Raw genomic sequence first — 288,135 nt, 5'->3', positions numbered from 1 at the left:
GGTGAAGAGGGGGCGCCGGAGGATTTCCTCCTGAGCTGTGAGAAGAGAAGGAACGCGGGACCAGCAGGACATAACCCTAGCACAGTAATTACAAATAACTAAAGGTGTTCGTTTAACCTCCTGTGAGGATACAACAAACTGGATACCCAAAACTATTATCAGAAGCTTTGAAGCCCAGCTTCACCCTTATCCTGTTGTAACAATACTCCACAAACATCTATGTCCTGTACAATAACACTAATACCTCCATGTTCCCGCTGAAAATACTTGAAAGATGCTCTACAAGCAAAGGCAACTCTTATTTGGGGAACACATGAATATCCCAAGGTTGTCTGAACCTTTTTTTAAAGACACGTTTCACAGAGGAAGTCATGACTAAGAGAAGACATTGGACTAGGTTAACAGAAGGGTTTCTCACATCACTAGGGATTCACTTATATGAGAATATCCTGGGGCTCCCATTGATTGTTAAAGAGATAATCTAAGCTCTAAACCCCTGAGTTTTTCAGTCTTCAGTTTGCCCTCCATCAAAACTCTCAGGATTTTCTGGGGCTCTTTCCTGATGATCAGTTCAAGCAGCCCATTCCCTTTTTCACAGTCTCATGCCTCTGGAGGCTTGCACGGAAAGGTCCCACTGAAGCCTGTTGCAGGATATTCTTACAGCCCTTTTTCTCCACGTCTTTTATACACAGTGAGTGAAGCCATAGCAGGACCCCAAGAACGGCCCCTACATTTTGGAGTCTCTGAGAGTTTCTTTTGCTGCAAGGACTCTAACCATTTCAGTCAGCATATTGTGCCAAGCAATAAACATTATGAGATACTTATAGCTGCATGTCTTATGCATAAGGAGATAATTTTTGAAATTAGGGTAATTTCCTAAAGCATATTTTATCAGTGCCCATGCAGAAACAGGCTGCACAGCAGAATTCTGCAATTCTCCTTCTGTCTTTCTTAAAGAAGACTTGCAGATTAGGGCTGGTCAGAGAAATCACCTTAAAGCTCTCTACAAAAGAAAACAATTATGAAAAAACTCATTTTCTGTGGAGAAGTTTATTTAAAAATGGAGGAAAGCTTCATTTTTGTTAATACTCTATGACCAAAAAATGCATTTTATTTCAAATTGTTTTAAAATTCCAAAGTTTAAAAGATTGAAATTAAATATTACATCTGACTAGAATCTTGACTATTCTGTTTCACAGTACCCTTATTAGAGATATTCCCCATTTAGGGATTCATCTTTTTTTTTTTTCATGAGATGGAAAGAAAACATTCATCAGCCAGCTAGCTGTGTGTCAGAGTTTATAATCCTTCTCTCTGCCCTCTTCTCCAAGACAGAAAAGGCACTTGTGTGTACTCAAACCAAGGGACTTCAGTATTCTTTTCAGATAGATTTGCTCTATCTGGCAAGTTTCATCTCAGGCAAAAGAAGAAAAAAACACTTCAAAAATGAATCATTTTAAATGAAAACTGCTAACATCCTATGTAGAATAAAATACTGTTCCAACAGTGTGTGATACTTATGAACATTTAATATCACTTTATATAAAAGGAACAGTCAGGAGGAAGGAAGGGTGATGACTTTTTTGACAGATAAACAGGAGACTTACTTTTTCATTTTGTGTATATGGAGCTCAGGCAAACAGCAAATGTCATAACTGCTAGCTAACTTAGAACAGCTTTTATAGTCAGGTAGGAAGGAAAGAGCTCTTCTGGGGTGTTGTTTCATCTGTCCATAAGTTACTGCGTTCATTAGCTAAAAGGGAAAGTGCAGCCTCAGGCACCTAGTTTGGATATTTAGCACACATGTTCTGGTGGTTAACTGAGAACAAAACCAAAACATTTTGTGGAAGACTTTCTCAGCGCTTCAGTTGTCTATAGGCCTGTTAAGGCACAGACTGGAGAAAGTTGTCTCAGGAATACGGCTGTTGTCACATGCAGAAGAATAAGAAAGGATCTTCTATCACAGTTACCACAGTCCTAAAAACAAACATATAATATGGCAAATTCCCTAGACAAAATGAACACTTTTTTTTTTTTACTTTTAACAAGTAAGTGTACTCTATTCAGAGATGGTTTTTACAGTAATTGTCAGTCACTGTTTCAAGTCCAGACCTTTTGATTGAAGTCAGATTTATATGTGAGAGCTCAAGATCCCTTTCACGTCCTTCCCCATATACATTTTACTCATTAGATTCTCTTCCGGATGGAGCATTTGAGTGCAAACACTCGGCTAGCATTGTGTAGAGGGACTCCTGCACCCTGGAGGTCCCCATACTTCCAAACAGGCATCTAGAGGGCAGTGTGACTGCAACAGCTTCTCTTCCCTTTCATCACCTGTGACCCAGTGTCTGAAACCTGCAGATCCTGAACCCTATCAGACTTTACAGCTGTTGCCTCTCTTCTGTACATGCTAGTTCTTAGTAAGGATAGCTGTTAAATTGAACATAATATTAGGTCGGGGGGAGAGGGAGTTGGTTTTCTTCCTCCCTCCCTCCCCCTTTATTTCTTTACTCATAAAAGCTTGTTCTCCCTTCAGACTCTACCTAAGAATGATCGTGGTTACTTTACTGGATGAAGAATGAAAAGCTTTTAAGAAGTACACTATCCTTATGACAGTTAGAGTGGGTGATATGTTTTTTTTTTAAACCGGATGAAGTATGATTGATGAGTTATAAGAAAGCTGAGAAGATACGCATGAAATATTTTCAAATCCATGTGTCTTTCCTGAGACCGTGGTAGACCAGGAACAATTATTTAAAAGGAATTCTGAAAAATCATCCCATGATCTTCCATTCCTGTCGATCACACAGCCCACAGAAATGATGGAGTAGCTGGTGACTGAAAAGAAGGTATCTAGCCCTAAAAAGAGTAATTTTTCCAAACTTTCTTCCTGGCAGGCTTTGGAAAAATTATCTGTGAGCTCATATGGTTCCTGTTACCAGATTACAAGACCGATGATTGGCTGAAACATCTCACTAGTGGTGCTAAAGTACACAGTACCAGCATCTTCAGGACCAACAACCCCTGCAGTGGAGGTAATTGATTCACCTCCCTCACTACAGAAGATTTTTTTCCCTGTACACCCTTTTATCTTCTAGAATAGACACATTGCAACTAACCACTATTCAGATACGTTGTCCAGTGACAACTTCTTCTACCATCACTCATGCCTGAGGTACCAACAAGAATTTGAATGAAGTCAGCGTTTGCAACTCCTGCTACCTCTGGTGAGGAGCTGTTCTCCTCCTGAGTTTCTGATTATAATGTTGAATGCAAGGCTGGCAGCTTACATCTGCATGTCCCCAGAGCTCTATATGTTGCCTTGCCAGATCACGTCTTGTAAATATTATCTGGTTAAATTCATAAGCATGCTGAATGTTAGTATCAAATATTGTCCTCTGGTTTAAACAGGTTTCCTTACATCCTTATCCTGGTAATCCTCTTCCTATGGGCATCCCACAAGGTACAGGAAGATTATGGAGAGCTGCTGTGTAGGACAAAGGCTCCAAAATGTTTGCCTACAGATATTAATTATCAATTATCGTTGGGCCTCATTAGAACTTAAAGCCAAGGACATCGGCCCTGCTACCTGTTCAGAACATATTCACAGAGCTAGTACTGGCATGAGTTAATAGAAAAACCGTCCTGCCTCAGGACAGATTAAGCACCACAGTGGAAATAATAAACCAATTGAATTCACAACCTTTGACTTCTCCATCAGGTGACTCAGTATGCTGCATATAATGCCATTTTAATTGAAGTAAATATATATCACCTTCTCCCACAGTACTTAAAAAAAAAAAAGAGTTCAGGACCCCACATAAGTCATATTATCCTTAAAGGGAAAGGATCCAGAAAAACAAGTAGAGTATTTTCTCTTCACCTAATATTTAAAACCGTAACAACCAATGTCACCAATGTAGGATGGGAAGGTCATCTAAACCAGCTAAGTTAGTCATACATCCAAGAACTAAAGGCATTTGCGGTATGTGGCAGAATTGTTTTTAAGTTTTATGGTACCATCTATTAGATTTCAACAGGCAGTGCCACAATTAATTTTCATGTAAAGCAATAAGGAAGAGTAGCTTTTTAAGAGCTTGTGTAAATTACAAATTCACTCTAGCTTTATGCCACTTGTCTAGTCTTCAAAGCACATTACTGATCCCCTCAGTGCAAAATTCAGATGTGATCATGAATGGTTGATGCAGTATTACATCATCCAAGACCAAAATGACATAAACGGATCTATTCTCAGTGTTGGAAAAAACAAGAAGGGTCAAAACCAATGCCCTAGATTATCTGTGTTCTTTACAGAGGCTCAGCATATTTTTCGAGAGAAAATACCCAATTGCATCACTGTATCTAACAAACTTTTCGTGCATTGGTTAAAGGTAAAGAGTCCAAAAACTTTTTTAGGAAATATGCCCACAGTAGAGATGTATAAGCAGCAAGTGGAATTCAACACACATGTTTACATGTCCTATTCTGCTCTATAGCCATTGCGTGGTGCTGATTTGACTGGATCACATTACGCATGCTGAGAGATAATCGGTAACTAGTTGGAAAGTAGTGCCTTGTATTAAATATTACATGGACAAACCCCTAGGAAAACCTCTGAACCACCCACAGCCTGAGAATGACTGGCTCTTGAGGAAAACATAGTTATTCACCTTGAAGTATATTCTATGGCAACCTCCCTTCACTGTTAATATGAAATCTTAAAAGACCAGGATCCCATACTGGTAAAGAAACTGGTTGGCAGTGGAGCTAACTCAGTCCTCTAAGTCCCACATAGATTTTATATTGAATTATTGGTTTATAGAATTATTCCATGAAAAAACCCATACTTTATGTGTAACCTGGAAAATACATTTATGCCCTTTGAATACTCTGACATTATATAGTAAAATTACCACAATTCATATTAAGTATCTCCCAATATGGTGAGTAATCTTTGTAATTGTTTCATCATAGAACAGATGTAAAGTTTACATCCACAGTGTTAAAACTCGTTCGATTTAGAGTTTCACAGTTCCTGATAGTCTCAAAAAATTATGTTTATGGAATAGAACCATCTAATACAATCCATTTTTAAGCAGAAAATTTAATGTTTTAGTCCCTGAAAGAAATGGGGAAATTTGCGTGGAGAAATTTAGAGTAGTGACATCTCCATTCTTAATGTTTCTTTGAGGTCTGCATTTTTATTACAACATTTGATGTTCCCAAGCTGCAAGGACTTGCAGCGGGCAAGGAAGAAAGGAGAGGGAAAGAGAACTTGCTGTGTGTTCCACTGAACGATTCATAACTTCCTTTATGTATACTGCATCAACAGCTGCTTCCAAGCATCCTGTACATGCTAGGCGGCGTGGGGAGAATATTTAATCATATCACTAAGGGCATATGGCTTCTCAATTACTACTGAAAAATTTACAGGTGCCTTTTCAGATTACCATTCCCTCCTTGGAGTCCAGACTCTAATCTGATACACCACATACACTTTGAAAGGCTCTGATTGAACTGCTGTATGGGCAGCCACGAAAAGTAAGAAATTCATACCTAGCTAACGATGAAAAATTAGAGTCTTTGTGTAAAATTTTTAGATCCCTTTTCATATTCGAAGTAGAAGTAATTTCTACCAAGAATTTACATATATTAATTTTGTCTATTATAGCTCTCTTTGTAAAGAAATTTGAATAAATTTACGAAGCTAGTAAATATCTGCTGCAATAACTGTAACATCGCAGCAAGATTAAGCCACTTCCTCAGAATTCATGAAAAGGAAACAATTGAGGTTTTAGTTGTGATTTTTTTTAACGAGAAAAGGAGGCAGTTTTCAAAGGTGACAAAATTATTTCTTTTTAAAAATGACCAGTTTTCACTTTGAGAAAATGCCTAGGTTTTTCTTTTTCCATAAAGGGAAACTATTAGATAGCAGAGGCAAATTATGACAAAACAGTGAGACACTATTTATACTTAGAAAGTTAATAGTTTTCTTTTCTAAGCATATGGAAAACTTATAGCTTTTGCAGTATTTTCTATAGTAAAATATTTTGAAGACCATTAAATTGCAAAACATAGCAATATAAAAGTAAGGTTTCTCACCTAATCTTTATTCAGCCTTCTTTTCTGCATGTGTCATATTGTATTATTATACAACTACATTTCTGGAATAGAGTCTTTACTTCATTCAGTATGCCGAAAATAGTTTGAATATCAAGGATAGGAATAAAATGTGATGGTCACTGAGTGAGTAGCCATTCAACATTTCTTTTACTCTCAACATTCAGTATATGGTCTCATGTCATTCACCATTTAAACGCACCACTGAATAAAACCATATGAGCTTTCCCCGTAAGATGATATATGATATTTTGAAATTAGCTTTGCATGACTCTGAGCATGGGCAGTGAAAACAGTTACTGCAAGAAAAGCTAGGGTGGGAAATTACAGCTTGTCATTGGCTCTACAATATCTGTCCATGTCCACCCACCTGCTCAATGCAAGGTGAATAACCTCTCTTCCTTTAGGTACCTTGAATTACCTCACACTTACTGCCAAGTAAGTACATGTTCATGCAAGCTGTCACAGCAGAGCTCTACATTGGCATACTACATTAGCCCATGGTTTTGGGTTCATGGGTCCACAGCCGCTGAGATAAGTGGTATTTTTATCTTCATGTTGCAGATAGGGAACTGAGGTACAGTGAGGAAGAACTGAAGAGGAAGGCTTTCTCCGCACCTGAACAGAGTGAAACAGGCTTGGTCTGGTCAATATGTGCAAATCTAGAGGGTGGATCATGCTTAGTCCTAATGGACTAAGTCCATTAGGACTTTTCAGGGAATTTCACTCATCAGCCTCCAACATGCTGCTTCTGAGCATGTGCAGCTTTGGGTTTTGAATGTATGCAATTTGACCAGATTCGGCTGGCTTCTCGCAACAAGAGCAAAAACTCACGGCCCTGATTTGAACATCAGAATGCCTCCCTGTTATATTAGTGCAGCTCTGCCAGTCAGCAAAAATCCCTCTCTGAAAGTGGCCAAATGCAGGTGGCATAGGAAGGTATAATAGGAGACAGGAGACACTTCTGAGCTACATTCTTGCAGAGATTTTGACTCAGGGACTTCCAGATCCACAAGTGGTATCTTTGCATTTAATAGGCCTTTTTTCCTTTTGGACTTTTTTCCTTTTAATTAATTTAATAATTGCTAGGATTTTTCAAAGCAGACAGGTACAAGAGCATCTCAGCTAAAAAATTTTTAAACAGGCACAACTCTGTTTTCCTCTGCCTACACCCACACCTTTTGTTTTTCTCAAAATGACTGAATGATTTATAAACAAAAAATAATCAGAAATCAAATCTTCCATATATTTATTTCTAGCATGGAAAAAGTTTATGTAAACTGACAGGTGGGGTTAAAAAAGTTCCATTAACGTGAAATGCTGGAAATTCTTAATTCTAGCTAATGGTTATAACTCTGGGTAAATGAGTATACAAAAAGTGTAGGAGTCCAATACATTGGACTAAGGCTATGCCATGTAGCAGATGTCTAGAAGCTGAATCAGGGCTAGAATATTTTAAGTTAGACCACTGCTCTTTTATGCCCTTGAAAGGTTACTCTGTCCCCGCTGCTGCCTCCTCACTTTCACATCAAAATGAAATAGCCAAAGTCAGACTGCTTGTGTTCCTTCTCCCATAGCAGAAATCAATAGTATTATACACACACATACACGCGCGTGTGCACACATACTCTCTCTTTCTACCTTTCTGTTGTTACTGCTTTCCTTTTCCGGCATTACTCCTATTTCTTTCCTTTCCTGTAATAAATTGTGATGAATTTTTTTCTGCAGCGTCCTCATTTCCTTATTTCCTTTTTCCCTGAACTAGCATATTATTCTTCAAACAAGGAGGCCAGCCCTTCTAAATACTGATAGATTCATCAAAGTTAGGAGACCAAAAGTGACTAATGACATTAAAAATAGCAACTTTCAGACTATTAATTCTGGAGAATAAAATGACGTTTGAGGATTTGTGGGGGAGTTACTAGCATTTAGCTTTATGCCTTGATTCACTTCAAAGAACTAAGAATACTTAGAATAATTCTCAAACACGTATGATTTTATCCTCCCTACCAAGAGGACACAATCTGATGTAAAGAATGAAAGACAAATGGCATCTCTCTCAATTATTTTTTGATACTTGTTGAAGGTTGCTAAAGCAAAACATTTTTGTGAAAATGATCACAAACATACGTTTTCAATTTAAAAAGATTTAAAATATTTAAACCTTTTTTCACCTCTATTATATCTGGCTCCTCTCACAATTAACAATTTTGTATTGAAGATGTTTCTCTCTTTTCTTTCCCTCTATCAGGAAAGAGTTATGTTTTCTCCTTTTGGCAATAGAACTTTGGAAGACAAGTTTAAGAGGTCTTTTCTACCCTGAAGTCCCTTAAGTTTGTACTCAGCAAATCTCCAGGAGGAGTTTCTTACAAGGAAACTTATCTTCTGCACACCCACTCTCATTCCTGAGGGGAGAACTCAGTTACCCCAATGCAATATAACTGAGTTCATCATAATCATTCATGGCTCATGTAAACTACGATAAGTTTTGAAAAGGATGGTTAAGTAAATATGAGCCTGGCATAAAATTCAGCGGGCTGCCAGCACAAAAGGCAAGCGCATGTGGTGATCTGAGCTGCTGAGTGGAAGGTCTTCACTAGGCAACTCTGGCAATTTCCTGTCGTAACTATGAATTACATGGATTAATCCTGGAGATGTAAATGTGTAGCTTGCATGGGAAAGCCCGAATCTAATTAGAGAGAGTAGCTTTTTTTAACCAACAGAGACAGAGAAGAGCATTCTTCCTGACTGTGACACTGTCACAGTCAGGTGATTTGACTGTTTGGAATCTGAATGCAGATGTTCACAGTGATACTGCAAACATATCACACATTTTGCCATTAGTTGTCTGTAGGAAAAATTCATTATCAAGGGGACGCATGCACTGTGGTTTAAGAAGTATATAAGCTAGATTTGAGGATTCCCACCATTGCCTGGGATGAAGAAAGAAGATAACAGAAGTCAAGTTTAGAAAATCCTATTCCGGGGGCACATGTTTCAAAGTCGGCATTTGTTTTTACAGATTTCTGTAGATGTTTCATGGCTATGAAAATGGCTGATGAACTAGAACCGTATGTTTGCAATAGATAACGATATTAAGCCTAATGCTGGCCATTACCTTAATCCTCAACTTTGTAAATACGTTCCCCATTACATAGTCACACTGTTTATTGGGAAGCACACTCTGTGAAGACGTGTTCATAATCTTTTAACCTTTAGACTTCTTCCCCGCTTCCCTCCCCCGTGCTTGTTTTCTCTAGCACACATTGTTCTTCCCTTGAATTTCCTGGTCATACGGATGTTTGAGAATATCAGCTCACACCAACTTTATTCTATTCTAAATGCTTGTTTTCCCATACGACCCACTTAACACTTGGCTATAATGGTAGTGAGTGACCCGCAAAAAGATGCACAAGTGGATAAAAGTAGCTTTCCTGTTGGCTGTAGGATAAAAACTGAACCCTAAACTGAGTGCATATAGCTTGTCTGATGATTTTTTTCTCAACTGTCTGTGTAATAATATGTTCAAGAAAGCATTCTCCAATTTGAAGCTGATGCTGTGCTGTACGTGTATGTACTGTGTATGTACTGGCTTGCACTGAGGCTTTCCGGCGTGCTTATTCAGACCTTCCCAGATACAGATATAAAAAAGAGTGTTATGTGCAGACCGAACCAAGGTTACAATGTCTCTAAGCTTTGCCTTCTTCAATATATGCACCTGCATGTGTTCCTATTCACTTGCCTTTGGTACAGACCAGGATGAAAGCATATGCCCCAAATCCTTTGCACCAAATTTTATACTTCCACCATAAGGAAAACTACCTGATGCATTTCAGTCATACCTTTACTCTTCTGTTGGCTGTCAGTGTTGTTTATGCAAGCTTCACAGTAATAGATAAGTCAATGACTTGGCATATTCTGCTAAAATGTGCTTATGTATTTTAGCTGAGAATTGGAACAGGAATGGACATAAAGTCTCACAAAGTAAACAACAGTTCCTGGTTCCCAGGCAGAGCTCTACTGGGAGAACTGACTTGTCAGAATTATTACATTTCCTTGGTGATTGTCATCTTTCCCCCAAAAGCCGCTATGAGAAAGGAACAACAAAAAATAGCTAACATCTTTTACTCCTGGAAGAAACTATGTATGGCCATGTTGGTAGGCTTCAAGGTTAAGGACCATTCCTAGGCCAGTACTTTAGTATCCTTATCATCAGAAAATGTTTCCTACTCTCTAATCCATAAATTCCTGTTGTATTTTAAGACTGCTATTTCTTGTTCTACTTTCCACACATGTGAAAATATTTTTTAGCTTCCTCTTGGAGCGATCTGTTATGTATCTGATTACTGGTAGAGTGTCTCTCCCGGATCTTTGCTTCTCTATACTAGATTGCTCCAGGTCTTTCAACCTTTTCTCGTAAGTGATCTTGTTGAACTCTTTAATTGTTCTTCTCTATGCCACAGTTCATTTTATTATTTCTTGACGTGATATGTACAAATCTTCACCAGGAACCACTAAGTGCTGAGGACTTCAGCATATAATGAGATAAACATTTGCATGTTTTAAGTGTAACAGGGGTTACTTTTTTTTTAATATGATCCCACCAGTTGAACACTTTGGAAAATTTTTTACAAAAGCAAGTACTGAGTGTATAGGTAGGCACAGAGCCTAAACTATAGCATAGCTCTGAGATTACCTAGATATTTTTTGTCACATTTTCTGTCAGTCATTGCTAGCATACTGGTCACAAGTTTTCTATGTCAGTCTTCAAACTGTTGGTGAGTGATTAGGGTACTTAAGTGGATTATTTTGGATAAAGTGCTGATTCTTCTGACCTTAGGTCAGCAGTTCAGTTCAGCCAATACATGAAAGTAAGTTGTTTCAGCTCAGGGTTGTTTGGCCAATTGACTGACGGATCTCAACCTCATATCTGTGACTCTGTTATGACAAGTGTGACCCAAGCTGGTACTTGTTATGGGAGAACATTTTAGAGAGTGAAAATTGAATTTGGTAAGGAGATTGATCAACTCTCCACTTCCTGAATCCCCTCAAGAAAGGTGGGGGAAGCAATGATGAAACAGTGCAAGTATAGCTACTTTGTCACTAAAATTGTCAGGGCAGGTAGGAAGCAGCAAGTAGTTCCATGAGCAGGAGAACTAGTCATAGCTCTTTTTTCTGCTGATTTGTGTCTCTTGGTTGGACGGTTGGAAGCTACAAAGCTTTCCTCCAAACTGAACATTTCTGATAATGAAGAAAATTTATACATATATACGTATGTATATATTAATATTATATGTGTATGTATGGTATATAGATAATCTCTCTATATATCAAAATGCATCTATACCCATCTCCCTGTCTAAAAATACATATGTAAAAGGAATAAATTGATCCCTCTTCTCTCCTTCCTCTCCTTTCCCTCTAATAAGGGTTGAGTTCACTGGTTTTCTGTGATGCCATCTCAAGCCTCTCCCTGCCTGTCTATTTCTAAGAATCAAATAGGAATTCAGTACCTTGAAGTCAGTCAAACAGTTGAGGAAAACATGTATGAAGCTTTAAGGATAAGGTTTTCCCTCACTCCTCAAAATTTTTTTGTACGTATCCCATAGTGAAGTAAATAAACTAAGCCTCTGAATTCCTTTGGCTCTCTGACTGGTTTAACCTGAGTTGATCTCCATGATTATATGCCTGCCATTAGCTCTCTTTCTTTCAGAATTAGGACAACTGCATGTAAATTCCTCCTCTAAGTTATCCATTTGGATAACTAAGACCACTCCTTTATTAGTCTATTGTTTTTACTAAAATGTATTCAGAACTAATTCTTTCTTTTTGAAAATCTAGGTTAGCCACATTTGATGTCTGCCTTGTACAGGACAACCAGTTATGCATCATTATCAGCCTGACAAAATCTAATCTAATTGTTAATGAAGTTTTTGAAAGACCAGGCTCAGCACATTGTTTCATTAAACATAAACCTCTCCCTCTTTTATCTTAGGTACTAGTTATCTGTTTCAGAATACTATTTCACATTTCATTTTGCTAATAGTTGTCAAGTTAGTGCAACTACAAAAGACCAGCATTCTTAAATATGTTCAAAATAAGTTCAGGGAAGCCCAATATTACACGAATACCTTTGTAATCTAGGACTAATGTTAAAATAGGATTAAGAATTCATCATTTAATAGAGCTTGATGATCTTGTAGAAGTAGTTTGTTGACATGTCAGGGCTGGGGGCAGCTGACCATGCGGCTTATTTATAGAATAGCTCAGGAACATCTTTTTAAACATTAAAAGGGAGATGGAATTGAAGACATTGACTTTTATCTCATCTACTAGAGATACTGTGTTGGTAACTGTTATGCAAATTGTATGGGAAAATGCAGAAGAACGTCGAGAAGCTAGGCGATGGAAGCTAGCCAGACCGTTCTGTGGGAAAAGGAGCATCTACAGCGCGTGTTGACCCATAGTCACACAGCTGAGCCTGTGCCGGTGTGGCGCTACAGCGGGACTTTGAATCGAGATTAGCGATGAGCTCAACATGCTTACTCCCCATGTGCATAGTACATAAAATCCTCATCCAATGCCCTCGTCCAGCGTTCCTCTCTGTGGACTGACGCTCAGCAGCGCCAGGGACTCTTTCGCTCCATTACTGCCTCGATCGGGAAATTGCTGGGGAAGCCCCGCTCAGACGCAGCGGTAGTAATGACCACGGTGTGCCTTGAGTTTGCGTATCCGTCCCTGCTGGGAGTCCAGGCATTGCCCACACCTTACCCTTACACAAATACACAGATTTATATGGAAAAGCCTAAAGTGACCTGAAATAAGTGACTTCATGAGTAAACATGTGATTCAGTGGTTGAATAAGCATCTGGATAGCTCAAAACCAGCATTTTAGTCAGCTCTAGATCAGACAGAAGGATTATGATTTTAGCCGCCTGCATTCTTAGGCTATGTTATAAAATCAAGTAATTTAAAAATCCTGTTTTAATGAACAAAATACTTTTTTCTTTCTTTTATTTTTCAAATTCATCCAATCAGTGAGAATGTTCATCAATTCATACTATTTTTCTCTTCAAATATGCTGAATGATGTTTGGTGAGGACTCTTCCAGGAAGTGGAAAACATTATTTTAAAAAAGCCCATACAGAGTTTTTGAAGTACAGTCCTACAGGATTGCTTTGACTTATTAGTTGTTTTTTAATCTGTTAGTCACCTGATTCAGTGAACTCACTTTCTGTATTGGCATGTAACCTATGCATCTTGCTCACTGATGCACGATCTAAGCTTGATTCATGATTCTAGTTACTTCCTCCCAGCGAAAAAAGCTGTTGATGCTGTCGAAGTCGCATCCCACATTTTTGTAAGTATCTTCCCTGGCAGATTAAAAGCAGTAGCAATGGCTTTTCAGTCCAGTTTTCCTCAGCTGAAAGGTTAGTGGCATGGCACTGTAAGTACACACGGTAAAACATCTCCAGGGTTCTGCCAGAAATATGAACAACTTCTCTTGGGGAAACCTGTGCTTTACCAGAGCTATTACTAATTTGCTAGTTCTTTAAGCCAGCCTTCCATCATAAATGTTTGACCTGGGAGTGAGAATCCTGCGGGACTACTCTTGACAAACAGAGTCAAAGCTAAACTGCCTACCCTTACTGTACAGCTGTCTTGTGGTCTGCAGGACTCTCCACCCTAGGTTGGTTAAAATCTCACTATTAAAAAAGAACCCTCCTTATCTGCAGTTTTTACATTTCACATTTGGGGTTTTTTCAGTTCTCATTTGGTCAACACTTTCAGACTTTACTAGCATCTTAGTTCTCATATGTAATATGTGGCTGTGGTGGGTTAGTGGAAATGTATTCAAGAGAGTCACGGTTTTGTCACGAGACATATTGGTGATAGCTACTTTTGCTTTCTAGACCTGTCAGAGCTGAAGCAAAATGTTTCACACATGCAAGAGGTTTTTTTTTTTTTACCTACTTGTGTGCTTTTCTCTTTTTAAAATGATAATACATATGTGTGTTTACATAGAGAGAAAATGTGTGTGCATGTGATTGATTGACAAAACATTGTAATTTCTTCCCTGCCTTGGTAGCAGTGGTAGCAAGGATCATGCTAGAATCCTGCTACCTCTTGCAGGAGATTTAGCCACTTTTTTCCAGATTCCCCACAACTGTATCTTAGCAATCTCTCTGCTTACTTCAGCCCACATGCCGAGCAAAACAATTCATATCTTTCTTTTAGACAAACCTATTTCAGGAAGGCTTGCTAACTTTCTTTTGAACACTACCAGAGAAGCAATTGCATTCAGTAATAAAAATCTGAATATCACTTGACTGTCAGCTTTAGTATGTGTCTGATATATTTAATTGAGGTGCAAGACTCCTGTAGAGGGTCCTCCCATCTATTATTTTTTACAGTGATGAACATCCTGTTGATGTTTAATGAATGTAGGACTTGCAGACGGGTTATTTGGCCATGAGATTATTAGACTTTTCAGAAGTCGCACATAACACAAGGTGTACTTACCTCATGTAACCCAGTTATGAAAAATAATATGAAAATTATCTGTGGACTTGGATGTTGGGTCAGTGATGCTTTTAGCAGATATCAGATAACTTTTAGGACTAGAGGAAAATAGTTCAAAACATAAGCATAACCCATGTGGTTATTAAGCTCAAAATAAATTGAGGGGAAAGGAAGGTTTAAGGTTTGTTTTTTCCTGCTTGAAAATCAGCATGATTGCCAGTTCAAAAGGGTCATCTCTGAACCAAACCCAATTTTAACAATTTGACTGTGTCAAGAGGCATGCCAGATTACTGACGATTTCAAGTTCTAGAAAGCTGTTGAGGATTAACCAGTGATAACCTTTTAAATTTCTGACCATAAGCAAAGCTGAAGCAGTGCAGGCAACACAAGCTGCAAATTCAGAGCAGAACCAGGACTGTCTGCAGACGCGCTAGGACTAGTCAGCTGGAAAATGTAAACTTCTTTGTTTTTTTAAATTGATAGTCAACAAGCAAGAGGGAAGCGGGTGTGCTCCTTTTTGTGGCTCATTAGGCAAAGAGCACAGAACTCTTTTTTTCAGATAGGATCTTTTCTTTGCTTCTCTTTCCCACATTAAAAATGAAGGTTTTGATTCTCTAAGAAGACTTTAAAGCAGTGTTTCTCTGACTTTTTTGTAGTGCTTGAAAACTCACATAACTAAAAAAAATCCCAATCCTCTACTGATCTTTGCAGATTCCTGTACCTTGTTTGAGCCGTTCAAGTGAACCAAGCAAGCAGGCTGCAAACTAGGGCAGGCCCTGAGTGCAGTAATATGCCGGGACTTAGTTGAACTTTAACATATCCTGGCCAACTTTGATGACATGCAGGAGGACAATGCGGGCGATTAGTTTTCAGCCATGATTTCATGAATCTCCTGCTGACATATTCCTCCAACTTTTTGTTACAGGCTTCCTGGCTCCATCCAGCCTCAAAATAATGAGAAGATAGTTTAGGTACGAAATGAGAGCTGGTGAAGAGAAGAGTATTTCTCAGTCCAGCCCAGTGCACCACATACACGTTCACCAAAGGCGCTGCACGGCTGAGTAAGCCGACAGCAACCTCGAACCCGCAGCCCCCGGCCCACCTGGCCTCCGGAGGCTGGGCGAGGCGCGCTCCCCAGCCCGCCGAAAGCCGCGCCCGGCCCGCCGGAGGACTACCACTCCCGCCGTGCTTTGCGCGCGAGGCCCGCGAACCTGAGCGCGGAGGAGCGCGGTGCTTCCTGGGACATGTAGTGCCGCGGGGCGGCTGCCCGGCCGCTCCCGCGCCCTGCCGCGATTGGCCGCGGCCAGTCTCCTCCCGCCGCGGCCCGCGGTCGCCTCGCTCCGTACGGCGCCCGCCGCAATCACAGCGGCCGCGGCGGCGACACCCCCGCAGGCAGCGCGGTAAGGGCCGGCCGGCCGGTGGGCGGCGAGGCCGCGCTGGGCGCCCGGGGAGCCGGGCTGGCGGAGCGGGGGGCTACGACAGCCGGCGGCAGTGGGCAGGGGCGCGTCTGCGGGAGGGCCGCCGCGCCGGCGGAGGGGGCGCCGCGGAGCCCCCCGGGGAGCTGCGGGCCGGGTCGCGGCTGCCGCGCCGAGCCCGGCCCGGCCCGGCCGTTGCTAACCGTCGCGGCGGGCTCGTGCCCTCTCGCGTTGCCCGTTGGGGCGCCTCGGCCGCGCGCTGCGGGCATCGCTGCGCGCCGCCGGGCTGCGCAGCCGCGGCCGGCTGCGATCCGAGCGCTTCGCGCACGCTTACCGCGCCTGCGGAGGGGCCCGTCTGGCTCAGCCGCTGTGTTTAAACTTGACCTGCTGCCAGTGCTTTACCGGGAGAGAAGCCGGCGCAGCTCTTAGCGCGGGGCTGCCCGGGAGAGGCAGGAGCACCGCGGGCAACGGGACCGGATTTAGTGCCCTGCTGTACAGCTTTGACTGGGGAAGGTGATGGAGTAAGAGTTCGTGGGTTTTCTGCGCACAGATGGTGCGGACAGAAATGCCCTGCATGGTAGCTGCGGTTGTTTGTAGCTGGTAGACGGCGTTGCCATAACGTGAAGGTCTGCTCAGCTAACAGCACCTTCGGTTCGGTTGGGACAACGCTGTGTTGGGGGTCTGCGAACATACTTAGCTTTTGCAGGAATTTGTAAAATGTCAAGATAAGCCATACTAAAGTCACGTGGAGTGTAAGAAACTAAAGCTTACTACTTAATTATTTCTCTGAAATTTCCTTCTGTCCATGCTCCAAATGTTTCTGTGTTTGCTGAGCAGAAATGTTTGCCCTTTCATCAAACTTGTTCCTCTTGCCCCTTTCTCCTCTCGCTGCATAACCATGCAATATCATAAATAGAAGTTATTCATGCAGTGTTTCAATAGGTATTTTTTCTACCTGCAGCTTGGAGAATGTGACTTTCTTAGGGTTGCTTTATGGTTTGGTGAGACTTTGTATATTGGTAGACAGATGTGAAAGTAAATAGTTGAAGCAGTTTCACCAAAGCTTTACATGTGCCAAGTTTGAATGTGGGCTTTTTGAAGTGCTTGGGAAGAAAACTCTCCTAAAATAGGGCTATCAAATTGTCCCATCCTAGGACGCATAAGGAGTGTTTTTTTTTTTTTTTCCCTGGGAAACTGTGCCATCTTGCTTTTTGCTGAGAAATGGAATCTGCAGTGGAATATATTTTATTTAAAATGACTTTTAAGTAACCTTTATATAACATTAAAAATGCTTAAAACCATTCGGAGTGAACAATATAATTAGTAATTCTTGCTTTTATAGTAGAAGTGACTTATACATCTTCATTAGCCAAACTATTTTTCTGCAAACAGTAGTCCTAATCAAAATAAGCTGAATTTTAAAATGGTTACTAGCAGAATTAGTAAAGAATTGTATTGCAGAAGAGATCATAATCTCTGCTTTCAAAACATAGCTTAGCAGAGTTCACAATGATAAAGATTTTCTTTCTTTCTGTGATAGAAATGTGTAAGGAAAATAGGACCAATTCTGCCGGAGTTTAATCATAGATTTAGGTGCTTCTATTTTGGCACCAGATGGCACAACACATGGGTAGAGTATTGCTGATGAAGCACTGCAGATATTAGTTTTTTGTGAAGAGGGTTGTCGTGAGTCACACTTTGGGGAAATCAGCATTTAAATATTGCAGTGACAGACAGTATGCAAACATTATATGGCAAACGAAATTGTGAGTTGACCCTGAAAACTGAATGGCTAGTGGTCGTAAAAACAGCAGCTGAAGTGAAATAAATCAGAGTAAGAGATTTCCAAGGAAAACTACAATGATCAACTGATGGAGTTATGAGCCTAGCGTTTCTCTTAAAAATAGTTAAGGCTATTACTTTTCTCCAAGCTTACTGTTAACTCACTCCATTCACAGGAAGATAAAATGGATATATGTTTTCTGTTTACATAGCTCTTAATAGAGGCTGCATTTAATGTATTTGGAGTTTAAGCTACTATAGCGTCAACATTGCTCTAAAAACCAGTGGACAATATCTTGATCAATTCAGTCTGCTTTCTCTAGGGTGACCTGATCATTACCCTGCTGTTCTGTTTTTTTTTTTTTTTTTTAAATCTTAGTCCACTGTTTTCCCAAAGGAAGTTTGGAAACACAGAGGGAACAGGCTGTTGACCAGAAGAATTGCTCTAGCAGCAGCTAGCCACTTCCAGATGTGGTCATCTTAAAGAATCCCTCTGTTAGCAAATCAGAGATATCTGCTGGTAATGTGATGGAAAGCGGCCAAGGGACCTCAGGGAGGAAAACACGCTTTTAAGAGCTGAGTTGTTCTGGCAATAGCCACCCAGTTCTGGCCCTGCTGTTTCCGGGGACTGTGCAAAGTGCTCAACAGCACCTACGTGTGCACGTGCCATGGTTCTGCACATACGGCTCTGAACCTGCTGTGCCTGGGAGGCATGCCTTTTTCCTGCTACGGACCCCAAAGCCAAGTGAACTGTTCTGCCAGAAAGACACTGGGCAGAATTGATCAAATCATCCCATATTTTTGGATCAGCCAAAGCTTTGAAATGATCTTGTAGTAAACTTTCAGTTCTTCCATATACAGATCATCTTTGCATGATGTGTAGCAAGGCTTGCACACTGCATGCATTCAGGATGGCACATGACAAATATTTTTGTTCTTAAAAGACAGAGAGAACAAGTCAGAGAAGGAAAAGAAAAGCTACATGTTTATATACCTGTGGTAAGCTGGTCAGCTGAGCTTGTTTCTCTTCAGTTATGACCTGAAGACATAGCATGTGATGGGAATTTTCTCTTCTCGGTTGTGGGTCAGGAACTCTTTCAACAGAAGAACACTGTTTTAAATTGCCTGCCTGAACAATTAAAGGTCTTCTTAAAAAAACAAGCAGAATTTTTTTTTTGTCTTTTAGTAGTTGAAAACAAGCTATGAAAGATCTGTTTCCATTACACATGTATTTAATGGTTAAACCTAGTTTAAAAGCTGCTCAGGGAACTCTGGGGAACTGAGTGTTTATTAATTGTGCCTTACTAGTGTATTGTGATATGTCTAGGCTTTTTCCTCCTCCTTTCTGAAATGAATTTGGTTTAATTATAATACAGGAAAAGACAGATATGTGGGATTGTATGTCATTAAATACTATAAAAGAGGTTTTTATTCTAAATAATCCATTAGAAAACTTAAGTGGTTTTCTAATAGTAAAGTAATGCAAATATTTCTTAGCCTTGTTTTCTCTCCTGCAACTTCTGCATTGTCTGCAACTTTGTGTCACCTGACAGGAGAAATCTGAGGACCTGGATATCATCATATCACATGGGAGACTGTTGAATTCCCTGCAGAGGGACTGCCTGTGGGGCTTGATAACTTAGTCTTCCTTCCCATTCTGGCCCTGGGCTTTTCTGCCTGTTTGCAGGCAGATTGCAGGACAGTTGCAGAGACTGGAGGCAGCTGATACACCCACATGCTGCACAACGGAGCCCTGTGCAGAGGTACTCACGAGGGTCCCAAGAGGAACAGATCTGCGTTAGCATAGCCTGGGGTGTGAACTACTAGGCCAAGATACTCCAGTTCAACTGTTTTCCAGTTCTGGAGCTAGCGCACAATAACGCAGAGTTTCTGAAGCTACCAGTAACTGCTAGCAGGGGCAGTGATTGTTTCTGGATGATGGCTGCCTGTCTGCCAGGATCTGGCTTGACATTAGCCATCGTGTTATGCAGCCCAGAGAGCAGTTGGCAGCAATCCAGCTCCTATTGATATGTCCTGGATTTGAACTAATGATTTACATCTCTAAGAGCTAAACATCCTGTGAAAGGATCTCTAATTCTTAAATAATCTTTTGAACTACATTTCCTCTTTGCACTTTTATGTAAGCATGAGTAATATTTTTAGTTAGGGAAATGAATTCATGCTTCAATGAACATGGAAAATGTTTCTTAGTGTGAAAAAATACTGAGCTATAGGGGTTCCGCTAGCATGAAACTCTGCTGCATCTCCCAGTAAGTCAAACTCTTTTAAGCTTTCTAAGCAGATTGTCTGAAATATTAGAGAGGAAAAGAAAGTCAATGTATTTCAGGAGTTAGATATCCCTGAAATTAAGTATTGGGGAGGAATAAGCTTGTAGGCCTGTGACGTATTGTGGCATTTCACAAAGCTTTAAAAAATTTAGTTTGAATCTCGGCTGTACTGTAAGCAACAGAATAGGCTCCTTTTGTAGATGTTGTAAACACAGTGAGTCTCCAGGGCAGTTGTTAGTGTGTTATTTTCTGAGTCATATGAAGAAGCAGCAAGAAAGACAAGGCAGAGTTGACACACACACACTCATTTTCACTATTGGGCCACAACAATGACAAGAATTTACAACTCCAGCTTAACACGAGAGATTACAACTGCCTATCCAACTGTGCAAAAATTCTGATTATTCCTTTGGTATATGTAGGACTGCTGAAGTAGCTAATAATTTAACAAACCGTAAATTGTTAATCATCACATGTTTTCACTCCCAAATCTCATGCTTGCAGGCAGTGACAGGAGTGGCTTATTCCGGAGAGGCGAGTATCCTAGAATCAGATGAGCTTTTGGAAGAACCAGTGTTTCAGCACTTAACATTCAGTCCTATTTTTCTCTCTGTTCTGGAGTTTCAGTGTGATAACAGCTCTTCCTATAGGAACAGATATGCTAATGTTACTTCCTTCACTTTATGCTAGCTCCATCAAAAAGGAAAAAAATCTTTCAAGACTATATATATAATATATATGTGTGTGTCTGTGTATACACACACAATTTTTTTTTTCATAGTGTTGTCTGCATGACTTAATAGTGGTGACATGTAGATCCAGTCTTGGAAAGACACGTACTATGTAATACTAGCAATTTTTACTCTACACAGCTGTTTTGGAAGCAAGCTGGCTTCTTTTCTATTTCAGCCTAATTTGGGTGTCTAGAGATAGATGGCTTTAGCTGTGGGGAACTGAGGCTGATTTAGTTATTGTCTGGTTATTTGGCATAGTGGCAGCTTCTATGTTATGGCTTGTGACCATGTAATAAGGTTTGGGAGTTTCCAGTTTTTATTCCAAAGAAAACATTGCTAAAGCAGACTACTCCACCCTTACAGTACCTCTGAGACACGTTCCAGCAATGATCCACCTCCAGAATCTCTTTTTTGTAACGAGGCAGGTATAAAATCCATCTTTCAGTATACAAATACGAGGAAGTATTTGATCTTGGCATGTGCCAAGAGCATGCAATTCTTAAAGGGAGCTTGCTCTATGAAGGCACACTAGACACAGCACACCTGAGTCTGTGTGACCAATAAACATTTAAAAAAAAAAAAAAAAAAAGGCCAGATTGTTTGCTATTAAAGCAAAAGACTTTATCAGACGACCAGGGTGCTCAAAAAATTCACTACTGGGGACACTACCTTCGGTCCTCTAAAGAAAGCAGAAAGAGCCATTTCTACTTGTGTTCGAAACTTTTTGGCTCTGCTTTTCTGAATTTGGCGTCCACAGGCTCAGACCCGATTCTCTTGCTGCACGCCTCATGCAAACACTTAACCATAGTACAAAACAGATGAAAAATGCTACTCTTTCATGTGGTACCACTTCACATTTGCTCTCCACAGCATAACAGGTTGCACAAATGGCACGAGGCTCTCACAGTCTGCACTTCCCCCTGACCTCAGCAGTTAGGACTATATCTTGTGCAGAACAGCAGAATGGCCTCTCCCCGCTTTCTCGGGCTTGGCAGGCACAGAGAGCTTTTGTGACACACTGACCTTTCAACTGCCTAGCAATTCTCTGTTTGCATCGCTGTGCCTGCATCACCAGGGATTTGACTTGATCTCTAGACAAGATGCTGATGAAACTTGATAATGGGCTAATTGCCAACAAGTGGAAACCAGTGGTTACGTAGCAGAGACCAAGAGCATAGAATATAACATGAAGAAGTTTTATTTGCAAAATCCTTGATAGTGATGCTTGCTCTACATCTGAGGCTTATTCACTGTGAGCTAGTATAGAACAAAACATCCAGAGGGAGTTGAAAGACTTGGTTGTCCTGCTTGAGAATTACTTTCAGTCAGATTTGCAAGCTGACAGAAGAGTCTGGTAACTAGTAGCAGCTCGATGCTAAGTGAAGATATGACCAGAAATTGTCCTATGGGTTAAGTGTACTTTAAAATGCAAAAAAATACAAACAAGAAAGGCTTCTGTGGTGATATTAGTGGTGTCAGCTTTGGTTTTTACTTTTGACTGCCATCTTCTGATCTGCTTCTCCCGAACTTCTTTTGTAGGGATTTTTTTTTTTTCCATCTGTGAAGTAAAGAAAGAAGAGAGATGATACTGAAAGCAGTTGTGCTGTTGGGCTATGCTCTGGGCATCAGTGCGTTACCCCTGGAAGAACTCGAAGATGGAGGCAAGCACTGGGTCGTGATAGTTGCAGGTTCAAATGGCTGGTACAACTACCGACACCAGGTAAGGGCAGCTAGTCCCACATGATGACGCTGACCACACTGCAGAAAGCACCTGGTCTGGGACTCATGGCTGATGGTAGCTGCCTAGGCTAGTTCAGCTCTTCTGTCGTTTGGGCAAGTCCTTCTACTTCAGGACTTCCAGGCACATACTAGTGTATATTATTCAAAAAAGATACAGCAACAAGATTGACACAAAGCCCAGTCTTCTATTTGTCATTTTCACCCCAAGAATTCCCCTCCTCCTCAATTTTTTTTCTTAAAACCATTTCCAGTCTTTCTTCCTTTGAAAAGCTGCTATTAGCAGTAGGAGCAGTATTCTTCCTTTAGTTGTACTTACAAGACAAGATCGTAGACCCTTATAATTTAGGCTTGATATCTTCCTACTAGGCCAGAGGTCTGACCCCAACTCTCAGATGGATAAGGGATGTCTAGAGTTAAACCTCATTTTGAGACACACATATATTTCTACCTACTTGCTTTCTTCTTGTTTTCCTTGTGTTATGAAAAATCTCTCTTTCTTTTCTGCCAGTGAAGGAGTTGACTAATGCTGCAAATGCACAGTATGTTTTTTGTGGGTGGAGGATATTGGGAAGGGTTTTTTTTTTTTGAACTTGATTCAATTTGTTCATTCTGTTCTACAGCAAGGCCCCAGAGCTGTGTTGGCACCACAAAGATATGGTGCACTGAGATGCAGGAGTTGGAGTGAATGGCAGAAAGAGGAGAAAAGGGAACAGGAACTCCTGAGTCTGACATTGCTGTCAAAGACAGCATGTCATGGAATTATGGTCTAAGTGTGAGTGTCAGGATGGACAGGATTAAATCCGAGTGACTTAACTCTAATTAAGCTCAAGACTTCAAATCAGCCATCAGGAGACTTCAGCAGTTTTTCCCTTTGAGGAAGTCTTGGGTAATCCCTTAAAAAGGTTAATCTACACTTAAATACAATCTTTGCTCTAAACTTGGAACTGCTTCTTGCTTTCCTGGAGAACACATTCCATTTAATTCTTATTTATACTATACACAAATATATATTTCTAAATGTTAGAAAAATGTTTTGCTAGACTGTTGCCTTTCAGTCTCTGTTCAAGTGCACCTTAACTAACAAGTGTACAAAACTAACATTCTGAAAGTTAAATGAAACGATATTGAATGTACTGGGTACAAATACCAGACTGATTGGCTGAACCCTGAAACCTGTTAAATATTTACTGTTCTTAATGTAACTGCCTGTGAAATCTAGGGAGATCTCATCCTCTGTATTTTTGTTTGTTGAGAAAGAAACAAGCCTTCCATGTGTTTGGCATGTGTATGCCTCTCCTACTGCCCCAGCTAACAGTCAATTTGTAACTTTTAGTGCAACAACTAGCTTAAAACTGAGTGAACCAGGCTGACAACCTTCTTGCATCTGAAGAAGAACCTGTTACTGGCAAATGCTAGCCTAACAGTTTGACAAACTGATTTTAGGGATTTTGCGATCTCCTTGCACTGCAGCTTTCACTTGAAAAACACATTTGGAATATTGTAGGCTTTAGCATAACGTCTTACTATTTCAAATTATATCTGAAAAAAGAGGTTTTAGAAGTTGAAATCTGTCTTCGTTGAGCACAGCAAACCATTATAAAAATGCTAGTGTGGTACTTGGTCACTGCCTGCCCTGGAGCATCTAAGTGCAATTATTCTGAGTTGTGCTTTGGTTGTTCCTGTTGTTGTATAACCAGTCTCACTAGATCCCCTCCACTCTAGGAGGAGTTAATTGCTCAGCATTCATTCTTTAAATAAAATTACATTTTTTTTTAAGCTGTTGCTCAGGAGAATTCCTTTTCTACGGTTGCCCAGGCATACAGCTTTTAACGTTTCTGTCAATGGACCTTCGATAGCAAATATATCTGCCAGGTATAATATGAGTTATGAAGAAAACAAGATTCATACTTATGTATTTGTCCCTTCAGCAATAAACCTTCTGAACACTTCAGAATTTCACACAAACAAATTAATTTTGAATTCAATCCTGCTTTGATGACTGTTACTTCAAGAAATTGCTTTTTAGGGTTAGAAGAATTAGAACAGTATTTCTTTAAACAGCTTCCTTTTGGAGATAGCGTCAACTAACAGTGCAAAAGATCTGCAGTATCGGATCGTTCTGACTTTCAGTGCTAGAAATGCCCATTTTTAACTTCCACTTCTTGCCTCAGGTACAGTATTAACAGTTAGGAGAAAATAAAATTAGAATGCTAAGAATCCTATCAGTGAAATCAGCATCGTAAAACAAGAGAGTCTATGTGAAGGACCCTTAAGAGTGGGATCGAGCTCTTATTTATCTGTCCTAGGCAAGAGATCATGCCTCTAACTTGTTCCCAGCAGAATCAGTTCCCAAAGGGTGCAGTGCATCAGTAGCCTGTGCTATCTTGTCTAGCTGCCCTGTGCAGGCAACCTTAGGAGGCTGGCAGGGGTGGGCACCCTGTGTGGCGGGAGGACATGCGGGAAGCAGACGCAGCAGCTAGTCATGGAAAATCCACTGTGTGCCACCAAGTATAATTCGGAAAAAAAGGTGCCTTGAGTATCAAAAAGTTAGGGTACTCCATCCCAACAAAAAACAGCTAAGCAATGGAGCTGACTTTTCTAGAAGAGCTGTACAGAGGAGGAAATGTGCTTGATCTCAGGAATTATTACAGATTTTCTTAGAAACAGGCAGACCGATTGCCGTGTGTTCAAGTGTGTTACTATTCGCTACTTTCCAGCTGTGGAAACAAAAGCACTGTGAGTCTTTAAATGACTTGCCCGAGTCACGTGCAATGGAACCAGAACAGGACTTGGATTTCCCGTTCTGTGCGTCATCCATCATGGATGCCATTCTGTAGTGAGCACACAGAGAAGCATCACGTTAGTTTTCAGTAGAGTAAATGGAAGCACAGGCTGCCAGAAAACTCACAAGCAGCGTTCTGGGATTGCAGATTTATTTGTGTAATTTTTTGTTGCTGCTTTCTAAGGGAGAAATTGCGGAAGAAAATACGCTGTATTCTAATTCATTTTCTTCCTGCCATCACCTGTCTTCCTCAGAACTTCTCTGAGATAGCCTGTGTGTAAGTTTGTAGATGTGAATCTTCCTGTAAGCAATTACTCAAGGTATGTGTTTTATTGCCAAATTGGATGTTACTCCCTAAATGCGGCTAAGCCAAGCATAATCTCCCTTTGTATTTGGAGACCTCAGCTGACACTTCTCTGGATTTCTACTATCCAGTTCAGCTGTTCAGGGCACAGTTCATACAAACATGCAACATGTATGTATTATGTGAATCTTCTGTGAGCTCCAAGTGTTTTGCGTGCTGCCTGCACGCAACAGAGTCAAAGCATACCCTGTTGCCTTCCACAATAGGTACCTGCCAGGAGCAGCAACCATAAAAGGGGGGAAGATAATTTTAAATAAAATAATTAAGATTGCTTAATTATTTATAAAAAATGTCCCTGATTTTATCCATAGAAGAGTTGTGGGGAACTTAGTCCTTTGTTGTACACAGTACAGACTTCCCTTAAACAGTGAGTTGTAAAGGCTGTACAGACCCTTATAAACAGTGAGTTTGAGCCTTTAACTGCAAGGAATCTGAAACTCCTTCTAGACTCGTAATTCAGCTGTCAGTGGTCAGAATCCACTATCAGTGGTGCTAACCTCAAGCATAGACAAGATAAGGAAAAGCCACTGTTTGCACTTTTCTACCCTTGAGATTCACACCTTGCAGATAGTCAGTTCCTGTTTGATGGCTGAACTGGGACTGTTTCCAAATTAAGATGATCTAAACTTATCTTTTACCTTTATCTCAACAAGTTGCCTAACACAATTTCTAAATGTTTTTAATAGCATACAGCCTGATGTGATAGGCTTATTCTTACTGCAAAGCTTGTGAAAATATTGTTCCTCTTGGTTATTGGGTATTTTCACCCAGATCTTAGTGTTTTTAGTTAGAGTTGCCTGGGCTGTGGGAGGACTATAGTCACAGTTACTGATACTTTTCTGCAGATCTCCTATCTGTACTGTCCCAGAACTCCCCTCCGGGCCCAGGAGGAGCAGAGAAGGAGTTCCACTATTCCATGGGAAAGTGGTTCAGCTGTCTGCTCTGCAAAGACCCGGCTGATGTATCTTTGGAAAGCTCAGTGACGTAAGTGAGCGAGTACAGCACTGCATGTTACTGGTAGATTAGAGAATGAGAGTGACACAATAAACTAGTTCTCTTCAAGAGTCAGAGAACTGTACATACCTCTGCCTCTCCTGGGAGATGGTCACATCAGCTAACTCAAATCTACAGGTGATCTCACAAACAGATTAGAAAGAAAGATAGGCCAACACCTTCAGGGTACCCCAAAAGACACACATGAACATAGCCAATGGAAGAGCTTGCTTTGAAAAGCAGAGTCTTACTAAAGGTAAGTATATATTTGAAGGAAGAAGTAACTGATAAAAGCTAGGAAGGTGAAAATGCTAAAAATAAAAACATTTGAATTGGGTCATCTTTCAGTTGTTGTTTGCAGTCTTATGCTTAGAAAGTGAGCTGTATGGGCCAGGGATTTTATTTCTTCTGGGTTTCGGACAGTGCTATCCGTGACGGTTTCTTAGTCCAGGTTGGTGCTTCTAAATTCGCCACTCTTTCAGGTTACAGACATGAAGGATACCTTAGCAACTGGGCTTCAGTTAACATTTCCCTGCTGTGCATACAAAATTATGACTGAAGCTATGGAGGAACCTTTCCTAAGTTATACAGATATAACTGATTGATTGATGCATGTTTAAGGAAAGAAGTGAAACAGCTGAAATGAAACAGAATGAATCAGCTCAGTTCTGAGCCAGACAGTTTCTAGAAGTGGCTGCCATTTCAGATAGGTTTCTTGTACCATGCTTATACATTAGAACTTGTCCTTTTTAGGTCATAGCATTTCATTGTTCCTGAAGCAGGAGCAACACCACTTTATAATGAAGGTGACAGTTCATTACACATGCTTTTTAGCCATGAGCCTGGCCATCATAAGACTGGAAGTAACCAGTTTCAAAGAAGCCCCAAGGTTTTTCCTCTAGGAACTGTTTATACATGCATGTGTCATAAGACAACTTGATTTTTCCAGAAAAAAAAAAGCCAAAAACCCCAGAGTACTCTGTCTGAAAGCTATGTCACTCAGATGAATGATCAGCTGTATAAGAGAAGAGAATCAGGATTTTCCTTTTAGAATTTTCCCCTACGCATTTGGGGATACAGAATGCCTATCCCAGGAAGATGGGGGGAAATCCACCTCTGAGCCCTGTGCCTTTAAGCTCTTGGAGTCAAACATGAGCAAATTCAAGTATAAATCCCTGTAGGAATTTGCTAATATAGCAACAGGTTTAGACTAACCTGTGGATGAAGGGTCTGAACTCTCCCATTAGCACTTTCTGCTACTGACCTGGCATCTGAGGTCAGTTGCACAGCAGCAGCTGCTCGCTACACCTTGTCCGTCTTCTCCTACCTTGCTCCCTTTAACAAGGTGCTACCTGTTACGGAAGTAGTTCGACCCTAGGTTTCCGAGGAGTAGAGTCTCACGTACGTCTAGCAGCAAGTTTAATTATTTATTTAAATGATGGTACAGCAAAGTAACAGCTTGAGCTGGGTGCCTCTGGGGAGGGACCCCGAACAAAGAAATTCTGGGGTAATTATACTCCTTACAGTTTTATTTCCCCGCCTGCCTGTGACAGTGTCTTCCAATTTTCTTTACTGAGTGGTGGTCTCTTTCCTCTTGGTTGCTTCACGTCTACATCCCGGGACAGTTGCTGTGTTCCTGCTTCCTAGTGCCTTATCTTATCTGAAGGTTAACGGTTACCTCTGTCCATTGTGTTCTGTATCTGTTGGGGCTGGTTCTAGCTAGTTTTGCAGTCACATCCTCAGCAATGTCTTTCGAGCTCATTTACAATTCAGTCCTGTGGCCTGAAGGCTTCATTTACCTTAGGCACTAGCGCTAAGCTGAGCTAGAGCTAAATTAGCTCCCTTTTCTAACATTACCCACCCTGAATCATTACTACAAAGTAATGACTTTGGGGGGGGGGGGGAGAGGGACAATTTTATACAGTGAGTGCTCGTAGCATTCATTTCACTTACTAAACCACCAGGAACTATACCAACAAGAGAACTGGAGTTGGCTGTCTCTGTTAGGAAAGCTTACAGAGGTGCCACAAGTGTTTACAGAAGAAACAAGACTCAAAAGCAATACTGGGTAGACACTTTTAGATCAACAGGAAACACTCTGGCTTCACATGCATCTGACTGCTCTAGCAGCAGGCTGAGTTTTCACTCAGGTTTTATAGTTTTTATTTTCCTCCTTGTACAGTAGGGAACAGGAGGAGTGCCTGACCAACATTAGATGGCTAATCAGGCCAACCAATGTCACACAAAAAAGATTTGCTCAGAATTGTCCTAGTGAAGCCAAATGGAGTTTTAGTGCAAAACAAGTTTTTGCAGCCTATGTTAGTGATATTGTTATGCTACCAATGGGTGCAGTTTCCTTAGCAAAACCTGTAAAACATTAGGACAAACGCCAAACAGACATAAGTTAGAACACCTTGATGGAAATTAAATTGATCCGCTTCCCTCTGCGCTAGGGAATTTGACCAATGTAAATTTACTAGCAAGACCTATTTTTGAGATACTTGGAGCCTCTGTCTCTTCAGTTCTTCCCCAAAAGAGCCTGTCCTTCAGACAAGTTTCCCTTAGCTCTTAGGAGCAGCTATAATATTATGTAAGCCACAAATGCTGTCCCCCTGCTGTCACAGGATAAAAAGGCATGCCCCACTGCAAGCAGTTTGCTGTCTGAGTAAGATAACACGTAGTGAGCAAGCCAATCAATGAATCAGAAGGAAAGGAAAGGGGAACAAAAAAAGTTGATAATATGCATTTACAAAGCTGAAGTAATTTTGGTTACTTTAGTATTTATTAAAAAACACGTCAGAAGTCCCTATAGGCGAGGCACATGTCTGTGGGAGCACAAAGACACTGGTGGGTTGAATACGTTGATGTTATATCACTATAACGTGCCTAAACGTTTCCTTGTGTAGCCAGCCCATAACTCTTTCTGTCAGCATAACGGATGCAGCACGCTATGCCTTGAGGGTGCAAGCAGATCTATGATCTACTCATTGATCAGAGTAGAGAGCCCTGATGAGTGCTTTCTACTGCTTTTACCTGAAAATTAAATACATTTGCTAAAATCTGCAGTCTGCTGTTTTGTATGCTGATACCTTTGTAACTGTCTAATCTCTACCTTTTGACTTGTTGTGGCAGCAGAATGCATAATGCCATACAAATAGCTGGGGAGCTATAAAGAGGATAGACTGTCTGGGATAGGTGGAAGAGAACCTCATCTGACTTCCATAGGAGGAAGTAAAACTGCTTTGGTAAGGACAATTTAACGTAAAAGGTTAGTCATGTGAAGAGATTTTGCTGTGGCAGAATTCATTAACGCTGAATGTGCCTCACCCTTCCCAGAGTCTTGCACAACTACCATTTCTTTTCTGCTTCAACCACGCTTAGAAGACCAAGGATTATAAAATGACAGGATTTTAGTGTTCTTTCAATTAAAGTAGCACAAATCACTAGTATGGATTCACCTAAGCCAACTAAACTGCTGTAGGTCCACCTAAACCAGTTTAGTTTGGTGTATAAATTAGCAAATTAGACTAATTCAACAAATGCGAGCTTTAAAGGTTGTTTCTTGGCTAGAGTTGGATTTTGCATGTGTTAGACTAGATTTCTTCCATGAAGTCCCCACAGCTTTTCTAGCATGTGATAAGTTATAGTTCTGGAGATTAAGAATGATTGTTGACAATCCATTCACGTAATTCACGGACTTGAGTCTAAGGTGGATTTGAGGTGGGGCACTAAGAATGTAGCAGTCTGACAGAGGTTCATACTTTACTGTAATATCACTTTAACGAGTACTGCCATTTCTGCGTCATCAGAAGATGGTTTGTAAAGAAAATCTGCTTATTCATGTCCTGTACAAGTCAGGAAAGGAGCCTGAATAGAAATTCTGCAGTTTTGTTTTCCACTGAAATCTGTTTTCATGCCCTGAAGTTGCTTGAATGTTATTCTACAGGAAATACATAATTAAAGAGGAAATTTTCCTTTCTGATCTAGTAAAACAAAATTTAACAAATCTTTGCAGAGTTGAAATGGGTAAACTGTGCTTGTTAAAGGACAGTCTTTGATACTTAGTTGTGCAGGCTTGGTGCAGAACTAATTGAAATTGGTGGAAATGCAACTTTTTCTTCCTCTGCTTGGCATTCTTTGGATCTGTTAGTGACAAGATTTCCTCACAGAATGCAGGAAGTTGCTAAGAATCTTTTGGGAAATTTTGTTATGTTTGGCAAGGCTCAAAAAACTGCTGTCTTTATTTCAATAAGAATTTGAAATAGGTTAATGGGAGAGAGATTTTTATCATAGTTTCTGTATTATTAATACAGCTCTTCTGGATTAGAGAAGGACATTGAGTTTTGGATTACATCTGTACGTTTCAGCTCTCCAGCAACCCTCAGTCTCTTATATTTGAAATGAAGATACCAGGTTGGAGATTCTTTCGGATTCTCTTCTCAAAGGTAAAGTCTCCATTAAAACTGTTAATGGAAATTTGCTCAATTTCAGGCAGACGTGTGCCACGCGTACCAGATTGTACACAGAAATGGAATTCCAGATGAACAGATCATTGTCATGATGTATGATGACATTGCAGATAATGACGAGTAAGTGATGAACACGCACTGGTGTCAGCCTACATGTTTACTACAAATGTGCCATGGTCACCAATGTTTTGAGCATGTAGTTGTTCTGTGAGAAAAGCCTTTAAAGCTGCCCATGATATGCATAGGGCCATTTTATCTGCCGGCACAGTGAGTCTACTTTGCAACATGCTCATCAGCTTTCTAAGCTTTAAGTCACAACTTGGCATCAGTTACAGCACTGAAAACTTACAGTTCCTTGTAAATTCTTCAGTAGTGTGAAAGAAGTAAGTGATCTTAACTCTTAGGCTTAACAGTTAACGGCAGATAAATACCTTAAAACACGAATGTAGGGAAGCTCAGTATTTTGTTTGCAGTTTTTTTTAAAAGGACGTTATCATCTTGTTTAATCCCCAGAACACACATTCAACAAAGTGTACATGTCCCACTCGTGGTGACTATCTATATCTGTATCTATCTGTATCACTGCTTTCAATGCAAAACTGTTCAGTTTTACAAGCTTTAATTCTGATACACCTTCAGCAGAAAACAGCAGACTTCATATGCGTGGCAATAGTGGGAGCAGAGAGTAAAGGGGATTAAGGGCAGCAAGACTGAAAGTAGATGATAGTGTCACAGACCATCTACCTATGTCCTCAGAGTAATCTACCTGATCTCAGGCAGCACACTTGAAGGTGCTGAAAGGGTAAGGACACCTGAGCTGAGCATGTGTGACTGACTGAAGTGAAAAGACCTTCTTATGTGGCAAGCAGCGCATGTATCTCTATTCTTTCAGGCAAGATGGTCAGTCAGGACTGTTTAAATGGTTTCCTAGTTGATCTGTAGGCATTTTGTGGCACATGACTAATTCTTCATATTTATGTCCCATTTAACTTTCAGAAATCCAACGAAAGGCATTGTCATCAATAGACCTAATGGCACAGATGTGTATGCAGGAGTACCCAAAGACTATACAAAGGAGGTAGGAATGAAACATCATTCCCCTGGGGACCTGTGGTTCAACAATAACCAGTGTTCTGAATAAATCTTTTTAGCCTGTAGCTGACGCTCCGTACTGCACATGGCCTCCAGTTTATTCATGCCTGCATGGTTAGGCCGACCATTGGTAAGATGGATGTACACAATTAGGTGCTTTGAATTGAAGCAGTGGTTACAAAAATAAACCATTGCAATGTTTGCTGTACTGCACCCAAAACAAGGTTTGAAAGTCTTGCATTTAAAACCAGTTTAACTCAATCTGAAAGAAAACTGTTTAAAACTAAATCTTTCATTACATCAGAACAGTAATCCAGTCACTTAGTGATTTCATGATTCAGTATCTGAGTGAGTCATAAGTGTCTAAAGCATTAGTGATAGATTGAAAGGGAAAGGTCTGTGCATGCAGCCCTGAAGTTAAAAGATGAGGGATTGGTAACTGTGTCACTGAAGCTAAAATTGCTGGCAAGCTGAAGAGGTGGGCAGGAGTGGGGGAAGGTAGGAACTTTTTAATTTGACCTCACCACTGAACAGAAAATCTCAAGAAGCCGCAATGAGAAATTTCCAGAGGAGAGTAAGGCTTTTTTATCTTGAGAAGTTTGGGTAGGATTGAGGGTGTGAGTTTCCAGTGATAACTATACAGGAGTAAGTAAAACCTTTGGTAAATGTTCTCATTCTAATACAATAGTACTTTTTCACTTTGGCCTCTATTCCTTTGGAAGCTGCTGAAATATCAGAAAGAGAATTACTTTCAGATTAAGAGCAATACAGAAAACTGAAAAACTACTGTTCCTGAACATCAGTGGCCAGCTAAATTTGCCATCCATTAAGACGCAAGGGTTCTGACTTTCAGAAGCTATCTTTCTAAATGAAGATTTTATTGTTGTTTTTAGCGATCACATTTAATTTAAATCTTCTCACATTCTTAGGATGTTACTCCAAAGAATTTCCTTGCTGTTCTCAGAGGGGATGCAGAAGCAATGAAAGGAGTAGGATCAGGAAAAGTGTTGAAAAGGTAAGACAGCTTCCATTTAGAAAATAATTGCATACACTGTACACGTGTATGTATACACTGACTTTCAACAAAAGAAGAGGGTATGTTAGAGCCTTTTACAACTTGAGAATCCATCAAGACTTTTGATGGCGATCCCCAATCATTTGCATTAGAGATGCAATGGTTCTGGTTTCTTAACCTATCCAGCATCAAGTAGCAACTGCTAGTATTTGACTCATGTGGAGTCCAGTACAGATTGAGGTACAAAAACACTAGAGGATGATGTCAATTATATTAAAGTATTTATTATTTAGAGTAGTAGTTTTTGCAAGGATGGCTAACGGGAGTGGCAGAAGGATAGAGAGAGCTTAAACAGCTCATCTGCTGAAAGAATTGCATGTCAAATCGCAGGTTCGGTCTTTGTGACAGATGTAAGTATTGCGACTTTAGATGTGATGAAACAGGATTATGCAAAATGCAAAAAAATCTTTGCTGTTGAAGAAGTAGTATAAGCAATTAAATTTGTATATTGATACATTATGCTTAAAGTATTTATAGACTTAGTTATACAAATGTTTGTAAGTTTAGCAATATTCTACTATATGAACTCTAATAAATCTACTGGTCAAGTAGAAGGTAAGATCTGCAATCAATGGGTGTATTTTATAAAGGCTTATGTAATTTAGATGATTCAAGGATAAAATTATATTTAAGGGCTTAATTAGAAGCTCTCTCTAGAAAAGATATCTGGGGTCAGTTACTCATCTTGGTTCTGCGGAGCTTGAGATATGAAAATATCATGCCAATTTATTAAGGTGTGTTTTATTTCTTTCTCAATACTGCTAATGCAGTTATATCTTCTATATTTGTCTGTATACAATATTTCCTGTAAAGCCTGTAAGAATTTAAATTTGACCATTTGGAAGGACTAACCTAAATAAATATTGTATAAGCACCTATCTGCATATCACAGTTTCCTTTAGAGACAAAGTAGTAAAACAGAAGAGAAGAGCCCATCCTTGTCATAGAGGAGAATAAAAAACCCAAGGATATGGACAGTAGTGGAATAAGCTATTGATCTTAGCTGTTTGAATTATACATGCAATAATTTAAAGGCAAAGAGTTAATCAATTGCTGTACAGTCACCAGGTTGTTCTTTTCCAGTAGCTGCAATGAGTCAAGAGGTGAATCTAAAGCGTTTTGTTGGCCTAGTTAAAAAAAAAAAAAAAAAGTACTTCAGAGCACATACACTCATCTCTGAAAGCTTGACTTTACAAGTCAAGTAAGGGAGTGGCTATGCAGAATGCCAAAGACTCCTAGCTGCTCAGGAAGACAACTTGAACCCAGATCCAAAAATCTTAGTTATTTCTATTTTTTTGGTTTAATTTTTTTTTTTACACTTACAGCCAAGAGTGGGAGCCAAAAAATACCACTCAACCCTCCCTTTGTTAGGCTTCATTGTGTGACTATCGCAGTGCCCAGACCTCTACTATTGGGCAGGCCAAGAACTGCCGCTCCCTTGGCAAGATCAATCGTTCTCTGCCCAAGAGGCTTTTAAACTGTCTTCCAGCTCCTCACACTCTTCTCTGACCAGCAGGTTGTTGGCCAGGCTGAAGGGTGGACAGTCCCCCCCACTGCAGTAGGACCCCTTTGCAGTCAGGAGAGGGCAAGAGCAAGCATGAGTTTCTGTACGACTGATACAGGGGGATGGAGGAGGTCTTGGGCACTGCTTCCAGTCTGTTCACAAATTTTTTGTTGAATTGTCCCTGAATACAGTTCAAAAACAAAATTCCTTTGCAGATCTGGCTTTTAGGGCAAGACATTAATATCACCCACACGAGTTCCATTTACATTAGAGTGCAATAAAAGTCTGCTTTGAACAGAGTAGCACACAGACCTTGGGGAATCAGTCTTTAAGCATGCAATACTCAAACAACTGTAGAACCACTTAATACTAATGCCAATATAGCATAATGGATGAGTCTGTATACAGATCAGTTCTTCATGGAGACATGGACTAATGCTGAAGGTAATATATAAATGTACTCATTAAGGATCTTACTGAAGAAGTCTTTATGGTTTATTCCTGAGTTATTGGTGCCTCAGTCTAACTTAGCTGTGAAAGCATTCCAATACCAGACTGCAGCAAATGCCCACAAATTCTTTAGACAAAGATTTAAAAACTCTATGTACAAGCCCCTACCTAATCAGCAATCAGTTTACAGTTTGAAACATGAATTGTCATTGCTGGATTCCCCATATTTATGAGACTAGCCGTGTTTCCCTGTTTTCATTCTTCTTCCAGCTACTCATCTCGTAAGCATCCATAGTAGTATGTTTTAGGTAGGAGAAAAACCCAAAATCTTTTAGCAGCAACAGGACCAGGTATTTCAGCTGAATTATTTTAAATATTGACATATCTTGGTATTAACAAGCAGGAGCTTTTTGTTCCTGTGAAGATTATGTTGGAGTGGTTAGAAAACGTTTGTTTCCAAATTTCTGTTGACAGTGGTCCCAAGGATCACGTGTTTGTTTATTTCACTGACCATGGAGCTCCAGGACTTCTGGCTTTTCCTGATGACGACGTAAGCATTTTGGGGGACCAGTTTGGAGTTTGTCATAAAAAGCATTCTTTTTGTGACATACTAAAATAGTAAATATAAAATACGAAAATGTTTAACTAATTGCCATATTTGGGAGGCAGATAAGCCATATTCTCCTTATCATCTCAGTGTGCATTTTTCCTGATTTGAACCTGAAGAATTCAAGTTGAGACTAAGTATTTAGTACTTGATTGGACATTGGTGGTCCAAGCAGACTGTTCCACACAGGTGTGACTTAGCTTTCTAGTGCATTATTTATATTGTTGGGCACAATCACTCATCTTTTCCAGAGTGATAAATATTAGAACATTGTATTTCAGAAGGAAAAACCACTGAATGTATTTAAGTGGAAGCGGTAAACGTTTATTCACAACAGTTGGTCATTATTCCTGTTGAATGAATTGCTTGTTTGTTGAACAGGAGTGGTTTTAATACAAGCCTTCTTGTTTTACAGCTTCATGTGAAGGACTTGAATAAGACCATTTGGTACATGTACCATCACAAAAAATATCAAAAGGTAAAAACGGATATTAGAAGTTGTGAGATTTTTTAAAAGAGAAGCTTGTGTGGAAGAGAGAGATTTGTCTGCACTTCCAGAATTTGTTTAAAGCACAGGGAAGCTGGTGTCATGTAATGAAATTTGGATTTGTGTTTCGCACGCAAGGACTGATAAGCTCCAAATTTTCTCACTTCATTTTTAGTTCATAGTATATTTGCAATCAGTGTTGAGATGTAGCCCAGCCTTTTGAGAACTGTATATATTTTGGCCAACAGCAGAGAAACAACATCCATAACTACCACAGCCTCATAGTATGCACCTGACTTGTTCTTCCTGTGCTTTGTACACTTCAGACTGCACTGTTACTACAGGAGGTTTGTGTATACCTCGTGTTTCACTTACAGTTACTAATATAGTTTAAGAGACTGCACCTCTTGTCAGAGATTTCTGCATATTTATTTCATCAAAAGGGAAGTAATTTTAGACCGACAAACTAATTAATATTTAGAACATTTTAGCAGCGTGTGCTTTTACAGCAACTTTCTGTGGTTATCTAAAACTACTGTGGCTGGCTGTATTTAAGAACACGTAAGTGGTCACAGGTTTCAGAAATACTGCATCTACATTCAATGCTGGTACTAACCAGGTTATTTGATGTGACTGAGTTTGTCGGTAGATCCGTGTGGATTCTGTGTAGATTAACTGAATTGTTTCATTCACATTTCCCCCTTCCACGTGATTTAGTTCTCAAAGTGAAAAAAATGTTTATTTGCTTTTGTGTTTTCTTTTGTAGCATTATAAATAGCTTTTGTTTCAGAGCAGGCCAACTAGTTACAGCTGAAAAGCACTGAAGGACTTTTCTCCATTTCCTGATGGAATTTCTTAAAGTCTCTGACTTTTTATAGATGGTGTTTTATATTGAAGCATGCGAGTCTGGATCTATGATGAATCATTTGGCTGATAACATTAATGGTGAGCAATCAGTTAACTTATTAGACTTAAATTTCTCAACCTGTGACAGGCAGGACCTGAGCAGATGGTATGTCCAGGATAGGTTCACAGCACTTTCATATACAGTTTTAACAAGTAAACACCAGGATTAGAGAAAGCAGGATTTTCCGTTTGTTTTAAGTCCCTTTTAAAAAAATGATAAAGTCGTGTAAAGAATATCCAGCTTTTCAGTTGCTTGCAAATAAGAAGTTGAAAGAATATTTCATTTCAGAAACGACGTGGTTGCCCTGACCACATAGTAGTTAAGTCACAGTGACATATCTCTGCTTCGCCACAGTCCAGATATGAAGTTTCAGCTGTCGGTTTCCTTGAATAGCAAAGACACTTATGATACGTGATAGTCAGGCAACTTTGCTGCACTGATTTGGACAACAATCAAAGCAACTACTTTGAATAGTAGTTTTTGACAGTGTTCCCCCTGCCCCGAAGTGCACATTCTTCCCTAAACCCCCCCAGAGAAAATGCAACTGGCAGCAAGAAAAGACTTCTTATAACAACGATGAGAGTGGCTTTGAACAGAATAATTAGAAGGTTAGAAGCATTTTTCTTTCCTCCCTCTTGCTATTTAGAAGTTAATGATTGAAAGCCAAAATACTTAGCTGCGTATGATATATTTGCCTAAGTACTGAATGAACTGGAAAAACAAATGAAGACTATTTTCTATTTGTCTTACAGTTTATGCAACAACTGCTGCCAATCCCAGAGAATCATCTTATGCATGTTACTACGATGATGAAAGGCAGACTTATCTTGGTGACTGGTACAGCGTGAACTGGATGGAAGACTCAGATATGGCAAGTTAACTTAGATGAGGTTTCTGTGTTTCCATGCATAATAATCACCAGGTTAAAAAAAAAAATCATTTTTAACAGGATTTACAGAAATCTTTTTGCTTTTGTGTAGGATTGAAATCCACAAATTCTGAGTTGGTAAAAGTATTTGTCTACTATTCAGACCCATGTGCAATCTTTATTTGGACTACTAAATTTATTTCAGAAACTTAGTTTCAGCTACTTGCTACTTTTTTTTGAATAGTAACATTAGAAACTGTCTAGCTTCCAGTTTCAAGCTCACATAATCTGGATTTACTAATCTGAGACTACATCTCTAATTTGTTAAACAAATTAGGCAGTTCAGTAAGTTGTACATCAGCTTCAAGGATCCTTAAATAGCGAACAGTGGCTAACATTTGTTAGTATAATGGAAAACAGTATTAGTGAAACGAGTCTAGAATTCTTGTGCTAGCCCCATTCTTTCCCAGTTGCTGAGAGATCACTGACAAAAATTTGAGTATGCTGTCAAATCTTTATTTCCATTTTTACTTTAATGTCTTTAAAGGGTGTATAGTTCTTGTACGTCCCTCTACCTAGTGGCACCTAAGACCCTTCCCAGGTTTCCTTGCATTTTTAGAATAGCTGAATTTAAGTATCTGTGATCACATGGAAGTTTCTTCATGCAGGAAGATCTAAGAAAAGAAACACTCCACAAGCAGTTTCAGCTGGTGAGGAGACGCACCAACACCAGCCATGTGATGCAGTATGGAAACAGAGTGCGTATCTGAGTGGGCTTTGTGGTTGGATACATCGTTGAGCCTCGTCCGCCCTTTACTTTCATCCCTTTAAAATTGCTGTAATCTGGCAAGGTTGGTTTAGAATGTGAAACTATTCGCCTGAAAAGACCCCTCAGCATTTGAGAGCCAATGGTCCTGATGCCAAAGGAAGCAGAGCCTTGGGTTAAAGGAAGAAGCTGGGAGTCAGGATATGAGTTGTCCTCTAAGCTCTGCCGGCGATTTAACACTTCAGATCAGTCATCAGACATATTATGAACGTTAATGGATGTTAAGTATATTGATCCCTTGGATAGGAGGAGCTAGGAGTTGATATGTTATCCCATTTATAATAGTTCCATTATTCAATGTGTTAGTAGAAATACACATGAAATGTGTTAAAAAAAAAATCAGATTACTTAATATGATGGTTTCTCCCTCCTCCAGCCCAAAGAGTTATTGAGATAAAAACTCCCTAACTTTTGGCAGCCTTGATCATGTAAAACAAAAATTTACCACCCTATAGACTCCCTCGTTTTCTCTAATAAAGCAAGTTGAGAAAGTTAGCAGGTTTCCATGGCAAAAAAAGGCATACTGCCTCCTGGAGGTGCTTGATGATTTCCATTTGTTTGCTTTCTGACATGCAGAGCATCTCCTCTATGAAAGTGATGCAGTTTCAGGGCATGGGGAAGAAAGCTGTCCCCATTTCTCTGCCACCTGTAGCACACTATGACCTGACTCCTAGCCCTGATGTGCCTCTTGCAATCATGAAACGAAAGCTGATGGCTACCAACGATATTTATGAGGCTAAGAAGATTGCAACAGAGATGAAAATGCACTTGGAGGTAAGCAAAACAAAAAACAAACAAAAAAAAAAGAAAAACATCAGGTCAGATTCAGTTCTCTCTTAAGCAGTGCCAGAAATCACACCTCTGAAGCCAAGGAGATTGCTTCCAATTTTGGCCAATTTGCAAGAGAATTACTCCTCAGATTAGTAACCTCTAGCTGATGGCTTAACTCTTCCTTTAAAATTCAGGAATCTGTTCCACAACGCACATTCAGTAGTGCTCATCTAGATAGATATAAGCAAATGCAAAAGTTAACCTCCCAGGCTTTCTTGCCCGGAAATTCCTTGTCTCCGTCTGTAGGGATTCTTGTAGTATGAAGTTATTCTTTGGTAGTAGAAAAAGTCATCTCAGTAGAACTGAAGTCTCCCAAATCAAACAGCTGCTGCAGAAGAGTAGCCACTATTGGTGCTATCTTTCTTCTTTTGGCAGACCACTAGAAAGACAATGAAAGTTTTTGGGTGCCAGCAGTCTTTCTTCCTACTTCTGGTGTATGTTTTAAGAGACTGATCCAAAAGATTCCGATAAAAATAAGTGGCAAAACAGGGCTCCTGAAAAAGCCTGGATGTTTGGCGTTGGGAGGTGTTAAAGAGGAATTTCATTCAGTCTCTTCAGATTAGGGGTTAGAAAAGCATATTTTAAATTCTTTTTGTCTTATGTGCAGGCTAAAGAATTTATCCAGGAATCTATGCGGAAGATTATCACCTTAGTAACAGGATCGAAAGAACAGACCAACCAAATTCTGTCAGACAGATTGACCATCAGCAATTATGACTGCTACCAGGCAGCAGTGAACCACTTCAGAACTCATTGCTTCAACTGGCACTTTCCTGTGGTAAGTCAGGCATTAGATATAATCTGATACAGGTACTGGTTAAAAAAAAAAAAAAAAACCCACATCGATCACAGGCAGGTCTGCAAAATCAACTTTTGTCAGAAACCTACCATGAGGGCAATCTTACAACTCAGTTTTGGAGAAAGGGTGAGTAATGTTTTAGGAAGCAAGAAACCACTTCCAGTACACTTGTGGATAAGTTAGAAGATTACCAAGAATGCCTTACTTTGGGGTGCAGGGACACACACAAAAAACTCTGTAGCTTTTACTGTCTTGTGCTACCGCTTCATCAAGTCCTCCCCACAAATCCCAATATTGAATAACTCATGTTGTACTTCTGCTTGAAGCCATCTCTAATAGCAAAATAGAAATGTAGCACCACCAATTAGACTTCATAGTCCTAGTACCTTCAGATTTCTATACCATGACTGTATGTTGAGTAGTTCCTTGAGATAACCTAACTGTTATTTCCAAGATCTTGTTGAATTTCTGAGAGCTACTTCTTATTTTAGCAGCTTTATTACTGTTTTTCCCTGAGATCTCAGTCAAGACCAGGTCTTGTTGTGAAAGGCACTGTTAAGACAACAGTAAGAGAGATCAGTCCCTGATCCAGAAAACTCAGTCCTGATGTCAGACAAGATTCACTAGACAGGCAGGCAGAGGTGCGTTTTAGGATAAGTCAACAACAAAATAAATTGCTCTTAGCAGAAGGCAAGGAGATTGCCTGGCAGTTAGCCAAGACTTAAGTACTATATGGAAATCAGTCATATGTATTCCTTCAGTAGGAGGCCACGTTGCGTAGACTTTTAGTTCCTCATCAGTTTTGTTTTGACTGCTTAGATAATTGAACGTTGCCTAAGAAGGGAACCCACAACTACAGCTGAATTTACCTGATGAAGTTCAAGGAGGAGAGTACACAAGAAACACCTGTTCAGCACAGTACTAGATTATCAGCACCAGAAAATAAGCGCCTTGAATATTAAGGGCATCTCTAATTTACTTCCACCAGCTGGTCTGGATAAACAATCATTGCTCTTCATCATTGATGTTATTAATGATGTTTGTGTATTTCAGTATGAATATGCATTGAGACAGCTCTATGCGTTGGTCAATGTTTGTGAAGGAGGATATGCCATTGACAGGTAACAAAGTTTCCAGCTACCCTCCCTAGTTTTATCTGTGGTCAGAAAAGTAGAAGCTGACAGAAACTTGCAGGATAACGTTAGAGGTTTCTAACTTGTTCTGCTCTGTTGTCTATTTTGTCAATAGAGATCTGATTCTTAAGTTACAAATGCTCCTTTTGAAATAAAAAAAATATTAGCACTTTCTCAGTCACTTACCGTAAGGATTCAGCTCCCCAGTTAGCATTTGATTTCCCTGGTGAAAAATCTCAGGCAAAATTGATCCACTTCAAAAACCACTTCAAAGTAGCATAGCTTGTGGGTTTTACAGGGCAGGGATATTGCGCTGTGACTGCTATATGAGCCTACGATGATGCCAAGTTGGAAACTGCAGTAGTTTTCCCTCTGCCCCCTCAGTTTCTGGCTCAGGACACTGCAGTGTGGCTGAGTTCTAGTGAGGAAAGGGAATATGCCACTAGTGCCCCCATATCTGTGCACAAGTGGTAGGGAAGTGAGGAGATAAGGGTCCAGGCTAAAGTGTTGTGGTAGGGGAAATGGAAGCATGGTGTTGAAATCCTGACTTGGGAGGCTGTAGTATGTGGTAGAGGTTGGGATTCCAGCTTGCCAAGTCATGCAATAGGAAGAGAAGAGAGAGAGGAAAGCAGGAGTAGGGAAGGAGGGCAAAGAGCTGATAGTTTAGGCAGCGCACACATACAGCCCAGAAGGTGAGCAGCTGCTGTCCTCACTCCTAGTGGCATTTTAGTACAGTCAGTTTGTGAAATTGAGTCTAAGAGCAGAGAGCCTGAAAAGTTTCTCATCATTATTATTTTCTGTTGCAGAATACGCCTGGCCATGGATAAAGTGTGCCTTGGATTAATGTAAACCTCAAATTAATGGAAACAACAGTCCATAGAATAGCCCTTACTACAAGCGATAACTTCTCATAACCGTAATAACCCAGACTTTACGTGCATGCAACATGAAGAGGGTCAACCACTGTATCAGTCTTAAGTACTGTGTTGGGCAGCTGACCATGAGCAAAAGAGCACTTGCCAGTGCTTTCCCCTGTATCCCTGCCCACTGACGGCCTGATGGTTCAGCAGAGCCGTTTTGGCAGACCACACTGAGCTTTCAAGGTGGATGATTTGTTTCAAAGTGCAGTGCTCTAAGAATCTTTGGATGAACACTACAAGCCACCTATTGATGATTCTAATTCTATGCTAAATTTAAACTTTGACTCATTAATTATGGAAAAATTTTATATTAGTGCTAGCTATTAGTTTTTTAAAAAAAATTAACAAACGTTTGTTTACAGTGACTAAATTGCAGACTGATTGAAGAATGAAGAAACCAAAGTTCGTTGTTTAAGCTTTAGCTCCTTAACAGTTTGAAGAAATGAGTTGCATTCAAGAATTATCAGTTGTGCTAAACTGTGAATGACAAAAGCCTTTGTGGGTAGAAAGCATTGTTTCCCAAAGAAAAACACAAATATCTAATGCTGTAATTTTATCATTAGTATGACATAATTAAATGTATGTACACACAAACCTCTGGGAAGTCTCTACCTCTGGGAGTACAGAACTTGCCTGTGAATAAAAATAAAAGTTGGGAGTTTCATCAACCTTCAGGGCAATACAGTGTTGTATACCTCATTTCTTGAAACAAATGAGAGCTAATTCCTTTTGTGAGACTGCATTAAATGGTTATCTACCCCTTTGAACTATTTATAAGACAGACCATCTCAAAAAAAATTCCAAAACTCTTATTTGAAAGAGCCGGTTCTTAGAGGTGACTCAATGAATAACAAGCAGAACAAATTAGAAGTTATGAGGTGCTTCAGAACAGTTTCAGGTTGTTCGTACAGTTTTTTTACATGTAGAGATCAAATACAGAAATACTTCAGAGTTCTTTCCAGACCATCTTAAAATATGAAAAATTACCTCCACAGGAAAAAACAAACTTTGGAGAAACTCAACCAGTGTCTGTAAGATGTTAGGAATTCTGGGCAGCACCACCCATAGCAGCTGGGGCCTGTTGAAATTCCTTTTATATAGAGAAGAGCCCAGGAGCATGCCAGACCATTAGCACCTTCCGCTGTCTGCTGAGTGAGTGAATGAGAGAAATGCCAGAACACAGCTAGCGTAAAGAAAGATTGCATGAAGTGAAACCTATGTGGAACTCAGCTTGGCTGAATTAAGAAATTGAAGTTCACGGGTTGGGGGGTTGTTGAAAGTTCAGAAGTTTGCTTCTTTTGAGTAGCTTCTTGTTTCTTTTCAGTTGTGAAACTTAATAGACAGTGACAGTCTAAAAATGAGAGAGTGTGAAGTTCCCAGGTGTCCGAAAGTGTTGCAGGCATTTTGCTGAAGGCAGGAAGAGGAGTTGGCCATACAGGACAGCTTCCAGGCAGTCTGGCTGCCATAACTAAACATTGTACCAAGATTCCCCAATCACTGTGAAAGTACAGACAAATTGAAAGGACTCTTTTGGAGACCTGTTTAAATACATATATTGAACCTGCCAGGCTTTTCAGATCTCTGCTTTAGAGTTTTTCTCTGGCCTAGAAATCCAGCCTGCTTCTCAGGCACTTAGCTTCATCAGTTCATAGTTTTAACGTTTTTCTTCACCCTCCATCCCTTTTTTCTTCAGCCTTTGGAAAATAATAATTTCCTTCTAAATTATTCAAAAGCAGCTTTTGGATGTCCATGTCTAGAATGAAGACAGAAAAAAGCACCCCAGTTTCTTCACAAATAACATCACTTCCAGTCATATAAAGCACCTTTCTATAGCTATATAAAGTAGGCCTCAACAAGTATTTCTCAGATGAAAACACAAGACACAGGAGCCGAGTGACTTGTTGAGGCTCCGCAGCCTGGTTTGAATTGCTAGTGTATATTATTTTCAAACATAACACATATGTAGGTGGTGCTTGTACCTCATTAACATCACAAGCCCTGGCCCTCCTGTAGATCCTTGTCGCTTTAGAGGGTGCAAAGCTGAAAGGTGACACGGGAGGGGGAGGGGGAGAGGGGTTGGTCTGTCCATAAGCTTTCCTCCTCTAAAACTGATTGCGGGGGACTCACCTGACTTTCCCTCTCCTGGTGTTGTTACCCTTTCCCTTAGGAATATTCCTGAAATGAAAGAGGGGCAATCTGCAGATGAACCCACTGCACCTGCAATACTTTCTGAGATTCAGTAGGGTTTTTCCTTCTCTCTCCTAAAAAGCCCTAGAGATGTTATAAAATTGCCAGGTCTTATCCGGAGACCACTTTTCCTTTGTAGTCATTCAGTGAATAGCCCTGCAGAATAAAATTAAAAAAAAAAAATTACCTCCAAGCCCACGGCGATCGATAGATTTGTTTTAAGGCCTCCAAATAGCATCGCATAGGCTTAGTGCCTGTATGGCAGGCTGCTTATTTTTGGATAGTATTAGAAACCAATTAGAAAATAAATTCAGGATTGTGCAAGGTTAGTCTCACGCCACAGCATCCTGTGTTGAATTGTGCAACCACCCTCACTCATCACACAGGCACACAGCTGCTCAGACTGCAACTCCTACGATGCAAGGATGGAAGAATTCAGCTTCTTCAAAATTCATAAAAGTGTCAGGCTCCCAGTAAATTGCCATCACTAGTCTGAACAGAGGAAAGTTGAGGCTGTGTTGCTTAGAAAGACTTTTCCTGCCCAGAATAATTATGTATATAGCTAGCCCCTGGGAAGAGTGCCTTTCTCACCAGCTGGTTTTTCCTGTCCCTCCTCTTTATTACTGCTAGATGATGTTAGATGTTGAAGCTCCTTCTCCCAGTCATTGTGTGACAAATGTCCTGGCAGATGGGGGAGGTTTCTACACATCATCCTGCTGTGCACCGCTATTCACAGCAGTTTCCTTGGGCCTACAGTGACAGGAGGAAAGATCAATCTCTATAGCATATTGTATACTGCAAATTTATGTAGATGCAGTTTTATTCAGAGCTCATATAACCACCCTCACATCTCTAATAATGACAAGCAAAAGAAAATTCATCTTGAGTCAGAAATGACGAATTATTCACAGATTCCCGCAGGTTAGTATTAGTTTAGCTCTGTCCGAATGGAGTTGTGTCTTCTCTCACCTGGATGGCTAAGGTAAATGCCATATTTGTAAAGAGCTATGTCCATTTCATGCCAGGAGTTTGAAGGCCTGCAGTGTCCTTTGCTCAGCCTCTTTGCCCTTTGTGAAAGGCAATGGAGGAGCAGGGAAGGGAAAGGAACCTCCTGTATTAAAACACGGAAGTCACAACTAAGCAGCATTTATTTCATGTCCAGTGCTCAGGCAATTCTGAATCTGAGGCCTCTTCCTTGCTAGGGACCCGATACCCCAAAAGAGATGGGAGAAAACTGAAACATTACAATCCTGTCCCTCCCTGGCACGCACGACAGGCAGAGCTGGCCAGTATGACGGAGTAGCAACACCAACCAAGGAAGGGCACTGGTGCAACAGCAGGGTCTTCTCACTAGGTGGATATGAGGAGACCATTTTTCACAGTGCAAGCAGTTAAATGCTGGGACAGGCCCCCAGCGAGGCAGTGGGATCTCGAGCCTTGGAGACCTGCAGCACAGCAAGGCCAAGTTACTGAGCACCCTGAGCTGACTTGCAGTCGGCCCTGCTTTGAGCTGGGCACCGGACAGGAGAGTTCGAGGGTCCTTGCCCACCTGGATCACTCCATGAGCTTGTGGAAAAAGGACAGTCCCATGCTGGGTTTCAAAGTACAGTTTGGTGATAGATGAATGATCCTGTCGAAAGCTCTTTCTTTGAATTCAGCAGGAAAACTGCCTTTGACTTCAATGGCTTTTATTTTAGGTCATACCTGACCTGCCGGAGCAATTATTTCAGTCAATTATTGCCAGAGTGTATCATTGGACACAAAGTGGCATTAAGGCAGCTCCGTGCATGAAGCAGCCACTCAGGCTGTTTGTATTTTTTTTCTTTTCGAAAGTTGCTGGGTCTCTCCCTTCCTCTCTCTCACATTGGGATCCTTTTCTCATGAGTAAACGAGTGCTTGTTTCACAATGTCTCTGTGGGAACGAGCGTTTGAGGAGGCCTTGGCCAGATTGCACAACCCTCCATGGTCAACATCTCTGGAAGGCGCTCGTCTGCTGATGGCTCATGTGAGGGCCAGTGCGTGAGTCACCGCCTGGCCACCTTGACTAACGCGGAGGGCACAGATCACCAGACCCGGCTGCTTCCTCCTTGCCTGCTCTGTAGACGCCACCGACAGCGTGAGGAACCCCGGGGGCAGAGCAAGCGAAGAAAATCCCATGGAGTATTCAAAAACAAACGTTTCAATCCCACATTTATCCCCTTTCCTCAGCGCCTGAAATGTCAGGCGCCAACCAAAGCAGCACAGGACCCAAAGGCACCCAGAGGGAGAGGAGTCCCGGCTGGTGCTACCACCCGAGAAGCTGGGCTGGTCCGTGTGCCCAGGGCTCGCCCTGCGGAGGAGGCAACGCACACAGGGCCCTGGGGCTGCGGTTCAGCCCAAGGTGGCGTTCAGCCTTCGCTCAGGAGCTCACCGCATCCCTCTGCCAGCAGGCAGGAGTTGCAGCCTGTTGAGTAATGGCCACAGCCTTCCTTGAGCAAAAGCTGCATGTTGATGGCTTGGGACACTGTGCTCTCAGCACACGGGCCCTGCGGCCCCCCCCAAGGGGAGCATTGACCTGCTCTCCCGCTTCGGAGCGGCAGGGCTGCGGGCAGGGGCAGGAGCATCTGCCTCCGCCGTGTGCAAGGAGCATCGCTGCCCTCGTAGCCGCACACGTGCTCCCTTGGCTCCTGTGGCTGTGGAGCCAGGCAGTAGCTGGGGCTCTCCGAGGTGGCCGATGGGTGCAGAGAGAGGGGATTTAGGTAACAATGTTCATCCAGCTCCTGCCCACTGAGTTACCTGGGATGCTCCTTCAGGCCTGAGGAAGGGACACACCAAGCTGCTCCAGCAGTCCCCACCCTGGAGACTAAGAGCTTTGCCATGTTCACCAAGACAACAGCACGTTTATTCTAGAAAAGCTATTTCAGCATGACCCTTGCACAGACAGTCCCATTGCAGAGCCTGAGTCCCACCGCAGGAGTCAGCCCAGAGAAGCAGCAGCCATCACGGTCCTGGAGTTACTGGTCCTCCGGGATCATATCATTGAGATTATTTCCCAGCTTGCATTCCTTGAAATAGGGGAGCTGTGGTAAGGCGCTGGAGGAGCAGAGTCTCCTGCTTACCCCAGGCCAGGGTGGTTTGACACCTCTGGCTGTATCTAGTCAGGATTACCTTGTGCAGTGCTGCACCCTGACTGAAGCTTGCTTTGCCTGTTCTTTCCCCTGCTACCAGCCAGACATCCAGCAAGCTTGGCACGCACACGGTGTGAGTGCATACCTGCCTGGAAAGAGCAAAGAGGTGTAGGCTTAGCAAGGCTGTTGATAGTAGTTTATATAATGCAGTCAAACAGGCTGGGTAGCCCACAGACTCCAAGAAAGCCCTCTCTGCAGCGAGCCTGCAGCACAGGGATTTCTTTCCAAGCAACTCTCTGCCAGGCACTGTAGCTCAGTTGCTGTGAATAAACTCACTGAGCTCAGGGGGAGCCATGGCAACCTTTGCAAATCAAATCACAGCTTTGCAGGTCTAAAGCCAGATGAATATGCTATATTTGCATATGCTATTTGAGAGCCTTTGTAAAAGTCTTGTATTTCTTTTTTAATTTCTTTTTCTTAATAGAGCAGTTCTTCAGCAATCTTTGAAAAGCAGATTCCTTCACAGCAATTCAGCTGGCATTCCTTACGTTTTGATAATTGTGGCATGCAGGTCTGATTTTGGGGCTAGGCTTTGGTAAGTTTTAGTCTGAATCCCTTTGGATTGCGGTGACTTAGCACTGTCCTGGTTTCCTTGTGCTCTGCTGCCCATCCATATCATCTACTCTATTTCCCATTGCCTAAAGTCTGGCTGCTGACACAGTGTTCCCTGGACACTGCAGGGTGACAGAGCTCTTCAATGCTGCCAGGTGCAAAGTCTGGTTGCTGTCCAGAAATATCCGGAAGAAGAACAGTCCTAGCTTCCTTCCTTGCATGTTTCTACTTTAGCCTGATCCCCATCAGATTACTTTAGGCTCATTAACTGTGAACGTTATGGTGCAAACAGAGCCTGCTCAGGCCAAGCACCTTGGCAGACATGCACAACTTTGCTCTTGGAACTTAAAATAACTTGTAGCAGAGGGCAGCTAGAAAGGCACAGGCTCACAGACCAGTTTCGACATGATATGCCTGTGTGGGCAGGAGGAACAGCAGCTCTGCCTGTGGGAGGCAAGGCAGGGAGCTTGCTGGAGCCCTGGTCACAGGGGGAGAGACAGCTGGCGGGGAGGAGGTGTGGTTGGCCGGGGGTTAGTCAGGGCCCTGGTCTGCATGGGGAAGGAAGGTGACAGAGAGCTGGGGAGGGGAGTCTCATTTGGGAGCGTCAATGCAAAAAAGGAGTGTTTGGAAGATGGAGTTTAGATCTGAGAAACAAGGCTGACATATGATGCTGGCTAGAGGTCAGACCCTCCTGCTGCCGCTGCCCCAAAGGTTACAGCAGCCACACAAACTGTGCTTAGGAACCATTATGCAAGAGCCTTGATCTTTCTTAATATGCCCAACACTGAACAGCTTAGAGCTTAGTCTGTGTGGACAGTAATTGTACTTACAGTTAAAATAGAAGACCACTGGCCTTCCTGTGCTGTGTGTCAATGCTTCTCTGGTAATGGCTTCACCAGAGGGAAAAGCTGCTGAACGCTCCACCAATACCTGGAAGATGGCAGCGGGAATTGGAGCCAGGCTGGGTGAAGACACACATTGCCTTGCAGGCAGGAGAGCCTGGTGTCTCACCCCCTTGGCAGCTGAGCCACCCTGCCACCGAGCGCATCTACGCAAAGCATCCTGGAAGGAGCAGCAGAAGGGCCCCAGCTGATGTCTGGCAGCAGCCTGGATGGATGCCCATGGAGAGGTAGCCCCAGGACCAGGCTTAAGGGGGCTCCTGGTGGCAGCAGGGCTGGGCCTTGCAGCCTGAGAGGCTGCCGGCAGTCCAAGGGATTTGGCGTTGCCGCCCTGATGGGTTTACAGCACAGAGACAAGATGAAGGTGCCAATAGCTGCACGCAGTGAGTGGAAAGAACTGCAAATTTGGAGTCAGCTCGGTTCTTGTATTACAAACTGTAAGCTCTGAACATTATGTCCTTGAAGCCTGTGTAGGTATTATTCACTGTTCCTCATTCTTAGTTACAGTATTATTCCTTTGAGGTGACACAAACACTGGGCTGAATACAGCCCAAGGTGACAGATGTGCAGCGTTAGTCTGTTATCTTTATGCACATTTGGCCAGTGCACATTACAGCTAGTGCACACAGACTCATTCAAACCCCAGAGAGTGGGAGAGTGACCAGCTATGTGCAGTGTCATTTTGCCTTTGGATGCTCAGGCATGAGGCAGACACCTTGGTCAATCTGGCCCCATGTGTCCCAGTTCTCTTTTGAATGTTAATAGAAGGAAACAACAGCAGCTTTGGGTGAACCCACTGCAAAACAACCCCTTCTTTCTAATCACAGCTTTACTAGGCCTCTCACTGCAGTGGAAGTTACTTGCCTCCTGCATATGGACCATCCAAAGTGGGACTCTTGCCGGAATAGAGGCCCCTAGAGGCTAAGAGCCTGTATTGCAATTAAGTGTTCCTCTTCCAACCTCTATTCCTGAAGAATTTCTTTCATTTTTCATAAAATGCATATCTGCACTGCTGCAATTTATTTTATGGGAAATTTAAATTTTCAAAAAGTGAAAGACTGAAAGCAGAGGTAGAGAAATCAAGAAGACAATTAGCAAGCTCTGCCTGCAACAGCCTGGATTTACTAAAGTAATAACCCGATGGGACTTGCAGATATAAAAACACTAAAGAAAATGGCTTAGGGTAAAAAGAGAAGGGTGTTTAATTCTAGCTCTTTTGAGCTTCAAATTTTAACTGAGTTTGCTACAATGGACAAATTATTAAGTTCTTCACAAACAGTTATTTTAAAACAATTTCACCATATCAAACATGGAAATAAATATACAATCAACCAGACACTATCATACAACTAATTTGATTAAAACTACTGTACATGTAAAATTGATGGTGAAGATTTTCAATCTTTTAGAAGAAAAATACACAGATGCAAATGCCTGTGCTACTTGATTTCAGTGACAAACAGATGGCAGAAAATGGTTTCTTAGTGAATGTACAGGATCAACTTGCATGATCTGTAATTATGTGGATTTCAAAGGCAATTACATGTTTCAAATAGGAAGAGAGAGATGGAGTTCGGCTATAGGTGGCAATTCCATGCCACTGAATACATCAGCCAAGACTCACTCTATTCAAACTGGGTAAACAGATATTGTAAGGCATAAACACTATTTCTCACCACCAAAAAAGCATTGAGAGCGCGTGCAAACCTTTCACAGGCCTTGTGCACAGAGGTGACCACACCTACCGTAGTTTATTATGGGATAAAAGCCTGCTTTTCAGTAAGACCTGTGGATTAGTTCTCCACTGTCTACTTACAGTCTGTGAATCTGACTGGTTGCTGTAGGGAGGTTCTGAGGTTTGATGCTTCAAGTTTTCCAAAGTGTGAATGTTCTCCTGAATGCTCCTTTAATTTCTGAACTTGAATTCTGCTGAGAAATGCCCTGTACTCAGACAGCATCTACAATTAGCACATACATCTGCCGTATGTTGAAGGCCAGGCTCCAGAGACCGCCTGAGATCTGAGATATTAGAGGATCTCACGAGATAAACTATCTGAGCCCTTCCAGGACCATGGCATACACAACACAAGAGTAGCATTGCCCTTAGAGAAAGTCTGACTCCTTGACAACAGGAACAGCTGGCTTTTTATGGTCTATTGGTTTATAAATAAAGTGGAAATCTTTCTTGGTTTCACTCTTCAGCAGGGAGGCTTTGATATGGTGGGGGAGGGCATCTTTGTCCAGCTGCAACCACTGGTCATCAACATAAACAAAGAGTCTGTAGTCCTTGGGCTGGGAGACGTTGAACTTCTCTGCGCACTGCTGGCTCAGCTGTTCAGCCGTGGTGGTGTTCCGGGAGGCCAGTGTCCTTGACTGAGCACCAATCTCCAGAAAGGAGATAGAGATGAAATCCTGAAAAGAGACATGAGGACAGATCTTGCAGTTTAGGACCCAAAGAGGCAAAATTCAGCCCCGAAGCTCTAGCTGCCTAGAGCTCCTATATCCTCCCAAATATTCTCCCAAATATCATTCTTCAATGCCCCCCAATGTACTCTCCTTTCCCCCCGCCCCCAAATATGAAGCTCTGAATCAGCAAATACTTTAACAAACACTTAACCAAATAATTAACCCTGGCCAAGGCGCAGGATTAAAGGTCATTATATGTGTAAGCTTTTCGTTGACTTTAGTGAATCTCCTTCGTGTGCAGTCTGCCACGGTTCCTTCTCTCATCTCTCTACAGCTCCTGAAGAATTAAGATGCAAAGACGTAACAGACCAGAATAATATGCCAAAATCGCGATGATTTGACCTTAAAACATCATATGTCACAGAAACAGGAAAGGACTAGCAGTATAGTGACCCTTGTAACACCATGGTCACCCAAGCAGCACCTCGAGAGACTGTCCTCCAAACTTTCTTCTGTCAGTAAGGAAATAGCAGAAGAACTTTTTGCTGAGGAGACTGATTTACTCACATCCTGTTTCAGACAGCGACAGCTGCGTGGCCAGCTTTTCCCTCACCCAACTCATGAGGAACAGAATCTAGAGGGCCTCCGGCCATGGAGGGACCCACATGTTTAATTGATATCTGTGAAGTTTAAAAAAATCTTGGCCCCCTTCTGTCAGGAAATCCTCAGGTTCCCCAGCAGAAGTGGGAAAGCTGTGGCCTCTGGAATTGCATATGACTGGGGAGGGCCTTACTCCCTCAGACTGTGGTATAACACAAAAGGGACTAATTAAATCCTATAGATTTGCCAAATATTTGGACTAGGGGTTCCCAAACTGCATTTGTAGGGTATCACTGCAGATGAGGAAGGCCATTGCCACCTCCACCCACTGCTGTACATCTGAGGTCCCTCCAAAGCCTACCCTCTGCTATGGGCTTGTTGCCCCATACCATCTGCCCCACAGCTTGCTGCATCACCCACTCTTTAGCTTCAAGCCATCTCCTCCATCCAAACTGGGCCTCAGTATTATCTGCTCCAGCACTTACTCTGGATCCCTCTCTGCCCCTACAGTTCTGTGCCCAGGCCGCTCCTGCCTTGCCCCTGCCCTTGCATCCTGCCCAGGATGAGTGGCCCAGCCATGGCAGCAGTGTTCTGTGAGCGGGGTGTGCAAGGGGACACTGAACACATCAGCAGGTTAGTTAACTCCTATGGGCTTGAGGGTCCATTACCCATCGTTCAAAGGAATGGAAAATTGCCCTCATGCTGCTGGATGCTGTGGGAATCTCCTGGGGAAATGTGGCATTTGCTTGCCCAGTTATCATGTGCCGTGCTAGGTACTTGCTATGAGCTGGTGCCAGAACAGCACATGGGTCTGGATGGGTATTTGATGGGTCCTCATCCACCGTTCACATGTTCTGAGATCATCAGGGACTGTTTTGACTGCAATATAGAAAGTAAATTAAACCCCACACTTCCATAGGGCTGTATGGGCAGTGTCTAAAACTCAAGAGACTATCTAGTGGCTTTCTCTTTGACCTTCATAATTTTCAGTTTTGTGCTGTGAAGGCTTTACAAACCCTATGACGTGGCCTTTGCTGCCTCCCTGCGGGCGAAAATTTTATCGCTGGACACAGGCAGGACATCCGGAAGCTGGCTGGTTCTGCCTCCAGGCTGCGCAAGCCCCTCACTGTGGCTGGAGGCCCAGAGCATCCGTCCCTGCTTGAGAAACTCTCACATTGGAGCATTAGAGGTCTTCACTGGGCCATGAACAACTCAGGCTTCAACACTAACGAGCCCTTGCTGGGGCTGCCCTGCCACCTGACAGAAGCCAAGCTTAAACCTGCCAGAAGACACTTGTCTGACCGGCCATTCAGATGTCTCAGGTTCCTCTGCCAGCTTGAAGTCATTCATGGCCTGTCCCTCCATAGCCTGCTCACATCTCCTTAGTTTAGCCTATGACTTCCCCTGGCCCAAAGGCCATGGAGGACAGGGGACTCTTTGCCTCCCTACCACAGCTCTTAGCATGCCTCCTTCAAGAGTGAACACAGAAGTCACTCTACAGTCATGTTTAAAAGGCTACTTTTATGATAGTACTTCAAGACTTCAAAATACGTTTTGTAAGCAGTAAATATTTCAAAGGAGAATTTTTTTCAAAGATTTGGAAATCTTGCACAGTACATACTGTTCCTTTTTAATAGTGATTTGTGTTAATTTTAATCTAAATAATAATAATAATTGCATTTAAAATGTGTAAGCATGGAGAGACCATGTTCACCCTCCAGGCTTTTTCTCTAGAAACTAATGCCAGATACCTGCACTGAGGAGCGGGAAGCCCGAGCCTTGTTCAGTGTCCTCCGTCTCTCCCAGCGGTGAATGGAGTCCTGCACCTCCATGCTCAGTTGCCGAGTGACGGTTATTTTGTCATAGTTCTTGATGTGCTCCAGGGCCCCATAGGTGGTTGTTAAATAATAGGAACCTATGAAAAGAGAAGAAGAACATCACGCTTGCACGAGCAGTTAATTTCCACTCCGTCCTGCTTGCTTGTGCTTGCAGGGTGGCAGCTGTCTAAGGCATAGACTGTGAGCTCTGTTGCACCATCTTTACCTCGTTGCAGGGAGCACAGGGGCGCTCGGAGTTCACAGAAAAAGAACAAGAACCGACAACCACAGTGTCCTTCCTCCCTCCCTTTCCAGTTCACAACTATATCAGCTGCCCAGACTGCTGAGGTTGTTGTTGGGTGCCATAGGAGCAAATACAGAATGAACGTAAACTAATATACAAGCTGCCTTCACAGACAAACCCATACCACCACAGGTGGTTTATTCTATGGGGCATGGCCACCTTTTTGTTGCGTTTAACAGGGCCAGTGCAGTAGCGTGCTATTCTGTAATTTGGGCTCCTGGGCAGTCCCCGTAATGCAAAGAAATAGTAGCAATCATAGTATACTCTGTACAGAGTACAAGGCCTGAATTTATCCCCTCTGACTTCAGCTACATAACTGAAACGTGAAGAGTCCAGGACCCCTGTGGACTAAGCACCTCTGAAGGACAGCTCAGACCTGCCAGGACAATTCACCTTCTGCTCCCTCCATCTCTATTGACTAGATCGGTATCTTAGAGGTTCAGCTGGGACTAATCCCCTAAATGTGATTGTTTAAGGTTAGGTAGAATAAATCTGGGCGTGAATAATTCAGAAAAACAGGGTATAAAACAGTAAACCCCTGACAACCAGTCTTTTCTGCTCAGGAACTTCCTGACTGTCACTGTGTTGGCTGCAGCAGCTAATAAACAACACTTTCAACAGCCAGGGAAGTAGCTGGACCATTTTCCTGTGTAACAGGCTTCCTCAACAGAGAAAAAAGATGAACCCCATTAAGAGGACAGAGTTGAATATAAGGAACCCGCTGTTTCAGTTACTGAGCAGCCCAGCGTCCCGGCCTCTTTGCCACCCCAGGGCCGCCCAGCACGAGGGTGCCAGGCTGGGCCCCCACATCCTAGCCTGCGGACTCCAGCCCGGCAGGGCTGCCCCGATTTCAGTCGTACAGCTGCTAACTTAGTGCAAAGTGACTGTTCTCCAAACTGCCTTCTTGGCTCAGCTTCGTTGCAGAGTTGCCAGGGCCTCCTTTGAACTAGGATGAAAGATTCAGGTTGAAGAGCAGCAGGGTGACTGGAGGAGAGGGAAGCATCTGGCGGCCGCTCAGGTGAGAGCCGCCTGCCCCAAGCAGAGCTGGGGGACAGACCTTGGCAGCAGCCAGCACTGCCCAAGTCAACCAGACACTGGGCCTGGGGTGCCACCCTGCACCCTTCTGCTGCTTCCCCACTGTGCTCAGGAGCTGGGGAAAAAGAGGAGTTAAAAAAAAGCCAGGGAAAACAGAGGAAAATCTAAAATTCTGCTCTGGAACTGCGTGGCACTATCTGTCTGTAGCGAGCGTTGCAAGAATTGCAATTGCCTGTGGATGGCACTTCCACACCACGCAACCCTCCTGCCGGCGCTGAGCATAGCCTCAGCACTTCCTCTGCTTTTAAAGAGCTTCACTGTCATTGTGATTGGTTGCATAAGTGGTGGCTAGAAAACATTTTATTTAAGAGTGATCTTTTTAGAGCGCTGTTTATTTTAAATGTTAGTCTAACACAGGAGAGACAAAGATGTCATCAGACCCATTAAGGACTACGACCATAAGAATTATCTCACAGGTACGGAAGATTGAGAGGAACTCTGAAAATACTAATCGCCTCTTTTTCTTTACTATCTCCCACAAAGTATTACTGAGAACAGGCTGGCAAGCCTGCAGGTGCCACTTCTCTCTTCTCAAATATCACTACTACCTTTCCTGTCCTATCATTTGGTATTAGTCCTGCTCTGGCAGACTCACAAATTGCTCCTGATCAGACCTGCCTCCTCCTGTATCACTGCCCTCAGAGTTCAGGGAGGAAGATCATCCAGTCCCCACAGCAGGAATTAATACCGTTTTCTTAAGAACTAATTTTGCTTCCGCTTTGCAGAATTGTCATTTCCACACATTAATTCCCTATCACCTGTCCTTGTCTTTGCCCCTGTGGACAACATGGCTGTTGTTATTAAAATTCATTCAAAGTAAATTCTTCATCTGGGGCCAGATCTAAATGATTATTTATATTGACTTGACCCCAATTTCACAGTTTCCCTACTTCTGCTTTCCTATTTTTCCTTTTATTTCTGTGCCTTTTGTCAATTAACTTTGAAAGGCACAACTCAAGTTGACTTTTGACAGTTCACATTTTAGCCCTACACTTTGCAATCTCAGAGCTTACCCCTTTAATAACAGAGCTCTTTATTCACATCTGAACCCAGTAGTCCTCTCTAACCCTACTTCCCCTTCTCTGCCTCACTGTTGATACTCCACTAGAGGACATTAGCAAAGGAGCTGCTTTACTCAAATGTAAGGTGTGGGAATGATGTATGGTCCCAAGAATACAATGAAGTTTAAGAAATGTGTTCTTTTCTCATTGCAATAGGTAAGTGTTGGCACAACGGATTGCAGCAGTTCCGTTTTGGACAAAGGCCTTTCCACTTTTCAGCCTTCAGGCTAAGGAACGCTACATGTCCCTGCACAGGTTACTAAGAGCAAATTGATTCTGATTTGTTTTGGGTCCCTGCCTTTCTAGCTGATATCTGGGGGCACTGATGGCTACTCAGCACTGTTAAAAACAGTTAAATTGTTTAGCAATCGCGTTAGAGCCTCGGTTTTGAAAAGGTTGGCTGAAGCTTAGCTACAAAGCCTAGCCAGACACCTGCTCCCCACACTTTCACAAACACTGAAGTGGAGTAAATAATAATTTCCAAAGAGAATATACCAGGATATTTTCTGTTATTCCCAAAACACTGTATTTTACCTTCCCCTAGCTGCAGAGCAGGGTCCATGAGCTCCATCATGTACTCCACATTCAGAAGCACTTCAGCCAAGTTGCTGCGGGCCAGCACATACATGAGCACGGGGAGGAAGTCATCTGCACCATACGGCTTCCCTGAACGAAGAGAAACACAGAGTGCTCCCAATGAACTCACCATAAAGGCACATTCCCACTCAACAGTGATGGCTTCTCACCCACCATGTCCTGAGCAGACTTTGGTTTACATTTTCTGAAGAGTTAAAGCTCAAATGTGCCAGTAAAGAGAAAACCCTGAAAAATGGAAAATTAATAGAATAAGCAAACTTCCTTCAAGTCCAAAACAGGAGCTTGAAAACTCTTACTGGGCTCTATTTTTGTCATTATTCACGGGAAAAAACTTAGCCAGCACAGATCACAGACAAAGGGCAAAACTGGAAGGGTGCAAAAGCTGGATCCTGCCGGTTTGACCCTCTGATTTGACACTGCCACCAGAAGTGCAATTCAGGTTTGCAGTATCAGCAGCAAAGCTGCTACATGAGTTAGGGGTGTTTGCTCTCCTAGGTCTGCTCTGTGTGGGGGACAGAAGAGTGAAAAAAGGATATGAGACAGTGCTTTTTACAACTGAGGACTTCTGTGATTATTTCCTGCATGTTCTTAATTAAACCAGTCTCCCAAGAGCTGGGATTTAAGGGGAAGTATCTTTCCACTCGTGGTGTCTAGGTGAGAGAACAAAAAGCCTCTCACATTTGGAACAGGATTATCTTTTGGATTGGTGTGCAGCAGGTGCTACAGGAACAAATCCTGGTGAACTAAAAATTTCCTATGCTTAAAACATTCAGCTCAGCAAAGTCAGCGAGGGAGATTATATGTTATCTGTAAAAGCTCTTTGGGATCCCTGAGGACTCTTTGGGATCCCTGAGGGTTTTTTGAGGACAAAAACGCATACATGTTAACAGTCATCATTACAAATAATTACTGCTTAAGACAGAATCCAAACAAAAGCTCCACCACAAAAACTACAAAGAACACAAGGCCTGCTTTTCTTATCTGAAAGATGCTTTCACATAAATATGAGTGGGATGCTTTCATTTTCTACCAACATGTCACAAGTTTTTCATGGACAACATGTAATACTAAGTTGCTTAACAGGCTTATCTTCCCAGTGCTCAGGAATGAACTTTCTTCTCAACCCAAGCCCAGATTATTTTCATTCTGAATGTTCTCATCTATGCATTAGGATATATTGGTTTCACTGGTTTGGAACTGGCCATGAATGTTTCACTTGAGAACCGTCTGCCTGGCCCCAGAAATCAAAGCTATCCCTGATGTAGCTTCAGTGAAATTATGCCCTGGTCATTTTTGGCCCATAGTCTACATGCCCTTCCGTGGTACGGAATAAATTCCTATTTCTCAAATGTTCCCACTGACTTATTTCAAATCTTTGCCATGAGTCAGCTTTCCTTATTTATCATTCATAATTGATGTGGACTCTCTGCTGGCAAAGAAAGATATTCTTCTGAAGCCTCAAATAAACATGAGCTTAGTCCCTGATTTAAAAAAAAAAAAAAAAAAAAGAAAGCAAGGCTTTAAATTAAACCCAGTAATACATCTAGTGAACAGAGTTGATCCAGTTAAAATAAAGTGTTGGAGGATGAGAGATTCTCAGAGCTGCAATTCAGTCTGCTTCTAACAGAGTTAGCACCCCACAACACAATTGATTTAATGAAAGCTGGATTAACGCTTTCCATTCTGTTTGCTTTTCTATGGCTGTCTTTATTCAAATGAGATATCCTTAGGTCTTCAATCAAACTCTAAAAGGACCCTACTGTTTCATTAACATCTGGCTGGACATTTTGTTTGTCCTTTGTTTCCTTGGCTTATATCTCTGTGAAAGCTTCATTTAGGTAGAGGGTTCAATTCATTACTGTCATACATATGAACATAATACAAGCAGCTTAGTATTACAGCAAAAAAAGATGACTCAGCTGAGACATGAAAACATGCTAGAAAAGCTGCGCAGAGAAAAGTCCCACTTTTATCTGCTTTTCTCCAGATTAAATCAGAACTAACACCCCTGATGCCAGTAAAGTTACTTTTCTATAAAACTGGTATAAGAGAAGATGAAGTCAAGTACCAAAAAGTTGCTAAGCTCATATTTTCCCTGCCATTAAAATTTTTTTCTTTATCATGCACTAGTTACTGAGCGGTGCTTGAGCGGAATGGATTGGGTGCTCCTGAATTCTTGAAAGCCAAGGGATTTCCAGTGCAGCACCAATAGCAGAGTTTTCTCTTCCCTATCGCTTCTTTTTCATGACCAATCCGTCTTGCCTCTAGTTGGGTATCCAAGGAAGTTGCCGATTCACAGCATGAATTCCTATCCACTGGGAAAAAAAACCTGCTCTTTTTTAGGGAGATCATCAACCAGCCAATGGTCTGACCAACCAATGTAGCAGGGGAAACAGTGACTTGGAATTGAAAAATGCAGTGACCCCAGCCATCAACCCTTAGTGCCAACTGAAGTGAATGTTAGAGGACACATTTCCATGACTCCTACAGAATCTCTTTGTTTCTCTTTTATTGGCTAAAAGTGGTTGCATTTACAAGCAATTATTTTTAACTGCTGTCTCATTTCCATAAGCTGATTTCGCTGCTCTGCCCACCAGCTCTTGTTACAAACCTTTCTCAACTTTAAGATTTCGTGGAAATATTATTGGAGAACTGTTTCTGCAGTCCCAGCTGTTTATATGCCTTAATTACAAAAATCTGATATACAGTTTCCTTTTGATTAATAAACTCAGAGTAGGGGTGTTTGACTGCAGTAATAGAAAGTGTGCTCATTCCCCATATGCTATGTATACTCATAACCTGCATGAATCACTACTTTTCATTTTTTAATCCACTTGTGGGAATATGAAGCCGGATGCCTAAATACCCACGTCTGCAGCTAAACCTGAAGTCAGTAGGAGCTGTTGGTGTCGATAAGAGAAAAGCAGAGCTAGTCATCAAGGACCTAGCTCTGATTTTAGACGTGACTTCATGTGTTGCCACAAGGTTCCAGTGTTGCCTATGGCAGGTTGGACAAGGGCATATTGTGCCTGTCTGTGGAGCACTTATTGTAGACATCTCAACGGTTTCTCTCCACTGCCTGTACATGGAGCCAAGGTTGGGTGCCTGGGAGGGCGGGGAGTTTGAACCTCTCCTTCTTCCTTACCTTGGATGCTGCAGCGGGCACAGGGAATATCTTAGGCATGTACCAACTGAGCATGGCCCTGAGATGCTCTCTATATGAATCTCCCATGGGATAATAGGTACTGTGAGAAGACACACACGAAAAATAGTCAGCAGCTCAAATGCTACCAGAAGCTAGGGAGGGAGGCACAAAGGAGTATGAGGCAGAGCCTGTGAACCAGGACACCTGCCATCCCCAACAGGTCAGTGCTGCATCCCGCAGCCCCCATGCTTCCTGCACCGCAATCAGCACCAGGTCACCGCCGGTGCTGGCCGGTGCTCCTCCAGCGACTGCAGCAGGGCTCTACCCCCAGGCTGCTGCCTCCTTGGCTACACTTTCATTTTGGGTCAGAGCCAAGTCCCCAGACCTGGTGTCTAGCTCTGTCTGTGGTCTCCCAGAGAGGGATATATTTGCAGCTGGCAGAGTTAAATCTAGCCCTGACCTTGCCAGCAGCCGCTGTGACTCTGGGACTGAGCTTGCTTGTTCAAGGTGGTGTTGTCCTACTCCAAATCTGACTTGCTTTATTTTCCCCCACCTCGCAGTAACATGCAACATTTATTTCGTAAATATCCATAAGAAGCTTAAAATAAGCCTTCTCTTCTGCCACAAGCCCATCCTATTATGTTTATAGGAAAGCAAGTACAACATCAGCTTCTGGCTGGGGTGCAGCACTTGAATTGAAAGAGTATTAATTAAATATATGATTTAAAGCAACTGGAATTCTGCCCAAGCTTCCATAAAGAAATCAGAGCCCGTTTGTTTTAGCATGTTCATGTGTTTCTTCTCCCTCCATGGATATTCCAACAACCAGCAGACAGTGGTAATATATTGCACTATGCTCTAATATTTACCAAACAAACAGTGAAATGATGTCTAGCATCAGCTCTCCAGGAAAGACACATTTTAGCCTCAGTTATTGATGGGAAGACTGAAGCACACAAAGGTTAACTGAGATTTGTCTAAGAAAAAATAAGAAAAAATTGTGACCATCCTTCCACTGACTAGCATTTTGCTGTCAGTTGTCCATCCCGTATTACCTTGACAAGGTTTAATTTATGGCATAGTTGAACTAGGAGAGTTAATATGTGTGGGCAGCATGAATCCCTTTCCAAAGCATATGTTCTACAGATCAGAGGAATCTATTCCCCTTGAAAAATTTGAACTGACTCTTTAATTCAAACATAGCAATTGCACTAGCCAAAAGAAAGAGATAATCTCTAATCTATCAGGCCTCATTAATAGTAAATTAAATAGAGATACTCTCTTCTGATAACAAATCAGAAGAACTATGCATAGTTTTATTTTCCTTCTCAGAAGTGAGAGATGATAATGTGCAGTGCAGGGGAATTGTTCTGACTCAGTTTAAAGAGCTTTTAGCACTGGTTCAACACTGACTGCTAAAGTATTGGCACCAGTTTCCTTCACATAGGCTCAGCTAACCCACTCAAGATACATTGCTTCATGTCCATACCTTTGTTAAGTGCAAAACCGTATAGGGGTGCATCAGGGCAACTCATATCTATCTATGGCAGATCACAAAATTAATCCTCAAAACTAGGAAGAGAAAGATCCCAATGTAATATGCATCCTAATTATCCACTTCTTCAGAAAGCAGACTGTGCCATGCAAAACTATGGCACAGAAATTATTAAATCAGACGTTTTAGGGCCACCATATGGATCACTCACCTAGCCAAGCTCCCCAGTAATGCAGAATTGTTTTTGAACTATATTCTCCAGTTCTCTGGGGAGTTCAAAGACACACAAAGGATGAAACTTCATAACCCTCTCTATTCCTCAAGATAAAAAGTGTTGCAGTTAGGAAATTGTTCATCTGTTCATTCTTCTTGAATCACCTTAGAAAGTTCCTCATCTTTCACATTTCCACCTTACAATTATGGCATTTCCATGCCATTCTCGGTTGTGGACTGACCAAGCTTGACCCAGTATTATACTCCCACCCAGTATTTCTTCATGAACTTATCCCTGCAGCTCTTTCATCTTCTGCAGAGCAGCAGCTCCCAGGTAGCAGAGAGTTAAGAGCTCCAGCCTCTCTAGTGCTGGTGTACAGCACACTACCATTTCATGTTGCCAACTTGCATCTCCCTTATCGCTCTGCAGGCTTCACTTGTATTTTTTGATAAGGAGAAAAGCAGAGATTCTAATTCTAAATCTTATGCTAATTCTAATCTAACCCCTATCACTGTTTGTCTGAGGAAAGGTATGTCTGGAAGATAAAACAATAAACATTTTTTCTAGTTAGGATTACAGTGCTTCTATACAAATGAGATATCTGTTCCAACTGCATGCACAACTCTCACTGTGGGTATTGGGTATTGCGGGTATTGTACAGGAGCACCTAGACAGTTAGGAGGCTCGTAGCTCCATATCAGTCCTGTCTGCTACTTTTCCCAGTGCACAAAGCGAAAAAATTCCAGCTAGTTTTCAATGGAGAGCCCAAACTTTCCTTTTCCTATTCTTTTAACGCATATTATTCACACTAGCCACTCTTAGTATTTTTAGCTGTAGATTACATATTTTTGGGTTGTAGTTTACATTTACCTAAGTTTCCACAGGTCTTGGAAAAGCTTAGTGAGACCCTGTAGAGCTATTATAATTGTCCCATGGGGAGGATTCATCTTACTAATGCCACTGCCTACACTGTACATGTGCACATCTGAACTGGTCCCCCTAAATTCCTTTTGTAGTCAATGATGAACTAATCAGCATAATCAATGGCATTTAAGGCATGAGTCATCTCACCCTTAGACATATACCTTTATGTAGTCAGATGAATTGACTGAAATCCATTGACTAAATCCTCATTGTCTATAATGAAAAACTAGACGTGATGCCCATCTGTAGCCACCTACAGCTAGTTATAGCTGTTGAAGAGTCCTGCTTCGACATACATACTGCAGTTGTACTCTAAGGTTTGTTAAGGAAAAAGGTGTATTGACTATGACTATGAACTGGCCTTCTTGATTCCTTGTGATGCATCAGATCCACAAGCTGATTGCCTTCCACTTAATGGAAAAATGTTCGTTTAACATAACTGAGGATCTGACCCATTCAGTTTATAGTCTAGGTATCAGGGGTTCAACTACAGCCAATTTATCAGGCAGATTTTGTCGTATAATATAAATTGCAACCTTGTATTAAAACTCTTTGAGAACCAAACCAGAGAATTCCCCCTTTCTTAAAATGCAGGATATACACAGAGGCAGTCAAGGCTGACTTCGAAGTTCCATAACTCAACAGTGGAAAGATAGAAACTACCACAGGGACAGATGTTCCTGACTGAGCCCATCCCCAGTTTTAAAGAAAACTTTGTGCGTGTCAGGACACCCTGGCTGAAGCTGGACTGGCGTACATAGCTCTCAATACCTTAAAATTTAAAAATTTATGTTTTGCTGGGTATCTGAAATAAAACTTGAGGGACTTGGTGTTATTTACACTGTGCTTTGAGATATGAGGCCATATTCACAGGTCAGTTTGTCCTATAGTAAGCCCAAAGGGGATAAAGACCTGGCCTGAGCTGCCACCTAGCAAATTAAATTAGACAGCATAAGTAGTCATCGTGTTATTGAACAGATAATTTTCTTGACAGAGGTAGACTGATTTTAGTCCTTTGGCTCAGAGAATGATTAGTTTTGTATTTCCATCTGCTCTGATCTTGGAAGAGGTGGGAACTAACTAATTCAGTGGTGAGAAAAAGGAGCTAAAAGAAGAACAGACAATTACACAGGAAACAGAGCATGGCCTGTGCTTTTCCTGTGTGAAGAAGAATACACTGTCTCAAAGCTGGCTGAAAGCCAAAGGGGCACTGGTTTGCTGCTTTTGAGATGAGGAGAGGGCAGACAGATAATTCCTACCATGCAAAATGGGGTCTGAGCAGTCTGCAGCACGCTGGTCTGCCTAGCACCTGTTGGAAATTTTCTGTCAGACAAAAAAAAAAATCAGTTTGCTGAATGTTTTTCTTTGCCAGATGGAAAATCAAAGTGATGTAAGTGATCTGGGGTCAGTTCATTCTGTTGAGGAGGTTTTACATGTTTCATTTCTAACCAGGTCTACAGAACATTTTACTGAATTTCTCTTTGAGGGAACTGTCTTCCAGGAGCTATACTGCAGCATTCCTCTCCCCTTATCCTCTTTTCTGGGTTCAGTTTTCTTAATGCTAGGCCAATTTACTTCTGACTGTGCTCTGCTGTGCATCATAGGACGTACATACTGGACAGGGACCTGGACCCAGAGAATTCAGCTTCCAAGCTACAACTCCCTTGAAGCAGTACCTCAACTTGAGAAAAGAGCTGAGATGACCAAAATGAAGTGTTTTGGTTAGCACAGCAAACCACACTGAAATTGCCTGATTTCATGAATTCCAATCCGTTAAAGCATTTAGATATTTTTGAATTATTTCTCTGACCTCTAGTATCTGTTCCATGAAATGAAAATTGCAGCACTTCCTGGAACAACTTTGAATTAACTGAGGCTGAACAGATAGGAAATATACCACCACCATCAGTAGGAAACAACTTCTCCTGTGTGGGTTTCAGCAAGGCATTTATGTAACTCATAGATCTACATCAAATTAGTTTCAATCTCAGGTAACAAAACCATTTCAAAACAGTTACAGCACATATACCAACATATGTCCAAACTTACTCAATGCCTGAAGACAGTCAAGGCAGATTAAAGGGCCTGACTGCCTTGCTGCTCAGGCTTAGCCCTAGGGTGGGTCCCTGCCCTGCCCTGCTGTGTTTAGATTAGTCCTTGAAACTTTCTGCACACTGTCCAAGGGAGGACCCTGAGACTAGCCTCAGCTGAGACACAACAATTCGTGTATGAACGTTCCCAGTCTTTTTTCAATGCAAAATTAAATAGAATAGCTGAAAGCCCTTTTGGAGGCTGTGACTTCTTGAGATACTACAGGTTGTTGCAAATGAACATCTGGCTACTTTCCAAATACATGCATGGCTTGTCATTAGCTTCCCAGTTTACAGAGGCCAGGCCTTTTGTAGGCCTTCTGAGGCCTTGAACAGGCCAGGCAGGCTCCTAGAGGAAGAGGCTTCCTGGGCTATCTGCAAAAATGCATCCTGCTCTGCAATCCAAAGGCTTAACACGTGAATTTAGTGGTTGGCTTGAGGCCCCAGTTGTACTCATAGTCACAACATAGACTTGTTTGCACTAGATAAATGTAGCAGTGACTTTTGAAATTTACTAGAGCATCAGGAATTAGTAACGAACAGCACCAGTATTCTACATCCTCTCCTCAATTTAGGCAAAACTTTGGAAAGGCCACATCAAGAGACTTTTCTTAAAGATCCATTTCTAGACTTTAGCATTAACCTGCTACATGCTGCATGCTGTGACAGAGCACTAGGCATTTAAGAAGAGCTGTTTGAAGGCTTATGCAAGGGGGACATTACTAATAAAGTGCGCACTTGTGGACATTATCTGGTTCTTGGAATTATGGAGCTTAAAGTTAATTAGGAAACATTTTATACTTGTTATTAATGCAGAGAACTTATTAATGCAGAGAACAGTCATTAATTAGCCCAATCTGAACACAAGCTTTGGAGAGCTAAAACTAAACACACCGACCATCACTGTTACCTCCAATCCAGATACTACCACATGGACTGTAACATAAATCCTGTTCCTGTGAGAGCTGGAGAAGGACCACTGAAGGGTATCTTTTCAGTAGGAATTCTGTACCTGGGTTCCCCTGAGCCATGGAGTCGTAGATGAGTTTGCAGGACTTCAGCAAGATGGCAATCTTCTTTTCTGGGGAGTAGGCCTTGTGCATGGTCGTGAACTTGTGAAGGATTTTTTCCAGCACGACAGTTTCGGGCACACTGGTCGTGACACCTAGGTCAGTGGTAGTTGTGTTTTGTATCACAAGCTGGTTCTCTTTCAGCTGCTGTAAAGATCCATCTTTGCTGTGGATTTCTTTCAAATAAGAATCAATGGCTTCTTTTAAAGGTTTCAGGACACATTTGTACAAAGCTGACTCAGCAATCACATCTACACAGAGAAGGAAAGGACAACACAAAAGTCCATAAGAGAAAATCAACACAAATGCAAGTAAGACTCCTAAAAAAAGGTATTGCTATTCCTATACTATTGCATAGCTGAGTGCAGGGAACAGACGTTACATCCCAGAGAGCAGACATTTCACTGCCAAGGCTCAAGACCAACATCAATGCACAGTCTCTGTCATTGGAGCTGTAGGAGAGCTCCTGCTAACAGCTGCACCAGATACCTTTGCCCAACTCTCGGCTGATCAGTGAGTTACCATCAGGCAAGGCAACTCCAGGAAGAGATGAGGAACTGACAGTCCTGTCCTTATGGATGCCCAGATGGGCACCCTATTTGAGATGTTTACTTTGGGATCAGATTAACTGCATGCTCAGAGTGCCCCTTTCTCTCCATGGACTAAAAAGGGGGGTGTAGCCACCAGCTGAGAGGCAGACACCAATATCTGGTCAGAAGCCTCTTACCCTTACAGCCCACGTGACTAACTAAATTAGTGCCATGTAAGTCACTTCTTACACCACCTATGGATGAGGAAATGGTCTATGTGGGCTGAATGTTTGCTTAATGTTTAGTAGGAGACAAAAGGAAGCATGAGAGACTGTGGGAAATTGCCTTTGGTCTGTTGTCTGCTTCTGTCGCTGAAACCTAGAAACCAGAGGCAGAACCAGTCAGCCATAAGCAGTAGGAAATTAAATGGTAAATCTTCCACAGTGGGAATCCCTGTAATGCACAGGAGAAGGTAGTCCTTTCCTGATCTGACCGGGCCATATTATCCTGTTAAGGAACCACAAGAAGTAAGCAGAGGTTGGATCTAACCAAGTGTTTCTGCGTGAAGGTCGGTGAATCCTTTCACACACAAAGCTCTACCGAGCAGAACAAGGAGACTTCTTTCTGCCTCATCTCCACCTTCCCCAATTAATACTCAAGACATTTTTCTCTGTGCTAACACCCCTCTCTGCCTGCAAGAAAGAGGTTGTTGGGACAGAAATTGCAGGTGTTACATGAGACGCGTGAAAAGGGAAGTTGTAGCTCCCTCTCCCAGCTATGCTAAGGGGCCAGAAGCAGGTTTGTACTTCTGGGGAGGCTGCAGAGTCATCTGAAACCTTGACTGGATAAGAAGGAAAGTCAGAAGGGCCTGCTGAGACTAATATTCGGGTTCCTCTGGGTCCTAGCTCTCCACTTAGCCCCTACCTTATACTGGAGCTGCAGGGTCCCCTGGAAACCCTTGTCACATCTTCCCTGGGAACCAGTCCTTGGGCCTTTTCCTCTCATTAGCAGTGAGAATGCATGCCTGGCCTTCATCCATAAGAAATAAATACCTAATAAGGGCAAACAAATACCCAACAAGGCACAAGATGGGATAGCACAATAGCTGCCAGTCACCATTCCTCGTGGCAAATCACACTCCTTATATGGGAGATCTTTCGCAAAAAGGGAGCTCTCTCCATTTTCAACAGATTTCTGCCACTCATTTCTTACTCCCAAAGTAATGAAGGCTGTGACCTGTCCTTACATATAGACTGGGGAAAATATCAAGACAGTCTGCTAAGGGCATCTATGCTGAGCCAAGACACCAGTGCTATTTCTGACCAAGAAAGCCAAAATTAGGGGAGGTTGAAGTAGCAGAGTGCAGTATTAATGCAGTTATACTTCTGCTGGGACCCACACTACGGTTGGCAATGTTCTGTATTGTGTCTTCTAGCTCCCAGTTTGCTTGGTGCCAGCTTAGGAAATCTCATACCTAGCTCTGGCATTGGTTGCCAGGCCCTCCCGAAACAGTTGCAAGTCAAACGAGTGCATGAGCGCCAGCATGCATATTCTATCTATACTTCTTTGCACAGGATAAAGATCTCTGTATACTCCCTCATGAATGTGCATTAACCTTAGGACAGTCCATTTCTTAGTAAGGAAGGAATTTGTATGTTACTGCCCCACAGAATACTGAATAAAAAGCAAAAAAAAAAAAAAAAACTCCCAAACCACCAAAAAGATTATTTCTGCTTCCCCAAGGTAAGCTATTTCTGAAGCAGAGGGAGGTGAATGCTACATTTTGGAGCCAGCAATTGTAGCAGGTAGCTCTTTCACCTTCTTCTGAGCTGAGGAGTGTAGAGCGTGATCAAACGATTCCTCCAGTCTGCCATTCAAAAACATTGTAGGCTTGTCCCTCCTTGTGAGGGACTAGCCCCTGAACTGGCTGCAACATTCAGGGGAAAGTTCCCCATCATCATTTCAGAGCACAGAGCTGCAGCGGACATGGAAGGCCACAGGGAGCAGAGCAGCGCTCGCAGGCTTTGGCCTCATTTGGTGCGTCTGTGTGCAACGCACACGCAGGCATATAAATATGTGTGACGTGTGCATGTGCTTGTATATATACATAAACACACAAATATATACGCATATATATACATATATATATATATATGTGTGTGTGTGTATATATATATGTATGTTAGGGCTTCAGAGATGATTAGAGGGCTGGAGCACCTCTCCTATGAAGAAAGACTGCAAGAGCTGGGCCTGTTCAGCCTGGAGAAGAGAAGATTGAGAGGGGATCTGATCAACGTGTACAAGTATCTGAAGGGGGAGTGTCAAGAGGATGAGGCCAGCCTCTTCTCCGTGGTGCCCAGCAACAGGACAAGAGGCAATGGGCAGAAACTGAACCACAGGAAGTTCCACCTAAACCTGAGAAAAAACTTCTTCACTGTGAGGGTGACAGAGCATTGGAACAAGTTGCCCAGAGAGGTGGTGGAGTCTCCTTCGCTGGAGATATTCAAAACCCGTCTGGATGTGATCCTGGGCAATCTGCTCTAGAGGACCCTGCTTGATCAGGGAGGTTGGACTAGATGATCTCCAGAGGTCCCTTCCAACCTCAACCATTCTGTGATTCTGTAAATTCTGTATATACACATACACACACATATCTAAATATACAAACTCTTCCTCTTAAAATGTTCATAATGGGATTTTCCCCCTCTTTGGTCTCCTGGGTTTTAGAGCTGCTCCTTTAAGTGTTGCCAGCTGCAGAGCAGACTTCAGCTCACATCCCTCAGGTGCAGAACGTGTGTCTGCCTAGTCCTGTCTCCCTCCTCACCTTCCCAGAACCTCCCCCGCTGACGAATAAAGCACAAACACCTACCTATCTGTTCCTCGGTGTAGGCAGCTGGGTCCATCAGAGTTTTCAACTCAGTGCTCTGCACTAAGTAACTCTTTAGCTGTGTCATCATCATCCGGATTTCTTGTAGCATCTCTGTGCTGGAGCTCTGCTTTGCCATCATCTCTAAACTGTACACTCTGTAGTCCCGCACCAGGTTGCCAAAGTATGAATCCTTGTCCTGTGCCAGCTCCACTATCTTCTTCTGCAGCTTTCTATCACTGGACAAAAAGACTGTGAAGACATTAGACAGGCTCACAAAGGACAGCCTGTTCTTGGCCTTGCCCAAGATCACAGAATGTGTTTTTTTAGCAGACGAACAAGCCAGCACCTCTAGGTCATCCTCTGTGCTGCTGGTGGAGTAGGAGTCTGGCTCGGATGCGGATGCCTGAGCCACGGTGCTGCCTCCTGGGCCCTCCAGGGAGGAATGCGAACCTTTCAGTTCTGCAGAGTTGATGGATTTGCAGCCATGTCCCAATTCAGTCTCAGTATTTGTGCAAGTGGCACCAGGGGCTGCTGGTACTGAGCCATCCTTGGATGAAGCTGGCACTGCAGTTGAGTCTGGCTCTGTAACTGTTCTTTGCTTTGACTGGTAAGACCTGGGGATGCTTGGTGCCTGGGAAAGTCTCTTCTTTCTTGGTGGTGGGATGGGAGGTGTCTTTCCTTTCTCGGTTGCATTCATTTCTGCCTCATGCATGTCCTCTTTCTTCTCCGCAGGTTCGGGCTCCGTCTCCTGAAACTGTAATACAGCTCTTTCAGGAACCTCCCCAGGCATTTCTACAGCTTTTCTGCACAACAACCTTTTATCTCCACTCTCTGCACTGGTGTCCTGTTTTTCTTCTGTGCGTTCCCCTTTCGGCGTTTCACAACTTCCAGGCTTACCCACAGAGCTCTCATCTGAGGTCCTCTCAGAAAGTCGCCTCCGTGGGGGGATGGAGGGCTGGGCACACTTCTTGGGGCTCACTGCCAATGGATCCTTGACTGAGCAGCTTTGCTTCCTTTCTTCTTTACTGTCACCGCCCTCAATTCTCATTTCCTTGATGCTCTTTCCTAGTGGCTGAAGAAGCAGCTGGTTTTCTTCAAAAGCAGTCATGGGATCCTGGGGGAGCTTCAGGGAAGATTTCAGAGCATGACCATGAGAAGGTGGAGGTGGTGGGGGGCGGCGCGGTGACCTCTTTTCCGGGAGTGTGGTGGCAGGGGGGAGATCAGTGCTTACAGCATGGCTTTTAGGAGGCAGTATGTCTGGAGGAAAAGGATTACTGCACTCTTCTATAAAAATAGGATTCACGAACCACAGCCTGTCATTTCCTATTGACAGCTCAATTTCACATGAGCAGTGGTTTGTGCTACTTGCAAAACACTGGGTAGATCTTAAACGGTCTGTCTGGGCTGTGCTGAAAGCAGAGGTTTTTGCAGGGTTGGATATCCCCACTCCTCTTCTGTAGTTTAAAGAGGAATCCCAGAAATCTGTTAAAAAAAAAAAAAAAGAGACTAAAATGATAAAACGAGAGTATTTTAGCTGCTAACGGTATAACGGTACATGAAAGTCTTAACTTTGTGTTAGAAGAGATATTACACAAGCTTTCACAGCTCTGCACAAAACTGTGAAGAAAAAGTCAATTGCTTTGTGTGTGTAAGATGCTTCAAACCAAGCTATGAGCTCAGAAGTTTCACCAGAAAACTACTTCTTACCACTTTCAGGAAATTCATCTAGTGAGAACAATTAATCCTGTGCAGGTTGTGCAGGAGGATACAAGTAACAAGTAATATGAATGACTGAGAAAAAGGGTCTATCTGTAGCTTATTCAGTGCTCACTGCCCTCCTAACATAAATAGCTGTGGGTAACAGAGGTGGGGATGTGAAAACGCCAGGCACTTGCTGTTTCCCTTTTACAGATCATAGGATGGTGTGGATCACCGCCTGGATCAGATCTGCCCTGGCAGCACAAGAGGTGTTGCATGGTGACCACACCGTGCAGCAAGCTGATGTGGGAGTCTGTTCTACACATAGGTTTGATCCTGCTTTGCAATACAAACGGGTTTGAGTCCAGAAACATAAGGTTTTATCGTCCTTCCACAAATTATAATCAGCATTAACTGTTCTGGATAATTATCCATAGTCATGCCCAATGTCTGTTTTGCCCCCTGTCTTGAGACTGCCTGCCTGCAGGCGCGAAAGAAGAATAAGGCCTTAACACACTATGTGTACATGAAGGCTTTATACTGAAGCAGTATAGAATAGTTAAGTATTCCAGTGAAAATGAATATGATGTTTCAGGTGCAAGTAATTATTTTTATATATATATATATATATATATATATCTCATAAAATTGTTATTATAATTTGTCTTTCAATAATTTGTTTTAAAAAGCATAATAAAATGTTTGTATGTCTTTTAAACAGCTCTACCTTGTGAGGCCCCATTCTCCATAGTTTGTCAAACATATTTGTCGAATAGTTCATCTATGCCCCAGCATAATCCCCAGCCCTTCACAGGGAAGTGGGGCTCAGGTTTGTGCTGGCTAGAGCCCTGGGCAGGGTGTGCCTACACTCTTCCCAAAAACAAGCATCTCAGAAAAACCCAGGAGGACTTCCGGTTTCTAAAGCAAGGTTATAGTAGAACCTAAAACAGAGCGAAGAAACTCTTTAAATAAAGCTAGCTCAGGACTCGGCTCAGATAAAATCTCTCCCCAGCCCACCACGTCCTTAAAGACAGGCCACTTCTTCCAGCCCTGCTCCTCCCCAGTGCAGCCAGTGGCTTTCGGTGGCTTCCTGTTTGCATCAAACTCTATGCGGTTCCTAGGAAAGCATCTTCTTTTGCCGCAAGAGCTGGCCATGCGTCCCTCTGCCCTGCTGCTCTGGGGACAGGGACGTCTCCTTCCCTCCAGCAGCGTGGTGCCGCGGGCAGGGCAGCGCCAGCAGGCGGGCTGACTCCACGCTGCCCCTCCGCTCCTCTAACAAAACAATAATATAAAATAGCCCCAGAGTAAGCTACATGCAAGCAAATTAAAAGGTTGTATCCACCATTACAGAGAGAGGTAGTACCTGCAACCAGGTGAAGAATTTGGCCATAAGTCACTAAAAAGCAGAAGTTCATTTGCAGCGTTAGACTTGGAGCCAAAAGACAGCTCCATGACTCCAGCATTAGGGTGGTGAAGTGCCTTTGATTTTGTTTGTGTCAGCTGTACCCGTTGTAACCCGCTAGTCACCTTTCTGCACTACACTAATAAGACAGTTATTCATGGTTACCATTGGCATTCTCTTGCTCAAAAACTGCAAATTTTGAAAAACCCTCTGAAGCGCTGCTCTTCATCGTGAAGCCTTTGAACACCCTCCCCATTTTGAAAAATGGGGCAAAATGACAATGGCATCTCTTGTAAAGCATCTTATGGTCTAAGGATGCAAAATGCTTCACAAAAGTTAGGTACTGTCTCTCTTCTCTTCCAGTCATAACAAGATAAAATTGCTGATTTACCCCATCACTGCCTAGGCTAGTGTCCATGGCTAATTCTACTTTATAAGCATGTTACCATGCTTTCCTAGGGATGCTGAGGTTCAAACAGCTTTATTCTTGGATATTCTATGAGGAAAGAGAATAAAGAAGCTTAGTGTTGCCAGGAGGAGCAGCACTTCCGACAACAGAATTCAGCTGTAGACCTGCAGATAGCACAGTACAGATAGACAGCGTCATGCTGCCTAGCCCCTCACTTCTGAGACGGCCTATGGTAAGATTTCCTTAAAATGCTCCAGCTCTACCAAGTATCAGCAAATGCAGGGCCATGGGAGTTTCTCGTTTAAGCCAGAAGGTAATACTGCAGAGTCTCGTGGGCTGACGAAATGGTGAGTGAACCAATTTACAAAAGGGAAGTTGGTTATTTTTCTCAGTAGTGGGCAAACATAAGACACGTGATGAAAATGCAGTGTTCAGCTCAGACTGTGAAGGGCCAGATGAGGCAGTGGTGGCCTCTTACCAAGGTCTGCACAGCTGCTCCACAGAGGCTATTGCAGTCCAGGCCACACTATCTCATGCAGTGGGAAGGGCAGTTTGATCTTCTTCCACTGCTCTCCTGGCTCTTCCCTTAACTTACATTTTAGGAGGGAAGAGTTAGCAGTTCTTTGAGGCTTTAACACTTCTGCGAAGGTACATGCTTTCTGTGCACCATGACCACGTTAGTTCTTCTGCTAAGAGAGGCCTTCTGTACCCTTCAGGACTAGAGAGTCTACAGCATATCCTCTTTGACGTTATATATGACAGCCAGATCCTTCGAAGAACAATCCAGCTTCCGGGTAGCTATCTTATTTCCACTCCTCCAAGAATACATAACACTTTGAAAGAAATGAAAATTGATATACTAGAATTTCAAACAATGCCAAGTTTCCTTTGGGAATGCAGAATTGGCCAGTACCTATTGTTTGTACCCATTAGATTTTGTCCTAGGAAGCAGCAAACAGCAACACTCACTAATTCATCCCGTTTGACTTTACGAAGAAACAATAGCACTCCAAGAAGCTAGCATCGCTTCCCAGGAAATCTGTGCACAACGCAATTCCTTCTGTTGACAGAAACTTCCCTGGCGTGCAGCGTACTATGGTGTGCACACATCCAGACATCAGCACTGTTATGGCCAGCAGTGTACAGATGAGAAGGAAGAAGACTGCAACCAATACTGCTTAGGTGTTTGTGCTTTAGCTAATCCTTTTCAGGAGCAGCTGGGCACTGTTGCCTGAATCAGAAACTCCTCAGCTGGCTCAGATTAGGCATCCAGAAAGAGAAGGTGAGAGAATCATAAAATACTTCCTATGTTTTAATTCAAACATTTATACTTGCTATAATAAACTTGATAACAAGTTTGCAACCTGTTACCCGAAGTTGCAAAGTAGTCTTCTTTAAGCAATAATTGCTGCTTGGATACACATAATCAAGGAAACTTTGACAAATCGAAATTTATTCAAAATAGGGCGCCCTGAAAGTGCTAGAGGAGAATCTGCTGGTCAAATTCAAAGAAGCTGGCTGAACTGAAACCACTGGGGTTTGCCCATCCCTTCTGGGAGGTGTAATGTAGATCAAAAATAGATCCCGAAAGCCCCACAGTACTCTACTCAGTATCTCTAAGAGAGATAAGTCTTTAACTTTCAGCCTTACTTGGCTGATTTCAACAGCTGAGGAAAAACTGAAAAGCAAAGTAGCATGAGAGATGCTTGCCAAATTTAACAGTTATCTAAAGTGAAATGTATTTAAAGGGAAGAAATTGGAAGGAGTCCTCCTTTAGTTAACAGAACTGCATTTCCCAGCTCTGTGACTTTATACATACGATCCAAAATTTGCTTGCTTGGCCTTGTCACCAAAAATAGTATTCCCTTTTGTAATCTTATTTGCATGAGATGAGAGAACGTGTTGGGACACTACACACTTCTCTACTAACTAGAAAACCTGCAGTGGGAAGCTGTGTGCAAAATTATCACACTCCCATCATTATTTCTCCCCACTCATCAGAGAGGAAAACTGCCCAAGTGTTTTCCTTTTTTTGTTTGCCTCAGATGCCAACTACCTTGAATATCTGTCAGTTCCCTCAAAGGCTGTTCTGCTCTTCAGCTGTTGTAATTTAAGTCCCCAGTTCATAGTGAGACTGTAGGTCGCACCCTGCTGAGAAGTCCAAGTAGAGGTTTATGTCCAAAGGGGTGATGTGACCCTTTTTTAATGTGCTTCCACAGACAGAAAGGTAATAAACATCTTCTCTCCTGCATTCAGGCCTCCTCAACTATTCTGAAGACAACAGTTTGTCTATCCATCAGCTGCATTATGTCTTTAAGGCATTGTAGTTCTCGTAAGTCCCAGCGAAACTGGCTGCTTTGAAAGACTTACCTGTCCCCAAACTAGAGACAATTTCAAGATCTTGAAAGCTACTGGCTTCTAATATTGCTTGTGGTAGCTTCAGGGTGAAGGGCAGCAAATCCCTGTGAAAAGAAACACAGCCAAAAACAAAACAAAGAATGAAACCTCCGATTGTTTGGAACTCCAGATTTTACCATCGGTTTTTAGTGATTGGATTTGCTCATGACTTCATATCCTTTCTGCAAAGCACAGGATGTGTCAAAGGAAGATCTCACAGCCAGTAAAGAATCATGTAAATTTTACTGGCCTGGATTGCTTTCTTTTCACAAGAGAGCACCAGCACCGTGAAGATGCGTCCTGCCATTTGGCTAGCTTCGCCTTTGCCTCCTCCTTCTGCGGAAAACAGCAGCAATGCCTCCCACCTCAGGGGAGGCCATGAGGCTAAATTGTTCAAAATACCTTCCCATGAAAAGTGAGATATTGCAGATGGCAATTCTTATAACTAGAGAAGTCATTCTTTTTGGTGTGGAGGTGATTTGCAGTCCTTTTGCTTTCTGTTTACTCCTTTCCCCACCTGCTTCCTCCTTTAAAAATCAGCACGAGTGTAAGGCGCAGGCAGGTAACAAGACACAGTGGAGTTAGCACAAGAGACTTCCTGGGGAAGAGACCCCCTTGACGAAATGACAAAAAATGCTGAAGTGCTGCTTAGCACTGAGAAAATGAGCATATCCCTTTCTTCTCAGATTTGTGACTGCTTCGTTTCTTGAAAGATGCTGTATGGTTATTGATAAAAGATGCAGTTTCTCAGAGAATGTTACTTAGGTATCACTGGAACACACCCTAAGTCTCAAATCATTTCAGGGAGCTCTTGAGGCAGCTGACAGCAGTTATGGTTTGCTTGTTGCTCAATAATAACTTGCTAAGCCTGTTCCTACCTCAATGCCCATTCTAAAAAGGACGAGAAAAGTCACCAATAATCTTTAAAAGGCAGCAAGGAATGGTGCAGGGTCGTTTTACATATTAAAAAGTTTAACAAAATGTTCTGCAAGCATCAGGAGACTATTTTGGAAAAAGCTGACCTTAGGAGTAGGCAGTCTCTGCTACGCACACATACCAAAAAGGCATGTGACTGCAGACCAGAGGACCAATCTGGTGACAGAAGATGTAGGGGGCCTATTTTCCCTTTATTAGCAGATACATATTCTGTTGACTTGCTGTGTACTCCACGGGTTCTCTGTGCATTACTGAGCACTCTGTTGTCACATTATTTTTCAGAAGCTGATTTGACCCTAGGATTTATTTTCATGGACAAATATTAGGTTTAAAAATGGAAAAGGCACCCGCTAGCCTCCTCCTTTTGTTTGTTTGTTATTGTTATATGCACAAGTAGTTGCCTTTTTTTTTTTTTAAGATAGATATATCTACAAATCAGGAAGCATGAAGAATTTACCATAATAGAAAAAAAACTACTTGTAATCATGGGGCAGGCAGCTTGCAAACAAATAACAGAGTCACGTTTACCTACTGGTGTTATTTTTGTGAGGTAAAGCGATTTAGCCATCATACTAAACAGGCCAAACTTTCTTTTGAGAAGAGGCTATCAGCCATGTTAAACTGTTTCCAGTTACTTACAGATGACTATTTATTAGAGCCCTGAGCATAAGCCTCTCAACTCATCATCACGGAGAGCTTTTACAAGCTGCCAGGAAATGGCAGGTCAGCGCCAAAGCAGCCTTTTTATTACCTAATTTCTGTCAGAAAGTTTATTCCCTATTTGCCTTATCTTTTGACAGCAAACTAAGAAATCATCTGAACCATCTGATTTATATTTGATACCCAAAAGTAATGTTTACAACAGGAACTAATAGAAAAGCTTTTCTTTTTTCTGAGACTCTTAAACCATGATCCTTTCTGTAGGAAAGCAGAAGCAAGCAGGCTTTTCCCTCCCACAGATTATTTGACTAAAAATGCCCAATTCTTGTTTGCTTTTGGACTCTTTTATGCTTCTTTGGTAAAACAAAAATCTTTTATGTGGGTAGTTTACACCCATTCCACAGGACCTATGTGCATCTGGATGTATCTCTTGGGTATGGATAGGAGTCCAAGCCCAGCAGCATTGAACTCAGTTGGCTGCAGAATGGGTCCCCAAAATAGCATGAATATCTGACTGGGTGAACTGCAGCTTACTGTATCATACCATAGATAGACTGTTCCTACTGTGAGCTAAAGAAGTCACTAACATGACTGTCTTGTAAACATATCCTGAATCTGCTTTCCTCTCTTAAATGGAAATAACCACTTTAAGAATCATCTAAGTTTATACAGGTGACATCAAGAGTTTACATTCAACTCAAAATCAGGCCTGCTAAAGCAGGGATGGGGTTAGTAGGTCATGTAGTATCACTGCAATGTGCATGGCACAAATGCATAGATTAAAAATGACTGTAGATACACAGGTTTAATTACATGGGGGGATTCAACAGTGAGTTAACAAACGTCACTTTAATGAGGATGACCTACCAGGTCTTTCCCATCTCTGTGCCAACCATATTTGGAGTTTCTGCACTTGGCAAACACACAACACACAAGGTCTATCCTTTATCACTTTATTTTGTTTGTAATTTTTAGCTAAAGAACAGAAATTTTTTCAGGATTGTCCCTTGATGGGCTCTCCCAGTCAGACGAGCTGACTGTTCAGACAGTGCTCTGAATTTCCAGTAATCAACAGTCTGCTATCAGCTTTGCTAAGTCACAGCCAGGTGCATGTGGATGCTTAAAGGTGCTTTTTGTAAGAGATGGTTAATCCAGGAACCTTTCACCTCCATGCCCTGGTAGCTCCTGTCCTGTGTGGGTGCAGTCCTACAGCCCTTCCTCAGCCAAAGCTTCCACTGATGTCAGGGACAGCTGTGGCTCTGCTAAGCCTCAACGGACACTGCATGGTCTGGCCCCATCGCTGCAACAAGCATCTGAAACACCAGCGAAGCCTGCTGATCTGGCACATCCCACCTGAGGTTAGAGGAAACCATAGGAAACACCTGGGCCTGCACTGTGACTGGGTACTGTGGAATACCTATCTATTTGCATCATTTGGACTAAATCATGTTACGAGATTGAACCAACTCGGAAGCACAAAATGAGACTCCAGAGAGATGAAAGCCCCCAAATAAAGGCTGAAACAAGTCTGCATGAGCCCCTGGGAGCTGCATCATCCCAAGTCCCTTTGTAGCTCAAGCAGTGTAGGATCTAGGACAGTGCTATAATACTCATACTCCTTAGCAAAGAACACTGGGTGCCTAAGCCTTTCCCTCCCACGTCTGTGAACACTTGGATCTGGCATCAAAACCACATATGAATCTTTTGTCTGGACGTTTCTCTGTAAAGGTCTGAACAGGAATCCAGCTTCCTTAACCAGGGACGTCTGAATTTAATGTCTGCGGTCACATCATTGTGCATTGACCCCATTTCTAATTCCGTTACAAAGCTGTATTTTTTTTTCTCCCACCTTCCCCATAACTTTCTCTTTGTTTTAAAGAATAGAAGGAAGAATCTCTGCTCTCATAGAGCCCCCTGTTTCTCCTTCTGCTACTAGTTTAAACCTTAATTCCTTTGAAATATCAGTGACGCTATTTTGAAAGCACAATCTGGCCCTTAATCCCACTTGGAAGCTGTACCCTAAAGAAAAGGGAAATATCCCTTATACACCAGAGGCTCTATATGTACTTAAATGAGGTGCAATGCAGAAAGATTGTGTTTCAGAGCAGCACCACACTGGTTATTCTTTTCCACTCTACACATCTTTGGTTCAGTTGTACAAGCACCAGCACACTCCAGGGGAAAGGCAGGTCGGAGGGGAGAGCTACCCTACGAACAAAGTAATCCCACCATGGAAACATGAGTCTAACTCACCTACTGACGCAGTAGAAGGCAATGAGTTTGAAGACATCCTCAAACACTAGGACAGATCCTTCCAGGTACAGAACTGATGAAAAACAAGAGAAGTAGTCAGCAACTGTTTTTTCTAACCTGTATGGTAAAAAAAGATGGACCGATTTGGCTCACACATCTTGTATTCTACGGTTTTCCAGTCTTTGCATGTACTATTATGAAGAGGCTTAAAGAACTGGCTTCAGACGGCTCAAGACAAAGAGATTCTTCATAGAAACTCTAGAAAAAAGATACCTCAGCCTTATTGAGCAGTTAGCTCAAGATATCAGAGTGCTGGGACAGTAATGGAAACAATGCAAAGAAAGTAAAACAAAGCAGGTCACAGCCAAACAGGTCATTATAAGCACGTCAACCTCTAGGTGCGGATCAACAATATATATGGAGCTGTTCTGGTGATTCTTCATGCTGGTATCTGTTTTGGTCCGAATGGACAAAGCACTTTGAAATAAAAGATAGAAAGTACTGTTTTGTTGCTACGTGTGTGGGCTCTGACCTGGGTCACACAGGCAGTGTGAGCACAGCCTATTCGTATCTCTTCTGTCTTCTCCCTCCCTTTGTGTCATATAGTAACAGCATTTTCCTTTAAGTGGGAAAATACAATCTACACCACCATTGCGAAGAGGTCATTCTTCGAGATGACCTCTTTTATAACAGCATGCTATGGCATTGTGTTGCCCAAATCTCACAGGTCTGGTGTAGAGCTTTTGGCTGCTAAGCTAGAAAAAATTCATTGGCTGGCGAACAAAATTTCACAGCATTGACTGGTAACCCAAGGCGGAGAGAAAGAGATGGATCTGCAGGAGAAAAGTGTCCATCTTTGCTGCCTAAGAAAATCTGCTGTGTAGCTACATGCCCACAAATCCACTGTGCCTGTACATGTACAACACACAATCCCAAAAAGAGACTGTTGGATTTAAGGAAATCTGTGGTGGTTTCTCAGAAACGCCTGCTTGCTGGTGGTAGAGAATGGGAAACACACAGCCATACTGTTGCTGCCATACAAGCACCGCCGGGTGTCTTCAGGGAGCAGTGCTGGCTCAGACTTGCTGAACGGTGCCAGCGGCTGCTTCTGCATCTTCCTTCGCTCTTTTTTCTAGGCCACAGTTCAGAGCTGTGGACACTAAGCTCATCTATCATGAATCAGCTTCCTTGGCCTGCCATGATTCACAGCCCTATGAAACATCATCTCCAGTGCTTTGCCTTGCCTGCCTTGCTATTAATTCCCCTAACAAAGCAGGGTCTTCAGCATCTGTAGGAGGGGGACATTTGCCTAGCGCTCACCTACCCTGACGCCATTCACCAGTGGGTAACATGACCCTGGTTCTTGTCTTCCCGCAAAAAGAGAATCCCACCAGAAGAGAATGCTCAAGTGCTGTTTCTTTGTTCAGCTTCACAGTTCATTCCCCAAACAAGGCATTTCCTCCTTTTACTTCTCCCTTTCTCCTAGCCTAGGCCCTGCAGTTTGCTATTTTGAGCTGAATATACCACTATATGGCATTTTTAAAGTTGCAAAGACTGTATAATTCTCCTAAGTCATACTTAACAATCAATTTTCATTAGATCAACATAGACAGGTCAACCTCAGCATGCAGTTAGATATCGTACTGCAATGTGGAATGCAAAACACACTTTGAGCAAAACAATCCCTTTCTCTTACAGTTCTCCTAGAACTGGAAAAAAAAAAAAAAAGTCCAGCAAGCCTTTCTTTTTCCTTAATAAGAATCATGTTTCGGTCAGGGATTTTCACTAAAGATCTACCAAAAAACAATTTCTGTAGTTTGAAATCCATCTGCTTTGCAGCTCTGACACGGGAAACAAAAATAAAGACAAAAAACATACTGTTCCAGAAAATTAACCAAAACCCAAGAGTATCTGAACTCACATGAATCGCCAACAACTAAATAAAACCCTTTGTGCAGATGGTGGTTTTAAGGACTCTCTTCTGTTAAGAATCACATGTCTCAGTCTGGCATCCCAAGTTGCAGGTGTAAGTGAGAGAGTATGCTGCACCTGTAAATGTTTACAGACATGAGCAGATCACTTGGATTTGTCCTAATTATTGTTTCTGTGCCAGGATAACTTCATCATTTGGAAGCCTTAATTTTAATCAAAAGAGTAGTATTAGTCCAAGCCTCTCAATTTTGGGAGAAAGATACTGACATACAAGTACCTTATAACCATATAGTTACCCCCCCCCCCCCCCAAATAAATGGCATAAAACATCATAAATCACCAGGAACCATATAGCTAAAGCAGTCGACGTACATAAACTGCCTGAGCTTAAGGATAGTAGTTTTCAGCAAGTGGTATAGGGAAATTTGAGCTTCTGTAGTCTACTCTGAGAGGTCATAAAACCAAGAAAATCATGTATACTTGTCAGTAGGCTGAAATTCATTGTACAGAGATCCACAGTTCTACTGGGAAATTTTGGGGCAGTCTGCAAATAAGTAGGAATAGAAGAATACTGCTTTACGTAGTTACTCGAAGTTTTGGCACCATCAGGACCAATACTCTGCCCACCTTTGCTCTGAACAGAGATAGGGTCAAAGCATCGAAGGGATTGACTCTTGGAGGGTGCAAGGGCAGCTTCCCGCAGTAGCTGCAGGGCTGCCAGAGGCCACTTCGGACTGCTCCCGGCACAGTGCCCAGAGGGAAAGCATCATAATCCATTGTGGGAAAGGGCTTCCTTGGGAGGAACTACAAGACTTCTTCCCTAACCTGTTTTTTTCTCATCTCTCTGCTGTCTGACTGCCAGCAGGCATCGCTGGTAAGCAGTGCTCCTCGTCTGTTTTGTTGTCAAGTGGTGGGTGATGAGTTCTGCATGGGAATATCTCTTGTGGGAATGGTTGTCATTTGCTTGTGGGAACCATTAAATGGGTCCTGCAGCATGTTGCTGCTTCTTAGAAAGATGCATAAAATAACATATCTGTGCAGCTAAAAGGGCTTTGCTGACTGTTGGGAGTGAAGTATCCATCCTCCAGTGCCATTACTTCCCTCAAGGCAACTCGCTCTGAGAACACAGTCAGGAAGAGGTGTTTTTCTCTGGTTGTGGACGTGTTGGAGGTAGTTAGGGACATTTCACTGGTATGAGCATTTCTGGTCAGGGAAGGGTCATGACTCTGACATATTTAGGAATTCTTGACTTTTGGAAAAGCTACAAGCAGCCACTTTTCTGCCAGTATGATGTAATCCTGCTGAAAATTGCAGAGAAAAAAATCCACATTCTGTGGCTCATGAAACTACACACAAGGCACCTAAAGAGCAAGGAGAGCTTTACTTCTCGCTAGCGGAGGGGCAGGATGGCAAAAATATGATCAAAAGTAATTGCAAAAATACACCAGGTTCTGTGAGCCAGCCATGTTGCCACCGCGTGTTGAGTTTTACCTACTATTTAGAAACACATAGAAAAAAATGTCACCTTCAGGAAGCAAAGGGTGAAATAGGAGGATCATTGGCCAATTTTGAACAGTTGGAAACAAAAATATCAGAATTAATTGAGAAAATTATATGGGTGATGGAAGCGTTAGTAACACGTGCTATTGGTTCACCACTGGCGGTGCTCTGTTTTGTGTCCTTGCGTTACTTGCTGAGTGAGCAAGACGTGGCCAGGATATGAACAGTTATAAATATTTATGACTGTTTCATCTTTCCTTTTACAATAACAACAGAGTCTGAAGAGTATCATCTTGAGGCGCTGACTGGAATCTGTCTCTTTTATTCTTCAGAGCTCCTCAACATTTCTCCATCCAGGTGCTGATGTTTTTGAGTCAAACTGTCCCTGAGGGTTCTGCTTTCCTTTCGTCTTTGATTTTTCCCTGCAGAACTGTGTTTGCTAGTCCTGTTGTTCTGGTCACATGGACAAATCACCCCAGTTTCCATCTTCTTACTGCTTTCAAATGCTCGTGGGACCCAATTACTGCAGCTTCTTCTTCTCTAATGGAGCTGTTAGTCCTATTCACTGTTTTTGATATCTGTGTAAACCTTCAGAGACATCTGAATTCAAATATATGAATTCCTCATTTTGCTGCAGTTGTGTTGACACAGGACTACTGAGAACATGACCATCCTTAGAAGTCCCTCTTGGATATGCTTGAGATGCTCCTATCTTTCCAGCTTCTGGCAAATATTGAGATTTGTTTTCATGGGAGTGATTCCACTTTTTCATTTCCATTTTAAGATTTTGTGATGATAATGCCACAGTCTCCTAACCAGGCCTCTCACTGATATTTCCCTCCTTTGATGTGGGGCTCTTGCTTGATACCACAGTTGTCATGACCTTGCTTGCACTGATCTTTGCCAGTAAATGCTTTGCTGCTTGTTCTGCTACCTTCAGCCCTTTAGTGCCTATGAACATGGGATCACTACAAGGCAGAGGTTTCCAACTTTCCTATTTCCAGATGCTAATGTCCTTATGCCTGCAAGGGAAGGCCTGAACACAGCTGATGGCAGGAGCTGTTGCATGGGCCCTGTTAGAAATTTCCCACCTCTAGGAAATAAGCCCTGGCTATTGTTACAGAGGACTGCAATGATCACCATAATCCTGGTGCTGAAACTATTGCTTCTGTCATGACAGACCGCACTTGTCATACCTGTCGTGCTTTACTGAGATGTGTGAGGCCATGATGCAGTTCTTCTACATTATTTCTTCAGGTCTCTGAGAATGGGAAAATATCCTTCTGGCTCTTATTCATGCACTAGTCTGGTGCTGAAATTAAGAGAAGGAGCTTTAGCTGGGTAGGGGGGAATTTAGACTATACTGGTAGCAGTACTCGTGGTGTTTATGGTGTCTTTTTGCAAGCGGTCTCTTTGAAAGTTCCTAGAATCTGTCCCTGACAGTGTTCACCCCCAGATCACTTTCTTGATGCTATTGTATGACCTTCCAAATATTGTTGTCTTGTAAAACACTGTCAGTGTTTATCTGTTTTCTTTTCTCAAGGACTTTTTATTTTTTCTGTAATCACATGCTTCTGCTTCTCCCATCTGATGTCTAAGCTGTAGTTTTCTTTTTGGTTGCATAGTTTAAAGCTGTCTTGGGCAACCCAAGTCTTTTTTGTCTTTCTTCTCTTTCCTAGTGCCTTCTTCATGAAGCTGTCAGTTATTTCTGTTGTTTTCCTCATCAAGAAAGGACTGAATCTCCCTATTTTGGACTTCTGCCAGCATCTGCTGCTGTGCATCCAGCTCATGCTTTCTCACAGGATTTTGATTTTATGGTTTCCTACAGAGTTTAATCTCTTTAGTCATGATGAACAAAATCACTGCTGGTGGCAGTTCCTTGGAAATTGAAACTAATGAATTATGAAAATGATAAAGTGTTAATGAGCTTGGGTGTAAAGGATAGGAGAAATCTATTCTTAAATTATGTGTTTCACAAAATATAACTGTATTGTATGGAAAGAAATTATGAATGTGCAGTTAAAAACAAAGGCACAGGCCTTTGCAGTCTTCTTTCACTTGCGTTGAGTGGAAGGGATGCTTTACAAAGTGCACCATTTCCCTATGTGCATACCCTAGTGCTAAGGAAAAGGAACTGTCCCAGATCTAACAGCTACAGGGATGCTGGCCAGTCTGTTGTACTTTGGCTTATCCACGTTCACCCAAGCAGCTGGATAGTACCTTAGTGTACACTTAGCTTTTATGCCTTTAGTTCAGCCTAAATTCCTTCAGTTGCCCCGCCACATCGCCTCTGACTCAAGATGCTTGAGCAGAAATGTATTATAGTCATTTCACCGTTCTGTTTCCTCCTCGTTGTGATTAGCATTACAGCAGGGGTTGAGAAGGTGGCTTTCAAGGATACTTCAGTCTCAGCTAATGCAGGTATCAAAAGAAAAGTGTCACAGCTCCTCAGTGTTTTCCTTACAGGTACCCATGCGAACAGTCCTAGCAGGGCCTCAGGCGCGGCCATTCATTTCAGGGGTTAAGAGAAAAGCATGGTCTAGTGAATGACTGTTAAACGTCGAAGATACTTGCCTTTCTTGTTGGATCCTCAGTCTTTATTTCCTTTGCATGTTCAATTAAACTTTTTATATCCAGTTGTTCAAATAAATTTTTTTATATCCAATTGAAATTCCATACCTGGTTTGCACTATTTCTTCAGCTACAGCCTGAGAAAATCCAGGACTTCTTCCCAGGACCTGATGGCAACTTGAGGTTTATCTGGAGTTTTAGATGTAGCCTTTCAGGGGTCTTTATTCTTGTTCCCACAGCGGGGGCATAGAGGGAAATGTGACCTTTCTGAAATGCTGAGGAGTGAGGGGTCTCCCAAGGGCACCAAGGGGAGTGGAGGACTCATTTGATTGGAGTAGTCCCCACTCTAAGCAGTTAGGTGTTGTGAGATGGTTGCCATATTTCCACAAGTAATTCAGGATCTACCCATACGTTACAATGCCAGTACAAAATTTATGTTGCCCAGCACAGTGATTCAACCTGTCAGGGCCCAGGGCTATGGCTAACAGGACAAACTGAATATAGATGTATGCAAGTTGCTCTCAGAGGGTAAATTTCTCTATTAAAACTTTGTAAGGTAAAACAGGCCTTCAGACACATAAAAGGCTTCCCCTGTGCATTGTGTAATAGAAAAGGATGCTGTTATTTTAAATTCTTGGGCTTTATTTCTTATGAACGATTTTCAGGCTGTATAGATAATTCCGAGAGTCAATCCATATGTGAAAAAATGTATGTTCTGATTTGTATGCTTTTTACCAAGTTCCAATTTTTTCAATTTACTTTTCTGAAAAGTTTGTTTCTCCGAGTCTGAGATACATCATGAAATACTATAGACTTGAGTTAATCATATAGAAAAAGGAAGTTTTCAGAAAAGTTTAAGGGAAGTCATCAGGTACCCAGAACAACACTCTACGTGAGAGACTTCCAGGAAGAAGGGTAAAAGACCACTCTTCTGAAAGGTGAGTGATGAAGGAGACAAACCCACTCTGAAATGGTAGAGGTCAGCAGTGCAGCCAAAAAAGGAAAATGTGATGCTTCTACCTTACAGAGCTTTGGTCCTGCCTAACTCCCTGCCAGGCCAAAGAAGGACTTCTGATTAAAGTATTGAGTAGGATAGATTGCCCTCTCAGTCACTGTAAAGGACCTAGTCAAAGCCTAAAAAGCTTGAGATAACTTCCCTCAATTTACTTTGAGTAGTATCTTATTTACCTCACTTATAAGCCTAAATTCTTGTTTATTAATCTCTTTAAGATCGTCAGAGAGCAAACACTGTCCAATGGCAAAAATTGCTTATAATTTGTTCCAGTTCAGTCACTGAGATAAGGCCACCGGCATTACGGGTGCTGATTTAGTGTAGCTGTTTTAAAATCAGCTGTTATGTGGCTGTGTTCAAGGTAGTATGCTGAGCAGAGTAAGATAGTATTATCCTGGAACAGCATGCATAGTCGCTTGCTCTAATTAAACATACATTTTGCATTATTACTCCTGGGAGTGAAAAATAAGGCAAAAAAAGTCAAAAGGAGGATTAGAATAATGAGAACAAGACTATGAGGGCTTCCTTCCAGCAGGTTTCTCCCGTAGTTCTGATGGTTTAAAGCACAACATAAAAATGAAAATGTTTGTATGGAGAGGGGGGAGGTAATATTTCAGGATGAGAGTATAAAAAAAGAAAAAAAAAGAAAGAAAAACCGCACGATAAGCCACAGAATTTTTCCAAAACAACATGCAAACCACACAGAAACCTGGTGGTGTTACATCTTGAAAAAGCAGCTGCACAAGGGTTTTATGTTTAAGATAAGCAGTGCATCAAATTGAGGCAGAACTCAATTCAAATGCACTTGGTGAGACTTTCTGCTTTGCTTGTGCATTCTTGCATTTAGAGGCATAATGGCGAACTTGCACAACAGGTTATAAAATGTGTCCTCACACCATGTTTTATGATATGCCGCAAGCCCTTAGTTGCTGTTCTTGCCAAACCAAGACTTTGGGCTTCTATTTTAGAGGAGTCTCCTGAGTGGGAACTCTGTGAAACAATGTGGATTTTCAGGGTTAAGTAATGATGGGGAGAACTCGTCCATAAGGGAGAACTCGTCCATGCCACTGACTGGCTGACTAGCAGTGGAAAGACGTCTAGGTTAGACATTCTTAGAAGGAGCCTAGAAAACATTCAGCCTCCAGCTCCAATCAAACCATGGCCTCTGGGCCAGAAAATGATAACGTCTCCTGCATCCTTATAAAACCCTATGTAGAGATGGCCCTTGACCTTGAACCACCTGTGGAGGCTGATGACATCCAGTACAGCAGAAAGCAGCGAGAAAATTGTACATATTGAGCCGGAGGCTGGGAGTTGGGCGCAGCTGCCCAGCCACCTCCGGTACCTAGTGGGGCAGACTCGCTCAACAGTAAGCTTTTGATCCCAAGAAGCTGCGTAGGTGAGGTCAGTGTTTTTCGTTAATGAGAAACATGCATAAGGAGGGGAAATCAGTCCATGCTGAGTGATGCAGGCAGATTGTTATCTCTGTCTGAGGGAGGCTAATCTGAAGAGAACTAGGGTAGCTCTACATCTTCCGAGCTGTAGCACAGACACACCATTGGCAGCAACAGGAACCTCTTTAAGAGATAACATTTGTTGGTCTACTTTCCTTAACGGCAAGGCATGTACCACACACAAGAGGAGTAATTTACCACAAGGAAAATATGATACAAGCCTGTATGCCCCAAGGCCTCCCTATATGCAGTTAAGCTGCTTAAAATTTGAAGCGCAAGGTTAACTATATATTCAATATATTCATCAGTGACCTGGAGGAAGGGACAGAGTGCACCCTCAGCAAGTTTGCTGATGATACTAAACTGGGGGGAGAGGCTAACACACCAGAAGACTGTGCTGCCATTCAGAGGGACCTGGGCAGGCTGGAGAGCTGGGCGGAGAGGAACCTCCTGAAGTTCAACAAAGGCAAGTGCAAGGTCCTGCACCTTGGGAGGAAGAACCCCATGCACCAGGACAGGCTGGGGGTTGACCTGTTGGAAAGCAGCTCTGCCGAGAAGGACCTGGGAGTGCTGGTGGACAACAAGTTAAACATGAGCCAGCAGTGTGCCCTTGTGGCCAAGAAGGCCAATGGTCTCCTGGGGTGTATTAGGCAGAGTGTTGCCAGCAGGATGAGGGAGGTGATCCTGCCCCTCTACTCAGCCCTGGTGAGGCCTCCCCTGGAGTACTAGGTCCCGTTCTGGGCTCCCCAGTGCAAGAGAGACATGGCACTGCTGGAGAGAGTCCAGCGGAGGGCTACAAAGAGGATGAGGGGACTGGAGCATCTCTCCTCTGAAGAAAGGCTGAGAGAGCTGGGCCTGTTCAGCCTGGAGAAGAGAAGACTGAGAGGGGATCTGATCAATGTGTACAAGTATCTGAAGGGGGAGTGTCAAGAGGATGGGGCCAGCCTCTTCTCCGTGGTGCCCAGCTACAGGACAAGAGGCAATGGGCAGAAACTGAACCACAGGAAGTTCTGTCTGAACTTGAGGAGAAACTTCTTTCCTGTGAGGGTGACGGAGCACTGGAACAAGTTGCCCAGAGAGGTGGTGGAGTCTCCTTCGCTGGAGATATTCAAAACCCGTCTGGGTGTGATCCTGGGCAATCTGCTCTAGAGGACCCTGCTTGAGCAGGGAGGTTGGACTAGATGATCTCCAGAGGTCCCTTCCAACCTAAACGATTCTGTGATTCTGTGATTCTGTAACTACATCTTCCACCTTTCCAGCCTCTACTGCTAAAAATGCACAAACTTTTATTATTCATAGCATGGCTAATCCTTGGAAAAAAGTAATCTTTGACAAGCTCTGCTGCTTAAATGTATGATTTGCTTAATTAAGATGGAATTAGGGAAATCACCCATTTTTGGCAACAGAAGAGATGAGGTATCTTCTCTCCCAAGGGCTTCTGTAACTGTTATTATTTTTTTCCAGCACATTTCTGTTTTTTTCAGGCTCGTCAGGCCCAGAGCTGACAACAGTTTCTTACTTTGCCTCAATCACACACTTCACCATGCAGTAATCAAGGAAAACATCCCTTGAAGTAAGCTGGAAAATTTGGTTCCATAATGGTACTGCAGCACAGAGTGGCCTGTCAGGGTATACAGAAAGCATACAGAAGAGTCTGAATAGCAATGCTGGTGTCGTAGTGTTGAGCAAGGTAAGGTAAGGTTACAAAGCAAAGTGCTCAACAGGCAAGGGCCTCTCTTTGCAGCCTGCAGTCTAAGCCTGACTCAGGGTTGTGGAAAACTAAAAGATGGGCTTGTTTAGGATGCTGTGGGGCCTGTTTGAGCTCCTTCAGCTCCTTGTGCCTCAGTTTTCAGTCAATAAAATGGGCACAATGACCCTGAGTGCCCTGGGAAAGGAAGTCACCCTGATCTGCAGGGAGGGGATGGGGCCGTTCCTCAACATGGAGCTGGGACCGCTCTGCCTTGAGCAGGTTGGCTGCCTTTAGGGGTTGATTTCCACTGGGCAGTTTGCCAGCGGCTTTGCACCAACCTCCTACCCTTCCCTAAGGTGCTTGCCATCTGCCTGCATGCTCTTCTCCTCGCACACTGGGGCAGCTCTGCTGGGCTCCTGCCTCCGTGGGCAGCATCCTTTCTGCTTCCCCCAGACCTCAAAGGCTCACCTAGTCATCCAGCACCGCAAGATGTGATCCCCTCCTCAGGCCGCCTACTACCCCCCCCCACTTCTCTTCTCTCTATCTCTAGACTTTTGTTTCCAGTCTGCCACCCACCTTTCCCTACTGTCATCATCAGCCCTTCCGCCCTGATATTGCTTCCTTTCCCATGTTAGGCTTTATTTCACGTAACTCAGCACACAGTGGCACTGCTGACTAAAGAAGTGTTGCCCCCCCCCATCCTGCCCCTGCTCTCTTGCCCCCACGACGGTGCTGGTCCCTCATTCCCAGCTGTAAATCCGCATGGAGCAGAGGATGCCAGAAGGGGCAGGAGATGGGTGGCTGCTGCTGTGGACAGGCAAGAGTGCTTCTTGTGACAGCAGTGTCAGCATGAAGCAGACATAAAACTACAGCCTAAAGTCATCTGGATACCTAGCCCTTCCTTTCCTAGGGACAGTGCCCCTATCAGTTTCCATCTAGTTTACTCACAAGACTGCTGTACCCTAGTTACTGGGACTGCAGATGTCTTTACCCTCTATGTATGTTCAGTAAAATCACTTTCTATAGTAAAACTGGAGCTGAAGAGACTTAATGACCTTTCTGGCCAGTATACAAGTCTCCAGGGTGGTTCATGAGGTGGCTGCCATGGCATTCCCCTCTTTGTCTGCTTTATCGCTAAATAGCAGCACAGGGGCATCAAAATTAAATGAATAAATAACTTCATCTTTTCACTCCCTAATATCAAGTTTAGCTTCTCATCTATTCAGAGGAGATCAGAGCTACAAATGGTCCTACCCTGCTTTTCATGCCTTAGTTTACAATATTAAGAATTCTTTCTGCTGTTGAAAGCTGAAGGGTTTCCATTTAAGGAGGCCAACTGTTTTGATTGCAGTGACTATTTAAAAAAAAACTATGGTACCATCACAGTGGTAACAGAAGTAACTGAATGCACTTGCTGATGGGCCCTTCTGCCTGGTCTCTGATGAGCAAGCAGTTGACTCCAGAGGCTCAGCTTGGAAAGGAAATAGGAGGTACATTTACTTGTTTGATTTGCCTAAACCAACTCAGAAGTCCCTTTAGCACTTGTGCAAAAACAGACCACAATCTCAGATCAAAATAGACCAAAATGAGACAAGTATCTTAGCCCACAGCTATTTCAGCTGTTTGACATGCTGAGGGGCATTAAACTGTAGCTATGGGGCATTTACTGGGCCTTTTAAAGCATGTTACAATACCTCAGATGAGCTAATTCAACCAGAAATGTGCATTGATTAAATAGATTGAGCACATTCTCTCCTTTCCCTATACACAAGGTACCCACCAAATAAAGGAAAGCTATTTCTTTGAGAAGATCACAGGAGGAACACTAACCTAGGAAATGTTTATTTTTTATTTATTCTTTTTCATCATCATCCCTCTGTCAATCTCAGCAATATTACTCCCAGGTCATTTGGGTCCTGCACGTAGGGAGGAAGAACCCCCTGCACCAGGACAGGCTGGGGGCTGACCTGCTGGAAAGCAGCTCTGCCGAGAAGGACCTGGGAGTGCTGGTGGACAACAAGTTAAGCATGAGCCAGCAGTGTGCCCTTGTGGCCAAGAAGGCCAATAGTATCCTGGGCTGCATTAGGCAGAGTGTTGCCAGCAGGTGGAGGGAGGTGATCCTGCCCCTCTACTCAGCCCTGGTGAGGCCTCACCTGGAGTACTGCGTCCAATTCTGGGCTCCCCAGTGCAAGAGAGACATGGCACTGCTGGAGAGAGTCCAGCGGAGGGCTACAAAGAGGATGAGGGGACTGGAGCATCTCTCCTCTGAAGAAAGGCTGAGAGAGCTGGGCCTGTTCAGCCTGGAGAAGAGAAGACTGAGAGGGGATCTGATCAATGTGTACAAGTATCTGAAGGGGGAGTGTCAAGAGGATGGGGCCAGCCTCTTCTCCGTGGTGCCCAGCTACAGGACAAGAGGCAATGGGCAGAAACTGAACCACAGGAAGTTCTGTCTGAACTTGAGGAGAAACTTCTTTCCTGTGAGGGTGACGGAGCACTGGAACAAGTTGCCCAGAGAGGTGGTGGAGTCTCCTTCGCTGGAGATATTCAAAACCCGTCTGGATGTGATCCTGGGCAATCTGCTCTAGAGGACCCTGCTTGAACAGGGAGGTTGGACTAGATGATCTCCAGAGGTCCCTTCCAACCTGAACCATTCTGTGATTCTGTGATTTCTGAAATCAGACCAAGTTGCTCAGGAACTTTCAAGCCATGTCTTGAAAACCTCCAGCACTACCTCCAATGAAAATCTGAAAGTGCTACCCAAATAAATGGCTTCATCTTAGAAGTCAGTGGCACGAATATTAGAACATATGTCAGTTCATTCACCTTAGCTATGAAGTGAATGATTCCATCTTTCTGACCTCATTTAGTTCCACAGATTTCCATCTTTTCCATCTCCATTCCAATTCAGAAGGTGTCAGAAGTAAAAGCAATTAAAATGAATTGTAAATTTTTTCCCCTTTATTTTCTATTTAGGAGCCTTTAGGAGAGTCTCATCTTTAACTTTTTCTCTTCAGTTGTGAGGGTTAGAAGGTTCCCTCTCTTTCTGAAAAAAAAGAAAAATAAAAATGCTATCTATCTTCATTCTGCTTCCTGGTTCCAGCAGTCAAACTGTTAAGAAAAAGACTTGCAAAACCAAGGAGTCTATTGCAAGAGCTGCCAACTCTTCCACGTAAATGTTCATATCAAAGAGGTCATCTGCACAACTTGCCACTTTCATTGAAGAAGCCAAATAATGAGTAGGTTGCTGAGCTATCAGTAGTGACTGAGCTATCCTCACATTTTTCCCATGAACTCATTCGTGCAGTACTTCAGTACTTTAATGAAGCTCATGTGGCAAGGTACTGCTGACCATGCCATGCCATGCCATGCCAGAAACAAGGATTTTGATCTTCGGAGTTGCTAATTCAGCCTCAGCAACACATATTAATAGAGATGTTAATAAAATAAAGCAGAGAATTCTGCTTTTATTGTCCTGGTGGAGTTAAAGTGCAATAAGCAAGTCCATTATCAGCGTCTGGAGGTTTTTGACCCAACAGAGAGCTTGTAGAAAGTGGTTTCTATTGAGAGTCCACTTCCTCTTTTCTACATCCTGTCCAGGGCTCGCTCACGCTGTGCTCAGATCTGCCGACCCGTGCAGGGGCAAGGGGAGGAATTTGCCTCCCATGCCTCTAAGATGTGCCATTGCGCAAGGCACGCTCACAGCCCTCACCTCAGGCTGGCCAGGCCTCCAACAGCCAGCGACTCCAAAAGCTTTGTTTGGAGCCAGGCCTTCAGGTGATCGACAGAGTCCACCCTCATCTTACTCTGATGTCCCTCTGTAAACATGTTGCTGCCTGGTTACTGTTGTTTAATTACCATCTGCTATCCCCACAGGACAGTCAAAACAACTGTACATTTTGTTTTAATCCTGTGCAAATGACCCTGGTCTATAATCACACTTTTCTTTTCCAGCTCTGCTTAGGAAGGAGGAATAAAGGTGTGGAAGTGGCTGAAGTAACTAGCTAATGATAGAAAAAGGTTGAGCTGTTGAGAGTTAAGCTGGCTTTCACAGCATTAGAAACTGCACCTATTTGGGACTGTTCAGGCAAGGAAGCAGATTGTGAAAGCTTAGCTATTAAATTCTCTCTTCCCTTTTCTAATTGATTTCACTCTTCTTAATATCCTGTGTACTTAGGAACATCTTTGCCTGCCCAAATTGCTGTTTTGACTTGCCAGCAAGGCCTGCCTTCTTGCTGCCTCTAGAACCAGCGTAACTCTTTCTTCTGCCTTGATGGACGGAGCTCAGCGAGTGATGCATGTACGGAGTGGTCAGATTCTCACAAACTCTCAAGACAAATCCACATTTCCTTTGGTAAAAGCAGTTAGAAAATGAACCAGGCAGGTAAGCAGCTGCCATGTGTTTCACCTGATTCGCAATGTTCTCCTAAATCCTAACCCTCTGTCTCAAGCATCTGTTACCTGGATCAAGCCTGAACTTCCCCATTGGGGTCTAACTTTATGATAGGTCAAATAAGGTGACCAGCAGAGGACACTGGATTTCTTTAACAACATCCTTTTTGCTATCAGCCTTCCGATTCTGCAACAATACTCAGTGACTGCTCTTAAACTGCCTTTGAGGGCAGTAATTGTATCTTTTCTGTCAAGGTATATTGCAGGTCCTTACCACAAGACAACTATATAAGCTGAAACACAGCTGCTGTCCATAAACCAGAAAGTGGGTATAATCTACTGTGTCCAGTGACACTGTATCTCTTTTTTTAAAGGTGGAATTAGTTGTGATCTGGACATTTTCTGTATTACACAGAGATAATTTATTTTGGCTTTTCTAATTAATTGTATTAAGATTGTTTCAAGACCTCAGTTACGCTCCAATTCTTTACATGTTTGTCTCCAGAGAAGTCAGGAGGGTCAAACCAGGCACGATTTTTATTTAAGCCTCAGAATTTTCCTTTAATAAACCAAGTAGCTACATACAGACAAGGCTTCACTACAAAATCCTCCTCCAGCTACGCATTTATTAATTCAGGGGGCTAATCTCTGCCCTGCCTGAAGTGTTGGAAGAGATGCTTCTGAACAGTTATGCCTGGTAGCAATTTGTCCCATTTGGGTCTGGCTTAAAAAAGGAACATCGACAGCATTTCTGCAGCGTGAGCACATGTGAATAACCTCAGGGAAAGAGTCACCCAAGTGAACAAAGCCAGCAGCAAGGCCAGGAGGATCAGGGGAGAGGTGCTGAGGTGCTTGTGCTGTTCCTTAGGCAGGTACTCGCAGCAGGACCAGGCCAGTGGGTCTCAAATCCCTTAAGGTATAAACCCAGGGAGTTCATCAGTGTTTTGAAACCTCACTGCTTTTATGAGGTGAAACATCTTTCAGGCTGGGTTATTTTTTCCTTGAGTCACCCCTGTTTTGGGAGGGGATTTCCCCTGAGAGAGGGAGGCAATTTTTTCTGGAATGAGCCGCTGGCTGCCAGCGAGAAGCAGCCTCATGGAGAGAGAGCCAGAGCACAGCACCGGGATGCCCCCATAAGACCTTGGTCTCTCATCTAGCTGGCAGACCCCCGGGACTCGGGTCCACTCTGCCCTCCCACCCTGTGGAAGGGCAGGCCTTACTACTTGCCCCGAGTGAATGTCAGGAGACGAACTGACAGCTAATGCTTGGATAAATCCAGGGCTTTCCTGCAGGAGTGGGTGACCATCCCTTGTGAAACACCGCACTTGACAGGGCAGGGAGGCGCCACAGAGAGACCTGTCATCAAATAGATGTGAAATAAATAGTGGTAGTGATAAAGCTGGTTTAAAAACACAAGCAGCTAAGCCAGGAAGCAGATGGAGAATAAAAAGAAAATAATGAATCACTTGGAGGGCAACGTGACAAGCAAGGGGCCGATAATGGTGGCACTGAAACCGTACTGGAAACAGAAAGTTAACAAATGCAAGGGGAAAGAAGCTAATACAGATTTCAAGGGAGAGAAATTTTTGCAGCCAAGGGTCACCAAAGCAAAAGCTCCAGCACCTGCCCCCTCTACCTTCTGAGGACCCAGAGGAAGGCGTGCCACGGCACAAGTTTTTTTAGAATACTTAAAAAGCAGTTTTCAGTACTTTGTGTCAATATGGATAAAGACTGAAAAATAAACAACAGCTGTTTAAATTTAACCTTAAAAACCCAGGCTCCAGCCTTGCATCATTTTCACACCTGGGTAGTCTTGAAGTCACGTGTTCAGGATTATGGCAGCAGACTGAGGAACCTAAATGGGTAAAACCTTGCTAGGTTGTGCTTACTATAATTAAATTCATCATATTTGGGCATCTGAGACTCCAGAATCCCTCTCTGTGGAGGACCACACTGGAAGTTCAGGGAAAAGAGCACAGCTTGCAGAAGGAAATAACTTAGAGGGGACCCCCACAGAGTCAGTCTGCGTGACTCCACTCTGTGCTGCAGTTGCAGCTCCTCTGTGAACAGTTACTGTAACAGAAGTGATTTGGCAAATTAGTTCTATAATTATTTCTATAAAAATAGTAGCATGTTCTTTATTCTGTGCAATTGCAGTTACTTCTCCTATTTACCCTTCACTCTACATATTCGGAAAGGAATCACATCCTCTTTTCCTTGGTACAGAAGAACAGGGAAAACAATTACTACTTCCTGCACACCAAGCATATGTGCAGAACTCCAGAGCAGTATATGGTCGGCTCATGTATTTCATGAAATCAAATCCATTTCAACTATAATTCATAAGATTTCTCAGAAAAAGGAAGACTTAAACTCCTGACGTGAGGTCAGGACATTCTTCTACTAAAGGACTAAAGGACCTTTACCTCTGTGGCATGCACACTTATGACTGTTGGTGTTTATAGGACTAGTAAACATTACTATCGCTTCCTGCACCAAGTGATCTATCATACTCAGCTGCTTCCGTTGAACTCTCGATACATGTTACTTCAGCATCTCTTTAACATGCCCATGCATATTTACACCGGATTCATTTCTTTTTTAGTACTGCTGCAATGCCACTGACGTCAGTGGAGTGTTTTCTGTACAGATAAAGGGGAAGGAGAATCAGAACCTGAGGTTATGACCTGCTATTTGAGAAGAGAATTTGAACAAACGAAATTACAGGCTAGAAGTCAGCTAAGGAAGTAGTTTTCAGATCTTGAGGGATTTGAGGTTACAGCTCAGGTTTGAAATTAAGCAGAAGTAAGGGACTGCTCTCAGAACCGAGAGTACCCAAAGTAGTTCAGATTTTAGGAGAAATTGACAGAAAGCCCCCAAGACTACCTCTCTAAATGGAGGAAGTCTTGTAACATGCCCTCTTTCTGGAAGATTTCCATTGTGTTGTGGTGTATGTGCATGGAAAGTATGCAGTCCTTCAGGTGGAGAAGCAAAACCACAGACATCCAGGACTTCAAAAGCTGCCAGGTTTCTCAGCTTTCTCATGAACCACGTGGTATGTGCTGTTTGTTCTTTAACATACCTGTTGCTGGCACCAAGCTTTAACCTTCCTGTCTCTATACAGAAGACCTTGAATATCTAAAGGATGTACAACCAAAGATGAAGAACCAGAAGGTAATTTTTAAAATTCAATCTCTTTGTTTTTCTGTTGCATGATTTTAAGGCCTACTTCTTGAAACAGGTTAAAACTCCTAGTGCAAAAGTGGAAAGAGGTTTGATTTCTTGACCTTTTTACCTAGGTTCTTTGAGGATTTCAAAAAAAAAAAAAATCACAATTAAATCAGGGCTTCCCCTCAGAAAATGATACTTCCCTAAACATTTCATCAAATGTCAAGAACACAGATCAGATACGGGGAAAGAGAAAAACAATGATCCACCATTATTTAATGGTGCAATGCTAGGAAATTTCCTTTTTTATGCTTCAATGCATGGCCATTCATATATGGATCTCAGAGGCTGGGCAGTAACCCGCATAACATCGTTCAGATACTGGGGAAAACTTCTTCACATACCCTCTGAAAAGCTCCATGGGCTGAGAATGGCTTTTTACCAACAGCTGAGGAGTAGAACGTGTTGCATATGGTAAAAGTAAGAGCTGGAACAGAGCCATCGTATCGCTGAGTCCATCTCCCTCAGAGGATAGCATGTGCTTTCTCGTGTCACCTGTGAAGCTGTGACTGCGCTAGGTCTCCACGAGGACAACAAGAAAAGTTTGGCAAGGTGCTCCAAAATAGTAAGCTGGGATGGGCTGCAACTTGAATTTTGACTGGAAGGGAGGATTTCTGTAAACTCTGAACTATATATGTCAAAGTAAATACAGCTTTCAACTTGCACCTGAATGCATCCTGCTGAGAACAATCACATCTGCAGAGTTTAAGGGGTGCATGGATATAACAGAGAGAAGAATCTGTTCCCACTTCTTCTTATCCTTTAGAAGGAGTCAGCCATCAAAAAGGGACAAGTAACTCTCCAGAGGGCAGATTACACAGGCCCTTGGTTACATGTCAACTCAGAAAGGAAATATTAGGAATAGGCCAGCAAAACCAAAACCTCTTGTTTCCAGCACAGCTAGGAACAGGGTTTCAGAGAGGGCTGAATGGCAGGGGAGTTATGACCACTCCTTTCAAAACTGCAAGTGCATCAGCTCTGCTCCATTTCATACAGATTCAAAGAGCAGGTAGCAATCAAGAGGATTCCCACAATCACAGAATGGTTGAGATTGAAAGGGAGCTCTGGAGAGCAACTAGTCCAATCCACCTGCTCAACCAGGGTCACCTACAACACATTGCCCAGGACAGTGTCCAAGTGGCTTTTGAATACCTCCAAGGAAGCAGACTCCACAGCCTCTCTGGGCAACCTGTTCCACTTCCCAGTTTGTGATGATCAGCGGGAGGCTGACGCCTCCTTTCAGGAGGATGAGAAAAACTAAAGAGGAACTTTCTGAGGTTAAAGCCTGGATGCCTGGAAAAACCCTGCCAGTCTACCATGATCCTCATGCTATACAGCTGGCATATTTTACACACTTTCGGGGGTATAACACTGCACTTTAAATAAATATGCATTCCCTAGCAAGATAACATCTTTGGTCTACAGTTACTCAGCACATGCATTCAGAGTTATCCTAACTTTAGACTTATGGTATACCAGAGAAGAGTGAAGTGTACTCTGTTAAGCTAAGGCAATCCATATTTACCACAGTATTTAACAAAGAAACTCATATTTTACTTTAAATTCTCTTAAGCTAGTCTGACGACATATAATTTGCTTTCCTAAGCAAGTTTAGAAAGGAGTTGGAGTTATGCAGAGAGAATAGATCGAAGCCAATGTATTAGATTTCTTTGAAATACAAAATTTTTACCATTTCCCCCTGTGACAGATATAGTCCTTTGGCTTTGCTAATAAGAATTCATTCAGTTTCCTCTAAATTCAAAAGCCAGCCCACTTACCCTAAATGAGAAAGGAAGCAAAAGCATGATCCTGGTTGGCACACTGTGTTACTGTCAAATACTGCAGCATGGAGAACTGAGGTGCTATCTACAGCTCAACAGTGACTGAATTCAAGCTAAAAATAATGTGAATATCCATGACAGGAATGCACCATCTTCATGGCTGCAGGGATCACTGCACAGGTGATGGCAGTTCTCTTTTTTTTTGGAACGAGAGCTAATTTTTAATTACCCTGCTCCACTTACTTGACAGCTTATATGAATATGGTGTACACTGATTTAATTCCTGTTCCTATCAGAAAGTCGCACCTCTGGACACACACTTTCTGTTAAGTTAGTGACAAATGAGAAATAGTAAGCAGATTAGCTTGAGAAACATAACACGAATCTTTCTAGTCAGGCTAGTTCACAATGAAGTACTTTGCCTGTACTCTAAGGAATTCCATTTTATGCACAGGATGCAACCCAAGCAGTAACATTTCTATAAATGACATTTTTAGCAGGGTAGGAGTCAATCTTTCAACTTTTAGCCCCAAAGGAAAACTCAATTCATCAAAAAGCAATTCTTCACCATGTAAAAACTAAGCTCTAGGTCAACTTAAAGTAAATAAAGAAAAAAGTTTTCACATCCCGCAAGTAACCCTTACCCCCTCGTTCTCTTAATCTGGGCCCATAAAGTTGTGGCAAAACGTTTGCAATTACTTCATGTCTTCAAATGAAAATACATGGTGCAAAAACGTAGCAGAACTGAGGTAAAGCAACTGCAGGAAATATTAACCAAACTACACTGTAGAATCAAGATCTGCTGCCGGTCACCAGAGGAACAGTCTCATTTCAAGTAAGACTGCATACGTACTTGGTGATTAACAGAGGAGTCTATATAATAATAAGAACATGACAAAAAAAGCTTGTAGAGGACTTACTCGATTTTTCTTCTTTAATATTATACTCCAGCACATCAGGAGCCTCACTTTGGGCTGGCAGGCGGACTGCAAGGATCATGTTGTTCACATTATCCTCTTTCCTAACCAAGAATATCTGAAAAAGGAGAAAAAGAATCAGGAGTTTAGCTAAATTACAAGAACTTCTGAACTTTATTGCAAGTCACTGGCAGTGAAGTTCTTTATCAGTTCACTTCTCTCTTAAATGCTCTTATTTTAGCTTCATTCCACTTGGTCAAATAATGACTAAAGGGACATTTTCTCTGGTTGAAAGTCAGACCAGCCAAAGAACGAGTAAAATTTCTGTGCATCACTGATGTCCTACTTAAGCCTAAGGCAAACCATTGCACTAACTGAACAGTATGAAGCTCCACTGACAATTGGTCAGGTGATGCCCCTTACAGAAGTGCCCTAAATCAAGCAGAGTTCACCCTCGAATGTCCCAGTCAGGCCTTGAAAGCAAGCGACTCACTTGAACATGTAGAGGGAAAGGACTGAAGCAAAGTGAAGCAAAAGGCTCTCACGGCCAGCATATCTCATAGTAGAGTATTATCATAGGACCACAGGCTAATTCAGGTTGGAAGGGACCTCAGGAGGTCTCTAGTCCAACCTTCTGCTCAAAGCAGGGTCAGCCATGAGATCAGGCCAGATTGCTCAGGGCTTTGGCTGGCTGGGTCTTGAAAACATCCTGGGATGGAGATAGCACGACCTCTCCAGGCAGCCTGTGCCACTGTCTGACTGTCCTCACAGGGAGGAATTTTTCCCCAATATCCAGTCTGAAACCCTCTCATGTCATTATATGTCCATTGCCTCTTGCTTTCCAACCACGCACCACAGCGAAGAGTCCAGCTCCATCTCCTCAGTGACTTCCCAAGGAAGTCTCTCCTCACAGCTGAGCAAGCCCTGGTCCCTCAGTGTCTCCTCGGAGGGCAACTGCTCCCATCCCTGACCATCCTGGTGGCCTCCACTGAACTTACTTCAGTTTGTCAATGTCTTTCCTGCACTAGGGAGCCCAGAACTGGCTGCAATGTCTCAGCGTGGTCTAACAAGTGCTGAGTAAAGGGGGATAATCACTTCTCTCGATCTCCTGGCTCTGCCTCTGCTCATACACCCCAGGATGCTGCTGGCCCTCATTGCTGCTAGAGTGCATCTCTGGCCCACTCTGAGCTCGCTGCCCACCAGCTCCTTAGGGCCTTTCCCATAGAGCTGCCCCGGCCAGGCAGTACCCAGGCTGTAACACTGCCAAGGGCTCTTTCTGCCCAGGGGCAGGATTTTGCAATTGTCCTTGCTGAATTTCATAAGGTTCCTGTCAGTTCCACTCCTCCAGCCTGTCTAGATCACTCTGGAGGGCCCTGCCCTCAAGTTATCGAATGATCCCAGAATCACAGGTTGGTTGAGGTTGGAAGGAACCTCCTGTTGGAAGGAACATCTAGTCCAACCCCTTTGCTCAAAGCCCAGTCACCTAGTTTGCTCAGGGCTGTGTCCAGTCAGCTTTTGGACATCTCCAAGAATGGATACTCCACCTTGGTAGCCTGTTCCAGTGTATAACTGTCCTTACAGGCATTTTTTTTCTTATGTTTAAATGGAATTTCTCGTATTTCAGTTTGTGCCCATTGTCTCTTGTCTTTTCACTAGGTACCACGGAGAAGAGTTTATTTGGCTCTGTCTTCATTACTCCTTTCCATCAGACATATGCCCAGGAACATCCCCCCTGAGCCTTTCATTGGAACCAGTGGAACTGTTGGATCCATCAGTTCACACCAATGGAGCCAGCACAAGAAAAAGAAAAGAGAGAGAGAAAGAGAGAAAGAAAGAAAAGTAATAAAAAAAAGAAAAAGAAAAAGAAAAAAGAAAAGAAGAGAGATCTCATCATTCTTTGCATTGTGTGAGCTGCTAAGAGTGTTTCTAATTACAGCTCGTTGTCAAGGACATTTTTAGCTACACCTTGAAGCTGCAGATACAAAGACAAAGTAATCTTTACACTTATATCTTCTTTGATAGCAGCTTTTAGCAGGAGAGAATCAAGGAATTTTTACAAAAACTGAATTAAAAAATTAGGCTAATTCTAGAGACTGGATGTTACTATTGGAAAGGAGAAGTGTGAGTAGATAAAATGATTTATCAATTATTATACAGTGGAAATCTACCAAGAAAACTTTAATTTCTTAGACAGAGGAAGTAAAAAGTCTTCCTAGAACCTAAGGTCTTTCTCTGCATGTCTCCCAAACATAAGAGCATTTTGTGTCACTTTGAAGCCATGCTAAACACACAGCTTCAGGGCAGCCTTGCGATCTGACACAGAGCCATGGCCTTGGCCTTGGCCTCTGCCAATAGTAGGAAACAGCCTCATGGGCTCAGATTCACTGAAAGTGCAGAGAAAATCCAAATGGGATATAAATGCATGGCAAATAGGTGTATGCCCAAAATAGGCCTATTTCTAATACAGAGTAGCCCTCACTTTCTATGTAAGAGAAGAGATCTGCAGGCAGGAGAAAGCCCTATAAGGTCTCTCTGCCTCACATCCTATCACTTACAGAACAGAATGGTCCCTGTAGCCTACCTTCAGGGGCTACTGCGACCTTTGGGTCTTAGACAGCACTGTCTTACTTGCATTGGTCAGGTGTTTCATTTGAAATTAAATTTAAAGAGGAGAGAAGTGAAACCTGGAAACGAATCACTTCTGTTTTCTGATAAGCAAGACTGGTTGCCATGGCTCCAAAGGCTAAAATTGGACCGTGGCGATTAAAATGAGAGGGAGATGAGTTTTCTGAGCTGTACCTAACCCTACCGCCTGGGTCAGGACTGGTAGACAAATGAGTCTCTGCCATCATAACCAGTGATGGGAGAGGCCTGGATCTGATTCAGCTTCAGGTGATTTCTAGGAAGTGGGAGAGCGGGCAAAGGAGAGCCAAGCATGGCGCCTAGAGCATCAGCATGGGCAGGCAGCCCGTCCTTGCCATGGGATACCTCTGACGTGCAAGCTCTTCTGCTGCCTGCTTAGTGCTGCAGCTGAAGACAGTGCCTGAGAAAGGTGTGAGCAGGAGGAACAGAGGCATGATTTACTGTCATAGCTGCTCAGAGATGCAGACCAGCCCTGCCTGCAAGGAGTAGCTCAGGGGAGGCTCAGGGCCATACACAGCTATATCGAAGACAGTCATGCAGGTGTCTTTTTATAGGTAGCACAGAAAAATAAAGACTTCTCGAGCATAATTTGGCCAGCTTATTTGAGAAGTCTGGTTTAAGGCAAGGTGAACTGTGTTGCACTACCTCAGTGCCTCTCCGTCAGCAACTCAGCAGGGATGGTCCAGCTGCTTCACTCCAGAGCAGACTACTTGCTAACTGTATAGAAACAAAAGGACAAACTGTCTTGCTCCTAAAAGCCATAATGTCTGTTTTGCATCTGTGTGAGTAGCTAAAGCATCAAATGGTAGTGGAAACAAAGAGCAGAGTCTACTAAATATTTCTGATTCCACATGAAAAAAAGCACTGCTCTCCTAACCAGCTCCACCAAGGACAGGAAGCGTGGTTGTCTGAACTGAAACCGCTTGGACTTACCCCTGCTGTTTCTTTGCCAAGTATCGCCCCAGCCCTTTCTTGGTTCATGTTCAGCTGAAGCCAGACGGGGCAGGTTTTGATGAGTTTATCAAGGATGCTGATTCCTGGCAGTGGGAGGCAGTTTCGCAGGGCAATGGCCTGGCAGAGCTGCGTCTCTTTTCCCTCTTCGCCAGGGTCATCGATAGGGCTGAAACACAGCAACAGAGTCCCTTGGAAGCAGAACTGTGGATGGATATCTTCGGGGGGAGCAAGGATTGTAAATGCAAACGTGCAGCCACACACAGAGGCACTTACACACCAGGAAAGCTCCACGGGTGGCATCAGGCCAAAGATGCCTTTCTACGATGGTGTGTGTACAGGCCCTGAGGGATGCATAAGCCTTTTCCTAAGGAATAGGGGCTCATGCTTTCGATGCACACCTGGGTTTCAGACCGCAAGCTTGCAGGGTATTTTGCACTGAGGTTTGTTGGTTTGAGCTCTTTCTACCTACCTTTCCTGAGTGCAGGTATCCAGAAACAGAGGTGAGCTACGCAAAGAGGTAGCGAGCACTACTAGAAGAGGGTAGAGTGTATCAGCCTCAGGGCTCCCATCCTCCAGCCCAAGGATAAGCATAGTGTTTTGCGGCTGTGAAGGATGCAATTGGAGGGTGCTGTGCAGTGGGGGAACTGGGCCCCAGGGTCTAACCAAGTCAGGAACACAAACACACTGAGTCACAGCGGCTGTTTGAAGTCTGCGGGGGGCCAGGCAGCCTGCAGCTCATCCTGTCTCTGTGCCACTGTCAGCATATCTCTAATCATGCAAGGGGTGTGATGTGGCACCGGTGTTGTATCTTGCCCTGCTCTCAGAGCCTCTTGGAAGACATCTGCCAATGGTAGCCGAAGGCACCTTCAACCGCTCTGATTTTTTGGCAGCCGCCTTCTGCACTCAGCTAGGCTCCCCTTAGGTAGTCTGCAAAAAGACAGTCTAAGACATCCCACTATTTAAAAATAATCCTGAGCGCTCCCCTACTCCACTGATAAGTCTGTGCTGATGGTAGCAGCCGGTTGTTGCAAAGCCTGGTGCTTTGGGAACCCTCTGCCCCAGTACCCAGAGAAGGCAGGGCCGATGAGGAGGGGGGAAATCCTCCACTCATTAATATCAGTGTCACAAAGTATGGGAGGAGGAGGGCGTGCTTAGAATGCCTTCAACAGCAATTTATGCACTACTGAATAGACAATTTTGCTTGCTCTCAAAGACTGGTCTGCAACAGAAGAGTAAATCAGGGTCGAAACACCCATAGGTAACTCAGTACGACCTGCACCATCCTGCAGGACAAGACCTAAAGAATACAAACACGGTGACTCTTCAACTATGCCACCCCAAGAGAGAATGGGAGGGAGCATACGAAGAGCCTGGAGAAACACTAGAGGGAGCTTCAGGAGGGAGGGAAGGAAGTCTTGATTTTTCTTTTTTCCTGCAACATCTGCCATTTTGGCCAGCCCTACAGACATCATTGGAAGCTCCAGAAGGCTGTATGGGAGACGCTGAGGACCAAGAGAGGTCCTGTGGCACCATGTGCTAGTAGTACCTAGTTGCACCTTATTCCTCAGAGCAGATGCTTAGCTAGGTAGGAGAGGTAAGAATATTGAAATAATGCTGTTGAGAGGATTAAAGACCTGGGACATGCTCCCTTTTAGATTCCTGTCCTGACCAGAGAAGGAAAGAGCTAATTCTATTTATTTTTAGTCCCTGCAGTCTAACGGCAGAATGGAATGAAATGTTGGTTTCTGGCTGTGGCACTGATTCAACCAAGCATTTATATATTGCAGTCAGAGGAACTGTTTGTGCTGAAAGGTCAGTGCTTAGGGGCTCTGCTAGATCAGGCTGCAGAGACAGGGGACTGTCTTGTGATCCATTTGATAACTGATTTTAAAAGATATTTTTGAAGTAAAGAAAGTATAGGAGAACATATAAGAAATACTACGTTTTTATGCATCAAGTTTGCCATTTAGATGTCCAAGCTGAAATGAGCAGGACTCTTGCTTTTGATTTGGTGTTATTTTAAGACTTTTTTTTTCACTTTTTTAAAGATATAGATCTTGAAGTATGACCATTTCAAATAAGGTCAGATTTAAGCTTCTGAGGGAGAGTCCCTTCAAAGGCTTAATCTAACACAGCATGCTTATGCCAAAAGCTAGTTTTTACAAAAATAGCCTTTCAAATCCTCAAACCAACAGGGAGACTGTATTTTTAGTAGTGTTTTTTCTTTTGCAGTTCCCATAGAGAATCCTGCTGTAGAAAATATACATTACCCTGCAATCCCACTTGCTGATTCAGGATATTAGTCAACAGAAACTTGATTTTAATTAATCCATTTTCATTGTCATAGCCAAGACAATAACAATAGGAGAACTGTGCTAGAGAAGGCAAGTAGAAATAAGAGAAACACTTTCTTTTCAGTTGGGATAAAAGCCTAGTTTGTCACATAGGTGAGGAAATATCTTTTAGATACAATAGCATAAGATTTTTAATCAATCAGTATCATTTGAACAAAAATATAAAGTAAATTAGAGTGGAAGACAGCTTTTGGAAGTTTATATGATCCATCTCTCAAGTCTCTCTTTCTTTACAGTAAAACTAAAAGAAATGCCTAGGAATCATATGAATGGAAAGCGCTTGCTAGATGGCGACATTTCGTACACAGTAATGGGAAAGAAGCAGTGAGAAGAGAGGTGAGCTAAAATAAAATGTCCTATAACACTATTAGCAAAAACCTACTCCCCAAATTAGTCACACCAGCATGAATCTGATTTTGCCAGTGATGTGTGGGACCGAGATCAAAAGGAGGCCAATGCTGATAATGTCTCGCTGGGGCACTGGGAGGTGAGATGCATTGCAGAGCCCGCGTTGCTCGCTCTACTGATTCTGAAGTTTGTCACCCGTTATTTATCTAATGGGGGAAAGAAAAGGGCCAGCAAAGCAATGATATTCGGGAATCCCATCATCTCGGGGGAAACGCAGGTATAAACAAGGGCAAGGAAAGAATACAAAGTTGCTTGGACCCAGAGGTGAACGTGTGGCCCGGCGTGACGTGGGCATGGCAGGCTTGACGCAGCTACACGGGTTTGGTGACAAGAACAGCTGACCAGTGATGAAAAAGAATGGAACTGAACTTGCAAAGCATGTGACTACATGTAGGGCACATCTAAGTTTTGAAGACTACATGCAAAATGGAAAATTGTTCCAGATTTAGACATCAAAAAGTTGAAGAGTCTGAAAATATTTGTTTTAATGGAAAAATGTCATGATCTGGGTGTGTGGGTTTTCTCAGTGCAGGTAGTTAAGGGCCATGGGGGGGGCTTTTTTGGCAGAACAGGATCCTGGCCAGCCAGGCTGAAAGCCCTGACATGGGGCATCCCTGCCACAGAAGCCAGCCCAGCCAAGAAGGAACTGAGCAGCCTATACCTGTACAGAGGGAGGAAGCTGCAGCCTAGAAAAAGGGGAGGTTGTGTTAAAAAGGAGAGCCAAGGGGAATTATTAATGGGATCACACTAAAATAGGGGAATTTCAGGCTAGATGCTTCCTGATAGCAAGTTATAATCGATGATGGATAAGTTCCCAAGAGAAGAGGGAGAAAACTGCATTGCTCAAATCTCTTAAAATGACATGTTTAGAGCAGTAAAAAACACTCTGTTCAGTCAAATCCTGTGCTACCAAAGTAATGGGAGTGAATGACCTAACCGACCTTCTCCAGCTGTAATGCTGCAACCCATGACACACCAGCTGACGCAGTCTATGGTACCATACTTGACTTCTTCCCTGGGCACAGCTGTCACAGAGATCCAGCTGCCAGGCTGTGGGAGTGCTTAATCCAGCAATTTAATCCGGCTCCATAGCAAATGCTGCTGGTAGCTACACAGAGAGGAGGGAGCACAGGCAGTCCCCAGGTTCTTGCTGTGCTGCTAATTGCAGGGATTTCACAGGGCCTTCACAGTGAGCAGCCAGCCTTTCCTATTTTGCTTGCTCAGCCCACAGTTTTCAGAAATGACATGCTGTCTGGCTCATTTTTGTTATGTGTGATGTAAAGCCAGGCCTAAAACTGCCTGCTCCTCATTTTTGTATTAAGTTCTTACTACAAAGCAGGATTAAATCTTGCAGCCACTCTGCTAAATTGAACTCAGTTGGGACGCAGGGTGCCTATGTGTTGCATACTGATTGGCACAACAGATCAATTAATTGCACAGTGATTACATTTACACACCTGCCCCAATTTGGCAGAAGGTATCAAGTTGCTCGGTCGGAAGTAGTAATAATGACAATGGTGATTTGAAGTATTGTACAGTGATTGCACACTGAAGTAGTATAACTGCCATGGCTCATTTCTTTACAAATGAAGAGCCACACTTGCCAGCTCAATATTCCCAGAAATCATGAGCACTGCAAGTGATTGTTATCCACTAAACTTCATGCAGGCTTAGGCATACCTTTGCAAGGGGCTTTAGAAATATTGCCAGAAATCTGCAGGTACCAGGGTCTTCCTGGCTGCATGTTATACAGGCTTGGTCACTGTGAACTTTCCAGAGGCAGCTGAGACACGTGGAAAGTGTGCGCAATAGCAGAGGGGAATGTCAGATGAGCTAGGTGGGAGTTTCCATCCACATTAGCCCCAGGGGTCTGTGATGATCGGCTCCAGTTCCTGCAAGCAGCCATCAGTAGGGCTCACCCCCCTTCCTATTTATTGCTGCACTTCTGCAGTTCCTGCCGGTCACCCAGACAGATCTGATAAGGTGCATCAGGCGTTATTAAATCTGAATCTTAGATCAGAAACCAATGCTATGTGGCACACCTACTGGCAAAGATTGAGGGTCTTAGCTTTGTTTAAATAAACAAGGTATACAAATTAGAAGCTGTCCTTTTTATTATACTTTATGGCTTATATTTCTCTCTTGGGATCTTAGAAGACATTAAGAGAGAGCAAGAGCAAGGGTGCTCTGGGGTATTTACATTTGTAGCTGAGCAGCATCACAAGTCTTAAAATATTTGCCAGTTGTCTTGTTACTGAGGGAGAAAGAGAGAGAAGTGGCCATAAACTCCATATGCTAGGTGAAGAGCAACTCCGTGTACCAAAGCCACCCAATACCTCCAGGGAAACGATTCAGGTCAAGGTAGCTCGTGTAGAAAGAAGCTCATGTGTGTGGAAACCTTTCAAGCACAGCTACACTGTTTACAAGGAGTGTGAGAGCTGCAGCAGGAGAAAAAGCTAGAAGCTCCCAAAGCTGACAGCTCAGTCCTGGTGGAAATAGAAGGACAATGCTGCTAATTCCTGAACCTGAAAGAGAGAGCTGGGAGCAAGGGGTCAGATAATGGTGCTGAGATTACACAATTCAAAATACTGAGAGAAAATTCTCAGCCCTGTTTCACATCATGTGTCACAACCAATCCAGGCAAGACTCGGTTGCAGGACTCTGCCCCACTGGCGGTAGAAGCAAATCGTTGTATCCCTTCCTTCGTATTGAACTTCATGCTGAAAAAAGAGTGAAGCTCTGAACCTAGCACACTGGAGAAGGAATGATCAAGGTTGCTTGGGTAACAGTAGAAAAAGTGGCAATAAGGTTTCATTGGATAGACCCACACTCTATGTATAGCTACCCGTGCTTTTTTTGGTTTGGTATCACTTCTGATTAGATATACTGATCAAAAATATTTGTTCTGACACTTGTGAATTCATGTGCTGTTACTTTCAGTTTGAGGGGAGGGAAGTTACCCAGTGCTCCATCTAGGGTACATCGAGCTTCATTTTGCTTCCACCTTAGATGTGGGCATTTCTCAATGCTTTCTCCTCCTTCCCATGAATCAGCCCATCTTTGTTCCTGTGGTCAGTTCTGATCAACTAATCCAAAATGGAGAAGAGGGATTCATTTAACTTCTAGACCTGGCTTGGGTTATCTTCCTTAACTCTCATTTCTTTCTGCAGACAGCTGGTGGAACTGAAGCACTGCGCCTAACTTAGCTACAGGGAGAGCCCCATGACCAATAAACTTCTTGAGTCGGTTCGTCAAAAAACAGAGTACTAACAAAATTGGAAGGCAGCAAAGTGACACACCAAGTGTGTCACTTTGTGACACAAAGTGCAACATAGTGCAACAGCTAAGCTTGTTCTTAACGCTGCTTCACAATAAATTCAGACTTTAATAAATGCTTTTTTTCATTTTAGAACCAAGAGATCTGACAAAAAAAAAAAAACCAACAAGAAAAAAAACCAGTGAAATACCAAAAAGCAGAGAGAGAAGAAAGTCCTTGAGGTCTTCAGAGATCACACCCAGCTAATCACCACCCTTTACTTAGAAATAAAGTAACAATTTTCTTGAGGTCTGATGGGCAAAAGGAAAGGGAAGAGCTCTATGTAGTTAAGCAAGCCAGAGGAGGTTCCTGCATTATAAGTTTCTGAGCTGGACAGAAGGAACCGAACATAAATGGAGGTAACTTGACGGGCTAATTCAGTGTAGCGCACAAAGCAGGCCTGCCTGTTCAGTAGTCCTACCTACCTTGCAGAACGTTTGCGTTATTGGTCTACCTTGGTGAAGCATGTGCAAGTCAGGAAGCAGTCTATTACTTCTCAAACTGTCGTCTGCAGACAACCTGTGGTTGGCTGAGCACTTCCTCTTGCTCACTGCTTTCCTTGTTTCTGCTCCAGCGTTCAAGTCCACTCTTAGTCTGTTTGGTCTTTGATCTGCAAGCGATGCCCTGTGTGCCTGAGCCTTTCAGTTCAGCCAGTAATGCACCATGCTTAATAGTCAAGGCAGCAGCTCTTCCAGCTAAGGAAAGGTGAAAGATAAGGCAAACAAAGGGCCTCTTAAATTCCCCTGCTGGACCCTGCTTGCACTTGCTCCTCAGTGCCTGCCAAAGTGGAGCAAGTCATCACCCAGTCTGTGAGCTCTGCTGGCGGGCAAACGGGAATCTGGTGCAGAACAGCTCATCTACCATTAAACCACACACCAGCTTACCGGGCACGCACCTTCCTGGACACATAAGCTAACAGAAGAAATCACAAACGAGAGAACATGCTATTACATTCCTAGGGAGTAATTGTGTAACGAGCAGTTGTGCAGGTGGAAGAACAATAATTGAAGTGTCAGACTGGAGGTAATAAGCAGCCGCAGATGGTTTTCTGCTCACATAGGGCAGCAGATTGCTTTTTTACAGAGTATGGGGCTCAGTTTGAAAGTCTGATACATCAGCATTATACCAAAGTAACCCTTCAGGTTTGCACTGCTGGCTGCAGAGCACAGCCAGGATAGCTGAACAGACTCTTGCCCCTGTTCAAAGGTCTGGAGTCAGGTCAGCTCTGAAAGAGACTTACTGGATGGGAGTGACTGAAATCAGGAGTGACGTGTGACTGCTGTCCCGCATTGCAAAGCAAATTGATCATTAGGACTAATGATCTTTCCCAAACACAGCTACCAGCATGAGCAGCAGGGCCAAGTCACTCACAAGAGGAGGCGGAGGGGTGGTTCGTGCTGCTTCCCGTAAACCACCTGCGCTCAGTGGCCGTGTTACGAGCTTGGGTTTCTGCTGCAGTCACCCAAAGAGGGCTCCTGTTGCAGGGAGACTGAGCTCAGGCGTTAGGGCCTGCTCTCAGCTGCGTCTAGAAGTGCTGCTCTTCCTCCTAATTTAGACAAGCTAAGAAAACAGAAGCTAATTCACACTACCGCTAGTACTCAGGTCAGCCCTACTAACGAATAAGCCTTCTCATACTCACAATCACAACATGGCAGAAACAAGATAAAAATAAACATCAAAAATACACTGAAGGAAGGGCCGTTCTTTCAACTCCCGCATTTTCTTCAGTCCAGCTGTTTCCTGCCTTCATTAACGCAGAAATTAATGCAGACGGTATGTAGTTTACAGCCCCACAGTGAACTTGGGCTACTGTATTGATGAAACACGGCTTGGCTCGAACTTACCTCACAAATTACACTGCTCTCTTGATTTAACCTTTCACATGTATATTTTACATTCCGCAATTTGTCTCAAAATATTTTATCAGCTGTCTTTCTCTTTTTCCTCAGTCAAAACATATTCTGGCCTTAGAAATTAGCACGTTGCAAGGTTTATTAGCCTACTCCGTTCTTAACAACAAACAGACTGTCTCTGTGTTAAAGATAAGTCCCTCTCCCCCATATCCATAATCAGAGCTTTTAGGTCATTTGTCCCTCGCCTGTCTCAAACCCAATTATTCTCTTAGGAATTTCAACATATCACTAAAACTACAGATTTTTCTTTGCGTGCAGGCACTGAAGGATAATTTATACTTCTGCAAGGCCCTTTTTTACTGCAAAGAAGAGAGCTTCTGAAACTCAGGTCCAGCCAGAGGTCGTTTCTGTAAGGTCAAAGAAGCCAGAGAAAGAACATTTTCCTTAATGAAAAGCTGCTAAAGCATATGCTGGATAATTCTACTTGAACTTTTTTGGAAAGGTTTGTGAGGTGCAGGAACCAGAAACAAACATGTGAAAGAAGATAAACAGTTTTCTAAGCTGTAAGAACAAAGGCAAGTCACCAAACTTCCTCATCCTGTGGGGTTAATGTGCTGGAAGGGCCCAGGAGAGCCACCAGCTGGACAGAAGATGGATGAGTTTATTCTGTGCCTTTCAAAAACAGACAAAATGTTTGAAGCCCAGAGTACTCCAGTTTTGATGGCAGGGCCCCGGCTACTGACAGAGGTTTTACCTCACCCTTTCCCAGCATATCTGGTCAGGAAGGAAGGCAGGAGTGAAAACCCTGAGGACTCTTTTTCTATATTGTATTCATTTAACAAAGCAAGGAAAGGGAAATGGAAAATAAGGGGGAGGGAGAAATTCCCAAATTCAAACTTCATTAAGAGTATATTGTGATTTTTTAAATAAAACCATGCTGTTTTAAACCCTATATATATTTGAATCGTTGAAAATGATTCAAAGTTGCTTGAAAGGTGTCAAAACTAAAGCTCTGGGCAAAAAATGAAGAGAAATGTTTGACTAGTCATAAAAAGCAATGGGTTTCCTCACCTTGTGAGAGAATTTAGCGTAAGCAAATATGAGATGCTAACCACATAGACTCGCACAGAGCTGAGCAGTCTTCCCCTCTTTTAAAAAGACCTGTGAACATGTATCGTAACTATGATTTGCAACTGGATATGGCCTTTTTGCCACTGGAAATAAATCCATCAGACTTTTACCCTGTGTTACCTTGAGGAGCAGAGATTAGGCCTTAAGAGGTGCAAAGCTGGTGCACCTCTCATTAAGGCATCACACTAACAGTCTTCAAACTAGTCATTCACTCACTTCTCTGCAGACTAAAAATGAATAATACTTGTATTTTGGATAAGACTTCTTTCCAATGACAATGTAAATGCTTTTCAATGCATGGTACTACTAATAAAAAGAAAATAAAAAAATCTAAATCTATGATTCTATTCTTTCTCTGTCATTCTTTATTCTTACTCCAGCAGTTTCAGACTCCTTATATCTAAATTTTGATCAGACATTGGAGAAATGTGTTTATTTCTTGCCTTATGATCTGATAGGGTCGCTGCCTGCATTCACACTGAGGGGAGTCTAGAGATCTGCGTTGCTGAGGAAAGGAGAGGAAGAAGGAAATGGCTTGTTGTGGTATGTCAGGAGTATGGAAAGGTGTTGAAAAGGCACTGACGGATAAGAGGATGGCCGTGGCATTTATCATGCCATACCACCTGGATGCAGACCTGCTGACAGCCTGGGGCCAAAGAATTGGTTAGTGGAGCAGATAAGTCAGAAGCTGCAGAGCTGTCACCGTGGTGGCCGGGAGCCCAACATATGGCTGCAAAACCTGCCACATAACAAAGTACGTTTGTCAACTCCCTCAGCCCCAGCTAAACCATTGCTGGGACTTCAAGTGTTTACGGTCACTTGGACGTTATTTCTACCAGGTAAATAAGCAGTGACTCAAAGGCTGTGGCTTCACAGCAGGTTAAGGTAATCCATGCCTTCACTGTGATGGTCATGTCCTCCTCAAAACACAGGCACTTCATCCTCCCTCCCCTCCTGGCTGCTATTGCTTGTCTGACCCTGGGGTGATCTGAACCCGGTGGCAACGGGGTAGAAGAAGGTTTTGTGCTGGGCCTGATTCCCTGCTTTACTCAGTAAGGTATGCACAAACATTTGACTTCTTGTGAGCCATGAGTCCCACCCTCACGCCCTGCTCATGGACTTCTCCCCACAGGGACTGAGGAGAGACATGGATGCTGGGCACCTCCAAAAGATCAGGAGACTGCGAACGGGTCCCAGTGCCTTGCATTGGTATCCTTCTTGTAAAATGTCATCCCTTATGTCTGTATTTCCTTCTTCTTCTGTTTGTAGGAGGAGGACAGGAGCAGTGACACTGTATTTGTAAAAGGCATATGAGCTTTGGGATGAAGGGTGTCAGGGGCTGCAAAGTCTAACTGCTTAAGACCTGCTTTTAGCCCAACATACGACGTCACGTATCTCACCAACTGAGGGCTGGGAGCACCCTGCCATTCACTTCCACTGTAGTTCAAATTGCAATTGCCCTGTGTTACATAGATACTCTCCGGACAGAAAGGAAAGTGATCCAAAGCCAAGCTCTTTCCTGACTGCTGATTCACCAGGAGAAGCTCTGAGCTTTCCATGGTTTCATGGTTTTTTGGGGGGCATGGTAGGGCAGGGGGACTGGAGTATCATGAGTGACAGATTCCTTGGAGAACTTAAGGGAAAAAAAGGAGAGAGTGAGAGAAGAGAGAAAAAACACTTCTTGGCAGGAAAGATGAAAAGTTGGGCCAGGTCCCAGGCGGTCATTTAGCCAAATGTATGAGACAACCTTCCTTTGCCTAGAAGTCTGCTGATAATTTGCAGAACAGTGCTGCAGGTAGCCAGCAGAGCTGTCAGCGCCTAGGCTCCACTATTTTTCGATTTCTCTTTGTTTCCCTGGTGAAGGTTCCTGAGCATCGCAAAAATTAACCCGGTTCACAAAGAGCTGTGAATGCTACTAGTTCTGCCCAACACAGAGGCTTGTGAAGGCTTTCTCTGAAGCACCACAGAAGGGCTGTATCTATCTGGACTGTGTGAATTCCCTACATTTGGCAAGGTCTTTCCCAGCATCTGAAAGGTTGTAGGTATTTCGTTGGCTTGAACAAAACACATGAAATAATTCCTCCCAAATCCATCTGCCTTGCGAAAGCAGAGAGAAAGCACTAATTAACATGATCAGGGAGTAATTTCAAGCAGTAAGACAGGTCTTTCAACCCTACCAGAAGCAACTTTGTCTCACAGAGCTTGATGAACCATGAAGAGCAAAACACCAGCATCCCCAGCCCTGGAAGGACCAGACCTGGGTCAGCATTGCAGCTCTGCCTTGGAAAACAACTCTCAGGGTGCAGTTTCATGTTCCTCCTAGTGCAGAGCAATGGCAGGATGCTGCTGAAAGGGAAGTCTCACCATACGCACACTCCTAACTCTTCACTTTTGCTAGAGGCTGTGTAGCCACTGAGGATGCTGGTTCAGCTCCCTAATCCAGCAGAAAACTCAGACACCAAAACAAAAAGGGTTTCTGAGAACTGGCTTCTGTTCCTGGCCTCACTGCAAGCTTACAGGATGGTCTGGGGCAAGGTCGGGAGTTAAATGCTCAACAAGGATCCAGGAGATTATGCTGCAGAGTGAGTGACTATAACCAAACCAGCTCAATGAGCTGCTGCCTCAGTTTCCCTCCCTATAGTACTGATAGTAGATATCTGTCTTTTTTGAGGAGGATTAATATTATTGAAATGCTTAGAGATCCTCTCATTATGCATACAAGGGCCTGGTTAATTAATTAATCATAAAATGTCATTATGGTTAGTGAAAACACTATATCCCTTTAAAAAGTATTGCAGCAAATAGCAAATCCAATTGTTTACTCTGATATCAAATAGCAGGGTAAATTAATAATTTGGATAAGGTTTCACCCTTCCTTTAAGAATATTTAATTTGAATGCAATAGATACATATCTCCTTAAGCATAAGCACCGGAAAGCCCTGCACAGCACATGATAGTTCTGTAGTGCTGGCAGGGAGGAGGGACTGTGACAGCTAGAGGACAGAAATGTTTCTACCAGATTTTGTAGTCAAGCCAGATTCAGGTATTTCTCCCTATGGCTATGGAAACGGGACTGGTGTCCAAGTCAAGCATATCTGGCCTGGGAGGCAATGGACCCCAAAAAGTTCCCTAGTACCACATTTGCCTCAGAGGGAAGCTGCTGGACTGACCTGGGCCCTGACTTCTCCAATTTCTGCAGTGAGAAGTGTCCTGGGCAGGAAAGACGGCCAGGAGAGGCAGACAAAGTCTTGATTCAATGAGAAGCTGGAATCCTATGGATCCCGCCTAGGAAATGAATGCTGCTGCCCATTAGCCAGCCACAGACGCAACAAGACCAGTTCCTTCCACCTTAGTGATTCCTCCCCTGGGACCGGTTTGCCAGAAGGAAACAGTATTTGAACCTGATGTGAATCTGGCTCACCCAGCACTTCTAGCACAGACTGGTATTGGCAAAGCAAATCCTTTGCTCAGACCTAAATATATTCCCTGTTTAGCAGAAAGGCAATGGAAAGTCTGGGAAAGGCGCACAGCTATGTGTGTATATATCCATCTATTTGAAAAGAGCTGCATTCTGCATCACTCCCTGGCTTGCATGCATCTAATAGAATATCTATTTAGGAAAATATGACTAGCATAACCAGCTATGCAATGCTCACATCTGCTAATCCTTTGCTGTTCAAGTAATCATCTTCACTTGCAAAGAGACTTGTACTATTTTGGGTGCAGTCAAAAAGGAGCTAAGCGCTCCCAACCTCTCCCTGCTGAAACCTTGAGGGAAGCACTGCCTTAACATTCCCACTTCAGCAGAGCATTTTGACTCAGCAATCCCATTTCTGGAAGCAGGTAGAATTACTTTAGTTGGCTCGGAGAAGTATGAAACAGGCAGAGGAAAGGCTTGCGGCTACAATAGTTACCGTGTTGGGTGACGCGTGTAGCTTTAGTACATTTGCACAGCTTAAATGGTGCTGTTTGCTTGACCACAGCCACTTACAATGCTGTTTTATCATGCGCTTTCACACACACATGCGCGCATGCACACACACACACACACACACACGCACACACACACACACACACACAAACTTCACAGTAAAAAACACCAGCTGAAAGCTTGCCTTGTCTCTCAGAGCACCTGACAGACTGGGACGGATTCTGAGCTCAGCCCCTCTCCAGTGGAGTTGCTCCGGACTGACACCAGCCCAAGGCTCCAGCTCAGCTGCGTGCATGCTTGTGTTTCAGGGTTTCCCTCAGCCAAGAGCGGAACGGGGTTGGTACGAGTGCTCCTACCTCGTACGAGCAGATCGTCCCTGCCGAGCACAGCGTGGTGAAGGGAGAGAGTGGGGTGCTGAGGCTGGCTGCAGAAAATACAGCAGATGCACAAGTGCTTTGTTTAGCAGCGCCCACTGGCCCTTCACAGCGGACGAGGTGCAACCGCCGTAGCCCTCGCTGGCGAGGGAGTATAACACTGATGAGGCAGCCCGGGTTTAACCCCTGCAGACCCTGTGCACCCTTTCTGGTGGTTAGCGCTCACGGATGCCTGCTCAGCTGTGTTCTCACTGGTGCTCTTCCTTGTGCCAGCTAGGTCAACGCCAGCCTGCCTATGTCCAGCCGTGGGCACCCTTACACCTCACAGTTTGCAGTATAGATGTGACCTGTCACCGTGCGTTTCAGAGCGCTCTGCGGCTGGCTGGCTCTCCTGGGAGAGCTGCCTGCCTTCATTTAAGTGGTGTGTCTCCAGTACAGGATGCACAGTAATATATAACTCCTCAAGCACCGCAGCTACATCCCTTCCTTTTGCTCTTTTAAATTTGTGGGCAGCTCCTATTGATTTCAGCCTTGTGAGTGTAGTGCTGTGACGCCCGCAGCCCATGGTTGGTAATTCCAGTAACTTTACCAAGCTTTTGAACAAGTCCTACAGCTCTGATAACACAATCACTAACCCAGGCCTTCCCCACCAGGGCTGTAACAGTGTTGCATCTTCCCATTCGGTAAATTTCAGAGAAAAAAAAACAGCTTTATTAAATCATTTATTTACCATCTGTATCTCAAATTTAAAAAAATAAATGTTTTCATGCAACTAGATAGGCTGGAATGAGATATGACATTAATGTTGGAAGGTTTTTAGCATTATAAAATACATAATAAGTACTCCAGCCCCCTCCAGCTCAGACATAATGATCAATAAATATTCACGATGGCAAAAAGAATTACTTACTTCTCCACACACAGCCCCCTCAAAGTTTGCAGAAATGTAACTGGGGAAAAAAAGAGTGGCAGAATTTTGACCTCTGCATCCTCAGATAAATTTGCCATTGGAGTAAATTACTTGTCCTACTTTACAGAGACAGAATTAATTGGCCAGCAGAATTTCTGCTATGTGAGAAACTGGTAAGGAACCGCTCTGAACAGAAAAGTGGTTTTCAAGACCTCCTTCTTCTAAACATCAGTATTATCTTGCCTTTGACACCTTAAAAATCCTTAACAAACTTCAGTTAATCAATTCTCATGGTGCTGTGGTGATGTAGTGCTGCTACGCAGTTATTATTTGTATTTAGGACCATTGTGCACAGGAACCACAAAGCACAAGGTCCTGCCTTTTTGGCATTTCTGAAAATAAGCACCATTTACTTGGCAGTCTACTTATTTGCTTATCTCTACTGCAATAGCACCCTCACTCCTCCATAAGGGTGAGGGCTCAACATGTTCATTGCTGGATAGGGCCCTTACCTCAAACAGGGCCCTTACCTCAAACAGGTTCAGTTGTCCAAAGCACAAGTGTGACGAATGGATGTGGCTTCATTGTCCTTGAGGCGAAATACCTTTGCTGCCTTGGGAGTCAGCTCTGGTGTGATCTGCCAGCCAGTCAAGCTCCCACGGATGTGTGAAGTGGTTGGAGGAGGAGACAGATGGATTTTGTACTTAGTCACCAGAAAAGTGACTCTGAAGGGACTTAATCCAGCTGTGAGAAGTTACAGGAACTCTGTGGGGTGGAAGGGATGGGATGGGATGGGATGGGATGGGATGGGATGGGATGGGATGGGATGGGACAGAAGTTAAATTAAAGAAAACCAAGTGATTTAGTCTAGATCCTGTGCAGTGGATTATGATCTAGTTGCTGCTCTCAATACCAGAACTGCCCGGGCTTGGCCCATTGCAGCACATCCCATCCTCCTGTAGAGCACCGCCCTACAATGATGATGATATGGTGAGAAGAACTATGACCTCTCCATGGTCCTTTAGAGAATATATGCTAAACGTGTTTTCCCCTGCTTTTGGCTAACTCTAAATCTCATGATGACTTCTTAAAAATATACATTCACTGTCATTCATGTGTAAGGCCTCACAAAGGACCATCTAAACAAACACAAACACAAGCACATGCACACACACACACACATACCTCCCCCTGTTCCCTACACAGCATGAGTCCCTCTGTAATGCAGTTGGGAAAGTGTGATGATCTTCAGGGACATCATATAGTTTTTGATGACCATACATACCCTCTGCTCACAAATCCATCTGCACCAGGATTTGGTCAGTTGTTCCAAACAGCTGCCTTTTTTTTCTATTTACCCTTCCAAAGAATGATTTTTTCTATTCTCAAACGCAAAAGGCCTCCTCCCTTCCAAAATTATAATGGTTAAGGTCTGCGATGGACAATATTTTGTCCTAGTTTTACTAACACATGTCTCTGAGCTCTTCAACAATCTAAGCAGGCAAGCATTTATACCTCTGTGAAGTGACCTTTGCTGCAGTTGCCAGTGGATGGCTTTTAGGTATTGTATCTTAATGCCTGTATTTCAGGTTATTTTAGAGATCCTTCTGGGTTTCACAAGCTTATATTGCTGATCTCAGAGAAGCCATCTATATTTGCTGATGGATAAGTATATATTTAGTTCTGCTATCATTTGGAAAAATGCTGTAAAATAGAACTTCTTTGGGATACATAGACTCTTTACACAACGGCATGGTAAGGGACGTACATTCACAAGCAATGGCGCCAGCCCAAATATTTGCCAGTCCAGCTTCATAGCCACACTCCAGGACACCCTGTTCTATGTATATACCTCTACACAGACTGAGATGCGTGCACACGCATGTATGTTTTTCAGCCACTGCTGTATCTATGTTGGAAAATCAACAATATAAAACAGCACGTAGCAATTCAGGACAGGAAGTCCTATATTTAGATGAAACTGTAGTGGAGAGGAGATGATCAAAATATTGCTAATCATCTGATGAGGATGTGCTTATGTTTGTGTCCCTATTACTGCGAACATGAGTACCTGGCTGTCTGCAACGATGAAGAGTTCCCCACTAAAGGGCAGTATTCCCCATATACTTTGCCTCTTGGCAATCAAAGGGAAGGTCGCCTTCTCTACTACCACCAGCCAGCACCACTGCACAATGCGTTCGAAGCATAGGATGAGGTCAGTGACTCCTAAGTTATCCAGGAGCACTGGCAAGATCACAAGAGGAGTCAGTATCAGTGCAAACATGCTTTTCTGTGAAATGAATTTCAGGAGATATTTCGTATCCAGCATCTTGATACACCAACAACAGGTCTCTTAGGAGAGCAGCTCCTTCTTCGTCTCTTTATAGTAATAGTCTGACACTGGTGTGGGCACAGGTATTTCTTTCCCAGGAAGTGCCATATCCTGGGCCTGGAAGGTTTAACCCTTGACAGCAGGGCATGACAGACAGCATATTTGGTGAGACTGATTTGTCTCCAGCTGCCTAAAAAGTCCCTTCCCCACTTTACCTCTGCACTTTGCATGTTCTGGGTGGAGATTTTCTTTGCGCAGTGCTTTGCATCTGGTCCAAGACCTGCTGAGGCCAATGGGTCTCATTCCACTGATTCCAGTAAGTTTAGATTAAGTTAGTTTCAAAGAAGGACTTCTGAGGAGAATTGAGGTTCTCTAATTGTTTTCTCAGTTCAAACCTGTAAATGCTGGTATTAGATTTATTTACACCGCTGCAGAGATAGATGAGTAACCGGAGCACAAGGCTCAATTGATACCAAAACTTTGGCAGGCAACAAGTACCTAAAAGCTCCCATTCCAGGAGAAATCATGGTTTGACAGAGCACTTACCAGAGTGGTTCTTGGTCTATACAGGAGATCAGATTAGATAGTCAAAATAGCCCCCTCTGAAGCTAAAATCTATGAATCTGTAAGAATTGTTCAGTGTCCAGACCCCTCCAGTTCTTGGCCTCTTTACTTAGACATTTACAACCATGGCAGAAAACCAGTGTCAGTTGTAAGGGTGTTTTTTGTACTAAAAAGACTTGTCACTAAAAAATGCATTAAAATCATCACTTCATTAAAGTAGTCTGGTGCCCCAGAAGTGAGAACCACTGTCACGTATCTCAACTGTCTGAACCAGTCATTATCCCAAATGACTACTTAATATTTGCACATTGCAGATTTTGTCTTCCTCTCAGCTTAGTCTGCTCTCCTCATTATCTCCGCCATACATTTGCCAGATGTTGGAATGACGGCATATACCTTTTCATGAAACCATGGTCACCAGGCTCAATCAGCTCACGTTTCTGCAGATGTTTTGTGATCTCATCACTTATTAACTTTCCTAGGAGTTAGCCTGACTCTAGGTCAGGCCTACTTGTTGTGATTTCCTTGTTCCTCCCCAGCCCATTTTGGAAGAATTTGATCAGACTGATTTCCATCCAGCTCCTAGTTACCCTTCTCCTCACAAGTCTTGCTGAGGAGCTATTAGTTTCTGATGCAGATTTCCTCCAGCGTCTTTATGCCATTTCAGAAGTGTAAGTAAGTAAGTCAGCAAACCCTCCTTATTGGTTTGCTATATGCACACTAGACTCTGCAGTCACTACTAGGAATAGATACTTTTTGGGTTGCAAGGATACTTTTACGATAATTTGCACTGTCATAGTCCCTGTGCACGTGAGTAACCTTTTATACATTTAACTAACAACCTGAAGAGCCAAGTGGAGGAAGGTGCAATCTGGGCAAGTGCTCATGCAATTTTTGTGCACGGAATTTTAAAATCAGGTCCAAATTCTCCACCAGCAACTTGCTCCCTATTACCTTCTTTTGCTTTTGAAAGTTAGCAATTTTATCTACAAATACTTTGTGAAATCGATGCCTAATTCAATGTGACCATAACAGGAAACAAGCTAAGCATCATTTAGACATTTCTAATTCTGTAGCGTGTTAGAGGCCACAAGGTATGTATCCCGCAGTGTCATTTTGAGGATCTTCAGTAATACTGTAGCATGTAAACAGAGAGCATTAGAACAGATTTTTTAAATATGTAAGTTCTTATTTATGATTGGGAGGTGGATTGAAAATACAGATAATCAGTTAATGAAACAAAAGAAAAGTCAGATCCAATCTGTTCTCTCACATTGTTCAGATGCTCGTAGATTTATGAGGAACACAGGCATCACACACACTCATGCTTCAGTATTCCTGAAAGCACTTGTTTTGCAATTCAAATCTAGGGTCTGTGGCTTGTTTACTCTCTCCAGCAACTCTAAACTGAAAGCAAAGTTTTGGAAGCATGTGGCTTCTCTCAGCCAGACTGAGAAAGAGATAAACAGTATAAATCTTTCAGTTTCTCAGTACTTGGTATCTTCACTGTCATAAAAGCCCAGAATATGTACAAAGTGCAAATTCCTTGGATTACCATCTACTAAGTTCTTCCTGCCAGTCTCTTACAGCTGTGCAATTTTTGTCCCTTAGTGCTTAACTTTAAGTTGAACTGAGTAATTGTGTCTTGGAACAGAGATGACATTGTTCCTCGCTACTGAGTAAACACCTGAAGAAGGCAGAAGCAATGATAGCTACAATGCAGAGCTCTCCCTCCATTCCCCTCATTCCATGTGTGAATTTGGGAACAGTGCCATGGTGAAACCATAGCTAGCATGCCTGTCAGCAGCAGTTTTACCCCCTATTTAACTGAGTGTGCTGTAAGTCATGGGGAACTGGACTGAAAATGCAATTATCCTATGTCTATCCATCTATACAGCTTCTTCTACCACACCCATCACAGACACATCTAAGAGCTTCTATTCATAAGAAATAGGCTGTCTGAGTGTGTCAGAGAGATAAGAAGCACTCACAATACCTGGTATTATATGTTTTTCCAAGGAGGTGGGGGTGAGCAAAGGTTTCAGCAGTTATGTCATTTTCCCCTGATTGTTTTCAGCAGGAAACTGAAATGCTCAGCTTCAGCACGGGCTTTACGATACAGCTGAGCCTTGGGTGGATTCCAGCCTGATCCCAGAGTCCCAGCAGCTGGCTGTCTTCCAAATCAAAAACCCATTTTTCTCTCCCACTACTTCTTCTTGGGATTTGATCCTGTAAGGTGCAGTGTCTGTCGACCAGGAGCCAGGAAAACCTAGAGCCTTTTCGTAACTGAAAGTGCACCTCAAGACTCCTGGGAGTCAATGGACAGGGTGTGTGCGTTCCTTGGCTAGCTGGAGCTAGAGTGACCATCACCTCATGGGACCAAGCCCTTCTCCACTTCTCAGCTTTTCAGTGGAAACAAAGCAAGCCTCCCAGAAAATATTTGTCATGTTTCCAAAAGCACATAACTCCCTTATTCTGTCTTTTGCCTTAAAATACAGCTTGCAGTTCATCCTTCTTCTTCCCTAAATAGCTGAGATTCAAGCTAAATAAAGGTAGTCCAGTTTGTTTTCGGCTGGAATGTGTTAGCTAAAGGAAACACTGTACATTGCAGTACAACTGTGCTGCTGCATTGTGATTATGCAGCTGATAACTCCCCAGGCAGCTTGCAGATACAGCTGAGAGCTCTTTGTTAGGTAGAAAAGGGAAGCGGCATTGCTATTAAAAATGAGCATTCACTAAAATTTCAGGACTTACCCTGAGTCATCCCTGGCTCCCTTGTCTTCTGCTGATGTCTTCATCATTACAGCAAACTTTAAGGCACTTTCTGTTTCACAGTGGCTTTAGAGTTCCTTGCTGAAGAAAGCAATTCCGTGTCATTGCTGAGTAGAAATTACGCATCCTTAGGTTTTGCACTGAAGAAGATATTTCAAGGGGCAGCAGGGGGAGGATGTTTAAAACCGGCTTCAGGCTCAGGAGTATCAGAAGGCAGCGGACTAAACAAGCACTGAAATGAAAGCAAACTACCAAGAAGGTCTGATTTTAGCCTCTCTTATTTCTACTTCCTGTATTTATATGAACGAGGGATTTCAGGAAGAGGCAGTCTTTGGTGGTCAAGGGTGTGTGTATGTGTGTGTGTTATAAAGCCATATTTAGTAGCGAAGGCAGGTTAATGTTATTAGAAAGAAGGGCCCGATACTGTTAGCTTCTAGTTTGTTTCTCTAACGTAAGCAAGTTGGGGGGGAAATTGTTTTGCAGGCTACAGGTATATCAGGAGGCAATAGAGGATAAGTGAACTTTGTAATGGATTTTATAAGGCAGCAAGGCAGTAAGTCTCAGTCTGCAAATTCCTGAAGCATGTGTATTTCTATTGCTTGAGTAACTGGAACCAGATGGAGCTTGGAAACCTTTGTATTTACACAGGACCTGAGAAAAGGAAACGTCTAACACTGGCAGAGCACAGTTTTGCAAAAAAATTCCCAGTTAGTGCAAAAGCTAATGACAAGATTATAGGACTGCTAGTAAACAAACAGCTATCCATGCCATAAAGTTTCAGTCTCAGAGCATATTTGACCTGGAGTTATGTAAGTAGTGGAGCAGCGTTTGCTCTTCTGGAACCCGACCGAATATAGACCAGCTGTGGACGCTGGAGACTGAAAGATGTGCTGTTGGACAGAGCTGGTGGCACTCCTATTTGGCAGCCCTATTCTTCAGGAAATATTTGATGTTAGGAGAATATGTGATGGGAAAAATAAGGCAAAAATGTGGAGCAGAGGCTGAGAAAAGCAGTTGCATGAAACAGAGGGGGAGATAAAGGTTACCTTTTGCCACTTTTATCTTTGGAAGGAATTTCCTAGCTTTCCAGGATACTGGCCAGCAAGTAGACTGTGCCATAAGCCCACAGTGGAAATCAAAAAGCCAGTGTACTGGCATGTGGGGAAATCAGACCTCAGCGTAGAACACAGAGCCAATTCTGCTGGCACTGACTGCAGACCTCAGGCTTTGTCTGGGCTAGGGAGAGTCAGAGACCATCAAATCACACCTTTGTAACACAACACAAGCTAGTAAATTCTGTTGGCATTAGAAAATTTCTCTTAAAAAGCTTTTAGAAGGGTTTATTTTAGAAATTCAAGAAAGCCTGACTCAAAGGCTGCATGATACCAAATCCATCATTCCTCCAGGCAGGCTTAATTTTCAATATTATTAAAATTCACACCTGATTTTTTGCCTTCACTTGTCTAGTTTAAGCTTTTATCTACTAGAACTCATTATGCTCATTTCTACTAAACTAGGGAGCTCTCTGCTCCAACCCGTGTAGGCAGTTTCAGACAATGATGAAGTCACTTCAGCCCTCTTGGACAAACTAGCTGGCTGAGATTCACTCATCTCTCACTGCAGGCTTGCCAGATCTCAGCTCTGAATCCTTCTGTTGACTCTGCAGTAGAGTTGGTTCTGTGCACAGAGGTCCACGGAAAAATGTGCTCTGAGTTTGTTTCCTATCTTGGCACCTTTTAAATGTACCTTGCATGTTGGAATAACAACAAAATCCTGAATGTATCACACAAATTCAACTGTTCCCCAGGTTTTGATTTCCTTCCACTGCAATCTAATGGGAATCATTCCCATCGGGTTTACCCTGGCTTTGCCAGGAAGTAAGTTTGCTGAGAGGCAGAAAACCATAAAGGTGTGCTGTACTGCACAGATCTGCCCACAGGGGAGGGATCTGTGTTCACATAGATAGGCAGCGATCCTAGACAGACTTACAAAGAGTTAAGATTTTGTGCATGCAGAGTATCTGTTTTCATCAAGTGTTAGGCATTTCCCAGAAAGTTGTTAGTGAAGAAGAAACATAAGGACTAGAACTGTTAAAAACACACAGCAAAAATACAGAAGAAAATACAAAAATTCAATATCGTGGTGCTATTTCACTTTCACATGATCTGAGAGAAGCCTATTTTGTTTTGTTTTTCATTAAATCTTTCACTCTATTTGTAATTTAAAGAACATACGTTATTTCAAAAATTTAAAGCTCTGAAATTAGTTTTGTTAAAGATATTGGCTAAAAATTCATCAAGAAGTCTAATTTTTTTCTGCAAAATATTTAGTATTTCTGCAAAAGGGTTAAATGGTTCTGTAAAATATTTAAAATGTGAAAATAAAGATGAATTTTAACAAAAGAAATTTTGTCAGAGCTTTGCTGGGTGTTTTTTAGGAGATCTGAAAGGACTGGAATGTGACACTGTTCTAGTATCAGGCTGTGGAAGTAAACAGATTATACAAAAGCTAAATGACAAAAGTAATATCCAAATACTGCAAAATGCTGGTTCTCTGTGACAGATCCAAACCAAACAGGTTTTTAGAGAAAGAACTAAATTTTTCAACAATTTGGGGCTATTCAGATGTGGCATATTTAAAAAGCTCATTTCTAGCCTCAAAATTGCATCAATTTCTGTGTGTGTGTGTGTGTGCACGCGTGAGAGAGAGAGAGAGAGAGAGAATGTCTGTGCTTGCACGTGTGCGTATGCGAACGAAGAGAATTCTTGTCTTTCCTAGGACTGATTCACCCTTTTCAGCTTAAACCACAGCATTTTGCAGCCTTTTTTTTGTATTTTTATGAAGCTGAATTGGAAAGGTTTAAAATGGCTTATAGGAGAAGCCCTTAAGTACAACAAGCACTTTGGGTATAATAAGGTGCTTTCAACATATGCACAGATTATACAACAGTTCTGCCTTCCATATAGTAGGAAGCAACTGCATCTGTAATATGGTATAAGATAAGAGCCTGTAGGAATTGTCATGCCTATTGTGTCACTAATTCAGGGATTATGGGCCTTTTACAGAGCCTTTTACATAACAGATCCTGATGGGTCATCATGCAAAACCTATGGGCTTTTAAAAGTATGGGTGCTGTCTATATTCAGATTATTTTTGAAGATTAATTTTATGTGTACGAAAGAATGCTTTTCTTTCCTCAGCTTAGAAAAAGTTAGTCTAGCCTGTACCAAAAAGACTGAATCCCTCCACAAAAGCCGAAGAATGCAGTATATTCTTTCTGCCTGCTTCACAAGGTTAAGAAAAATAAGGTCAAGCTTAATATTAAGTCCTATCTATCTCCTTGCTGACTAGGAGTATTAATGGGGAGAAGATACTTATCTAATGAAATTGTGAATAAACCAGCACATGAGACTAAACAAACTCTTAGTTCTTCTTTTTCTAAGAATTGCATTTAAAAGCTTTTCTTTAACCCAGAACAGGGGTCGTGTACCTACACAAGAAGTCATCTTAGGCCCTGAGACGGATTAGAGGGATGTTGAGAAGGGGCGCTCCAGAGTTAAGCGGGGATATTCTTTCTCTTCACAGTATCTCCAGAGCCTAGGCAACTGGGAAAGGAAAGTAGCACTGCAGGTGGCTACTTAGACATTGCTTCCATTCCCTCTAGTCAGCATCCAGTACTCAGGGTGAATCTGCTGGATGTCACGATACCATGGGACAAAGCAGCCAGAATACCATGATCAGGGTGTTCCTGAGACTGCCATAATGCCTTCTGGACTGGGGCCTTAGTACAGCAGACCGTGCTTTCAGCAAACCAAACATTTCTAGCCCCAAAAGAGCAAACCACTGTTTTGGAATTGTCGTGAGTCAGACTCTGACTCAAGAGTGGGCCTTTTGCCATTCAGTTCAGCACGGTCCCAATTTCACCAAGAAAGTCCAAGTGGATATCCTAGCAGGGTCCTGAAATTTTAGATTTTCAGCAACAAATATGAGAATATTTCACATGCTCTCATCACCAGAAAAAAATACAGCAAACACTGTAGTTCTTCTATGTTTTATTGACAGTGTACATATGTTGATATATAGTGCGTTACAATACTGACTGCTAGAATTTTTTATAAATGTTCAGCTCATTTTAACTATTTTTTAAAATTTTCACAATAAAAATAATCAAATATCATGCCAACATTTTTTAACAAATTATCACATTAAATTCGTTTGGATTTCATGACATATGTATCTGTACAAAGGACCCCATATCACAGAGCATTCACAGTGCATAAGGTCACAGTCTTTGAAAAAATAAATAACATGATAAATAGATTTGTGTTATTTACAGTTTACAAACTCATCCCTTTCTGTTTTCAAAGTAAGCAGTTCTAGAAAGTTTTAATAATATTTAAAGAGGTACTGCACTTCCCAAAGACGCATTGCAAATGCCTGCAGGTGTGAAACAAAGGAAACTTTAAAAGGTTCAGAAGTTCTTTCAGTCATCCTAAATGATTTCAAATACTTGCTTGCAACAGATAGTGGGAGCCAAATTCTACTCAGTTCCACTGACGTAAGTTTGTGCCAGTGATCAGGACATTGATGAGAACTGGCACCATTCCCAAGAACATGAAAGCAAGAATTTGATGACAACTTTGCTGCAGAGATTCAGCCATTTGGAACAAAGACGCTGCTGGGCAAGCAGATTTACAAGTGTTCTTTGCATATGCAACTAGTAATTGAATAAAGACCATAATCTTGCTGCAAAAACCCTCTAAAAACATGCATCTCAGTGAGTATTAGTCTTTCCAGAGACTGTGCCTGTCCAGTTTTAATATATCCCGATACCTTCAGATTTTTTCACAATTCCCTATTGCTATGTAACAACCTTCCCATTTGCCTTTCAAATCTACCAAGATCATCTCAACAGTAAGAGAGCGACGATTACATACATTCTTCGTGCAAGAATAATAGGGAAAAAGGGAGATTAATTTCATACTGGTAATTGCCTTTAAGGAAATATCAAAATGATATTAATTTCCTATAATCATTCACTTCTTTCAGATAGTGCATTGTATATCGTTAAGTATGGTAGCAAGCAGAACACGTGATACACAAATTGCCACAATCTTTACACATCTCAGCCTGTGGAGAAGGAGCTATATGTATCTCAGATTTCAGGACCTGGATGAGTAGGATCTCACAGCTTTCTCTGGGGAAAAAATACCAGAACTCCACACAAAGGTGCTCTGTGCTCTGCTACTGTGTGGAAAATATATGCTCAAGTTATTCACAAGGAAATTTTTAAACATGTGCATGCTAGGAAAGAAACTGGAATGCACCTGCCATTTGAATGACAACATTCTTTTCTTCAGTAAAACACTGATCACGTGTATACAGTTTTCAAAAGAGTTCATATGAATAATAAAGCTGCAAGTGGGGTTAGTACAGAATTGCTGGGACTAAATGCTGTCATTAATCCGTAATCATATAAATCTCACCAGCCAACAAATTTTGAAAAATCTAGAGAGTTCAGACTCAAAATAAAAAGGAAAATGTGTAGGAAGTGCAAGAGTACAGAGATTTTCTTTTGAATGCCTAAACACCAATAACTGAAGGATCTGAAGCTTGTAACAATAGAATATTACTTTCAAAGGTGCTGCATTTTAGTTAGCAAGATTCTTTGGTTTCACCCGGCTATCAATGTTATTTTAGTGTCTGTTTCATGTTACATTAGAAGGTCTGATCTTTCCTTGGCATGAATAAACAGGCAGTATTTATATAACCTAAAACACTCTATCAAAAACATCTAATTGCAGTACACAAATAAATGGCATTACACTTGCAAGAAAACCAAGAATGGAAGACGGCAAAACTCATGAGAGAATTCTGCAACTAGAGCAAATACATAATAGAAATTGGGCGTGCAATTAAAGCACAGTCACAAAGGGATTCAAAGACAGGACAGAATCTTCTCTATAATTGCTATATAAGAATTAGACTAGGAAAAAAATCTTTTCCGTATTCTTTACATGTCGACAGAATGTTTACAAACATAATCTAAAATCAGGAACTAATTATGTGTTTCTCCCAACTGCAGGAAACATAAAAATAAAATAAAATTGGCACACCTGTGACTGAGCCAGGAGAAAAATGGTTGACTCTGCTGTACCTGTGGGGAAGACTTAAGGTGTTCTTTGAGGCTGGACCACAACCTAGAGAGCAGCCCTTAGATCATCAAATAATCATGAAGATAAGCCCAACTCTAGCTTTTCAGATTTAGGTTTAGACATGTAGATCCTGAGCTCAGAATCCTTACTCAGGCAATACTCTCCATGCATAAGTGGGAGTCAGAGTACCTGGAGTGGGACCTCTATCACACAACTCGGTAATGCAGTATAACTGTTACGGTCTATTAATGGAATCGGACACCACTGAATTCAATAGAAGAACTCCCACTGGATTACTACAGACAGGATTTCACCCTGCAGGTCTACACGGGACTGTATTACTCCAATGGAATTGTAGCAGAAAAGACCTCTTAGAAAGCTCTTCTCGGCCTGCTGTAATTCAGTTTTCATCCTCCTCGTGCACCTGGACAAGCACACATTTTTGAAGTTGTCTCTCAGACAAGGTTCTCCTTTTATTAACAACACTGTAAATCTAAAGTGATAACGGCAGAGCAGAAGTCCATAGACTCTAGTCAACCCTTTTTGTTTGAGGAAGAAATAAAATGTTTAGACTACAGAACCAATAAAGTATGAAAGAATCTGAATGTGATACAAAACCCAGAGAAAATGCTCAGCTGTCATCCTAGGACACTATCCAGCAAGGCACTTGGATACACACTTAGCTTTAAGCATGCAATCAATCCTACTAAAGTTAAGCTTTGCTGGATGTGGGATGTCTTTTTCCGAGCTGTATTACAGTGTTAGCATGCTGGCAATTTTCAGATCACAGTAACAGTTTTCCCTCTCACATCCACCAGCTTTCGTTTCACTCTTGAGCTGAACATTAACTTATACAACATTGTGACATACATTCCAAACTCAAACAGCTAATTTTTGCAATGGTTAGCAGAACAAAATGGCTACAAAATTTTACAGATACAACCTGAATAGATGTGATATAAAACTGTACTAATTCCAGAGAGTCAAGCACAAATCACTGCTTTTCTTGCTTGCAAAACTGTAAAATTTGAGGAGGTTTCCTGATCATATGAGCAAATTTTTTGTACACGTGAAAGGCACTAGTCCGCTGTTACTCAGCAATATCTTCCTGAAAAACTGACATATTCTGAAGCAGGTGTATCTGACATGCAACAATCTGTCAGTCGTCTTTCCCACACCAGTTTTTCTCCATGGCTTGGTCCATAACTCTTGTCTTTGTTTATTTTAGCATATGGATAACGTCTGTATAGGGACTCTTTAGAATAAACTACTTCACATTATTTTGTGTCATCAAGGCCCTGATATAGTGTCTAATAATTCTTTGGCAAACAATAAATCTCTGGTCCTATGGTGCTGTTCGAGGAAAATTCTATTAACATTATACATAATGATAAGCATGGCAGGATATTTGTATCTGAACAGAAGGTGCATGTGACACTGCCTCAGGAGGTGCAGCATTACAATTCAATATAAATTGTCCTGAAGTGGGTCTGCATTTTAGTGAGGACTAAGAGATGACAGGACCAACCATGACATTTAAGGTCAGTATTACCTTATGGGATTGTCTCTGGCGACGACAAAACACACTAGTTTTCTGGTGCAGGTGATATTTCAACCACAAAAATGGTATCAATTTAGACAGAACAATCAGAAATAACATCTCAAGGATTCATGCCGTTAGTAAGCAACTTCACCTGTTTTTGTGCTGGGGAACAGCTGCTATGGAACAAATTGGCGTCCCTACTCTGAAAGTTGCCTGGCTCAGAAATATAAGGTACAGTACAATTTGCTGGGTCTGGCACTGTAAAAACTGATGCCCTCACCACTGTCAACTCAGGTTATCACTAGACATTCAAAACCAGATTTTGGAACTACTCTTTCGTAGTATAAAGACATCCGGGCAGCCTGTACTGTGCATAGAAGAGCAAATGTTTGCTTGGAGGCAGCTACTTCTCCAAGACCACACAAAGGCAGAACCTAGGAAGAACCCATTTAACTCAGCTTCCACCTCTACTTTTTTCATACCTAAGCCATCCCAAAAGTATCAGCAGCAAACCATCCTCCCGAAAGGTAGCAGGGAAGAGAGTGAGGCGTGAGAGGAATGCTCCTACAGTGTGTAGCAGCGTGCTGCATCTTCGCAGCTCTTCTGCAACAGAACGCTCATGAAGATGAACATGAATTCAAGCTCTTCTGCTTTACACTGTAGCAAAAATGTCTTGAATGCCAGGAAAGAGGTCATCTGCCTACTTGAGGACAAATACGTCTACTGTCATGCTTGTCTAGTCAATAAAGCATTTTAATAATGACAGATTTGTTGTCATTGTTAGGATTGATAAGTTTAACTATCTAATTAAGGTGAAAAATCCCAAACCTTAACTGGATACTAATACTGACATCTGTAACAAGCGTGAAGCAAATATCACATATATCGTCCTTTTTTTCCTTAGCATTATTTTGAAAGGATCCAATTCCTATTAAAATTCAACAGCAAAATACACTCCTTAATTTGTACCAAAATAGTTTTTAAAATAGCCTTAACTGTAAACACATTGCCCGGTGTAAACATTGTTTGACATGTGAACTGTTTGAAAGGAATTATTTGTCATATATGGCAAAATAAAGAACTTTCTGAGTTAGTGCTTGTCTACCGAAGTTTTAAAGTATATTCTCATTGACGCAATAATGGGAATTTTTATATATAGTCTAAAGTGCAAAATATTAATATATTTAAAAATGCATCAGCTTGTAGTTGATAGATTTGCTTTATAAACATTAAAAAATTAAAAAAATCTATGTATAAAGTCAACTGTGCTTCTTCAAAAACTTTATGTGCTCTTTCATTCATATACAACTTTAAGATATTTTTAAAGTTTAGTAGCAGTTTTAAAATATGTTCATTTCTCAATCATATGATTCTAAATCATATGACTACTACAATGTGGAATGTTATCCAATATTCTTAATACCCTGGACCATATCTTGCTGATCATCCAGAGTAATTCCTTTTATCAGATTTATGCTGGTGGAAAGGATATCAAAACCTAGGGGTTAATAAAGAAGCATATAATGCTTTAAAACTTGCATGCAATCAAATCAAGGATCAAATTCTCCTGATAGATTTGCTTTTGTCCTAGCTGTTTCTTATCTGCACTGCTCAGCATCAGACACCTATCTTCATTAAGCTTCCAGGAACATATAAAAAATGGAGAAGAATACACTAGTTTCTTGATTAATACATTAATGATGAAATAAGCTCCTTTCCCCACCAATCAAATCAAATCATATCCAGGGTAGGTTTTATTGTCAGAAAGCCTGGATAGTGTTAAGATACTATTCTCAGATGATAACAATAACTAATAGTTACTGAGCACCCAGCTGGATTTTATTTGTTTAGTTTCTTCTAAATTTACAAAGGTTGCTTACCAGGGCCAATGCAAAATTTATCTCATGGTGCAATATTCCAAACGTCAGTTCATATTTATGCATATGGCATTCTTGTTAATGGTAAAACATATTTTTCAAGTATGAATCTCTGCATGAAATTTTCTTCTTCAGTATTCAGATATTCTTACTTTTAGTGTGCATCATCAAAAGTGATACAACGTCAATCATTTCCTCTTCTTTCTCTGCAATGTTGTTCATGGTCATTGAAAAGAGTGATAAATAGTCAACATTACCATCAAAAACTGTCCATGCAGTTCCTCTATAAGCAGAGCACTTGAAGGGGGAAATGAGGTCCTCAACAGTGCATGCCATGATATGTGCCTTGGACTTTCTGGTCCTGTAGTTGAGATATTTTGACTGAGCCAAGAAAAGTTCTGAACTTGCCTCTTTTTCTTCCATGGACAGTAACTGTCAAAAACAAAAGCACTATAAAGGTTTTTCTCCAGTCCTTTTATTAACCTTGGTGAGGGTGTTTGATTGTCTGCAAGAGAACGAAAACCACAGCAATATATCCCAGAAATGGGACATTTGAGAGTTCTGCATGAGATTCACACAGCTGTATGACTGAGCAGCAATATCCAAAGAGGAGGAAAATGCTTTGGTTGCCTCGAGTGAGCACGTTAAAAGAAAGATATGTTTTCCTTCCACGCAGGTAAAAGTGCTTGTTAGCTGATGAAGCAGGAACGACACTCAAATTATTGACAGAGACACGGTAGAAATGTCCAGTGTCTCATGTCATTTACAGCACATGTAATCAAAAGAATCTCAGTCTCTCTCCTCACTATGGTTTAAAGTTCTTCTCGGCACATTGGGAAGTTGACAAAAGTGAAGACATTAAACTCTATCAATATAGAGAAACACAAGAAAATAGCATAAAGAAACAAAACGTAGATGCCTAATTTCCTGTCAAGCTTCCACTTATTTACATGGATTCCAATCACCTGCAAGCAAACAAAGTGTTAGTTAATTAGGCTCCAAAGGAGACTTTTGGAAACCATCATTACAAGCTAAAATTTAGAGTCTTTTGAATTAGAGATCCCTAACCAAGATTAATACATATTGTTGCTAATTTTACAGATTAAAAAGGCAACATATGTTTTTCTGATTAAGAAAAGGAATGTAAAAGCCCATCCAATAGCTCAAAACATTGTCCTGACTCTCTGCTGCACTAAGATCCTTTTACAAAATATTAAACGAACCTATTTCAAGGCTCCTTCACAAGTTCTTCATTTAACAGAGAATCAAGCTCCTAGGTGCTCAGTTTCAGTATGTGCTGCACTTTCAATACGTGGGACACATTCTAGTCAGGCAGCACTTGTTCATTGTTTCAGTATCAACTAAATTAATGCGCTGATGCCCTCTGCCTCCAGCGCCCCCTTCAGATCTCTTACGTCCCAGCAGTACACCAGCACCTAAAGTTCATTCTTTCAACAGCTTCAGAAGAGCTGGAGCTGAGCAAATCGTTAAAGAAAACAGAACTAAGGGGAGTTACAAACTACAGGTAGCAAAGTAGTGAAATTAACACAAGGCTCCTATTTCCAGTGGTGTGGAGTAACTCTGAATTATTATTTCGGTCTTGCTCGAAATTCTCTGTTGAGGTTTTTTGGGGAGCGGCAAGGGAGAAATCAGAGCATCCAACAGCAAAAATGAGAGAGTAATAGATACTTTGAACTCAGCTGATACGGTTTATGCTATGAGAAAGGTCTTTTTAGAAAACCCTGAACAGCTAGCATATTATTATCTGCATAGTCCCCCCATGTTTTCCAAAGTGCTGGTTACCGATACGCACGCAGTGACATCAGATACAAATGTCCAAAGAACACCTTTGCTGTTTCACAAGCACTGTGCAGTACGGCAGAATTGGGGATAGGACAGGAAAAGAAGAGGCTTCCACAGCTTATATATCAGATGCATTAGGAAGTTGGTGGCATAGTGAAGAGCCCTGGCCATTCTACCACTTAAAATCGTGCACAGGTGATGTGGAGCTTTGTAGGACCTAGCCATGCAACAGTGTGAAAACTCCAGTGATGATCACCTCCTCTATAGAGTCGCCACAGGCAGTTGGTGAAAAGATGTTAGTAAAAGTGGGTATTTATACCTTTGGGATTTGATTCTTCCCACAGTGGGTTCCCTGGGAGTCAGCAGGATCAGACCCTAAGTACCAGCAAAATTGACTTTTGAAACAGAATTATTGTTTCACCTTAATAAGTCATGTGTTACAAGGATAAGGGCCTTATGCTGAGCAACACTTAGCATGCTTATTCAAAGCGCTGAGCTTCACAGTCCTCATAGACTAGTCTTCTTTAAGGCTAGAGCACGCCGTTATTCCAAGCCGACCCTGGAAATCAGATGCAGAGGCATCTCATCCCAACATATAGTAGAGACAGGCCGGCAGTATGCATCTAGACACAGGAGCACCGAGGTAGTACTGGATCCAATAGTTTCAACACTGCCATTGAGATCAATGGGAGCTATATGTATGCAGCATCTCTTCTGCACCAAGTGCCAGATTTCAGTCCTGACTGAAGACAATGACGGCTCTTATACTCATGATATTACTAGAGGGATTGTATTTTCTAAGACTCAATGCTTTGGGGATGATAAGTACTTCCAATTTGTCCTTCTATAATATGTCAAGTAAATAGCTAACAATTATTCTATAATCTGAGTACTCCAAGGAGTTACATTTGGAAACACACAAATACTTACAGTAAGTGCCACTGATCCTAGTAAAAGTGCAACTGAATAGACCAGTCCTTTACTGTTTATCTTAACCTGTGGGAATTAGACAGAGAAAAGATCTTTAAAGCGCTCCACATAAAATAATTGTGCTTTGGAGATCAGAAACCAATTTATTGACTTACGGTGGTCTACATCCTGTTCTGAATAGTGATTGACTTACAGATTTTAAACTATGCAAATCCGTGACAGATTTATCATAATGGAGAATGGGATGGTTACAGAATCAAAACAAATGGGAGTTCGGGGTGGGAGTTATCCCACGTCTATAAAAGACATGGGCATTATAGTGGATTTTTAGTTAAATGATCCTCAGTAGAGATACACCGTTGTTCTCGTCTTGCAGACAAAAATACTAAGGCATAGGGAGACGGACAGATGTGCTTGAAGCTGCACAGTAAGGAAACGACAGAGCCAAGAACAGGCATCCATGGCCCTATTTTCCTGCTATACAATATAACGTATTCCAGTTGACAACAACGGGAATTAATTGTGTCTTGTGGAAGGAAAATTGCTCCCATAACTCCTGGTTCCCTGGCCAAGAAGTAACATCTTATTTAGCAATCAAAAACATGCTCAGGAGATTTTTTTTTTTATTTGCATGCTTTCTTTTTAGGACATGTTTTTTTAAACAAACAAAATGGACACAGTAAAAATACAGCCAGTATACATACATATGATCCATAATTAACCACCATGGTCTGCAAGCCCCATGGAACTCCAAGGCCCACCAGAATGTCAAAGACATTGCTCCCTATTGTGTTGGATACTGCCATGTCACCAAGGCCTGCAGAAATAAAAAACAACTCTCAGCCAAAAACAAATATTAAGACCAATACTCCACATATTAAAGGAAATTAAAGGAATTAGAGTATCTGAGGTAGAGAGATAATTTCCATAATCTTTGCATGACTTTTGAAAGCACTGTGCAAAAATTGCTCACTCCAGCTACATCTTCCTTGTGGCTTGGATAGCCTTTACTGGGTGAATGGTAGCCATTCAGCATCTGAGTTCAATTCCAATTAAAACAGAAGTTGATACAGTTGTTCTGGACAGTCTGCAGCCAAAGAGAACCTGGAGATTGTCTCCTCGTTTTAGTCTGTGGATACCTGGCACTTAGGTCGTGTCAACAACGAAACGTGATCCTGAAAAGAACTAAACCAGATGGGAGTCAAAGATACTAAGCACCTCTGTGGGAGCAATAATTCACTCTAAGAACAATAAAGTGCTACAGGAAATAAAAAAAGAGTGAACGGTGCTGAAGTCACTAGGCATTACTGAATATAGGCTCCTCGTGCTCATCATTGGCTGGCATCTCATTCTGCACCAATGTCAGTGGAAGTGGTGGAGGCCTCTGCTAATTTCCCTTAGGCACAAGCCTAACTATTGAATCACATACACAAAACACATACCCAGTGGGAAGGAAAAGAAACTTTGATGTTAATGGGACAAATCCTGCAAATACTTATGAGAGTACACAGAGCAGAGACAGACACTGCTGGTCACAAGTACAGTCTCTGCATGCAGGGAGATGCTGAGAGAAAAGTTATGCTTCAGATCCACATTATGGCATTGTCAACTCTCTACTCTTTAGTTATTTGTCTGTAATCTGTCTTGTAACCATCTCTCTCGTAATCAAGTGGTACAAAAGCCCCACACGGTCCTTCAGAGAGAGGGGCTGCTTTTTGCCAAGCTTGCCTTCACTTTTGGAAGAAACAATACCTACAGTAGTCGGCCTAATACTAAAGAAGAACCAGTCTAAAGCAGCAGCCTATTCATTTTAAAATGAATTTTTTCCTTCTCTTCTTCCAAAAATCTGTTCACTTTAATACTACATATGGAAAACTAATTTAGTAGGAAAGTAGTTCCACAAGGATCCTGAATACTTTTGTTCTGCTTTCTTCTGAGATTTTCCTGCACACCACAAACAACGTAAACTGGAGAACTAATTATTTTAAATACACAATCCTTTTTTATCAAGCAATCCCCTTCTGAAGAAGAGATTATGTCTAAAGTGTGACTCTCAACAACGATACATATTACTTAATAGTGCTATTCCTATCTCATACTGCAAAGATGGGACTTTCAGGTAGCTAATTTATCACTTCAGAAACCCTGCTGTTTGCCCACTGCTGTGTAATGGAGAGCTCATTATCTGAAAAGAAGTCTACAGATTTAGAGTAGTGGACATGTCTACAACCAGAACCTTTCCTTCTACTGAAGTAAAGGACAGTACACTGTTTAGTATAAACTGTCAGGTTTAATGTTTTTCAGTTGCAATAGGAAAGGATGTGGCTAGAGATACTTCTCAAGTGAAAAAAGGAAATGTGAAAAAACTTAATCAAAAGTTAAAAACACATGAGAAATATGTGACGGTTTCAGTTAGAAAGTTGAAGAGGACATTGCTGACGTTTATCTAAAACCCTTTCCAGTGCCTCTGTTCATACAAGGCAAAGGGAAAGAGGTCTGCATTTGCACAAGAAGTATGCTTGGAGCAAGTTCACTTCTGCCAGATCCTCCTAAACCACTTCTCTTCCCTGGGTTCAAGAGGTCTTTTGGAAATCAATACAAGTTTCACATGGACATGTGCTGATCAGCATATATTCTTCAGCATAGTTTTTTAATACCTGATATTCCAATTTTGCCTACTACTTACATCTTTTTACCCTGAGTGATACATACCATGCACGGGATAGCTGAGTGTTGAATGACCTAGAATGCTAGGCTGTGCTCAGTCCCATAAAGCAAAAGATAAGAGGATAGGGATGATCTTTTGGTTCACGATACAGTACAAATAAAAAAATAAACAATAAATTTGCATTGAGAATCTGCATATATGGAGGAAGTAAATTACAGAAAATGTATTTAAGATTGTAATTATGTTTAATCAGACAAGGTACCTTGTCTTGCTACTATTAAGCTGGCCATGCAGTCTGGGACGCTTGTTCCTGCAGCTAGGAAAGTGATGCCCATGATCACATCTGGTATCCCAAGGGTGTATCCAATCACAGTCACCTGAACAGCAAGGAAAACAGATTAACTTGCAATATTTGGAAAGATCCCCATTCCAATACAGTTATGACACACTCTTAACTTCGATCTTTGGTGTGGACCCTGACAGGATTACACTCAAGACACTTATCCATTTCTGCAATAACCAGCCTAGAACCAACCTTGTGAAAAGTATTTTGGGGTGTATTCTTAAATATTTTATGAGTAAAAAAAAAAGATCCCTTTTCTGTAGTACTAACAGGACATACTGATCTTTTAAGAAGCAGCATATGGACAATCCAACCTGTTGGGGGTTTTTTGTTGCTGTTTTTTGTTCCTAAGAACGACAAGATTCTTCCTAGTCCAATTCCCAAGAATTCAAAGGATTCGAACTAATTTATACTTGGACACAGGGGCAGAGATACGAAGAACTTATTTTATCCCAATACATGAAGAAGGAACGACTTTCTTGCATGACTCCTGATATAATCCCAAAGTGAGCAAGTCTTGTTATACTGTCCCTTGGGGATCCTGATGCACCTTTACAAGAGCTTAGGAAATGCCTCAAGCTTGTAGCAGAATTCCTTCAAATGACAGGCTACTGTATTTAGGTGCACATCCAAAGCAGACTGAAAAAGACTTAGAAAAAAGGCTGAATAGGTAGCCAAGCACATGAAGGAAATAGCCTTGTGGGGGTGAAAAGACTGAAGCCAGGACAGGGAGCGGCTTCTCTGTCACCACTGCTAAGGGCAAAGGCTGTAAGACATTCCTTTAAGGCTCTGGGTTGTTTTCTTGAAATAGTTTGCCAGTCTCTTAAATGAGGGAGGCTGGATCCTTCAGCCAAACAAAAGGTGTATTTTAGGAATGCACTCACCAGCCTTCATATTCTCAAAGGCAAGCTGCGGCTCAGAAACAACAGTAGGCATGAATCTCCTGCTGTAAATGGTAATGGGGTACTGAGGTCTGGCTGCCTCTTGAAATAAGAGGTGTTGCAGCCTTGGTGAGCACATGTCTCTTGTTTGTGAGAGGGACATCTGCAAATGACACCAAGGCCTTTCATGCATGGTCTTACAAAGGACAGATGGTATGAAATGAATGCGTGGCTTCGGCACAATTATACCAGGAAGAATGAACGGCTGGCATATGAATTTCTCTTGAAGTTCTCCAAAACAGTCCATATCAGGAGAGAGGGGGGTTACTTTACAATTCAAAATTTTATATATTAAATATATAGAGAAAACAGAATCTTCCACAGGAGAAAACATGAATATAAAGCAGTTCACAATTGCCGAAAACATTTGGGGAAGAGAGAGCTGTTCTCCACCTAAAAAAAGTTTTGCAGGTAAGAAGCTCACAAGCAAAACTTCTTCTAAAAAATCACACCAAATTTCAGCATATTGCATTTCTATGACTGTATATATTCCAATATGAAAGAAGTCAACAGTTTCTTCACTGCATTTTGTTTTGAAAGAAAAAACGGGCATATGAATTCTTCCAATACCACAAGCCACCAATCTTCCAGTTACAGGTATATACAACGTCTTGGCTTTGCATCTTTCAGCATAGAAGAAAGGTAACTTCAAAGTAAACTTCAAAAGTATGATTTTTTTTTCCATTTCTAAAACCAATTTGAGGCACTTTCCTATTTGTGCCTCTTCTCTGACTGAAAACGTACACTTAAAAAGAGAAACTAAATGATAGTAAGAAAGAAAAAGTAGGAACCTAGTCAAAACTTCAAGTAAGTGTGCTCCTAAATTGAACACAATTTACAGATCTACACTAGGAACAGTCTCTTTTTAATATAGCTAGGGCAAATTGAAACATTTTACAAGCAATCATGGTATTCTTCCCTAAAAAGGATTTTATTGCGTTACTCTACTCAAGGTATTTTACAGCACTTGTGAGTCTTCAAATCTTGCTACCCATCTGATTTTTGTACACTTTTCAGTATCACCTGCATAGCCATATTTCTAAAGGTATCTCAAGACAGATGCTGAAAATGAAGTTAGACCCCCATCTGTTAGTAAGATTTGGATGCCTACATTCTTTTGAAAAACTAGCTGGCACTTTCCTGTATCTATAAGTGCCCTATACAGTAAGGAGAAGGCCCAAATATTTGTGCAGAGAAGAGCAGCATAAAGCTATAATTATAATAATTAGGATATTTGCTGAAGAGATTGCGCTATGGGTACATACGCTTCTTTAACACAAACACAACAAACATATTAGCTATTCTGAGATGTACATTTCACTTACTTAATATGGCAAGCCTTGCTACATGCACTTACCATCCACACCATAAAGTAGGAAAACAAGGCAATCCAAAGAGTGGATAAGATGAATGTCAGCATAAAAAAATTCTCCCAGCGTGGTTTGCTGCAGTTTGGAATGGTGCAAAAGAGCAGGAATATCAATGGCCATGTCAAAATCCATTTGATTTTGTTCATTTTTCCATCTGCAGGACAAAGAAAGGAAAGAATCAGTTTAGTTTTTCTATCACTATCCCAGGCCCAGTTACACCTCTTTGAACACAGCAGACAGTAAGATCCCAGAAAGCTGGTTACAGCTGTGCGTGTCAGCTCATTTTCCAGTGTACCTTTCATCCTTGCTTGCTCTGTGTTTATACCGTCAGCCAAGTTCTGACCTTGCATGCATGTGCCAGGATATTACTGTTCAAGCCTGTCAAAGTGTATGTAAATCCAAGAAAGAAAGAGAGTCAGAAAGTATGGCTGCTTTTAAAACCACCATACTAGTCTGGTTTATTGCTCTTTCAAATACGTGTATTGTTATTATTAATTCAAAATAAAAATCAAAAAAATTACTTTTAAATAATTCTTTAAAAGGAGAATTGAAAGGCTGGTAGAGAAAATAGTCTGCACCTTCTGTGCAACAATAGAAAATACTTTTCATATAAGAACAGAATCACAGACCCAAACTGTGAACATGACAACCTTGTTCCATATCCTTGACTGTGGTCACTCGGAGAGCACCTCAAATCAGGATTCAGGAGATCTAGACCTGATAACTATTTCTCCAAATGTGTTTAGCACCACCTTGGGCAAGTCACTTAGCCTCTGTAAAGAGGACTCAAGATAACGACTGCCCTTCTACAGCTCTCTGAAATCAACTGGTGAGCAATACCAGAGACCTGTTACTACTGATAAAGGCAAGCATGAACTTTTATATTTTTAGAAAATGATAAGTACTGTAAATGTGCAAGTAAATCTCAATACATAAAAGAGACTTATTTTACAACTGAGCATACTTTACAGAGTCATAAATTCCGCAATTTGCAGAATTTCTACATGTTTCATGAGGTATCCTGCAAGTAGAATAACATATCTGTTTTTGAGATTAAACCTGAGTTTTACAGGCAACTGCATGGTGTTTTTTGTTTGGGTTTTCTTAAACATTTTTACTATAATAAGGATACAAGGATTAACAAGGATTTCTTGTTATTTCAATCAGTATAAATAAACTGATAACTATATGTATGAGGTCTATCAGAATATGTCATTTTGAGCAAAATGGCTGATCACATTGAAGAGAAAAACTATCAGATATGTCTTCAGTGAAGTTATATAGCTAAATTTATAAGGGCCCTTAATAATCAGGGAAAATTCCGTCAGTTTCGCAAGGAATTTTCTTTCAGTAAAGACACTGGGATTTAGGATTTGTTTATGGGAGTTTTTCTTAGTTAATTCAACTAGATCTGAAATCTGCCATCTGGACCTATGTGCATCACAAGCAATGAAATTAAATGTTAGACATTTTTAAATGCAGTAATACCTCTGCAATCTGTGAGGCTACTTACTAGTCTAATTTAATGTAAACAGTCTTCATTCATTTATTTGAGCACATATTTCAGTGCTTAGCTACTTTCCCGCTTAAGTGATGAATTGGCTCCTTAATTTGAGATTTCCTTGTGAATTCTGAGAAGCCATCAGCCCACCAGGAAATCTAAGCATAAGCCTGGCCCTTTATTCCCTTTAGTTCGCAGCTGTGGAACTTTCAACGCATAAAACTGTTAAGGTCCCTTGGTCAATTCTATTCCTGGAATTTTACATGTCACTGGGGAGCTATTACAGATTTTACTGGAAAGTCCCTTTTCTCTCCAGTTACATACACTACTATACAGGTTTGTAAAAGTTACCTTTTATCTGTTCTGTCCAGAAAAAAGAAATGACACTTCTTAGTTCACATCTCACTTTAACTCTGTTTACAAGGCTGTAAATATCAAATGATAATTTATATCTCCTTCTGTTTAATTTGTTTCAGTTTGGATCATTATAAGATTCCTGCTGGTTAATTTGTACTCTTTGTCTATCCATGTTGCTAAGCTTGGTTCACAGTCAAACAAATCTGGCTTGTACGGCCAGTATGGCTATGGCCAGTATGTCTGGCAGTATGGGCTATGCTGGTAATTTCCTAAGTGCTTAATTCCACATGAGTGCAAAATGAGTGGGAGACTGTCTGACAGGAAAAAATTACAGATCTGACTCTGATCTGATGTTGGTGTATTCTGACTGACTTCAGCGGTGCTCCATACAGAAGAGATTCAGGCGCATTTCTCTTTTCAACACCATGAATAAAATAAATTAATTTGCCTGAAGAACGAGTAGGAAATAAACGGATGCTATTAACCTCTGTTGGGGAATATGCACCCTGCCACAGATCCTGTCTAACGTCCTGAATCACTTAAACAAATGCTTACCAGCTAGAATTCACAGTACTTTACCACTGGCACTGCTAAGGTTACTAAGTTCTAGGAAGACAGAAACGGTGGTGGAAAAGGACTTGCCTTTCCCTTGTCTTTGCTCAGACTGAATGGATGTGCATTAGATTAAAAAGCCTGGCTCCATTACTGGTGATGCTTCATCCACAAAAAATCATTTTTCAGTTACATAAGTTTATGGAAGTGACCCTTGCATTTGTCATGTGACAACCGGGCCTGAGATTTCAGAGGACAAGAACTCCATTGTGCGTTTTGCTGGGTTAGCAGAGGAGTTGATTGGTCATTTACAGCTAGCCTGGAATAATTCTTAACTATCAGGACCAAAGCAGCCTACGTGACACATTTCACATTGGCTTCTCTTTTGTGTTGGGATTTGCTAGTTTTTATAAACTTTTATAGAAGGCCTTAAATGGACCTGGCCTTGGTTCTGCTTCAGACCTTTTTCTTAAGCACCCACTGTTCTGGGTCATGGAACTTGTGTGCCGCCCAGTGCTACAGGAGCCTTCTCTTATGCCGTAACTTGTCAGTGTAGTAAGTTTGCTGCAACATCCCAGTAAAGTGACACTTCACTTTCTCAGGAAGCTGGTCACTTCATCCACTTCACCTGGCTTAAATTAATACACAAACAACACCCAGCTTGAGAAATTTATTTTTTTTCAGCTCTTTTGAAATTAATTCTTGTGCTGTTCTGTTGATTTGTTTTTGACCATCCATTGTAAAATAACCATTACAATGATTTAGCTATAAATCTGTTTAATTGGGGTGTGGTTTTAGTTAATGACAAATTGTTTTACGATTGTTGTTTAGCATCCCTACTGCATCTGCAAGGAAGAAAATTATCATCATTAACATTATTATTCAATAAATAACTGTTCTGTAAAAACAGACAAACAGTCCCATTACAGGACATTAGCTCAGGTGTTTTTTAGCAGTAGGAGCCACTTCTTAAACTCTGGATCTGAAGGCTCCTGCAGCATCGCATATAGCTGAGGAAACGCATATTTTGTTTATTGCAACCCCTCATGATAATAATGGAAGAACACTGCTTTATTATAGAAGCCCACACTGGTCTATATTCTGTTCACTTCACTCTACTGTTAACACTGATTGATCTGCTGTTCACTTGAAGTTATTTTTCCTCCTTTATGTATCCATTTCTCTGTTCCTCCAAAATATTTATCAGACTTTTGGAAGCCAACCATACCAAGTATTCCAGACAGGCGTTATTATAGAGGAGCCTAATTACAATGTTTATGAAAATCAAGGGACAGCACTGCAGCAAAAAACCCTTCACTAAATTTCATTACCTTTCCAGGGTGCTTTTCTTTCCAGATGTTATGCTTACAAGAATCACTTTCATGTACAGATAGTTTTCTGGTGAAAAAAGTTAACAACACACTAATAGGAAAGGAGCACTTCCTTTAGGCACTAAATAAAGTGCCTTTTTATAGGAAAAATATTTTCCTATTTTTTTCCATCCACACACAGTTGAGAGGGGCTCTGTACAAAAGGGTGAAACTACATTTGTGTTTTCACTCAGATCAAGAGTGTGCCTTTGAAGTATATATCCTGATTTTCCCCATTTACTGTATTTTGGTTTGCAACACAGAGCAGTCTTCGACCACACCAATAGGACTCCCTTGGTATAAAGCTGATCCAGAGGCCCACACTCAAAAGTGCTTCAGCTGATGATGGGTCTTCAGTCCACGGGACCAAGCTAGAGCTAATCTGAAATAGAACATCCAACTGCAGATAGCATGGACAGCCCACATGTGCTAGTCAATAAGCTGCTTGCAAAACATTTCAGTTTAGACAGACTGGAGTCTGCAACAACACTGCCAGGAGTCAGATAAATTACTGTAGTTAGGCCAGGTAAATTTGATAGCTTTTCTGCTTTGTCTTCCCTTTAAAAGAATGGTAGTCAAGCACAGAGATAACAGGACTGTACGCTACGTAACTCACATTAGGAACATAGGAATTACAAATCAGTACTTCACACATTACATACTTCAGAAGAACATGTCTAAACCGCCAAATGTGAAAAAGGCATCTTTCTTACACAAGGCAATCAGTAGTTCACTGATCTAAAAAATGTCCTAATGTCTCTGATAAGCATTAATCCAATTGCTAATACTATATTCTTATTAAGTCACATAAATCTCTAATTTAAGGCTACCTTGAAAAATGGGAAAATTTTTTGGAGTTTACTACTGATTTCTATTTTTTTTAGTTTTGGCTTTTGACAATGATAAACTTAGAAGAAAAATAAGGTATTTCCAGGCTGGCCTAGGATGTTTAGAGCTACAGGATTTTTTGGTGCACCATTTTATCAATTTTAAATTACTATTTATTTTAAATCTCTCTACCTTTTTCATTTAGAAGAAAACCTTTTTTTCCCCAATGAAAATTGATTTTTAAATCAACTGTTCCTTAGTTCCTAATTAGGCTTTATATTTACAAAGATTAAATTTACATCCACATATTATTAGCAATATTAATTCAAATCTTGACCTTAAAATGCATGCTAAAAAGATACTCACCTCCACAATGGGAGCTTTGTAATAATCTGGATAGCTAGTAAATTTCTGCTAGAAAGTGTTGTTCATCTGGTTTGAGACCCACTGGAATAACTTAATATATGTAAATTTGCCAGTCTGAAAGCCTAATCCATTTCTGAGCATGTGCTGTATTCAAAACACAACAGATGAATATACATTTTTGTCCCAAGTACAGGACTCAACACAGAAGTACCTAAAAGAAGCGTAACAAACTAGATCCATTGTGACTTTTCCATCAGAATGATTTTCTGGAAAATCATGGAAATGATTTTGGAAATGGAAAATTTTTCTGCTGAAAAATGCCTCTGTTGCAAAATTAAAAATGTCCAAGACAATTTTTTTTAATTTGCTGTTAGGAATATTAACAAAGCAGCTGCCTCTCTGCCTTCTTGGAGAATCCTTATTGATTTCAGCTCTGCAAGTTTCCCTAGGAATCATGAAGAGGCAAGAGACTCTCCTCGCTACCCCATTACAGAGATAAGCTGCAAAGTGGGTAAACAGGGTATCCAAGATGACCCCATCTTTGTCAGCCTACCAAATGGGCAGCTGACATGTTAAAACATCCTTCTTTCAATTCTTCTGCAACAGAGCTTTGAAGACAACTCATTTTTTCTGCAAAAAATACTGACGTTTTACTTTTCATCTTCTTCCAGAACAGACTATTTTCCAAAACACTGACACTTTTCTCAGAATAGAAGTTCCATTTTCCAGACTACAAGTTCCAAATTCCAGACCATGAGATCTGTCCAAAACAAAAAAAAAACAAACAAACAAAAAAAAAAAACCCACCCAGATTTCTATTTTGAGCCTGTGCCTTTACCACACTTCGCATATTCAGATTTGTGTCAACAATGTTTCCTTAAAGACACATTTTGGTACAACAGGAACAAGACTGCAAAAAAGAATTCATTCCAGTCTGCAGAAACAAGCTTTACTCTATCTTAGTACAAAATTACTACAGGTTTACATAGGGTGATATTCAACAACAATGAAATGTAATAGAGTAGAGTACTCACTGTATCTTATTTGACTTTGGTATTGTTTATTTTATATGTTTTTAACATTGCTGTCTATTTTCAGGGGAAGAGTGTTGGGGTTTATAGACTTCCTCAGGCCCTTTTGGAGCAAAGTGACGAGCAAATATAATAATGTTACTAAATTAAACCCTAGCCTACTACTCTTCTAAACTCTCCTGTGTACCCTCCTCCTAAGTGGAGTGGATTAGTTGTGCTCAACTCTCTCAAACGCAGCACGTTTTTCCAGTTAATTTTCACCAAAAGGACTCCAGTTCATGAGCTCTCAGAACATGCCACAATGCAAAACCAAAGTGCAGTACATGAGGACAACTGGGAGATCTGCCTCAAAAGCGCACTTGTGATGTGCACTAAAATGCTAAGGTAGATGCACCATTATATAGGCAGTGGCAAGAGGAAGCTCTTCCAAAAAAGCCATCTAGAACACTAATGTTAGGCCCTGGTCTGAACTACCATCTTAAAAAAACTTCTGCCATTGCAGAGAAGCTAAATTAACTCTTCGCATCAGTGTTTCCAGAGACACACACAACCCAGGAAGTTCCCTGAGTTGAAAATAACCAAAGGGCAGAACAGTTTCACAGTAGTATCATATATGCTTGTCCTGTTCACATTCTTCCCCAGACTTCTTCAAAAAGCCATAGCTGGAGTCAGAATATTGGGCTAGACGAACGTTTGGTCTGACTCAGAACAGCCATTTTTATGATTTTAGAAGATACTGTTAATTCCTTTTTGTTTCTATCCTGGCTTTGTATTTTGGATGCATACAAAAGTGGACAGAACTGCTAATCTCCTTTACTGCCATCTCATTTTAGTTCTGGGAATTATTCCTCTTATTTTACCTAACATCAGCACAAGTTATATAATGCATCCATGGTACAATCCTGTGAGAGAGGGAGTTCTTCATTTCTATGAAACCAGCAGGAGCTGGGAACATTGAATATTTTAAAGGATTCTGAACACATGACAGTGAGTGGGATTTAATCATCCATTAAAAACTGCACAGAAGTGTTTTTCTGAGTCTGGGCTCTAAAAGACTACTGAGCTATGCAAGGGCTTTTACATATCATTTTGTTGTCAACATATGCCTGCTCAGTTTCATCCTGTTTTATTTTGATCCCTTTTTTTTTTTTTTTTTGTTAAGATTTGTTTCCAAACAACTTTAGAATAATCAGACAGTAAAGCATCAAACGAGCCTTTGTCTGGGAAGCTAATCACTCACAGCCTAATGGTCATGTCAAGAAAGAAATTCCTCTTTAAAGGAGAACGTTTCCTCCCAGATCGAAACCAAAAGCAAAGCCTAGTTTGTATGGTATCACATGCAGTTTCCATAAAAATTATTTGTGTTGTTCTCCTGTTTCAAGATGGGTCTGAAATACACCCTGCGGGCAAATCTCTCTGGGTCTGAAAGATGGGATCTAGGCTGGATACTACGGTTTGACACTATTTTCACACAAAAATGTTTATTCTCTATTCCGATGCTCTAAAGCCCTACTTTTATAACAGAACACTGTCACTGATGGTGTATAAAGCAGCAAATGACAACTGGACACCACCCAAAGACTGATGTAGTGCTATAAACTTCATTAACATATATTTCTGCTTCAGAAGAAACTTGCTCTCGCAAAAGGATCTAGGACATGCAGTTTGAAGGAGGAAAGTCAAACCCCAAACCAGGCTAAAAAAAAAGTGACCACAGAACAGTAGGGGAAAAAAAAAAAAAAAGGTTTGGACCAATTCATAGCTATTTCCACTGGAGCGCTTTAAAAAATTGGAGTGAATTTTCTACTTAGCACATTGCAAGCAGTTGACATGAAAAGTCCTTTCAGTGTCTATTCTTCATACAACTCTTTATAGTACTGAAAGAATGAACTTCTGATCTTTAGAAAATTTATATGCCTTACCTCTGGTCTGAAAATATATCAAAAGAAAAACAGAAGGAATTCTGGGATACTGTCTGCAAACTACCTTTTCCCTAAAGCCAGTTTCAAATGTCAGGGTTTTTTCAGGCTATTGATTGTGCCACAGCACTTAAACAACAACAAAGCATGATGCTGTTTCTTTACGTTTTCCCAAAGTAATTAAAACAGCACTTTTGAGAGCAAAAATAGAAGAATTCTCCCTCAGAATACATAAGTTATAAGAATATATAAGAAATGAGAATTCAATCAATAGATAATAATGTCCAGACAACAGATGAAAAACAAAATCTGAAAATAATGATGAGGATTTTAAACATTCACTTCACCACTCTTATGTATATTCTTAGAGTTAATGCTGAACTTCTGCTCCACTGCAGTATGAAATGTATCATCAGCGGCTCCACTTTGGCCTGTTACATCTCAATTATCTTGAAAGATTTTATACAAAATGCAGAAAAACTGCATTAAGAAAAGGCCAACAGCATAACTCATAAATCTCATAAATCCCTCCTTAGTTCAAAGTATTTTGCCTATTGTGAATGTAGCACACTTAGGAAGCTCCACTCTGAAGACTATTTTTTCCTTCATAAAGAGGTGGTCCATGCCTTGAACAAATCCAGATATCACAATTTGGTCTCCAGGTAACGTTTGCTACATGTTAAGATTTCTGCATTGTCCTGGAATGTAAAAAGACATGCATGACTGCCCAATTAAACCTGGAATCCAAAAACTTCCCGAAAACAACCAGGTTAAAAAAATCTTTGCCAACGTGTGCATTCAATGCTGCATTGTTAACACCATTTGGGGAGGCATTTTTGCTCTTTACAAGTTATTTACTATTACTATTATTGATATTAACATGTGCATGTGCACAAGTGTATAATTGACTTAGATTCACTTATGTTGCCATGCAGTAAAGATTGGTTTTTCATGAGCTCATTGAATGACCACATTGAATGGGCCTATCTTTAATTAATCAGTTGTTACCATTCTTTACCTCCTGATGAAAGCTCATAACTGCTGACCGCAAGAAGGTCCTGTAAGAGCACATACTATAGTGACACATGAAAACATACCGTTTTTTTCCACTCTTCGCATGGTAACTTTTCCAGTATGCTTGGATGTGTGTTCGGTCACAAGCATCTCTTCTAAAACGGTAGCAATTGAAGCAATGGGACTTCTAAGAAATTAGCGTTTTGTGTGAGACACGGAAAATTCTTCCTTCTTTTTCACTGCATGCGATATTCATTTATGCAGAGTAATATTGGTGTTAAAACCGTAGCTGTGTGCCAGACGACTAGTCACTGCACATCTGTGAACTAATCTCTGCTGTTTAATCACCAAAGCTTCTGAGGCTGAGTCAACATGCAATGTGCCAAGGGCACCATCATAAAAAGGCTGGCTATACACAGCCCTTTACACCACAGAGTTTCAAAAAAATTTCCAAATGTGAATACTATTAGATACTGCAAACTCTAAGAATTATAAACACCTTCAAAAATATTAAACCCTGTTTCTTCCCCTAAACCTTCCATCTTCCTCCAAGAAGCCATCCCTGCAGTCATTATATCAGAATATTTTATATACCTAGCTGCCTCTGGCCTAGTAACCTCTAAGACACAAGTATTAACTCTTCACTTAAAAATCACTTGTAATACAGTGCTCATCAGGTTGGACTGACATGTTTTTAAATATAAACCTGTCTTACCTGCTCTCTCTTCACCTCCAGCAAACCAGTACTTTCACCATCATAGTGCATGACAGCTGGAAAACACTTCCCTATCATCTGTTTTCAGTCATGTAGCCTCCGGCTTGGCTTTACTGTCCTTAAATCCAGCTTCCAGACAGTCAAATCAATCCCTTTCCTCCTCCCTGCCCACATACGCTGTCTCTTCTTACAGCCCAGTCAGTGTTTGGCATTTGAATTCTCTTCTGTTTCCTTACTCTAAACATCTAGAAAGTAAGGCTTACCTGGCAATGAAAACGGAGACAGATTGTCATGCTCATTTTCCTCCTCTTGGTTCACCACAGGGATGTTTCCATTTTCAATATTCTCATGCTTCCCATTCTGAAGCGGTTTGCTTGAGCCATTTGCAGATTGGATTAGCCGCTGACGCTGCACAAGGTCACAGACAAAACTTCCATAAGATTGGAAATGTTCTTGACTTTGTTAAATCTGTGTTTCACTGTCTGTCTGGCCCCAGCCATTTCAGCCTTGGTATTTCTCCACAAAACCTTTCTTCTAGAGAGTAACAAACATACCTCTGTGTGGCCTACCTGTCTCTGTGAGGTGAGTATTAACCATTGATCTCAAAATTACGAACTTGGGTATTTTAAGTGATGACCGAGGAAGTTTCTTTTTCACATCATGTTTTAATGAGCATGGCTATTCTGAAGCACTTCTCACTCAACCGTTCCTGCTCAACTCAGGAGCTGACCAGCAGTAGTACCACAACTGAGCAGTAACACTCAAGCCATCGCTGCAATATTAAAGATGGCCTACAAATAATTCATGACCCCAGATCTCCCCTATTGAGGTCCAACTCTTCTGCCTCCTTCCCATTCCTTGTAGTAAATGTGAAGGTCTTACTGTACATTTCAAAAGCAAGATTAACCCTAGTTGTCCATGTTTGAGCATATAAAATCTCATGAAACATATATTGCCTCTACAGATGAGTTTAAGACTGCTACATTTGCAATATGTAGCACATAATGACAGTGGTCAGTCTAAAATATCAGCGTATATACCAGCCACTACCCTGAAGAATGCAGGATGGAACAATCTTTTCCTACACTTTTCTAAAAAAGGAAATATTTATGGTTTGTTAGGTGAGACAATGCACGGCTGGTAAGCGTTCTCTTTTCAATGACAAATTGTTGCAATTCTCTATAAAGTGCTCTGCAATGCCTTGAAAAATAAAGTAACTGCATAACATGCAAAAAAATTCTGAGACTAATATTAAATGATATTTTTATCATTTAATAATGATAATTTAAAACAGAGAATACTCATATCTGAATACTTTGCAAAACTTTGGAAATGTGAATACAGGAGACTAGAGATCCAAATTGCTTTGGTTTAGAAGGGATTTTTTGCAGATGTTGAACTAGCAAATATTAGTTCTCTGGGTGCATATCTATTAACAAACACTTCTTTTTTCTATCAGTGAATTGTCTTCAAAGCAGAAGTTTTACAGAGCCAACTGCTACTTTGCGCCTAATCTGATCTTTTCCTGCTCTTGTTCACACGCCACTGAGCTGATTTCCTAAAAAATATTTCACTGTTAAATTGGACTTGTGTTACAAATGTATTAGATTGCTCTTTCCTTCATAGGGGTATGTACAATGCTGGGCAGATAAAAGAACCGTGTTATGACATCCACATTCTGGGAACTAGCAAAAGCCTCTGTTTCCTAAACCACTGAAATTAATTTATTTGCCAAAGTAAAAACTTTCTTCTCATATTTGATATTGTAAGGAGCAAAGGATAATGTCCTGCGTTCATAGAAACAAAGTTGGCAGACCAAAGATTTCACCTGGAAAACTTTATGCAAACTCAGGACAATGACATTTGGCCAATCCTGTCACTCCAGCTGCAGGATGTGGAAAAAAAGCAATATACGGTGGCGACAATATATTAATTAGTATTTAATTGAAACAGTCCAGAGCAAACTCCCCTCCTTAAAAGACATTGGTCCACTTTCATTTGGAGCTGATGACTACAGTCAAGACTAAAAAGGTAGGCAAATATCTGATATGATCCTGATTGCTGTTCAAGTAGTAGCAGTTCTTACAGTTGACCTGTCCATTATCCTTTCTTAGTCTGACCACTTTTGTAATGGCTCAAAATCAATTCGTCTGCCGCAGGTAAAATCCAAATGCGCGCACTTACACACATATGGAAACAAACATCCTCTTGTTTAGAGAGAAGGTTGCTGATCTTTAAGGGAGCCTCTCCTTTGTGACTGCCCTCCTATGAAAAGAGGAAGCACCACCTTTTGAGAACCTGTCTTCATATCTGCTATGACATAGCTGCTAGAGAGAGAGACATAGCTACCTCATGGCTAGAAACACGGGAGAATCTGAATTCCAGAGTCACTATGAATGTGGACCTTTGGCAACCCCCCTGCTTAATAGTCACTTATTGTTCTCTTAATGAACTTACCTCATTAATGATGAGACGGCTTGCCATCCGCATTCTGGTGCGTGGTCCAAACTTATTTGTAATCATTATCCGTAACCCAGCTTCAGGAAACCGGAACTTGGGGGGACTGGAGCAGATGATCTCATCCACCATGACCACACTGTTTTTGCCGTACTGCTGCATCCCCTTCACTAATGATCACAATGGCCAGGGTTAGTTGTGAAATTGATCTTACCATGTTTCCCCTCACCCAGAGCCACTCTTTTCATTCTCAGGTGTGTGTGTGGGGCGGGGGGGGGCGGATCACATTCATCTGAATGATTGAATATACCAGTGACTTTCTTGTAATATTTCTGCTGCAGTCTTGTGAATTTGTTCATCGGTGCTGCACCACATTTAGGTCATGTGCTGAAAGGGGCTTTCACTCCAATAAGGCAGCCACCATCAGTCCACTCTCCAATAAGAGGGAGTAGTTTTCACCCAGCCACTCATGCTGTAGTGCCAGTTTTCTTTGCTTATGCTCCAATATGTTTTTTTTAATTTTCCTCTAAAAGCACTTGCACTGAGGCAGTATAGACAGCCCTCCTGACACCTATAAAGCTATCCTATTGGATCAAGGTGCTTAACAGCTGCTGCTGCACATTCAGAAGTCCCTAGTGTTGTGCTCGCTCTCTTTGGAAATCCTCACTTTACTTTCACAGAATGTTATCAGTATCCATAACATGACAAGATCTGAAACTATGAAAAACAACAACTGTCCAAAACAAACGTGCACTACAAATAAGCCTTTGTTAATATAAAGGAACTTGTACCAAGGTAAGAGCTTTGCTTTGTTTGTTTTGTCTGCCATGCTAAGAAAACAAACGAACAGAGAGACAAAATTATATTGGGAACCAACATAAATACAAGCAAGGACTTCCAAAGCTTAACAACATTCTGATATTCTCACAAGTGCTACAGACTACATAGAGCAAGCAGAGCAAGGCTCAGCAGACAGGAGACATATCCATGTGGTGTTAGAAAGCAGGGTAGGAGATATGCATATGACTGTCATAAATATTAATTATTACATGTAATTTCATGTAAGGAAACAAAATAACAGAATTCTTTGTTGCTCGTGTTACTGCTTTGCTTAGCTTGGCTTCACCCTCCCACTCCCCTTTTACAGCAGCTTACTTACATTAAGAAGAGGAAGAGAATTTAGGAGGTAGAAGTAAAAGATAATTATTAGTGCATGGTTGCCACCAGGAAGCAAAGGAAATCTAAAGAGACATTCAACTAAAATAAAAGTATTAAAATGGACCTGTCCTAAACACATAGAAATCTATACAGCTATTGTTTACATTATCACAGTGATGAAATATTTTTCATTTTCAGGAAGAAGTCAGGATCCATGCATGTATGTAAATCACATCATCCAAATAGGCTTTGCTGTCTTAAGCATCTCTTAATATAGTTGCTTTGAAGTTGGAGAAAAAGATCCTCACATTATCATTCAGCAAGAAAAGCTCAGTGAGACCGTAAATCATCAGTATACTGCTCTATCTTTTACCCTCCTGCATTCGAGCATCTTGTTTTCAATGAGTACACTGGGGTCACCCAAGGTGTCATAACGAGATCTTTGGTTTCTCCAAGAAACCTGTCCCACTTAAAGAATCAGCTCTATATCCCAAGCTCTAATGGAGAATAGAACTAGTAGTAAATTGTTATTTGGTCAACATAAAGAAGCAATTATCCTCCCACCTCTGACATCTAAAAGAAATTAACCTTGCTGAGTACTGCAGCTGATGATGCAAATGAGGAGCACAGCCATTCTGATGACTCTTGCAGTTAAAGTGAAGCACCTTTTCCTGTGAAGGAAGATAGAGCCAGACAAGCTATGCAGGAAAACCACAAGCCTTACGGAAGGGGGCTCTACTATTAGCAGCCTGATGTTTGTTTTACTTAGACAGAGAAAACGGAATGTTTGACAGCAAGGCTTGTAAGGAAAAAATGCCAGATAGCTTTGGTTTAACAGTCTAATCAGGTTAGTTGCTCTCAGGTGAATTTCTCAATTAAGTCTCCAAAGTGCTTCTTTATCTTACAGCGTGTCAGGAGAAACAACATAGAAGCATTGAAATCACTCTGGAACTACTCCCAGGACCAATAATGGGACAATGACAAAACATACTGAATGGTATTGATGAAATACCATTAAAAAACTTAGCATTGATGTAAAATGCATGACTATATATGTATGACTTACTGCAGCCATTTCGACTTACTGCAGCACATTTCTCTCCTCTTCTCCTAAGAGCTCGTCAGTCTCATATGCCCATAGATATACATAACTTGGCCTCATATGGTACAAATGGGCTCCATGTAAAAATGGCAAAAGTGGCTTTCACAAATGTGGGACAGTGAAAACCCCTTTAAAAACGTGGGACAGTGAAAAGCCCTTTTAGCTGCTCCTTTGTGATATATTCCTAAGGCAAGTATGTTCTGAGCACAACTTTTCCTTCTAACAAACTATAAAAACTTCCTGCTCATCACAAAGGGTCATCATCACCAACAACCCTGCCGAAGTCAGCAGAAAGCTTCTCGTTGACTTTAGCTGAGTCTGGATCAGGCCCCCACATATCTACATCACATTCTGTTCAGAAACCCACTTCTCTCTAGAGTTCGTATTATTAGGCAGGAATTGTAACAGGCCACCTGGGAGAAATTTGAGTCAATACAATAAAAGCCAAGGGCAATGAGACACAGTGTTTGTTTTTTTTTTTTTAAATAGGAACATTATTCACAGAAGTACAAATCTTTTGCCTTCACCTGTGAGTGTAGATTCACTGAAACTGAATCTATCTCATGGTGAAAAGCTCTCTCTTTTCTCTCTGAAACTCCAGTAATGGAAGCTTTTATGTTTTACCATTCGATGCTCTTGAAAGTAATAAAACTTAAGAAGATTCTTTTAAAGAGAGTTGTGTAGTGCATGAATCCCCTTTTATCTGTACCTTGAGCAACAGAATAACCATCCTCGGTAGGAATAAAGTTCCTCACCCAAAGCAGCTGTTCTTTTTGGGGAAGAAATTAGATTTTGCCTGTGTAGAGAACCAGATTAAGGTCAGATCTGTGCCATGCTGAACCCAAGGGAGGTTTTCCGGCGGATCTTGAAACTTGCTAACCAGTAGTTGGAGGTAAGGCAGAGGCAAGCTGTAGTTATTGTCTCACTGCTACTAGCAGTGCTCCTGTTGCTGAAAGCTGCTTCTGAGGAAGGTGGAGCTCAGCTTGTGAAGTCAGCCAAGCATCCACTAACTGAGAGGCACTGCTAATTCATGGCATATTTTGACCCAACAGGAGATGCAGCAGGCAGCCACGTGACGGTTTTCCAGTACAGCTTCAGGACACATAATGCACCCATCTCTGGAGCAGCTAGGCTGACACTGCCACCCTCCTTTTCCACTACTAACCTCAATCCCATCACCTCCTTATCCTCCTCCCATGGAAGTCTTCACATCACCTCTCATGCCAGGTACGTTCCTTTTGCTTTCCCTTTACTGTGATAATACCTACACTCTTTCACTTTGAATAATGGTCCCTCCACTGTAGCATGTATTTGTGCAATGGGTGCTGGTGAAGGTAAAGAGAATCTGACTGAAACTGCAGTCTCACAGGATCTCTGAGGGAAATTAGAGAAGTCGTCCACTGTGGATAGTGCCTAGTGGAGACACCATTCTCATGATCCCAGGCTTTTGTTTGCTTTTTTGCAGTTTTTCCTGAAATTTCTGCATGCTCTGCACAAGTATTAAATAATCTTCACAATGTTTCCTGAGAAGGTTTCCTCCATCACACAGTGGCTAGAAAGGATGAATGATGCATCTGAACATGAATCTTAAGAGGACTCTTAAGATGAATCTTAAAAAGATGACTCTTAAGAGTATATGACCTAGGAGTACATGCACGGAGATGACGTTAGAACCCAACAAAGGACTCACAAGTAAAAACGGCTTATATCTGTTTTCTATCATCCATTTCCTGTGTACCCATTGGAATATACTAGTAACAACTTCCTTAAGAAGTATCTTCTAAACCTCCTGTGAATGCAACCCCATGTCCAACTGATGGGCTTTACTACATGATAGCCAACGCTCATGAAAATTCATTGTAAAGAGAGGTTAAAATATTTCAAACGCATCTTAATTATGCTATGATAGTCTACGAGAAGTACTTTTAAATCAATATTAAACTATTGTCTAAACACTACACCTGAGACTGGAGTACCACTGTGCTGTGACTGTATAAACCTGTAGTAAGCTTTGAAGGTAGCAATGATTTGGCTGTACAAAGAGAGGGAATGGAAGAGAAGGGGGACAATACAGAGATAAAGGAAAGTTACCAAAAAAAAAAAAAATGTTTGAACGTTTGCCCATGTAGTACCTGAAGCTGGGTGCTATCTTCTTCCTATTTATGACAAAGACTCAGACTGCAAAGAACCCACATTTCCTCGTTTCATGCATATGCCTAGCAATGTCTGCTCAGATATTTAGACATGTGAAGGTAAATCTTCCCAGGATCTGAACCTAGCATGTGATTCACCCTTGCTCACTGATTTGCCTATGTTTTTCCTTCAACACTCACATCTCAAGTTTCTATATCAGCAATCATCAAATTTTTGAAGTGAAAATTACCTTCTTCCTGGCAAAAGAAAAATATTTCTTTCACAGTGTTGTAGCTCATCACTGAACAGGAAAGAAGAAGGAAGTAAAATTGCCAATGTGCAAAGCAGCTTGTTTCCATAATCTCCAGAAAAGACTATTTTGACAGGGGTTTTTTTGTTCAGTGGTTTGACTGCTGAATTGTCAGGTTAGTCCAATAAAAATTCCTGCTCAAGACTGAATAGTGACAATATTTTGACCAGCATTAAGTAAAAAAAAAAGATATTCTGTGAATTACTCTTTTTCAAAGTCCTGTCTGCTCAGCCTTACCTTTCCATAGTAATGGAATGGATGGGTCATCACAACTAGAGGCATAACATTTATTACCATCTTCCAGCTCACTGTTGACTGTGTCACCATGTCCAACATTCTTGTTTTTGATAGTGAAGAAATTTTGCATCCTCACATTGTACCTGAAAGTACAAAGGGAAAGTCTGAAAAGGCTGGAATATTGCCTTTCCTTTTCAGATTCTCAACCTCTGAGAACAATTTATGCAGAATAGCACAGCCTAGATGCATGTTCTCTGACAACTAATAGAACGCTAAGATAAAGAAGAAATTCAATGGCAAGCTGACAGGAAAGCAAGGGCTCTACCTGCCTCGTACGAGATAAAGACAACTACAAAAAGACACTATTTTAATATATTCCCTGGAGAACATTGAGTTCTGGAGGAAATACCGCATGTGAAGTCTTGCAGGCTTCCCCACTGTGCTAAAGAACGTGACTACAAAGCACACAACACATACAGTCCCTAAGATAAGCTTTTGCTATCCTTGTAGTGCAGAGGCACTTCTCCATATTCCGGAAAGCTTCACTATGTCTGTGGGGTTCTCTTAAAACCAAAGCTTTACCTTTGTTCTGTTTCATGGAAGAATATGCAGTTCAGAAACTTACTGCAAATCTATATAAACAACTGTATTTAAACAAATATCATAACAAGATAGACGGAACTTGGCTCTAGACCACAATTACCACCTTTCATGGTAACAAATGTTTGCACTAATCTTATCCTGCTTTAACATAACCTTTATACAGGGACCATTTTTGGAAATGTACATCAGTCCTCTGCCACTTACAGAAACTTAAGTCCTCACCCTCAGAGAAACATACTTTCATCTCTGCTTCACGAATAACAATCTGATTTAAATTTCACCTTCTGAATGGTCATTAAAAATGCATTTCACACTTATGTGGTGTTTTATCACTCTGTTGATAGACCTAGGGAATAACAGTTCCTGCTGCAGCAAAAAATACAATGCAACACAGAGTTTATTTCCTATAGATGCAGAGGAAAATAATGCCATAATTAAACTCTACCTTGCTATTGAGCCGATTCAGTGAAAGCAGAACACTCTGGAGTCGTGGCTTTTGGACTCAGGACATTTACTATACAAGGGCCACCTGCCTACTGCACCAGCTCTCAGTTCACTTCACTGCTACTCCCTGTGTTCCCTGCACTGGATGCTTGAACATTTCTGGGACTACGGCCAAGCTCTTCTAGAGGAAGGATGCACTATTTTAGCCACAGGGCGGGACCTAGCAGAGCTGTCAATGAGCTCTGCTAAGCCTGATGTAGGAGAGAAAGGAGGCTGAGGTCCCCAAAATAGTGATTTGTCGGGGAAGGGCATCAAGGGAGAAGGCTCAGCAGCTTACAATAGAAGGCTCTTGCAGTAACAGAGACTCTTGCAGTAACAGATCTGTGACTCTCCTGTCAGAGGTAGTAGAGAAGGATGTCACTACACTACAGGAGAAGGATGTCAGTACCCAAGTACATCTGGTATGAGAATGCCTGAAGATCAATACACGCTTAGCTCTCTTTCTGATGTTCCTTGACCTTGTTCTCCAGAGGTTACAGCAACCAGGTATAAAACCAGGTTTTTGCAAAAGTGGTGTAGATGCCACAGTGAGAACCTGTCACAGCACAGCAGCCAAACTGTAGAGTCAGTCACTGCACCTCTAACAAGAAGCTGTAAAAATATTCATGCTTCAGTACTTCGCTCCCTACTAGGATACAATGTAGCCATGCAACTATGGTATCAAGTTATGGGCAAAGGAGGAAGTTACCATGGGCTAAGCTTGAGCATAAACTTGGGAAATATATAGCAGCTTGCCTCTCAGGGAAAGAATAAAATACATTGTATGTACCATACTTTCCATGAGCACGTGCATAAGCAGTTGATGGCCAATAGCTGACATGCTGTGAGCTTACACCGCAGAGTACCCAGTGGACTTTCATATATCTTTGTACAACGGCATTTCCTCTTAACTATCTCTGAAACTTACTTTACCTCATTGCACTATGAAAAGAAGGTACCCAAACACTTGCTGTTGACTGAGCACATATCTGGAGCAAAGTTGATTAAGCATGAAAATTCAAGGGATCCTGCACAGCAACAAGATTGGCTGCATTGTCCTTAGCAGGAAGTCCAAGGACAAAACTACACCAAGAGAATAGGGGTCAATTAACAGCTAAAGGGCATGGAGAGGAGAAAAGCACTTACTTCATAGTAAGTATGTAGAATGAATACATAACGATGAGTACAAGGCTTTCCCACCTCAAAAAGACAAAAGAAAAATGTTAAATGGTCATTCCAGCAGCTATTACCTTTCAAAGTTTTCTGAGAAACTAAACATCTAGTACAAGTAACATTTGTGTGCACAGGATTGCACACAAATGCAGAATGGGCACAGCACAGACTTTCATGTTCCAATAAACTTGCAAATCACATGTAATGTATGTATCCCAGAAACATGCTACACAGACTGAAACCAGAGCTGGCCACTGAGGATCATAATGCTGGGGCATTCTGTGAGCTCAGTGCTGAGGCACAGGCCAGGCACTTTGAAGGGGCTCTTTTAGAAGATGCATATGACTTTTCACTAGAATCCCAGCTTGCACCGTTCTCTGGGAAAACGAGCACCCCCATACATGTTAACAATTAGAAGGAGAACAGTGGAACTTCGGTTACCTTCTCTGCACATGTGTGAGGCCCTCAGGCCCTACCTACAGCCTATGTACTTAGCTAATGTTTCCAGGTTATTAATTTTTCTTTTAGTTTTCCCTGATCATCGTAAAATATATAACCAAAGCAAAGAAACAAGATTTCCTCGATGGCAACTCCAGCTCTTACTCACAGGGTACAAGAACAAAATCTAGTTACACTGCAACTCTATTTAGTGATCTCTCCAGGTGAATATAGGACTGTAGGGAACAAATTACATTACTTACCATACTATTTTCTCATCATATATGAACTAGAAGAAAAAAAAAAGGAAACCATAAACCGACAGTTTCTCTGATCTAACTTGAAAAACAGTCAAATTTATTGAATGAGCATCAGTGATATCTAACCAGAATCTACTGCAGAATCTAGGAGGGTCCCCTTTGACCCTCTCTAACCCAGAACTTTCACTGTACGGATTGTGCCTCTCATAGCCCTGAAGCACATATATTGTGGACGAGGCCTGGATCCTTCTCAGTTATTTTTGCTAATATTGTTCACTAAAACAGTGTGTGTGTGTGTGTGTGTGTGTGTGTGTGTGTGTGAAAGGCAGATAGATGCACACACACACACATGCTGTGCATCTGTATATAATAGTGAAATCCCACGTATTTTGAAGAGACCTGAGACATAAAGCACTGAATCCTTTCATAGCTAATCTAGTTTTAGCAGAATAGGCAGCTATTTCAGCTCTGTTTTTAGGCCAGCAGGTTACACATATTTTACTCCACTGTATGTAACACCTGTAATTGAATGGTCTGCCAGTCTGTCATATTTGTTACAATCCAAACTAAGTATATTCTCCCCCTCCCTGTCACCATATGCAGTAAATGCATATGTTCAGGAGCTACTACACTGCTCTAGATGAACAGAATAATACCTCGCCTGTGATCTGTTTAGTAAAATTTACCTACATGGGCAGGTTAGCAAGAATCTGTGAGATAAAACTAATGTGCGGGAGCAAGAAACAGATACTTTTCCTATTTAAAAGAGAGGTGCAGCTCAAAACCTTTTATCTCTGTCACAAGCAGTCCCTTAGGTCAGAAGAGAGTGCTAGCTGTACTGTGTAACAATAGCTTGTTACTCTGCAGAATGTTACAGGCTGCAAAACGAATTTGATGGACATAGTCTGTGCAGCTGCACAACGCTTTTATTGCTGGATCAGTTTGTGGAGTCATCCTGCTGAGCACTTATTTCTGGATGTCACTAGAACTAGTTATGAAAATAATTGTTTAGTGCTGTATATCGATGGTTAGCAGACTGGCCCTCTGAAATTAAGCAATGAAACACATTAACTGGTAAGGGGACTACTTACAACTATAAGTACGATCACAGATAACGTATAGTACATAGAGTCCCTGAACACAGCCCACCAGGTGAGATGAACCACCTGAAAAAAAACACAATTTTAGCCAGCAACAACAAAGAAATATCTTAAAGACAAAACAAAGGCCTCTATCTTGCAATCACTTATGTGTATGAGCAGAATCATTATCAGCAGCAGTTCTGGAACAAATAGCTGTCCTGTGCAAACAGGAAGACACGTCTATCAGACAATGAATCTGTAATAACCACCATTAATAAAAATACTACAGAAACTTTCGTCGATGAAAGATATTTCTTACTTATGCTATTTTAATTGGCCATAATTTCAATTGTAAAGTACAATTCATTGCAGTGCAGCAAATCAAGTGCAAGCAAAAGCAAAGCAAGTGCAATTCCCACTTTATTCTAATTGCGGACATATCAGACTTAGTACAAAAAAAAAATGATACACAGTCTAACCATCTACTGAGAAGATGAAGCAAATCTCATGCTTGGGTCTTAGATGCTTTGATCACCATCAGTGCCAGAAAGGAGTAGGAGATGCAGCTGATCGATTGGCTATGGACATAGTATTGCATGAAGCGGAATCATTTCCCTCTGGATGCTGCAAGTTCAGAGCGCTGAAACTACAGCTAAAATTTTTGGGAACATTTGCTACCTGTAAAGCTTTGGTAAATTCTTTTCTACATTGGCATTATCTCCATGTCAGCTCTTTTTTTGTTTGTTTTTGACTAATGCTCCATTTAAAAAAAATACCTGCTCATGTAAAACCCATAAAATAAGCAACTGAACTCCACAAAGATAAGTATCTTACTAACCTGTCCTGCAAATATTCCACAGACACCAATGATGCAGAGGATGTTGAAAACTGCTGAACCAACAATAGTCCCTACTCCTACATCTCCATGAGTGATAAAGACACCTGCAGAGGGAGCAAAATATGCATTATTACCTCTGTCATTTCATTTTAGGCTACATGCTATTACTCACATCATGTACTACTTGACAATAACAAAGATCATTTGAAAGTTTAATCAAAACATTTTTCATAATAAATGCTCACTTCTCCATGGAATATTTTGTGCTTTCAGGCTAGCTAGCGGCTCCACATATTTGGCTTAACATCTCTACATACGTATTTTTATTAAAAGCAGAAAAACTTTATAACTAGCTAGTGCAACAGTACGTCCTGTATCTCACAGCTTGGCTGCTACTGGTGCAGTAATCCATTACAGGGAACATAAAACAAGTTCAGTTCCATCAGGAACATGGAATATAATTCACTTCAAACACTATAATAAAGCACTATAATAAAGCACTATAATAAAGCACACAATCCTTTCTCCCAGGCATTTAATATTTTGTGTGCTCTTCCTTAGAATGTCTCACAGGAGTAAGAGATTCTTCCCTCAAAGAACCAGTAGCTACCTTGGGTGTAGTAATATGTGCCTTCTGACGCCAGTAAAGACTCAGGGTCTAGATTTAGCCTTTCTAGCACCAACTTTGCCCTTTTCCTTAGTACTGAACCCACTTATGCTTCATATAGTTTATATATACATATGTATATATTTATATATATACACGTATACACACACATATATACTTATGCCTCATATACTTATACTACAATATAAGCATATCAGAAAAACAGATATCAAAAGCTGGAGGGGATCTCCAAGGATTATCTAATGTAACCTTCAGCACTGAGGCAGGACTAGATATACCTAGACCACACCACAGAGCTGTCTCTCCTTGTACTCTAAGTCTTCCAGTAAAGGAAGCTTTAAAGATTTACACTCACTTTCTTCAAGCTTTCCTTATAGATAATAGTTTCTGAGCCTCTTACCCTTTTTCTCTTCTCTGTACTTGTTTTAATTTGTCTGCAACTCTCTTGAAGAAGAGTAACAAAATTGGATATAATATCCCAAATAGGGCCTAACAGAACTGAGTGAAGGAGGATAATTTAGAAATCCCATGCTTTACTCAAAATACTTCAGTCAATATATGCCAGAATGTGGGCCGAGTTATTTGTAACATCCCAGCATCGACTTCTGTTTGACTCCCGCTTCTTTTACAATACGTTATGGCCCTTTTTGATCTATAGCTCTCTAACCATTCTTCCCCCTGGGTATCTATCTACTTTGTTTTACTTACTCTTTGCATTTGCTCTGATTAAATTGCATCTTTTTATCTTAAATTGATCAAGATCCATCCTATTTTCGCCTCCTGAAATGCTTATAATCCTTCATGCACTTCTGTTATCTAAAATTACATGTCTACTCTCCATTCTCATTCAGGTTATTCAGGAAAATAGGACTGACCTTGGGTGATCTGACTTGAGATACTTTCCCAGCTTTAAACTTAAGCTTTAATTACTAATCCTTGAATACTGCTCTTTGAAGTTGGACATGATGTTATTGTGTGTTCCTTTAGACAATATCTCCCTAAAGTTTGTAAGACTGTCAAGTCAGGATAGTATCAGAAAGCCTACTTAAGCTTTACTAAAGACAGATGTTTCAGATCTGCTGTTTTCCCCTTCCCTATCAGTGTAATTTGCGCAGAATCCTTCCAGGGATATCCTGTGTCCTCCTTCATATTGGTACTACTTTTGCCATTTAGACCTCCCTTCTGTGCCAATAATCTTTAGTAGTTCACAGATTACTTCAAGTAATTCTTTAAGTAATCTACAGAGAACTTCTTCATGTCCTGACTTTAGCAGATCTAACATCTATACATTGCTTAATTTGCTCTTTATTCATGTTCGCTGTTCTCCTACTTCCTTGCTAAAATTAATTCCCCTTATTCATGAAAAAGAAGCCAGAGGCACCAGATACTTCAGACTCTCTCAGAGGACTGCAATAAATCTCAGCTTTCACTTTCTATGTTCAGAATCAGCTGTTCTTCGCTGTGTTTCGAGAGGAGACTCACTGTCTCATGAGATATTTTGAGTAGCTAATTATACCATGAGCAACAGACTAGTTGACAGCTATAACTGCTGATTATTAATTGTCAAAAGAATGGTAGTACTTTTGGATACCTCTGCTTGATCTGCTGCTGATTTTTTAACAGCAGGTCTCAAAAAAGCCAGTGTGTGGGCTCCATACCTATAACAGATGCAAACAATTCTGGAGTGGAGCTTCCTGCAGCCATGAACGTGGCTCCAGCAACATCTTCACTCAGATGTAGTTTCTGGAAAAAAAGTATTGATTATTTCAGCACTGCTACTCTAATTTACGTTGCACAGTTCTATAGCTGCAAAGATACTTCGGACAAATAAAATGTCTATACCCTAACTCAGTGAGATGTCAGATAATATTATCTACTTATATATAACTGATTGGCTGATTGTAGCTTAGATACAGCTGATTAGAGAAAAACGTATCTGCAGACCCTGAAAGCTTGCACACTCATGTTGAATCATTTTCATGACTTCACTTTTAGAACTCTAAATGCAATCATTCAAGACTTACTGACAATTCTTAAGGCTTCTAAAATTTGACAGTAGAAATCAATAGGAGAAAAATATAACCTCTGTGGATGTATCTTACAAACCGCAAGCCTGATTCTGACCTCACTTGCAACTGGGTAAATCAAAAGCAAGTCCACTGACACACACAAAATTAGACCAATTAGATATAGAGAGGCCTGTGTACTGTAGCCGGATCTATTTTTATTACAGTGTCTCTTAAGCTCTAATAGGATACAGGTTCCTGAGAGTTCTCAGACTAGCATAAGCAAGTGTAGCTCCACAAGTGGGCTGCATCAATTTAATTCTGCCTGAGGATCTCTCCCTTGAACTATAAAGAAGCTTTTATGGAGGAGCTTCTTTCTTTTTGAGAGTCTCGAGACTCGTCGTTAGTATCTCATCTCTCTTTCAAGGACAGAAAAGCGATTGATGACAAAAGGAGCAGTGCAGAAATAGAGTATTTCTCAGGCAGTATGCAACATTTTGAGCTGATGAAAACAGGCATCCTACAGAACTTGACAAAACAGAAACACAAGCCCTTACTCTACCATGTGATCTATTACCAGTTACGCTGCTGAAGAAGCTCAAACGTTAAGTGTGGTAACTACTTGAATTCTTCTTAGCTATCTTAATGTTCAGCAGAACATTAGACAAGAGGCAAAGATTTTATGACGGCTCAACACCAGTACTCTGGTACAACTTAAATAAGGTGTATAAGGTGCATGCATAGGACAGAACATCTGAAAAGGGAAAGTAAAGAACCCTATAGAATATTTTGCAGATACTGACTGCCTCCCTTATTCTTCCATTTGTCTTCCTGTTGATAAGTAGGTAGCTCTGAATAACATTAATAGGAATTCTCCACATATGTTCATAAAAAAATAAAGACTTTTTTACTAGCTACAAGAGTCTTTCAGAAACTGTTGATATGATAACCGCTTTGTTAAAAAGTAAAGGAAATGTGATTTCCACCTTGTCATAAAAACAGAATCCAAATCTAATTTTGTATTTCGTATCCGTTTTGTAGTATTTAACCAAAGTACTCTCCAACATAACATTTATATGCCAAGTATAAATTCTACCCTTTTCTGATCAACTAAAGTAAGTAGAATCCTGTATGTAATTTTGCAAGCCTTCTCAGCAATTATGTAAAGGAATTACATTCATTTTGAATAATAAAAGCATATAGTTTTACAGACTGTCATGAAACGTCACATAGCTGGTTTAAGGGAGCTTTGCACATAAAATATCATGTCACTTTAGTTGTAATGCTAACAATTTCCTTTCCAAGTACTGATCTTTTATTGCCTTTGGGTGGGATTTCAAAGGTACTTTGCAGTGCCTGTCTTTGCTATATTGCAGTCAGTTTTAAAACTCTCACTGACATCAGCTGCGATCGAGAGAAGCTGATACTGAGCACATCAGGCAGGGAAATAGGTCTGTCATCTCACTAAATTTCTGGATATTTAAATACGTGTTCTCATTCTGAATCAAACTAAGATACACACTTTTCCAACCCATCTCCTTTACCCTAGGACTGCACAAGCGGTCCAATTCTTCTTACTAGTTGAGGTAGACGTGCAACAAAACTTGAAAAGCCAATACATTTTTTGCTATACATGGCTTTTTCCCCCAAGTATCTTTTTAAAATAGAAGCACAATAATAAAGCCAATTTATCTATATGTAATATCCATTCCACCTATGTGCTTCACGTACTTAAGGGTGGATTTGGCAAATGTTCTCATTAAATCTTCCTTTCTTTCACCTTAGTGTCATCAAGAGGACCAGTGTGCTCACACTACAGGTGAGTTTTTTGATGAAGCCCCATCAGTCTGAAAACGATTGAGATCACCAAATTCACAGGGAAGAATTCCAAACAATGATGGCATAAAATGTTCAGTGCTATAATGTATTGTAACCGGTTTTTCAAAGATGAATGAAGTTCTTCAACGTACCTCACAAATTTTCTCTAAGGATGGAACAAAGAAGTCATCACATACTATAGCCAAAGCATAGAACATATAAAGAGCCTGTAAAGAAAATAAAATCAGGAAATACTTCAGATATTTCCTCTACATAAAAAGAGGAAAGAAAGCAACGCTCTATTTTTTCTAATGGTATAACGAACAGACTAGCAGGAATATATGGCTTCATTTTTCATCCATTCTAAAAAAAAAAAATAAAATAAAACCCTCTGCTGACCGGTTCAGCGCATGAAAACAGATCCTCATATGTAAGATTAAGTTTAGGACAAGCATGTTTGCCAAACTCTGAAATACGAAAGGAACCACAGTTTGACAGAACAGGGTCCATAATAGAATTCAAATGTAATAAAGTAATAGGCAGGGTTTTGCACATTGACATAGTCATCATTTATATTTTTAATTAATTATCAGACCAGAGATTAAGGAGAAAGTAACACCATGTTGATTAAGAATACACCAGATATAATCACACCTGGAAACTGGTGGTCACTGACCTTGGCTCACTGCAGCAAACCTCTCAGGGATGATGGTGGTTTCATGCATACATGTGATCATCCCACTGTTCTATGTGGCTTTATGTTCTGTGCTCGCGTAGTTGGCCTTATTAATCCTGCTGTTCTCAATCAAGCGAAACTCCTTTCTACTTTACTTTCCCAGAGCTGGGAATGGAAAACTGGAGTCTGCAGGCCTAAATTGCTTTGCTTTTTCTACAATAAAATGTAAAACTCCACATGACATTTTCTATATTTCTTTGGGGCATTTTTTTGTATTACAATTGCCTCTTTTGCATAGAGGTGCAATCGAAATGAAAGAGCATCAAGAGAATGTTCCTCATCATGCACGTTGTCAACCCAGTATATACAAGGTGAAATGCAAATAAATACAATTCAGTAGCAGAAATGATGAACGCATAAGCATTGCAAATTCAGACCCAAAAGATCATTTTCTTAAATAAATGTTGCCTTTTGAGCATCTGCACCCATATAGACATATTAGAAATATGAAATCAAAATATTAGAAATATGTTTATACACACAGAGTTGTATTTAGTAAAGGCACTAAGATGAGTAACATCTTAAAAGAGTAATACACAGAAAATAAAAATGAAGCACAGTAGAGGAAAACTTACAGCAAGGATATGAAGCAGAACCCCTCCTTGCTGCCGTTCTTTATTTGTAAATATATCTTGAGGAAATTCATTAATTGCTGAAAGAGAAAAATACGTATATTTTTAATTTCTATCGAATCTACAAATGGCAGACAGAAAAACAAGGGTTTCTCTGTAGAAGCACATGACCAAACAAGAATGTATCTTTCAGCTTGGTACATCATAGCCTGCCACATCATGACACAAACATGAACAAACGGAGAACTGATCCTTAGGTGTTATTAATTATCATCCTTTCAATGGCTTAAACTAACACCCAGTGATTACTATGAGCTGCACAATCTTGGTGCCTTATTGTTACTATTTGCTCCTCTAAATACACTTTGAAGTGATCAGCATGGGGATAAAATCCATCCTGAAATAATATTGCTGGCTGTAAGCACGCCTTGCCCCTGAAAAATTATGCAACAGTTGTAACCTTCCATTAGGTTCTTAACTGACCATTTTTATATGGCTCCACAGTGTTGCAAATCATTTCAAAAAGATTAAAGCAACTCCAAGCATTTTCTCAGAGAGAAAAGTTTTGCAGAGTTCAGTTAAATGACCTGTGTTCCACTCACCGCCTGAGAAAAGGATTCCAGATGGTGCAGACAAAGATAGCAACTAAATCAGTCAAAGGGCTGAAGAAAGGTAAGAGATAAAGAACACACAAGATGACAAGACAGGCAGGGATAGAGATATACAGTGCCTCAGACATGAGTCTGGAAAGTGGAAGGGTAACAATTATTTCAGCCACTGAAATCCAAATGGGTTGAAGCTGTGAAATTATTGTTTAGAACTACATGCTGGTTTCAGCAAGGGGTCGCATACACCGATTGACGGCAGGATAAACTCCAAAAAGTTTTTTGAATTGATCATAATATACTGAAACTTGGAGGACAACACAGAGGACTATAAGATCATCTTCCCCTTGCCAGTTAATGAAATGCCAAAAACAGCCTTGAAAATAGGACAATATATGATAGTTATGCTGATTCATTTTCTATTTCAATTGTCTTATTTTCTCAACCCCTAGTATAATTCTGCAAACAATAAAGATGAACACAGAAACCAGGAGTTCAACATATACCTGATGAATTTAGTTATTCAACTTGAAACACTTTAATATAGCCTAATTTTCACAAAGTGTTGCACTATGACCCTTTGAAGATTAAATTTTTTAGATTGTCTTAAATCTGAGTTACCTGCAATCACCAAACACACTTGAAAACTTTGGCTGCAGTGAGAACATACTTCAGTCTCAAAGACCTGAATTATCTGCCATCTCTTCAGTCCTTGAGAGTCACATAAATGCAAAAATACCTCATCCCTTCTTGTTTCTACTACACACAGCTCCGTATGTTGCATGTCTAGCTTGACACAGACTTGAACAGAGTCTCCATGCAAAGATGAAGATATTGCAGCTGTTTTTTCATAGTAACCTCTACCACAAATGATTATTTTTGAATGCAAACACTGGCAGCAGGCTGTGTTTAAAGTCTTATACATATAAACCTTACCTGCCTTCCAAAAGACAAATTTGCATGTCTTGTGAAACCTCCCTAAATCTTCCAAGCTAATATTTGAAAACTACTATAGTTAATGGTCTATAAAACATTTAGCATAAAATAAAAGTTTGACAACAAGGACTTACTGCAATGCGTTTACTGTTTTTCATTAGGCTCTTGAATAAGCCCTGTTCTTACCATTAAATTCCGACTGGAATCGACATCAACCCTTAAAATGTTGAATAGAGCTTTCCCACGATAAAGATGCAGCTTTTCTGCTAAGTCTCATCCTTAGACAAGGAAAACTACATACAAAATTTTGCTTAGATATTTCTGAATGTGATTTCCTACTCCTAGTCCTAGAAAACCATTCTATTCCTGGTCCTCCTTCTGTTATCACTTGGAAAAATGAAAGCTATAGTAGACATGGACACAAATTCATCAGCACAATATCACAATAACACCCAAACTCTCATTGAATTACAGAACATCATTCACGGGTTTGGAGAGTACTTCAGAGCCTAAAGATCATCAGCACACCAGAGTTTAGCAGGATTAGTTTCCAGAAGGTGCATCTGGGTTGCTACAGAATTCCACAGTCATCAAGGCCATGCAAAGCAGGGATGAGAGAACTCGCTGACTGGATCTACACTCTAAACAGATTTGTGGCCTTAAAAAACAGCCTGAGGAAACAGCATTGCTATATGAATGCAAACCACACCATAAATAAAACATACTTTGTGAATTTAACAATGTTAAATTCCTGAATGTTAATGTTAAACCTTCCTGAAGCGGTGAGGGAAAAAAAATACAATTAAATGCTAGCACTGAACAAACCTCCTGTCTTCATTCAGATATGTTTGGTTACTGATCCAAACAAATTCAAGTACTTCTAAAAGCAAAATATGAGAATAAACCACTTCCCTCTCTGTATGGTTTTGCATCCCTGTTTCCCTCAAACAAGGAAAAGGATAGCGGAAATAAGCATCCCTGTGAGGAATCTGCTCACATTGTAGTTTTAAGACAGTATTAAATCAGAGTGAAAGGGACATTCTTATCCCTTTACTGAATTATACTGCAGGATAATCCACAAACTATTAGTTAAGATGCAGCAATCTGGAACGTTTTTATCAGGCAGATAAACTTTTCAAGATGCCAGAAGAACCTTATATATTTAAATATATATATATATATAAAAAACAGCTGAGCAGGTTCCCTGAATAAGAAATACTTGCCTTAGCACTATAGCTCTAAATATATCCTGCTGAACAGATACAAACTAGTATCATTCTCCCATGTGGCAATCAGGGAGAAATATCCTTCTGGAATAATACTGCAGTACTATCAAACATACAAACTTCTAGTCAACTAAACTATCTGCCAAAAGCAAAATCTCCTAGAGGAGTTATTCCCTAACAGAAAGTAAAGTATGGAAAAAATTAATTAGCACCCAAAGCATGTGATTTCAAATAAATAACTGCCCATTAAGAATTACTATTAACTAAAATGAATGAATTAATATTAACTAAGATTATTTGTAACTAAAAAAAGCATGAAGGCTTCTTATTCGGGGAAGAGACTTGGAGCTACAGCTGCTGGGCAACCTACACAATACGGTTGTTCCTGCATCACTGGCTAAAATACCATGGATGTATATGGGAAATGTATTTGGGGCACTATTTTTCTTATCGCATTCCTCATTTGTCCTCTGTCTTCTCCATTCAAACCACGGCTGTGAGAATACATGGATTTCAGCAATGCACCAAGGAGAACAGGGACCAGAGCCCAGGCCTCAATCTCTAGCAATGGTAATGTGACCCTACACAAGGGGCACATACTTCCACGTAATCTGACACAGATGTTTCACAGAATCGTTTAGGTTGGATGGGACCTCTGGAGATCATCTAGTCCAACCTCCCTGATCAAGCAGGGTCCTCTAGAGCAGATTGCCCAGGATCACATCCAGACGGCTTTTGAATATCTCCAGCGAAGGAGACTCCACCACCTCTCTGGGCAACTTGTTCCAGTGCTCCGTCACCCTCACAGGAAAGAAGTTTCTCCTCAAGTTCAGACAGAACTTCCTGTGGTTCAGTTTCTGCCCATTGCCTCTTGTCCTGTTGCTGGGCACCACGGAGAAGAGGCTGGCCCCATCCTCTTGACACTCCCCCTTCAGATACTTGTACACGTTGATGAGATCCCCTCTCAATCTTCTCTTCTCCAGGCTGAACAGGCCCAGCTCTTGCAGTCTTTCGTCATAGGAGAGATGCTCCAGCCCTCTAATCATCTTGGTAGCCCTCCGCTGGACTCTCTCCAGCAGTGCCATGTCTCTCTTGCACTGGGGAGCCCAGAACTGGACACAGTACTCCAGGGGAGGCCTCACCAGGGCTGAGGAGAGGGGCAGGATCACCTCCCTCCACCCGCTGGCAACACTCTGCCTAATGCACCCCAGGAGACCATTGGCCTTCTTGGCCACAAGGCCACACTGCTGGCTCATGTTTAACTTGTTGTCCACCAGCACTCCCAGGTCCTTCTTGGCAGAGCTACTTTCCAGCAGGTCAACCCCCAGCCTGTACTGGTGCATGGGATTATTCCTGCCTAGGTGCAGGACCTTGCACTTGCCTTTGTTGAACTTCAGGAGGTTCCTCTCCGCCCAGCTCTCCAGCCTGCCCAGGTCCCTCTGAATGGCAGCACAGTCTTCTGGTGTGTTAGCCTCTCCCCCCAGTTTAGTATCATCAGCAAACTTGCTGAGGGTGCACTCTGTCCCTTCCTCCAGGTCATTGATGAATATATTGAACAAGACTGGAGCCAGGACTGACCCCTGGGGGACACCACTAGCCACAGGCCTCCAACTTGACTCTGTGCCATTCACCACAACCCTCTGAGCTCGGCCATCCAGCCAGTTCTCAAGCCACCTCACCGTCCACTCATCTAGCCCACACTTCCTGAGCTTACCTAGGAGGATGTGATGGGAGACAGTGTCAAAAGGCTTGCTGAAGTCCAGAAAGACAACATCCACTGCTCTGCCCTCATCTACCCAGCCAGTCATTCTGTCATAGAAGGCTATCAGATTGGTCAAGCATGATTTCAAGCATGTTTGCACCCCCCACCACAGATGCTCATGCCAGAAGAACTATCCCCCTCATTGCCGTCACATAGCAGAAGGAATACGCTCCTGTCCCGTGACTTGACAAAAGGGATATGTCATCAGGAGAGCTGTTACCTAGCTGGTAGTCTCATTCAGTTGGCTGTAGACTACTTCACAGTATAACACTGAAAAAGTTTAACTCAGTATAAGTTAAAGCTGCAAGAAATATGAATAAAAATCATAAACATTATCTTTCTAATAGGGCTTTACTTATTCCAAGTTAATATTACATAGAAAATCAGAAGACCAGAAGGTGTCAGAAGTCAGCAATAGAAGTGAGAAGTGAGCTAGGGCTTTCAATCATCAAAGAAAAACAAACCAGCTTCATTGCAAATCAACTTGCCTCATACATGGCAAGGTAACATATTTATAATAAATAATTACTCATAACAAATATTTACTTGCCTCATAGAGATAATTTTATGTGCATTAACATTAAAACAGCTTTTCTCAAAGACGATGCTCCTCTCTGCACAGAACTTACATCGTGCAGTGGTTTGCATCTACAGATACGACAACAATTTTATTAGAAGTCAGGGAAATGAAGCAAGTTTGTGGATTTCGGTAAAACAGATTTCCTCCTTGGTAAAACGGTAATTTCCTCAACTACCAGTGAGTCCCAAGGTGAAGTTTGGAGTTTTTCCAGTATAAGCATTTGTTTTGTTTATGGCTTATTATTCAGATAATCATACACGCTGTTTAATTGTCATTTCTAAATTCTGTATGCCTTATCCACATGTATTGTTCCTTATTTATTCACTGCACTGTGTTTTTGAGATTTTAAACAAAGGTTTGCTTCTCTTATCTATTGCTATGAGAATCTGGTTGCTCAAGAAAAGGCTCCTTGGATTCCCTTTGCTCCTCGCTTAGGCCTGGAAATCAATATCACTTAACCCAGGGACCATCATATGCCCTCACTGGTACAAGCAGACACCGAGAACATGCCATTATCATACAGTCTGAGAGAGGATGTTCTGGCCTCATGGCATTATCTGCTGTGTGTGTGCAGGAGGGCACTGCTTCACTTCACACAGAGCTCTCTCTCCCACAGATGAGAAAATATCTCTCTGGCAGCCGAGTGGGAGCTACATCTCCTTGGTTTCCACTGAACAGAGACAGAACAGATGGGAGGAGGAGATGAAATGGAGAACAGTAAGAACAGTACATGTAATGGGGCTAACCTTTGCCATAAAAAGGAGGGGAACATACACCAATCATCTTAAAATCAGCCAGAAATGCAGAAATATTTACCCTGCTGGTACTGCTGCAAGCCCATGATTCCCGCAGCTCAGATCTACTGAGGGGGAAGGGAGGGCACGAAGGGAGCCAAGTCTATATTGGAGCTGCGATCACCCTGCAGCTTGTTCCCTCTCCCCAAATATGAGATGAGGGGGGAAACAAAGGCAGCTTATCCAACCATGAATTGGAAGGGACATCCTGAGGATACCACTCCCTTTTCGTTTGAGCTGTGGAAACAGTAAAAAAAATGCCATGAGAGAAGGGTTGATTCACCTTTGACATAAAGCTCTGGCTGAGTTGCCTGTGACAAAAAAAAAAAAAAAAACCACAGAGCACCAAGATAGCATGGCCCAGTACAGAACATAATAGGAGTTACATAGCTTAAGCCCTTTGCATGGCTTTGGAGTGAAAATTTGGCAGGCAGCAGCCAGGGGGAACCCAGACATGCTCCTGCCACCTGCCTGTACTTAGGCTGTTAGCAGATTACTCCTGGGTACCACGAGAGCTTTGCTCCCAAATGCCCTGTCCATACTGTGAGAGGCAGCCTGCCAAAGAAATACGTTTCAAAATCCCCTAAGCCTGATAGAACATCTCAACATCCACGTGGACCTGTGGTTTTATAACTTGCCTCAGCATGTGATTTCTTCACCTTATCACCAGCTGATTCTCTCAGAAGGCAACAAGCTTGCTGACCCTTAATAGCTACTAAGCATTCAAGCCTGTTACAACTCTTTAACTGCTCCTTAAATTGAGAAGGAACCTGTAGCTGTTTGAAAGGACACAAGCAATCGGTTCCACTCCTCCTTTGCAGCAAGGGAGTTAGGCAGATCATGTAGAGAGAAGCCCACTTCTCCAGTTAATGCTTGCATCTCGTTCCTCTGCCCTAGGTGGACACTTCAGGACATGTTACATCTACGGGCTGTTAAACCTACGCCTTTGCCCTGGCACTCAGGCAGTGGTATCACTGAAGCTACCCAAGGCAGAGGTATTAGGTGGAGGAAGGTGGGGAGGGGGGAATTAAATACTTCCACCTTTACCCGGCCATAATAATATTCAAGAACTAGCTTGAGAATTTCAAATTTGTGCTATTTGTCAAAGTACTGCAAGCAGCTTCAGATAACTCAACCACTTAGTGTGCCATCCCCTTTTCACACTGTAGAGACTCATTTTTCAAAGGCCTGGTAATAGGTCCACGTATATGTAAGTGCGCATCAGTTATAGCACACAAACCTCTCACTGTTCACAAAAAAGAGCTTCTGTAGGTACATGCCAAGCAAATGCATGCATCTTTACCCAGTGTCAGCAGTAAAATATCAACAGTTTGTGCACCAAGAGGTGAACTTTCAAACAAGCCCCACAGCACTGTCACTTACACTAATTTATAATTCTGTACTGACATAAGCTGTTAGAAGATTTGAGTGAAAGCCAGGAAATTATTATTTTTATCAGTCCTATCCCTCTGAATGCAGAGGTCCTATATGAGCTGAGTGACAACGAATGGGATAAATATGTATTAGAATCACTTTTGCTTTCAGAACATTTGCGCATTTGGCCCAGACTGTTCCTCAAGATCAGTGCACTGCAAAGATTTTTGAGAAAGAAGGTCAGCCACCTCAAAGGCATCCTAAATGCTTATTGGGATAAATTCCTCTTGTGTTCTGTTTACCACCAGCGTAGGAAGGTCAGTCCCTGTCACATTTCCCATGTCAGCCGAGGTTCTGAAGTGGTCACACTCTCAGAAACGGCTGTGGTGAGTTCAGCACAGCCAAACAGATATCAGGGAGTCTTGGGGAATGGAATAATGCACTCATCTGGTCCTTTTGTATAGCCTGCGTACTTTCAGTATTGTAAGAGCAACTGTAATCATTTATAAAAGAAAAGCAGGGTTGCTTTTGCTCAGAGAAAAGTATTGACTTGTTTTATTTATGCAATTCAAGGTTAACACTGGAAGCAAGATCAACTAGAAGATCACATCATCACACTGAAACTAGTTTACTTCCATATAAACTGTATTATAGGAAAGTCCTCCTCTTTAGCACTACACCCCAAATCAGATAAAATATATTTTAATAGTCATGAGAAAACCATAAACATACTATAGGACATTAAAAGTATATTTTTACAAATTTATAAGGACCCTAAATTCATGAAAAGCATCACACGAGCCACAAATTCTAAATATGACCATTTATTAACTCCACAAGCTAATACACCCTTAACTCTGGACTACCAGTGGAGAAAAAATGCTATACTCAGCAACTGATGAAAGCTGGTAACTTAAAAACCTTACAATGACCAAAAAAAATCCACTGATAATCCTGGCTGCCATCCGGAAGAATAAGAATTATCAAGCTTTAAGCTCCGATTCCCATTAGACAGCTGTTTTCACTTTTCCATGACATGTGGATTTTCCCTCAAATGCTCAGTTCAGCTTCTTCTGGATATTAACCTAGGCACCTCTGTTTAAGCAAATCAGGAACGGGCATTTCAAAGAAATGCACACCTTTGCTTGAAAAACCTTGCAAGGAAATTCCTTTTCAGATAACTCTAATAAACTGGCTTTATGGATTATGCCACTTGGACAGCAACAGAGCATCCAAACGAAGTGAAATGAAATGACATGAAATACAATCTGACTTTTCTGGGGGACATTTTTGCATAATCAGTGTAACGCTGTTCAAAGCCAAAGATCAAGCTTTCTATCTCCAGGAACAGTACCATATGGCAGAAGGCACAGCAAACATCCTCTCCACAACCCTCACCTCACAAATTGTAGAAATTACAAGCAAATTTCATCTCTGTGGCATATTAATTCAATTTGCATTGGTCAACCAAATGAAGGCTGCCAAACACTATTATCTGTGCCATGGTAAGTGACAGCTTATGAAGCAAATGACTGACTCAATTCTATTAAATCCATTTAATATATGTATTGTAAAAGGATGGTGTTTTAATGAAGTAACCTTCAAAGCTTTCCTCCCCTCAGTAAGAAATTACAAAAATTTATATAAAAGATTGGACGAGCTACAGTGAAAAGCAACATTAACACCTTATTAAACCCTGGATTTCCACTGAATGTCTTTTCTCTTTTTTAAAAAAAGAAAACTATTTGCACTCATTAAGGCAATGTTAGCAATCAAATAAAAATATATTAAAAATTATCTGCCAACAAAAGGAAAATGGAAACATGTGATGAAATCTCATCTCCTGATCTAGGGAATCACTGACGACACACAGATACACAAGTACTGCCGCAAGGGGATGCATCAGCATATCAGAGTGCCGCATTTCATGTGTACTGGGCCATATGCTAATGGCTGTAATGCCCTCAATATAATCCTAAAAGGACCCCAAGGTTTAGGATCATTAATTTTTTTCTCCCTGGTTTTCAGCTGACTTCCTCTATAGAAACTGCCTTTAAAGAGCTAAAGATCATTTGCCTTCTGATTTCTTTTCTGTCCTTTCCTTTCTGGGAACAGTCAGATATCTCAAACATTATTTTCTGTTATGGATAGCTCTTGCCTGATGCCTCCACACAGCTGTATCTCAACCTTATTACTGCAAAGTAGCAGTTTCATAGCAGACAGTTGGAACCTGCCTGGAACTCCTCTACCATAATCGATGATTTCAGTACAGCTAACTGAACTGTGTGACCCACTCAAATTAACTAAGAACAAGGATATGCACATTTCAAAATCAGTGTTGAACAGAGGTGAAATCCTCTGCACCTGATTTAGATGCAGTCTAAATACTCCCTATATTAAAAGATTTCAATGTAGCGTAGTACCCTAACACTGCCTCTGCTTGACAGCTATCCAGTGCTTATGTGAAATAAGCTGTTGACCTCACAGACTGATCACAGAGTTTCTGAACCCAGCTACCTTCAGGGATCATGGTATTGGCTTTCCACAGAGCACATGTGGATTCTTCAGATCCTCACACCAGGACACCAACCTCTTATCATTCATCTCTTTCCCATCCCTTTTATTGCACACTTTACATTCCCAAGCCAGGATACTAACCAAAAACCTTTTCCCCCATATTCCCTTTTTTCCCCTTCTACAGAGGCTTTCCATGGCACTCTGTCCCCGTGCTCCCCGTCTCATATGCCTCAACGCTGTTTATAGCGCTCTGAGCCTACGCTGCCAAAGCAGTTCAAACATCAGCGGAGTCAAGTATAGTTGGTGCTTCTTCGTTCATATCAAGTCCTTGCTGAGGGGAAATAATGTCCTCCATTCAGGACTGAATAATTACTGTGGAATAATGTGAACAAGTTTAAATTGCATTAACTCATGATTGCTCTGTGAATTAACTGAGGACATCAACCACCAGTAACTTCTGTCATTTTCTACACAGAATTTCCCTCTAGTTTCTCACTTTGAGTTTTATACGTTCAATTTCCCCTCTCCCCTTCACCCTTCCTCATTTTTTGTCCTTGAAAGTTGAGGGTTTCTATGCTCAACAGCCCTCTGGCTACAGGGTTTTTGACTCAACTGGGCTCGTTCCTTTTTAAATAGAGATAGAAAGCTATACCCCTGGCAAGAACACTAGCATTAGGAAAAAAAAGTTTTGAGAAAGGGATGAAGGCTAGATTCACTACCAATAGTGTGACATACCTAAGAAAGAACTACCGAAACACTAGTTATTAGAAGGTCAGGAAATCTCGTATCCCAAAGGAATCACTCAGAATCACTCCTTTTATTTTTCACAGGCAAGCTTTCCAGCTGGCAACAGGCTGGAAGATTAAATGCCACTTGCTTCTATAAGTTGCCTGTAACATCACCTCAAGCTCACTGAGGTCTTGTTTTTGGCTTTTTGCTACCAGTTCTACTTTAAATTCTCTCCTAGAACTAAAGCATGGCAAATGTTATGTGAGCTGTTCAGTTTATCTATTCATAAACTCAACCTGCTCATCTCTGTGCAGCAAAGCCAGCAGTCTGCTGCCAAGGACAGGCTGTGATGCCTCCAAAGTCAATGACGTCTGCAGGGGCATTTCACTGAAAATCTTATCAGTAAGCTGTATGGCCAGGAGAATTGACACTCAGGTTTCAATAACAAAGGCCTTTGATAATCAGCTGGGGAAGCTGTAGCACTTACTGATTTTGGTTATTAAATGAAGAACATAAGTTTCAAGAGACTGTGGACTAGAAACCCTCTTTTAAACCACACTCCATTTGGCACAAGAGAAGAACGTTTACAGAAAATGGGTTACAACTCCATGATTTTGTTGCTGAACATAATTTCTGGCTGCTTTAATGTATACTGTTGTTGTATTATGCCTAAAGAACCACCTACAGTTTGACAATCACAGCACACCACCACCACTACCTATCCCAAAATGGCTCCTCAGGCAGGTGTGCAAGGGACAACCACAGCAGAAGCTGATGTTGAAACACATTTCCCTAAGCTATGGAATTGCACAGCTGGCAGAATCTGTCTCTTCTGTGCTGCCTGAATGTGTAAGTAAGACGGACTGGTCAAGTGAGTCTGGCCCAAAGTTGAGGTCTCCTTGCTCTCTGAACATTTGAAAACGTCCAGTTGGCAGATGTCATCCATTTTGAAACGGGGAATGTATTAATTATTCCATTGATGCCACTTAAAAACGAGATCAAAACTGCCCTTCAAAGACAAAAATAAAAAGCTTGCTACCAGTGACAGATCTAATAAGAAAGATGATCATATTTATTAATGGATATAGATGGAGTAGAGGAGAATAACAGCTTTCCTTAGAAAACACCACTGATGCCGTTTAATGAACATTTCTACTTTCAAATTGAATAAAACTTTTTTTTTTTTTTAATACAGCCAAGTTCTTTCCTCCTAGGCTTCTTCAGTGAATAAAATAGGGTATTAATACCTCCTTATACCTGCTAGAGATAGACCTCAAATAATATACTACTTGAGGCCATTTCCTGCTTGGTACATCTTCAGTAGAAGCGATTACCACATTCAAAGTGCAAAACGACTGGCAAAATTTGACTTGATTTGCCAACCACAGATTAAGTTTGAACCGCTTGTAGTTAGAAAAGCTACCAGGTCACTTGTAAACTGAACAGACTACATGTAGAAAACACTGTGAAAGAATAGGCAACCCCAAGAGGTCTTTCAATAGAGTTGCCTTAAGAACAGAAGTGCTCTTTAATTGAAACTGTGCTATTGTGCCTTCAGCACAGTTAATGCATAACAACAGGCTTTTGAATCCCTTCTACTTCAGCAAAAGCTGTAGTATGGCTCATTTAAAAGCAGCTGTATTGGCACACATCTTTCTTTTTCCACAAATGCCAAATGCACGGAGAAAGAAATAAAATATAACATTTAATATATATATTTTTTTATAGTTTCTCTGAAACCAACTCCAAGTATGAATTTTAACCACAAAGGATAATTGTGTTATACTCCAAGTTGCAACAGCTCAAAAGCTGTAGGTGATAATCTTAGTCTTGTAGAAGGTAAGTTAAATAAACTGGCTTTCCAGAATCACAAGGTCAGGAAGGAGCACAGCAACATGAGACTTAAAGTCAGGCTTACAGAGACCAAGAAGAGAAAGGTATAAAATAAAAGTTAGGCATAGCCGTGGTTTGAAGTTTCTTCCCTTAAAAGTCTTTTTTTCCTGGATTTAGAAGCAAAATACTGGAACACAGCAGTAAAAACACCTATCCAAATATTTGTTCCACCCCCTGCCAGTTCATTGTTGTTTCCAACAGAACATTTTCTTGTACTTTGTCCAAAAGGCTCCATCAGTCAAGAAGGAACAGGTGAAATACAAAGACATGATAATAATAGGCTGGAGGAAACCCCTCTACAGCTGTTCTGCAGGTGACCTTTCCGAGGCAAGAATGCCCAAAAGGGTGCTCAGCACAAACAAGCCCAGATTTTCAAGGAACTCAGCTCGCCATGAACACTGTGCCCAGATTTTACAAAAATCCAGCTGTTTATGCCACAGGCTGAGTTCAGCTGATTAATCCTGTAAATTTTGCTTTTATTCTAGAAGGAAACAGAATTTTGAAAACTTGTTTCAAGCTGCACGTATTAAGCACTGAAAAAACCCTAGTGTTAGAAAACACTGGATCTATATAGAAGTGATGGTTTGGAGTCCAATACTTAGGATAATTTTTTGTTTCATGTCATGTACCTCTCAGTGTTTTGAAAATCTCATTTTCATATGTACAAATAGAATCACAACACTTTCTTCCGGTAAGCCGTGCTTGTATGGTTTAGCCAATTCTCATTATTTTGTAATGATGTGATATACCCCAAATATCACCCATGTGATACTTGTTTTTTACTCTTCCTGAAGCCAAGCTCCTGGAATTGTGCAGTTATATAAGAATCTCAGCTTTTACTTAGAACAAGAAAATCTGTTTCTAGTCTTTGTGTTTGCAGAAAAAGGGACCAAGCCCAAAAATCTAAAAGATTAAAACCCATCAGGAAACAAATAAAAAGAGAGCCGCAGACTTTTTATTTACCTTTCCAGCATCACAGTTTTGCAGGGCCTGGTTTCTGTTTTCTGAATACACAGAATTAGTAGGATTACACCTTTATTCACATGCTTTAGCTCAGCAGAGTCACAAATACCATTTCAGCATGCACTTTCTCCCTGATGATGTAAAATGATGCCAATATATTTCTTATATCATAAGCTAAATAGTACTCACCTTTTCCACATAAGTAATCCCATCTAAACCAATCAAGATTTAACCCTCCAGTTCCTATGCCATAATTTATTTGCTCAATAGATATATTTTTTCAAACGGCTGATCTGCACGTTTCTGTGTTATTTTTTCCCAGCAGATATTCCTTGGGGCATTTTCTGCTTGCTCTGGAAATTCAATAAGGAGCTGCAAACACTACTGGAGGACTTAAAAAATTACCTTTTCCGTTCTAGCCTCTAATACATACTTCAGCAACCTCCTTTTTGACAACCTGCTCTTTCATATAAAATCTACGAAGTAGAAAATAGCCTCTTCAAAGATTTGGAGACACCCACAGATTTAGCGGCAAGCAACTATATCAGAATAAGAGTGATCGTAATCCAGAATCAAGGTATACAGGAGGAAAATCCACTCATGGAAAAACATAAACATTACAATACTTCCATAATCCCAATTTACAGTCCTTCACACTAACAAATACGTCTTTGCCCATGTCAAATCCTACTCTATGATTATTCAATATCTGCAAATGAACACTGCAATAAAGCTCATCAATTCACATAAAAGAGAGGCATAATCCTTGCTTTGAGCAATGCATACACTAAACTCTCCACAAAAAAAAGGTCACAGGAGCAAGAAAAATTAATAAAAGCAAAAGAGAAGAAACACAAAGTAAATCAATTCAGTGATGTCACACCCCAATCACGCATGATTAGCACAGGGGGAGTTTTGACTTTGGAAGGTAAGTGTAGAAGAATGAATAGTTTAACATGATGCATCTCTCTATAATCTCGCTAGCTGGCTACAAATGATAAGAAAACTACCATAGCACAAGGTTCAGCATGGTACAAGTCCAGCTGGAAGCCTGGATATATAGGTTACAGTTGGAGCTTCTGCTTCACTGCTGCTGGTTCCAGAGCTCGTTCGCTTACAGCTAACTCAGTATTTCTCCATTACTGCAAAAATACTCCAGTTTTAGGCCTGTTTTAAGAAAGCAGCACTCCAAACATCACATTCTTGCAGTTCTGTATGCATGCACACTGTGTCTGAAACAGTCAAAGCACAGCACTTCTCACACCAGAATGGCCATAAGGAGGCTAGCAGATTTTAATTTATTTGCAAACTTCATGGGCTGATCAGCAAATCAATGAAAGCGGTACCAAGAGTTCTCTCCAGCTTGCTCTGAACTGGCTTACTACATCATATCCACATAGGACTGAAGGGTAACCCTCAGCAAAAAATCCAAAATCAGCACATCAGAAGTATATCTGTCCCCAGCACACGTTTGCACCTGTTTCCACAGGTACCAAACTGCACTGACTAGCTTTGCAAGGCAGGAAAGAAGCACACTCATCTGCAGTCTCGGAAAAAAGAGATGCATGAGAAACAATCATTGTCTATACATATCACAGAGGTAACTACATAAACGGTGACAGGGAAATACACAGAGTCTCAGAACATGGTAGGAAAAAAAAAACAATGCTTGAAAGCAAAGGAAGGAAAAAAATGGATAAATATATGCACTAAGCTCTAATCAAGAGGATAATTAGGAAAACGAAATACTCATCTAAGCATACCAGTGAAAGGTATTCAAGACAGTTATATTATAAAGCACTTTCTGAGGCTGTATAGAGCAAATTAAAAAAAATCCTAGGAGCACCATCTAAAATATTCTAGAGAAGAACCGCACCAAGATGGTGCCCAGTAAAATACATGTAGATAGAAATACCTTACTCCAGAGCTCTTTTCTAACCTGGTCCAAGTAAGGCTAGACTCCATGTTGCCCACATTATACATTACACTGCCACTCAAAGCAGTAGGACCACATTGGATCTAACCTGCTACTGAACACACAGAACGCAGTTCAGAAACTTTTTGCTTTCCTGTCACTCATTTACATGAAATGAAGATGAAAACTCACCCTTCTTTCATATACACGAGCATGCCTGTGTTAGAAATATTCTATCTGTCTGTGTGCACACATATATTTGCTCCAACCTGTTAAGTGAAAAACCTGCCAAGTAGAATTAAGGTTGCTGCTGCTCTTCCTGCTGTGGGCCAGAAAACAGCCAGAAAAAGGCTGCAGGAGAAGTGCGCTGAAAGACCTGCATGGTCTTTCTGATCTGATCTATCCATATCTCAGCCGCCCAGAAAGTCAGAACTAACATGTCAAGAGTTATTTTATGCCAACTTGGATTACTAAGCCTATTAACTCACAGTGTCACTATGTCATGTAACTCCAATCCCTTTCTCAGTCAGAAGTAAGACTAAATGCATGAAAAGGCCTCATACTGTCTGTACCTCCCTCCAAGAATCTGGATGAACGCAGCTGATGAATACAGCAAGCTGGCTGACTTGTCTGAATATCTTCATTAACCTCTATTCAGGAATTAGTAAACTAGTTACAAACACCAAAGGATGTTTCTGGATGAGTTTTTGTTGTTGTTTCTTTTCATTTTTCTAATCTTGTTCTGTGAAAATCCTTTTTCTGTTACTTTGCGATAATAAAACACTGGGCATAAAATATTGTGTCTGTCTTGTGAAAGGTTAAGGCCTTCTCTTGCTTATGAATGCATTACACTTTCTACGTGCCATGCTCCTTAACTTGAGCATGGCAATGTTTCAATTTAAGCTGGCTAGCCTATCAGAAAGCACTAGTTAAAGCTAGCATTAGTACATCTCATCAGGCACTAATACAATCATTCTGCAGTCATTCAACCTCTGTGTGAAATTCTTGAGTTATTTTCCAGTGCAGTTGCTCTCATCTATGTTAAACTAATCCAAGATATAGTGTTCAAGTCAATTTTGCAGTGAAGACATAGGCTGAATGAGAGAACACTATTTTCCCAATTGCACGGTAGAGTTAATGCCAGAATTGGGAACGATACATAACAGTTTGATTTCTAGCACTTGTTCCATCCACTAGAGAAACTTCTTCCCTATTCTTACTGTAAAAGCATACATTGTGGTTTAATACAAGAGTGGGCAGATGACCAAGTAACAGCTTGGTTTTTTCAGTTTATAGTTTGGGTTTTTTCCCTAAATAAAACAGTTGGAGATCTTCAAATGTGTCTGCAGATGAATCAACAGCTTAAATGGTTCAGTGAGCAAAATAATTGTATGGATTTTTTTTGTCAACATGGGGATTTTAACATATTTGCACTTGGCAGACATAACAAATTCCAGTAATTCATTTAAGTTTCTGTTTTCTTTAACTCTCATTTCTTAACCATATTTCTGCTGAAAGGTGAATACTAAAAACAAGAAGTATAGCTCTATAAAAGTTAATGGAGCTTTACTGATTCACATCAGTTTGAGATTCCTGCCCATAAATGTTTCTTTCATTAAAAAGGTTTAGAGGCATAAACAGTGTAAATGCTGTGAAGTGCACAGTCTTGTTAAGAGCGAATTTAGAACTAGATAACAAAAAATTCTGAAGTGGGGAAAACATATAGGTGAAAATGAAAAGGTGGGGCCTTTCAACAAAGGCACAAACAAAGTTCGTATGCGATTTCACAACAAATATAAAGCACAAATCGGGGACGTGGGTTCCATAAGGGGCTAGGAGTTCCGTCTGTCTGTAAGGTCATCAGCCCAAACTTGGCCAAAGTCAATAGTTATAGAAGTTACTCTTAATACTAGTCCCATTTCAATCAGACTCTTCATGAGTTTGGAGTCAGGTAAATATTTAAGCACTCTGAAGAAGCACCTGTGATGACCTTTTCTTAAAAAAAAAAAAAAAAGTCACCATGCAAAGACATATTTGGCTCTGCAGTTTACTTCAGTGAGGCCAGTTCAAGCTGTAACAAAACGACAAATTCAAGAATACATTCTAGTAGAGTGCAGTATTATTTAAAGCAAGGAAACATAAGTAATTATCAGTGGTAGCTAAAAGAAAACTCTGCATACAAAGGACTATATGTTGATATTTTAGTCATTATGGTCAATGGCACTGATGCCTACTTTGAGTGGATTCATACAAGCGTGGTTAACAGGAGTCCAGTTCATGCGGCCACTCTGAAAACAGCAGAGACAACGCTGAGCTAGCACGCAGGCTCTGCTCTGCTAAATGCAGGTGCGGTTCAGAATCACCAGCTACTACCTCCTACACAGTTGATGGGAAAAAGTATTGGGACATCTATGTCAGACTGGGCTCCTTTTTCTGGTTTGTAATCCAGACATCGTAGCCCCTCTGCTAACTGTATGGTGAACTAGAGACTGGAAAACCTAAATAGTCATGATCTGAATTATTTAGGCACTCTTACAATTTGATGACAAAATAGCTACCAAACCTAAGATGAGTTCCTTATAGGAAGTAGTCTGAATTATTTAAACAATTTTCAGCTAACAGCATCCTAATCACAAAGTAATGAATCAAGCAAAAACATTGTTTTCATTATTATTTTAAACAAAAAAGCTTTTATAACTATAGCTTATTATGTCATGTACAGCTACAGTAACATATGCAAAGGCATGATTTTACAAAACTTTTCTTTATTCATCTGAAAACATGGAACCTTTGTTCATGAGAGAATAAATTCTTTCCGAAGAAAGAATTATTTTCCCAAGACATCTGCCTCCTTTAACTGCACGTGTTTCAGATTCAAGGAAAAAACTTTTCACATGTTAAAAAACATCAAAAGATAACAAGCTAGAAGCCAAGAAGTGAAAGACAGAATTGGCTTTCATGTCTATCAAAAAAAAAAAATTCTAAGCTAATCAGGATTATTAACTGTTTAAAGAAATTTGACTTTCATTTTATCTACCTGTCACAGCTCCATGATATCTGTCTGTTTGAACAGCTGTGGAGTATGGTGGATAATAACTGCCTCAGTCCAAAATTATTTTACTAGTTATGATAACTGCATCTTAGAAATTCTTTTATCAAAGTCAAAAGGCAACTTTGACAATGCAATGCAGAAGAAGATATTGGAATTAATAAAAATACTTATGATAGTTAGAAAACCTCCCTTGCTCCTTAAGGAAGCAAGGATAATAGCAGAGTATTAGAGAATTCCAACCATTCACAGGAACAGACACTGATAACATCCCAAGATAAGGCTCATCTCTCTTTCTCAAGAGAGGCTGCGGCAGTTAGGAATGGGACTGCTGAATTGACAAAAACTCAAATTATTTTTGGAAATATCTGCAACCAGGAGCTCATCAGAGGGCCCCAGAGCAGAAATAGTGTTTCATACTGGAAGAAGCCTGCCTTGGTTTTTGGATGAGGTACACCACATTTAAGACTGCACTGTCAAGGGTGGAAACATAAGGAAATGATAGATTACAATATATACAGTATTAATTGTAGATCTTAACAAATATTAACAATAGCAATGTTAATATTTGCAATAGCAAAATATAGCAATGACAGAGAGAGCTGCTGCCAGGGAGGAGTGATGGGGTAACTGTACACAGGGCTCCTCTGCCATCACACTAAGCAGGAGGAAATTTCCTTGAACACCAACAATAAGTGCTGCTTCCAGTGAACGGAGGGTGTCACGGCTATGCCAGAAGGGTGAGGAGGTGTCAGTGGCAGCTGGAAGAAGCCGAGGAGGGGGTGGTAATTGTCAAAAATTAACATTTAAAGAGGGAATAGTGTACCCATGAATAAATAACTGGTATGAACAATCACAAGATGAGTTGAATATTTTCCTTTTAATAAATGCAGTCACGTAAAGGCACCAGAACATTGACTAACCTTTCATAAACAAAGCACTTTTAAAAGTAGTGATGGCAAAAGCACTGTGAGAAATCTACATACATATATATATATATATATATACACACACACACACACACATGCACAGAGGGATTATTTTATGAAGTCATACTTTCTATCAGACAAACACCTTTCAAGAAAGGCTCTATGCAACTGAATACTTAATTTTCCCTCTGAAAAAAATAAAGTATCACCAGCCTTCCCAATAACACAGAAGAAGGGGAGGAGTTGGAGGTACAGCTGACCCACCTGACATGACTCTGGGGTAAGAGACCAAGGGTCTCTGGGGTAACAGACTACAGGAAAAAACTGTCTGGAGGAGATTACACAAAGTCAGTATATGCATTTGGTTTGAATGCCAACTGTTCTGCTAGTAAGCTTTTAAATACTTTCATAGTGAAATACTAAAAACATGGAGTTATCCTATGTTAATATGTAGAATACAACACATGAAACAGCACTATATGCAGTGCTAAACCTAGACCCTAGTAGTTTACAGCACGTTCAAAGGAACTGTTAAATGAGAAACAGACAGGACTCAAACACGGTGCATATATATTTTCTTTAAAAAGTCATAACATTTCCTTTCCAATCTTGTTCCAGTTAACTGGACTATTTGAACTTTGCAAGCAACTATGGCTTGCAACCAAGCAGGAGCTCTTCCAGCTGTTGACTAAAAAATTACTCTCCTGAATGAAGTTCCTTAATAAAACAATTTAACTGCAAACATTTGCCAGAAATTTATCTGAAAGAAATACCTCTTCATCTGATCCATTCAGATTAGTCAACTGTTAATAACTAGAACCAGAGGATTAACAAACCATGGGCATGTCATCAATATAAACAATAGCATAAGTCACCTCACAAATGTTACTACTTTTTTTCTAACTATGCATTGCAGACGGCAGTAATTTTCTTTCTTTCTTTAAAGGAAGATAAGCTGCCTTTCTAAAACCTAAAGTCATTTAAAGTTATTGAGATCATTTTCCTAAGCATACCACTCTCTAAGAGGAGTAAATTGCAAAAACTTAAATATTTCCAGAAAACAAACTGATTTTTCAACATGTTGAGAACCTTCCATTTTCACTGGTGAAGGATTTTATGCACTTTATAGAATCTGTTTGTAAACTACATTATTGTACTGTTCACGAAAGTGAGATTACAGACCTGTATGTTAAAAATAAGCAAAGTAATAACATAATTTAACAAGAAATTTCTTACAGTTCCTATCCCACAAGGCAGAGCTGAAAATCAATGCACACAAAAGTCGTACCATCATTATGGCAGGTCTCGTAAGAGGAAGCTGAAGTAGTAGATTATCTTCACAGCATTCTTAAAATTCATTCTTACACATACTTTTTTTTTTTAAATAAGATATGTACATAATAGTACAACTAAACAGCACTTAATATCATACATTTCAGAAACAAATAAAAAGAAATCACGAGGAACACTAAATAAGGATGAAGAGATTACTAATTAAGGGACAGGAGTAGAAGGAGTTATGGAACTAAATGGTTTTAAGGAAAAAAAATCAAGTAAAAAAAAATCAAGGACATCCTTTATAAAGGGACAAAGAACTAAGAAGCAGAGGAGTGAAACAAGTATAGAGGATACAGAGAGAAGTACAGAAAATAAAATGAGTAGTAGGAAATTACACAAGACATGCGCAGTAGAGTAGATGGGAGGGAATAATTACTGAGAGGAAAAATAAGTATAATTTTTGACTAGACATTCAGTGATGTGCTAATGGGACATGAGGACATCCGGAAAGAAAGGCCTGAGGGTTCAAGAAACAGAGGTGAAGACAGTAGTATGAGAGGAAGCATACAAACAAACCAAGAACTGCGCCCCACATTGGATACACTCCAAAAAGATTTGAAAAAAAATTTCTTCATTCTCTGACATAAACATAAAAGAAAGAATAAAGGATACAATTTTGAAAATATCTACTGAGCTGCAAGAGTCTTGATCATTCAGGTATTTAATTGTACTTAATGCAATCCTAGGGTCAGTAAAGGCTTAAGGGACAATATCTAACAGATATAAACTGGTTGTCTTTCTACTTTATATATATATTTATATGCATATACACACACACACATATATATATGTTTGTATGTGTGTGTGTATATATATATATATGTTTACTTGTGTGTGTATTTTATTGGTAACTATGCTGGAAATATTTCAAATGTTAGTGACATCAAACATAATGGTCTCAGGGTTTGGGGTTTTCTTAAACAGAAATTCAGCAAAGGAAAAAAAAAAAAACACACTATAACATGGGTACCTGCTGCGCAGAGGCACAAAACAGACATCATGGTCTCAGAGAAAAATAAAATGTATTAAGATAATGCTACATGTTTCACGCTTTGAAGCCTTAAGCTCCACAACCTCTGAGACTACATCTGATGCTGTTAGCATCTGAGATACAGAGACTTTGCTAATATGGTAGGGATTATTTACTGGTCAACAGTCAACTGCTAAAAGTAACACCGCACTGGTGTAGGGCTACAGTTGCATGCAACACAGGATCCGGAAAAATACCAATTCTGCTCTTCCAGTAGCAAAACGAGTCATTGACTCATAGTGGCAAAAACAATAATGCCTTTCAACAGGTGAAGTTTAAGCTGACTCTGACCACACTGAGCAAAAAATGAAATGCAATGAACTGGAAGACTCCTCGACTTTGACTTCCCTGAATTGCACAACCAGAGATAAGCCTATTAGCTCAGGTTTGAAATACCTGTGCTAACATGTACAAACAACCTCCTACTTATTCAATGCACATCTTTCCTCTCCCATTCAACCACAGAAATTGTGCTCCTCTCCTGAAGAATAGAATCAAGAATAGAAAAAGAATATCAGCTGAGAGCATATTTAGTGCAACGTAAAATAACTTGCACTCTTTAGCTTTCAATGAAACATGAAGCAAGCAATGTAACAGGTTACTGAGGACATATTGGAAGGCAGTGCTGCACAGAACAGCCTTTCTTAAGAACAAGAATTTTTTAAAAGAATTTCTAATATTACTTTCAAAGTTCTGTTAGAAATCTTGAAATTATGTTTACTAGGAAATGGCCCCTAAATCCAAGTACAACACTGATTCAAATAAAACTTCAACAGGAAAATGAGGCAAGTAGTTAGAGTTTTGAGATGTGAATCTACTATAAGAGTTTTTGTTCCACGTCAGTCCCAAAGTGCAATGAATCTAGATAACCCAAAAAAATCTCTTCCAGCTCTATGTTTTCTCTCTCTGGAGGTGCTGCAATTTTACGTGGGCGATTTATTCAAGCGTAGGTGCCCCAAATCAAGTCTGAACATCATGATCATAGATGCCTATTTGTGAGTAACTAACAAACCCGACCATTCACTCTGCTACTTCTCCTACGCTCAGCTTCACACTTCCATCTTGCCACCCACGCTTGTATCAGCCTCCCACTCTCTTTCACCCAAACTTGCTCTTAGCCCTTGCAAAATTCCACATGTAATCCTCAGCCTTCCCTTCCCGTCTCAGCCTCAGCACCCTGCACCAGGAGGGCCTGCTTGCACCTCAGTCTCTCTCCTGCATTTTTAGGCCCCAACCTAGGGAAGTGCTTTAAAGCATGGGTAGACATGCTCTCTCAAATAAGGATCGAACAACACACGTTATACTAAGCCAAGGGTTTGAACTTGCTTCCTGTTGAAAACTGTAGGTTTTTTCAGTTGTGAAAAAGTCTTGTGGGGTATACTGTTTGGTATCTTATAAACTTGCAGGGCTCCAGAAATAAGAAAAATACAAGAGGAAACAATGTTCCAGGTTCATTTTCATTTACTAAATTAAAACAAATTTGAAACTGAAATAATAATGAGAGAATAATGAGAGAATAATAAATACTTTGTTGTTTTTTAATTTAGGGCTTTTCTATTCTTTTTAAGAGATGGTTCACCAGAGAAAAGGTATATAAAATTTGTATACGTATTTTTTCCTAGACACTGAATTCCATACATAGTTCTCCTCTGTATTAAAATACAGCCCTAAAAAACAAGTAACTCCCCCTTCTCCTTCTATTCCTGTCTTTGAAAAGTTATCAAAACAAGTTATTTTAACACAACTCTGGTCACAACAGGATACAGAAGGACTGAGAGGACTATCAGTTTTTCATGCTATCAGTTATGCAATGAATGGAAGCATTTAAGAAACCCAAAGCATTATTCTTAGTCTTACAAAACCACAGCACAAAAGAAGAATACCTAGTAGCAAAAGAATGAAGCTGAAGGTTTTCAAAGATGACCGGAAGATTTAGCCCTGTTTTGATTTTAGTGAAATTGTGTACCCAAATGCCTTAACTGACTTTGAAAATCTCATCTGGAAAGTTTAGATTCTATGGTATTGGAGGGAAAAGGTCTAAAATTCTGCAGCTTCTATGTGCAATGTAATATAAGAGATACTACAATCAGTGGCTCTAACAAAAATTCCATCCAGATTCTACTTCGAATTTCCTAAAGCAAAATACCCAACTTACACATTTCTAACATGCCCATTACATTAGAATCCAATTGCAAATGTTATCTAAAATAGAATTAATTATCTCCAGCTGAAAAGCTGTCACATTGACAGTCTAAGAGTTCAGCTCCTAGTTCTGTATGTAAAAAAATATCAGAGACTTCAAAGTTGTTGCAAGGTTGACCCATCTCTTCCTTGAAGAAAGGAAGAGAAGGAAAAAAAAAAACTATATAAAGATATGAGAAGAAAGAAAGTGATAACAAAGAGCACAGAAAGAAAGGAGATGAAGATGAAAAGACTTCCAGACTTATGTTTATTGCAAGTCATAAAAGGTGTGATTAATGTTACCTGACAATATGTGATGCATTCTTTGCTAAGGTCTCTATGTCCTCTATCTCATACAAGGCCAAAGGCAGACTTTCCAACAATTTCTAAGTGGTTAGAAGAGGAGAAGAAATAATTTCTATTAATAGCTGCTCTATGCCAAACTTAAAATATTTATCTGTACAAAATATACCACTTGCAAAATGAGATGGTCAAACAAAATGTAAAGTTACCTACTCCTTCTGAAATCTCAACCCAATAATCACGCTTCAAGAATCATCTCTAATACCAGATCAAGACTCAAGATGAGTCTGTTACTACTTTTACTATTCCCTTTTGAGAGAATTGCTACCAAAAAATAAAGTACCAATAAACAGCATAGCTTTCCAAGAAAGCATAACACGCTAGGAAAAAGAATCACAAGGCTGGCGTATAACGGCACCACCTGGTGTAACCTGCCACGGATATAAATTGTAAGTAGACAAAACTTACCAGATAATCTAATTTACCTATCAACCAGTGCAGAATTTACACCTATAATATACTTTTGGTGCTTTTCATTTTCTTGCTCATTTCAGATTTAGAGTTCTGTACTCTGTAACTCTAATCAGAGTTGTGAATACAATTTGACACAGAAGTGGCTCATGAAACTTCAGTTACAATAAGACCGGCAGTTCAGATTTAATTAACAAACATGCTGTTGGTTAACTCCACAACTTACCAGATCATGGTATGACAGTCAAGCAAGCAAGAAGAAAGGATAAAACATACCAATATTTTCTCAGAGATTAAACTTTTAATTACTAAGCATTTCCAGGAGAAAACGTGGAAAGCTCCACGTGAAAACATAAGGTGAACTAGCAAAGATCAAGATACAGAGCAGCATGATCCCTCAAATCCTATGAAAGAAGTTCTTTCTAGCAGGTGATGGAGTGGCATTCTGCTGAGATTACAGAGGGGAGTACACAGCACACTTAATTGCTTTGCACTTAGCTGTTTACATGCTTAGCTGGTTGGCAAATTGTAAGAGATTATTTCATCCTTTCATTAAACTATTAATAACAGGATAGACAACCTTAATAGCAGCATGTCTGAAACACTGTCAGATATCTATCTATGTATATATCTATGTATCTGGATCACGGGCACCCTATGTATTGCTTGCTGAAGTGTTCTATCCCCCCTTATCTTTCCCTGCTAAAAGAGAAGGGATACTGTATGACACACATTCTCCAAACAGCTAAAGGCCCTAGTTATCTCTTGCGCTGTCGTAAATCAGGAATAATTGCACAAAATCCAATAGAACGTAAACTAGTGTAGATTAGCAAGAAATCTGTCCTAAAAGCTTCAACTCCATGAGTCAGACCTTTCTCCTGCCAGAGACAACTGGTGTGCTCAGCTGCATCAATTCCCCTTCTTTAAACATAGATATTACAGTATTTGTGCTTATTTTCTGTCCCAAGCTACAGTAGCAAGCTGCATCTCTTCTAGGTACAGAACAAGTTACTATCTGTCAAGGCACACAGAAGTGCTGAAATTTAGAACAGAACATGGAACTGTTATTGAAACCTGTTAAATTCTGCTGTCTAAACAGTCTCCAAAACTGATTATTGTGCACATGGCAATCCACTATACTCCATTCCAGAACGCAAAAATTATTCTTAACACACTACAACATTCCTGAATACACTCGCGTATCTTGCCTATGAACGCGTACAAAAGAACAGGTGAAACTAACACTGAAGGATGCATGCAGCTGCTTTCTAAAACACTCAACAGTAATGCCATGCACATTCCTGCTATGTGATTTGCCTCGAGTTTGGATAAAGACCAAGCAACTTGCAGGCAGGCTGTTATTTACAATCAAAGGCCTCCTAAGTTTCTAATTACCTCTCAAATTCAGCCAGACACTTTTGGCAATTTTTAAGTAGTTTTTTTCCTAACTGCTATGCTATCATAAAAAGGAATCTGATAAGCTAAATCACTTTTATAAGCGCTAGAGCCTGTATCCAAGAAGCTTGTGTGCACACATCATCCACTGTCCAGGAAGACAAATGCTTAAAATCCACACTGAGTTTTAATGCTGCCACTCAAGCTGAAACTCAGCCTAAAGGAATCAGTAAATTTCCTTTATTACGTTTTTAATTTTAAAGATCTGTTTACCCAAAAGGCATCACCTGCCAAGCTCTTCCAAAAAACAAAGGGGTATGTTTTGTTGTTCAATATAAAAAAAGCGTGACTGCTACTCACAAATACACACAATGCTCAAGTAGTAATTGAAAATTCATTTTGCTCAGTGCTTATTCCCTTAATTTCTCAGTTTATATGCATAAAAGTCATTGAAGTTTCCCTGAGGACCAGTTTACGCTTATTTTTTTCCACAGTTTCTTTTCTTCAAGGTTGAAAATATGCCTTGCCAGATCATCATCAACTGCCTGCAATTAAATGAGGTAAAATTGTATCAGGCAATTTTGAAAATTATTTTTAAAGAAAATACTCCCTCTGCAAGAAAATTAAGCAAGTAAAATAACTGTAACCCCTTGTCAGTATCCTGAAAAACTAATCAAGTCTATGCTTTTGATAAAGAAAGCTGACAAGCACCTTTCACCTTTTTGTAAGATTCAATTTGCCTTGGAAATCTCTAATTTCTCTTTTAGTGTGTTGCATGTGATTCATCCAAATACAAAGCAAAAGAAAAAAAGAGAGAAAAAAGGAAAGATCAAGTGCTTTTGGACTTGTACTAATGAATAATGGATATCATTATTCCAAGCACATTATAAGTTTTCCTAATCTAAACTTCTAGGCATAACAGTTTATCAAACATACCTTCAAAGTTGCTATATAAATGTTATTTGTCAAGGAAACTTCTGCACTAAAAATAGTACAAAACTATCAAAAAAGTAGTTCAAATGATGAGCACTGTTCTATTTAGCTCTCACCAGTATCTAAACATGCTAATAATAACATCAAGTATGTGGAAAAAGCAGGTTCTCCAGTCCTTGTGAATTGCTGAATGTTGAAGGTATCTAGCTAGCTGTGGTGGAGTGCTTTGCCTACTTCGATGTTAAAAAGGAGAAAGTAAACTGTTTAGTCTATTATTAGAACCACATTCTTTATTTGGGGGCAGTCCTGCTTCAGGAAGGCTTAAATCTTTAAACAAATAGACTCGGCTGCTAGGACTGGTCATACGTTCAAGAATCTGAATTATCTGCAGCCTTCAAAAATGAAGGGGCAGGGTACAAATTTTCTCAGTTACTCTTAAATTTAAATTTCATTGTGCTTTTCAATTTCCTAAGAGTCCAGGTCAAGAACTAAAAACAAAGAAAAAAAAAACCAAAAAAACCCAGTCAAGCACTGACAGTATTTAACACACTGGGCAAGATTTGTTAACATCCAGTTTATAACAATTTTTGGAAGAGTAGTAGTTATCTCCTAACAATAAGGGATCTTTTTTCTCAGTGCTCACAATGCTCTATTCAGAAATGCATTATTGTTGTATTTCATAAGGTTTCAAGTTCTCAAACACATGCAAGAATTAGTGAGGTGATATTCTAGCATGAGCTTCTATCACAGCAGATGTTTTCTCCTCTTTTCCAATCAGTTTTCATAGAATCACAGATTTTGAAGCTAGAAAGTACCTTTCTGATCAGATATTCTAATCATCTACTTAGCCTATTGCATATCAGGATACATCAAGAAAATTTACATAATCATTTCTTTATCAATCCATTCTGGATTTAAAGACAACACATTATGTTGCTAAGTCATCTTTCTCAAAGTTGGATTAAGCTCATTCTTAAAACACTCATTTGCATTTTCCTGTGAAATTATCATATATTTGCTTGCAGTTTCCATTTCCTTCTGGAGGAAAGCAGCAGGCTTTCAAAGACTTCAGTAGAGTTACACTAGTTTATATCAGGTAAGGATCTCATATCCCAGGGTACCGTTCTGCACCGTTACTGCTTGAAGACATGATGAGATCTAAAACAGCAAAATTCTCAACAACTTAACTAATACACAAATTACTTCAAATTGCTGATAAGCATATGGGCATTGAGGCGTTCAGTTCCGATAATGAGAAAAAAGATGACACGCTATTTTGGTGTGCCTGTGTTCCTGAGTCACACCTGCAGTCACAGTTACAATCATATCTCCATACGCGTTTGCAAAAAGCAAGTTCTATTCCTGATCGGGTTTCGTGGTGGCTACTGCAGTATATCTACATACTACAAACACAAATATTATTGTTATTTTACTGCTGTTTCTATTATTCTAGGATGTAAGAGTCACAGACCAGTACTTACACATTATTGTACAAACACAAAGCAATTACCAAATGTAGCAAAATCTTTATTAGAGTTATTAGCGAAGAAAATGGTAAACATACAATAAAGGCAGGAAATGTACAGAACTTCTCAGGGAAGAATGTTTTCCTGTGTGCCTCTGAAACTAGCAAATATATTATACTGTAAAAACTAATAGCCTTTGCAATCAGATTTAGCAAAGCCTTAAACCTCTGGAAAGTGTTATCCTGGCAGTTGATAGAAAAAGTCTAAAATAACTAACATCCAATGTAATCTAAATAAATTATTTTAAATTCTAATGAAGTAAACTAAATCATACTTTTTTGCCACCTATTAAAAACTGGAAATCCAAAAATGGGTCCAACTACCTGGCTATGGTTTAGTTCTGCTCTACAAAAACAACCAAAAGATGAATTATGGAACACTTCATACTTCATTCAAATAGAAGCATCTGTTTGTCATTTTTAAATTCAACTGTTGAATCTAGTCTCTTGTTGCTTAAATTTCTTATTACTTTATTCAGTTAAGAGTTGAAAATTAGCAGCTATTCCAACTTTCTCCTGCAGAGGTTTTCACATTATAGCTCAAAGGATTTCTTGCTGATTTTCTTTGCAAGATGCAAAACTAAAGATGTTACTACACGTACACTTGAATACTCAATAAGGAAACAGGCAATATTTAGTCTCTACTTAAGTACAGCTTCAAACAGAGAGCAATGAGGTGATAACGGAGTATGGGATCCACTCTTCAATTTAAATCTTGTTTGACTTTGTTCTTCTCTTCTCCCAGGGGAACTTGATGCACAGCTTCCTCTTTCAAAACTGGTCATGGATTCCATACGAACTGGAAAATGGGCTTCCAGACCATAAAAATACCTGAGGTATGGGGACAACTTTCAGTAAGGCAAGGGATAGTTTTATTTCTCAGTAAAATCCTGAGATGCCACTTCTCAGCTCCTCTAGAATGAGATGCGAAAGGAACATTGGACTTTAATGCAGGCTTCATTCTGAATATACTTGTTTTGCTACAGATTACAGAAACACCTCTTGTGTATTGTCTATTTCAGGAGCTTTATGCTAATACTTTCAAAAAACGTTAACTTCTTGTCTCCCTTTGCCATCAAATACACAGTCACCTATTCAGAACTGATACAACTCTTCCAACTCTCTTCATATTTTGGGAAAATATCCCATGTTCTTGTTTAACTCCAGGAAGATTTAAGGTACAGTTTGTTATATTTCTTTGCAGGTTATACTTACGTGTTTATGTCTTTGTGAGAACTAGTTCAGATCAAACCTAATGCAGTTCAGATCAAACCTATTTCAATTACCTGAGTATTGTCACAAAGTGATTTTTCACAGCGATTGAGAACAAATACAGGAAAAAGTTAATTCCCTTCTGATTTAGGCAAAATAGCACTTACTCAGATCTTACATACATGAAACAGGTGAGTTTATCTGCATTTTTCTTGATTATTTCACAATGGCAATTTTTAGGCTTATATGCCAACAATAGCACTATTAAAGAACAAAGCAATCATGAGGTATTCTTAAAAGAGCAAGACTGACACAGTCCCTTGATATTCTACCCAGAGGTAAACACGTGCTGCAACCTTTTCAGTAAAAGCTACTTCCTGCACATCTTTTCAGAACATCCTGAAAACCCTCTGAGGCTGGACAACTGCCTCTCTGACTAGCAGTTCGGACAGGGAGGCTGATCAAAGTGTAACAGTTACAATGGTTAGGGCTGGGAACAGCCAGTGTCTCACAGCTTCCCTGAACGGAAGGATAGGGGTTTACCGTATGATCCTTATCTGGCTCATGGCTGGGTGTTGAATCCCAGCTGCACTTCCCAGATGTCAGAAATGCAAAGCAGTTGATGCTGCTGCAAATCCATATTGTGAATATGGAAGAAAACAACTGAATACAAAGAACTGCTTTGTGATCTCAAAGTTATCTCAGACTCTGGTGTGACAGTAGCACATTTTAAAAGATTTTTTCAATAAAATGTCAAATTCTGCCATCAAACTCATGAATAACGTTAATAAGGAAAATGAAGCCAAAGGCTACATTAGATGTCATTAATTGACCTTTCCATATGCAAAAGAACAAGGTTATTTCTAATGTGAGGATTTCAGTGTCGAGATAAAAAAAAAAAAAGCTATATCTGGCTTTGCATTTGCTCATGCTATTATTCATATATTCAAGTTAGAAAGATGAACATGCAGCTGGAGCTGTTTGCTCATTTCAGCTGTTTTCCAAATCTGAAAATAACAGCAATGAGGCGGATGCATGAAGCATATCAGGCCCAGGAGGAGCACAGGAGGTATGGGAATGAAAGGAAAATATTATCTTTAGACTTAGCATCAGTATCTTACGTTAGGGAAGAAAAAGAAATGGAAGGAAAGACTGAAAGAGCAGAGAGAAAGAAGAATCACTGATGTGCTGAGGAATCAGCTCTTCCAAATAGACCTTTTCAAAAACATTTGGTGAAGCAGACAGCAACACACACACACACACACCCATTTTGATACCTAATAGTAAAATTAAAAAAGGAAATGCATGTAGCTACAAACCGTATGGGCTGAAGCTGCAGGCTGTGTCTGTCCTCAGATCTCACTAAAGTTGAGAGTTCAACAGCAGGAAACAGTTCCCAGTGAGTTTGGAGAAGAAACAGCTTAGAAGCGACTTGCTTTTGTGACAATCAGAGAACAAGTCAAAGACAGACACGAGAGTCACTGCCACAAAGATGGCAGTGAGACAGCTAAGAGAAAAAAACTACCAATGACAGACTCTGAAGGAGCCCAAAGGATGAGAGCTGGGGCAAAGGACCTTCAAAGCAAATCTGGAATGAACAGTAGTTTAAAGTGAAAAAACATGTTATTTACACATTGTAAGAAGGCCCTTTAAATGAGAGCAGTTAAAGGGCAGTAGGTGCAGTGATCCAGCTCTTCACTCCTCATGCACTGACACTCCTTCCAGTCTCTTCAGCTGTGTATACAAGAATTCTCTTTGTGCATCTTTAATCAATTCCTGTGTGGAAGTAAGAAGTAGGCACTTCTGTGAAGAGACCACACTGAGAAGTGCCAGTAGGCTGGGGGAGATACACGTAAGCTACTAGAAGGCTTAACCTAGATGCTCATCGATCTAAATACTTGCCATATTGTTGCTTCAATGAGTGGAGCGCTGCACACCTACAGCATCGGCCCAGGCTGTTCTAAAGATCAGAAATATCTCTAATTGCAAAGATAGCATGTATCAGGTAGATCAGCTTTACTCTTTATCAGTACTAGAGCACTAGCAGTCCACTAACAATAAAAAACAAGCTGTTTCCTTACACGAAATGTTTATATATCTGAATTATTAGGGAAGGCCATATAAGTGACAACCACATACACTGTGGGGAACAGTGGCAAAGCTAGAAAAAAGGTAACAAAATAAAGCTGTAATGTTACTTAATTTTGGAGTCAGTTTCATCTTAAAAACCTGAATAGGTCTTGGTCCCAATTTTAGTTCACAAAAAAAATCCAAACTAAACCTTGGCTCAACCTAGTTTATAGGAGCTTTGGATTCAATATCGCATAGACCACATTTCATAGACACTTCAAAAGAAATCTTTTGGCCTAGTCAGATTTTGTCCTGACAACGAACTCCAAGCTCCTTCTGATAGATGCAAGAGAAACAACTGCAGGCAGACACCATCTACTGCTGAAGGCACTGCCTATAATTTTAACACTTACACAGGTGGAGAGGAGCAATAAGAGTTCTGTCTCTCAGCTTTAATTTTTTGGTACCAGTGACTTTGGTGTACTGGATGCCAAGGAGACTTTGATTCATGGAACTGAGTAAAGGTTTAAAAAATCTAGCACTAGCACTCAGATGGAGTACTAGTACATCTAGTACTTAGATGGGGAAATATTTATCTAATGTACTCTACCAACACTTTACATGTAATATAAAAGAAATGTAATGTAAAAGTAAAAGAAAACAAAATACATGGTCTTCATGTGTAATGTAGCAATTTTAATATATTCTAAAAGAGTCTCTGAAATTAATTTTCTTTCCCCAGAAGACAAATATGCTACACTTAAGTGTCCTAAATTACAGGAAAACTAACACGTGTACTGCAAAGTAAGTCAGTACATGTGGCTTACATTTTTACAATTTATACAGCATTTTGAGCAGAACTGACAACAGGAAACTAGTAATATAATGGTACTTTTTAGTGATACAAAATGTTAAGAAGTATTAACTCCTGTGTGTAACACTAATGTTTGCATTTCTTTATTTATTACTCAGTTCAACAAGGCACTTAACTTTGTGCATGTAAGTAGCTTAAATATTTAAATTCTGTGTTGTACTGGACTCTACAGGAGTCCCAAAGAGCATGGAAGGCCACTATCAAGAATCAAAAGAAAAATACACAATAGACTACTTCAGGGCCATATAAGTCTTAAGCTTATTTTCAAAGTAGCAACAATGGCCTCGACTAAATCTTGCTCCTGTCTGTTCCATATCTAGCTACAAACTTTTTGTTGTTTAATATCCAGAGTGTCTTCACCACACTGTCATGGATCATACTTTCTTATAAATAACATTTTGTACATCAGTTATGAACTGCTATCTCAAAATTTCCACGTCCATGAAATCAGAAGAAATTTGTCTGCAAGACTGCTAAACACTTTAAAAAACTCTACTGTGTCACATAGAAAGTAATCAGATTTTATTACTTAAGCCTTTAAAAAAATGTCTATTTTCTGCAAGAACAGAACAACCTTTCAAGGATCTAGATACTTAAGAAGACTATATACTGTCTGCAAATTCTATTCTATTAAATAGAAGAAAAAAAAAAAGAGAGATGAAAATAGAATAGTGATTAGGGACACAAAACAGATCTGTTCTATTACTGGGTCATTTGATCTGTACTATTGTTTTCATCACGGCCATTCAAAGAATATGCCACCCTAAAAATATATCCCGGCAAAGAAGTAACTCATATCTGCACTGCCCAGGATAATGGTAGGAATTGAAAGCTCACAACTACTACCCCAACCTGCACAGGTACGCTCAGATTTCAAAACACAGCGTCTATCACTATCATATCTACACTCAGTATCTACTCTCCTTTCAGAAAGCTGAGGTAGTTCTATTATCTTCAATGTGTCTGAATTTTCATCTCAGAGCCGAAAGTGTCCCTCAGTCCCTGGTTTATCTCTGTTTTGGGTGCTTGTGTTATTTTTTAGCTATAAGAAGAATCACATAGAGGCTTATGTTTTTGCAGAACCTCCAGAATCAGCAAAGCACATTTGCGGGAGGGCTGTGCAGGCCCAGGAAGCAGACTAGCCTTGCTAAGTGGTGCTACATCAACACTAATATATGTCTACGTGTAATTACAAAACCCTCACATGTCAGTGGCAGCAACACTGGAGTAAGAAATGCCTGTTTCTATCTGCCTCTCCACACACTTTGTTCCCATTCTTTTCTCCCAAGAGGTTCATATACATCTAACCCAGACTGTTTCACTGAGCTGCTTTACAGCACAACAAAGATAATAAACAGCAGTAAAGAGACAGAATCAAGAGGTCAAAGGTTAGGTCTTCTTAAGTCAGTTTTATCACCACTGGCAGTGTCTTATGGAAGGATCTTTAAGTTTTCATATACTTCCAGGCACTTCTTACCTAGCTGCACGGCAGGGGAAGTAGCAGACTAACACTTCTACTGTTGCCCAAGGCCACATTCTGACAGAGGGCCTGTACTGGGTATGAGAAACTGTATACACCCCTTTACTCACCCATGCAGAGATGAATACTACCAAAAATATATGCAGGATCTGCCACAAATCCCCATATCTTCCTTTATTAAATTAGCTTGATTTGCTTTTCTCTTTAATTGTGTTACTGAAGAGGTACATGCATGATATCCATGCTTGTGTATGCAATACATGCAGTAGATTTCAGTAAAGGCGTATTTGAGCATTTTGCACTCAATTTTCCTGTGCTAGAAGCACTTCCCATCCACATGAGACCAGAAGGCAAAGTAGGAACACTATCAAAATACCCTCTTTATACTGCTAACAGATGAAGAATATTATGTTGGGAACAAAATCTCAGCTAGATGCTTTAACACTCTGTACATCTAATAATTTGTAGTGGCAACAAAGAGCAGGTATTATCTTGCTTATTTCACAACTAAAGTACAATAGGTGCACCATTCTAAGAGACATTTGGAGAAACTTTTGATGCTTTACAATTACAATGCTTTCTAGATCAAAACGTGCTCTGCAATTTCTTTCTTCTAGTGTGTGTTCACAGATGACTCCGTTTTCTGACAAATACTTATGTAATACTTTTACTTAATAGAAAAAGAAAAAAAGAGAGAGAAACAGAAAAGTACCTGTAGGACTTCCATAATAACAGTAAGGCGTGTACGCTCTCAACTCCTTTCTTTGCCTTCTGCCAACTCCAAATGTTTGGTTTATTAGCTGCCAATTTCATGCCATAGATGTTTTGGTAGGTGTAATTCCTGTCTATTTTTAATACAGTAACAATTTAAAAGATGTATTAAAAAGGCTTACGTACCTACCAAAATTATTTCTTAACAAGGAAGTGCTCCCTTAGATACCAATATAATTCCTTTTTGTTTTGCCCAGTAGAATGTTTTGAAGATGCTTCAAAAACAGTTGGAGGAGAAGAGTTAGTAGCTCTTCCTTCTGTATTCTAACCACCCATAACGCACATGGAATTTTCTTCATGTTGCTTAAAATATAAGAAAAATATATGCTAAGCTTTAATTTTTTCATCAAACAAGTTACAGGCCAAAAACTTCCAACCTAGATGAAGAAGGTTCAATTACCTAGACTAGATGCTTTAGATGCTAGAAAGATGCTTAGGGGGTGCAACACCAAACATCAGCATGCCAATTAGGTACCCAACCCTAGCAGCAGGAATAGTAATGCTGAGTACCCTACATAGTCAACAGGGAGATTTAAACCCCTTATAATGCTATTTTGAGGGGGATCAATAAAAATAAGCACCCCTCTTTGTAGAGGATTATAGTTTATCTCTGTTCTAGGTACAGATGCTGAAAAATAGCTGGCAATCAGGATTGCCAGCTGAAAACCTAGGATACTTGAGACTAATTCCCTTTCTATCTATCCCATCACAGCTGGCTGGCTGAATCAAAAGGCTACAGAGTAAGGCCCCCCTCTTGCTTGCTCTCTTTCTGAACTATAAAGATCTGTCTATCAGTTCCAGAAAAGGCAAGAAGCAGTGAAATTGGCATCGCCCAAAGCAGAAATTAATGAACTCCTTCTACCTGCATTTATCCTTGCGTATGCTAGCGATACTTTCCTGTGGCCCACTGTTCCTGGCTGTTCAGTCATCCAATTTTCTCCAGAAGGAACATACTCTCAGCCAGATTACTTGATAATCTTGTCAGTAGGGCGCGTTCCTGGGTCCTGGAAAATGTGGCTCTGAATCCACTTAGTCTGTGATGGAAACAACACTACTCACCATGCACTAAGCAAGCCTCTCATGTGAGCACTGATGTCTCTTTCAGGCATAGTTTTGAGAGAAAACGGCCATGGTTTCCCTATTTTGAGCTAAGCTCAGTGGAATGACCTCAGGTTTACACATACTGCTGGCATCAGGACACTGAACTTAATATGGGCAGTAGTAGATGTTAGTGCACTGCAGAACTCTGCTGTACACTTTGGTGCTCATCTCTTACTGGGTTTTGAGCATCACAAGAGCATTCTCTGGAAGAGAAAATTCAGGCTGCAAGAGACCTCAGGAGGTCTCCAGTTCAACCTTCTGCTCAAAGCAAGGTCAGCCACGAGATCAGACCAGACTACTCAGTGACTACCTAGACACAGCCTGAAAGTCTCCAAAGACGGAGAGTGCACAACCTCTCTGGGCAGCCTGTTCCAAAGCTTCACTTCCCTCATGGTGAAAAGCCTTTTCCTTACAGCCAGTCTGACCTCTTCTTTCAACTTACACATAGCCTTAGTGCTTTATGTGCTTAAATTTGCTCCTAACCTCTCCAGGTCTCAGGTCCCTACCTGTAAAATGGGTCCAATAAAAATGCTCTGCCTCTGTGGAGAGGAGAGAAGAAGTGCTGTGAGGACAAATACATTCACTACTACTCATTATTATTAGATCTATTAAGTGAATGTGAAGGGCTCAAATGAGAGAATGGTATAGGCAACCTATGCAGATAAGGTACTTTGAAACAGCATATATTGAGCTGTTAGGCTGTAGCAATGCTTGCTGACCAGTTCTGCAGATAGTACTTGATCTCTGGAGGGAGTGGTTCGAAAAGAATAGATTGGATGAGATCAATAGTTCATGCACTGAAAGTAGGACCTCTGGTTCTGGGTGGAAATTCAGAAAAAAAGAAATAAGGTGTGAACAGCATGTCACCACTTCAAGGTTCAAAGCGCTGTTCTCTGTTACTGTTGAGCCTATTCCAAGGTAGGCATGGAACCAGTAATAAATAAAAAGTTAAAATTTGTTTCTGTTTATAAAAGCAATCTTTCTTTTCAATAGTATAGTTTCAAAATTTGAGAAAGGGCTTCCCTCCTCCACAAAAATATTATTTCGGAATCAGAAATTATTTTTTCCTCTTTAAGGTCCCAGTTTAAAAATACACTTAAAATTTCACTGACTTCAGGAGAGCTTATTAACAATGTGCTTAAATGTTTTCCTGAATCAGGGCCATCATTTGATTATGTACCGCATAAGATCAGGCTGGCAGTTGATTTTAAAATATTTCCTTAAAAATATCCACAGATGTAAAATTACAAAATTAAGCTATTTTAGATCACTTAATGAGGTTGCAAAAATGTACTAGTACTAATTTGTCACTTGGAAGCTTGTGCTGCTGGACTTATGATTACTAAGGCAGCCGGCCTTTACAAGCAGAGGGGTAGGAAAAAGCATCGAGGAAAAAAAATCTATAACCTTCTAAATATTTTATTCAAAAGCAATTTTGCTTTATTATCTAGAGTAAACAAAAGCACAGTAGGCTACAGTCTACTACACAGGTATTATTAGTATTCACTTGAGCTGACCTCTATTACTCATTAGCATATTCAAACATTGGAAACGTTAATAAAATATTAACGTTACACAAAACATAATTCTGTATTCTGCTTCTGGTGCAGTTATTCACCACACATGCACACATCAGCGACAGCAGGCATGGGACACACCTCATAGGACCTCTCAGTAGGGCATTTTAGCCCTCTTTTTTGGATAATTTGGCCAGAGGAACAAGACTTGCCCTGAATCTTGTCTCTGAGTGTTCAAAATTCACAGTCCTTTCCTGAAGAAGTCTAGATATAACAACCGTTCAAACACATACAGTTTACACACAAATGTCCTGAAGTACAAAACAACACTGCTGACCACTGAGTGCCTGGAAAGAACAGACTTGGTTCCTGTTCCAAAGATGACAGAACATTACGGAAACACTCCGCTACAGCAGAGAGGCTGAGGACACGGTTCATTACTGTCTTTACTCAGATGCTGTGTGTTTCCATTCACTTTTATGAGTTTGGCTGCTCTGCCAAATTTGCATTTCCTGTGCTACACTGCGTCCATCTGACTGACATTGAGGTGAACCTGCCCCTTTCCATGAAAAGGGGAGCTCACAGAACATGGTAGGACTATAGAAAAGAAAGGAAACAAAATATTTCTGCTTTGATTTTCCATCAAACACATACGGTTACTTACAGAAAAAAAATACAAATCTTGCATTCTGGCCAAATATACTCAATCAGATTGTAAAAATTCAATAATCTCGTACTGTATTGGGGTTCACACATGGGACTGAAAGGTTATGGACATCCCTCTAGAAAGGGATAAGTTATAAGCAAGCACTAGAGGGAGCTGGAAGGGCAGAGGGAGAGATGAGCAAAAGGCTCATCTCATCAATTTCCTATTGTGGCTCAATTTCCTCACAATTTCCATGAAAAATACCCTATCATTCCAACTCCTCTAGTTATAAAGAGGTATGCAGTACCAAGAGAGCCCCAAATTTACCACAGCCTATGTTCTTTCGATAGAAAAAGCACTGCTATGCATGCTGGAAAACCTATGAAGTGCAATTATTACTTCAGTTACTCAGCCGTAACAGACTTCGCAAGCAAGATCAATAAGTAGCAAGACAAGCATAAGCCTGTAGCCCATCCACGTCTTAATGACACAGCAACTAATGAAAACGTACAGTGAGGATGCAAAGACTGGGAAGCGTCCAAACATAGATTTGGAAAATACACAGTATGAACAAAATAAATGGCACTGCTACTGATAGCACTTGTGTGCATGCCCAGCAGCCAAAAAAAGAAATCAATAAAAAAAAGCACCCAAGAGGTACACAGTAGAAGATAAAAAACAATTGACATGATGTGTGATACACTGTGTAAGGAACAAGTCTTGGGTTCTGCAGATGTGGGCTTCTGAAGAGTTGAATCCTCCAGCGCAGGTTTCAATCACAGACACAGAGCACCGGGGCTACCGCCCAGCACATTAGTGATAGCAGCATTAGCTGCTGAGCCACCTGATTGAAGGCATCTGTGTGACAAAACTGGCCACGTACAGTGTTTGTGCTGAGTGAAACGAGCAAGACAGAACGCCTGCTTGGTGGGAAAGGTACACTTGGAGCACTCTATATTAACAGCAGTTAGGGAGTAAATTGACAATTTTGTCAAGGAGAAGGCCAAGAGTCCTAAAATACCCATGCTGTCCAAAACAAGAACAAGACTCGGAGAAAGAATCAGTTGATGTTTTGAAATCACATTCTCCATAACCAAATGACAATAGTAAGCACAGCATCCTAAATTTTACTTTCTAATTTTTTTTCCTTTACTACCTGTAATCAATAAAAAAAAAAAAAGAATAATGGAAAGGTCCTGTTAAGCTATACATCCTGCAGTCACTTATTTTATAAGGCAAAGATATATGCCTGCAACAATACAAAAGATACGACTAAATCTTCTTCAAAGTCACACACATAAGTTCCTCCAAAATCATATTTATAGTAGAAGGGTCTCTTAATTAAAGTAACTCACAGAGGCCTAAGACAGAACAGAGCAAAATGAAAAGTAATGGGCAACATGTGAAAAAATATAATGCAATAACAAATGAAGAGAAAAAGTTGGTCACGTTCCTGCCATTTTAGCTGGGTCCTTAGCAAAATGTACTAAGAACCGTATCTATGCAGGTAGAATTCATCTCATCTAACACTGATTATAAAAGAAACTTATCTTAAATCAGAGAGGTAAAATTATACTAGATTCATCCTACCCATTGTGTTCAGGATGCCTGTCTCCACTGATGATAAAAATATTCTGTATAGCTAAATCTAAGTTTTAGATGGCTAACATTAAATGGAAGTTATTCTCATCATGCACAGCCAAAATGATGCACTTTACCGGGATCTGAGCTTCTGAGGTTGAGTGCTCACTGCTTTCTGAAAAGCCAAATACTTTGCAATTAAAAAAAAAAAAAGAGTTATCACTGGTTTTGGATGGCTGAAAAATATTTTGAATTTACAGCTATAACAGCTATAGTATAAAATTTGGTATCTGATTTGAAAGGTTTGTAATTTTATCATGAAATATTTTCAGAGAGGAGATATTTCAAATGTAATATTTAATTTCACAAACAATTTAAAGTGTATCTAGGGTATGTATAATTATCTCGTGTCTAGTACTCTGTGGTTATGACTGTCTTTCTGTTTGCGGTATTCAATGGCCCCCATTTCTTCAGCACAATCTAATGCATAGTTGCATGCAACCTAATCTATGTGAGGTAGAAAAGTATTTTTAGTCCAGTTCCATAAATGAGGCCTCAGACACGGAGGATGAAATCAGAAGCGCTGCATTTAGGGCTTAAACAGGACTAAGACAGAACTTGGACACCAGGTCTAAAGAAACAATCCAGAAGATCTACATAGTGATTGCCTATCCCTGGAGGTACCAGGAACTCAGCACCTCCCTGTTTATCTTGCAGTTCCCTAGGTGATTTCACCTGTGCAAAACTACCTTCATCTGGGGAAAGAGACAACTAGCTTTTACCAGAGCAACACTACTCTCCAGTAACAGGGTGAAACAGCATTAAAATCCACGGCCCAAGCCATTAGAGAGGCCAGATCCATTAGGTACGCTCAAAGAACTCCTTATACATCTCAGAGGGCGGAGTTCAGAACAAACCATAACAACTATGGCATTATCATTAAAAACTTAAACCTATATCTTTCAGTTGTCAGATCAGAGCTCCCACATCTCACTGGTTGCTAGCTCAAAAGAGCACCATCTCTCCCTAAAAAAGAAAACAGCTTGTAACTATCCCAACTACAATTCTGAAGTTGATTCATGCGGTACAAGTGTTTTGCATCTTTGCACATTTACTAGTAAGTCAGTCCAAAATGACTGAGAAAGTGTTGCTAGCAAGGAGAAAGGAGCTCCACAGTTCCCAACCTGCTCCACCAGAATTGCTAACTTTAAACATGGGATTTTTGCTACAGTCAGGGAGACTTTTGTTCTCTGCTCCTTCACTCTCTCTCACTCCAGCAACTCCTTGTGTTTCCTGTGGAAGATTCTGTAGCAAGGGCAACTCATCCACCCCTACCTGAGGTACTTCTTCAAAAATCCATTTTGTTTTCAGAAGTCCTCACTGATTTCAGTGTGAGTGCTATGGGCATGACTTGGGTTTAGAGACCTATAACACTCCAGAAAAAAAATAAAGATCTTTTAAAATGCAGCAAAAAGTTTTCCTTATCTTTCCCCCTATTACTAAAGCGCCAAGATGTCCAAGTGCCTAAGGCTGTACTTAAGTGGGACTGTCAAAGACATCTCACTCCAACTGAGATCCAGAGAACTGAGAATCCTCACACCACTGAAGATGTCACTGGGAATCTGTCTATATCTTTCAGTACTAAGGCCCTTACAATTCCCCCTCCCCCCGCCACAGCCATTTCCGTCTCCTGTTCAAGGGAATTTTCCTTATTGACTTTAATGCAAATGGAACCAAGCTCTTAATAAAATCATATCCAATTATTTCCCTGTCAGAGAAACAATTTCTAGGGACATGAGTATAACCCATACTATAATAATATCTTGCTTTATATTAAGCTGCTGATGCAAGTTCCATAGCTTTGAACGCACAGAAATAGGTCAACAACCTAATTTGTAAGGGGGACACAGCACGTTTGAATCACATACACAACTCTTGTGGATGTTACCTAGCACTTTTCCACAGGCCAGGGACAACGAATAATTTTAAACACAGAGATTTAGAGTTTCTGTTTTACCACCAAAAGTCATTTACCATAACTCAAGGTACTTCCACGCAAAAGGTAGAACAAAAAAATTGCTTGCAAGTAATTCGTTTTCATCATCTCCCTCTCTGAGAGGGAAACATCAAGCAAAGGCTACTTTGTTTTCCTCTAGATAAATTCATTTCATTGTGAACTTTTTCAGAAATAAAACATATGAATTTTAAAGTGGTTGCAAAAGTCCCCAGAGAATCAGTTTAGCATCTTCCATCTGTACCAATTTAAACACTCATCTTGAAGAACAACAATAACAGTTTTGAAATGTCCTTTTCCTTGGCTCCCCTTCTTCCTACTTACCTATAACCTCCCTCTCTAGACAGTCTATTTTGATGACACAGGGATATTTCAGTACTTTAACTATAAAATTTAGCATGTCAATGCTTTTACTATGTAATTAGTGGAGGAAATATGTGCATCTGACTACAAATTGTGTGATTTTGAATGATTTAAGATCAGAACAGAGATTCACTGTTCAAAATAAAGAACAAGCTTTCCAGGCTGCTTCGTAGTCCTGCTGTGAAAGAAAATAGTTGCACGACAAATTATTCCAAAATTAAGAGGAAACTTAATATTTTTTCTCTTTTATGAGACATACCAGTAACATGAATAAAAAATAATGTCCCCGAGAAAGCCAAATTGAGGGATATTTCTCCTAGTGGAATTAAGATTTTAGTACTTTGCTTTTCATCTGAATTACACAATATTCTTTAAATCTAAGAGTACAAAATTCCAGACTTCCCTAAATAACCTGGGGCTTGCTAGCACAAATCTGTCAACTAACAAATCCCTCCTTATCTCTCCAAAGGCTGCATTTTTAAAGGTCATTAGATGGTCAGCTCACATACAAGCCTTGCAGAGCATGTGAATACTGGAGACAGAAAAAGATATAAAATGTCTATTCCCCATTTTAAGTAACAGTGCTTCTTAAGAGTATATACTCTCTGATGTAAATCAAAATATCTGCATGCAGGTTTTATCTGTTGAGGATCTGATTGAATGTCAAGATTGCAGCTAGAGCAGATAACGTACATTGCTGATAAAATAGCTATACAGGCAGTAAATACATATATTTCCCTCAAATTTCTAAATATTCTAAATACTTTCAGCCTTCACACTTTCAAGCCACTGATAACTTTGATTCAATTTTTATTTTCATTCGGTACTGTCCTGTGACCATATTTTCAGCGTCAGCAGGGAAGTCAGAGGGGCATGTACTCTTGAGTTACTCAGTGCAGATCTTGCCACTTTTACTGCCTCAGGTTTATCTGTAGGAAGTGGGACTTGAATTGCACCATGCTCCATCAGGTTTGACTAAGTGAAGAGCTAAAGAGGATGGCTAAAAACCTACGCAACGAACTTAGATGTATTCTGAGCGTAAATTTTCCATGGGTCAGTTATTAAACACAGGCAGCAAGATCCTAGTGTCCAACGCTGCATTTGCTGTGTATGGTTAAGTCCCACTGATGCAAGCATTGGGTTAGAAAGGGCAAGTGGCCACATCACGTAGAATATTATTTTGGGGCATGGGGGAAACACAAATACACACACCCCCAGACACCCAGGCATCGCTCCCTATATTAAGTCCCATTCTGCCTGAACACAGGCTGAAACATAACTAATTCTTACTGCAGGATGCCCAAGGCAGTGGAAACGTCCTAGTTCAAGAAAGGATCATCAACTTTCTTGACTTTAACTTAATGACATGCTTAAAGTTTATGCTTAAATGCTGTCCTGAATCAGAATCTTGCTCAAGTGAGCCAAGTGAACTCATGAATTAGATATACTATGAGTATATTTAAAATATGCCTTTCAAATTGAGGTGAATTTACCATGGTTGGAATGTCATATCAAATGTCCAGTTCTACCTAATTTCCTCCTGGGGAGAAAATGGTCCACCTCAAGGAGTACTGTTTATTTGTGTGCTAGCATCCCAACTGAAGAACTGCATTTCATACCCTCAGTTTCCAGAAAGTGGACAGAAAGAGATGCCACTCAAATGAAAAATTAATCCAAACATCAGCTAAAAATAAATAAATAACATTCACACATGTATTTAGAAGATTAACTTTGACTGATAGGACTATTTCTGTAGTACAGAAGTGCAATCATATTTTGTGTGGGTCATTTCACTTTAGCAGAGATGTCACTCCAGCCTGTCCTTAACACAACAAGGGAGGTTTACACTAATCAGCTTTTTCTGAAGTTTAAACTCCAGTGTCACATCACTAGCTGTTACACAACATCAAGAAACACTAGCTGTGCTGATTTACAAGAGCCAACCTGGTCTGGTTTTCAAATATCTGAATTAATAGATATTTTCCCAATAGAAAATCATTTTAAATCAAAGTTTCGTGTTCTAATTTGGAACAAGTAAATAAATCAATGCATCATCCTCTTAGAAGCCAGAACTATTTTATGGATGGCATTAACCTTTGACAAGCCTTGAAAAATGGATTTTGAGGCTTATCATCATTTAGTATCTCACAATAATATGATTTTTCTCAAAATTTTAATTACACACCTCCATCTTTGTGTACTAGTGAGCGAATGTTTTCACAGTACAGAGCAAAGGCATGCTCCTTGAGTTCCTTTCACAGAAATACAAATGATCTGGATTGCTTTACTTATAAAACATAGACCATACAGCTCAACAGCCAGTTAGGCCAAATTTCTTTTCTTCATTTTTGTTACTCAGCAGTGATAAAGCTGTCTAGCACTCATATCGGGATCTGAAGAAATACCGATGGAATTTAAATCTTTTAAATTACACAAAAATATTTTGGCTAACAGAAGTCTTCTTATGGGAGGGTTGACGGAGGAAGGGGAGAGCACTCCCCCCACCAGATCAGCTCAAACATGGGTCCACTCAAAGTACACATGTATTCACATGCCAGACTTTAGGCAGAATCAAAACACAGAGGAATTGTGGTTAATCTCTTAATTGCAAGAGGCTTTCATCCGTGGCTGTTAAATAATACGATCCAAGTAGCCTCGCCAGATTAAGTATACAAAATCACCATATAACTAAAATAGTAAGTCAGTGAAGGTTTTACTATATCATTAATATAAATAAATGAAAAATTCCATGTTAGTCATTACTACTGTAAAAGAATTACTGATGTTTCTATAACAGATAAATGTATTTACTTGCAGAATACACATGCATTCTTTTGGAACATAATGAGTGTAAAACTTTGAATTTCTACTCCTGTAAATGACTAATTTGATATACTATTTAAATACAAGCACTCCTTTCTCTCCTCATAGTAAACATTACATATTTGTAAAAGCAGAAAAGGAGGGAAGGTATTTTTGCAGAACTTAGGATAAGTAGAAGAAAGACGACAAAAAAAGTCACAGCAATGAACTGAATAAGGGGAAAAAGTAGACATCTTACTGATTTTTAACAAGCTACACCATATTTATATTCACTCTGAATCAGAATCTATACTGTGGCACATAATTAGGTCGAAATTTACTATTGAGGAAGTCAGGATCATCTTAATTCTCTGCAGGGACAGACAAGGCTTAGCATTATAAAGATGCTTTATGTGTTCAGAGCTCAATCTAACTGGATAATATTTGTAAAGGAGTCAAAGGGATCTAGATTACCAATTGGTGTTTAATTTACTCTGCTTCCCTAGGAAGAAGGAAAAAAAAACAAACACCTTTTTTGTGGAGTACAGGAACATAGGCAAAGTCACAGAGGCAAAGTCACTCCTGCAGCCACAACTAGAACTGAGGAGTTCTTGGTCCCCATCCCAAGCTGAAACACCAGACCTGAGTCTCTTACAGTAAAGTCTTGTGCACAAGGGTTCAGTGCTATAGGTCTTACGTGAAGGAACAGAACTACCAAACACAAGCTTTTGAGACTTCAGCTACTGCAGTCAACAAAAAACAGTCACTAAAACAAAAAGGAAACATATCTGTAACTTACTGATAGCAAAAACAGAAGTATGATTTTATTCTAACCCCTCCAACTCTGCTCACCTAGTATAGAGATGGAACTTAGTTTTCTACAGAAAACAGATCAGAATCTACTTTTTATAATAATATGAGCAAGATATCAGTTTGGGAGCAGGTCTGTAGGCCCTCCATATTCATGAGATATCATCCTCTACTGCTGTCTGAGCACAAGGGATCACAGGACTAAGTGCCTTAACACAGCCAGGCAACCCAGCCAGTGCTGTCCAATGCAGCCATTTTCCACCCTACACTTCGGATACAGAAGGTCCTTGCCTCTTCCAGAAGTTATCAGATGTACTTAACTAGCCTCCACACATGAAGACCCTTCAGAGGAGGATAGAAATGCACCACTGATAGAGGTGGACCTGCTACGTCACAAAATATCTGGCAGAGGTCTGATGTAGGTGCAGCCTCTCCTCTCAGAGCTGCATAGCAGTGCTCAACTCTAACGGTATGGTTCAGAGTCAGCAAGGCACTAGGATCACAATATTTGTAATTAGTCACTGTCTGGATGCAAGGGAAGAATTTTAGCTGTGAAGGCAATCATTTTTTCATTAAGAAAACTTGTACATGCATCACTACTCCCATTCCATCTGCCAATCTCATCCCAGAAGAACAGGACCACTAGTGGCATTTGTATAGCATTCAACCCTGCAGGGGCTGGTATGGGGAAAGGTTGGGAGTGGAAAAAAAAATCAAAATTTGAAAGTGTTTAACAAAATCAAAAGATCATGAAAATAATTAATGGTGTCTAAAAATTCACCAATTGGTCTCACCAGTTTCAAAAGCAACTGAGCTTTTAGAAACACAGTGCTTTTTAAAACCATGCAAAGCTTGTAGCAATAGTCCTTTTCTCTATTTAACATATCTCCCACACATACACATCAGTTGTGTATACACACTGGTGGGTATGAACTGGTAAAACAGATTCTAAGTAAAGAAAATTTCACAAGTATGCATACAGTAGAGGCTGAATTCTTTCAGAGCCATTCTGCATTTTTTTTTTTCCAAAGCAAACCTGAGTCTAAAGGTGCAAAAGGTGTGCCTTGATTGTTTTGTAAGCAGTTATAAATACTCCTTTCAACCCAAGTAATCTGTGCTAGTTGTACTATCTTCAGCACTACACAAAGAGTAGTATTATTTCTACTGTCAAAATCCCGTAACACAAAGTCAAACGTTGCATAGCTTGGGAACAGACTTTGTTATACAGTAGGTAACATTCAGTCATTCTGATTAATTTCCATTTACTAGTCTGTGTTGTCTTGCAGAGAAAGCAGCCCGGCTCTAACCTTTAATTACCTAAGTAGTACTTACTAAACTTAGTTGCCCTGAATATCCACAGATTAAAGCAGTTCTGGAGATGATCCCAGATAGTCTTTCCAAGTAAGAATTCTCCCATCAGGTGCTGTTACACTAATCAACCCTGGATGACCAAAGAACGGGACTAAACTCAAAGAATTTAAAAAAATAATTTACTACACGTCTGGAATATTTGTTCTTGTTCCGCACTCAAGAAACTCAGTTAAGCCTTACTCAAAAGCCCTCTAAAGATCAATGGAAATAAAATTCAACAGCCTTTGAATCAGACACAAGCACGGATTTGCTTACATGGAAGGAAATACTGCTGAGCTTGCTCTTTCCTGCTTTAGCCTGCAGGCAGAGAGCTTCATTTTATTCTTGGTATGGCAAAGCAGTGTTGTTGTTTTATAGGGTCCCTCTCACACAGCAGGCCCCAACCTATTTTCCGTCCACCAGCAAACATTGCCCCAGTAGAGGAACCATCGATATAGCTGAGACATGCAACGTCCCTAGCGACTACATTCTTTCTCTCAGGATCCTGGTTCACGCCTCCAGCTTAAAAATCACTTGCAGGCATCTCCATTCGCTATGCACAGCAGCGGTAGTTCTTTCTCACGGTTGGGGCAGCCATGCTTCTCCTCCACTCCTGTGGGATGAACTAGAAAGATCTACATGCTCCAGGGTTCCTCCTGACCTAACGTGGGTCCTTCTCGTTCTAAGTAGAAAAGAAGGGGAAATGATAATCACTCTGTAATGTAGAATTCAGCTATTTGATACAATAAGCTGGGGAGTGGTAACCACTTCACTTCTCAGTAGCAAGTTGGATACTTCACTGACAACCTCTAGGCATCGCTATAAGTCAAAAATATTCAGCATATTGAAGTAGTACTGGGCATATCCCCATCAGTTTCTACTGCTAACTAGTCTTTGCGCCCTCTTCTGTTAGACTTTGTAAAAACATACAGAAAAAGAACTCTGTTGTGAAAAGTTAAATTTCTCATGAAATAAAGTACAATAGAGGAGCGGAGCGGCTATGAGCTGATGAGGGAGGTGGGCTGAGAGCTTGGCAGCAGCAAAACCTCATCATTCAGTGAACTCAATTGCACATAGGTGCAATTTATGATTAAAAAAACAAAAGAAAAAGTTTTGCTGCTGACCTTCTCTACAGACTTTAAGCAAGTCATCTTGTCTTTTTCAGTCTTTTTCTTCCCCTTTGTCTTGTTTATTTCTATTATGAGCTCTCTGGAACAAATACTGCATCTCACAATGAGCACAGACAACACATAGCTCCAGAAGGACCATTCTCGCCTCCCTCCATCCTAAACTGGCAGGTGACTGAAATACGAATAATTAATACTCTAACTTCTTCCCATTCTAACCAATCCTGGTTGGCTGATCTCCTGAGATGCCACCATACTAATGGCTCAAGAGATTTGAAAAGGGGAAGAATTATGATTTTCCAGGTAGTTTCTTTCACATACTGTGAGGGGCAGCATCAAGATAGTAAAGTAAGAAAAGACAAATGGACACTGGAATCTCATCTCAAAGTGTCAGCACCAGCAAAAGAAGCAGATACAAGCCAGGAGCAGCAGTGAAGGGGAAGGATTGTGAAAAGCCTAAAAAGGTAAGAAAAAAACTCTACAATGCGAGGCCACGGAAACCAAAGATCCTGTGGAGGAAGTTAAAGAAGTGTGACATAATTGGGCAAAGAATTTTACCTTTGCAAAGGCATGAAAATGTATTTAAAGAGATAAGATTCTCACCACAGAATAATTATGTTTAGAGAACTAAACGTGAAAGGTCTCACCATCCAGCAAGAAACCTGCAGGGCAGAACCTCAACTGCCCAGACCAGAGTCTGTAGTGTTTTGGGTGAGGAATTCAAAATTCAAAGCACATGCTGATTCACAATAGATGAAAAAAATATTTTTTTTTTCCCCAGTTTAGTTTCTTTAAACTTCCAAACATAATTTCTTCAATTTTAACTTTATCAGTTCTAAAGTTGAGAAGTTTCCCCACCATCTGTGAGTATTTGGATCTTGTTATTCATGCACTTAAATACCTCTGTGCAGTAGATTCAGTTATATTACCCTCAGCCCACTGAACAAGTGACTGCATCATATGCAAGAAAAAATAAAAGCCACTGGTGTCAGCAATCTCTCAAGATAGACTAACAAGTAAATATGCATGGAAACCAAACAGGCACAGTCTAAATTATCTTCTTGCTCTCAGAAAGGATGGAAGCTCATTTTCCACTGTTCCCCTCTGTGAGTAGAGAACACCACTCTCTTAAGATGGTTAATCTAGCATATACTGCTGGTTTAATGTCATAAAAAGGGAAACAATTGAACAAGGACATATACACATAGCCTGTGCTCTACCTGAAGTATCTGCTCTGCTGTATTCCGACTCATCAGTAGAGTCCCAGCAGGAATGAATTTGAGTCACAGTTTCTAAGGCTATTATGTTTTCTACTATAATGCCTTCAATGTCTGCCAACTTTAAAGAATAAAGGAAACCATCACTCTTTATTGCTTGAACGTTTTGCCTTCTTGTAGAACAGCAGTAATGCCAGTTTAATTGTCAGTGCCTTCATGGAGTATTTTCAGTCAGCTAGGTGGATAGCCACATCTATTCTGTAAAAAGTCTTTGGCATTAACGAATACAGTAATAGAAATGTATAAGCAAATCATGTAACTTCTGAATAAATAATTCAATAACAAAGGGTTTTATCAGGAATATTAGTAGAACAAAGTGACTTGATGCAATGAAATAGCACACAGTGACTAAGACTATTTTTAAATTAGTAATTTTGACTTTTAAAACAAACACTGAGACTCAATAAGGCCTATTTTTGGTGAAGCTTTCTGAATTGCTTTCTATCTACGTGGACTCATTAGTACAGTCTGTCAAAACACTCTTTCCCAATCCATGTTAAGAATCAAAACAGGACTATAACCTGTGGATGCTTTTATGTACCACACATCAGGCTGAAAACAAGCTTTTCTATAACTTAAGCACTTCTCAGAAGCCTCTCTTGCTTTTTCTTCTAGACTCCTGACCCAAACAAAAATCAAATTTCTCACTGCATCTTGATTTCTTTACCCTTTTTACTACTTGCTCTACTTACTAGTTCCCAGGGCCCCAGCCTCCTTGCCCTGGATTCTTCCATGGTTCATTATCCAGACTAACCCTCCATCCACCCATGTCTTTGCATCCCTTTTTACCTATCCTCCAACTCCAGTCTCCATTACTGAATATTCTTAGTCTCCTACCACCTAACTTCAAATCTCGTGTTCCTCTATCAACTTTCAACTTCTGGTTGACCATTTCCCACCTCCAGCTGGTTCACACAATCTGCTTCCGTGCTTGTCCAGCTTCACCTGAATCCTCCACACTGTATGGTCCAGGCAGGTCTGATGAGAAAGAAACTAAGAGCACAGAGATGGCATCTCTGCTCTCCGCATTGCTCTTTGACCCTCAGGAGCAAATATAGATCCAGAAAAGGTGGAATTTTCAGAAATACTAGCTACAGTCTTGCAAGTCTCTCAAAAGAATTTCCAAGCTGCTATTTTTGACAGTTTTTAATCTAAAATTATGCAGGTGTCATAGACATAAGTGGCTCTCTCCTACCAGGTTTCTAAAATCCACCAGTTTGGGTTTTTTTCAATAAACAAAGCAAAATAACTTTTTTCTCTAGCCACACTGTGGAACGTGACTGGATTATTCTAGTATTCATAAAAACAGCCTATCTAAAACTTATCAAGTTCAACACACAGAAGCACTCAGCCTTTTCTTTGCACTTCTCTTTTAAACTAGAAATCTGAATCAGAGAGTCATTATTCCAGATTCCAATGTTTAAAGTTTGTCAAAATTACAAAGAATTTGGACAGGTTCTTGCAATGGGATATATCAGACAGTCTGAAGTTAGCTACAAACCACAGCCATCTAAGAGTTGCTAGTGCCCACTTCAAATTTCCAATGCAAAATTCTGTCCTTCCCTTCTACCCAGTCACTCATTTAAATCATTATACTAAAAAATAATGAATGCAATGCTTTAACATCTATCAAACAACCTGGTACCTCCCAAAGTCTCTGTCCTAGGCAGACCCCAACAGCATGGATTAACGCTCACCAAGACTGATTTACAATGCCTTTTCAACCCCAATCTCCTAAAAGAGTAGAATGAGGTATAATAGCAATTGTGCATGATACGAAGCAAGATGGCAGTATTCTCTGTCTCAACTGCAGTGCATGGCTTTGTGTCACAGACAATAAGGTGAAAAGTATAAAATCAAGGAGTGAAAATAAAACAGTTATGAATAAAGATGGAAAAATTTAAATATGGCCTTCATACCAACAGCAAGACTTCGTGTGTGTAGAAAATGGAACAGTTTTCCACGTTAAAAAGTCTCCTCGCATGGCCCATACTAGTGAAGAAGAACAGGCGCACACACAATCCCACATTAAGGGAAAGATATTCAGTGATACCGTATAGCTCTGGATGTCCAATCCTCTAACTTTGATTTTGAAATCCTTAATTCAGGAGTTCAAATATGTTGCAAGTGAAACCTAAGTCATTTGGTTTCTATACCAAAGCATAAAATCATAGGAAAATTCAGGTCAGAAGGGACCTAAGGTCATCTTTGTAGGAGCCTCGATTGGGAGATGTCTAGATTTGATTCTTCTTCCATCACAGATTTCCTCTTTGACATCGGGCCAGTAACTTACATGCTGCTGTCTGCCTGAGTCGCCCTCAGTCACAGGGAGAGATGTTGGAAGCATTATTACATTAACATTTGGGAAAGTTTAGGTATTGTCATCTAAAACACAGGAAATCAAATTTCTAAACACAGAGCCTGGCTAATATGGGAAACTTTAGATCTTAGTCTAGCATTCCAGAGCATTCAAACCTGGGCTTTTTGTTCTATTCAGAGAAAGTGAAGGCCTGTGACCACAGATGTTAGATTCGGTTCTGAAGCTGCTACATTTCACAGATTGTGATTTTTGTTTTAAGTCCATTTCTTGGTTTCAGAGCAAAGCCTTGTCTTGTAAAAATCCTTATCCACAGTGTGCTTCAACTGGACCAAAATCAACTGTGTGTGAATCTGAGTCACATGAAAGATTTTATCAAGTAACCTCTCCACCACCCTAGTTCTTATTAGGTTTAAGAATAGAAAGAAGTGTCATTTACTGTATGTTTCATTTGCCTTTGTTTACTACATCTCTAAATGGCATTTTAGTCAGATACTTATTTACCGTGTGCTAAACTACTTCCCGCAAATTTGGCGCCTAGACCTGGGGAAATGGGTAAGTTACCCTGGAGCTCGTTTCGTGTTCTCAGCTCTCCAGGGGACTCTGCCAGCAGGTTAAGCTAAACCACGGAGAGATGTTTGTCTCACTTCTTTCTACTGCTTTGGATGCTAGTATTAATACGCTGCTAGAAACGAACAGCTCAGGCAGAAGACTGGTTATTTTTGAAACTTTAACTTGAAACAAAGCACATTCTCTAAACTGGTTCACAAAAAGCTAAAATATAAACAAAACACTTTTCCCATATGACTTCAGTGACATCTACCTTGCACCAACCCTTTCAATACACGCATCAATAAGTCTGGCAAAGAATGTCAGAATTTCGACCTAAACCTAGGTGTGAATCCTGATTAGAAGACTTTGGGGAGCCAAACAAGAATAACTTGCCATTAAAGGTTTGTTAACTGCCCTCAACTAGTCCACTTAATGTGCTTTTAAATGATCCCACATCTGTCTCCTCCAGGGAAACGGAAACTATCCACACGAGATGACAATCAATAAACTTTACCACCTAACATCTAGAGGGATAAGCTAAGCCCAGAGACATCAAAAGAAAAACAACCTAAGCAGGTGACAAGCGTCAGAGATAGGCTAAATGCTAGCTGGTTAGTAAATCTTTCTGCTATATGAATATAGGTATATGTGTACATATATACATATATATATACACACACATATACCTTTTTGCTGGACATAGCACCTATATGTTACATGACTATTATACGCATATGACAAGCTAAGTTTTTTTTTTTTTTAAAGCTTTTCCTCATTTTCATTTTCTTTTAGATTGCAAGGACAATTTGACAAATTTCCTGGGCTTTGAGGGCATAAGGCATGCAAATAAAGAAACATTTCAAATCAAAACAGATGCACTATCACTAAATCTACCACATTGCAATTGCACATTTTCTGTGCATAACAGCAGAGAAAAGTTTGACTGATTATGAAAGATTGGGTGGAATATTTGCAAGTAACATATCACAGGTTTTGTTACTGTTACCTCAGTAAGATCACAGTCTTGCTGTGCTAGGCACGGTACAAATGAATAGTAGAAGAAACTGCAGGTCATGTCAAGTTTACCAATTTAGACCTATCATCAAACAAAAGGTTGCAAAGATACTACCACCCTAAAAAAAGGGGGTTCTAACACATTTATCCCAGTTACAGAATGGAATGATCTAGTGAAGATCATTATCACATTGTTTAAAAGAAAACATCAGCACGAAATGACAGATTCCATCAGCAAAAAAAAATTCTGTTTAGAACAGCATTTAACATGCAAAGTTTATGATCTTATATATTAATGTGTCTGTGAGGATTAAGAAAAGAATATATAAATCCATATTGAGAATGGTGTATTTAACTAAGCATCATGTTTGTTAAATAAAGTTGATGAAATTGATGCTTCCTACAGCCTTCTTCACTACAAATGCACAAGAAACAGCTTCTTCTAACTTTTCTTTGTAAAATTACCTTGAAAAGCCAGTTCCGTTTCCTCTACTCAGTGAGGACACCGTCACTGACTTCTGTAGGAAAAGTGCGGGCTCTTGTATTCTGTGTGGTATGTTAGCAAAAACATTTAAGATTTCTGCAGTTTCTCTACAATGCATCACATTCCCCAGGTGTCCCCAAGGTCTGAATAACTACAGTGTAAAACGTACACAGATTTAATGACTTTTGATTCTGACTCAGAACTCAGTTATACACATGCTGCTAGCCAACACACTTTATTTCACTGTAGAGGACTGCTTCTTTTTCCTTCACCATAAGAGCATAAAACACTGCTACAATGTGCCTTTTAATCCTAAAATAAAAGGCAGCATGGGCCAGAAAGAAACACTGACCTGTTTCCCCCAACCCACAGCTCATCTGTACCCACTGGTAACAATGGAAAGAGCACACTTGGACCAGATCCGCAGCTGGTTAAAATCAATCAGTGTAGCTCACAAGCTGTCCATAGTGGGCAAATCTCTGGAGAGAAAAGCCCACAAAATTCTTCTAGCTCAAGGCAGCCCACTGACTAGTGTCAGAAGGCTGTAACAAACATATATTGTGACACATTTCTAATTCACAGAATATCATTTAAATGTATACATGGATTACTTGAAAATATTCACAACAGAAAACACTCCAGATCAATCGCTTTAATAGCCTAACATGACCCACTGTAGTCACATGGTTAGACACTGTGTACCTAATAGATGCACCATACCACCCAATCACCCCTGCTTTTAATTGCTCTCGAAATGTTACTTCAGTGCTGGAGAACATGGAGATCATGGGTACATTCTGAAACAAGAGGCAAGCCATAGGAGCAGAGAAGCTATAAATCAGTCTTGCTGGGCAGATGGCAGTGCAAGCTAGCGAGCTGTTGGCAGATGGAAGTGAGAGTCTGGATAGGCAAAAAAAAATTGGTTGCAAACTAATGAGATCTGTTAAGATGTTAATGACAACTAACTTCCTTTCAGATCATTTTGCTTTAAGTGGGGATTAGATCAACTCCCCCTCCTACAGAAATTTACCTAGGAAGAATTTTTAGAGCTGTGAAGAAAAGGACGGTTGCTTTCCCTGAAGGCAGGCTAAACACAGCAGTCATCCAGAGAGGGTAGTGGGGTTATTCAAAATAAAATGAACAGAAAATTCATAATCCAGAAATCTCAGGCTCTCGCGAAATTTTTCAAGTCCAGAGCCTTCTACATACTGTCTGTAAGTCTCCAACCTGGCTCTCTACAACATTTTGCCTATTTTCATGGCAATTTTTCTAGCAAAGGAGCAGTTTCAAGCCAGGAAGCATCTTTACTGGAAGACTGCTATTTGACACACTAACTTTGGTGAGAACTTGGTCTTAGTCTGGCCTAGACGTGAGGTTAGCTTGGGGCTCTCAAACACTGCATCTTCTTCCCACAAATGACCTACAGGTCCTTTGCTGCCTCTATGAAATAGGTGGTATCTTGAAATCCTTATGACTGTGAAATAGTTACTCTCAGAAAAAATGATAGCAACCCTTAAGATATTCATAAATATCAGCCCCTCTGACCTCCAAATGTTAGACAAATCTTTCCCTCTAGTCCTCCAGTATTAACAAATAAACTGCTCTTTTCTTAGTTTTTTCCTTTTTTTATTAATTTTTCTTTCCTTTGTCACCACTTCATGGTTCTTTTTATAAGCAACACTGCCAAGACTTCAGAGGTTTTTTTTTCTGTTCTGATACAATGGCCCCAAAAGTGTTAATAATGTTTTCAGAAGAACATAATACAAAACGATCTACTTCTGTAAGAGAGGCAAGCTCAGACAGTGTAGGCTCCTCCATTATTTCTAGAAGGTTACGGAGTTTTTCACCCAAGATATATTGCCAAGCATGAGCTCTTGTCACTACTGTCATGGACTGCAGGGTTCTCATGCTCCTATAAACTTCTACAGCTGCAACTTCCGACAATTGGGATTTTTTTAAATCTGCATGTAAGAAAAGGGGATGAGGTGATAAATAAATTAACTTTGTTGAAAGCCTTTGGGAAAACGGAAGTAAAGCTGCAGACTTGTGTGGGAAGCTAATAAAGTGGGAGCACAGCAAAAGCACTGCAACAACACAAAGGGTTAACAGGCTCTCAGGAAGAATTTGCAATCCCCAAGGTGTTACGAAGTTCTTGTATCCTAAACACACTTGCAGAAACATCCACATAAGGAAACTGCTATGTAACATATACACATACATGCAGTTGAAGGGCCCTTAGTCCTTAAGGCAGATACAGAAATGACATAGGTAAGAACAAGCATGTCCCATAACGGAGCCTACACAGAGCATTTAAGTATTAATATAGCATATAGATGTACTATCTGTTCGTAAGGTATAAAAACAAATGACCACAAATAAAGTCTAGTCATTTAAAACATTTGACAATACATTTCTCAGATTTTCTTTAAACCGAGAAGGATGTTTTCTGGGGTAAGCACATTAGTGAAAGTTCACATGTTTCAAGTGAAAATCCATACTTTCTCACCAATTTCCTGTGCAATCTTGATCAAGCCTCTCAGTGCTTCCTGTCACTACTTTTCCCAGATGTAGTTATGGGGTTACACTAGCTGTATGTGTCATGGAGATTGTGTGTATGCTACCTGCTCCTTTTTGATATAGTTTAGGTTACTTCTTCACATTACAATTCAGATCTCGATCTCCAGCTATCAGACAGGAACCAAAAAAAAAAAAATATCTCCAATTAGCTATTATTATGCAACAATCATCATTGGTTCTTACAAATGCATTCCTGTCCAACAAACATCAGCTTCAGATAGCTACTAATACAGGGAACACTTGAAACTATCTTTTATCTAGCCACTCATGCAGTGTCTGTATCTCCCCTTAGCTATATAAGATCCAGAGAGATAAGCTGCACTTAACTATAAAATAACAGGAAGTGACTAGAAAGGCAACCATTGCAATACTGTGACAAGTTTGTCAGTAAACCTGTGTTCTAACTCGGAGCAACACCTCTCCAAAAAAAAAAAAAAAAAAAGCTAATTCCAGCACTCTGGCTACAAATCATGAATTCAATGCAAGTATCATGACAGTCGTCTTAAAGCCTCAGCATGCTGAAGTACACTTAGGACTCCCAGCTTCCATGGGTTCAGCCCTTTTGGTTACAGAGAAAAGTGCACATTAAAGATTCAAATTTCAGAAAGCAAATCAAAATGAACCAGCTGTATTTATTTAATCAAACGATTCTTAAACTAATCTTACAACTTTGGAGGAGGGGAAGAAGCCAACTCATTTGTTTTAAATATCTGGAGAAGTCAGCATTGCTCAAGGTATTCCAATTTATACATAACCATATGGAAAATATTCTCCCTTAGCAGTTTTATCATATCAGTGTATGTAAGTTCCCATTCATCCTGAATGGGAATTCCCATCAAAAATTTTGAAAGGTATCTTTCTGATCCAAATTCTATGATTTTGTGCTCTCTATTGGCTTGGCTCTGCATACGTGTGCATGTGTGTGCGTGCGTGCATGCACACACACAAGTGTGTTCATACGTGATGGTATCGATGCATCCAAATACATGGAGGAAAACAAAAAAGGAATGGGAAAGAACAGTATTTTCTGATTACTCATCAAGAATAATTACATCTTTCCAAAAGGCCATTTGTTTCTTATTTATTCTCTGTGAACAACTTTGATGGATAAACCAACAGTATCATAGGGTTACATGTCTAAACAAGAGCAAACAAACTCAGAATAATTTCTTAACAGAAGTATAGAGAAGTCCAATTTAGGAGTATAGATGTCTTGGGCATCAAAGCAATAAAATTTAAGCTTTTGGACCAGCATACTTTGAGCAAGGTTCTTCCATTTTATCCTCAGAAAGGCACAGGCACAGTTAATGACATAATAGGCATCTCAGTACTGTAACACGTAACTGTGAAAGGGGGGAGCACTGTTCCAAACTTCTCTAGGGCCTTGGGGCTGGCAGCATCCCAGAATTCACGCTGTCATTGTTTGCAAGAAGGTACAGACTCTGCTGTCATCCCCTGGTTGATCAAAGAGTCATACCATGAAAAAAAAAAAATCTGAACTTTAAATTAATTTGGCTAGTGCCACTGGCAAAATGTCTCATCTCCCACACACCGTAAATGAAGAGGCAAGGACAGAGAGGAAGGAAACATATACTGGAAAGACAGATGGGAAGATGAAAGCATTGTGGACTAACACTCATATTAAAAGGCATCATCTATCCCTGCCCTCGGTCAATACTATCCCCCGGCCAGGATGGAAATCTTGAATGGAAATGAATTCCAGGGTTTCCATATTACTTACCTCACCATCCTCCTCCACAAAATATAAATTCATACTCTGAATACATAGCAAACCAGGCATTCAGCAAAAAACATAGCAAAAACTGGCTAAGTCTGGAATGGTAATAAACACAAAATACTGTCCTCAATGTTATCTCAAACACTGTATTTTTAGCTACCCATGGTTTCGAGAAGAGTGCACCACTCATTACAACTGCAATAAACACAGCATCAGATACACAGAAGCAATGACCAAAGGAAAAGAAACTCATGAAATCAAACTGTCACCTTGAGCCTCACAATGACCCCAAAACATTCTTATGTCTAAATATTAACTTCTACCTTTGGTAGATAAAGTTATTGTGGTTCCATAGCACCATAAACCTTCTTTCTACATGGTACAGTCTTGCTTTTTCATAATGTTGATACTTTTATGTTTACCCTAACACATCACTGCAACTTGGTCATGACTGCACAGTACATGACATCTCAACAGCTTACAGGACACCATGAAGTCTTCCCATCTTACCTGGCTCTGTACAGTTCTTTCTTTCATGTGTCCCATTAGGCGATGCCATCAATCTTCTGTTCCTCCATATTTCTGACAAAATGTGCCTGTCTGCAATAGCTGATTCTCGGCCTGTATTAAATAGAAAGAGGTTATGCCCACTCTCAATTTGTATCATCTTACCTGGACTGTATGCCCCTAATTAGCCAGGAGCACTGACAGACAACTGGTATGAGCACAGCAAAATAAAGGTCTGACTGACACACACCAACATACTAGGTGCACCTAGCTACAAAGGGTGAAACTAGCTGTGAATGTGCAGTATGACAGCTGTCAGCACATTCTGGCTACCAGAGTACCTGACAGGAAAGCATTCTGCAGCAAGCACATGCTGAAACATGCACCATTGAATCTCAAGTCTTACCGCTACTCTAGATGAACTACATCGGCTACGCTGACATGAGCAACAATTACACTTTCATTTAGACATTCACATCATTATATGCAAAAAAAAAAATGCATGTAAACAAATTTAAGTCATATTTTGATTTAATCTGAATTTAGGGGCTGGTCTTGTCAGTACTGGGCAGACCTGATCATATCAGTCCTTGCAAAACTTGTTGAGGAAAATTAAAAATAACTGCATCGTGAGAGCCCACAAGACTTAAACTTCTTCACAAGTCAGTGGAGCTTTCACCTAAAACAGTATTCCAGGAGCAGCCTCAGTGGAACTTACTGAATATGGTACACAAAGGAGCATTGGTGATAATGCAGGATATGCAATTATAATACTCAGAGGAAGAAGAATGGATCCCCCTAACTAAATCACTTCCATCTCAACTCTATCCTTTTCAAATGGACATCTAATAATAAAACTTCTCCAACATCCGATCTCAAAATTTATATTCAGTCATCGTGCAATGTTTGTGCTTTGCTACAGTGACTCTCACAAAAAAATCTCGCTTGGAAGTTAGTTTGGCTAGTGGCATTGCTTAAGTGTTCTGCTACCACAATAATAGGAAACATAGAGAACAGATGGTCAGTGTTTATGGATACAATGTAGTGTAAATTAGCAAGCTGAAAAAAAACTACCTGATACAGCATACCATCAAAAATTAGGTTATGGGGGATTTAGTTGATAACCCAGGGGATTAAAAACAATAACTTTCATTAGTCATGACATTTCTCATGCAGATCCAAAAAAGTTCTGGAAAATCTTTATCTGCAGCAAAAAAACTCAAACCATGTAAACATAATCACATCCCAAATTAGTTGCTTTCACAAAACAGTAAGTTCATGAAAATAACTAGCTGGTGTTTAAAAAAAAAAAAACACACACACACAAACAGGCATAACAAACGCATAACAAATGCATCTGAACGAAGAAAATAATAATATATTCTAAAATTACAAGTAAAAAATAGCTCCAAAGTTCTGAGGTGAATAACATGCTACTGTGGTGTAAGATACTAAATTCTTACATAGATGGCTTGTTGCCATCCTAGATTTATCTCCAACATCACAAGTAATAATTTGAACACAAGAGCTATAGAAAGTGCAAGTTCCACTAGATTTTAAACACATCTTTTAACTTCAGCTTTAATTCAAGAAGGAGAAGACCCATCCTAGTACTGCTGAATCCTGATGTTCTTATACTAAACAGCAAAGTAGGATCTGGACTTAGTTTGGTTTTGTTCTTGAGGAACATTGGCACTGCTACCTAGAGACCCACGTGGTCTTGACTTCAGGCTTCATACGCATGAGGGATACAAGCGGTTTGCGGGAAAAAGGCTTAAAATCGCACAGTTAGACCCCAAACTGTGCAGGCAAAACAAGCAAACTGGACTGATGTAGCTGATTACAATTGCACCAGTTTACAGACAAGGTACTTGCAGAAAGGATGCAACAGCCTGCATACAACATGAGATGAACACTGTTCCTTGGCCAAAACACAATTATTTTTGTCAAATCCACACTGTAATTTAAGGCGTTTTGGAGGGAGAAGATGCAGAAAATAAATGGTTTTAGCTGATGGAGTTTTTCAGCCACAGGATAAAAACGACAGGTGGCCCAGAGTTGCAAGCGGGACCAGAAGCGATCATCCTCGGCTCTGCTGCAGCGGCAGTGGGAAACTACTGTGGGACTGCTACCAGGCACGCAAACGCCCCGCGTTTCACACTCGGCTCCCCATCTGAAGCCCCTCCGAGGGGCAATGGGGGATGAGGGGGTCGCCAGAGCTGGCTCCGCGCTGGGAAGCTCCCGGGCGCCAGCGACGGGCCCGTGCGGAGGCGGCGGCCCCGCCACGGGGCTGCAGACACGCACCTGCCCGGCGTGCGGGTTTCGCCTGGGGAACCCACGCTGCTTCCCGGCCTCGCCTGCTTGCAGGGGTATTTCCACGGAGAAACTTAAAACAGGAACCACGCTTGAGCACAGCACCCTCACTATGCACCCCTCGGGGCGGCAGCCCCGCCACGCACCCGGCGCTTGCCGGGGCCGCCGGTCCCGCCGCCCCGGCTACTCACCCAGTCTGGAAAGCAGGCTGGACATGCACCACACGAAGAAAAGGATGGCGCAGATGAAGCCCAGCTGCTGCAGCAGCATCTCCCGCCTCTTGCGAACTTTCCTCAGCGTTAGCACCATGGTCTTCGGGGGGGCGAGCGGCGCCTCGTCCAGCCCCATGCGGAGCGGGCGCGGAGGGGGCGGCGAGCAGGCGGGGGGCGGTCAGTCGGTCGCTTCGCCTGAAAGCGGGGCTCACGCTCGGCGGCTTCCTGCGGACGGCTCCATGTCAGGCAGGCTGCAGCGCGGAAGAATAAGCGGTGCCCGGCGCCTCAAGTCGGCAGCAGCGAAGCAGGTGGGAAGCGGGCGGGGAAGGCGGCGGCGGGCCGGAGGAGGGGGCCGAGGCGGCGCTCTCAGGGGCCGGGCTGAGCCCCGCGCCCGGCACCCACCATGGCCGGCGGCGGAGGAAGCGGCGCGGCGGCGCCCCGCTCTCCTCTGGCAACGGCCGCCCCCTCTCGCCGCCCCACAGCGTGCCGCGGGATGCGGGTCAGCGCCCAAGGGCAGCGGCATCCATCCGCCCCGGCTAAGTTGAAAGTTTAGCCCCCCTTCTCCGTCCCTCCCTCCCGCCGGCGGCGGCGGCGGGCAGGCATACCAACCGCCGCGGCGGGAGTGACTGCCCCCCGCGCGAGCAGCGAGGCGCCGAGCCGCCAGTCAGCCCGGCTGGCAGCGGCTCCCCTGGGCGCCCGCCCCGCCCCTCTCGGGCAACTTTCCGGGCGCTCCCCGAACACCCATGGCAACGCGCATGCCCCGCCTCCCGCCGGGGAGGGGGGTGGGGGGGAGGATTAACTGACCAAATTAATCCTCCCCTCTAAATGGCGCGGAAATTATCCGCTCTCCGTTTCGCGCTTGGCGGGGCCGCCCGCGCGAGGAGGGGAGCACGCGGCGCCATGTGCCGCGGCGCCGAGGAGCGGGCCTAGGGACAGCGGCTGGGGCGGGGTGACCGGGCTCGTCCTGAGGCACTGGCGGAGGCGCGCGCGGCGCGGGGCGAGGGCGGCCGTTGGGGCGGGGCGGGGCGGGGCGGGGCGGCCGGGCTCGCGCTGAGGCGCTGGCGGAGGCGCGCGGCGGGGGGCGAGGGCGGCCGTTGGGGCGGCGAAGAGGGTCGGGCAGGCGCCGGTGCTCCCAGGTGCCCGGCGTGGACCGTGACATCGTGCCCAGCTCAGAAAGGGACTGAGTACTGATAGCATCTGGGTTCCGCTTGTCTCCGGGATATGTATTTTAAGGTGTACTTCTGTGGGCAAAAAATGGCATTCTTCTTATTCTTGCTCTATGTACTCTGCAGTATAAAAAACATATGGAGATGTTTAGGACAAAGAACTGAATGACCCATTTAGTGAAACAGCAGTTCATCCCAGACTGTCCCAAAGCGAATTTTTTTCTAACTAGAATTTATGATTACGTTAATTAGTAACTGCTACCCAACAAGAATATTTCTGAGAATTTCCTAGAGCAGCATAGGCATCGGTTCTGTGTTCCTTCAGGGTATCCAGAAATGCTGTACATGGCAGTGAGCATATGTAGACAAAACAGAAGATTAACTCATCTGAGCTTCTTTTCAATGCAGCATTTGATTTGCAATGGAAAAACCTTTCTGGTGGTCCCCTCTGGATTTCTAGCTTTGTACTTCAGTATATGCAATGCTTCACTTCATCTGGCATAACTTCTAGTGATGTCATAATTATAAAGAACAAATAATAAAAATACCCTAGCTTACAAAAGCAAATCTTCACAAAACAAAATATCACTAATCTGCTCCCTTTTCCCTTTGGCTTTAAACCTTCCTCCCGCAATTTCTTTTGGTCTTCTTTTTATCACTTTTTGCTGTTACAATGAGATGCAGTAGCACAGTGAGTGCTCAGGATGTTTTAGTACACATGCGGATGTCAAATGGCTCTAGAGTCATGTTGAAGGCTGCCCAGTTATCTCAGATTGAAAGGGATTGATTACTCAAGCTGGAGAATCAAAGCGAAACCGTTGTGTTAGCCTCTTTGCTTGCTTGCATGCAAATAGCTACAGAAATTGGTGTGCCTTAATCATTCAAGCTCAAAGGGGCAGCTGGATTCCAATGGATCTTTGACTTTTTGATTTTACTTTAAGGCGCTCATCTAGATAAAGTAGTAAAGCAGGAAAACTGCATGTTAGAAGAATGACACTAAGAGGCTCCTCAGTCTCTTATCTTTCATTCCTTTTCTACCTGCTGAGAAAGGAAAAGTAATGCTGATAGCTCTTGCCTACCACAAAGTAGGTAGAAGATTACAAGTCAGCTTACATACCTTTATTTCTGTCCATGGCCATGTAGGAAATCTCACAACTGAGCCCAGAATGAAAGCCATCCTTGCCCTGAAGAATTTACAGTCTAATGAGACAGCAGAAGCATGGGAAGCTGAATAATGGCACTTTTGACACATAATAGGCCATTCTCACTTAGGTAACCGTATCTGATAAGATAAGCTCTGCGACTGAGGCTCATTAGATCAGGCCTATTATTTATAGTGGACTTTTTGTTTTTTTCCGTCAAAGACCTTTAAGCTCCACTGAAGTTATTGGTTGGCTATATGACAGTAGAGATGCCACTGCATAGTTAGATGCCCCTGCATACCCTATCTGCTATCATCATGCCTTCTTATGGCTTTTCATCACCTCTTTTCTGGTACTAAGCCTCCTCTTCTAGTCAAAGTGACAATCTGATTTTCTGTGAGGGGAAAGCAACCCACCCGCCTTGCCATCCCCTTGCTCTGTGTTTAATAAAAGCTGCAGGGCAGACAAGAGTGTGATCTTCTATATGAAGATTTTAACTGGGAATAGAAAGATGGTGACACTGGAAAGAGAATCACTGCTCTTTCAGTATCCTCTTGCCATAGCTTTGTTAACTTCTTCACTGATAAGATAGACCAGAGCCATGGGCCTCCAAGAGTCTCTGATTAGGGCATCCACAGTTAACTGAAGTTGCCTGTGATTTTTATACTTGCCAGGTTTGATCTCTTACAGAAAATAATGTGGCAGTGATTCCATTATTGATGGGAATTAGCATAGTGAGAGGAGCCATTTTTAAACAAGTCCTCTCAAGAAGCTCGTGGGATGTTGTAATACTATCCCAGATCAGAGGTTCACCCCAAAGTTTTCTTTGTGTAACTGTGACCCAGAACAAGAGGCAATGCAGTAATGATGTTTCAGTAACTGTCAAGTGGCATATACTTACTCTTTGTATGGAGGACATTTTCTTTTGCTCCAGACCAAAGCCACGGGACTTCTGATCTGAAGAGTTACTGACATTCAGATGTACAATGACAAGTTTGTCTGGAACTGAGGTAAATTTGGGTCTGGAGATGAGGCTGTGGTTCACAGATACTCCATATCTGTATTCTATACATTCTTTACACAAAAAGCATGTAATTGAAGTATTATTAGAAGTCCTAAGCTTCACATGTGAGGGATTTTCATTACTGCTGTCAGGTCTTATGAAAATCACATGGATCAAATCAAAGCACATGGTTAGTGATAGGAATGCGAGTTTAATATTGCCTTTTTGGTCATAGGTTGTTTTTTCTTATCTGGCTGTTAAAATGTTGTTTGTTTTAGAGGTAACCTTTAGTGACTATAGAAACCCAGGGGCCATCCCTGTGAGGAACTGAAAGCAAGAAAAAAAAAACACACACACAAAAAAAGAGAAGAGATGTTTTGTAAGTCAATTCCAAAAAATAAATCTGCTAGCCATGAAAGCAATTCTCAGAGCGATTGCATCTGCATGTGCATGTGTGTGTGAATGCACGAATGAGGCAGATCAAAGTTCACAGAGTACTAATCTTCTAATCATACAGCTTCTGAATAGCATTTTTTATCAGTCTGGTGATCACAGGGCAGCCTCAGAATTGTTCTTGAATATTTAACTTTCACAACAAAACCCTGAATTACACATGGTTTGGTAACTTACTGAAAGATGTGTTGGGTAGCTTTTTGTGTAGGATATCTCAGAGTGGTGTGCCACAGAATTCAGGTCCAGTTCTCTCTCCCCCAACAGTTAGCAGAACCTGTAACTGAAGGGTCTCTTTGAGCACATTCAAGCCATTCAGGCAGGGATCATTACTAGTATTCTGAAAGCCCTCTGCCAAAATCTGGTTTGTTAACACCCAAGGAGTTATACGTGGATCTTCCATGTCCCAGCTCTTTCTTTTGATTTGAGATACGCATGTTGTGTATGGGTTAGTGATGATATGAGGTAGTAGGCAAAAAAGCAGCAGTTAGTTTGCACATAAGGTAGAAGTTTACATTCATTTTTTAAATCCTAAACAAATTATTGCTATCTCTCACTGCGGTAAGAACAACTGCTTATAAATTCAACAGGGTCTTTCCGTTACTATTTTCAAAAAAAGGAAAAAAAAAGTATAAGACATTCTCCAACACTTTATTGAGTGATACCTTCACAGTGAGCAGTCTGGTGATATTCCAGATGTTCACCATCTCTATTATAATAAGAAAAAAAATGTTTTCCAGATTAGCTCTAGGAATTCTCCTGAAATAATTTCATGTTGGAAATCAGAGGTATTTGGGAAATATGAAAACAAAGTGCAGAGGAATAAAATATTAAATAGCACTTGCTAAGCCAGGCACAAGATCTCTGTCCTTGCTTATATCATTGTGATAATTTAATGCTCATGTATGTCCCACGCTAAAATGTCTCTCTAGAAGCACAAGCTAACACTAGCTTCAGCTAGTACTGCCAAATTTACTTGTTTTTCATCTCAAGCACAATTAGTATCTTGAATTGAGTAAGAGCCAAAAGGCTTTGAATTAGGGAAGTGTCTCAAAGGAGATCCATGAAACTAGCTCATCTAAGGAGAAAATATTGATGCTGCTGAGAGTCAAAGGAGCAGTATAATGCTTGGATGAATTTTCTACGGCACCCCCTAAAAGCTCTAAGCAGCAGGAAAAGTAGCAGCAGCAGCACAGCAGGATAGCTGGAAACTGAGAATCTGTTAGTCAGTCGTGAAGACTGTTCCAGTACAAAAGAGCTGTGATTGCATCAGCTGAGAAGCCCTGAGGAATAGGAGGCGATCGTTTGTGATAGACACCCAACCAGTCCTAAGAGCCTGTGGCAAGGCAAGCTTTTCCTACGGATGCAGCCAGCATCCCAGTATCAATACCACTATCCCCAGGGTCTAGAGATAGTATCAAAGAAAAGCCAACAAAGCCATTGAAACCTCAGCTGAGAGGAAAAGGACTTTGATCCTGCTTTGCTATTTGGTCAAGGTGGGTCTTACATGGAAGCTGTTGAGAGAACCTGAACTTGGTGCTGTCCATAATCACCTGTTTGTCAAAAGGGAGCAATTCCGAGTTTATTTAGGGCCTTGTCCCTGAAAAGGGAGCACATGCAAATATGGCATGACAGAAAAAGCTCACAGAAAGCAAACAGTAGCAGGTTACTATTTTAATGTTGAACTTTAACTCAGGCCACCATAGGTCAGCAGGTGCATGCCCAGCTGGTTCTTTAAACACTGGTGAAAGGTGCTATGCTGAAGCATACTTGATATTTACAAAGCAGATCCAATGTCAGCATCAGCACTGAAGCTTCAGAGCCTCTGCTATGGGTAAAGCCTGAGCTGGGACCACCTCTAGATTTAGAGAGAAACCTCAACTGTAGTACCCAAAGAACCCATCTTTTTGCTGAGATCCTCAACATCTCTTCACTCATTCTCAGATTTTTATCTCCCATCTATGTTCCTGTTCTAGTGAACCCTTGCTGGCTGTGCTATCATGTCTTACTTTTGCATGCTTCAAAGGCAGAAGTTTTCCTTAGTACAGAGTTATTTCTGCTGCTTAACTCAGACCTTTGTTTTACTTCCAAGACTATAAATAACTCAAGCTTCAATCAGAATTTACATGCTATGAAGAAGTCAGTCTCACAGTGTACATGGTACCACATCCTCCCCTAACTTTACCCAAATCCTTCCCTGTGCTTTGTATCTTGCAGCCTTCCTACCACCCATTTCTCTTTAATAATCTTGGGTAATGCTACTTTCTGTTTCTGATGAGACTATGTGGTTACACTCTGTATTATATGTGTAACTAGTGACCACACATTTATGGAGACCCTACTTGGGAGCTTCACTGAGCAATAATGGCATTCTCCCACAGCACGCAGGACTGCTGCAAGCGAGGGTTTCTCATACCCTGCATGCCATAAGCAACCTCACATAAGCCCAGGAAGGAGATCAAGCTGCTACATCTAATCTTCTTGCTAGACAAGAAGAATAAAAGATACCAACCAGGCCTAGGCTCTTAATGTGATCTACTTTACGCAGCAAAATAAGATCACTTGACTCCTGATGTCCCACATAAGCTGTTAATGCATTTTAATTTAGGTGCATTGGCTCTATTCATTTGTGTAAACCCACCAAAGTGTCTCCTAAGTAGAAAATACTTTGTTTCTGTACCTGCCTCCTCAGATCCTACCTTGAATTCTTCAAAAGACAAACACTCAAAAGAGGTGATGGGGCAGAGGCTGCGCAGCACGTGAGCAGGGTGAGGATGTTAGCTGTCTGCCACACTGCACCTCAGGCAAAGGACAAACGCAGCATCTTCTTGCAGGACAGAATGAGGGACGTTCTGCATTATCAGTAAGATTCAACTTGTTCTGCCCATAAGGTTTCAACCGATATCTACCTAAAAAAGGGAGTTTGTTAGAAAAACTTCAGTAATTGTCTCCTTGAATCCTTATTGTCTAAATAAGTTCCCAAACTGAACAAAGCATTTACATTTCTTTAATGCTCACTGGATTTCTCAGGGAGATAGGTATCTGCTTAAATGGAGGAATCTACTAAATTGGAGGAATAAATGCATATGCATAAAGCCATATTGAAATGGAGGTTAAATTACAGGGACCCTGTTATACAGCACATCCTCCCCTACACACATAACATTTCTGTCTTTCTCAGGCTTGCTACCTCCACTAAAGCAATTGATTTTACAGGTTTTATAGTTTACCAGTACTTTTCTATTCCTCTCTGCCCTCATAATCACTTTCTCATCTGCCTGCTTCTCTGCTTTCCCAATTCTGACTTTCTCGCTGCACCACAGGACTTTGTTCCCCACATCTTGATTTTCTAGGCCCAGTGCAAATTTTTCATTTGTTCTACTCTCTGTAAGCAGAATTCCTCCCTCCTCTCCAAATCTCCCCTTAAACCTACACATGGCTTTGAGCTTATTATTGACTCTAAGCCCTGCTCCCAGAGGCTTGGGGAAATCTGACTGTGCTTAACCATGACTGTGAGGAATCTAGTTAGCTGACATCATGCTGAACGTGAGTAATTCTGACTAGTTAAAGCTCTGCAGGTTAACTGCAGCATTCTCCTCCATCACTACACACCGCCTTTGTTTGCTGTCCATAATCCTGTTCCTTTCCTAGATAAAGCAACTAAACTCAGTTCTGTAAAATGCTCTCCATTTGTTTTCTTTCTGGAAAGTTTTTGTAGTTCTGTGAAATACAGTGAAATTCTAAACTGCTGTGGAGACACCTTCATACACCTCAATCAACCACACTTCTGTTCAGCTTTCACACCTACTGGGATTTGTTTCTAAATCCCACTGCTGGCCCCCTCAGAATGAGAAGGATCATTAACTAAGTAGAAATTGATTTATTGCAGTGAAAACAGTTTTCAACAGCTATATGTTTTTAGCCCAAACCATCGTCTGCTATGATTTTGTGAATACACAGAAGGAAACCATGGAGAATTCTCACACAGAGAAAAACATGGATGATGTCAGTGCTTGAAAGCCTAAAGGCTAAAGAGGTTCAGTGAAAGTCTTGTTGGGGCAGCTCAGAAAGATTCAACAGGGCAGCTCTGTTCCCTCATTAGATTTGTACATCAGAATTATTAAGGAGAGAAAAATAAGCATTCATCCTTAGTGACTATGGAAAAAAAACAGGCTGCATATTGCCATCTCTATATAAGCAAATGCAGGAATGTACGTCGTGGCAACTGATGTCCTTGAAACAATGCTATTGAAAAAGTTGAGAACTGTCTTTGTTCAGAGACTCATAGAACATATGCCTGAAGGAAGTCTGAGAGGTCATCCTGTTCATTCCCTTATTCTAAGGCAGTATCAACTCTCCCTAATGTTGAGTGGGCTTCCTCTGAAACTTAATATCCATCTTGATACTCAAACTGCTGTTTGACTGCCTATCAATACTTTTAAAATATGAATAATGTTAAGAAAATGTACACCTCCTACTTTGACTGACATCTTTTTTTAACTTTGTTAGTGAGCAGAGCTCAGAGAGTTCTTGGAATTATTCCCTCCATCTGACCACAAAATTTTAAAAAAGGAAATTTATCTTATTGAAAATCTATTATGTTAAAACTAATAGGAATTGTAGCTGTCAGTCAGAGAAGAGGGAGAATTTTCTTACCATTTATTTCTGTAAAGCTAGTAGAAATCATGTTGCTTTATAGACAAGTAGGAAGAAAACAACCATGCCCTGGGAAGATAAATTCAGGGTATAGAATCATGTAAAATACTAGCTCTAGAGGGAATGGCAATCAGAGAAATTAAGTGAGCAGGAACAGTGCTCAATGAAGTGTTTTGTATGACGAATTCAGGTCATTTATTTCATTGCTATTTCACGTTGTCTTCTGTGGAAGGGATGGGGGGGTTAATTTGCTCTCCATTATGATCAGACAAGAGAGGGGAGAACAGAGAAGACTGTTTCAGAGTCCAAGTTCAGAACTGTAAAATGAAAGGAGTTCATCTAAGGAGGCATTTCAGAGAAGGAAGGAGAGCTTTGGTGCACAGGAACAGGGAGATAGTTCTAAGCACATGGGTTAGGCACAGCCATCTGTGGGAGCAGACCAAGGGAACCTTAATCAAAGCAGATTGGAAGGACAAGTGAAGCAAGAGCTAAAATAAGGACATGAGCAACACTACATCTACTTTGAAGACCAAGTCTTGGACGGTGAATTTGAAGAGTTGGTGTCGCAGAAGAGAGAGACAGCTATAGCTGCAGTACTTCAAGAACATTCTCCCTAAAAGCTCCCTTTAAGTCTACAAAACCTGCAATGTCTGCAGCACAGCCTCCTCCAAACCCAGGTAACTGACATTCATTACAGTTAATGAAAAGTCATGGTCAAAGCAGACTTCAGCCTATTTTCAAGCATTAGCAAGAATACTATCTACAATGTTTATGTCTCAACTTCCTAACAGACTTCACAGTAAAATACTAAGACAATTAGTAATTATTGCAGATTTTAACAAGAAATAATTATCACTAGCAATTAATAAATACACCATTACTGCAAATCAACTTCTTTGCCATCCCTAACTCCTTGCAGAAGGCTATTTCAGCTGGCCCTGGTCACAGGTGCGGTCAGCTGCCTTTCAGCACTGAGACAGCACAGGTTCAGTACAGCTCCTCTAAGCTGGCTGCTCTTTTTAGCTCACAGTGGGAATAGAGTAGAAGAAAGAGCTACCCCATAGTCCATTTTAATAGCAGCTATTGGGCGTGTCACCTACCTGTCACGTCTGGCTCACCCCACCATCTTTTTGTTGTTTTCATTTAAATATTTAAATACTGAAATGTTCCAGCCACTTTACATTTCACCTCCTCAGAAAGAAGCGATGTTGCAAAGGTGTTACCATGGAAACAATGGAGTGAGGAGGTAGCTAAACATGAAGGAAAGCCACCCAACATGAAACCTGCTTTGGGGTAACTTGAAATTAAAAACTGTATAATTAATTGTGCTACTGCTGAGCATGTTTTTCCTTATTGCTTTCTTATAAGAAGTGACATGAGGCCACCTTTTTTCCTGTGGCAAGAAAAAAATCCCTTTAGAGAAATTTCAATACATAATGTTGTAAAGTCATTTTTGACATAAGAGACAACTTTGCTCTTTGGAGATGGCCTCTGGAGTTAGTCCTACTATCAGCAAGGTCAGGCATCTGAAATAGTATTGTTAAGGGCCAGCAACACCAGATTCCTCAGACAAATCATTCCCTACTTATTACAGTGGTCTATGAGCACTCGAGAGTTGTAATCCAAGATATTTGCAAAGTTTAATCAGACTATAGGAAAAAGAAGATTAGTGTTAGTGGAAATAAAAATGCAGCTGGATATGGCATGCCTCTTCCAATTATACAAATGAGTACACAAAGCCATTCTGCCCTGAAGTGCGTATTAAATTATCCTTGTGGATAAATATAAAAGCCTACCTTTGTCAATCTGTTACCATATATCCTGAAATACCATAATCACCTCTTTCAAGCATAGGAAGGAATAACCCTTAGCTACTGTCTACGCTCACATCATAAACCAACTTCCATCATCTCCAGTGATATTAGACAGCCTTAGCTTTACTGAACTGTATATTGTCGATAGTGAAAGTAACAAAGAAAGATTCAGTGTTTCAACTCTGTGTTAAGTAGGGGAGCTCAAAAAAAAAATCTATGTGATGAAGATGGTAGTCACATTGCAATTGGCAAATGGACCACAGAAACACTTAGGATATTTACATAAGACCGAGAACTGAGTTTCAGTTGTTTTTCATAACCCTTTAGATTGTTGCTCAAAACCCATCTTACCCTCACTTATGGACAAAGGAAGGGTCCGGAAAGATGACTGAAACCTCTCTTGAGGGCTGGAAATTGTCTTGATGGTTAAAGGAAGACTTGTTCTTGCCATTGTTGGCCAGCAGAAAAAAAACTATCATTATAGACTAGCACAGTGAGACGCATGTCAAGCAAACTGGCAGCTCTGGTTTGAACCGAGCATTGAGCGCCTGGCTGGAGGTGCCTACAGCAGCCTATTGTATCCACTCAAAACAAAAGTTTTGCCCTCCTCGGGAAAGGTGTTCCACACCTGCTCAGAGGGTCACCCCTAGGACCAACTGAGTTTTTAGCTGAATCTCAGCTTCTAAAGAGTCTTTTTGAATGGAACGATATTTTTTGTACATAGGGATCCACAACAAGATGGAAGCATTACTGACAGAGCTCTTTGTTCAGAGACTTTGCAGTTTGCTGTGCGCAGGGAAACAAACCACTGCACATTAGAAGATCCTGTAAGAAAGAGAGGGTACTGATTTAACTATGGGCTACTGAAAGATCTAAGTTTTGGAATGAACTTTGTGATTGTCTGGAGTGCATTAACAAGACATTTGTTCTGAAGAGAAGAAACTATATTCCTGGCTTACTGTCACATCCTCCTGGAGGGTTGGTCAGGTGTTAAATGTCAGCTGTTAAATGAGATAGCTACATAACCCACAACTTAAATAAACTATGAGGGAGCAGAAGGGACTGGTCTAGTGAGGTTTGGACACTCATATGGGATCTGGATACCAACACAGCAGATCCCTGGGAGCAAGAGCAAATTCTACCGAAACCCAGCTGGCTTGGAAACACATAAAAGCAAGCAGCTGGGCCAACTTAGAAGAGGCTCACAGAGCATTAGATGGTTTGTAATGGTCATCATACAATATATTCACTTGACAGCTTTTAATAAAAGATTATTTATACAATTCTCTGCCCCCAAAACGTTATCAAATCTTTTTGAACAAGGATAACAGTACAGCTAAATAAATGTTTATCTGGAGAAAACTGATCTTCTGTCCATTTCATAATATTTTAAATAAGTAGTGAGTTGCATTTAGCCTTGTGACTGATGAAGGAGTTTCAAAGAATTAGTTACGCTGTTGGCGTTGACTCCGCCAAGGAAAAGAAGAGATGGGCTATGTTTAATGCAATTTGTTTTTCTCACTGTTGGAAATCTATCTTATTTTTCCTGCCCAAATTATCAAGATGGTTGATAAGCTGGAAATAAATCAGATCACTGAGGTGAATGTTACATAGCAAGCTATTGTGTAACTGAACTGCATTTTCTATCTTAGCCTTCCAAACTCTAACAAATTAATTTAAAAAAAGGACAAGTATTCTGAAAGATTTAACTGGCCTTAAAATTGGATTTTCAGTTTTTAAATTAATCCTAGTTAATGAAATCTTTAATTATATGCAAAGCAAGATCACAAAATCTCCAGGGGCTCATCTGTGACTTTGCCATGAACACCAAGCAAAGGGCCCAGCTTTGTTTTTGCTGTTTTTGTCCCCTCGGAACAGATCAGAAGCTTCCAGAGAGAGGCTGCCTCCTGCTTTCCTTCTGCTCTGGCACAGTCTATTCCCACCATGTGCTGATGGCTGCGTTAGCTGCCATGGCAGGATCCTGTCATGCCCACTTGTCTGAGGTGGGAATGCAGCAACCCACAGCCTTCAGCATTTGCAGTACTCCACTGCTTGTGGCAGTGAGACAGCCAATCAACGCGTACACTGCGACTCTTTCTTGAATGTTTACATCAGCTGCCTTCCTGGAACAAATACCAGTTTCATCTCTTATCTGAAAAATCTCTTTGCCCTTCTCCTTCTCTCTGTGTTGCTGCTTACTGACTCCAGTGGACCCTGGACCAAGTCCTAAGAGAAAAAAGGCCCTTCAGCTCATCTTCAAGTTTCTGAGCAAGCCACTCATCCAGAAAAAAAAAAAAGTACTTTGCTTAAAGCCACTCATAGAATAATAATCATGCCCAGGGTCTGATACTTTCTCCCATGTTTCAATAGGTAGATGAACCAACTACTGTGAATACAGTTACCTCAAACCCAGACTAGGTTTTTCTTTCATTGACACAGTGCCTCTGGTCCAGGACTTTGTGGAAGGGATGTCTGTGACCAAACAGACATTGAGTATTGATACACGCACCACTGATTTTCAAATGATAACTTGATAGAGGTACGTATACTAACTTATTATTAACTATATACTAACTATTTACAGGCTGTTAAGGAAAAAAGCTGTAACTAGAAAAGAAAATCTAAATCATTATGACAGATTGCAGAACACTGAAAATCTTTCTCTTTGCCATGAGAAAATGGTGTGCTGGTATGAATGGTCATGATCTCGCTAGTGAACTGAAAGGTACCAAGAAATCATCACACTTAAAAATCTGGTGCTATTCAGCGAGCAAAATATTTTACTATACTGAGGAGCAGGCTTAGAGATGAAGGAGATAAAATGTTTTAGCTCTAGCTCTTCTAAACTTCTCAGCCATATCTTTTTTCCCACCTGAGGAATTCTGAGGAAGTGAAATCAAAGGTCTATCTGCTTTTAGGTCATGTACAATATTTGCTCTGAAGGCTTATGTAGCTTCTTTCACCCTTGAATTATTTACAACAAGCACACACTGTCATGTCATAAACACCTCTCAACAGATCACTCCATAACCCTGTCAAGTAAAAATATCTTGGAAAATGGAAGTAATTTGCACGTTGCAAATTATATATTTAAATGTATGTGTACACACACACACACACACACACACACACACACACACACACACGTAAATCAGAGAGAAAGAGAGAGAGAGAGAGGCTTAGTAAGAATCAGTATTGGTGATCATCCATCCATGTCAAGGCCTGAAGAATGTAATTTATTAAAGACAGGAAAAGGCATTGCAGGTGGAAACAAATACAAAATCCAGCTAGTCCAGTGTGAAGCTTGAGCACCAATTAGTAGCAGAGGCTACAAAAGAAGGCTGAAGAAATTGAGTCTCAACAAGGAGACTGCTTTTTAATCCCAGGTAGCTGGAGATTTGTTTAATTCCTGAAACATGGAAGAGTTTGACCCTTCAGTAGCTTTGGGGGGTTTTGTTGTTTTTTTTTTTTTCAGTTTACACTAGCTAATAAGTCAAGATACCTGTTATATTCATATAAACATCCAGCCTCTCTATGAATTTTGCTGATTTCTTAATCTTTTCTTTCAATCTGGCTTTGCAGAAGTTTTTCTTTGTGCTGAGTGCTTATAAAGGTCTGTACATATTTGTTTATGAAATCTAATTTACATTAAAAACCCACGTGGGCTTTTTGAGAATGTGGCTAGAGTTTTCTCCAGATGTATAATTATGCTTCCATGTTTTAAGATTGATATCATGATGCACTGTAAGGCTGAAGAGCTGCCAAAGACATATGTTTATCTTCTACCTTTTATTTTTAAAATGTGTGTGCAGGAAGATATGCACTCTTTGAGAGGGGAATATACAGAACAGCAGAGGGCTGAAAGAAATCCAAAACTGGGGGACTCGAGGAGTGTATAACTCCATTATATACTACTCCTACAGACTGTGGAAACCCACCTGGGCGAACTCAGCACCCGTAAGACTCAGTGAGGGGTTGGGAGCAGAGTCTGACAGCATCTCCCTGCCTAGCCTGCTTCCTCCCTCCCCACAGAGCCCCAACACATGGAACAGCAGGCTGGCAAAGCAGGATTCATTTTTTTCTCTGAATCTGTACATCCCTTGGAGCAGAGCTTTCTATGCATGCAAAGAGGCAGAAGAGAGGGCAGTCCAAGTGCAGGCTGAAAAAGGTGGGGAAGCAGAGAGAGCAAGAGCAAAGTCAGAGCAAACACTGGAAGTGAGAGAACCTAATGTCTTGGAGGTTTACAGAGTTGTCCAATGATTGTATTTAGAGGCTCCAAACATCTCCTCGAGGACAGCATATCCTAGGAGAAACCTGGCAAGGCTATATCCTGAAAGGTGTGCTGGTCAGGTTACTCTCCACTACATGACTTTTCATGAAGGAGCCAAAGTCATAGTTTAACCAACTGCCTGAGACGTAGAATATGTGTTTCTGCTGGGCCTATCAGCCCCCAGCCTCATGCAGTACCACTGTAGCAGGGGTTGATATCAAAGACTTGGTTAATATTTTTGAACCATTGGGATGAACATTGTGGTGAAACGTCCTTTTCACTAAAGCATCGATACTAGTAACTAAGCTAGTCGTGATTACTCATGCCATTTTCACCAATACTGAAAAAGAGAAGTAGACATTGAGAAATCATCACTGAACGCTTGCCTCTGTGTTTTGGAGAAGATGGGTGAGGGCTGAGGTGCAGAGGAATGTATTTTGGGCCATTGTGATGCTCTCCCAAGAACAAGAGGAAAAGGCATGGGTCGTTCCAGGATGTGTTTGTCAATGCCAGTGAGGGAGAGAAAGTTGTAAAATTAAAAAAAAACATCCTGTTCTTGGAAGGCTCATTTCTCATCTTATTACTTTCGCAAGTACACCTTTTAATTTTGTAATTTTCCATTTCAGTACACAAATTACATTCAAATGCATTTGTCTACTGTGTCTAGAATCCTGATCTAGAAGCCTTGCCACACTCTGCTCAGCTGATGCCATTGAACTTGGAGAATTTAGCGTAATATGTTCTGACAAGTAACAAGTCAAGTGCAAATATTCACAAACCATTTCAGAAGTTCATTCAAGACCTGAGTCTAATGCTAACGCCAGATTCTTCAAATATTGTAGATTATTGATCTCCCGGAAAAGCTACTGAAATATTTTAACAAATGCTGCATTGTTATTAAAAACATGTACAAAGAGTATCCTATTGTATGTTGGGGTTTTTTTTCTTCCACACTCTTTGTCTGCAGACATTTGCCGAAGTTCAGGATCTTCTAGATTTACTTACAAAGTTTATGTGAAGTTCTGTCCTGCTGGTCACATCAGAACCGCAAGCTCCAGGAGGCCAGTTCCTCATGCATCTGAGACTCGCCTTTCTGGCTAGCTTTCCATCTCCAGAGCCTTTCTTGGTGTCACTCCATAAGCCATCTTGCAAGATATTTCTTCATTTTTCTCTTCCTTTCCACACCATTTTACTCCTTCATGCTGCTCACACAGAGAGCCTCTATATTCACAATTAGTCCCCAGGCAAAGCTTCATTTTTGACCTGTCATGCAAGCCTGCATTCAGGCAGTTTCCCTTACAATTTCTGTTGTAGTAGTCCGCTAAGAAACTTAATTGCTTCCTACATTTCCCCAAAGTTAAGAGTGGCCACAGTGGCCTTTACCATAACAGTACTATAGGAGGCTGATTTTGATCTCACACTAATATTCATGAGAATTACTTACATAGAGGCTGATGGAAGCAACCCTGGATGAATCCAGTGAGTGACCTTCAGCTTCAAGAGGTACCACATAAATCACTCTTTTCCACAACTCATCAGAGACTGGAGATATTAAAGAGTATCTTAAAACTAGTCACAGGAAAAGGCATTACTCAGTAATGCACATAAGAGGGAGGCCTTCTTGTTTATGAGAAGTAAGGTAAAAGAAACCATTTACCTTTTCTAACATGTTATTTCCTTTGGCTGGACTAGGCTGGCTGAGCTAAAAACAAGAGAAACAGAGAATAGCCTCAAGGCAGATGTATTAGTCTCTGCATCTCTGTCTGTTGCTCTGCTTCTCCAAAAGTGATTTCACAGTAGGAATTCCACTAGGAGTTAAAATATGTTCCTACAAAAGATGCACAGAGAACAAGACCTATGTGTTGCAGAATACAGATGGGACTAAGAATATCTAACAAAACTGATATTTTTCATTGGTCCATATTGTCACATAAATATACTCACTATCAATCACACACATTTATACACCATAAAAAGCTCTCATTAGGCAGCAATACACTGAAATTTTGAGTGACTCCCAGCCCCGTATTACAAATTTTTGAAGAACATAAAACCTGAGGATTCATTTGTCAGTTCAGCAACTGTTTCAGCTCTTATCATTCCAACACTATTTTTTTAGCTCAATGCACCAGTTGTTGTGATCAGGACCCTAAGGAGGTTATGACTAAAATGGGGCACCGAACCTGGTGAGCAGAATCAGCTCCCAGAGAAATCAATGGGATTTTTTTTTCTTACAGACTTAATAGGAATCACATCGTTTCCTTGCAGTGTAACAAACAGTAGAAAAGAAATTAAAATGCAAAAAAGAATAAGAGTAATAAATTATTTCTGCCCAGTCATCACTATCCAACTATTCCTTATAGAAGAATAAGAATAACTATTTTGGATCATTTTGGAAATTGCTCTCTGCAGACAAGAGTTGACAACAACGAAAGCAGAGACTTGGCAAACCTCGACTGATGCTGACACCTGTGATGGATCCAGGCTTCTGAAGTCACCATCTGATTAGATAACCTTGTGCACAGGGCAATATACAAAATCAAAGATAACATGCCTCACAAATTCTTCTCAGTGCTCTGTTTGAGCATTTTTGAGGCTTATATAACAGGACAAGAAGGGGAAAAAGGGAGAAAACTTTTCTATAGAGGCATGGCAAGACATTTCTGGATAATAGCCCAGTAATACATTTAATTTTTTATTTGGAGAAACCTCAGCAAAATCAATGGTGTGCATGACAAGAGAAACTGCAGACTTTCATTCCCTTTCTGAGGAATTCCCTATACAAAGAGTTTTCCACACCTACAGAAAAAGGTACTGCTTGTTTATACAGTAGATTTTCCTGTGCACCTCTGCAATATTTGTTTCATATTTTATGTAAGGACACAAAAGTTTAATAAAGGTAAAATTTCAGAAATAAAAAAAATAGAAATAGAGAACACATTGAAACAACCTTAGCTACAAATAAAGGAAGCAAAATAACTATTACAGAGCTTTTATAGTTTGGAGAGAAAGTAGTATAATCCTGATATAGTTAAATGAAAACAGGTACTTAAACCAAATAGTAATATCACTGCAGCCACTAGGGAGAATCACTTACAAAATGGACTAGATTTTTAATATGAAAAAGAGTAACAAACTAGGACATTTGCAACATGAATCTGTGTGTTAGTATAAGCCTCAAAGGAAATGTATCAATTCCCCTGAAAACTGGCCCTCATTTATAGGATATGTTGCTAATTAACTCAGCAACTACAATACATGAGGCGAACAAGACTCTTTAAGTTGAATATACAGAAAATAAGGGAGAAGGAAGTCTCTTTTGTATGTACATCAGTTTCTGTTACATTTCTCCATTCCAGCAGGAATTGTTAAAAGAAAGAAAAAGAAGAAAAAAAGAAAAATGTATTTTATAAAACCCTAGGACAACAACAACATGCACTAAAGCACTCAGCAGTGCAGAAAGCACTTGACAATTCTCTAATTACCTAGGCACACCTCGCAAGTTAACCTTTTGTATTCACATGCTAGCTACCAGCCAATAGGTGATATGTGTTTGTCTTTGTAGGTCCAAGGAAATAAGGGTTGTATGATTACGAAGTGAGAACGGCATACCATCTGCCTATGTAAGTACTGTCCATACTACAAGCATATCACTATTTTAAGCCTCAAACTCCACAATACTAAGGAGGCAAAAGACAAGTTTTGCCATTACACTGTAGTTATAGTTATGGTGTGTGTACATTTTGCCTGGGAGTGAAAATCCAACATTAGTAGCCAAAAATATCTGGGGAGTGATCACCATACCAGTGCTTTAGACTTTTCACTATACCAGTTGGTAGTTCGTTATCCCAGAAGCTAAATTGTTACCCAAAACTGGCATAGTTTCTCCCAAATGCCAAAGCTGCCAAAAAAGCATTCCTGTCTATCTCTATGAAGACTGACTTAAAGAAGGAACAACAAGAAGACAGACAGTCCAGTGGGTAAATGTCACTTGTGTAAGAAGCCAGTAAATACCCAGGTCAGTTGGCACTGAACCTTATGCTGTGTTGCTAAAACTGGCTGGTGTCCAAAGTTAGGAAACGAACATCTCTGCACGCTGTAGCTAAGATTGGCAGTTACTAGAATTTAAATAGCAAAATTAAACATGAACGTCATTTTTACGATTATGGTTATATATGAAAGGGATTAATAAATCCATGCAGCTTTGTTTCTATGAATGGTCATCATAAGGCACATTCTGTATTCAAATATATATCAGCTATGAACACAGTGTTCATAGAGATAACTAAGTCCTGACTTCCCCTAGCAACAAAGCGTATTTTCTTCTTTGTTTAGAACAGAAGTTCTTTCATGCTTTACTATCATATAATTTTCCAGAGAAGTTACTTGTGGCAAGAATGCACATATCCTGGAACAGCAGGAGATTTCTGGCGCTTGGTCCTGCCTGTGCCGTTCTGGTTTCAGTGCTCCCTCCAATAGCTATTGTTTGGCCTGTGTTTTTAAAGAGCTGATGACTAAATCTCAAGAGAATGAATATTTCACCATCTTCCACCTCCAAGTTTTACCTTGTGATTGCAGTAACTATACATATTCTTGTCACCATGAAATTCAAGTCTATTTTCTTCCCAATTGCATGACTGAAAAAACAGTTGGATCCTTACACGTCCCAGTTCAGAGAGTCCTTTATTTTATCAGTCCACAAGTGTCCTCTTTGCTGTTTTGTCTGCTACTCCTTCCATCTTTGCCAGCTGTAGTAGCGCTGGTACTGTAGCCCCAGTTAGGAATCAGACATTGTACTGGTTTGCTATTACTGAAAAGTACTCAAAATGTTCCTCTATGGCTTGCTAACCATTTTCTTTGCTTTCTACAGCATTCTTTAAAAATCTTAGCAATTTTAGCTGCTTGTTCAGCTTTACCATTTGACTGTGATGAAACTAGCTCTAACGATGCAACAATCAATCACGCTTTGGTTCCTAGGCAAAGTGTATCACTGGCCTGTCATCTGAAACAACAGTTTAAGATAAAATGTTTCAGGGCGTTGACCCTATTTCTTGCTGCAAAAGTCCAACATTTCATCCAGTTCCCAGAAATCTCTCTATGAGTCTACAACAACGAGGTTATTTGTGTGGTCTGCAGTAGCAAGGCCCATTCTTGAGTCAACATCATACTTTGGAAATGCAGGATATTTTTGCAGCTTTTGCCTTTAAAAATGCCATATAACATTTTGCCACATATCCATGCAGTAGCTCATTAGATCTCTGCTATCTTTACTTATATTTGTTCAAAAGAGAACTTTTCTCCTTTTCCAGATGCAAGCATCAATGTCAGAGTGATTCCAAGGTATACCTGAAAGAATGACCTGGGTACAAAGAGTCAATTGGGTTTGTACAGATACTATCTGCATGGTTCATTTCAATGGTTTTGCGAAACTTCAGAAGGTGGTATCTGTATTGTTTGGCATAGTTTATTTTCATTTGCTCTCCTTTCGAGCTAGAAGGCTGTTCTAGGTGAGATAACAGTTGTCTGTCTCACTCCCTTTCTTGTAACGTAGAACTAAGTAGTGGTTTCATTAGCATTCACCAAAAGCATTTTGGGTTTCTAGTGGCAATTCTGAAGTACTTTGAATTGCTTCTTACCCTTGGATATGCAAGCCTAAGTTCTCCAGTGGAAATATACTATTGCAGGACACCCTACATCACGTCAAGGGCAATTTTACTGTGTTGGCAACACCGCACCTGAGGTCAACAGCTCTCAGTTGAGTTCACACAGGTTTTCTGAGCGTTCCCTGTTGTCTGCTTTTACTTGACCTTGATGTGAAAGCTACCCATCCTCTCTGTGGTGCAACATCCATCTCAATATGTTCCTCTCTGCATTAAATGACTCATTTTGCTGGGTGACAGCTTCTTGATACTGAAGAAGCTGGAACGTTTTACTGTCTTTTGGCATTCTGTTGCTTTTGTATGTGTATTACTGCTTGCTCTCTGCATCTGAGGCCAAATTATTTGGCAAACTATTTACTATTTAACTATTTTAACTATATTTTTAACTATTATTTAACTACATTTTACTATTTCACTATTTACAGCCTATCATATACATGTCAAATCTCACCTTTGGAGTCACCGCTTTCTGTCTCAGCAAGGTGCTTTTTTAATTTTCATTCTCCTTATCTATAAGCTCTGCAACAATTATTGCATATGACCAATACGCAGGACATCTTCCACTAGCATGATTTCCTCCAGTGTACCTACATGTATTTTTTTACAGTCTGTTTTCTCTCCCTTTTGTATTTGGAAAAATACTTTTGCATTTCCCTTGTTTTCAATGAGAAAACTAATTATCTCAGTCTCTGCACTGCTTATGCTCTGCATTGGCAGATGAATGTGTTCACATGTACATGTCTACAGCTCTTAGTAAAGTTAACGTGAGCTCCCTAAACAGTCTTAGTCAAGTATATTTGTCTTGTCCCTATCATTTCTGACACATTCACCTTTTGAGAGCTGACAAACCATGAGTTCACTATTTTGTAATGTCCTGGTCTGTTATTTCTCCAGATCTTTTAGCACAAAGAAAGCTTGTATTTAAGACATCTTTTGAGAGATTAAATGAGTTTTAAATCATGACTAGGCTTTTACATGGTTTGTCTTGGTTTGATGCTCCTATTAAACCATATGGCAGTCATCACAACTTGTGGTGTGGCTGATCTTATTCTGATTTGCATTCTACCTATATACCAGTGTTACCGAAATCATCCTCCCTTATATCCAGCTCTACAAGGGTAGCAAATCTACAGCATTGCTATAATTAGGTTTCCTCTTCCGATTTTTTTACTTTTATTCCTTTGTGCTATTCGGTATTCAGATTCAGAAAGGAGGACATCCCAGGCCATAAAAGGCTAGTTGCATGACCAATTACTCTGCCCTCTTATCTAGCCAGTTCCTGAAAGTAGAATTCCCTGAGTTCTTATGTATAATCTTTCAACAGCTCCTCCTATAAGGCAAAATGCCTATTAAAAACCACAGGTCAGTACCCTGCTCAGTTTCACACTTCCTGCATGATCTTGGATGAATCATTCATCTTGCGTGGACCAGAGATCTCCCATCTGTAAAAACACATAATATCATGGTTCTGCCCCACAAAGCTTCCTTGGGGAATACTGTGCTAAGGGTCCAAATGCTGTGCTATTGGGAGCCATATACGTAGCTAAGATGACTAAGTACCTAGTTATGGCCAAGAAAGGACTACTCCATAGTGCAATAGGTGCACAGTGGCCATTATGAAGTCAAGAAAGTTTGCACCACCAGTATCCTGTCCCTGAAGCTGAACTGTATCCATTAGCAGACAGAATAATTCTTACCATTGCTTCCCTCCTTCCTCCTCAAGGCTGCACAGAAACCAAGCCAGAGTTCAGTTCTTTGTCATGTTAAAGGTATTTTGAAAACATGCTTTCACAAAAGCTGCAGCCAGGCCTCGATGTAGATTCTATATAGATACATATGAGTTCTCCATGGGTGGGTGCATGGTGTGCCTTTACCCAACTGAAGATACTAACAAACAGAAGCATTCCACATCTTCCCTTTAACTGGAACCACTGTAAAGTAATTACATGAAAATAACCTCTCTGCAAACAACATATGGGCTCTTTCCTTAGCAAGTCCATTAGAAGAATGGCTGAGAGAAGTGACACGGTAAGGATTTTGTCCAGTATGTAGACCTGCACATGGACTACCCTCCCAAAATGGAATAAGGAGGATGCTCAATGGGTCACCTATAGCCTTATGTGCCAGTCAGTTTCTGTGGGATGAATCAGTTTTATTTACAGTAGGTTTAGTTTTATGTGGAAGAGCTGGAATGGCCACAAAAGCTGACTGATAGGCATTTTCCCCAGCTGGTATGCATTTTCAGGTTTTAGTCTTAAGCAATGCACAGACAGCTTGAGTACAACTGTGCACTAACTTGTCTTTTCAAGTTATTTCATATACCAGTGGGGATAAATGACATGCAAGAACTTCCCAAGGAACCAAAGGAACAAGGAGCTCCCTTTCTCTTGACAGATTTACATATTTTTAAACTAACTTAAATCTAACAATGAAACTCACAGTTTAGGGAATCTCATGGGATTTCTGGCAATCTCAGAAGAATCACAGCCTGATGGAACAAAGAATGGCTCATACCCAGTCAGAGAGGTAGTCTTATCCCATGTAGAAAGTCATTTCCTCAACCAGCCAAGTAGAACTCAGTGCAAATTATGGATTTTTCTCATAAGGAAAAGAAATTCTGTTTCATATGGCATTCTCTGGAATGTGCAGGAAAGGACAAAAGGGATTGAAAATGCAGTGGCTTTTCGTGTCATCTAGCTTGTATGTCACATTATTTCTAAACTGAGTAGCAAACATGATCCCACCTAAAGATAATCTTAATACTGCCTACCAGATCCATGTCACTATGTCCTGTTACACTTAGTTTGCCTGAATTCAAGCAGGATTTGTGCTCTAATGCACACTCTTATCCAGCCTGATAGACCAGATGGGACTTAAAGCACTTCCAAGTCCATGTCCAAAGATCTGCTGGCCTTTATCCCTTAAAGATGAATGTACCACCCAAATAAAAACCCAAGTTAGTAACCTTGTACAGAAATATCTTGCATAGGTGAAGGGCACAGACACTTGTTTGCTCAGTGAGGCTTACCAGAACGTGGCTGACATGCTATGGAGCAAAATCAGGATATCTCTTTTAGTCATAGATACAACCTACAAACAGGTGTATGTGAGAACTATTTCTCTGGGAATTAAAACACAGTGAATCAAATCATTTGGGACAACTAAAGAGCTCTCAGCACAGCTGAAAATTTGAATGTAAAAGTGCCTTAAAGTTACCACTGCTTAGTCACAATCCTGAGTCTCCTGAGATGACTCAAGCCCCCAGTACCAAACCAAGCAGCCTTCAAGCTGGGCTTGTTTGTGCTAATGGCTGATAGCCAGAATATATCTTTTCTTTTTCAGCTAGATTTATCTAGAGGTGATCACTCAACTTTAAAAATGCCAGGGTACGATGCAGCTCTGCTACTTCAGAGGTGAGTACAGCATAAATCCTTAAGGCATGACTGAGAACATCCAATGTCATGAATATTGCTTAAAATGATGGCATTACACCCAGGTGTTTGGCTCAGAGATAATATGAGTCACGATACGGTAAAATGGAATTGAGAAGACAAGGAGTTTTTAGAGAAAGGAACAAACCTCAGGTGGCAGGTAAGTATGCAGCACTCTCCCAAAGCTGCATAGCAATAAGCCATTGAACTGCGCAGAGTCTCACCCGGGAAGCCAAATGAGTGGATCAGCTAGGTAGTGCACATGGACTGAAATGCCACTATTAGAATGTGAACCACAAAATAAAGGCCATGTCACCTTCTCTAAGAAGCTTATATTCATGTAATGAATACCTCCTGTAATGATAATTTGCTACTGACAGTAGCTTTTTCATATGTTCCAGACAGTTGTTTCACTGAGACCATCAGCAGTAAAGAATGTCTGTCCTTCATTAACTTCTGAGGCAAGTATTAACTAGCCTACAGATGCTAGTCATGGTAGGCTCAGGGAACTGATATCTGAATGTACCAATAACCTCTGCACTGAGCTGTGCCATCCATCAGCAAACCCAGGAAAGTAACTGCAGAATGAATGTACTCTTAGAGAGTTTCTACCAAGAACCATTTTCATCCTCCACAGGGCAGTTGGAGAAGGGATTGAGGAAGCCTGTTTTCATTTTCCAGATTCACCTTTTCCCTCAGTAGCTTTTAATCACTTTGAAGCTGAGTCATCAATGTCTTTAAAGTCATACTCAGGCTATTCATGTATATTTGCTATGCAGCCCTTCTGAAACAACATCAAGCACAAAAGGCGTGCTTTCCCCTCCTGCCTATTCCTGTTACTGCCATTATTCTACAGTTATGCTGTGGTGGAATCAGGGAGCACTTGTCAGCAGCTGGGATCCTACAGAGTTAGGCACTGCTAAACACTGACCATCAAGACTCTGCATGCCCCTAGAAGCTGGCACAAGACAGCAGCATTGGTCAGCATGACAAGCACTGCTTTCATCAGATGTGCAGCCTCACTCCTAGACTGATTACGAATGGCCCTTGTCCTTGGAAGATGCTCTGGGTGGCTGGATTGCTGCATCTACAAGGTGGCCCCTGAGATTGCTGGAGCCCTACGCAGGCTCAGTGGTCTGCTCAAAGGACAGCTTTCAGGCTCAGATCCCCTGAATGCATAAAAAGGCAGAAAATCTCCCTGTGACCTTTGGATGGCACATTAACTTCACTGTGCAGTTGAAGGAGATATTTTCTTGAGGAGAGGTAAGGGTGTTTATTTCCTGTAACCGCATGCTTTGGTCAATGCCTTAGCCCACAGTGCTAGCTTTCCAGCAGTCCCTAAGGCCTCAAGACATCCTTGCTGTAGTCAAAAAACATGTCTTCATGCAGACTGTGGAAGAGGAATCTGGCAGAGAGTTCAGCATACTAGTCCTTCCTATTTCGGCAGATGTTAAATGCCATAATCTTGGAAGAGCACCACCTTATGCTAGGGGCTGTGGAGTTACATCTCATCCCTTGTGCCAGCTTTCCTGTTTCTAAAACTCTCAGCAGCTCACAAGTTAAAAATACTTGAAGTACCATGGCCTGTCTAATAATCTGTACAAGAAATGAGTCCTCTGCTAACACCATGCAACAATGAAATCTGCAGTGTCCTTATTTTAGCATGCTTCCTGGCTCTCTGTGATACAGACACTAATGAACTGTAACCTGGGAAACCACTGAAAGTGTGGTAACTTGATGCATGTGAGAAGTTTGGCTAGATTAAGGTATCTTTCAGTAAGGAAACTGAATAGATCTTCATCCTCCTCAACTGCACAATCTTCAGACTGTTCCTTTAGACCAGCAAAGTTTCTTGAAATTCACTGAGCTAGGGGTTTATTTTCTTTTTTTTTTTTAACCTGCAATGAAACAACAGCAGGTGTCTGGAAATGGAAAAATCTCAAGTTATGAAAATAACTTGTGAAAAGGGAGAATGTATTTGCAAGCTTAGGGTAAATAATATTTTGCACTTTGAGAATAGGCTCATGCACAGATTTCTAAGGATTGCACAAGTATCAGTTAAACCTCATACCATCCAATTAACACTACCTTTACCTTATGCAGCAGCTGAATGAGAGGGAGGGTAGAGGATTCACTCAGAGTCACACCATGAACCGGACTGAGACTAAAACTGAAGATCCCAGACCCCTCCTTCTGGCCTTCTAGCCACAAAAATGCCGCCTTCTTTCTGTTCAGCAGCACTTCTCCACAAACAGTCCTGCCCACTCATCTATCTCCCACCATGGTCCTTGTCCACACGGTAGCTTTCAGCTGGCAAACTTGAAGGGGTTCAGCCCCGTTTTGGACAACTCCGTCTCTGATCCCTCTCTTCTTCCACAGGCTCTTTCTAGCAGTCAGCTGGAGAAGAGAAGAAAGGAGTAACAGCTGGTGGTGGCAGGAAGGTGTGAGGACTTTGTTGCTAATACTCCCATAAGATGTCTGCTAGCTGCTGTGGTTGGCTGAGCTCATGCCCTTAGGCGAGCACCTCCGTTCTGGTTCTCTGTGTGAGAAAAGGCCTCACCAGCTGCCTGTTCCTACTAAAAACATGCCCAGCAGAATGCAGTATGCTAGAATAGAGAAGCTATCTATCTGAGGAAAAAATATGGCAGCACTATACTCACCAGAACGTCTAATGATGTGACACAGCTCAGGAGTAGCTCTGAACCAGCCTCCTCTACTGCATCCTGCCAGCTCCTGCTGATCACACTTTTCTTTATAGCTTTTCTTCAGCAATTTCTGGGTCTGCCTCTCCTTTCCTGATTGTTCCTTCTTTGTATCATCCACAGCAGCGGCCACCTCAACCCCCTTCCCAGAATTTCACTTTTGATTGTCAACTCTCCCTCAATACATGTTCCAAGGTAATCATATCAGCTACTAGCCATACCACTTGCTATCTATGCATAGATATTTGACAGATCTATTGCTCTGCTCCATCTGGGCCTGCATTTCATTAGCCTGCAAATCTGCCTGTCTCTCTGGTGCTTCCTTAAGCATACGTGATCACTAACACAAAGTCAACAGGGCTACAGTCTTTCCCACCACACACCTCCTTCCTCTTTTCTAGCTCAACCTGGATAAAACTGCCATCCTCCTACCACTGCCACTTTGGGTCTTATCTTCTGTTCCCATATCCAGGCCACATCTCAGCCGGAAAGACTGAGGACTGAGCATCTCTGCTGTTTTGTGAGCATCTCTGCTGTATACCTGTCCCATTGTCTGGATCCTTCACTTTCTCCTCCTCCTGCATTGCATCCATGTCTTTTCTTTCTCATCTTTTCACTCCTAGCCATCCACTTCCCCATCCACTTCCTAGCTCTTGTCTTGCATCCATTCTCAAGGGTTCAGCATGTGCTTCTAATTAGACTCTATGTCAGGAACTGCTTATGTGGAGCCTTAATATACATCATCTCCCTTTATCTTGGCACTCACACAAGATAAGATCTGTAAAAACATCCGCAGACGACATGCTTATGTCCTCCCTCAAATATACCTTAAATTCTGTTTTGTCATGATGTTGCCAGAATGCTACCAGCTAGCTAGGCTGCTGGTAGATGGAGCCTTCTGCCTCTGGTACTAACCACAAGATCTCTACTGGATCCCTTATATTCCCATTTAGCTATCTTCATCCCGTTAGTTCTTATCTTATTCTTAGCTGGCAATCTTGGGCTGGGAGGCAGAAACTGCCTTTTTGTTCTATGTTTGCACGGTACCTACTACACTGGGAACCTAGTCCATCATTCTTGATTCTTCGGCATCATGGTAATTGTGGAAATTACAGTAGCAAAACTGTGGAAATTACAGTAACAAAATTGTCACAGAGGAGCCAGTGCCAGCAACAGAGTTCAGGCATTGTGCCTTCCCTCCTTTCTGTTCATCCCTCACTATCCATTTCAGTGCCTCTGTGATTCTACATGTACACGCATGCTGCCAGCAGGTGGTAGGGATGGTCACCACCTAGAAGCTCCCCTCCAATTACAAGAGTAAGATAGTACAGCTTTCTGCCAGCCAAATAGTGGTAAGCTCTTCATATACAAGAAGCTTTCACTTGAACTTAGCAGTCACAATCCAATTTACTCTATGGCAGGAAGGTTCAAATTATTCCTCCTGGTTTTTTTATGCCAATAGCCATAGAACGAGTATGTTTAGAAGATGAGCATACCCTGCCTGAGAGAGATCTTCAATGCGATGTGCTAAAATTTTTCCTTTTTCCCCTTAAAAAAATCCTGGCAAGAGGAAATGACAAGTTGTAGATACGTGTTTCTCTCATAACTATCAGCAACCAAGCTAAGCTGATTTGCAGCCTTGGACACTAACCATCACTTTACTTTCACGTTGCTGAGGCCTTATGATATGTAAGGATGCCAAAAGCTTGGTTGCTCCCAAAAATAGAATATGCTTTAGGATTTGGCATATTTAAAGCAGAACGTTAAGGTGAAAAAACAGAGAGTTAATCATATTTGTAGGGATGTGTAATAGCATCCACGAGAAAGTAAGGCAAGACGTTTGTGCATTTAATACAGAAAAGTTTGTTGAATGTTTGATATAAATAATCTATCTATCAGGTTTATTTCATTAAGGACAAAGAAAGTCTCCTAAATGTCACACAAGAGAAGAACTCTTGCTTTTGTTGAAGAGGAGGGGGCAGAGGGAGACACAGAACTGAGAGGTCAGTGGTTGCATGGAGGACAGGAGAAAGAAGTGCACTTTCCGCAGCTTGAAATCTGTGCTGTAGGTGTTACCTGACCTCCAAAGACTAAGCAGGCTTTGTTTGCAATGAATATTTTTCTTTGATGTTTCTTTGGAACACCTAGTCGAGGGCATTGACCACTGTAAACCTCTTAAATTTCAAGTGCTATTTTTATGGCCTCTTTATGACTGGAGTAGCCTCACTTAAAGGATTACAGGGGTTACTTCATGTCTTTGTAGCCAGATGCATTCTGGTAAAGGTCAGATTGATCTGAAGTCAGCTGTTATCTTTAGCTTTTATTGTTAATTATTCCCAAGGCTTCTGTTCTTTGATTGTCAGTGAGGAATCTTACATAATAGGGTATGTTAGTACCTGGTTTATCAGGAAGATGTGCATTATCAAATACAGGAAATACACCCTTAATATTGTTAGGAAAAGTTCCTGAAAGTAAATTCAAATAATAGCATTCAGCTGATCATTCCTACAATGTTTTGCTGATTTGGCTTCAGTGTTTGCCATTGTTTTGTACTAGCAATATCTAAAAGGGAAGATGTAGTGTGCTCTATTTAAAAAGGATAAATGCTCTCTAAGTAAGAGAATTCCAGCCTATATTGAAGTGTTCAGACAAACTAAAGCCACGTAAGCATGCTAAGATATTTGTCAGGTTATTCAGTGCCAATCTATAGTAGAAGTGATACAGAAACACTTGCAGCATTTGTATTAAACAGCTACTGATCATAACTGATCATTAGCAAACATCAGAAAACACAGTAGTAATTAATTGCACTGCTATACTAAAGCCCTGTACAGCTTTGCTATGGAAAATACAATTATGGAGAGTGCATTTTGAAAAGGACAATCCAAGTGTCATGTCATGAGACCTTTAATAGTGTAATGAACTACTTGGTGGCTGTGTGCTCGGTCTTCTGTTAAGACTGACTCATAGTACCCCAATGTACCTTGTGTTATAGGACCTGCCCAATTATCAGCTAGCTAAGATTCAAATTTTGCTTAATTGCTTCACACCTTTAACTTTTGAAGAAGGATCCAGCATCCCCAGTGCTGTTCGATGTTGCCCAAGCCAAGGTGTGCTTCCAGGGGAAGTTGTGGGTGGCAAAGGATGAGCGTGATTATATAACATCTAATCTGGCACCCAGCAATGTTCATGATGTTCATCTGCCACGTCTATTTTTAGGCATTCTTTTTTCCTGTGGGTGGTTCTTTCACTCCCAAAGGTCTCAGGTAAATGATTCCTTTAATGCACTCAAGTTTAAACTCTTTGATCTGCGAAAAGAATTATACCAAGAGATTTGTTCTCATATATTAAGTTAGCTAGAGCAAAGATGCTTGAAGTTAAATTTGGATGTAGTGCAAAGCTCATCCTCTGCCTTCATGATCATTTACAGGGAAAGGTCAGTCCAGCCTACCTATGGGATTAAAAGCTACAACAGCAGTATCAATATCCCTTAGCAGCTCCTCAAATCTTATCCAGGCTCAATTCAATTTTCTTTCAATAGCATTGGTAAAGCACCTTCCTTCATTATGCATAGCTGGATTGGGCCCTTTATTAAAGATCTTTTCTGGAATTTGTTGTTAGATCTTCCATGCCATTGCTATGTTCCACAGGGTGAGGGATAGTTCTTAACCAAGAAGAGTTTTGAAGTCTATAGCATTAAGACCAAGAGGAAGGTATGGGATCATTATAACCTATCCATTCAGTGTGTTCTATGAGTTATTCATATACTTTTTTAAAAGTTGATCTCTATGTAATGAACAAGAGTCTTCCTTTACAAGGCACTTGCCTCTTGGGTGGGCTTGAGATCTGTTTGTGAAATGGAAGCATGTACAGATCACGGTATGCTTCTCTGAAATCCTTCCTGAGGAGGTGGGATTACTACCTCACTGACAAAGCAATCTACAGGCTCTGCATTAACATTTACTTTCTGACAGCTAAGCTTACTAGCAGCTTACCACAAAAGTCTATCACATCAAACAGGTCCAAGTGAGTGTGAACTCTTACCAGTTTACCTCGGACAGATGGACTTAGTCCACACTTGACCCAACTACAGGTACGCAGCTATAACTATTACTGTGATCGCTACTACTGCCACTCTGCTTTGTGGTTTTCTCTTGCTACTGATTACCGTAGTGTCTGAATACAAAAGTATTTTGTAAGTGCCTTACAAAATATGGAAGCACTCACAAAGTCCTGAGTGGATTTAAAACTCCCACTGATAGCATTTAAAACACTTCTCTGGCCTGCTTCAAGGATGTAACACCAGCTGCTCACTGCTTGGGAACCAAAATCATTTATTGCCTTTAAATTTGAGTACAAGGTCCATAGATCATTATAATCATTCTCAAATGTACCTCTGAGATCATGTGAGAATACATCATAAGGACATTTCCTACTAAGTTTTTGTCAGATTTTATCATTTTAAAACTGTTAAAATAGTGCCTTTGTACTAAAGACAGCCAAGGCCTGATAAACACTACTCTAATTTAAGAGAAAACAAATCAAAAGTTTTCTTCCTGTCTTTTCCTCCACTGCTGAGGATTTGAGTTCTGAAGGAGTTTTGAGTGCACTCTGCTATAAGGGATTCTGAGACTGTGCAACAGAAATGCTCATCAGTATTTTTATCTATGTAACCAGGATAGCATGTTGGTGGAGTGTTTTGCATTGGCTAGAAAAGAGCACTTCTCCTTGAAGCACTGCCAGAGCCTGTTGCACAACTGGCACAGAGCTCTGGAAGGAACAGCTACAGCCTAGCAAACAGCCTCGTTACAGCAGGATGGTTATATATATGTTATGTCTTGGGAGGCTGAGTTGTTTCTTACAACTATTCCTTCCCCCACCTACACATTTGCCTTCTTGCCCTGGATATACCTGTGAAGCAGGCACAGATGAAGTTGTACAGCTCCAGACAGGCAAGGACATAAGTTTAGACTCTTACTGAATGGCATCAAAGTACCCCAAAAACTTTTGGGAGCCACCTATGTGGTAGGAAAAAAAGTCAGGATATGAACTGCTGGTAACTTGGCCTCAAAACCTGCACCGAAACTGCAAACCTAAATCTCTTGGAACAAGGAGGGAAATCACAGCAATATGTTTCCATCCTGCCTGTGTGCCTGCCCTTCCATGGCACAGGCAATGTTAGCTGTGGATCCCAAAGGGATGCCCACAGTGAGACTCACTTAACTTATCTTTCGACTTCTTTTCACATTCAGCACCGTAAACTGTGTCAGGGAATGGAAAAGAAAAGAGACATAGGCATGGCACTACTACATCCCATTTCTAACAGCAGTTGAGGGCAGGAAAAGGAAGAGGAAGAAACTGGACAGCATCACCAAGTCCAGGGAAGGTGCCTGTACAGCTAACCTGAACTGTAGGTACAGCAGATGATGATCCTGTGATGCTGAGGCCTTCATCTTGTGCATTTATTTTGCTCTTCCCTCCTCTTCTATCCTGCCTCTCTTTGCAGGCTTGTGCATATCATCAATAGCTTTCGGGAGAGAATAGGCAGAATCTGTCAGCACAGACTGTCTCCATCTCAAAGGTAATGCTAATGCAATTGCCAGCAATTTCCTCCTTGCTTGGCATTCCAGATCAGTGGCACAATTTGAACAGTTAATTAAGTTGTTGAACTGTGGTCTACCCTGCTCACAGCAGGCTCCTCCCAAAGAACAATGTCTTGTCCCTACCGGCCTGCTAAAAGTAAGATTTGGTGCCTGAAACACAGTTAACACCAGAAGCTTGGCGATAACTGGAGCTTTGTGTTTCCAAGAACAGGAGGAATTCCAGAAATGTGGTCCGGGTATGTGAAAGTCTCAGGAAGTAAATGGCCTGGGCACAGGCACTGACTTTCTGCTTGGTTTGGGTTGGGCAGCGGTAAATGAAAAAAACCAGATAAACTGAAATGTTGCAAGCAGGATAGCAAGAAGCGGGTAAATTCTGCCCAGATTAAAAGTGAAGAAAATTCTGCTTGCCTGTTTTTTTTCACCTCAGCTCCAATAAACTCTCCAAGGTGTAAATATTTAGGTCTTCTTCATGTGAGCTGAAAATACTACAGCTGCTTACACTCACAGGTGGGAAAAACAAGCAGAGATCTGTGGAGCAGTGAGACTGGCCCTGTACTGCCCTGGAGTCAAATGGAGCAGGGACCAAGGGAAGCTGAGACACCCAGCACAGAGGCAGCACCAGCAGGAGCTGTCTGATAGCCACAGAGACTTGGCAAAAAGCTTTTCATTTAGTCAAAGCACTTCCTTTGCTGCTTATTAAATTGATTACAATTGATTGCTTCTTAACAGAGTTATCGCTTTAATCTTAAGCTCAATACAAAAGAAATAAAATAGGGACACTGCCATTAGGAGATAAAATGAAACAATGGAGCTCAATGACAGGAAGGCTTCCTTTCTTCTGGTGTCTAGTTAGCGATAATATTTTAAATGGAGGCTCACACAGTAACAGTTCATTAAGTTTCAATAAGATAGTCACTGTATGTATTTAAATAATGTATTTAAATCACCCTGGCTTGGCCCTATCAGTTTCTCAAGCTGTGTTTACAGGGTGGAAAGGAAGAGCAGAGAGCCAGGATCCCTGGTTTCTTCTGGTGCAACTGGTGTGAGCATGGGTGATTCCCCCACACCTGAGTCCAAAATCCACTAGCTCTGCTCAGACAGATCAGACTCCAGCACAGCCATACACCATATGCCTTTCTTCTGCCTCTTGTTCACCAAGTCCTCTCTCTTGGCAGCCACGCAGGAGTCTTCAGGCATGTAGCCCGGGGTTTATGTATGTCCCCCATGCAGGCGCCTACCCTTCTTTCTGCATGGTCATTCACCTCTTCTCCGCCTCAGGTATCCCGTTTGTACCTTGAGATAAAAAGCACTTTCTTGTTTGCTGAGAATTAAATCATTGTCACCCAAAGATAGCATTTAAGATGTTTAAATCAGAACAAGATTTCATGAAAAGGATCTTTTTAACATATAAATAAAATTAGGGAGAAGTTTGTGTACACATATGCAATTAAACATGGCTAGAAGGTGGACAGCACTGTCATAGGCTTCATATTTTAGAGAAAATTCCAATCTCTAGAGGGTTCACTCTGCCTTTTGATACAAAATTACCGTTACAGCCTGAGGAGCAGGCTCCATGAGCTTCATGTGGATGTGCCAAAAGACTTGTCTGTCAACTAACACATGCAAGGCAATAACAGAAGTTTTCAACCAAGCAACAGAGATGGAGAAGATGGAAGCAAAATATTACTAGCATAGGTATCAGATCTGGGATTATACAACATAGCTGTGAATGTAACTATCTGAGTATTAACTTAAGCGTAGTGAGTATAAATCACCCTCTAGCAGGGCACAGCCCAGCAAAATAAGTATAATACAATACACTAAATATAATACAGGTGTAATACAGGTCACTTCCAATCTACCTCTGACTTTCAAAATAATTCAGCTTAAACAAACATACTCGCCAAGTTAATGTCACAGAGGTTTATTCCCCCACATTCCTGAATTAAAGAGACTAGAATATAGTTTTGAGCCAAAGGTCCAGGATGGATGTGTTTGCTACTGCTTATATAGTGGCACATGTGCTTGATCAGAGTCAAGCAAATGGGCTTGATGACCACAGAACAGGTACTTCCAAAATCAGAACAATTTAAGAAGTTGGAAACATGTGGTTACATTAGAAGAAGTTAGCTGCATTGCTCAACACTGCACATTCCCAGAGAGAGGGACTTAGGCTATACACAAAACTTGAGAGTAAGGTTTTCAGTCAGATATATTCTTGTTGGGGAAGACTGACAGCAGAGGTGGGCCCACTGTTTGCACTCATTGGATTAATCACCAGTAGTTGTTGGAAGGTAGTTTTCTTGTTTGTACTTGTTTTCACCCATGCTTTCTGGGCTTATGTAGAGGCACTGCTGCTGAAAGAACAGAAAACTCAATACCTGAAAATATATTTTATGGCTTTTGTTAGTACTTGAATAACTGATAACTTCTCAAAAGATAACTTCAAAAATTAATCTGAAGAGGCTACAAGTAGTGTCTGGAGCTCTGGTTATTTCTTCCAGTGCTACTATCTGTGTCCAAGTCCTTATACTGTCCAAGTCTTTATGACTCAGAAGAAGCTCACAGAAAACAGATGCTTACTACTTCAACTAATGCTCTGCAATCAACAGCTAAGCTGGACTTAACAGCTTAGAACTAAGACATGAACAAGCAAAAAAAAAAAAAAAAAAGCCAAACAAACACTGCAGGTGGCACAAGAACATATTCTCACCAGAATCAACTTCACAGCTGATCAAAGGGACATGAAACTGCAATCATATCAGCTTACATTGCTGAGTTTCCCAGAAAGTCTTCACAATGACTTATATCTTCATAAGGCTACAGCCAGGCTTGTTTGCCTGGAGAAGGCAAAAAAAAAAACCAACACCACACATCTACCTACTCTGCAGGAGGAACTGATTCAGTTTGGCCTTTCCACATATAATATAGTCTCTTCTCAAGCCCAGTGCACCTCTTTATGTGATTATGAGTAAAAGTTACATTCAATTAGAGCTAATTAAATAAAGATAAGTCCTAAAATAGCTATGGCAAAAGTAGTTTGTTAGTGTACCTTGTCTGCTTTATTTTCCAGGAGTGCTGGTAATCCAAGAGAAATCTGCTTTTTGTCCATGATAAGCTGACCGATCAGGTAGAGCCCAGAGTGTTAAAATGCAGCATGGTTTGCAGGATCTTGCTGGGATTAAGAGAAGCACAGGCCTCCCAAATTTTGTAAAAAAAAAGTGTTTGGATTGTTAGGAAGAGAGGACTCTGGAGGGGACTTTGAGGATGCTGTTGTGTCTCTCTAAAAGTTTGACTCAGATTCATTTAGTTCAGAGGCTGCAGTCTCCAGCCTGCCCTTGTATAATGTGCAAAGTTAGATGATACAACACATTTAAGTTTCATTTTTCTAGAGACTTGTTTTTAAGCCTAGGGTCAATCACAAGGAGGATGAAGTTGATACTTTGACCTGGAGGCTAAATCTGAAGGGAAACTGAGCTAGTTAGCAGCAGACAGTACTCACAGTCCTGGCTGGGGTGTTTGGAGCTCCCCAATCTGCTGCTGAGAAGCAGCAGACACTGGAGCAGGCTTCGCTGGAGGGAGCAAACCAAGCAAAGGGGTGGCTGAGCCTACGCAGCAAGGAAGGCCAACAAGAATAGCAGTTTTAGCTTAAATGTAGTTCTTTCTGTTCAGAAATGTCAGCTGTGAGCCCGCTTCTGAGATTGGTTGTTTAAACCAGGTGAACTCTGCCTCATGGAGAGCCAAACAAGTCCATCTCAGTGGTTAGATAATTTCAAATCACCACTTTTGCCTGACTTGGGGTCAGGGTTTGAACTCCATGATAAAAGCCTGCATGATCTCTTTGAGGTCTGTAGCCTTGCCACATGCCAAAGATACTTTGGGAAATGCTAGACCTTGGAAGACAGAGTCTTTTTCCCCAAATGCTCTACATTGTTAACCACCAAGCCAAGAAGTGTTGTCCTAGAATACCCTGGGAGATAAAAAGGGAGCACGACTCTTTGGCCTGCTGAGCAGATCCATTGTGCAGGTGAATGAGGCGATTCCCCCGCACCTTAATCCCTGCTCTGTGGGTTGTTTATACATTTCATTCAGTGACTGCTCCATATGAAACAGTTTGTCAGGACAGTAGCCAGCATCAACCTAACAGGTCAGTGCTGCACTTACTCATCCCTGCCATCTCTCTGCTCCAGCAGACATTAAACTGTTTTTTATCACACCTTTAATAGGTGTGGAGAGGTGGAGAGATGGAGAGGCAGAGTAGTGCCCTGCCTAGCAGAGCAGCAAGGTAAGAATTTGACTCCCTTTAAGCAGAGGAGGGGACCGAGTGTACACCATGCACAAACACTCCAGCTGTGACAGGAACTATTTTGGCACCATCCCACTCTATGTATGTGCTCTGAGGGTGACACTGCCGCAAGCCTCTGAGCAACATGGTTTCTGGCTCTTATGCGATGACAGCAGTTTTCCTGCGTAGCCCTACCAAAACTAACTTTTTACGGCATCTGCAGAACGTTTTAGCAACAGATATAGGCACCTATGGACGTCAGAATCCTCCAGAGTTAGGAAGGACCTTAGTGGGCAGAGGAGACAGAGGTGCACTCCAGCGCTGCCCAGTTGGGAAGTGGGCACCAAAATTCTGCCTCAGCTTTCTGGGTCTTGTCCCTGGATCCTTCTGTAGGTGCAGTGCTTATTCATTAGTGAATGTTTGTATAGATGCAATAAAACATGTGGTATTTACTAGCATAGCAGGGCAGAGGCTCTTGCAGGTGAGGCTCAAAACTGATGCCAGAACAGAGGGGGAAAAGTAGATGAGTTTTGCTCAGCCTCATATGGGGCATCCCACACTGCTGGAAGGGAACCAGAGCAGCCGGCTGAACCCCTAGGGCCCAATGCATTAGCAGCCATGCTCCTGGGGCAGGAAGCTTTGGCACAACATTTGAGTTACAAATGGACAGTGTCTGCATTATATGGATAACTCTGATAACCTACCGAAACATCTGTTTGTTACAGTCCTTTCCATGTCCTTTCTGGGAGCTTGAAAAGCTGAGTAGCTATTAGTAAATCAAGTTCCCTGGGGAGGGAGGGTGTGAATGTTCAAAAGTCTAACTAAAAATGAAATTTGATTCTTCTTCACAGGTGAAATAGAAAGCTATTACTTTCTGTGATCCTGGAGGATGCATTTCTGAAGAAGAGATAATTTTCTGAATCGTCTGAAAGGCTTGCAAATTAATCGCTCAGTTTCAGGTTTCATTACAGTCTTGAGGTTCAGTACAAAGTTGCTAAAACATTTGAGCAATGCTGATTAAATATTTGAGTGAACTTAGTGGAATTCAGATTTTGAATGAAAGTCATATAAACATTACTCACACTCAGCTTTGGTGAAACAAGTAAAATAATGGCACTGGCTTTTGTTTTGACATTTTGGACCATATTCGGATGGAAGGAACTGCCACTGTATCTAGACAATGAAGAGAGCAAGGCACATCCAAAGAGTGATTTGCAGAGCCTGGACTGAATGGAAACCTATCAGCTAACAGATAATAGTGAGCACAGGGAGACAGGTGTGATCGGGGCTGTCTGATATGGCTCTTCCGACTCGGTTGCCTTCAGAGGAACCCCGCATGCAACGCAGAAGAAAGGACAAGCAGGTTGTTACAAAACAAGAACAAGGAAAAGGCTTGCTCACCATGCAGGCAAACAGCAACATCCCCGAGCTGTGATCTAGTTCTCCTCATCAGTGGCTCTGCTTTGCAAATGTGATTACTCACTATGCTATTTTGCAAATGAGGAAATGGAGTCACAGAGGTTAAATTCTGTTACTGGGGGACATTCACCACCTCCCAGTACTACAGGGGCAGCCAGGAATAATGATCTCTTAGCAAAGCCTAACTTTGCATTCACTAGTTGATAACAGTCTCTACTAATTTCAGCTATTAGAGCCTAAGGCTAATGGCATATATCTGAAATTTTCAGATATATCCCTCCTAGTGAAAATGAAATGGAGTCACTGGGTTTTAGTACAGGTTGTGATCTACAGACATCATGTCTGGTTTATTAGCAAGATTTGTCACCCTGTGATTTGCTGTTAACTTCCCACATTGCAGATAGACGTACCCGCTTCCTGCCTATATGACAAGCTATGCTTAGTGCACAAGGTACTGACTTCACTACCTAGTTTCAAAACATTGCAAAAGCACTGCCACAACTGTTTCAAAATTTCAAAACACTACACTATTTTTTTTGCTCTACATTTGTTGTACCATTTATATTTAGGTTCTAAAAATAACAATGGTAACTGCTTGTTGCTAGCGAGTAACTAGAGTTGTAAGTACAAACCACAGGATTTACAGAGGACATGCAAGCAAAAAGTACTTCCCAATTTACGTTTCTGTGGGGGAAGAAAGCCTTGCAGACTTACATGAAGTAAAATTATCAGAAATATTTGCCTTTTTTTCTTTTTTTCTGCTAGAAACAGACATACCCTTTTGTGATGAAGTCCTAAAAATCCTAGCTTTGTTCTAGCTGTTAGTGCCAGAGCTAGGAGAGGTGTTATATGTGCAAAAGTTCCCATGAAACAGAACATTTGCTGCATTTAGCTCTGGTACCAAATAGCGTTAAAAAAAGTCAAAATGGGCTCAGGCTGTCAATTTCCCCCACCAGTGCCAGCACAAACGGGAGAGGCATTCATTCAGGTGCAGTTGTCTACCTCCTTTCAGAGTGTGCTTCACTTCACTAAGATCTAAAGATCTTTTAGACATCTAAAATAGAGCATGTGAATCACATACCCCTTGCCATAGACTACAAAGAGACCCTGGACAACTAGCATAGACAAACCCAATACCAACAGGTGATGGCTGCTCCAGCCTTCAGGGCATCACTTCTCGGCTGCATCATCAGCCACAAATCCCCAAACTGCTTTCCTCTTGGCCCAAATGAGAACCTTCTGCCAAAGCATCTGTGCTCCGGATGGCTCTTGCCCAGTTCCCCTAAACATCAGGAGCCATCTCCAGTCCCTCCACGTCTGACACAAGACCCAGCTGGCACCCTGTCACCTGCTCCTTCCCCGCCGAGCTGCCTAGCTCCAGACCTCCAGCACCTCTGTCTCTCTCTCTACTGCTAAATAGAAACAGAGCCAGGGCTGAGGCCAAGTGACCCTGCATAGACTTGATCCTGCATCTCATCTGGGGCCCATGTAATGCTCTTTGTGGCCTTAAGACATTATTAGGACAGGAAATGGTGTTTAATTCAAAATGTCCAAAATCATGGGACTTAAACATATCATGTGATTTCAGCAGAGTGATAATTTTATGGGAAGTGCATGTGGCGTACACATGCCCCGCAGTATGGCACAAGGGCATATAGGAGCATCTGAGGAAACAAAGCTTGCTGGAGGGTGTCAGAGGACCAAGGAGGGAGCCAGGCACTGTACGGTGTCATCCATCCTGCCTGTGAGGGATGATCTCTAGCGCGTGATCTTCCCTTAGCCACACAGACTGGCAACTGCTACAGCCTGACCACGGCAGACAGTAAGCTGACAATTAAGCAATATGGATAATTACTATCTACTGCTTAAGCTCTCTACTGGACACTGTTTTATTTAGCTATATGGATACCAAGTCCCATACCCAAACACTTTTCTACCTGAACGGGGCTGTCTCTCAGGAAGAGATGGACTAGCCCTATAAGTGTAGATCACATTGCAACTGCAAGAGCCCAAAACTCGTGGATATTTTTACCCTTACCTTCTCCATCCCTCAGTTTCCTATTAGCAAAAAGGGGAAAATAGCAAACCTTCGTCTCTCACGGATGAGACAAAATTAGTTCTTTACACTCTGCAGAGTACAGAGAGGGCAATGAGCTCCAGGAAAAAACTACCCAGAAGACACTAGTTCTTCTTTCAGAGGGGACCAGAGGAGCACATAGGAAACAAGGCTGTGAACCCTACTGTGAATAACAAAAGCAGCCTCCAACACCTGAGGCTGGGTCCTGCGCTCTGTGATGCTGTTTTTAACTCCAGTGCAGATGCACAAAGGGCATGTGGCAGTGACCTGGATTCAACCCACTACACTTCAGATATGTAACTGAGTTAAACAAGTTAGGAGCTCAGTCACCCTTGGCTTCCACTGTTAATGGAGAGAAAATGAGGACACCTTTATAGGATCCACCTAAAACCTCAATTAGGCTAGTTGCCTACAATGGAGAAGGATGAATCTAGAGCTGAAGGATTGATTTTACAACTGCAATGGTGATCTTTTCAGGTGATTTTGCTGAGAGTGGTTATAGTTAAATTACGCAAAGCCTACAGCATGCTGAACGTGAATGTGCCAGTGTATTCGGCCCTACATAGGAAGCAGACTGCAGAGAGGCTATTTTTTAAAAATTAAATAAATTGATTAGATTTTTTCTAGGCAAAGAGAAGCGTGAAAAGCGAATAGTGAAAAGCAAGTGAGAGTTTCTCACATATTTCCATTTTCCATAATCTGAAGAACTATTATCAATTGCAGGCAAGGAAGGCATTTACAAAACCCAACACTGTCTCTGTGATAAAAAAGAAGTCACTGAATAGAGTTTGCAAAAAGTTTCGAGCAGTTCTTTGCTTAAGAACAGGTCCACCTCAAAGCAGAGCTAAGTAGGTTGCTCTGTTGCAGGTCGTCACAGATTTCTTCACCTGGTGTTACTTTTAAAAAGATAAAAAGAGGATATTGGTATTAACAGTGAATAATATATGTGGATGATCCCTGTCATCTTTTTGATGTTATTCTTACCAAGAGGTTTCTAGAAAACAAGAGAAATCCTTTCAGAGGCCCTCCCCACCTAACTGGGGCACTGAGTAGCTAATGACTGTGAGAACAATCAGTGAGGTAGAGCAGAGTTTTGGGTGTGATGGAGTTTTAGGTTTTCCTTTTTCTCCTAATGCTGTCAACAGATCTGTGATGGATTAAAGAAACGATTTACAACAAGATGACGGGGGAAGAAGAGTAAAGCAATTACTTTAATTATCATAAATAACTCATCGTTTGCTAGCAAAAAATAGCAGGCTTTTAAATTTGATTCAAAATATTCAGAAATGTGTTTTCAGGGTAGCTGTTAGCAGATCTGCTCATCTCTTCAAAGATTAGATGCAGAAGATGTCCTTGTTTGAGATGAACCATGCAAAACCTCTGTCACCACTGACCTCACAACAGGACTGTGTTTCTAGGCCCCACAAGCTAAATGTGCCCTTTCACTCTAAGCCACATATTTGATGAAAATACACCAATGTTAATATAAGTTTCTCACCAGAGAGAGAAGCTGACCTCATGGCTCTCTCACCAAGTTCCTCTATACCAGATCCTCTATACAGGACTTCTGGTCCTGTTCTCCTCACTGTAGCCCTTCTTTCTCCTTCTTCCGCAGCTAAGACTGTCACACAAACTTCTAAACAGTAGAGAGAGAGAGAGAGAGCCCACCCATAAGAGACTAATAGAGAGTTTTCTTCTGAGAAACCATATGTAACAAAAAGTAATACTGAAAATAGTAATGGAAAAAGAAAGAGAATTGCCTGCTACGATCCAAACTTCTTACACGCCCCTCTGTTATCAACGGTCGTCACACTAAACTTTCCTAGGACATCAACCTATTTGCAGCTAGGAACATTCCCGGCTTTCCAGGTTCCTCATGCTTACATGTAACTCCCATTTATGTATTACCATTTTCAGGAATGGTGAAAGCATATGGGAACAGCTTCATCTCTCAAAAGTGTAATACAAGGAACTTCAATTTCGTTTTCAAGGACTCAAACAGTGAAATTTTCAGGAAATAAAAAGGATTTCAAAATCTGCAGTGGTTTCAAACATGCAGAAAATTAAAAAGTGCCAGCAGTACTGAATATTGTTGAGATGACAAAACACATGTAGAGCAACTTATATGGTCTGGTAACCTACCCTGTGAGTTTGAAAGAGCAGTATAATCAAATATAACGTGATCTTTTTACCCATCTTTCACGTGGATGAACTAACAGATAGCTTATGAAATATCACACGAATCTCATGATCTTGCAAGTGGTCAGCCTCTCTTTCAGCATTGTTTACAGCATTGCTTCCTGACTGAGGTCAGGTCCCCAAGGGCTTGCCCCTCCTTGCTTATTCTTCAGTAAAGCATCTCCCATCTGATACCAAACTGTAAAAGAAAAAATGATTGCTTTCTCAGCAGCACTGATGAAAAGGAAAAATCCTGACCTGGGTCTAGAAAAATTAAACTTCAGGAATCCTACAAACCATATGCCCTCCTTCAGAAGCAGAGCTGCTGCTAAAAGACACAAAGGGTAAAAGTCTGCTCCTGTTGCAAACAGCATGAGTTGGATCTATGGTGTTGAAGACCACTCATCCATATGGAGATATTGAGGAGGGCATCAGAGCAGTAATACTGAGTACAACCTTTACCACAGAACTGTTTACACAAGGTGCATGACAGAGCTTAACCCATAGCATATTAATATTAATAATCAGACTTTCAACAAGATTTTATCACTCAGATATTATATAAGTCCACATTTTGTCCTACAGTGACTTCCTCCATCAGACTGGAGCAAAAAACAAGATTATCCCCTCCTCTCACTTAGAAGATAACTATACCCTTGAATGTGCATCTGTTTAATTCTTATACATACCACTACTAGAAGACTGACCCAGTTTAGTATTGGGAAGGTGCTATATCAGCTGCAAAGTGATATTAAATCTAGTCAAGAGCAACTGTGGGATGAAACTCAGCAGTTCCCAGTTCTCAGCAGCAGCATGTCAAATGGAAATACCAGGAAAGATCAAAAAGCACTTAGGGTGATAAGGTTCCAGTCAGAGGATTTTGAGGTACAGCTGTGACATAGCCTAAAAAGGTTTGTACAGCTGTTTAGAACATAACTGAAAAAAGGTACATGCAAGCAGAGACTAGTGGGCTTTGGGGTGCTAAAATCAATGTTCTGTACTTGATCATGTGAGAATCAAGAGACCATCCTGTGACTCATGAGCTATGACATACCACCCATCACCGAAACACAGCAAAAAAGATTTCAGAGCGACAGGACTGAACCTGTGTTTGAAAGTAATTGCTCACATGTCAGAGGAGACTCGCACGCAGGACATGCTTTGAATAGCGGAGGCAAAAAAACAAAATCACAAACTGCCGTTGTAGCCCCCAGACAACACACTTCTCAGTTACCATTATTATTGACAAACATTTTGACAGCTCTTCAGCGTGATAGATTTCAAAGGGGAGACAGCAAGTCCCTGTTAGAAGTATCAGATCAGGCAGAGCTCACAACCAAGCGGTGCGGCAGAGGCAGAGCCAGCGAGTGATACTGCAGGAAGCTCATGGACCAGCTTCTGCACTTTGTGACAGCGATACCAAAGCTGGGAGAGAGAATCCAGCACCTGATTTCCATGAGCCCTAGAGCAGAGGTCCCTTGGAAGGCAGAAGTCCCTTGGGAGGTCTGTACTGTGAATATCGCACTAACTTTTCTTATCCAGCTCTTCTCTTTTTTTCCCAGGGAAAGAAAAAGATAGAAGATAAAGAAAAAAAAAAAAACAGGCAGATAAAGCTGGATTCAGAGTGGAGGCTGGTGATGAGAATCTGCCAACAGTGAAGAGTTTTAAGGCATTTATTTAAAAGAAGAGGAGGAGGCTAAAACAGAAATAAAAGGAAGTCTGAGGTGTGAAAATGTGCGCGTCTGTGTATTTATATAGATGGTATTAGCAGAATCTAAAAAGAAGCGGCAGAAGCTGGAAATTCCTGCACACATTTCAGAATATCGCACATTCCCAAGCATTATGCTCTGTGTGGGGTTTCAATGCCTTTATCACCTTCAGCAGGAAAGAAGTTTGCCATAACTATTGGAAACTGCCAAAGACCCAATCAACTGACTAGGAGCAAATGACAGCTGATTTTCTTACTAGATGTTATGTAAAACTTTAACACATAGGCCTCCCATGTTAAATCATCCCTCAGGGGATTGGCCTCACACGTGTATGCCTAAAGCAGCTTTTACTGGAAATAAATGAGGCCAGCAAATCTATCCTGCAACAACATCCAAAACTAAAATACTAATAAGGCTCTAGCAGATGTTGCAATCAGCTACAGCGATCATCTGGCTGCATGGACCCTCTCCCATCAAGGCTGGTTTTCGGACATAATGAATTTATGCAATTGGGAAAAAGGTGGCAGGAAATCTCAGGGAATTTGTCTGCAACGACATAAGCCTTCCGAAAGAGAAGGCCCTGGTACACTGCGGGAACAGCAAGGGGAACACTACTACGATGGCTCTCATCACTCAGGGGTCTGGAGCTGGGAGACGAACAGGGGAAAGGGGCAGAGATCTCAGGTACTCAGCGGGTGAAAACAGCATGGGGACAGCCACAGCCCTGGGAAGGGGAGAAGGGAGAAGAACATCCCAGCTCATTCCTGAGAGGGACAGGGAAACACGAGGAGGAAAAAGCCAGGCCTCACGGGAGGGAACAGCAAAGGGGCTCCCACAAGTTCATAGGGAAACTGTGATCTCAGCCACAACCTGGAGGAAGTGGGGAGGAAGACCCAGGTCCCTTGCGTGAGGCCACCATGAATGCATAAGAGTCCCAGGAGCCTGCAAGGTCTCCAGTCATTCCTGCAAGAGGTGAGGGGAGGGTCTCATCAACGTGTACAAGTATCTGAAGGGGGAGTGTCAAGGGGATGAGGCCAGCCTCTTCTCCGTGGTGCCCAGCAACAGGACAAGAGGCAATGGGCACAAACTGAACCACAGGAAGTTCCATCTGAACCTGAGGAAAAACTTCTTCACTGTGAGGGTGACAGAGCACTGGAACAGGTTGCCCGGAGAGGTAGTGGAGTCTTCTTCGCTGGAGATATTCAAAACCCGTCTGGATGTGATCCTGGGCAATATGCTCTAGAGGACCCTGCTTGAGCAGGGAGGTTGGACTAGATGATCTCCAGAGGTCCCATCCAACCTAAACGATTCTGTGATTCTGTCTCACCCCCACACTCTCCTTTGCTACACTAGCATTTATCCAAGGTCCAAACACAGAGCCTCAGCCTCCACCTTGAAATCCTCATTATCAGCCATAATTGTGAGAATATTAACTCATATGTATTTCCTCATAGCAGGTCTTTTATGGAAAGAAAACCACCAGCTACTCCTAGTTTGCAGACAGAGGTGCAAAGCAGTGAAGCGTCTTTCCTAAGGTTACAGAGCAAGAGAGGAAACAGTAGGAAAGCCCCATTCTGGAGTGCCCAGGCCTCCTTCCTCTTCAACCAGGGAAGAGGCCAGAACTCAGAAAAAGGCTGTCCTCTTCCACAACATGCTTTCATGCCCTGGTAGGTATTAGGACTGAGCATATGTGGTGCTAACAGAGCCGAATGAAGCATAAATTGGCTTTGACAGCAAGGATACACCTTTTGCAGAGAACTCACACTGCTGCTTTGCTGAACAAATATTTGAATGGAGTGAAACCAAGTGGCAGTTGTCATATGTGTTATTTGCAAGTGAATACAGCAGCTCCTTCACTGCACTGAGAAAACAAATAATCAGACCCCCAAATTCATGTTCTTTTGCTTTAGAAATAGCCACATTGTGTTGTTACATCAGCAGTTGAAATATGACAGGGTGCTTGTGTTTATACTCAGAGAAGTCATATACAGATTCCATCTGTTCAACATTTGGAGCAAATTTGCAGTGATTACTCAGGCTGAAAATTGCTTTGGAGTTTTTTCGGCTGTTGCTTTATTTGAAATAAATCACCGATGTGGTACGTCACCTCTGAGCACAGTGACACCCATGTCAGAGCATTAGGACAGCAGCTGCTTGCCTGAACTCTGGCTGTTCTGATTTTCAAGATATTCAGTGTTGTTGACATTCATGGAGAGGGAAGGTTCTTGTAGATTTTGGAGAAATAGAGGAAGTACTGAAGCTGCTGATGAGGTGAGGAATTAATTTCCTGGAGCTCTGTCTCTTCCAGCTAACATGCATTCCACTTTGACTGGACAAAGTGCATCCCTTGCAGGAGTTCAGGAGCTCTTTGCCATGCATGGGCTCTGGGAGCTGTTGATAGTGAATGTCACTCTGCACTCGCTGGGTCACAGCTGCATTGCTAAACATGGCTGCCCAGGAGTCTGACAGAGAGCTCAGTTAAATCGAGGCACAAAAAATTCCAACCCTTTGGGCTGATGGGATCTGGGTTCACATCCAAACTTTGAAGCAACCACCTCTCTCTGAACAGGACACGGCCAAGACTCTGGATCTCAACAATCTCAAAGAGAGAGGAAGAATTTAGCTGATTGGATTCTGGGCCAGAGAAAACGCCTATTAAAATGCCAGCTGTTCATCACTAGTCACAAATAAGGGTTAAGCCCTGCATCAGTATTATCCAGTCCTTCAAAATCCTTCACTGATGGGAGGCTTTTTATGTGAAGGTAGGCTATTCTTCCAACTCCCTGCCTAGCCTGTGAGATCAAGTGGAGTAAGACAAGATGACTAGCTACCACAGCTAATAAATTAGTAGGATGAGAGAGTGAAAGCATGTGTTGCTCTGAGAATCAGGTTAACTGCGTGGGTGGCAAAGAGATGGGAAACGGGCTGGAGGGAGTCGGTATGCATTACCAGCCCCTGATCCTCTGCAAAACTTGTTGACAATGGTACTGCAGCCAGGCAGCTTTGGAAGACGAACAGCTTGGCTGGTGGAAAAACCTGTTCTCTGGCCACCCACGCCATGGAAACCAGCAAGCAGTTGGCTTCAGATGGATAAAAGGCTATTTCTATGGATGAAATGCATTCAGCGATTTAGGGTGAAGCAGCAAAGTTAGGCATCAGCTGAGCCCTAGCTAACACCCAATGACTGCGGCGTGACTTGTGAGACACTGATACCATGACGCCATCTGTTTATGATTTATACTGAACAGACCGCATATAGAAACAGATGGGAGGTGTCAGCTTTGATCAGAATTGTTATGCCGGTGATTCCACAGCACATTACGTGCTTTAGAAAGAGGAAGGGGTTTGCATTTATACGAGCTCCACGTTACTCAGGGAATTATTCTTGCCATTTCTCCATAGAATAGAGTCTTAAGGTTACACAGCTGTGCCAGAGATCTGTTATTGTACCTGGTACAATCAAAGCCAGTTACTTTATGCTTTCAGGACTTCACGTAACTGGTAAAAGTTAGTTCAAGCTTTCACGACCATGAATAATAGCTGATAAACGTAGCTCAGAGATTCAAAGTAACAGAAATATCAGCTGGAAGGGACCTCTAGAGGTCTCAAGTGTGATCTCTCACTCGAAGCAGGACTATCTCCAACGCTGGAGCAGGTCAGCCCCAGCTTTGTCTAGCCAAGGCTTGAAACCCTTCAAGGGTGGAGATCGCAAAGCCTCCCTGAGCAGTGCGTTCAGAAGCCAAAATGCAATCATGAAAGAACCCACACTGTATTTTGGCAAGCCTGACTTCGGACCAACGACACAAACACCTGGCTTACATACCTCCAAGAAGAGTTTTCTGCTATAGATAATAGACCATAAGGCCAGTTTTCTGTGTTACTGCTCTCTACGGAATTGTACTGAGATAACACAACAGAAATCAGACCTCCACCTTGCAAATCAAAGCATATATAACTACCTTACATAGCACGCTTCAAACAGATCGCAGCCTGCCACACAGTTGCTGAGACCCAATAAATATTTGATCAAGACAGCCAAAAAGAACACCACACACAAAGACTTGTTAAAATATAAACTAGACAACTACTTAAGATCATCATTTTTATAGGAGTGCAGACACTTTTTAACATTTTCAATTAGCTGAAGATCTGTGTTTCATTTGAAAAGTCACTGTTATGAGAGACTTCCAGCCAGTTCTCAGAAGTCTGACTTCTTTTTCCTGCAATCTGATACACCAGAGGTGTAATCCAAGCAGCAGCATGCTCAAAACTAATCTTACTTAAACAGCGGTGAACTATCGAAATGAGTAGAGCATAAAGCTGCTGTGAGAAACCGCACCAGTGGGGTCTATGGTGCAACAGCTGGTCACTGTCACTTCAGGTCAGGATCTCAATGGATAAGGCTGAGGTGTAACCTCGCTGAGTGACTTGGGAGAGCACAGAAGTCCCCAGGTCCGCTCGCATGCTGTTACAGAGCTAGGGTAGCTCTGCTGCAATCCAGGGACACTGGATTTAGGTAAAATGAGCCCAAAAGTGGGACAAGCCCTCTCCCCTGACTCCCCACTTACCACAACACATGGAAACAAATAATCCTCATGGATTAAGTGTAACCTCCCCAGTCTCACTTTCCAAATCCGTAAGAACATAAGACATCCATGTCCGCAGTTATTGACATCTTAAACATCTTTACACCAGTCAGCATAAATCAGCTTTCTCCACCGCCAGGAGACCCGGGCCTGTTTACATCAGCAGGGTGTTGAAGTCCACTGTATTTTTAAGCATGGACACATGTGCCAGAGCAGGTGCGAAAAATGACACAAGTCTGAATCACATGGCATGGAAAAACTTTGCCAGCCTCTCGGGAAGCCAGAGAGTCCCCTTAGCGTTGCCTCAGCCCCCGGGAAACAGGCACAGGGCCACCAGCGCAGGACTGTGCTGATCCTCACCTCGCCACGAAAGCGAGCGCTCTGGCTGCTGCCGAGCCACACGGTGCCCGCCGGGTTCGGGAATAAAAAGCAGCAGATGGCACACCAAGAGTCGTTATAGAAACAAGACAAGAAACTTCTTTCTTTTTTCTGAAACCCATTAGATTTCCTGAAACAGTAACAAAAAGGAGCCCAGTACGACTTGGAGCCGACACACTCCCTCAGATGCCGCGCGTCTCAGGGCAGCACCGCAGCAGGGAGCACCAACGCCCGTGGCGTACCAGCAGGCTTGGGAAACGCTTGTTTTTGGGGGTTTCATATTTAATGTACAGACAAGAAAGAGTGAATTAAGAAGTGGCCTAGCTTAGGCTGAGCGACACCTTGCTACCTTTTCCCAGCCTCAGAGAGGAAAACAAACCACAGTAACGCCCAAACACTGCCACCTTGGCACTCTGCATTGCCTTACCTACCGACAACATCAGACCTGATCCCGGGGATCCCCTGCCGGATCAACCACGGCACGTGCCAGGGCGAGATCCGCTTTGGTGCCGGAAAGACACAGGATGAGGCTGACGCTGAGCCTCGTGGGAGGACGCTCAGCAGCGCTGCCTGGGAGCTGCTTTCCCAGCTGCTGCCGCAGTAAGTGGTTTGCAACTCTGGACAGAGCCACAGGAAGCAGCCAGCAGCAAATAAAAAGTTTCCCAGGCGTTCAGAGCAAAGCAGGGAGGCTGCGGCCTGTGGCCAGTTTCCCTCCCTTCCTGCTGCTCCTGGGCTGATGCCGCTGCCAGGCTGCTTCCCCCTGCGCCGCAGCCCCTGGGCTGCTCACGCTGGCGGGCTCGGTGCTCTCGCAGACACACTCATGGTAGTGTGCACAGGCACACAGAGTCGCACGGTCCCCAGACCCTGACACAGGGACCAGCCTGCGTCAGGCTGCAAGAGCTTCCCCAGCCTCACCTACGCTTGCTGGGCATCTTGCAGCCACATCCGCAGAGCTGGAGCTGGCAGAGGAGTGGTTTCAAACCTAGCCAAGCTTTCAAGTGGAGGGGAAATGCTTTCGGTTCTTAACTTTCCCTTCAAACAACACGCATGATCTGTTCTGGGGACACCCGCTCAGTGAAAATCCCTCCAGAGGCTGCCTGCCAAAGCCTGTGAAAATCCCTTCTGGGAGCCTTGTCCGCTATTTCAGACACAGCATGTTCATGGGAACGTAAATCTGCTGTCCTCACTGATGGAGATTACTCGAGCTGGATTTAATGGGCCTAGGCACATCTTTCTTAACTTGGCTCAGACAACCACCTGCTCCTTCACGTGCGTTTGCTGCTCAGTCCAGATCTCTGAACGGAGTTGCCTGTGCTGTGGATAGCACCTGCAGAAGGTTGCACAGTTACCTTTTCCCCATTAGCGAGCATCGCCCATGCATATAACCGGGGTTAACAAAGATGCCATTGCTCTCCACTCCTCCCAAGCATTTTACCTCAGGGCTCCTCCAACCAGAGCATTTTTCCTTGTTGTTTTGACTTGTCAAGACTCAGGCAGAAAATACCTGAAGTCTAGGAAAGAAAGAAAGTATAGTATGACACAACTCCCTAAAAACATAACAGAGATGAAACTTATGGAAATTTAACAGCAGCTCTTGAAAATTATGTGAAAATCTATACAGTTTACAAAAGAGTGGGTTTATTTTGCTGAACTTCTATGGGGAAACGCATACCAGGGCCAGACTGTCTCCTGTATTTTGCTAGAGGATCACACCCACTTGAGGAAGATTCTGCAGAATTTTATAAGGCTTTTCTCTGCATTACAGCAATTCCTATAGCATCAGGTGGGGAGTCCTGGAACAAAACCCATATTTTAGTGCTTTTTCTCCTGGCAACTTACTGGATTGTTTAAAGCCAAAGGAATTCCCACATTTCTTGGGATGCCAGAACATTGGCACACATAGACCTTTGTAAGATTTGGCATGGCAAGATACTGTTTTCACCCACTACCAATATAAGAGCGCTGCATATTGCCAGCAAATGAAAGCATGCTGCCATTTAAACATGTTGTTGCCACTTACTCCACCTGCTGGAAATAATGTAACACCCCAACTGGATTAAAGTTTTCTGAATGCAACTGCTATATCTGAGAACTTAACTCTGCTAATATCCTCTGTGATTTCTTGATATTACTCCCAGAATCAACCAGTTCCCGGTGCTTCAAAACTTCCTGCCTTTCTGAATTAAATAAAAGTCAATCATCATTTTGGTCCAACATTTCAACTCTGTCATTCTTAACAATTCTCCCTCTTCTCATATATAACAGGAAAAAAATATATGGCAAAAATAGGAAGTTTATCCAAGTCTGAGTTTTAAAAAAAATTTTAAATGAGATCAAACTGATTTTTCATAGTTTGCCTAGTCTGAAATAAAATAGATGAAATTATGACAACGAATGATAATTTGGCTGCCTCAGCTGAGGCTCTTAGAACATATTACAAGCATTAGGCATAATAATAATAATTCGCATCCACAATTCCCTACTAAGGGACAATCAAATACCCACACTGCCATTTTCTTATGACAAGTACCCAGCACACAGAATTTCATATAGTTGTTCCAGTTTTAAATCTACTATTTATATGACTCAGAACTTTGAGTTGAAACATAAGCCTTATCCAAAGATATTCAGCATTCAATTTAAAATTCTACCCAGTGGGGAAACCACCCTGTCAAGTGCTGTTGCACGCAATTGTTAAGTTACCTTCACTGTTAACATTTTGCATCTTACCTCCAGTGTAATTTCATTCTGAAGAGATGATGGGCTATTATCATCCCTTCGGCTGCCAAGCAAAGCACACTCTATTAGCAGAAGTGTCACAGTGTAGATGTTTATCCGCTGAATAAATTATTGCTTAACCTTCCTGTTAAGCTAGCCACATTTTTATTACTCTTGCATTCCTATTTCAATTGATAAAGAGGAAAATGGGATATGGCTGAAATCTAAATGAGTCAGTAACAGAGTCAAGCGCGCCCTGCAGGATCCTTGATACCCAAATCTGTTCCTGACATTACTTTACAAGTAGGAACTGACATTTCTGCTTTTCTCCCAGTACTACCTAACAGCAACAAAACAAGCTACTATGTTGGAAAACCCAAGTACATTGGAGGCAAGATGCTGGAAGAACACATGCACTATAAAAATAATATTTTAAATAGCTATGGAACTGTTCATTCAGATGAGCTAATAATGAGGCATCTTGTTGTGCAACACAAAGAATAAGAAATGGTCATTAAGAATTGCACAGTATATTATAGCCAAATTAAAATTATGTGCAAACAATTATTTGATTCTTATCCGTGTGTGAATTAGATTTAACATTAGGGTTTTTTAACCATTAGAAGTGCTGTATCTCCAGTTTTCTAGGTCTGTGATAATACACTGGCTGAAATTAAATTCAACCATTAGAGGTACTTGGAAGATAGCTACATTTATCTTTTGTAGCAAGCATTCCAGAATAAACTGAATTAATGTTCAATGCTCATATATAAAAACAGGCACAGGAAAGTTCATATAATGGTACACTAATAAGTTCAGGAAACGGCTACTGTTTATTTTTCCCCAATAACCCTGTAGTTTGATTTTCCTAGCACACCTTTTTTGCAATAGATAGGTTAAACTCCGGCTTCATGAGGATGCTATCAAAATACCTTCATTAACATTCTCTATGATTCAAAGACTGTCTCATTGTCATATACTGCTGCTGTAGCCATGATTTAACAACAAGAAATAAAGTTAGTTGGTAAAAATGGCATCTTTGATTTGGAAAAAAGTCTGTATTTTCCAAAGAGATTGCTTAGTCTAATAAAAGAACTGTTCTTCTCATCAAATTTCCCCTTAAAATCTTATATCAGTTTTAGAAAACTCAAATATCACAAAATTTCGCTGGGAAAAGAGAAAACTCGTTGCAAACATATTTCTCAGAAGACTACCTCTGTTTATATCAAACTTTCTCTTCAAATCTGTATGTAGCTTTCTAACTTTATGACTTTAAATACACTGCTTCCTAGAAGACAAAGTTTGATTTGATATTAGGTGCCATTATCTGCAATTGTAGCTCTGTCAGACACTCAAAATGTCATTCCTTTCCTGTGCAAGTGGAATGACTAACTTTTTTTTTTAAAAGCAAACTTGCAATTTCTCAAGAGCCAAACTTTGCACAAATTTCCTTTTGATTAGTCTGTCACTTTGGGAAAGACAATTAAGTTCTATCAAGGCACATCACCTTGGTATCAAGGTGATACTCAAAAGTGAGATCAACAGTAAGTACAACCTCTTCTGCAAATGCTTTTTGGATTTTGTTCCAATGATTAAAATCTTCAGCCTTTCGCAAGAGCTGAACCTGCTGTAAGGGAGCTTGGAAGGATGCAGAACAGATAACAGCTGAGAGTACACTTAAGCGAGACCTTCAGGGAGCTTCTACAGGTCTCACTCTGAATCAGGACCATACAGCATGTGTTTCCCTGGGACCCTTGCATTCTTCCAAAACACTGTTTAGCAGAGGCCTGGAGTTGAAATCTTACACTTACTATACAAGGCAGTTGAGTCTGTTACTGCATGTCTTTTGGCATGGACACAAAATAAGTATATACATTGGCTGCTGAAGCTTCTTCCATTACTGGAGTTTTATCAATCATGAGAAAATATTGACAGTTCTGTAATGGTCTATTATCACCTGGGAAAAGGGAATGATACAAAGTAAATATCTGGCAAATCAAATTAAACAAAATTCTCTGGTAAGTCACCCAGACTATCTGCTGCAGGTCTGCTGCTCAGAATCTACAGCATATTCATGTTTCCATCGTGGGTTACAAAACCTTTTTCCACCTTTCATACTAGCATTTGTTCTGATGCAACTCAGATAAATAACTGCCCTGAAATTGTTTACTTACCACCTACTGCAATACTACATTATTTGTCCATCAAAATCCTAACGCCCTCTGTCACTGCACAATCTTCCCTCCCGCCGAACGTTTCTTACCCCAAAGTCCTTTCCCCTCTCCACAACGCTCATCTAGTGACCTCCTTTTATGACCTCAACATCAGTCCCCTCATTGCCCCCAAAAGACCAAGGTCTTGAGCACAACGAGCCACACTTTGCCTATGTAGTACGTTACATCATCTTATGCACATAGTACCTATTAAAGATCAATCTGCAACAATATATCAGGACACAAGAACACAGGTGCTCACTGAAAAGACTTTAAAATACACATTATTGTACCCAAAAAATCAGTTTTAATTCCTCCCTATCATAAAGAAAAGGTTTTGGAGTCCTTTTGTAAGTTAACGTTTATTGACATTATCTGTCAGTTAAACAGAAAAGGTCTATAGCATATCTCAAATAGTATCTGCTGCTTCTTCCCAGGAAAAACACTCAGTGAATTGTAAGTTTATTCATGGAACTATTTTAAACTACCCATTCACTTCCTTATTTGAGGATTTTCTCAGGATTTCTTAAACAACAATAAAAAGAAGAAAGTAGCAAACTTGCATTTTTCCCCCTATTTTCTGATAACCTATGATAATAAGCTCCCATTAAATGTTAATAAAACAAATGTTATATAATTCACGACCCAGCAAGGACTAAGCGGGATAAAACTAGATACTAATGATTGTTTGTTTGGGATTTATGGTAAGCGTTGGATTAGTTGAGGGCTTCTTGGTATCTGCATTTCCCATCACTCAACAAAAACTCCAACTGCAAAGGGCTAGTGCCACCTTTAGATGGAAATCAGTACTAGATCTCTCAGCCAAAGTGATCTCCTGTTCCCCCCACAGAGTTTTTTGGTTGCATCTCTGAAAGAGTTACAAAACACCTAACCAGAAAGTTTAAGAAGATGTACTCAGAGAATCTTTTTCCCTTTATCTTTCTCTCACCTTCCTTTTGCCTCTTATTCAACTTTAATTTTTAAGCACTGACGTTTGTCCTTCTTAGTGCTCATATGTTACCTCAACTCTTCAGAGTTTATCCATTTCCTCAGAAATTTATCAGAAACTATTACCATCACGACATTTGAGTAAAGCCAGTTTGTAAATTATTTCCAAGGTTGTTAGTATCTGAACAGAAAAGTCAGTGAAACTATTTACCTAAGTTCAGGTAAAGGCTTAGCTAACCAACTTTTTTCTTGGTACTGCACTCATCTTCAGAATATCCTTGACACAGTACTGCAGACTTGCAGCACCTAATTCATCTAAAAAGGAAGGATTATCTTCATTTTGAAAGATGGTATTCAAATGCAGATTCGGAAAAAACCCATCTTCTACTTAAGCACATGAAAGCACACAGTGTCTTGTTTCTTATGGCAGAATAGCATAGCATTAATGAATCAAATCTAGATTCATGCTTCTTATTACCAAAGAGTGGAGACTAAGCTAAATTCCCACAGAGAAGGGAATGATCCTATTTGCTAATTAGCTTTGATTTTCCACTTCTGTGTGGGTTTTCACTCTTATATGCAAGCTTCATTTGACTTCAAGGGCTCTGCCTTTATTTTTGAACAGTAGCACTTTCCAATTCTTATTGGATGATCCCCTGGAGACCCCGCACTAGAAAAACACAAAAATGTTATCAACCACACACTTCATATGTGCAGGCGTACTTCTACAGCAAAATGAAACAGATGCCATTCAATCTACCATACACAAAGCCAAGTGACAACTTGAGAACAACAGTTTGGAAGTGAGTCAAACCACAAAAAGGGACTTTTCTTGGTGATTTCCCAAAGCAACCAATTAGGTCTCCTCTCTGCACACTGCATGGCCTTGTTTTTCAATTTTTTATGATTTCTTTCTTCCTAACAACATCCCTTATTTCCCAAGGGGTGAACGGACAAGTGTTTGCTTTCAGCTGAGGAGATGCTCTGACATCAATGCCCTCAACTAGGCCGCTCTAGTTTTAATGCCTCTGATTTCAGAGCAGAGGAAAGTTTGCCCCACTGACTTTTTTCCTCTACGCAAGTATCTCCTATCACTCTAAGTGAAAACACAGACACATCTGCAAAAAAGTTTCATAGGCATCAATAAGTAATTGAGGTGAAATCACTAATATCTGATGGACCATCACATAAAGATTAACAGGGAAAGGCTCATATTCCCAGTTCAGTTCTAACAAGTGTTTTCACCTCTTCTACAGGCTTGGCTCTGGTCGTGAGTTGCCATGAGACAACGTCTACTTTAGTTACCCCTTTGTTCCCCGAAACATACCCACCAAACCTAAGTTTAAATCCCTGCAGTGAGAGCAGAAATCACAGACAACAAATATACTTTTACCTTACTGCTGCTACTCATCCATGTGGGCCCCTGATGAATGATTTGCTAGATATTCACTGCAACAAGGTTTGTTAACTTGCTCCATCAGAATAAATATCAGATTTGAAAATCTTGTGGAATAAAATAGAAAATAAATTAGTACGTAAAGGGAATGTTTTCCCTATTAACTGGAATACATGTGTATACAATTGATATCATGCAAGTCTTCACCTCGATAAGGCTGTTTTTCAACCTTACTTTTTTGGCTGAGATCATTAAACATGTTTATATTTATGATGCACTATCAACTTGCAAAGGCCATTTATAAAGTCTATGACTACACAATTTAATCCACTCTCAAAATTTGGCGTTTCTCCACGCGCCTTACCCTCATGCATCAGCGTTTAAATCACTGGTTACTCAAGTCCAGGTTGTGGAAATATTAGGGCAGTGTACGCCAAGACTCCTGCAACTCCACAACATGCTAAGAAGATATAAGGAGTAGATAGACACGGCATCTTCATGGGATCAGCTCCTATTTGTACTTTGTTATGTGAAAGTCAGTCCAGGAAGCCAAATGTATGCATAACTAGCCTATCTCCCTCTCATCTATACTAGCAGATATCTTAGAAGGAATTCTGGTGCCCTAGGCATGTCCACAAAGGTTTGTCTAGTTTGGTTTCCTTTCATTTTATTAAAAAAAAATGCCACCTAACAATTAAAGCCACCTTTCTACTCCCACCAAACCAAGACTATATGAGCCCAAATTATATCTCAATATAAAAGTGCATCTGACCAGTTCCAGACTGAGAGCTAGATTAAGTAATGTCACATACTTCATCCTTGTCCTGCCAACATAAAACACAGCAATGAGCAGGGCCTTTCTGTCAGTACAGCCCATTCATCTTACCACTAGCCCCCTGTGAGCCTGCAGTTCCTGTCCTGTTTGTTTACAAACATTTAAGCTCACATTGACCCACACATCTTGTCCACTCCATTTTGCTGTCAGCATGACATATTCAGTGACTGTCAGCTGACACGCACCAGTGCTCATGGCAACAGTGACCACACTACTCACCTCTGACTACAGCCACGCAGCCTTAAAAGTCATTACCTTGTATACAAACCAGAATTTGAACACAAAATCTGGCAGAGGCTGAAAAAATTCATCCAAAAGCTGGGCAAATACCTGCCCAGTATATGCATGCTGAGTTCCCTAGCCTCCAAGACTGTCTAGTCTAAAACATCAACTGCAGCAGAGAAAAACATCTGTAGATGTCTGGCAGATAATTCGTCAGAGTAAACATGCAACAGGCCATGACCAACAGGCAGTACTCTACTAGAATTATAGTATCTTAAGCCTAAATATAAATGATACCAAAATTATAAGCTTGTGATTGTATCAGTATCTAAACGTGTTCTGTATTACCTTGCCCAAAAAATCTGCATTATCCCAGCCCATGGCTAGGATGCTACTATAGGCAGAAGCTAGTAAGGCTGAAAGTGAGCTTTACTCTTCTTTTCTCTTCCTCTCCAACTGGTATTCTTCCCTTTCTTTAGGGAACTATCGGAACTGATGCGATATTTCTGCTATGAGAGATGGTAAAGGAGGAGCTTTGTTAGGACATGGGAACTCCAGCATAGGTAGTACCATCTCACATTGCAGTCTCCCTGTAGAATGGCATCTCAGGGGGACTGCTGGCTTCTCAGCAGTCAAAATAAACACCTCCCAGCATATATAAACACATCCCCCCTATCCGTAACCCCAGGAAACAATTAAGCCTTGGTCCAAAAGGTTTAATAGCAGCACAACTGCAAATATTATAACAATTGAAAAAAATAAGTATCAGGAAAGACAAAAGATGTATTGCTAATGCACAGCGATGTTTAATAGCACCGTATGCAATACAACACTGGAAAGTCAATAAGCCTTTCCAAAACACCAGCTGAAGAAACTTATTTCTCTAGTACAACTCTGCCAGAAATCCCGTATCTACCAAGCTTTGGTGTCAACTCTTGGGCTTCAGTGCTTTGTCCTAAGCACTCAACTCCAACAGAATCTCTGTAGGGCTTCTCCAGAGCACGTGTTGCATTGCAATGTCCAACTTGACAACGGCATATAGAAAAACATGACTGAAACTATAGAGACACATATGGCAGCAGCTCATATTTTGTAGTCTGTTCCTAGACAAATCTATTGCTTTTGATGCTAGCTGGCTCATTCCTGCCCAAACACCCTGTAACACAACTTACAGTAGTTTAGTTTCAAGAAACATCACACTCCAGGTTAAGTTACGGCTCAGGGGAAAAACCATACACTGCAAATACCTCTTATACAAAGGCAACCACAATGTTTCACAAGGTCTGTAATAATCAGG

General features: G+C 41.2%; 3 protein-coding genes and 1 long non-coding RNA gene across 18 annotated transcripts; 2 read left to right on the top strand and 2 right to left on the bottom strand.

Moving 5' to 3' along the window:
- Nucleotides 1-15,835: 15,835 nt before the first annotated feature.
- Nucleotides 15,836-43,391, top strand: LGMN (legumain). Of its 2 annotated transcripts, none has more exons than XM_068946867.1 (14): nt 15,836-16,043; nt 22,402-22,582; nt 31,233-31,330; nt 32,207-32,288; nt 33,232-33,317; nt 35,806-35,881; nt 36,354-36,416; nt 37,304-37,370; nt 38,085-38,203; nt 38,869-38,958; nt 39,603-39,800; nt 40,465-40,635; nt 41,710-41,777; nt 42,596-43,391. In XM_068946867.1, the coding sequence occupies exons 2-14, from the start codon at nt 22,445-22,447 to the stop codon at nt 42,636-42,638; spliced, it is 1,299 nt and encodes a 432-aa protein (XP_068802968.1). In that variant the 5' UTR covers nt 15,836-16,043; nt 22,402-22,444; the 3' UTR covers nt 42,639-43,391. The 2 variants fall into 2 exon arrangements, with proteins under 2 accessions (XP_068802968.1, XP_068802969.1); XM_068946868.1 differs by having other exon boundaries at nt 38,085-38,207; nt 38,873-38,958.
- Nucleotides 43,392-50,698: 7,307 nt separating this feature from the next.
- Nucleotides 50,699-123,804, bottom strand: RIN3 (Ras and Rab interactor 3). 10 transcript variants are annotated; one of them, XR_011141625.1, is made up of 12 exons: nt 123,486-123,803; nt 103,537-103,723; nt 99,964-100,078; nt 79,487-79,559; nt 75,611-75,702; nt 69,732-71,213; nt 66,275-66,583; nt 64,432-64,495; nt 57,548-57,619; nt 57,332-57,463; nt 54,272-54,435; nt 50,699-51,926 (listed from the first exon to the last, which is right to left on the bottom strand). XR_011141625.1 is itself a non-coding variant. In XM_068946865.1 (11 exons), the coding sequence occupies exons 3-11, from the start codon at nt 103,582-103,584 to the stop codon at nt 51,618-51,620; spliced, it is 2,826 nt and encodes a 941-aa protein (XP_068802966.1). In that variant the 5' UTR covers nt 103,585-103,723; nt 118,366-118,600; nt 123,486-123,801; the 3' UTR covers nt 50,699-51,617. The 10 variants fall into 10 exon arrangements, 5 of the variants coding, with proteins under 5 accessions (XP_068802966.1, XP_009688063.1, XP_068802965.1 ...); XR_011141626.1 differs by lacking the exon at nt 57,548-57,619 and having other exon boundaries at nt 123,486-123,802; XR_011141627.1 differs by lacking the exon at nt 64,432-64,495 and having other exon boundaries at nt 123,486-123,802.
- Nucleotides 123,805-127,538: 3,734 nt separating this feature from the next.
- On the bottom strand, nt 127,539-230,916 carry SLC24A4 (solute carrier family 24 member 4). 4 transcript variants are annotated; one of them, XM_068946860.1, is made up of 17 exons: nt 229,957-230,916; nt 227,456-227,566; nt 168,824-168,900; nt 167,665-167,739; nt 165,347-165,431; nt 163,061-163,164; nt 162,232-162,306; nt 161,144-161,169; nt 160,416-160,469; nt 158,184-158,326; nt 153,244-153,413; nt 151,050-151,194; nt 141,121-141,287; nt 138,742-138,856; nt 136,516-136,628; nt 135,812-135,877; nt 127,539-134,043 (listed from the first exon to the last, which is right to left on the bottom strand). In XM_068946860.1, the coding sequence occupies exons 1-17, from the start codon at nt 230,111-230,113 to the stop codon at nt 133,891-133,893; spliced, it is 1,836 nt and encodes a 611-aa protein (XP_068802961.1). In that variant the 5' UTR covers nt 230,114-230,916; the 3' UTR covers nt 127,539-133,890. The 4 variants fall into 4 exon arrangements, with proteins under 4 accessions (XP_068802961.1, XP_068802962.1, XP_068802963.1 ...); XM_068946861.1 differs by having other exon boundaries at nt 158,241-158,326; XM_068946862.1 differs by lacking the exon at nt 229,957-230,916 and adding an exon at nt 192,945-193,027.
- Nucleotides 230,170-248,105, top strand: LOC138067512 (uncharacterized). Of its 2 annotated transcripts, XR_011141621.1 has the most exons (4): nt 230,170-230,285; nt 238,923-239,071; nt 239,591-239,687; nt 242,648-248,105. It is a non-coding gene; the product is annotated as an uncharacterized lncRNA (long non-coding RNA). The 2 variants fall into 2 exon arrangements; XR_011141620.1 differs by having other exon boundaries at nt 238,923-239,687.
- Nucleotides 248,106-288,135: the final 40,030 nt, after the last annotated feature.

This window comes from Struthio camelus, chromosome 5 (genome assembly GCF_040807025.1).
Source record: "Struthio camelus isolate bStrCam1 chromosome 5, bStrCam1.hap1, whole genome shotgun sequence".
Taxonomy (NCBI): Eukaryota; Metazoa; Chordata; class Aves; order Struthioniformes; family Struthionidae; genus Struthio; species Struthio camelus.
This window is presented reverse-complemented; position numbering and strand designations above follow the sequence as displayed.

Coding starts and splice junctions, on each gene's coding strand:
- LGMN (XM_068946867.1), top strand. CDS start 22,445: ATGATACTGAAAGCAGTTGTGCTGTTGGGCTATGCTCTGGGCATCAGT. Junction 38,959..39,602: donor TGATGCAGTATGGAAACAGA/GTGCGTATCTGA, acceptor TCTGACATGCAG/AGCATCTCCTCTATGAAAGT. Junction 41,778..42,595: donor GGAGGATATGCCATTGACAG/GTAACAAAGTTT, acceptor TTTCTGTTGCAG/AATACGCCTGGCCATGGATA.
- RIN3 (XM_068946864.1), bottom strand. CDS start 123,532: ATGATGAAGACATCAGCAGAAGACAAGGGAGCCAGGGATGACTCAGG. Junction 100,079..103,536: donor TTGGCAAAGAAACAGCAGGG/GTAAGTCCAAGC, acceptor CTCCTTTTTCAG/ATATTCTTGGTTAGGAAAGA. Junction 54,436..57,331: donor TGCTCTGCAGCTAGGGGAAG/GTAAAATACAGT, acceptor CTCTTTTCATAG/GTTCCTATTATTTAACAACC.
- SLC24A4 (XM_068946860.1), bottom strand. CDS start 230,113: ATGGGGCTGGACGAGGCGCCGCTCGCCCCCCCGAAGACCATGGTGCTA. Junction 162,307..163,060: donor GTGGAATATTTGCAGGACAG/GTTAGTAAGATA, acceptor GTTTTTTTTCAG/GTGGTTCATCTCACCTGGTG. Junction 151,195..153,243: donor GCCGTCTCATCATTAATGAG/GTAAGTTCATTA, acceptor GACCTTGTGCAG/CGTCAGCGGCTAATCCAATC.